This window comes from Chenopodium album, chromosome 11, assembly GCF_948465745.1.
Source record: "Chenopodium album chromosome 11, dcCheAlbu1.1, whole genome shotgun sequence".
Taxonomy (NCBI): domain Eukaryota; kingdom Viridiplantae; phylum Streptophyta; class Magnoliopsida; order Caryophyllales; family Amaranthaceae; genus Chenopodium; species Chenopodium album.
Window position 1 is genome coordinate 6,878,611 of NC_137844.1, and position 288,358 is coordinate 7,166,968.

The window sequence follows — 288,358 nt, forward strand, 5'->3', positions numbered from 1 at the left end:
GCTTTTATAGTAATGATGTTTTGAAATTTTGGTGATTATAACTAATGATTAGATTAACTTAATTCCAGATTATTTTGAACACGTAAATTCGTGTTTTAATTTTTAGATTTCCGTTCGTTAATATTAATCCCGTTTTAATCCCGATCAGGTTCTGAACTCATCCGATTTTGATAAAAAAAGTAGTGTTTTCCATGTGGAAACAACGTTTTAAGAAAGACTCACTACCTTTGGTATTGAGCACCACCCTCTCGTGGCCAAATTCAGCCTCTAAATATGATTTTCGGACAGTTTTTTTATTTTTAACGAAGTTTTTTTTTATGCTTCTAAACCTATAAAATAATTATGGTGGGTTTAACTTTATATTCTAACTTTAAAAATAATTTTCAGATTTCATACCTTTTATTTTGAAGCCTCTAATTGCATTGAATTGATATATTTTTGGGTTTTTTAACACACTAACTTGCTATTTAATGACTATTTCAAGTAATTATGCTTATGGGGTTATTTTATATACTTAAAACAAATTTCCAGATTTATTTACCCACTTTAAAGTTGCTGTAATTTGATATAAAACACTATATTTTCATAAATCTAACATATAAACTTGAAGTTGGGATGTTATATTACTAACCTTGATTTTGGGGACAATTTAAAGGCTTTATTTTGATGATTTAAGAGGTTTTAAAGTAGTTTAGTATTGCTGTAATTTTAATTGCTTTGGTGTTGATTTATTTCTAATTGTTTGGTTTAGGAGAGGACTTTGTAGAAGGCGACTTCTAGTTTTAAAGTGGCCAATCGAATTGTTTACTCAAGGTACGTACAAGTTACGAAACCTTGCTTGTAGGTGCATGTTTAAGGACGGATCGAGAACTTAGTATCATGTATAGGATTGACTGGGTTAAATTGTCTGGTTATACATTGTGAATTTCAAATGATGTGCACTAGTTTATAATGCAAGTATTATGTGTGCTTTAATTATGCAAGGTGCGCTTAAAGGCAAAGGTATGTGATTGGTGTAAAGATCAAATTATTACTCATTCATGATTATGTAAAAAGGATGAGTAAAGGAGAGATTCAAGTCTTGTAAGATGAGGTTAAGGTTTTGGGGTGCCTTATGCACTCAAGGTGTTTATACACCGAGGTAGTAATGGAATAATTAATAAATGTTGTTTATCACTAATAAATCAAGAATCTAAATTGAGAATTTGCCATGTTTGATTGAATTGTTTGGGATGTTTGTATTGAAATGTATATGAGTCATCACCAAGTCTAAACCTGTAAATCACGTAAAGTGTAAAATGGATGAGCAATAAAACTCTGGAATGGTGCACATCTGGAGTAATGACAATCAGGGGTTGGGGTACATGGGGTATTAGCCGTGTACTTTTATCGAGGCCGTCTGATCTACGAGTCTCCTCTTTCAAATATTATTTTCCTAAAACTAGGAGTTAGGTGAGATCTCATACTAACTACGGTCACGGAGTCGCGCCCGTGGTCGTTGGATGTTTATTAATGTTTCCGAAAGGAGGCATGGGGTTTTTCTTTATTGATGTTCCAAATGGGACATGGGTTGGAAAATCTTGTCTATTGCTAAATCCAATGAACTAATTAAATGAGTCAGTCAGTATCCATTAGTGAGGTCTTAATAAATTTAATAGCCGAGTCATGAATTGAGTCAATATTTAATGATGCTTGTGCTTGATTATTAGTAGCATGTTAGGTATTTTCTTAATTTGATTTCGCAGCTTGTATGTACTCAGCTTTGCTGACTGCGTGCTTTTGTGTGTGTCTTTTTTTGGTCATGGCCTTCGCCTTTCAATGACCCTGTGACGATCCAATTTTTACACTTGTAATATTGGGAAGCAGAATAACCACAGGTTCTTACACATGCAGCATTCATCAGGGTTGTGGGATCTTGAGTAGAGAGTTGGTTGTTTGCATTTTATTTCTTTGGCAAGTTTGAATTTATTTTAATTCGATTTTATTTGACACTAATTCCTTTGGGTTTGAATTTATTTGAACATTGAATTTAATCACTTACTACTTTTATTGGGTTTTAAATAAGGGCCTTAATGGTTCCAACTTGTAATACTTATTTTGATTTAATTCCTTTGTTTTGAGGTTTATTTAAAACTGTTTTGGTTTTCCGCTGCTAATTTCTGAGATAGCCTTAACGTTTGAACACGTGGCGGTAGCACGCCAGTAATTCTCTTGAAATTGTTCAGGTTATATACGGTTTCTCACAGGTTTTTAAGAGAGAATTATTGGGGTGTTACATGCGGCGACGTCGAACATAAGGTGCTTGCAACGAAGTTGATGAACCTTGTCGAAAGGTGCTTGAAATCGCTTAGCGATGCTTGGAAGTGTGCTTGATATTGCTTAGCAATGATTGGAAGTGTGTTTGAGCGTGTTTACAAGCTTGAAAATGTGGAAATGCTCTCGGTTTGCCTTCGGTTTTGTGCAAAATTGTAACACCCTAGAAATTCCTATTCTTTTAAAATACCTGTTTTGCCCTGTTTAAAACTTTAAATAGGAATATCTAAGACATTACCGCCGCCGTGAAAATGGCTAAGGCAACTATCAAAGACAGACAGAGGAAGACTAATTTCAAAACAATTCAAACAAGTCAATCTTGAAAAGTCAATCAACGAAAGTAAAGTCAAACCAAAGTCAAACGAAGTAAAAATTAAATCAACCTACAACTTGGACCCACCGTAGGCCCTTATTAAAACCAAAACCAAACTCAAAACCTTTCATTAGTCATGCATAATAATAAAGTCATAAATAAGTAAAGCAATAACACTCATCATATACTTATAGAAAATAGCATGATTCGCTCTTCACTAATGCCCATTCATGAACATGCTTCATCACCTGTAAATCTTATCTCTACTCGTTTCCACTACTCTCCATTAAAAATGGGTCATCATAGGGCCAAGATAAAGACAAGGCCAACAAACACACAAAACACACAAGCAGCAAAGCTGAGTACATCAGCGTAATTAACACACTAGCATATAATTCCCTATTAATACACAACTTATCTCGTTGCACCTGTTTTTCAAGCATACAACAATCAATAAAAGTTCTCACTAGACACTACATAATTTATTTAATGTTGACTACGTATCGAACAGGTTTCCCACTCAACCTCCCCCAAATAAATTGAGGTTACTGACACGGGAGCTAATCGTGCCAGCATCATTAACCACTCATAGGTGGCGGAATTCCTGCGCATAATGATAATAAAAGGAATATACAGCGTCCTGTACTCCAGTAGAAGTTATGATCAAATATAAAGTCACATAACTCCCCCCATATGTTCATACTCAAGGTATGTACGTTCCAAGAGTTTTTTTGCGTAATCTCTTTTACTTTACGTTATTTACAGATTATTAAACTTGGTGAAGACTCTCAAACCATAATCATTCAATCAACGATAATTATTCAGTCAATCAAATATACCAATTTAATTCTTGAATAATTAGTGACCACATAATATTTAATGTTGAATCCTTTTTAATTCTACCTCGGTGCCAATGACACCTTAAACGCATAAAGCGCCACAAATCCTATCCCTCGGTGTTAAAAACACCTTAAGTGCACTAAGGCACCAATATACAATTTATTCCTCGTGTACATAGACACTTATATAGCTATTTCCTCATTCTTAAAGCATCAATAAAAATTATATGAACCATAATGAAATTCCTTTTTAATATTCCAAACCAAATTAAACATTCAGTTTAATTAAACATGCTCTCTAACATGCCATAAATAAATATGTGGTTCATAAATAATACTCCAAACTATTATTTTCCATCCAATAATCCATCACAAATAAATCATGCTTCATAATCCAATCACCAACAACATCCAAACCAAAATTTCCAATCCAAACCTAGCATGATACTACTTGTAATCAACCAAACACATTTAACATGCTACTACGTCAATATAATTATGCTAAGTACGCGAACGTACCTTGTATGCGATCTTAAAATTGCCAAGACTAATAAAAATTGCTCACTTCAAAGTCTCCTACAATTTAAAATCATAGAAGAGTATTAAAATCCTCTCTACACAAATTTCCAGCAATATATACTATTATAAAACCCCTCATAATTTAATTAAAATAAGCTGAAAATATATTTAAAACATCATACTTTAATCCCAATTAATGGGTAATTGAAATTCCTTAAAGAAACTTGATTTTTAATACTCAACCAAAAATTCCAGCATTATATTTTAATGAAGACTTGCTGTAATTTAGCCTTAAAACACTTTAATCAAAAGTTTAAACCATTATATATTATAATCCTTCCATAATTCATAATTCTAGAACCTAGGGTTTCAAAAATTAGGGCTTTTTAATTAAAAACATAATCTGAAAATTTATTAACATAATACTCATAATCAAACATCAAGAATCAAATCCCAAAACTCATAATTAATAATTAGATCTAGGATTAAATTGATTTTTAAAAATAAATTTTCAATTTTTTTTTGTATGTTCGAAAAAGGGGGAGAGAGAGCAGCGGCAACCACCACGTCGGCTGCCAGCGCCGGTGGCTGCTTATTGCCGGCGGCGGCCACTTGCTGTCGGTGGTCAGCGGTGGTAGTGAAGGGGGCAGCTGAAAAAAAAAGAAAAGCGGAAGGGGAAAAAAAGAAAGAAAAGAAAGAAAAATAAAGAGAAAGGAGAGAGAAGTTTACCTTGGGTTTTCTCCACTCTGGGCAAAGTTTGATTTGCCTCATATGTGGGATATTTATACCCCTTCTTTAAGACCTTTCTCCCTAAAATTTCCTCTTTTAATTTTCCTAATCCCATCCCTAATAAAACTTTACTAAAATAAAACTTTCCTTAAATTAAACCCCAACTTAACTAAATTAATTAATTAATAAACTTTCCTTTTATAAATATTTCCAAACTTATTAAAATAATTAATTAAAATACTTTAAATAAACATTTCAATTTAATTTAATACTTCTCAAAATACTTATTTAATTAAAATACGTATAAACATACGAGATATTACAAAAATGCTCTCGTAAACGTGGCTAAGAGGTCCAATAATGGGTGAAAAGGGGGGTATTTATAGCCCCGAGGAGCTGCAAACCTTTGTGGGATGCATGTATCCTCAGGGCCACGTGTCACCCCTATGTTGCACGCAGCAAGCTTACGTGCCACGCGGGACTTGTCCGGCGGCGCAGGCTTACGTCATCCCACTTTCCGGCCAATGAGAGACTAGATGCATGATTTGATGTCGGAATTTGATGATTCTAAGATGATTTTTCACGGTTATGGACCCGAATTAGGATTTAGGCCCAAACCAGCTCAATTAGGGGCTTGGTTTCATGATTCCGGCCCTCGGGACTCCGATATGACATTGGACACATCGCTGGAGACCTTTAAAAAGGACAAAATGACCCTCGAATAACTTAGACTCAGGATTTAAGTCTCGAGAAGAATTGAAATTGAATTGAAAAGGTGTTTAATTGGGATTTCAGAGGACTCGAAACGAGACCGGGGTGCTATTTAGAGGACTCGGATCTAGCCCGGATGCTGTTTTTAGGATGGATGCTTGGTTTGCTTTAGAAAAGGGGTGCTTTTGATGGTTAAGAGAAGACAAGGTTCCACAACATCGTATCAGCGACCTTTTCAGGTCTGGCCAGCAGTTCTGCTCTGTTATCGTCATTGATCCCCCATGGGGAGGCACTAAATAAGGTGTCTACAAAAGCCCCCACTTCGATCGAGTCTATAAAGACAAAAGTCCCGTAAGACGAAGGTCAAAGTGAATAGCTACGGAGGACGATTATAATGCTTTTGCGCTTATAATCGCCCTTTTACCACCTGTACCTGCAAAACAAGCAAACGTTAGGGTTGCTAGGGATGCTGTTCATCCTGCTCAAAGGGTTTGACTGTCTGACGGTCTGATTCGCCGGAACAATTACATTGCTTAAGCTCTGCAAGGGAGGGTTTCGAAATGTTTGTCTACTGCAAATACTCCGCTGGGAATATGGGATGTACCACTGGGGATTTTATTCTCATGTTGCTTGGACACTCCGCTTGGGGATAGGAGGATTGCATGGCCAAAGCTGTGGCGTGCTGTTAAATGAGTCAAGAGTAGTCCATCAAGGTGACGAGACCCTAGCTTTGCATTTGGGATTCTTAGTGGTTTCATGCAGACACTAATTTGCAAATTAAGGGGGGGCACGCCTGTGGATAGGCTGCCTACGTATTTGTAAAGGAATCAGGCCTTACGTAGCTCTTGGTTGTGCTTGACCAAGACTAGTCGTGCAAATTGAAATCAGTTAAGACTGATGTAAATTGAAATACGCCTAGACATGCTGAGAACAACTGAGAAAGGTCGAGACATGCTAAGGCAAGACGAGACAAGTTAGGACCTGCTGAGACATGGTGAGACAAGTTGAGACATGCTGAGACATGCTAAGAATCATTGGGACAACGGATACGTGCTGAGACTGATTTGAGATAATCTTTGATAAGCTTTTGACTGGATGTGACATAGTACAATGATCAGAGACAATTTTTGGTTGATTTGGACCAAGAAATCATTTTTGAGAGATTGTGACTAAGACAAAATTTGACCATCTTGACAGCTCGGTGTGTCATGTGCATTAATTGGTCCATGAACAAGACTAGCCCCCAGTATGCAGAGAGACAAGATGCGATGATGGGGCCACATCTCTTGCATAACAAGGCTGAAAATTGACTCATGTGCAAACATGTGTCAAAATCAAGCTCGATACCATGGCAAGGGCGCAACTAATGTTGAGCTACATGTAGACTGTGCATAAAGGTTGCTACTCAAGTCAAGAACTCGAGCAACATGTAGAAGATAAAAAGGCCCAAATATACCTAGTGTGGCAATGCATGAGGTGACAGAGTGCTGAAGATAGCGACCATGTGCATGCTAAATTGTGAAGAAGAGCTGGAGAGTCTCATAAGGGGTATTTTGACAAAAAGGCTATGGTTCAAGAAAGAAAAAGGCTTCAAATTTATTAACTCAGGTGCAATAACGGAGGATAGATGTGGTTGGCTAGAAGATGCTGGTGCAAGGTCGAGTCTATGTCAAGTTCTAGACTATCACTGTGCTTCAAAACTTCTAAAATGTCAAACCATCCTGAAAGATGACCTTAGATTTTATTGAACACATTTTTTCTTTTTTCGAAATAGGGTGGTCGGACCTCGGGTGGGGGCTTCCTACGTATCCTTGCGGAATCAGACTATCGTAGTTCTCTTATACGACTGTGACAGGTGTGATTGTGCAACTGTGCTGATTGTGGCTGGTGCAAATGTTCCTTACCTTTTGCCTAGGCTGCCCCTTCGGGTTTTTGACTTAGTGGGCTGCCCTAACTTTTGTCCAGGCCGCCCTTTCGGGTTTTTGACCAAACGGGCTTTTTTTTTAACATTGCTGAAGGAGGCCTTTTCGGGTTAAAGGTGCTGGAGTGAGACTTGAATTTTCAGAGGAAGGCTTCGGATCCCTGTATTAGCCCTCATGGTGCGTAGGTGTGCTCTAACTTTTGACTTTTGATTTTTAGCTCTTTGGATTGATTTTTTTACTGCGCCATTTTAAACTTTTAATTTGCCACTCTAAATTGGTGACGCTTTGGATTGCTGACAGTTTAAGACATTTAGATGAGGGCTTTGATGTCTTGACACTTAGCTTTTTCTAAGTAGTAATGCTTTACAAACCAAAATTGAGTCTACATTACATCTGTATCGTAAAAACACTGTCTATTTTTCCTTCCAAATTCATAGGTGGTAAATAAATTGTTCATAGTTGGTGTTGCTTAAAACATAAACAAGCTATCTGGTGGATTTTAGGTACTTATATGCTGATTTATATGGAGATGCTATGTGGGAAGGCTTTGAATATCCCAAAAACAGTGGGAACTTCACCTCTAGATTGCTTTCGTATAGTTGTGCTGCAGACTCTCCTATAAAGTGTAGCTATGTCCCAAGAAGTTCAACACCGGCCCTGGGTTACATATTCTCATTCGGGGAAGATCTGAATAAAGATGTTTATGTCCTGACAAGCAGTGGTGTTTACCGAGTTGTTCGTCTAAGTCGTTGTAAGTATGCTTGCTCCAAAGAAAACACCACAAATGTTGCAGCCATTTCACCTGCTCAATCGCCGTCTCCTTCACACTCATTTGCCACCCAGTTGAGCAAACACCTATGCATGAGTTTAATGATTTATTTGTTCTCCTTGGTCCTTTTTATGATGAATTGCCTAGATATGTGACCAGTTTGTACATATTTTTATTTTCCAGATTGGAATCATTGTTATAATTAGTAAGAGAAATTAAGTTTCTCTCTATCTCTCTCTTTTTTTTTTTTCACCAATCAAGCATAGTACTCTCCCGGTCTCCCCCGTGTGTTTATTTGGATTGTAAGGGTTGAAGGAGGAAGATTTTTGTGGACGAGCACATGGAATAATCAAATTTGATTCATATAAAGACTCCACTTATGGGATTAACGCTGTGATTGATTGATTGATCTACTTAGAATTAAAAAAAATAAAGGGGTTTATTCATATAAGATTCGAACGTGTAACCTCCAATAAAAATACAACTGAACCAGGAATAGCTCAGGCCCAACTAGTTTCATCATCAAGACTCAAAAATCTTCTCTTATTCACATATTTTCCCCTTTGTATCGTGTTTTAATTGACGAAGGAGTAGTCATTAATTGACATGTATCTTCATCTTACTTCTTCTCTCATACTCTTACTTCCCTTAACATTTGTAATCTTAACAACAATCCTATAGGATTTTAAGATGTTTTATATGAAAATGTGAGATAATACCCAAATTGGTATCCCAAAATCCAAATATTTCAGATAATTTTTGGATATCGAATATCCTTACCTTTTAAAAAGTATGAGAAAACATTTTATGAATAATGTGAGGAGAAATATATTCTCAAAATTATTTACCTATATACCTTTATTATAAGATGTTAATTGCCTTAAAGTTTTTCCTTGGGTTAATGATTTCTTATGAATAGTGTTTAGACAATTATACCCTCTAAATGGTTAATTTAGACAATTATGCCCTCGTTATATTAATTGTTATTTTTTAACTCTTAAGAATAGTGTACGAACATTTATACCTTTATATCTATTTGTTTACATATTTTCCCTTATTAGTGTTGCCAACAACTGAAAGGGCTATCCAAACATGTCTAACTATGACGCGCGCATTGGCCACCCTAATATTTTCCAAAAAAAAAAAAATTATCGGATATCGATCCAATACTATCCTAAATTATCATATTGGATCTTAGGATAAATTTGCTCAGCCTAATCGACCCCTACCCACCACCCACTTAAATATCCATCCCCTCTAGATACTCAATGTACTCGTCTCACCACTTACTTTGCCTGTCCTTGAATCCACCTCACATATCAAATTAATTTTTAATTTAAACTCATATAATTGCATCAAAATATTTACATAATACACTAATATAGTCGAATTACATTGGCTTGTATTGCTCAATTTAATTTCGTTATAAATTTTTAAAATAATTTTGACAATATTTCATAAGTAGTATATTAGTGTATTTGAAGTGGACGGATATGGAGATGAGACATGTATGGGATATATATATATTGTAACATCCACACCCGCACCATCAGGTCCATCACACATGCCAGGTTCGATTATTATCTTTAATCTTCATTCCATCATTTATATGATGAGCTAAAAGATGATGTTTTGTATGCTATCCAAGCAAAGTCATTACCTTGGTATGTCAATATAGTGAACTACTTGTCTTGTGAGGCAATTCCACCGGAGTTCACCCCTCAACAAAGAAGAAAGTTGAAGCATGAATCGAAAAGGTACATATAGGATGATCCCATTTTGTACAAGATAGGGGTGGAGATGTGCTTCATATGCACTGTGGTGGTCATATGCACTCAAAGGTGGTGATGAAGATGTGGTGGTCATATGGGAGCAAACAAAACGGCGGCAAAAGTGTTGCAATGTTTGTTATTTTAGCGTACTCTCTTCAAGGATGCATGGGTCTTTGTGAAGACTTGTGACAAATGCAAAGAACCGGGAACATTTCAAAGAGGAATGAGATGCCTCAAAACCCAATCTTGGAATTGGAGGTGTTTGATGTTTGGGGGATCGACTTCATGGGTCCCTTTCCTTCATCCTACGGTAATCTCTACATCCTTGTAGCGGTGGACTATGTGTCCAAATGGGTGGAAGCTCTTGCATCACCAAAGAATGACTCAAAGGTGGTGATAAAGATGTTTAAAAAGGTCATATTCCCAAGGTTTGGCGTTCCACGGGCTGTGATAAGTGATGGAGGGTCTCATTTTGCTCATAGAACATTCAAGGCTTTATTGGCTAAGTATGGAGTTCACCATAAGGTTGGTTTGTCCTACCATCCTCAAACAAGCGGCCAAACGGAGGTTTCAAATAGAGAAATCAAGCTCATTCTTGAGAAGACCGTGGCTAGAAGCAAGAAGGATTGGGCGACAAAGCTAGATGATGCCTTGTGGGCATATCGTACGGCTTTTAAGACTCCCATTGGAACCACCCCTTACAAGTTTCTGGTTTATGGGAAGTCTTGCCATTTGCCTATAGAGTTGGAGCACAAGGCTCAATAGGCAATCAAAGCCTTGAATATTGATCTCAAAAGTGCTGGAGAAAAGAGAATGCTAGACTTGCATGAGTTAGAAGAATTGAAATGAATACATACAATAGTACAAGTTCCTACAAGGCAAGGTCAAAGGAATTTCATGACAAATACATCATCAAGAGGGAATTCAAAGAAGGTGATAAGATCCTTCTCTACAACTCAAGGTTAAAGCTTTTTCCCGGAAAGCTTAAATCAAGGTGGAGTGGCCCTTTTCAAGTGGTTTAGGTATTTCCGTATGGCTCAATTGAAGTTTGGAGTGAGAGCACCGGAACATTCAAGGTGAATGGTCAACGCCTCAAGGTCTATTATGAGGGTGACAAGAAAGGTGTGGTTCACTCCATCAAAGTGAAAGAATTCAACGGCTCCGATTAATGTGATCGGAGGGCCGTCAAGCTAGTGACGTTAAAAGAGCGCTAATGGGAGGCAACCCGAGTTTCTCACCCTTCTCCGTTATTTCTTTCCTATTTTTGCTTCTCTCAATCTATTTTTATTTTCACTAACTCCTTTCATCTTATACTTGTAGGTATGCTTGAAAGGAAGCTAAAAAAAAAAAATTGTGAGAGGAGTGTCAATAATAATAATGGTGATGATAATAATTTTATTATTATTATTATTATTATCCCCTATTGTTATTATTTAAAAAAAAAAAAAGTCAAGTCGTGCAGCATCAGGTCTGCACGGGCGTACAGAACATCGCATGCCCGTGCAAGGTAAGTCAGAAGCAGGCAGAATCTGAAGAAATAAAAATTGAGGTTCGGCACGAGCGTGCCAAAACCTGCACGCCCGTGCACAGAGCAGCACGCCCGTGCGTCATCAGGCAGAAAGATTTCAAACTTCTGACCCAGGCTGCACGCCCGTGCCAAATTCTGCACGCCCGTGCAGCCTGGGTTTTAGGCGATTTAAGCACGGGGAAAGCTTCAAAATTAAAAAAAAAAAATTCATTTCTCCACTATCTCTCTCCACGAAATCCCCTCTTTCTCTCTAAAACTCCTACTCCCTCCTTCACTCCTCACTCAAATCCTCTAAAACCTACAAAATCTCACTAAAATTCAACAATTTTTCACAAAATCTACACTCCTTTTCACTCTAAATCACAAAATACTACTCCATTCCCACATTCAAATCCAAAATCACCCAAATTACTCAAACCCTAACTTTGAAAAAATTGATTTGGGGGTTTTCATGTGGGTTGAAATTCAAGGCAATTGGTTGAAGGACTAAGCTCAAGCAAGCACAAGGAAGGTTAGAAAGGTTCATTTGCGGGTTTTACACCCACGATAAGCTCGGTATAATCGTTCCTTCCCTTTACTACTTTCTTGCTCTAGTTCTTGAATGTAAATGTATGCCATTGTTTGAAAAGTTGTTGGAATTGGTAGTTTTGTGAGTGATTGCTAGAAATTGTTGGATTTTTGTTGAATTTGAAAGTGTTTTATGAATTTTGTGAATGTTGAATTTTGTTAGTGAGTGTGAATTGGAGGTGTTGATTTTGTGAATGATGATTTTGTGAATGATATACATGCAAGCTTGTAAGTGTTGTTGTGATAAATTGCTATTGTTGAATGCTTGAACATGGATGATTTGGTATTGTGTTGTTGAGAATTAGAATTGTGAAGTCCATTTTGCCTAATTTTGTGGCTTGCTTGAAAATTGGCACTAGGCGGTGGACTTAGAGCCCTAACTTGTTTTGTGTGATAATTGGTGTCATTTGAGCCTTGAATCGTTGTGACTTAGTGTCTTGGTGTGTGCTTTGTTGTGGTGACTTCTTTGTTGTGTTGTGTTTGATTACTTTGCATTAAGACCGACCATGTCACGAAGGAATCGACCTACGAACACCGACGCTAGGTACCGCAACCCATCGCCTCCTCCTCCCGTTGATCCACCACAAGTGGACACAATGGGAATTGTGTTTAATGACCAAACCTTTTTGGCCAACTTTGTTAGGAATAGTAGGAGGCGATTTAGACCAACTAGGTTCTACAATGACGAGGTGGCCAATGAATTGAGGGTAGGAGATGATATGAGAATGTTGTTTCAGGGTGCCGGCCTAGCTTCTTGTTTAGGATTGTCCGCCCCAACTTACAAGAGATTGACTCTTGAGTTCCTCTCCACCCTTTACGTGCACCGTGACACAAACCGGACCCCCCGTCACATGACCTTCCAACTCATGAACTCAAACCATAAAATGAACATTAGGAGGGTTAATCAAGCATTCGGGTGGCCTACTAACGGAACCATAGGGCCCAAGGAAGAGTACCCCTGTAACTACAATGCGGGGGAGTTTTGGAGAAAGATCACGGGTCTTTTTTAGTACAACCCAAGATCCGATAAGGCCACGGCCGTTATTCACCCCGCCTTTAGGCTTTCCCAAAGGACCATAGCAAACACGACGTTTGCTAGGGGTGATAGTTCAGGGGTGGTGTCCACAAGGGAGCTTTACTTCCTTTGGCACCTCAGTGAGGGGAGCACCGCCCTAGATGTAGGTGCTTGGCTTGTTAATCACCAAGATGATGTTGCCACGGGAACCGGTAGCATCACCATAGGTGGAATGATTACCATTATTGTTGCTTTTCTTAACCTCGATTTTGCAAATGAGGAAGTTTGTCCAAGGCCAACGCAGCTAGATATGCAAGCATTGAGGACGATGCACTGGGTTGTGGACGCACAAGGGGCCCATCCATACTTGTGGTTGGTGAGTGGGCGGCCCTATGCCTACCTCCCCAACCGAGAGATCACGTCCATCTATGATGAGCGCAACTGGGGCTTTCCAAGAGACCTTCCTTGGCTTCCCGGTGAGGAAGAAGAGCAACAAGAGCAGCAACAACAAGGCCAAGAGCAACAATTCCATCAACAACAACAACATGAGCACCAACAAGGGTACCAAGAGGGGTACCAAGGCCAAGGTATGGGTGAGGGAAACCCTTACCTCTCATTCGAGCAACAAATGCAACTAATGAACGCCGGTTTCACCCGTATGAGCACCGAGTTTGAGACTATGAGAAAGTCTCACGAGGACATGAGGACCTCATAAGACAACATGAGGACAAGCTTCGAAGGTCTAAGATCGGAATTGGGTGAATTCCGCAACGTCTACCGGTATATGTACCCCGAGGGCTCAAGTTCCTAAGGAGGCCCAAGCAAATGAGTTAGCATTCTTTCTCCCCTTCTTTTCGTGCTTTTATTGTTTTAACATTGGAGACAATGTCTATGATAGCTTGGGGGGAGTCCCACTCTCATTGGTTCTTGTGTGTTCTTGTGTTGGTGATGAGCTTTACATGTTGTTTCTTTCCCTTTCCCTAACATCCAAATCCCTTGAATCCAAATTTGCTCCCTATGAAATCCAAATCTCTTATCATGTGAATAATTCTCTTCTATCATTATTTAGATGTATAGTTATGCTTTCTTTTTATGCTTAGTTTAGCTTAACTTTGTAATTATTCTTGCATTCTAGTAAGCTTTAAAAAAGAAAATGAGAAAAATGAAAAAAATGCCCAAAGATGAGACTCAAATGACAATATTTATGTGTTTTGCTTGCTCGAATCTTAAGTGATAAGTAAAAGTTCTCTTAGAAGGGTGTATGCAAGAGTTGGGGTCATTTAGAGGTTTATTAATCTTGATTGCATTAGTGTCTATGAAATGAAAACCGATGAATGCTCAATTGCACATCCAGCATAGGATATGTCTAATCTTCCCAAAGTAGGATATGTTTGAATTGATTTGCGGTCCCTTGTGCCCTTGATTTGCATCCTCCTCCTCCCCGAAATGAAACTTTATTAGGGAATTGGTTCTACTTGTATCATGTGTAATAAGTGGCATAATAAGCCACATGTTTTGAATAAAGAAAGAGCCACTCACAGTTAAAAGAGGCGAGGGCAATGAAAATTTGAAAAAAAAAATAGGGAGAACAAAAACTCCCCCAAAATTTCTCAAATTTTTTTATTTTCTCTTCTTTAGAGGTCAACTTGTGGATGCCTCCCACACTGTTTTTACATTATTATATCTTATGAAATTCCCGAGTTAGAATGTAGTTAAAGGGCCTTGGGTGTGCATTTTGGGAGGTGGACTAGCATTTTGAGATTTTATAACAAAAAAAGGGCTTGTTACAACTTTGGAACATCTAAATGTTCTCTAATGAACTAGTAAAAGGTCTAAGGAAGTAGCCTAGTGTAACCTTTCTTAGTTCTTCTCTTTACCCCCAACTCATGTGTACATTTGTATGATTGGTAATTCTCGAAAGTTGCTCACTTTTCTTGCTTGTGATTCATATCCCGATGAGTTGACTTGGGCAATAAAAAAAACATTGGATTGTGCATAATCATTGGTGGTTTGATTTGGTTTTTGTGTGAGTTATGGGTTAAACTCAAGGGAAACCCTCACGAGATCAAAACTCGTCCCGTAAGGCGACTTGTGGGTTTAAATGGCTTCTCACTTGTGCTAAAAGTGATTCGTGAATGTCTTAATTAGTTTTGCTTACCTTTCCTCCCTCTCTTGTTGCTTTCCCCTCACTATGGTGTGTTATGATTATTTTGCTCGGGACGAGCAAAAGCTTAGCTTGGGGGGATTTGATAGCATGCTATTTTGTATTATTATTATAGAGTGGTTTTTAACGTTGAATGTGTGAGGAATCGATGCCTTATTTCGTCATTCACTCTATTTTTATGCATTTTTGTATATTACGTGCTTCACGGGGTTGTTATTATTTTTGATGACATTTTAGGTCCAATGAACACACTACAAAGCATCCCGGAAAGTATGCAAGGAATTTTGAACAATGATGAAATGGAGTTAAGCAACTTCGAAGAAGAAAGAAGCAAGATCGAAGAAAGGAAGACAAATCAAGGCCAAGAAGACCCTGCACGGCCGTGCTAACTCTTGCACATCCGTGCAGGGGTGCCCCAGACTTAGGGGCGCCACTGTCCAGGTCTGCACGGCCGTGCAACTCCCTGCACGCCCGTGCAGGGTGCCCTGATCCAAAACAGTAGGGTTTGTTTTAGCATTTGAAGACATGCACAGCCGTGCAGAATTTGGCACGCCCGTGCCAAATAGGCTGCACGCCCGTGTCACTATTGGCACGCACTTGCAAGGTGCAGGGCACCAAAACAGTAGCTACTGCTTCTACTGTCTAACTGTGCACGCCCGTGCCAAGCTGCAGTCGAACTCGATTCTTGTTTTTTCCATCCTTCTTATTTGGGGGTCTTATAAATACCTCCCTTGAACTCATTTGTACGGACTTTTTTCTTCCCTCTTAACTCCTTTAGGCTTATTCTCTTAATTAGTTCATAGTTTTCCTCTCCCTTATTTTATTTTCTCAAAACTCAATCATTTGTAAGAATTATTGGAGGTTTGTTCCATCAATTTCAACAATTTCTCAACTTTGAAGCTTATTAAGTAATCTCTCTCCTCTATCTCTTGCTCTTAATTTTCAGTTTTTCAATTGCTTTGAGTTGATAATTTCTCCCTTAATCTTGTTTATTTTCTCTTGCATGTTTAATCCATTTTTGTTCTATCTCTCTCCTAGCTTATTTGAATTCATGAAAACCCTAGATTTAATTGTTAGAGTAAATTTCACCATGTTTAGTGAGTAGTCTCTTAGTTAGGGGTTGGGTGAAAACCCAACCAAGCTATGGTTGATTGACTTGTATTTATTCATTCTCTACCTTGGATTGGTAGTTGTTTGTTCTTGAATTGATTATAACATGTGCATTTTGATGGCCACTTTATGCTCATGTGTTCATCCCTCTTCTCACATCGAAAGATGGGGTTTTAGAGTGAGTCCTCTCTTGTGCAATTAGATTATGCTACCTTCATGACTATGGATGTTTGGTTTCATTGTGTAGGATGCTTTAGTGTGGTAATTAGGTGAGAAATCCCAATTATTTGTGCTTCATGCTAGTTCAGAACGATCGAGAGACAGACTCAAGCTAGAAACCCACTTCCTATCCTTGATGCTTAATCCTTGTTATATTGGTGCTTAATCTAGGAAATACTTATGTTGTAACTTTGAAAGAAGACAATGTTAAGTTCCTATTCTATCTTCCATGTATGCTCATGATTTATCCTTGTTATTGATTCTTTGGTTTGGTTGGTGTTGAATCCCGTCTCCCCTAGCATTCCCTTTTATAGTAGTTAACTAATCAAAACCCAATTTGTGACCGAATTAGCTTACAACCGTTTCATATTCTTGGTGTTCTTGACCCATTCCCTGTGGATACTATCCTTTACTTGCCCTAGACTTGTCTAAGGTTGGCTTAGGTAGAAATATTGTTTGGTTTTAGGGTGATTGTCCAACGACCGATTATTCCTCTACTAAAGGTACACCACCATCTTTCATCGGTCCTTTGCAAACTCCATATGTAATCAATAGAAGTTTCATTCTTCAAAATCTGATTTTGTTGCTGTTTTCTCATTAATTCTTCATCCAGTATTTCAGATTTTTGTTGTTTTCTTCAGATTTTATTGATCGAGCTCATCTAATGTTAGAGACAATTATTGAAAGGGATTGGGTCGCATTCAATTTCCTGTGGGTCTTAGTGCTCAGTTCTTGAAGAACGGTCTCTTGGCTGTTGAGGTACTCTCCTCTTTCAGTTTTTTTTGTTTGTTTTTTTATTGGATATTTGAATTTATATAGATTTATGGTTTTAAAGATATGCGTTTGAATTTTTGTAAGGGAAGATAGAAAGAAAGAGAACTTTTCGAACATTACTTGCTGTGAAGCGGCTTCTGGATTTTCACTCTTCCATTGAAATAGCTTTTGGGTTTTCACTCTTCCATTGGAACAACTTCTGAGGTAAGATTTTATTTCTTAATCATCAAATATCAATTACACAATCAAGGGTTTATCGAAATTTAATTGTAAGTGTACCTAATCTGGGATTATTCTAAGATAGACTAAATAGTCTACAGTAGTGATGTAGCTTTGGTTCAATAATTTTGCTTTATTTTGGTTGTTGTATCTCTGTCAACAGAATTTGCTTTTTAAGGTTGATTATTCTTTTATGGCATAGTAATTGTTTTTTTTTTAAATATTTTTATATATATCATAAACTTGGTTGTTCTGATAATTTCCATTATGATCTTCAATTGTTATTGCCTTTCAGTTTGTTTTGACATTTGTGTGCTTTGTGGTATATATAATTTCATTGTAGTGTTGGTTTCAATATCATTTGGTCAGGATTCTAATACTTTGTTGTGTTGGTCATAGATAATGTCATTGGGTTATAAGTTATTGAACCAAGTTCTTCAAATGATAATAGATAAAGAATTCACATAGAGAGGGGATTTGAAACAATTTTTTTTTTCAAAACTGACGAAAAGTATTAAGATAATTCATTTTGAAATCCAAAATTTCTGAAGTATGTTCTAAATGCAGCTTATTGAACATGCTTGGTTGATACAAAACATAACTGTTTTGTTGACGCATTTCTCTTCCTGTTATCATCTTGAGGTAATCACCTTGCAAAGTTTGCTCTAGAAAGCACTCTTTTTGTTGTTTGCATCCTAGCTTTGTAACTCTGTGTCATCTGTCATATTAGAGGCATTTTAGAATATAGACCAATCTGACACAGAATTAACATTTGCAATACATTTTATGGGTGAATGAATTGTTACAATGGGACAACGTCAAAGACAAGTATACAGTGGGCTCACTAGCTGTAGCTGGGGGTGTTGCTCTTTGGGGTTCTGCTGGCATGATCTCTGTGAGTCATCTGTCTCAGCTCATTTATTGAAAGAGTGATTTAATGCACGGATTGAACTAATATATGTTGAGATATGACCTATTATGTTACAATAGACTATCTAAAACTTAGGTCGGCATGACTATAAACTGTTGTTGAACATCTTATTCCAACTGGTTGATACTAGGTGCACCCATGAGTCCATGACTAACTAGGGTATTAAAATATGCATGATGGCAGAGTATTAGAACGATCCATTTGTTATTAGGCTTTTGTTTTTTCAAACTGAAAGCTGAAACTATGTACGTCATTTTTGTATTAAGGCATGAAAAAAGTGTAAAAATTAACTCCATGACTAACTAGGGTATTAAAATATGCATGATGGCAGAGTATTAGAATGATCCATTTGTTATTAGGCTTTTTTTTTTCAAATTGAAAGCTGAAATTATGTACATGTCATTTTTGTATTAAGGCATGAAAAAAGTGTAAAAATTAACTCCATTCTTGGGGAACTTAGAATATTTGTACTATAAAACATACTAACAGATGGGTAAATAAATTGTTATCTTGCAAGTAATTTATAGGCTACCTTTGTTGGCATTTTTGAGCTTGTTAGGAATTGGTTACACAGGGGTAATCTCAGCACCCATTAGCTAATTTCAGAGGATTGCAATGCTATTAATCTACTCAAATCATTTTTAATCACAATTGAGCTTTTTTTTTTTGGGTATTATTATGCGGTGGTTTGCATACTGTAATTTAGTCTTCAAGCCTAAACGGTAAATCTCTGATTAGATTGAATTAAATCTTATGCCAAATATCACATTGTATTTAATCATTTACATTATGTTTCAGGGAAACTTTTCTACAGAAAATCAAAGATACCGCAAGAAAATAATTGGAAGTAGGTAAAACAAATCAACAAGAAGAAAAGTTAGCAAGAAATTTGGGGACGTATGCGGAAAAGAGTGGAACAGAGATTCTGTATTTTTTTTTTTTTTTTTTTTTGCATTTGAAATGGAAAATCTTACTATTTTGTACACATATTCCTCTAACATTAAGTAAACTCTTGTAATTTACCCTCTGTCCATCGGATCAAAAGACACACTTTTGTACCTATATTATTTTATAACCCTTTGTTTTAATTTGAGCATCATAACATAATAGTATAACACCAATAATAGTTCATGCTATTTTCTTGAGTAATGAATCATGATCTTACAAAGTTAATTTTGCCAACTTTCATGACTTATTTTATTAATAATATGCATCATGGGAACACAATGTAATAGATTGATCGAGCACAACAGTGAGCCAGTGATGGAGCTAGATAAGCTATACACTTATACTAACTCATGAATCTATGATACAATTACCAAAACTTGAGCTATGGAATCACTAACAAACATTGATATCTTCATTATTTCATGAGTAAGTGCTTTTTTATGTGTATACAACCACTATGAGAGAAGGAGAGAAAGATGAAGATAGAGGAGGAGAGGAAGGGGAGAAGAAGAGAAATGGAAAGGGAGGTAGAGAAACAAGGGCCAAAATAGAGAGAATCATCGAGAGAGAGAGAGAAAGGGAACTAGGAAAGCGAAGGGTTTGAAGAGAGAGACAAAGAGGGGCTAAGAGATAGGGCAAGCCGAAAGATAGAAATACCAGTTCAAAAGAGATAAGGGGTAGGCTAGAAGAAGGGATAAAGGCCGGGAGAAAAAAAAAGTTAGAAAAAATAGGAGAGATAGAAATATGGGTTATGAAGAAAAGAGGATGAGATAGAGAGAGGCTAAAAAAAAGATATAGGGACAGGAGAAATGCAAGGGGGTTGGAAGAGAAATAAAGAAAGTGATAAATAGAGAATAGGACTAAGAGAAAAGGACAGAGAAAGAGTATATGATATAATAATAAAGAACGAAGGAGAAGGCTCGAGGAAGAGAGAGAGAGGGATTAAGTGCGACCTATAATTTTCGATTATTGTTTTATCTTTTCTCACTTATTTGAACTCAATTTTGTCACAACATATATTATCACACAACAACTTTTTGGTGCAGCAAGCCACACCGTGTGGCAGGGGTTACCCGAGTTATTTTGTTAGGGGTTATCCGAGTTATGCAGTCAGGGGTTACTCGAGTTACTCGGTCAGGGGTTACTTGTGGGGTTCAATTAGGGGTTACTCGAGATGTTCACTCGGTTAAGGGTTACTAGAGGGATTACTCGATCATGGGTTACTTGAATTACTCGGTCAAGGGTTACTCAATGAGTTATTCGATCATGGGTTACTCGAGTTACTCGGTCAGGGGTTACTCAAGTTACTAGGTAAGGGGTTATTTAAGGATTTCGGTCAGGGGTTACTTGAGTAATTCGATTAGGGTTACTTAAAGAGTTCGGTCAGGGGTTACTCGGTCAGCGGTTACTTGAGGGTTCATTCAGGGGTTACTTGAAGAATTACTTAGTCTGGGGTTAGTTGGTCAAGGGTTAAAAGATAGAGGAGGAGATGAAGGGGAGTAGGAGAGAAAGGGAAAGGGAAGTAGAGAAATAAGGGCCAAAATAGAGAGAACCATCGAGGGAGAGATAGGGAACTAGGAAAGCGAAAGGTTTGAAGAGAGAGACAAAGAGGGGCTAAGAAATAGGGCAGGCCGAAAGATAGAGATACCAGTTCAAAAGAGATAAGGGGTAGGCTAGAAGAAGGGATAAAGGCCGGGAGAAAAAAAAAAGTTAGAAAAAATGGGAGAGATAGAAATATGGGTTATGAAGCAAAGAGGATGAGATAGAAAGAGGCTAAAAAAAAGATATAAGGATAGGAGAAATGCAAGGGGTTTGGAAGAGAAATAAAGAAAGTGATAAATAGAGAATAGGACTAAGAGAAAAGGACAGAGAAAGAGTATATGATATAATAATAAAGAACGAAGGAGAAGGCTCGAGGAAGAGAGAGAGAGGGATTAAGTGCGACCTATAATTTTCGATTATTGTTTTATCTTTTCTCACTTATTTGAACTCAATTTTGTCACAACATATATTATCACACAACAACTTTTTGGTGCAGCAAGCCACACCGTGTGGCAGGGGTTACCCGAGTTATTTTGTTAGGGGTTATCCGAGTTATGCAGTCAGGGGTTACTCGAGTTACTCGGTCAGGGGTTACTTGTGGGGTTCAATTAGGGGTTACTCGAGAGGTTCACTCGGTTAAGGGTTACTTGAGGGATTACTCGATCATGGGTTACTCGAATTACTCGGTCAAGGGTTACTCGATGAGTTATTCGATCATGGGTTACTCGAGTTACTCGGTCAGGGGTTACTCGAGTTACCAGGTAAGGGGTTATTTAAGGATTTCGGTCAGGGGTTACTTGAGTAATTTGATCAGGGTTACTTAAAGAGTTCGGTCAAGGGTTACTCGGTCAGTGGTTACTTGAAGGTTCATTCAGGGGTTACTTGAAGAATTACTTAGTCCGGGGTTAGTCGGTTAGGGGTTAAAAGATAGAGGAGGAGAGGAAGGGGAGTAGGAGGAAAGGGAAAGGGAGGTAGAGAAACAAGGGCCAAAATAGAGAGAATCATCGAGAGAGAAAAAGGGAACTAGGAAAGCGAAGGGTTTGAAGAGAGAGACAAAGAGGGGCTAAGAGATAGGGCAGGCCGAAAGATAAAGATACCAGTTCAAAGGAGATAAGGGATGGGCTAGAAGAAAGGATAAAGGTCGGGAGTAAAAAAAAAAGTTAGAAAAAATGGGAGAGATAGAAATATGGGTTATGAAGGAAAGAGGATGAGATAGAGAGAGGAAGAGAAAGAGAAAAATTGGAGCATCGACAATACAAAAAACACAATTTAACCCAAATCTAAATGCACATTGATCAGATCTGGCTAAAACAATTCATAAATTGCAAATATAAATCTATCAATTTGAACATGTATAAAATTTACAAACAAATAGTAGATATCAAGTACAAATGTATCAATTTAAATATGTATATTATCAATTTGAACGTGTATAAAATTTTAAGATAAGCTAGGCTACGCCCAATTAAACTTACAAATCAATAGCATAATAGATGGGCCATAAAATCATCTTTTGTTTATTTGGTACAACAAAAAAAAAAAAAAAAAAAAAAAAAAAAAAAAAACAATCCATTCACATAAAATAGAACGGCCCATAATTAAAATTCACATTATAATTTCATACTATATAAACAACAACAACATTACTAATCCATATATAACAATAACATTATATTTGTAGATACAACAAATACTATGTCAAAATACAACAAATTAATTACACATTTACCTAAAGTGTTATGCAAAACTATTTCAATTCGCCAAATGGAGCGCGCGCATTGCGCACGGGGGTCAATAACTAGTAATTATTAAATATGATAAAAGTGATATATAATTACGATTAAGCTATCAATACCAATAATTATATGTATCAATAATGTGTAATATAATATATACGTAGTTTCATATAATTTGTTAATTTATAAATAATTATAATATAATTTATTTAATTTAGACTTAATTTGAATTCACTTATATAAAATGTTATATTCGCTACTAGTCAAAAAAAATTTCTCAACTACTATACAAAGGAAGAAAATACATACTAGCCCCACAAATATGAAACAAAAAAATGTTTTTTTACAAGTATTTTTTTTAATAAAAAAACTTGTCTTTTGTTGTGGGAAAGTAACTTGTTATTGTATCTTTGAACATAAATTATAAAATGCGTTTGAAAAAAATGTTAAAACATGTCATCGGTAGCATAAAAGTAGTTATATGTTTGATAATGTAAAAGAAAGAAGAAGAAAAAAAAAATATCATGGTAGGCTGTAAATGGGGTTGTTTCAAGAAGAGTCCTTTTTCAAAGTTTCCAGTCTCTACTCATATGTCTTTCCTCCATTACTGAAAAAAAACCCCTCCTAAAAAAACGAAAAAGAAAAGAAAAAAACTTTAACATGTTTTCATTTTTGTATATGGCAACAAAATCTCTCTCATCGTTTTCATTCCAAAGGGTAACAACAAAATCCATATTTCTAACATCAAAAAAAAAATTCTCAACTACTATACAAAGGAAAAAAAATACATTTTAATTTATCAAAAAAAAAAAAAAAAAAAGAAAGAGAGGGAGAAAAATACATTTTAAGTAAAGTTGGAAACTTACCGACTGGTAATGAATGAGATGAGGGAGTAAATAGTAGATTTGTGAGAAGTTTTGTTATTTACTTTGTTTAAGATGAATAGATGAGTGAAATGTCTTTCTCTCTCAGCCTTTCTCTATGTCAAAATGATGGAGTGCAGCTACCACTATAGTAGGCCTGGTGTAGGAGCAGGTAGACTTGGTGCTCAAACTATTACTTACAAAGATGAGGTGTACGGAGTAATGAAATAATCATGTGAAGCATATAAAGATTAATTTGAATTTTCTTTCAACCATTTTTGTTATGGTATGAGCGAGATATATATGTTTGATTATACTGTATAATGCAAAACTTATGCTTCATTAAATACTCTATACGATAACTGAGATTTTTTTTTCTTTTTAAGAAAATAATAAATATTACTTTTACATATTAGCATTTTGAATCATACAACAAAAATTTATGTTCATCAATTGCTTATCAAATACTAATTCAAATCAAATCATGTTCTAATAACAAGCACAATAATTAGGTTTCAGTTCTAATAGTTGTCCATTTCACTCTCAAGGACATAAAATGTACAATTATTAACCTCATAAGTTAAAGTTGAGATCAATTTCCTATTTGAAATAAGTTTGTGTCCAATGATTTTGGGTAAATTTCATTTACTTTGAGTATGGATTTTTGGTAAAAAGATTAAGGGTGCGTTTTAATCTAATCTGATAAGAGATGAAACTATTAGAGGGATAAGAGTTGATCTGATTTGATTAGAGGTGATCAAATGGGCGGGTCGGGCTTGTACATGAAAAGTATTGCCAAAACCCGCCCAAAAAGTGCGGGTTTTGCGAACCAAAGCGGGTTTTTGCGTGCTAGGTTAGGCTTTGAACTAAAAAATGGGTGTTTTTGGTTGTCCAAACCCACATTTTTCCAGGCCAAGCTACCAATGATCACCTATATATCTAATGAGATATGAGGAGATATGATCTGATCTGATTGGAAATAAGTTGAAAAGAATAGGCCCGGCCCTAAGTTACGGACTTAGGGTCACAATTGCTAAGTCTAAAGATGTTTGATATAAATTGTGCGTGGTCGTTGTTCATGCACAAAATAAGGTCATGCGATGGGCTGGTTAGCTTTAATTTGAGTTGGAATAATGGATATAAAAAGTCCTCAAGGTGGATTTGAAAGTTGTTACAATAAAGTTGAGTAATGCTGATATAGTTCCCTTCTAATTACATTTATCTGATCAAATAAAGTCAGTCATTAATTATCACTTGATAAACAAATGTACTTGCATATTATGGAGTTCAAATCAATTATCATCTGAATCAATAAGTAGTACCCTTGAGAGTTTGATCTTATACTTATTAGAGTGGATTGTAATCCTTTAAAAGTTTCCTCCCCTATTTACTAGTAAAACAATCATCACTTGAACCAATGACTACTTTTGTTTTAAAGACCAAAAGTTTCATATTTTCATCAACCTATGACTAATTTTACTTCAACGTGAATATACTTTGTGTTTATCAAATACTCATAAAAAAAAAAAATTACAACTAAAATCAAACAATGATATGCCTGATTTTTATTTATTAATACCACAACATAATTAAGATTTATTAACAGAAAAAAGAATAAAGTCTTAATGTTATTTATGCATACGTGTTGTTGCATTTATCTTAAACTAAAAAATATGCACTTTTTCTTGTTTCTCAATTAATCTAGAAAGATAATTGTTTCATTTTCTAAAATAGAAAAAGAAGATAAGATGTGACTTAATACTTGTATTATTATTAAAACTATATTTGTGTTTGTGCAATCTTTTTTTTTTTTTTTTTTTTTTGGTACAAGCAGGAGCTAAAAAAAAAGGGACTATTTTCAACTTATTTAAGAAAATCTGATTTGATCTGATCCGATAAGAGCTGAAATTATTAGACGGATAAGATCTGAGAAGATCTGATCTGATATGGTTTGATCTGCTCCGATCTGATCTGATTAGATCTGATTTGATAAGTTCTGAAATAATTTAAAAAGAACATGCCCCAAATATTAGAGGACAATTCCTCTGCATAAATTTACATCTATATATACAAATGTCAGGGGGTTCCACAAACACTTTAAAACATTACAAGCACCATTAGTTTTAGCATCCTTAGCAAGTCTGTCCGCCTAATTGTTTGTATGCCTTGATATAAATTTAACGTGTTTGTGTCCGCCAAATTGTTTGTATGCCTTGATCTGAATTCTATCTGTTTGTGTCCGCCAAATTGTTTGTGTAATCAATTACTCCATAATAATGAGTTTACATTAAGGATGATATACCTATGTTTTAATAACTTAACTTCAGAACATATATAAATATTATTACAGTTAGCTACTATGAGAGAGTGAGGAATAGCTTAAATAGTTAACTACGATTGCTAATTTTTAAGATGTTTGTAAAATTTGAAACAAGCATCATAGTCCGTACCTCTTCGAGTTGAGAGGCAAGAAGGTATCAAAAAAACTTTGTTCACCTACCACCATAGCATTAAATAAAAGCTGCATGCATTTTTTTTTTCTTTAATTTTTTTTCTTTTTGATAGCCAAAAGCTTGCATGCAAATGTTGGAGTGCTCATGTCTCTAAATTTCCAAAAATGGGTTAGACACCACATTTTATGTGATTTCCAAGTACTTGTATATAGTTGTATATGAAGACAAAGAAATATGTAGATAGACAAAGAATTACAAGTACTACTCTATCGATTTGTTATGCTAATATCTTCAAAATATTGTTACATCGAAAAGGAGACGTTTATTTGATTTAGTCCTAAAAGTTATTTTTCCTTCTAAAATTGTAAATTGACGCTTCATGCACTATTTTTGCAATAGTTGCATGAAAGAGGGAATTTATTTGTTGAATATCCTTTTTGCTACTTCATAAACCGTACTAGTTTCTTACATATATTCTATTTGGTGAAATATTTCCTTGCATATATACATGTTGAATAGATCAACTTTTTTGCTACTAATTGTCCACGGTGCGTATCGCGCGTAGTTATAACCTAATGTTTAATTATATTGATATAAGCGTGTATATTAATTAATGCTTTCACGTGCTAAAATTAAATTTGAACTATGATATGTAATTTACATGTTTAGATGAACAAATACTAAAAAATAAAGTAAAGAGTAATAGAGATATGAATTCGTCATGTAATTAAGTAAATAGATCGAACAAGTTGAAATTCTAAAATTATAATAGTGGATCAACCTGAATTCAACCCAATAATCTGATTAATGTTGCTGCAAATTAGCGCAGAGGAGTTGATATCCATCAGGTATGGTACCCACTATTAATATGATGAGGTGGTTCTAAATGAAGTGTTATCAAACATTCAAACTCGCATGATTTATTATGTATTATCTCTTTAGCAATGGGTAGTCCTTGCATTGGGTAGTAGATGTAGTAACCTTCTAATCACATTACTTAGTACTCCTTGTTAGATGGATCATCCCAACCAAAAGCTTAAGCTAATGGTTGAGGTCCAGGAATACGTTTTATACGGAGGGGCAGATGAGATTCGAACCCGTAACCTTTGTGTCACGCCGACTCCGATACCATGTTAGATGGACCATCTCGACCAAAAGATTAAGCTAATAGTTGAGGTCGAGGAATATGTTTTATACTCTATCACTCCTAATATTTTAGTGCTATTCTTGTATCATAAATTTATAACTGATTATTACATTTAATTTTTTACTTTTGATATTATAACCCTAAGTGCTTCATGAAATGTTATGTGCGGAGTATATTAAATTTATACATCTAATTCTTGTTAGTTATTATTAGATTTATTTACTTTATACATCCAAGTCGTCTTCTTCTATTTATTAATTGAATGAGTATTGACTTTTCGTTTTTCTGATTAAACTGAACTTCGAGCAAGCTCTATACTAATCTCGACTATCAACCAAAATCGTAATTCCTTCCACAATATCATTCAACTTAACCTCCATTCTAAGTCAATCTTATCATACATCCAACTTTGAGAAAGTTGTAGATTACTCAACTTGATTATTAGTATCATTCTAGCTGTAGACACCAAATTTTGAACCCTTCGGTAAAATTAAATATAATACTAACAATATTGTAGGAATTTAGATACTCTAAGCGGAATTTCATGAATCATATTAATAAGCATTTAATAACCAAGATCATTGCATAACACATAAAGAACAAATAATAATACCTTTGAAGCGTGAATCCACGTGCAATCGAGCAAGAACAACGAGAGATAAAAGAACCCCAAGTGTGATTCCTCTACTTAGTCCACAGGCACAGATCAAACCTCCACTAATGCTAGTTAGTTGTGATTAAACCCTTTTAATCAACCTTCAACGAAGAAGAGAGACACGAACTAACCACGATCCACCACCACGAACACCACGAGCCACCAAGGGGGTGGCCGGCCATACGGATAAGGAGAGAGAGGGGACAGCCGTGTGAGAGAGAGGGGGATTAGGGTTTGGGACTTGGTTGCTTGAATTAGAATTAACTGACTTGTGAATTCTAGTGTCAATCTGTAACGCCCCGACCTCTAACTCAGGTATTAAGGTAATCTAAGCAGCGGAATTAACCTAATTTGGTCGAGACGTCACTGCCGTAACTCCCACACGAGAGTTACAAGGCAACATTCATACCTTAATTCATAAAGTATAGAAATCTATTCAGTACAGGAATTAATCCTACTTCAATAATAGAAGATCTTATTTTAATAAAAACTTACTAATGTCTTACTTGCTAATTAAATTAATAAATCATTCTCTTAAAACTATAAATATCTAGTGAGCTTCTTAAGATAATTAAAATCCTCGCCACTACGTGTTCCCTTTGTTCCAGCAGTACCTAAAACAGAAAAACATCAAAACGGTGAGTCGAAGACTCAGTAACGTACTATTCTAGCAGCGTAACATCATTTTAATTAATTCATTTTAGTTAATAAAACAGGGAGAGTAGAACATATTAAAACAGGTAGTAAAACAACATTTCAGTAAGCCTTCGTTCATAACCTTTTTAATAAATCATTATAATCAATATACATATAACAGGGGTAGGACGTCTCCTACTAACAGGGGGAGCCAGTGCTCCATACATATCAGGGGGAGCCAGTGCTCCTAACAGGGGGAGCCAGTGCTCCATAACAGGTTTGGGCCAGTGCCCTCAGGGGAGCTATTGCTCAATCATATCAGATTATATTTATATTTTCTTATAATTAATAGAAATCAAGAAATTTCCAGTCATTCAGAATGCTTTTATAAAATAGTATAATATCTTTATAAAATATTTACAGTGTATCATAAAACTCATCATTACAGTATCCTTGTGATTCCTCAGAAAAAGCATATATTTCAAGGAAAGATTTCAGACAAATCATAGTTATAATCCCGCAAATCATAAAATATATTAAAGACATAAATCACTTTTAGTTCAATCGTAACATCATACTTTAATAAACGTATTTCGAAGGGAATTGCGGGTACTAGCAATAGCCGTTACCTCGATTTACAGTCCGAGAACCTTCCTGTTAGCTTTTATCTTATCGTTCTCACTGAACTCCGAGGTCCGATTCCTCTTTTATGAAACAAGAATTTAAATTATCATATTAGTAGGGAAAAATTGATTAAAACTATAAACTCTTTAATTATTTTAGTATGAAAACAACATAAATAGTCAAATACTCATTTTTATTAGAAATGGGCATATATATTAGTACGTAAGTACATATATGATACTATGATCATTTAGAAAAACAAATACTACTATATTTTATAATCAATAAGGAAAGTTAAGGATTATTTATCCTACAAAACAGTAGACTTACATGGGCTTAAACAAAAACAAGGAGCTTGGCAAGATGGCAATCAAGCACGAAGCTATAAAAGGAGGGAGGAGAAGGTTGGCGGCAGCCAATAACTTGGTCACCTGGGGCAGGGAACGGTGAAGTTGATAGTGGTAGTGGTGATGGCATTGCCTTGGGCAAAAGGGAGTTTATGGAGTATATATATAGCTTGTTTGTTGTTAAAAACTTAAAAGAGAAGAAGTGAAATAATAGGATAGGATTTACGTAGTATGTGATTATCACAAAGATTGAGCAACAAATCATTGAGAAGCAAAATTTTGACTTCACCTCTTCAATACTTAGGCGTAAAGGAAGAAGGGAGTTAAGAGGTGCCTTTTGTCTTTTGTTCCATGGGGATAAGCTCTTAATTGGACTAAAATTAATAAATCAACTTTGATTGATTTGGGCATATAAAATTAAGCAACAAGTATAAGGCCTTCAATACTTAATCGTAAAAAAAAAGGGGCGGAAAGAGTAATAATTATCTTTTTTACATATATGAATGTAAATTTTTGATCGCAAATATCTTTAATCTCTCCCTAACAAATATTATAAAAGTTTGATTTTAATAATGTACTCATCGAGACGAATAAAACTATATCTCATATGACTAATTCCCCATAATTTTTAATAGTTAAACGATTATAAATGAGACTAACATTTTAAACGAGTATATTAAATAAACGCATAGGCAAAAGACTTATTTTGATCAATAAAAAAACGAGATTTGTCATTTCTTTTTTGAATTAAAAATTTAAATTGTCACATAAGCAAAATTAGTGAATAAGGTTTGGGATTTTAAATTCAAGCATCACATAAAATAAATAAAACAACAAAAGATAACTTTAGGGTTAAAATTTTAAAAATTATCTTATGATATTAGGAATTTTAACCATATATTTAATGAATAATCTTCATAAATTTATAAAATTTTAAATTAAATAAAATGATTTACTAGAACCGTAAAATGATTTGTATGAATAATCTTATGATATTGGTTTTTGGTTTTCAAGAAAACAGAAAACTGAAAACTAAAAATGATGTCAAACAAGCCCTTAAACTATTACTAGGGGGAAAAAAACCCGATAGTACTCACTACCCCTTCCCTTCTCAGTTCTCACGTCTTTCTAACACCCACATAACAAGCCCTCCCGTAATTTATTTTTGGCAGGCTCCACTTATTTTTATAAAGATAAACTAAATTCCCATGTTTTTATTCTCCACATATTGTGACCAAAGAGGCTACGAAAGAGCCCCGTAGGTTTCTCCATTAATTTTGTTCCTTATTTCCTATATTTAATTCTTACACTTAAGTGATAGTAAAACAAAAGTATCATGCTATATTTATCATTCTAACGATAAAATTCAGAATAATAAGAATACAATAATAGGATAGTTTAGATGAACATAGAAGAATCTAATAAGTTGAGAATAGGTTGAAAGGTTGTAAGAATGGTAAAAATATGTTCTCGTTAAAATGAGTAACAAACAAATTAAATACAAATGAAGTATATAGATAAAGTGAACTTTACAAGTGTCTCCTCTAATTTGTGAAATCTTAGAATGAATCATAACTCTAACAATGAACTTGTTAAGGCATAAGGAATATGAGTCATAACAATGAAAAGATAAAAGTAATAAATATGGAAGATAAGTTTACGCACTACTTCTTTAGCTATGTTTACACTACATTCAATAGATCTCCCTTCAATAAAACTAGATTGGACCGGATTAATTAAGTCTCCAAGCAACGGTTTAACCCTATTAGCAATGACTTTAGTTATGATTTTGTAAATGGAATTACAAAGACCAATTGGTCTAAAGTCATTCATAGAAGTAGGATTATCCGTTTATGGAATAAGAGAAATATAAGAATGATTTATAGCACTAGGAATCCTACCCTCCTTAAAACAATTTGAAACCAGATCAACGATCGACTTTCCCACAACCTCCCAGTATTTTTGAAAGAAAATAGGCTGGATGACATCGGGGCCAGGGCATTTCATGGGGGCCATCGAGCTCAAAGCATTTTTAACCTCGAAGTAACAATATTTTCAGTACGTTGGTTTGTTGTGGTTTTTGTTGTTTGAATGTAGTATTATACGTTTAGGAGAGAGAGTGGACCTCTTACTCTCTCCGATTTGCCATCCAATTTGTCAAAACTTAAGGTTGTTGGAGAGAATTTAACTGAATAACAGAGATTCATTTATGAGGAGTAAGAATGATGAAGTTGATTTTGAGCTCTTTCTTAGGTTTAGTGACTGATTTATTTTCTGTATGAGGTAATTTTATTTTTTCGATTTATTTCGTTTATTTTTCTGACAATATAGATTTAGCAATGAAATAGGAGCTCAAGGCTTGAATTTAATGGTTGGGGTTTTATCATTTCACTGAATGTATGTTTTTGGATTAGAATGTTATCTGAATTCTCCTTTGACACGACTTCGTAGCCTACTCTCCTACAAAACGAACAGCAAATAAATCAACGAAATATTATCTTTAAATTATAACAAATTCTATCTATTTTGTTGATGTACATTGTAGAGAAAATTCTTTATTAATATGAGTATTGATGGAAAAGACTCTAAAGACTTAAAAAATTGGACTTTTAGTCAAATTCAAGCTAAACATGTATAGCAAGACACTTTTTACCCCTCATGCTATGTGAGCTGGCCTGGTATTAGTTGTATGTTAAGATAATTGAAAGAATTTATGAGTCATGGGATAGTTTGGACTTTGGAGGAATGAGGTTGGTTTGGCACAATGATATTGGTTCTGCTGATACATTTAAACTGTTGGGCTTGCCTATATATTTTGTGGTCACTTGACCTTAAGAACTATAAATTGCGACAGTTGAAACTCTTGAAAGTGATGTCATGAATCTTTATATGGAAGTGTTGAAGATAAGACTACCAAGTCAAGTTATTTGAGCATAATTATAGGAGATTATTCTTTATTATCTTTGTTATTCCTTATTTATCTAGGTTTAACGTATAACTCTGTAGGTTAGTTGTTATAACTTGTATATATACATACTTTGTATATTGTAAACTTTAAGCTAATCAATATACTCCTGATTATTCTTCTACATGGTATCTGAGCTTTGAAGATATTCATCTTCTCAATGAGGAGGGTGAGTTGGTAAACTTAAATATTCAGAATCCTTGTTTATCATGGTGAATTTGAGTGTCAGTTGTGTGGACAGAACGCGGTAAGGCTGTTAGAATTTGCGACAAGTTTATTGCATGGCTAGGAACTAGCTTTGATGGAAGCGAAAGCTCCTTTGTTTGGTCTTAGCAAGTGCATACTGAAATTAAGGTTTTCCTTGAAAGCGTCCACCTTAAAAAGATGCTCCATCACCACAATCATTCTGATGGATAGCAAAAGTAAATTTGAAGCTGTAAGAATTAATTTTCTGTGAATTTAAGAGAAATCCATAGCTAAAATTCAGTACAATAGTAACCACAAACCATACTGTTAAGCCTTAACGGTACGGTTACTAAAAAACACGAACCGTAACCGTATCGTTAAAGAACGGTAACCGCACAGTTAACCGTTTCTTAACGGTACGGTTACCGGTTAACCGCTAACTATTAATTAGATTTTAAATCAATACTTTTTTTTGCTCTTCCAATAGTTTCAAGCCTAATACATAATTAAATATAAACAATGTTCGAATTAGTTGGATACAAACCGAAAAAATTCTTTTAGAAGAAACTTACATAATTATATATTTTTTCCCTAAAAAGGTAAATAAAAATATTTTTTAATCTTAACGGTTAACCTATACTCAAAACTGTAACCAATCGTAACCGTAACCGTTAACCGCTACATTTAACGGCTCAGTTAACCGTAACCGTTTAATTTTAACGGTTCTATTAATTAACCTATTAAATTTGTCGGTTATATCGGTTAACGGTTACGGTTTTTTTTGTACACCCCTAATGGTGACGGTGCGAGAGAAATATGAGAGCAAGAAATATGGACACTGGAGGAGGTCAATTATAGTATGAGGAAGCAATAAACAATATTAGAAGACTTTTTTGCAAAACCATAAAAGACTTGAGTGATAGAAAGAGTAGGGGGGAAGGGAAGTAAAAGGCGATAAGGGGAGCAAGTGATATGGAGTTTATTTTTGATAAATGTGCTTAATGAAAAGTGGTAGTATAGTTTTAGACTTACATAAAAAAATGGATATTAATCTATTCTCACTTGAGCGAGTATGTTCTTAGATTCACAACAATTGGATAGGGCTCCTCTATGGTAGATTAATTATTCAACTATTGATTATAATTACTCAAGGTGTGAAAGAGATATGTTTAGGATAGCTTATGAGGAGTGCAGTGACAACGAGCAAGAGCTCATGTAATAGTTTTTGAGAAAAAGCTTGTAAGGGCTTGAGACAAGTATTACTTACACTTGTAAATAAAATAAATTTGCCACCATTAATATGGGAAAGTGAGAGGGAGAGAATATGGGGTAAGAAAAAGAGTAGGAGGAGCGGAGGGAGAATTGGGAAGTACCTTAAGAGAACATTTTGAATGTAAACGAGGAAGAGAGACATAACTCTATTAGGAGCCTTTCGATTTTCTCATAACCATGAAAGGCGAGTGAGTAAAGGAGAGGCAAGGAGGAAATATTATAATTCCAAGAGCACGTAATTTAATCAAATAACTAAGGCAGATATGAGTTTAGTGTGTTATGACTAATTTATAGTTGTAATAGGAGAGAGTTAGTGATGCTTGAGTTAGTTCTAGTCAATGTATTGACAATTAGTGACCTGTGTTTAAATTTGGGTGAAAATTAGCTTATTAGTTTTATTATCTCTTGTTTAGCTGAGGTTGGGGGTAATATTTTAGAAAACGGGAATTATATATGTCAATGAATAAGTGAAATGTTGAAGTTTGAATCAATTTGATTGTTGTATTTGTAGGATTTTGGATAGGTATATGCAAATAACATGTAAATCCTTTAAGCAAAGTTGCTTGAATAAACTGAGCTGTAGCAACTCTGATCTTCCCTTCCTCAACAGTAAGCTATGCTTTACGCACCTCCTCTGGCCGCTGTACTAGCCATTTGGAGAAGCTCTCGATATTGAACTTTCGAGGTCGAATATGCAAACTATTCTCTGCAGACTCAAATGCCTGATAACCAGCCAATTTTTTTAACGCGCAACCTAGTCCCAACAACATGATATAATTGTCACTTTTTGGCTCAATTTGTTTTGACAAATAACATTTTCCATGTCTTTCCTGTTTTCCTTTGTTTGCATTGTTAAGGGGTGAACGATAACTCTTCAAGAGTGGAAAATATCTTCCTTTTGCAAGGAAGTAAGGAACGAGAATGCTGTGTTTTCCTCCCTGTTCCTTACTTCTCTTTATCTCTCCTTCCATTTATCTTCTCCCTTCCACTTCCATATTTCCTTTTCTCCATAACTTTTCTTGTAAAGAAACAAACAAAGGAAATCTATTTTACACTTGTATTTCCTTTAAAAATGGCTTACCGTGTAAAATATTTTCCGTCAAACCAAATCAGCAACCAAAATAACAATTGCAATATATGTTTGTAATATTTGAATTAAATATTCTTCTGGTAACCAAAATGCACAAATAAGGGCATAAAAACAAATAAAGCTTGAACGTTCACTAAGCAATAAAAGAAGAAATACCTCACCTGATAAAGTGGGATGAGCAGCATAACAAAAGCCAGCAGTTCTGAGAGTATTAGAGCGAAAATTAGAAGTGGGTATTGAAGAATTGGTAGAGAAAATTAGAGGTTTGGGAAAACATAAAAGCTGCCTTCGAAAAGTAGAGCATGGAGAAGGAGAGATAGGCTTGGAGTAAGGCATAATTTTGGAGTTAAACATGGAAAATAGTAGGGCCTTTGAATAGTAGTGTGACGATTGTCATGCCGCCATGGCAGGAGGGGCTGTCGCACCGGGCTGAGAGAGAAAAGGTCCATTTTCATATTGGAAGCCGCGCGCTTCAGTGAAGAGCTCAGAGTACGCTTCAATGGAGAAAGAAGGGTATAAAGGAGAAAGTTTTCGGTAACATACAATGCGCCACATATGCATGCTACGTCATAAATTAAAAATTAAATAGAATTTTTGTTTGATTATATTACCTATTTAAATTTTAGGATAAGAAAAAAAGATAAAGAGTTTTACTACTATTAAACTGCTAAAATAATCTGAATCTGTAAAATAAGTATAACTTTAATTATAGAGTTCAAATTTTTATAATTTTTATATCACTTGAATCAGCTTGAAATATAGTTTAGAATGAGATCCATATGTTATATATTTATATAATTTAAAAGTATACAACCCGCCACATAAATATATCATGACACAAATTTGTAATAAAATCAAAAAATAATTAGAATTATTGTTTAATAAAAATTCTTATTAAGATTTTAGAATAAGAAAAAAGATAGAGTTTTATTACTAATAAATTACTAAAATAATCTTGATCTGTAAAATAAGTATAACTTTAATTATAGAGTTCAAATTTTTATAATTTCTATATCACTTGAATCAGCTTGAAATATAGTTTAGAATGAGATCCATATGTTATATATTTATATAATTTAAAAAGTATACAACCCGCCACATGAATATGTCATGACACGAATTTGTACTAAAATCGAAAATTATTTAGAGTTATTATTTGATAAAAATTCTTATTAAGATTTTAGGATAAGAAATTATTAGAGTTTTGCCAATGATATGTATGCTAATAGAGTTATAGTATTAGCTTAATTTTCGGATAAAAATAGAATTCAAAACATTGTACAATAAATTTTATACCAATTATTCACTTTCAAACTATACTTGAAAATAAGATTGACATGTCCTATAGCTATACAACTTAGAAAAAAAAAATAATTTTGAAATAACCAATAATGTCAAAAAATTATATGTTCTATTATTTTTTATTTTATAAAACAATCCTAATATTATTAGTATTAGATGAATCTTTTAATCATTAGTATTACATAACTCTTTGGATATTCAAATAATGTTCTTAAATATTTAAATTGCATTGATATTGGTATTATTATTTTTTAATATTCTTTTATCCGTGCGTCGCATGGGTTTAAAGTCTAGTTATATATTATAGGAAGAACAATAGCAATAAAAATAGGAACAAAGACCCATGAAGAACAATAATATATTTTAAGAAGAACAAAAATCCACGATGAACAATTATATATTATAAGAAGAACAATAATAATAAAATTAGGAACAAAGACCCACAATGAACAATTGTATATTATAAGAAGAACAAAGACCCATAATGAATAACCAGTATATAACAAAAGAATAATTTATTTTTATGGAGAAACAAAAACCCACGATTTTATTTTAGTTCCAAAAACTTACAAAATAAACAAAAAATTACATTTATAATACAAATAATCGTAAATATACTACATACAAGTAAAAATCAAACAAAATTACATACCTTTGTCTTGAATTCAAAGAAAATTTCTCATATTCATCCTTTAACCTCACTAATATTTCAAATTCAGAGTTATGTTTTATATTTTTTTTGAAATTTATAGAAAAAACTCATTAATAAACTCGATTTTTGGAGAATTGCTTGTATTTGAGAATAAAGAAAGCAAAAATTCTTGAAAAACTTACTTGAGTTGGAGAAATGAAGGAATGAAAGGACAAAAATATAATAAAATGTGAAAAGAAACTCCAAAGAGAATTAAAAAATTACAGGGAGAAGATGAAAATGAAATTTCAAAAAAAATTTTATCAATTTAAGCCATTTATAGAGTAGTGATGGGTTATTGTTCATTTACTAGAAAGTATAGTTCTTTTACTGCTGTACGAGGTCATTGTTATTTTACTAAGGGTAATTGTTCTTTTTACTAAGGATAATTGTTCTTTTTCTACTAGCTGAAGAACACTCACCTGCCAGACATGCAAGGATCAATTTTAGACCTATAAAAATAACCTCCAGTAATTGATGCTGATCCTTCTTTTGAACTCACAGTGGAATGGTTGTAACCCATCACAGGGAAAATAGGGTTAATAGAGTTCAAAGATGTAATTCCTCCAGGTGAGGTTAGAGGAGTATAACTGTAGGGGCCTTCATAAACTCGCCAACCATAGTTTCCACCCTTTGTGATTATGTTCACTTCTTCGAACTTGTCCTGAAGCAATTGAATTCTGATGGTGAATAACAGCATTAGGTGGTATATCGAAGAACTTTTTCATGAGAATTGAGGAACAAGCATTAGACTTCAGCCAAATTTTATACTTTTATGTAGGGGTCAAAAAAGACAATACAGACAGAAATGCGCTCCACAGGTGTTCAGAAAGCTAGTAAATAGTGATTATGTGTAGCAAAGAGAAAGATTAAAACCTGTCCAACATCAGCGCACATAAAGTATGAAGGCCTTTCAGAATCAAAGCTGCATCGCCAAGGATTCCTTAATCCAGAAGCCCATATTTCAGGTTGTGACTGACTATCATTGATATATGGGTTGTCTTTTGGAATAGTGTAGTTTCCCCATAAACCCTCTATACTTATTTCTGCAGCACCTGGAAGATAAGTTACATAAGCAGGCAAAAGGAATTGTATAAGTGAAACAACCTCATAGTCCTCATTGCAGAGTAGTAGCCATACAAGTTTGCTAACTTTAGTGTTTCTTATCGGGTTTTATTTTGATTTTTTTCATTATATTTTTGCATTTGAAGCATCATATTAACCACATCACAAATTTCACACGATACTTTAACAGTTGAAATAAGCATACTATCCGGGGTACACAAATGGAAGGAAATTCCAGCATCAAAGATGGATGGCTAATAATATGTGTTACTCCTAAGATACCAATGTGGACAGCAAGAGCAAGTGAACTATTAAAACTGCAAAAATACACCTCTGACACTAAGCAACTGGCTTTAGCATATGTTCTATTAATTTAAGGATCATGTAGTACCTTCAGTGATAATTCTGATATGACTTGTTGAACATAAGGAGAATAATTTTTAAATCAGCATTAGAAAAGAGAAGTTGATAAGAGAAAATCACTCCAAACCAGAGGAGCAAGAATGGCATAAAGCAGGAATTATGAAGAATCTTGTATACTTCACTGCTTAATATGGAGTAACATGATACAAAATGACTATAACAGTGGAAAAACTTGGTTAATTTATTTTTGCTTTCCACTACTTTAAGCAAAGAGTAAACATTACGCAAGAAACAGCCTGCTAAAATAAATTAAAGAATCAAACATGGTATCATCATAGCATTACACCAAAATCAAATGTTTTATAGAATTATCACATAGGAATACAGGCAAAGAATACTAACTTGGGGAGCTGTTGACGTCAAACCTCATGATTTTACCAAGCAAGGATTTCTTGTTCTGAGAAAAATTATAGGGATCACCACTTTGTCCTCCGTCTCCCATCATAAAGTACAAATACCCATCTGGGCCAAAAAGAATTTGTCCACCATGATGAGATGTAAATGGCAAGCCCATGGTGAATATTCTTCTGACTTCTGCCGGGATAGCAGAGCTTGCCTGGATAGTTAACAGAAGAGGTTAACTATAAGTCTGAAAATTAGTCAAAAAAGCTTAGTTTGTATCACATAATTTACCATTGATGGCTGGATATTGGCACCACCGACAGAAAACTCAGCAATGACACTTTGATATTGGCAAGGTTGCGCACCATTATCAGGTGGTAGCTTTGAGGGATCACAGTCTACATCAGAATTACAAGCACAACGCCCTTCACATCCAGGCCACACTGTCTTGTCACAATTGAATGAAGCGAAGAAACGACCATTCTCAGTGAACCTTGGATGGGTTAGCTATGCTCATCAATCCAAACTCAGCATCAAAATGTACTATATCACTTAAATCCAGAAAGGGGCTTGATTCATCAAACTCGATTACTCCAGCTGAACCTTCTCGTGGAAGGTTGCCAGCCAAAATTTTCCTTTTTGGTTGGAGAAGAAAGCTCGGTTGGAGCCATCAGGATGAGGCACCATACTAAGGTAAGATTCATTTCCATTTTTCTCAAGGCACAAACCAGATGGGCTACTTGGGGACTCTGCAGTAATATTAAAAGAAACAGGTTCGCCACCAAAGCATAATGATCCATCACTTGAACCTTCACCCAAGGCATTGCAGAAATCAGTTTTTGACCACCACATTTCTGTGATCTTGGTAATACTGGAATGTACTGATGATCCGCCCTGACGTTGTAATGAGGGTGCAAATGGTGAATTCAATACTGACACATTCATACATGTATCCCATACTTTTGAGCAAAAGTTGCTCACTGCTTGACTGGATTGTGGTGATGTTGGTGACAAAGTAGAGTTGCACAGAACACGAACTGAAAGAGGCACACTATTTACTCTGAACAACTCCGCCGAAAATTGATCACATCTCTGTAATTATCAAAACCCAAGAAATCCTCAGAAAAATATATGCATAAGTAACACCTACTGGATAAGAGCTACAACAATCATCTGACCACCTAAAACTAATCCCATCAAGTGCAGTTTCTGGGAGTGTGTGTTTGGCAGTAGCTTTTAGTGCTTCGACCAAGTCAAAACGCTACTAACTTGATGTAGTGTTCTGAAAAAGCTTCCAAAACTGCTTTTGGGTAGTGTTTTGCAAAAATCTATAAAAAGTAACCTTTAGGAGAGTATATTTTTCATTTTGTTTTGATACTTCAACAACTAGTTGTGCCGAACACCAACATGAAATAACTGCTTTGACGATTAGCCTCTGTCAGGTAACCTTTTTCAGCTACCCGCTAAATAGTAGACAACTAACAGTTATGCACTACAAGTCTACAACACTTAATTTTTACTAACCACCCCAGTGAAGGTGATGAAGATGTACGAAAAATAAAAAGTAGAAACAAGTAGAATTACTCTTCCCAAGACACCCGTTGAGAGGAAGAGCAGTTACACCAAATAATTAAGCAGCAAAACAGATTATGCAAGTACATGACTTCAGAAATCACTTGGACAAAATTTTAGATATTATATCGTTTCAACTTTGCATGAAGCGACAAAAAACTATTTCTAATAAAAGGGGAGACAGTCTTACAGCACAAAGGATAGCTTTCACAATAGAGGCACAGGCAGGATAAGATACATTCATGGACTGAAATTGCTTCTGCAGTTGCACATCCTGTGTGGAATTACAGCATGAACTCCCATTGTAAGGGCAAAATTTCAAAGGGTTCTTCAAAGTTATAGGATAGCCTAAAAACAGAGGAAAAAACACCCACACTACATGAGATTAAATTAAGATACCATAATGCTGAAACAATTGAAAAGCGAAGAAAGATGAACAAAAGGACTCACTCGAGTCAATGCAAAGAGGATGAGATGACAATCTATCAGCAAGAAACAGCACCCCAAAAAGATAGAAGCTGATAATAGTAAATGGAACACCCATTTTAGAAAGTACACACAAATAATGACAATTCTCTACGATCCAAGATACTAACAGACACCGCCTTCTTTCTATCAAATCTCTAAGATTCTACTAGAAAATGAGCCCCCCCCCCCCCCCCCCCCCCCCCCCAATGATTCATTACTGGAGAAGAAACTAAAAGATACAGTTATTTTATGAAGATTTGTACAGAAGAAAATTTTGTGGGTTTTCAATAATTTAAATTTGCTCAGATCATACAACCACTAATCTGAAGTCATCAATCATCATCTTATATTATTGGTGTATATGATTAATATAAATATAATAAATTTCACTCTCGTCTACACTTCAGCTCCTCGAAGAAATTCATATTTAATACCAGCTATTCCAACCAAACAACCCAGCCCATAAAAGATCTTACAAGTTGACTTAATCCAGTTTTCTGAGTCCAAAAAAAAAAAAAAAAAAAAAAAAATATTGAATGTAATTGTTTATCTTGGAAACCAAGTTGTATGGATCATGATTGGTTCACTGTGTTTTGTGCAGACATTTAAATGCTGTTTCATGGTATCATATTATTTCTACAGATTTATTTAAGGTAGATTGGTAATGCATGATCTGAATTCAAAAGACCCATGTGAAGAGAAGCCCACTTGCATATTACAGCAGAATAAGTTAAAAAGCAGACATTAATTTTCCATTAGGCATAAAGAAAATTTAGAAAATAAACAATTAGAGTGAGAAAATAGCTCACCTAGTCCCATATTATACACTACCACATTCACATATATAAGGGTGATGCACAAATCTCTGAGAGACAAGGGAAATTTTAGGCAGTTTTGGGGTATGTAAGGGTGTTTTGGCACGTCTTAAAAAGAATGTTGAGGAGAACAAATTCGGAATTCACTCTTGGATCCACTATCGTCTCTTGCATAAAAAAATTTAAGACATCAGTATCTTTTGCGACTTCTATTCATGGTTTTAAATCTTGGATGCAGTCAACAGTCACATAACCACTTTCGCAAGCAACGCGGGTGGAAGGCAGCTGTTTTGGCCTAATATTTTGGTCACAATAAGCTCAAAATCCTTTCAATGCAATGATACAAGCAATATAATAAGACCTTGCTTCTATTTGAGTTAGTCAAACTCCAAAGTACAAATATTGGTTAATCTGTTCAACATATTACGTATGCTTCAACAAAGAGTTGAAAAAGGACAAAAACAGCAGCAAAAAGAAGGTATTTAAAATGCAACATAGGTAAATTGCACGAGGCTAATGCATCACAAGATCACAATTGTATCAAAATACTCAAAAAATGCTAAACTATTGAATAGAGAATCACCTAACACAGAAAGAGCAAAATAGTCAAAAGAATTGGATACCGGCAGAAAGTCAAAGGAGAGAGAAAGAGAATCCGGGAAAGGTGGCTGCAAATGGGACGAAATCTTGGGTGTCTGCTTCTTGTCTATGAAAGGACATTATTTTGGTATTTTGTGATTTTTGGCGATTTTGTATTCTGCTGAAGTTACACAGTATGAACCTTTCAGAGACCAAGTAACAAGCAACAGTGTCCTATTTAACTCTAATTGATATGGTAGTAAGATTAACCCACTTACCTGACTTCTCCTTCTCGCACCCCTTTGAGCAAGTTTTTTGAGACATCATTTCAGCTTTGCTGCGATAATAATTATATCAACCTTCGTCGAGAAAGTGGTTAAACTTCATAGAGAGTGAGAAGAACCATTGTGGATGCCAAAATTTTACCAGTTTACATAAATTGAAAAATGATGATCCGATGCCATATCATGTTCAAAAATTGACAAATTTTTTTTCCAAACCGTGCCATTGAGAAGAATTGATTTCAAAAAGTTCCATCAATTTCTGAAGCATATGAAAAATCCATTATTCTGGTCACAACTTAATAAGAGAGTGAGTTACTGCTTCATAATACAAAATATAAAGTAGACTATGGTTACCTCATAGTATAAAGCAAATGGTACAAGAATGTGCCTAATATGTAATTCATATGTACAAGAACTGAGAACCCTGTAGTGTCGGGTGAAATACAGAATTTCCATCAGCCATAAGAAGAGACCAAGGATCAGAGGATCATACATTTCTATAGAGTGCAAAATGCGAGATAATTATAAGAGAAATAACAGGAACCAAACTTTTCCACACATTCAGAGAGACCAACTTCTTGGTCTTGGTCACGTCTAGCTTCCTTACAGCCTTCAGGGCTGTAGAAACCTCCTACATATAACGCGCTCATAATAGCTTCTAGTCCTCAAAGACAATAACACGGCAAAGAGAGATCCCAGGAAAGTAACAGCTGCCATGATGAAAAAAGACAGCATAAAGCAATGTACACCCACACAAGTATTGGTTTTGCTGGATGTTTCTTTGTCATAGATATGACCAACTACCCTAACTGACAGAATGTATGACCCAAGAGGGCCTGCTATAGTAATAGTATTGAATATGGTTCCCATATTTACAACCCCAAATAACTCGGAAGCAATGGTTGGCATCAAAGAGAGCTGTGACCCATAACAAATGCCCACCAAAATTGAACCAGCATAAAGACACCCGGGCATACCAGAAGCAATCACCAAATGCCCTATACTCATGATTCCCAAACTACCAGCCATGAATAGAGGCCTTGCCCAGCTTTTCATATGAAGGATGTAGTCTGATACATATCCTCCCCCAAACCGCCCAAGAGAATTCCAAATACTCCATAACGAGACAAGAGTTGTGGTTTCTAAAGGTGTGTAACTAAGAGCCTCTCCAATTTGGGTGAGATTGTTTAATGTTGCTAGCCCGGACCCAAGTGCACATGCTGTGGCTAAAAAGAGAAGCCAGAAGTTCATAGTCCTCATGGCTTGGAACAAATTGAAGTGTCCTTCCAGCTCTGACGGCCTATTACTAGCTTCTGCATCTTCCTCCGGATGTTCTGACAGTCTCTGATAAGAGGTACCATCTTCTCTCCCATGTATCTTTTCAGGGTCTACCTGGTCACTGACTCCTTCAGAGGATAAGCTCTGCTGAGCTCTGAGAGCAATCCACAGGGGTGAGGCGAGCAAGAATAGCAATATAATAACTATGAGGATATGAGCTAATAATTGAACAGTAACCACATTCTCCAAGACAATAACAACCACTAGATATGCAGAAACTACCACCACCACCCATGAAAAGTTGTTAAGATGTCGTCTCTCATCAACAGCATTAGCATCATAGATTTTCACAAACCACATGAGCAGTAATGGATTTACTGTAGACAACAAGGAAACCATTAGAAGAAATGAAGCAGGATTTCCAGGGAATATGGTTCGATAAAGCTGAATCAGCATCGCCGCACTCAGACCCAGAAAACCCTGAAATGGAAAATTTTACCCGTCTTAGAAATCAAACCATGTGTTACAAGACTACATGCAAATGCAGTAGTTCATTTGCTAACATGGTTACCAGAAAACATCAAGCAAAACCTGTGGAGATCACGAATTAGATTGATTAGATTCAGCAATGCAAAGCATTTAATTTTTTTTTTTTTTTTTTTTATTATTATTTAAAGATTGATAAACACTATAACAGTGATAAGTTGATGACAGATTGGATTTATGAAAATAATCAAAAGCACAGACCACCAAGAAAATAAAATAAAACCAAGATTAAAAACATGCATAGAATATTATACAATTCAAACAACAGTATCTAGTTTACTGAAGAACTTAATAAAAGCATTATACAATGGGATGATACAACTTTACTTAGATGGGATGACACAACTTTACTTAGATTGTGCTTTCCTTCAAAAAATCCACGGGATCAAGAAACAAACTTGAATGCTGGAGAAAGATTAATATTTTGTAGTCTGCATTAGGAAATCTTGGGAGGTTACTGCAGATCAAATTATAACGAAGTCTTCCCTTTAAATTACAACTTCGTGAGGAACCTGCAATTATTGTCTCATGTTTGTTTTCCAGAATTGCCGCAAAAAAATAAAGTTTTTCATTTGTCTCTTCAAACAACTTTTAATAAAGAGTTCACCATTAAGTCATGTGATAATTGCTTTGAGATAAAAGGCCCAGTAAAGCCAAAATGGAAAACTGCATAAACATCTAGAGCCTGCCCAAAGCCTCAACAAGTATCTTTACTTTAATGTTCAGTCCAAGAAGAGCCCAAAGCAACTGATGACAGTGAGTTAATATCTACATAAACAGACAGTTAGCAAACATTCTTCTTGTTCTTCAAGCATAGAAAGTTTAAAGCACACCATGGAATTTGGAAAAAAAAAAAAAAAAAACCAGTTGAGCTAATTATCATGCTTGTTTATTCACGATGATCATAACACAAGGGTTGTAATTAACGAATTGCTAAACACAATAATCAGACTTTTTACATATCTCCTTGGTCACAAATCTCACAATGCCTTATTCCCTCTCAATCTCTCATTTTCTTACTTTCCACTTACTCCCCTCCATTCCATCCCATCTCCTACATTTCTTGTTTTCCTTTTCACTCTAACAAACAAATGAAAATTAAACTTCAATTGCATCTTATGTTGTTAACATCTTCCAGTTGAAACTGTTTTTCATGCATCCAAATAGAGCCTTAAAGCCACAAGTCCACGAATACCTTGAAAATCCACACTCTACTACTCTAGAGAACATTTTCTAGTAGAATGTTTTCTCTACCCTTATGACTTGCCAAAGCAAAGGAATGATAAAACTACTTGAAATTCTCCATTAAGGGTAATATGGAAAACTGGAAAAGTTAAAGTTAGGGGTATTAATTGAGTTAAACAGCTATCAAACAACTTGAACTCGACTAGAAACTATAAGCTTGAGCAAGCAATAACTCGACTCAATAATCTCATGAACAATTCAATAGTTTATATAACTAACATCTTTTGGCAAAAAATAGAAAGTTTACACTTAATATTCCCATAAAACAATAAAATAATGATGGATTAAAACTTCACGAATCAAGCAAGGGATCATCGAGCTTAGCAAGTAGCGAGCACACTTCAATTACTTACTTTAAGTGGTCAATCATAGCCCGTAAATGGCCAAACCTCATAAAAATTATCAAAATACAACAATACATTCAATTACATAATCAACCACCAATCACTAAACAAAACATATGATACCAACATATAACAAAAAAGTAATCAAGAGAGTAAATGTAAACCTTCATGATACCAACAGCAGTGCCACTATAATCCCGGAAATTATGAACAGCCGTAACGACATCCGCCGTATTAAAGAAGGGCATAGCATGTCCAGCCAAGAACAAGAAAAAACAAACCACCGGAACCGGTGGCCGGTAAATAATTCCGGTCACCGTTAACCAAATCAAGAAATAGCCAGTAAAGCATTGGATCGACCCGGCTAAGATAGCCACCTTAGGACCACCGAAGAACGACCGGCGATAGGCGGTGGCGGCGTAAAGTACGCCGGCGAGGATGCCGACGTTGGCACCCAAGTCTTTGAAAAGGGCAACAGTGTCAAGGGTAGTTTGGGAATAACCTTGGGAAGATTTGAGGGCAGGAGAGTAAATTCCAAAGGTGGATGGTGTGCCACTAGTTGATTGAATCCATATACTTGCTACTGTTGATACCCATTTGTTGTTCATCATTTCCATGATTTTTTTCTGGGTTGATTAAAATCTATGTTTTCATTGGCAAGGTATCAAGTGTAAACATATCATACAAGATTACAAGATACAACGGATTTGATTTGATGTTGACTTGTTAATACTCCCGGTTTGGAGAGTATTTGTATATTTGACACTTTCGTCACCACAACAATTTAGTGTATCTAGGGATGTTAATGGGGCAGGTCATGGGTCTCGATTTGGCGGGTGGTGGGGTGGGATGGGGATAGAAACCATATCTGTCATGGGTGATGGGGGTGGATTTTAAGTTGTACCATTTCGTACCCACCCCATACCCACATCTATATGTCTTTAAAAGCAAAATTATATACTTTTATACTTCTTCCGTTTTTAAATACTTGCTCCATTTCTCCATGCGCGGAGCTTTAGGAGAAATTCGAGAAAGTAATAAAATACGGAGTTAGTGGGATAGGGAGAAGAATAAAAGTTGTTAAAACCAAACGTAGTTGAGAGAATTGGATGAAAGATAATATGAAATTAATAAAATATGATTTATATTGGGTCCAATATATGAGAGAAATGAATTAAATATTATAAAAGATTTTCAAATAAGGAAATGGAGCAAGTATTTAAAACGGCCGAAAAAAGAAAAGTAAAGCAAGTATTTAAAAACGGAGGGAGTACTATTTTATAAAATAATTATGTGAAATAAAATACTCTGTATTAATTATAATACTTTGTACTACACTTATATTATAAACAAAAATGTGTGTAATATTAAGAATGTGTTTTTTTATTATTATAATCCGTATTAATTATGTAGGATTGTGTATTTGAGAGACGGAGATTAGGTGAGTCTTGGGTGAGGATTAGGTGGGTCTTTGGTGGGGAATAGGTGGGGATGGATATCCAAGTGGGGGAGTGGGTGGGGATGGTTTTGGAGTTTTACCAGCCGGGGCGGGGATGGGGATGAATATTAAACCCACCGTGGAGATGGGGATGGGAAGGCCAACATCCCTACAAGCACTCCAGCACTACAATACATGTTATTGTTACCGGCCCTTCAGGCGTACCTTTCTGTAGGTGCATAAGTCTTTTCGTAAATTCACATGACTCTCCTTTCTTTTTTTCTCCTTTACTTTCACAATTAAAAACCTTTAACTTTTACTCCCTCGTCATCTCAAACTATGAATTCAACATCAAATTAGAGGTGATAAAAAATTCGGGTCAGACCGGACTGAGACTTAATATCAAATGTCATGCCCACACCCATAAAAAGTGGACTTTTTCGCAGGCTTTTCGAACTTTTTTGAATTGAATTCAGGGTTTTATTTTTCGGATTGAGTTCAGGGTTTTAACTATACGAGTGTTTATTGGCTTGCCCAACCTGTCCTTTTTTCCGAATGGATCGGGCCGGGTTGGCAGGTTGATCTAACTGATCACCTCTACTTCAAATTTATGATTATATGTAACATTAACTGTATTTAAGGCTCAATCTGTTTCAAACTTGACTCATATGTATACTAAACTAGCTAAGAGTAAACCTGGTTATTGGACGGGTCGGGTCAAGGTCAGTGTGGGTCAATTACGAGTCGGGTCAAAAAGGGTCACATTTTATAGGGTCAATAGTAAGTCGGGCAAATGCGGGTTACGGGTCAATAGCGGGTCAATAATAGGTGGGCCAACAAACTATCGATTAAAGTAAACATGGACAAAACCATTACAGTATCAAGTATAACATGAATACAAAAATATCTATGTAATTTTTTTACATTATCTATTTTTTTTATTTTTTTATTTATTAAATTGGACAAACATTTTGACCTTATATTAACCCTACCTAATAAGGGTCATGTCCATTATAGGCCCTGTCCATTAAGAGCCCTTTAAACTTGACCCTAACCTTATTAACATTAGGCTACCCTACCCAATAACCAGATTTAGGTAAGAGTCAATCCAAACCCTAAACTCAGCCACCCAAACTTAACCCAAACCTGAAGTAAACGGGTACAAACCTGCCCAAAATCTAAATTGATTAAACTGAAACCAAAACGACTCGAATTGAAATTAACTCAAACTCGAAACACTAAGGGCTATTCACTTCAGCTTAATTTCAGTTCAGTTCAACTCCAATCACTTCAGCTCAGTTCAGCTCCAATCAGTTCAGTTCAACTTCTAATTTCCTTCTCTCATAAACTATTCATTTTAGCTCTATTCAATTCAGTTCACTTCAATTCAGCTCCAATCAGTTCAGCTCCAATTAGTTCAGTTCAGAAAATGTGAACAGACCCTAAATAATCCAACTCCACCAATGACCCAAACAGATACAATTTGACCAAGTAGACATACAGACTTAACATTGCCTGAATCCAACTTGAACCATAAATCTAATTTGGCCTGAACCTAACCAGCCCACACTATTGAGCCCAACATCTCTATAAATTACGAAGTGCGAGTATTATGCATTTGCATGTCATTAATCTCCCTCTTAATTTTACACATTACTATGTCCCCCCCTTTTAGAACAATATACTAGCTTAAAGTTGACTCGAACATTATATCCACTTGATCCTAACATAACCCAAATCTAAAAGTACATTATTACAAGCCTACCCCAAATCTAAACCTTAAAACCAAAGCCAACATTACCCATACCAAAACCAATCCGAATCCATTGGACCAAAGCTATAATAAGCCTCTAAATGATCCAACTTCACCCAACTCAACGTAACTCAAACAAATCCGGTACGACCCAAGTAGACACACTCACTGGCTCACACACTAACCTAACGTTATCCAAATTCGGGCCGAAACATAGACCCAATTTGACAGCCTTTATTTTTTTGGTCCTTCTTTAATTGGACCTTTACACTTTAGCGCGCACGCTTAAAGCCCCATTGAAGCGGCTTCTGAGCATTCTCTTCTCCAATCTCCATTGAAGCAATTCCTGAGGTAATTTTTTTTTCCTTTTTTAAATTATCGAATATATCAATTTCACAATTTAGGGTTTATCGTTAATTGTAATAATGAACGGTATGTATTTCGATTCAAGTGTGTATTATTTTTTGGGTTTAAGTTTGAATTCGTAATTCTATTATTCAATTACATATCCGAAATCTCAACACCAATTTAAGGTTTAATGATCATATTATTGATTGTTTTTCATTAATCGTTTTATTTATCCCTTTCCCTTAATGTTTATTGAAGAAGTTGCTTAATATGATTACATATTTTGAGCGGTTTCAAAAAAAAAAAAAAATGATTACATATTTTGAGGTGTCCTTATTCATGTCACTTTGAAATCTCAGTGTTTTTTCATGCACTTACAATTGAATGCGCTCTGATTAAACTATCTTTTTATGAATTTGACCACGGATTATCAAAATACGGGCGAGTCTTTCATGGAAATAGTGCCTTTACTCGTAATGTCAGATTGTCAGCAACTGTTGTGTATGGAATTTGTAGCAAATATCTTCGTGCCAAGGTACATACGGAGTTTTGTAATGTTGTATGGGCGAGTCTTTAACTTTGATGATGTTGTGGAGCTTCTACCTCTTTCTTTCTACTATTGAACACCTTGAGATTTTGGTAAATATGGCTCACTTAGCTTAGAATTTGTTATATACACCGGGTGTACGGTAATTTGCTCATTAATTTTTGGTCATTTAATAAATGACCAAAAATATTTTGCTCATTTATTAAATGGGCAAAAATTAATGAGTAAATTACCCAAGTGTACAGAATAGGCTCCCACTTAGCTTCCCCAATGATATATAAGTAAAAACATGTGGACAAAATTAGTACTTCCTCCATTTTTTTTAGTTGCATCATAGTGATAGGAGAGAGATAGAGAGAGTTTATTAACTAAAAAGGAAAGTGATGCAATTAATTTGAAACTTTCGTGTTAGGAAAGTGATGCAACTAAAAAGAAACGAAGGAAGTATATTAATAGTGCAAAAGTAAAAACATGTGTCATTAAATAGGTGGAATCTTTATAGGTAATATTGTTGACATTTGTTGGTCTTTGTTGCAGTTGCCAAAAAAAAATTGTATATGGCTTGAAATTCCCTAGTATATTACCATATTGGAATGCTCCAATCATGTAAGATTCTTGTAAGGCAGGTTTATGAAATCGGATCGCCAACTTGAATTCTTCGCTAAAAGTTCTCTTCTTGTGTATTTCTTGTCTAGGAACACAAAATGTCTGATGTGCATCTGAAGCTTGACCGAAGTACCATATATTGGAGGATGTGGTGGAAACTTAGAAAATCTGTGGCAACTGGTGCTAAACTGCTAACTGCTTAGAGTTTAAGGTTAGCTTTATGTGTTTTTGCTAACTGGAATTGTTTCTGCCCCTTCCCTCTTGAAAGCCCTGCTTTTGTTTTGTCAGTTATATATTTCAAAATAGTGTCATTTTGTTAATTTGTAATCATGCTTTTTGACACAAACATCAATAGATTAGTGGATAATTTGTAGTTTGTTGTTATATGCTCATTTTGTGAAGATGACGTTATTCTTTTACTTGCTTTAGAATTTGTTCAATCAGTTTTGAAATTTTATTTTTTCTGCATTCTGATATGTGTCTCGTAGAATAATCCAAATGGAACAGCCGATCAAATTTCACAAAATCCTTTCTAGCATCAGGCAATACTATATATCACTTACACCAACTTTAGGTAGCCAGGAGGGAGAAAAATGATGCCATTGAGCACCATTGGAAGTGTATCCAATTCTTTAGATCTTAATAGTGACATCCATTTTTATCTCATCTGCCTCCACCTACGAAAGGCTTCACATTTACACATCCTAATTCCTAATGCCTGAGGAAAAAGAGATTGCGGTACGAAACTGTTATGAGCAGGGAGTACTTCCATTCTTTAGATTAAACCTGCTATGCATACTGTACTTTTCTTGCAACTTACAAGAGGCCGAGACTCTTATCTTTTCTTGCAACTTACAAGAGGCCGAGACTCTATCAATAATAATCAAAACCATTGTCTTATTACATTTCTTATGCTCCTATTGCTGACATCTCTATATCTCATAGAACAAAGTGGACCAAACAACATATGATAGATGAACAAGAACCCTTACATCAAAAGCTTTACTTTTTAAGGAACCGCAATCTTCTTAGCACAGCGAACTGGTAAAATGCCTTAGTTCGGAAGAACAATGTTAGAGCAATAAGAAATCCCAATAGGCTTATGAATGCCAAGAGAAAGAAGGATACCATGAAACACTGAACCCCGTAGCAAGTATTGTCCTCCCCTGCTTGTTTGTCATAAATATGTCCAATCACCCAAACTGAGAGGATGTAAGTGCCAACCGGACTTGCTATACCAATGGTATTGAAAATTGTACCCATATGCTGAACACCAAATATCTCTGCAGTAATAGTAGGCATTAGGCTCCACTGAGCACCATAACATATCCCAACCAGGGTAGTTCCTATGTACAAATTTCCTGAGAAGCCCGAAGAAATAACGAGATGCCCTGCAATCATGGTTGCTTGAGTGATTGCAACCATCAGCGGTCGTGTCCATCCTTTTTGCCGCAGTAATATATCAGATATGTACCCTGCTCCAAAACGACCTAGGAAATTCCATATTGACCAAAGTGAAACCAATGTATTGATCTTGACTGTATCATAACCCAGTGATTGCCCTATCTGGCTTAGATTGTTTATGGTAGCAAGCCCTGAACCCATTCCGCAAGACATGGAAACAAACAACAACCAAAAGTTTAAGCTCTGCATGGCCTTCATAATATCTATGTTTTCTTCGGCTGGTTGTGGTATTTCATTCAAAGTAATGGATAATTCATTGTAATCTTTTTCACCCACAAACTCGTCAGATGCATGTAAATAATTACTGTCAGCCAGTGGCTCTTTTACCAGAAGCAGTGTCTGAGATTTTTCCTTGCCAATAGCTTCTAGGGCAATTCTAAGAGGTGAACCAAGCAACAATAACAGAACTACCAGTGCAAAAAGGCGTGCCCATTGTGGAAAGACGAGTACATTTTCCAGTATGATGATGATCATAAGAAACACAGCCAGAATCAGGGCAATTAGTGAGAAGCGATTTAGGTGCCTTTTGTCGTCGGATCCACTGGCTGGGCAGATTTTTACCAAGCACATCAGTGAGAAAGTGACTGTAGTTGGCAACAAAGCCAGCATTAGAATGAAGTTGCTCTGGTTGCCCTTGAAAAATGCTTGATATATTTGGATTAAAATTGCTCCAGTCAGTCCAAGAAATCCCTGGCCATTAGGGGAAAAAGGAAACTATCAGTAACTTTAATTGAACATTGAAGTTAAGAAAAGCCATGTATGTGTACAACTTATAACAAATCAAAGTTTTGTGCAGAAAAGTTGTTAATAACTTAATTTGTTATCTACTTGAGAAATTCTAGACTCTAGAGTCTTAAAAAGAGTCTCAAGCATTGCTTATTACCATTGTTAATGCAATTAATATCTGATTTAGTGTCTTAATGGCACTAATAGTATTGGTGCCATATAGACGCCTAGACGAGTTACATTTTGATAGTCGTTTTTATTTATTTATTTATTTTAAATATACTGTATACACTCGTAGAATATTGGCTGTAGCTCATCACTTTCTCTTTTATTACCATTGCTGTCTTTTACTATGCTGTTATATTTGATCTAATATGCATCTGTATTGTAGTTTGTTTCTTAAAAAAAAAAACTAGTATTGTCAGATCTTACACTCAGTCACTCAGAAAGGGACGATTTTTTGACCATCAGCACTTAGAATGAATTTCTTTTGATTATTGCTATGTTTGTTACAGGTCTACCAGGCATGATTTCTGACCTTTGTCTAGTACAGTAATATTGTCCATGATCTTTGTGGCATGTTGTGCAGTGTGGACATAGGTTGTCGGGTGTTTGCCTGTAATTTTAGTTCAAAGTTTGTATTGACTGCTAAAGGGCTTATAATCCTTTATTTTCTGTTTATTGTGATACAGCTGACTAATAAGACTGCTGATCTCTGGTGAGGTTGATTCGAAGCTTGGAAGGCTTAGATTTGAATGACATAGAAGAGGTTTGAAACCATGCAAACAAGTAATACTTCCTCTGTTCACTTTTAATTGCAACTCTTCTTTCAATTTATTGCTGAACATAAAAAGGTGAATTATGAGTAGGTGTCACTTGATGATGTGTTGATGACTTGATGTCTGCTTGAGCTTCCTGCTTTTAGTATCAATAGAGTTGATTTTGGTTTAGATTGTGGGTTTGTGGTCCAGCCAATCTTGTGGAGTTGTAGAGAACAGGCTATTCCAGGAATATTTACATTACATGTCCATTGAGTAAGTTATAAGTAGCCTACAAAACTGTATTATTAAGTAATATCGCTTTTGAAATTGCTGGCCTATTTGGGTGGCTTACCTATGGTTTATTCGGACTTGTCGACGAGTGTCTAAGGTTGTTGATCTCTATGTGACATTGTGAGGTGGGACTTGGGAGTCCTTAATTGTTTAACGTAACAATCAACAATTAATAATACTAAGTATACTTTTGCATCTTTGAAATTTTAGAACCAATCAAATAAGTATTTATGATTTTTTTTTAGTCAGAAGAAAAAGAGATGCCCGATGAATCTATGGGTTTCTTATTTGAAGAGAGATTGTTTAGTTAGAGGTAGAGGTGTCAAAAATTGACTTGATTGATCCGAACAATATTCGATTTAGATTTCAATTTATATAGATACAATAATTTAGTATGACTCAAATTTGAAATAAACCTAACCTCACTCGACTTCGCCGGACTTGACCTAATTACTCGAATTGACGTCTTTAGTTAGGGGACATTCAATAGTTTTCCAACTCAGCAATTTGCAAGATTTAATGGTTTTACTTTTTGCTCCGTATATTTTATTTAAAAAAGTAAGATACAATGTAAAGATTAGGAGCATCTTCTTATAAAATCGTGCACTAATCTATAAAGGAGTAAAAAAAAAGAGAAAATTTATTATTTATAAAAGGATTGATGTTCTGATGGGTCGGAGTAGAATAGTCGAAAGAGGCAATATAACAAATTAAGTATGCCCCCAAGAAATGTGATTTTTGTAGAGTGAAGATTGAATGAATGTATTTTTAAGGAAGTCATATGGGATATAGCTATAGGATTTATTAGTAACTAAAAAATCTAAATGCATGAAGCAAGACAATTGAACCATCGATCTCCTAAATGTCTAGTGGTCCTAATTTTGAGAATTGTTGATTTTAATATTGGACAAAGTGGTCCCACTTGAGTAGTTAGTGCATAACTAAATTATATCCAAAATACAGTATATCCTTTAAAACTTAATAGAGAACGAATCAAAACAAAAATCTCTATCTTGATAATTTTCACAATATTGATGGGTTAAAGTACTTGTATCATTTTTAATTTAATTAAGAAAGATACACAAAGTTAGAAATACTTTTTCGTTGGTTTCAAAAAAAAAAAAAAGAAATACTTTTTCGTAAAGTACTTGTATCAATTGTACAATTTTTCTTTTTCTTTTTTTTTTTTTTAAAAAAAGTTTTTATAACCTTTTGTTTTCGTTGATTTAATTAATTTTATCATTTTCATTTCCATTTTGACAAATTGCTCTATTACTATACCTTACACCTTATGGAACCTATAGATTAATAGTCTTCTATTTTTGACTTAGTAGTAAAGTCTAACGATATAGGTCTTCTATTTTTGACATTGCATTGATTGTAATGTACTGCTGTAGGATATTTGCAGACACATGAAAAACAAACAATTTAAACATATAAATTTAAAAATTAAAACAATTGGGTTCAAATCACCTTCATGATGCCCACAATGGTCCCGCTATAATCTGGAAAATTCAGCACACCAGTGACAACAGTGGCAGTGCTGAAGAAAGTTGGACCATGGGCAGCTAGGAACATGAAGATGCACATGAGGGGTACAGGAGGCCGAGGGATGAACCCGACAACTGCAAGCCACATTAAGAAGTAGCCTAAGAAGCATTGTATATTTCCTACCGCGAGGACCACCCAGGGCCCTTGGAAGCAATGCCAGGGGCGAGGTCTGGAGGAGGCGGTGACAGCAGCGTATAGGAGGCCAGAAAGGACACCTACATTACTACCAATGTCTTTGAACACGGACACAGTATCCAGGGTTGATTGATCGTAGGATTGGGAGGATTTGATTGCAGGTGAATATACACCAAAGGCATAAGAACCTCCTACGATTGATTGTATCCATATGCTGGCCACTGTTGCCATCCATCTTTCACTACTGCTCATATTGATATAGGTGATACTCTTACAACTCGTTTGAATAGGATCGAGTTTAGGAAGCCAAGGGAAGAGTATTTTCTTGCTTAGATAACACTAGATGACTAAGATGAGGGAAGGCGGGGGGAGGGTGATAAATACATTTGTTGAAATTATTTTTGCATGCCTATATTGCCCTTACTTGGGAGTGCGACTGGCCAGCAAACGGGACTACTAATGGTGTGTTTTGATAGCAATGGTTGGAGTTGGAGGAAAGGGAGAAAGAAAGAAAGCTGGGCTGACTTAAACATTTTAAAGGATGTGTTCTACGGTCTACGGAGTAATTATGAAAATCGAGCCCTTAAAACCCGTAAAAGAACAATTTTTGTAGAGTGAAGGGAGGTGAAGTGAGAAAGGATAAATAGCAAAGGAGGAAAAAAGAGAGAAGTTAGATAACAGAGTTGTGGTGAGGGTGAGGATGGGGTGATTGTTGAAGGCTCATTTTGTCATAGATAAGTGTTAGTGGTTAAAAAAGGAAAAGCCAAGATAGGAACTTGACATCTTTGTCATATGAAAGCAATGGCTTTAAATTCAATTTATTCCTATTCTCTCCAACTTCCAATAGAATTAAGACAAATGTGATTTGTTTCCATTGTAGGTTTCTGCTTTTTTTTTTCTTCTTTCCGAGGTAAATATGGGCTATTCAAACAAACAATTTTCGCCATTCCTATACAATGGAAGTCCTTGTAAGTTGTAACTATAACTTCGTTAAAAGTGTTAGTTTGTTACTTCCTATATGCTACCAAATGATTAATTACTTTTTTCTTTTTAGGAAACCAAATGATTAATTACTAAGTGCTCCCTCTATCCCTTTTTATGCACTAAGGACTTATTTTTTTGTGAGAGTACTTTGGGTCAAATGGTGAAAAAGTAAGGGACAAAGAGAGTATTCGATAGTAACTATAGGACCAAACAATACAAACAAGAAGCCACATTGAAACCCCTTCCTTGAGGGGAAAAAGAATTGATACATACATTCAAGCTTTACAGTTTCAAAGAATATGTAATCTTCTTAAGACAACAAACTTATAAAATGCCTTTGTTCGGAAGAACAATGTCAAAGCAACAAGAAACCCCAAAAAGCTAACAAAAGCCAAGATAAAGAAGGATGACATGAAACAGTGTACTCCGTAGCAAGTATTGGTATTCCTTGCTTGTCTGTCATATATATTTCCAATCACCCAAACCGAGAGGAAGTAAGTTCCTATAGGGCTCGCGATACCAATGGTATTGAAGATAGTACCCATATGTTTCACCCCAAATATCTCTGCAGTGATTGTAGGCATTAGACTCCACTGTGCACCATAGCATATCCCAACCAAAATAGTTCCAATGTACAAATTCCCCGGAAATCCTAGTGAAATAACAAGATGTCCTACAGTCATGGTTGCTAGACTGATTGCTATCATTAACGGCCGTGCCAATCCTTTTTGGCGCAATAAGATATCAGATATGTAGCCTGCTCCATATCTTCTTGTACTTCATTCGTTGCTCCATATCTTCTTTCTCTTGCTCAACCTTATTGACATATTCTTGCCAATTAGGTGGTGGAACGTTTGTCATGGTTGTGTTTGGGTTTGTGTTTGGGGTAGGTGTTTGGGATATGTGTTTTGGGACGAGTATTTTTTTTTTTTTTTTTTTTTTTTTTTTGCTAGTCCCCCTCCTTCTAGCGCCAAATGTTGTATATTTGGAGTATCAACCCGAAATACACAAGGGATAAACCAAGGATAAGTAAGACTAAAACCAAAAAGGCTTCTTAGATACAGACACACCACTAAGAAACGAGTTTGGGTTCCTAAGATCACAAGCCAACTAGTAGTCTAAGCTAGTTAACTAAGCAAAGGAAACGAAATTCCAAATCCAAGAATTTCAAGTTTGTTTCTAATCCAAGAAACGAGTGTAAAAACACAATTTTTTGTTCAAAATATTCTCTATATTTTTCATTCACATTTGCTTGTTATTTATAGTAAACAAGCATCATAAGTACAAGCTAACTTAATTGACTTTTTAGCTCACTTGTTACATGCTTAAACTAAGCATCAAAATCTGATTTTTAATGTCTAGATACATCAATTAAAGAAGCTAAACTTAACTAGGTACATAAGCTTAGAAAGTGGCGGTTTGTAACCTCCAAAAGATGCTCCAAAAATCAGAAAATAAGAGAGCTTAACTCCCCCTTAATGCACGTCCAACAAAGCAGCAAATGAAGGCTTAAACTCCCCTTGATTTACGCCCAACAAAGCAGCAAGTGAAGGCTTTAAACTCCCCTTGATTTACGCCCAACAAAGCAGCAAATTAGAAGCAAAACAGCCCCATAATTCACGCCTAATTCAAACAGCAAAAGAAGAGTAATTTCCCCTTGATTCTAGCCTTGAAAGTAGCTTGAATGTATGTGGACTAAAGTGTATTTGGACGCCCTTTAGTTGCTCCAAAAGCTGACCGAATTGAACAGCCAAATGAAGGCCGAAATTAAGGCTTAAGATGCTCCAAGTTTGACTGAAATTAACGGCCACTTAAAGGCTGAAATTAAGGCTTGTAATGGCTTGTAATTCCTCTTTGAAAACTGATTGTAACTCCCATTTTGAAGCCTTGAGATTCCTCCAAAAGAATTTCGGATTCTATGTTGTTTTCCAAGCTTAAATGGCTGTCTTCTTTTGTGTATCTTGTACTTGTACTTTATGTGAATGTAACAATATTTTTCGAACTAAAATTAGCTAAAAAGAAGTAAGAAAAATATAACTAATTTGCAAACTTAAAAGAACTAAAGTTTACAATTTATTCAAAGCATAAAAAGAACTAGAATGAACTAGTTAATAAGAACAACAAGAAACTCAAAGGATTGAATATCTTGTTGCACATAGATAGAACGCATAGCATCAATGCATGATGCTACATCTTGGACCAAAGAAACGTCCATAACCAAGTTGTTAGGCTTGGCTACAACATTCCCCCCTTCTTGAAAATTGTTACTTTGGTGGAGCATGAAGAGGAGAACGAATTAGAAGATGAAGAGGACAACAACCTTGAGGAGAATGATGAGTATGCGTGTCTAGGTCCGGATGAAGGGGAATGTTTGGTGGTTCGACGTACACTAAGCAATATGTTGGACCAAGAAGGGAGCTTGCAACGTGAGGCAATCTTTCGCACTCGTTGCACCATTGGAGGAAAGGTATGCACTTTGATTATTGATGGAGGTAGTTGTACCAATGTAGCTTCGCAAGTTATGATAGACAAGTTGAAAATGAAAACTATCCCTCATCCTACACCATATAAAATTCAATGGTTAAGTCATAGTAAAGGGATTTATGTCACACAACAAGTCTTGTTATCATTTAGCATTGGTAAAACTTATGAGGAAGAATTATGGTGTGATGTTGTACCTATGGATGCATGTCATGTTTTACTTGGTAGGCCTTGGTTATTTGATAGACGTGTGATGCATGATGGTTACAAAAACACCTACTCCTTTTCTAAGGATGGAAAGAAAATTGTCCTTACCTCTTTAATCCCCAAAAATGATCACTCCACATCCACGCTTCCCACTTTCCTCACCACTCTTTGCCTCTCAGAAAAAAATCACCCACTCCTTGCCTCTCTTCTCAAAACCTATGCTCATGTTTTCCCCAACGATATCCTTCATGGATTACCCCCAAAGCATATCAAGTATCGGTTTCCTATTCCAATATTGGTTGATAATGCTTACAAAGTTGCATTGCACGGAGAGTATGGTGTTTCTAGCATCTTTAATGTGGCTGATTTATCACTTTACTATGATGAGCTTGAAGAATTGCCGAGTTTGAGGGCAAACTCTTTTCAAGAAGGGGGGAATGTTGTAGCCAAGCCTAACAACTTGGTTATGGACGTTTCTTTGGTCCAAGATGTAGCATCATGCATTGATGCTATGCGTTCTATCTATGTGCAACAAGATATTCAATCCTTTGAGTTTCTTGTTGTTCTTATTAACTAGTTCATTCTAGTTCTTTTTATGCTTTGAATAAATTGTAAACTTTAGTTCTTTTAAGTTTGCAAATTAGTTATATTTTTCTTACTTCTTTTTAGCTAATTTTAGTTCGAAAAATATTGTTACATTCACATAAAGTACAAGTACAAGATACACAAAAGAAGACAGCCATTTAAGCTTGGAAAACAACATAGAATCCGAAATTCTTTTGGAGGAATCTCAAGGCTTCAAAATGGGAGTTACAATCAGTTTTCAAAGAGGAATTACAAGCCATTACAAGCCTTAATTTCAGCCTTTAAGTGGCCGTTAATTTCAGTCAAACTTGGAGCATCTTAAGCCTTAATTTCGGCCTTCATTTGGCTGTTCAATTCGGTCAGCTTTTGGAGCAACTAAAGGGCGTCCAAATACACTTTAGTCCACATACATTCAAGCTACTTTCAAGGCTAGAATCAAGGGGAAATTACTCTTCTTTTGCTGTTTGAATTAGGCGTGAATTATGGGGCTGTTTTGCTTCTAATTTGCTGCTTTGTTGGGCGTAAATCAAGGGGAGTTTAAAGCCTTCACTTGCTGCTTTGTTGGGCGTAAATCAAGGGGAGTTTAAGCCTTCATTTGCTGCTTTGTTGGACGTGCATTAAGGGGGAGTTAAGCTCTCTTATTTTCTGATTTTTGGAGCATCTTTTGGAGGTTACAAACCGCCACTTTCTAAGCTTATGTACCTAGTTAAGTTTAGCTTCTTTAATTGATGTATCTAGACATTAAAAATCAGATTTTGATGCTTAGTTTAAGCATGTAACAAGTGAGCTAAAAAGTCAATTAAGTTAGCTTGTACTTATGATGCTTGTTTACTATAAATAACAAGCAAATGTGAATGAAAAATATAGAGAATATTTTGAACAAAAAATTGTGTTTTTACACTCGTTTCTTGGATTAGAAACAAACTTGAAATTCTTGGATTTGGAATTTCGTTTCCTTTGCTTAGTTAACTAGCTTAGACTACTAGTTGGCTTGTGATCTTAGGAACCCAAACTCGTTTCTTAGTGGTGTGTCTGTATCTAAGAAGCCTTTTTGGTTTTAGTCTTACTTATCCTTGGTTTATCCCTTGTGTATTTCGGGTTCCATAGGTACAACATCACACCATAATTCTTCCTCATAAGTTTTACCAATGCTAAATGATAACAAGACTTGTTGTGTGACATGAATCCCTTTACTATGACTTAACCATTGAATTTTATATGGTTTAGGATGAGGGATAGTTTTCATTTTCAACTTGTCTATCATAACTTGCGAAGCTACATTGGTACAACTACCTCCATCAATAATCAAAGTGCATACCTTTCCACCAATGGTGCAACGAGTGTGAAAGATTGCCTCACGTTGCAAGCTCCCTTCTTGGTCCAACAAATTGCTAAGCGTACGTCGAACCACCAAGCATTCTCCTTCATCTGGACCTAGGCACGCATACTCATCATTCTCTTCAAGATTGCTGTCCTCTTCAACCTCTAATTCGTTCTCCTCTTCATACTCTACCAAAGTAACAATTTTTTTATTTGGACAATCACTAGCCATATGTCCAAGGCCTTGACACCTAAAGCATCTTCTTGGGGCTGGTTTTGGGTTGGAATTTTGGGTGTTTTGTGAAGGTGGTTTAGAAGTAGGCTGATTGGATGTGGGTTTGAAAGGTGGAAAATTGGACGTTTGCTTTCTTTGGGGAAATGAGGTTTGAGATGCAAAACGTGATGATTCACTTTTGCCTCTTGCTTTTTGTTGCTGCTCAATCTTATGTGCTAAGATAATGAGCTCTTCAAGGGTGGTGTAAGGGAGACCCGAAATACATCAAGTAGGTGTGGCGGGCATTGTAGATAAATTAAGGGAAAATCGTCTGCGTTGGTTTGGACATGTAAGACGGAGACCCGAGGGTGCACCGGTGCGAAGAGTGGAAGAGTGGGACCATGGAGGGATTAAACGAGGAAGAGGGAGACCAAAGATGACTTGGTTGGAAGGAGTGAGGAAGGATATGAAGTGCATGGATTTACGTGAGGATGAAGTTTTGGATCGTAAGGGATGGAGGAGAAAGATTTATGTTGATGACTACACGGAATAATCAAATTTGGTTCATGTTAGCCGACCCCACTTTTGGGATTAAGGCTTTGATTGATTGATATGTAGCCTGCTCCAAAACGGCCTAGGAAATTCCATATTGACCATAGAGAAACCAATGTATTGGTCTTCACCATGTCGTAGCCAAGTGACTGTCCTATCTGACTCATATTGTTTATAGTAGCAAGTCCAGAACCCATTCCACATGACATTGCAATAAACAATAACCAAAAGTTTAAGCTACATGTGGCATCTAATATATCCATGCTTTCTTCAACGGGTTGTATCTCATCTGAAGCACTAGGTAGTACTTTATATTCCTCAGTTGCAACAACACTCTCAGCTGGTGATTCGCCTTCCAGAAGCACTCGGTACATATTTTCGTTTCTAGTAGCTTCAATGGCGGTTTTGAGAGGTAATGAGAGCAGTACTATAAGAACTGCAACTGTAATAAAACGTGCCCATCGTGAAAATTCGATAACATTCTCCAATATGATAATGATCATTATAAAGGCAGCTAGGACCAGGGCAACCACAGAGAAACGGTTGAGGTACTTTTTGTCATCCGGTCTGCTTCCTGGGCTGATTCTCACCAAACACATCACTGTGAAAGTGACTGTAGTTGGCAACAAAGCTAACATTAGTATGAATGTGCTTTGATTGCCCTTGAAAAAGGCTTGATAAACTTGGATTGTCATTGCTCCGGTAAGTCCAAGAAAGCCCTGACCATATGAATTACGAAATCACTCAATAACATTCAATTAACAATAGAAGCTTACTTATGTAAGCATGAGCTGTAACTTCTGATATTTGTTGAGATAATTTTGAATATTATGTACTCTAAGGTCTAGATGACTAGTATGAAGTTTGTGTTCAATTTTTTTTTAAAGTTGAAATAGGCAACCCAAGAATACTTTTATGTAGTTTCCTTGTACAGATCTTTTGTGTAGTCTTTGGAATGGTCTTGATTATCTGTGTAAGACTTGGGATCATGTGCTATCAATGGTGTTGTGGACCGATACGGCTCCACACTACGGGATTTGTCCAGTTTTTAGAGATTAGAGTTAGGAAGACTTGCTCAATATCTGTTTGTTAAGATTTTCTTTGCTTTTGGAGGGACTCTCTAGAGTAGACCTATGGCTCAATCTGTTGCAACTTGGTTTATGTGTTCAGAGAGATCCGTTCTATAAGGTATAATCTATGGCTCAATCTCTATCTTATAGTTCACCTCCATGGATCCTAGAAAAACTTATATTAGAAATTGCTTGGATTTTGCATGGAAGACTTGCTCTATATCTAATTTTGAGTGCTTTATGTGTGTAGAGAGATTCGTTCTATAAGGTGTAATCTATGGCTCTTTCAATCGCGACAATCTGTTGGAAGGATGGTCTAATCTAAGGTCTTGTGCCATGCTAGCAAAATTGGATTTGTTATACTTGGAAACATTTTTTCATTAGAAAAAGCACACAAATACACAATATTCTAAGGGTAAAAAAAATATATCTATAACTTCAAATTTGAATGAACTGACCTTCAATATCCCCACAATAGTCCCATTATATTCTGGGAAATTCAGAACACCTGTAACAACATTAGCTGTACTGAAGAAAGTTTGAGCATGGGCAGCTAGGAACATGAAGAAGCACATGAGGGGCACAGGTGGCCGAGGTATTAGGCCAACAACTGCGAGCCACATGAAGAAGTATCCCAAGAAGCACTGGACTGCCCCTGCAGCAAGGACTATCCATGGTCCATGGAAGCAGCGCCAACGACGAGGTCCAGATGAGGCAGCAGTGGCTGCATACAGGAGACCTGAGAGGACACCGGCATTAGCACCAATGTCTTTGAAGACAGAGACTGTGTCAAGTGTGGACTGATCATAGGATTGAGAGGATTTTAGTGCAGGGGAGTATACGCCAAAGGCGTAGGAACCGCCCATGGTTGCTTGTATCCATATGCTAGCCACAGTTGCCACCCATCGGTTGCCAACGATGTTGTCCATTGCATCTATTTTGTGTTCAATGAAATTCTAATGTTTTTCTTTTCTTTGTTTGAGATTAATTTGAGGGACTTGTGTTGTTCTTCTGTATGTCTTTCTTTCTTTGAGATTAAATTTATGGGACTTGTGTTAGTTGATGCACTCATGGAGTAGGTCTTTGGTTGCTGTTTCCACGTTGCTTGGCATTATTAGTACTATAAATAACTAAAAGATTTGATCGTATTAGCAGAGAGATTTGGAAAATAACCCTTTTCACATAATTAAAGCATAGATAATACTATTTAGTCATTCTTTTAGAGATGCAAGTTGTACACAATATATAAATTAGCTATCGTGAAGCTTACATAATTATATTTAATTGTACTCATAATTGAATAATTCTCAAGAAAACAATAAGCTATAATAATTTACGAAAATACGAAGTACTTATTAAGTAAACGTATACGTGTCCACACAAGTTTGAGGTGTACTTGAGAATTGTTCTTCATACTCATCTCTTCATAAAAATTTCCATACTATGCACAACTTATGAGGTGGATTCGTCGAATCTTGGCAATAACATTAGCAATGGCGGTTCCCTTTTGTTATCTATTTAGAGAACGGCGTAGTTTTCTTAGCACAACAGACCTGTAAAACACCCTTGTTCGGAAGAACAGCGTGAGAGCAACAAGAAAACCCAATAAGCTTACAAATGCCAACACAAAGAAGGATACCATGAAGCAATGAACACCAAGACAAGTATTTTGCTTTGCTGCTTCTTTGTCGTAAATATGCCCAATCACCCAAACAGATAGAACATAAGTTCCCAAAGGATTTGCTATACCAATGGCATTGTAAATGGTTCCCAGATGCAAAACACCGAAAATTTCTGAAGCTATAGTAGGCATCAAACTCCACAATGCACCATAACATATCCCCACCAAGATTGTTCCTATGTACAAATTACCAACAAATCCAGAACTGATAATCAAATGTCCTGCAGTCATAGCACCTAGCGCCATTGCCATGACTAACGGCCTAGCCCATCCCCTTTGACGTAGCAGAATATCAGATGTATAACCCGCTCCTAAACGACCAAAGAAGTTCCATATCGACCATAGGGAAACCAAAGTATTAGTCTTGGTTGTATCATATCCAAGCGATTCTCCCAACTGACTCATATTATTTATGGTGGCAAGTCCCGACCCCATTCCACATAACGTAACAAGAAACAAAAGCCAGAAGTTGAAGCTTCCCATAGCTTCCAAGAGGTTCATGTTTTCGTGACACAATTCAACAACTTCTTCACCCACAAGGCTCTTCTCAGGTTCATTTGAATCAGCATCATCACAGGGTGGTAGTGCATCGTTTTTTCCGAGCAGTGGGTGTGATTTCTCCTCATTGTTAGCTTCTGTGGCGACTTTTAGAGGCAAAGAGAGAAATGATAGAAGGACTAGAAATGAGAGAAGGCGCGCCCATTGTGGGAACACGAAAATGGCTTCCGTTACAATGATGATCATTAGATATGTAGCAAGAAGTATAGAGACTATGGACATAGCATTCAGGGGGTTCTTGTTCTGAACTGTTTTATCAGGGCATTGTTTCACAAAATATATGAGTGATAATGAGACTATACTTGGCAATAATGCAAGCATTAGTATGTATGTACTTGGATTGCCATTGAAAAATGCTTTATATATTTGGATTAAGATTGCTCCACTTAGTCCTAGAAAACCCTGATCATATAATATACGGAGCATAAATTAGTAAAACATACAATTATCTTCTTACGTAGAAAATCATATTCAAAGTTCATTAAAGCATATTTTATAAAGTTGAATATAGACTTCAATACTTCATTTATATTGAGTAGATATATATATGTACCTTCATAAGCCCTACAACCGTACCGCTACACTCAGGGAAATTCTGGACAGACGTAACAACATTCCAAGTATTGAAGAATGTTAGAAAATGAGCAGCAACAAACATAAATAAACACATAAGAGGCACGGGTGGCCGAGGGATGACACCAAGCACAGCTAACCACATGAAGAAGTAGCCCAAGAACCCCTCGACCGCCCCCTACACGTGTACCACCCATGGTACGCTATACCTTGAGGATGCCGCAGTGTAGAGGAGGCCGGAGAGAACTCCGGAAGTAGAGCCGATGTCTTTGAAGACGGAGACGGTGTTGAGGGTGGTCTGATCATAGGATCGGGAGGATTTTAGTACAGGAGAATATATGCTAAAAGTGTATATACCACCTAGTAATGCTTCTATCCATATGCTTGAAGCTAATGCTATCCATCTACTATTGTACCTACTAATTACAGAGCTTTCCATGGCAATTATTAATTAATTTCAACTTTAGATTATTTTATGTTAAGGATAAGATGGACGAAAATGGAAAATACTTATTTTGGTAAAGTACGCTGCATGGAATATAATCAATATATATGGAAGTTGTACAATATAATGTTGAGAAACTTTATGTTATTGTGGTTTGTGGATGTAAGTTAATTTGATGTAAAATCTTATGCATGGCCTACGTAAAGCATTAAATTATCTGGTTGGGAGGAATAAAATAATTTCCTTTTGCTTTAGTCATTTTCTATGAGTGTAGAAATTGAAGTGACCATAGATATAAATTCCCTTCTTTTTAGGTCACTTAATTAACAAAAATAGTAAAGTAATACTCGTATTACGTTCATGTGTTCATGTTTACGTAAATCGATAAAAGTTTTTGTAAATCTTTAACCGTAAATATCTTACACTAACAAAAATTATAAAAGCGAGATATTAATAAAGATGAATCAAATTTGATCCCATATAACTATATTTGTTCTTATAGATTGAGAGAAACTCAGAAGATTCTCTCTTATTTTTAAAAATCAAAAGATTTCAACTTGAAATATCAGTGTGAAACGAAGGGAGTATCAATCTAAATCATAAAACGAGTCCACATAACTATGGATAAATAAGATAGATGGGAATTATTTTGAATTTTTTATACAAGTAGGGTACGGTGAGTTTTATGTTCAAGTGACAGACATAAAATGACTAATCTAATGAGTTTTTACGGGTTATTTCAATTGTTAAATAATCTTGAGCTAGAGACGAGATCTCATTCGAAGTAGGTCAAATCATATCTATTTATGGAAGGGACGTCGTACAAGCGTGATTTGTTACACTAGACAAAGGCATCATCTGGTGAAAACAATAACTAGCCAGAATTGCAAGGATTGAAAATCCATTACAATGATGTGGATGGTGATGCCGTATTTGTTGGATTATGTGATTGTTATAGAACAGTTGTCTCTGAAATAGAAACTACTTACAAATAGAACAAGGACAATCAAACAAAGTCAAATAAAGATAAAGTTGAACAATACTAGCATACTAAGGATTGTAACAAGGAGAAAAACAATTTACATAGATGTACTCACAAAATATCAAAATCCAACCTTTTTATTCAAATAATTTACATATTAAAAAGCAAACAAGAATATATACTTTCATGAAATTGGACAAACAAGTTCATAGTGTACTTAGAATCGGTACAAATCTCTTTATAGAACTGTTTGCCAATGCGTTATCTTATGACTTATGAGTTGAACCATCAATCCATCATCTTTACCGTCTTAGAGAATAGTGTAGTCTTCTTAGCACAACCGACCTATAAAACACCCTTGTTCGGAAGAACAACGTAAGAGCAACAATAAACCCCAAGAAGCTAACAAATGCCAACACAAAGAAGGATACCATGAAGCAATGAACACCAAGGCAAGAATTATGCTCCCCTGCTTCTTCGTCGTAAATATGGCCAATCACCCAAACAGACAGAACATAAGTTCCCAAAGGATTTGCTATAGCAATGGCATTGTATATAGTTCCCATATGCAAAACACCGAAGATTTCCGAAGTTATAGTAGGCATTAAACTCCACAATGCACCATAACATATTCCCACCAAGATTGTACCTACGTACAAATTTCCAAAGAATCCTGAACCAATGATCACATGTCCTATAGTCATTGCTCCTAGCGCGACAACCATGACTAATGGCCTAGCCCATCCTCTTCGTCGTAGTAGGATATCAGATATATAGCCTGCTCCAAATCGACCAAAGAAGTTCCATATTGACCATAGTGAAACCAATGTATTAATCTTGCTTGTGTTATAACCAAGTGATTGGCCTAATTGGCTCATATTGTTTATAGTGGCAAGACCTGAACCCATTCCACATAATATAGCAAGAAACAATAGCCAAAAATTGATGCTTCCCATAGCTTCTAAGATATTCATGCTTTCTTGACACAACTCGACGTCTTCTTCACCCACTAGGCTCTTCTCTGGCTCATTTGAATCATTTGAGTCATAGAGTAATGGTTCTGTTTTTAGGAGAAGTGGTTGTGATTTCTCTTTCTTGTTTGCCTCATTCGCGATTTTTAGAGGCAATGAGAGGAATAATATAAGGACTAGAAAGTTTAGAAGGCGCGCCCAATGGGGGAACACTAGAATGTCTTCCAAGATGAGGATGATCATAAGATATGCAGCAAGAAGCATTGAGACTAAGAACATAGAATTTAGATGGTTTTTGTCTTCTGATGTTTTATTTGGACATAATTTCACCAAATATATGAGAGATAATGAGACTATACTTGGTAACAATGCAAGCATTAGTATGTATGTGCTTGGATTTCCCTTGAAAAATGCTTTGTATACTTGGATTAAGATTGCTCCACTTAGTCCTAGGAAACCCTGTTCAAAAACTAGAATTAGAGGAGCACTTAATCGACATAATTTTGTATTAAGATACTAATACAATTTAGTTAACACTCAAAAATTTCTTATCAAATGTTAACTCGTGCCCATGGTTAAATTAATCGATTAGATTAATTTCTTATAGGATTTTCTAATCAAGACGAATCCAACAAAAGTCAAGCAAAAAGTAATTATTGAAAAGTTAGAAACATAAAAGCAGAGTGTTTCTTTTTTATTGTAGAATTATTAGAAACATAAAACATTTTCATTTTTTGAATATTAGACATATGGTGTACTTCATCTTTTCAAAAATGTGCATAGCTAATTATTGCCTTTTCCATTAGATTGTGTCAAGAAAGTAATTATTTTATGAAGATTGGATATGATTAAACTTTTAAGTTATATTCAAAATATTACGAGTATTGAAGGGTTTTTTTTTCTAGAAAAGTAAGAGTATTGAAGTTGATCAAGTCATTAAAGATGTATTAATATCGATAGTAGCTTTTGGATTAATCAAAACACTATTTGTTTACTAGGCCTTATATGACTGTTCAACTAATCCTATACATAAGAGTAACATACGATTCACTACTTTAAAAAAAAAAAAAAAAAAAAAAAAGAAAAGAAAAGAAAAGAAATGAAAAAGTAACATAAAAATGTTTTTGTTTTTTTAGCTCAATCAAACATTAATCAAACATACGATTGGCGTTTGATAATTTCCTCCAACAGGACCTTTTACTGTTGGTCTGTTGTTCAACTTGTCTTCTCTTTATTGTGAAAATGTGAAGGGAATAAATTAAAGGAAAATTTGACATTTGGTACCAGGCAAAGCACCTTGGTTCACATTTGGTACCTCTTTAATTTTTTTTTTTATTTTACTACCACTCAAACTAACTAACTGTCAAAATAACTACCAGATAACAGAATCCGTTACTGTTTCTGTCAGGTGGGGTCCACTCCAACGGCTACCTCCTTATTTCTCCTACTTAAATACGATTCTTCATGGTTTGCTTGCTCTGCTAAACCATCTTTCATTAATTGCAGCAAATTGAAACAGAAATTCATCAAATTTAAACACAAAATTCATTAAACAAGCAAAGGCGAATTCATTTAGTGTGGGTAATTGGTGATTCTTGGGCTGAAAAGGGAAGGATTGCGAAGCGGGTAAAGGTTGTCTTAGGTTTAATCCATCAATTCATGCAAGTTATTTTCAATTACTTGCTTAATTAGTACTGTAATTTGTACACAAAACAGAGGTGTTGGTTGAAATTGAATTGAGGTGGGTGTAATTTGTACTAATTTTGTGGAATAGAAAATTAGGGTTCTTGAGTGTAATGTTAATTTGGGGGTTTTTTGTTGGTGACTATCATGAAATTGAAATTGTTGGTGTGTTATACATAGTGTTGTAATTTGTCCCCAATTGTTTGTTTTTGCAGTCAATTATGGCTTCGGTGAGGTGTTCTCCCTCAAAATACAAGAAGTGTGATTGTGGCATACCCATGGCTAGGCTAACATCATGGACCAGAGAGAACCCAGGCAGGAAGTTTCTCACTTGCAAGTTCTATGATCCCAAAACTGAAACTCGAGGTTGCAAAAGCTTTCAGTGGGTGGATGAAGAAGATGGCACTGATTGGCAAAGGGATGTCATCAACCAGTTGATCCTTGACAAAAAACTGATGAAGGGTGAGATAACCTCATTGCAAACAGAAGTGGAAGATCTGACAGGACAGAGAAGGTGCCTCCTCACTGAGATTGACAACCTGAAGCTGAAGTGCAAAGCTTTGGATGGTGACAGGAAGAGGTACTCCAAGCATGGGCAGCAGAACAGGAACTGGTTTAATTGGGTAGCTGTGGGTGTTGTGTTCTGTTGTGCTTTGATGATGTTAGGGATGATTTTAGTTGTGCTGAAGTAAGCATAGGATAGTTGTGCTTAAGTTGTGTTGATGTTAGTTAGTAGTTGAAGTAAGCATAGGTTATTTGGTGTTAGTAGTGCTTTTGTAATCTAAAGTCTGCTCAATAGGAGTTGACTCCCAATAATTGTAACAACTTATGCTGTGACAACTTAAGCAATGAATGATAAAAGAAATATTGATGAGACAACAAGGTTAATTTCATTTCATTGCAATGTTAATTTTTCCAGTTGTTCCAAAAGCTAGAGGAATTAATGTACTTAGTCATTACAGACAAAAGATGATTTTCCTAAAAATTGTTCTTTCACTAAAACAAAAGGTAGCAAGGCTACATAATTAAACTAACTAAACAACTTTGCTCTTGCCCTTTGCTCCCTTCTTCACTGGTTCAGCTGTTGTTGTTGTTGATGCTTGAGATTGCTGGGTGGATACAGTAGCATGTTGCTGTTGGTGCTGCTCTTGTGGGAATGACCTGTTTGCAATGCTCCATGGCCCTGCTCCAGCTGCAGTCTGTATGTCAGAAAAAATACAGAGCACAGTTAGCATCCTTACCAAAAAAAAAAAAAAAAAAAAAAAAAGCAAAACACAAGCAACAACACACATAACATAAGCTTACATTATTTGCAGCCCTTGCTGCCTTTTTCCTTCTCTGTTCCTGCAACCAAGGTGTGTTTAGGACAGGTTTGGTTGATGTCTTTGGCTCAGATGCTGCTGATGCTTCAGGCTTAGGTGCAGCTGCTTCAGGCTTAGGTGCATTCCCACAGGTCTTGGCATAATGACCAAGTTGACCACAATTTTTGCACCTTTTCTGAAATTTGGGTGCTTTAGGCTGTGAGTCTTTGCTCCCAGTTGCAGTCTCTCCCTTTTCAAGCTTCCTTTTCTTAGATTTTGGCCTGCCTGGCATTACCCTTACTGGAGGGGGAACTGGTTGTCTTAGGTTGACCCTACCCCAATGTTTGGGTCCAGGCATAGGCTTAATTGCAGGTTCATAGGCTAGAACATAGGTGGCCCTGCTGTAGAATGCATCCACATAGTCATCTGGGTCCACTCTTTTATCTAAGATACATGCAAATGCATGAACACATGGGATCCCAGTTAACTGCCAGTGGTAACAAGAGCACTGCCTAAGTCCTAGGTCAACTGTGACTTGGTCCCCATTCAGTTTCACCTCATAGCTGTCCCCTCTTGAAATCTGAACAATGCAATATCTAGCAGCTTTTTCTATCCTACCAAAAACCTTCCCCACATAAGGCATGTTCTTTCCATCTATTTTCTGAAGTGCCTGCCACTTCTCAGCATTCCTCTTCATCATGTAATTCCTTAACCACTCCATTTGAGTAAGTATGGGTTTATCCCTTGCATCTTTAATAACAGCATTAAATGTTTCACAAAGGTTGTTCAAAAGCATATTAGACTTGCAAAAGTCAGAAAATGCATGCCTTGACCAATGTTGTGCAGGAATATTTGCTAGATATTCATATGCATCTTCAGATAAGAATTTTATAGACTCCATTGCAATCTCAAAATCAAACTACAAGGCAAAAAAAAAAAAAAAGTGTTCACAACACACAACACACATCATGACAGAGTAGGACAAAATCTTTGGATTCCATTCACAATTGCACCTCTTTCTACAAAATGTAGTTATCCTCTTTCCACCATTATGGAGGTAGTAGTACTCATACCTGTTCTCAATAGCATGAGTTCTGAGGGCTTTCCTTAGCACTGCACTACTTGTGAACCTCTGCTTGTCTAAGAGAACAACTGGCTTTTTGAAGTCAGTGTCTTCTCTGAACCAGGGGCTTGGATCTTCTTCCTCATCTGATCCATGCAGACTCCTGAGTTCATCTGAGTCACTCTCCTCCACCTGCAGCTCAAGATTCTTGCACCCTATATCCTTCACAAGATGATTTAACTTCTGATTTGGCTGCTCACCACCAGTAACAACCTTTAAGCTACTCTCAACCACCCCAATTACACCTCTTCTAGTCTGTATATGCCACTGCTCCTGCTCTTCCTCACTCACATCCAATTCTTCTTCCCCAGCCTTCCAATCAATGTCTAAATCACTTAACTCAGATGAAGATGAACCAGATTCTGACCCAGATTGTTCATCCTTGAACAACCTTTTTTTACACTTCCTTACAGCTTTGTTTTTCTTTCTCACCCTATCCTGCTCAGTCACCTCACCAGAAACACCCTTCCCTTTCTCAATCACACCACTCAAAGCCCCCTCCTTCCCAGAAACTGCTACAAACCTAGGGCTTCTCCTACACACAGACTGAATAGGTTTTTTGGATTTTTTAGGTTTCAGTTTCAGTTTCTCTCTGGGTAAGGTAGGTTTAGGTGGCTGACTTTCAGTGCACTTGTTCAACCTTGGGCTCCTCCTAGAAAAAGGCACAATGCTCAAGTCTTGGGCCTTTTTTGAATCAGTTGGGCCTTTTAGTGTTGAGCACTGCTGTGTTTGAGATGGTTGGCTGTGTGAAGGGTTTGAAATAGATGGATTAGATCCATTACCAGTTGGAGTTGGGTTTTTTTGAGAAGGAGGGGGTGGGTGTGATCCAGATGCAGATGGGTTGGATGAGGATGGGTTATCTAGTATTACAGCAGGTGGGTGATACCTGTCCCACTCTTCCACCCCCACAGTTTGAAAAAGCTCCACATGCCCCTCACTATGTTTGGACTCTAAGAAGCCCCTAACATCATCATCATTATCAATCCTCCTCTTCCCAGTAACCCATGTCTTTCCTGCCTCCTTATACCACAAACTATAGATCTGAGGAACCTCCCACCCAATATCTATATACCCTTCACTACAAAGATACCTCAAATAACTCACACTCCTCACAAAAGAAACAGGGACAGCATACTTCCAAAACACAAACCCACCCTCATAAACAAAGTATGACTTCCCCTTACGATGCTTTTCCACAAACCCACCAAATAACCTAAGCTTTATGTCAATAGTCTCAACATCACCATCCATATCAGCTACAATTAAATCAAGTCAAACATGCAACACAATCAATTTTTAAATTGAGCAATTAAAGTATAGCAAAGCACAATTAAAAACAACAACATCATAGCACATTACTATATACCCACAAATGATTAGTTAATTGCACAATTAGGGAATATCTTACTGTAAGCACAGAAATCTAGGGTTTAGTTAAACAATTTTTTTGTCAAAATTACCCACATGCACAGCATTATATTGCAATTTCACCACCATTGATGCTTTGTTGGACCACTACAACTGTAAAAAAGGCTTCTTACCTGTCAGACGAATCTACAAGCTTCCAGTTCAGCAAAGAAGATGACGACTCTTCCAGTTGGACCTCCTCCTTCAATCACCTTCTTACACGCAAACACCCACTAGATCTCAGGATAAGTTAGAGAGAGAAGTACATTGACCAAGTGAAAGAGAGAGAAAGAAAGAATCGAAAAAAAGGGGAAAAAAAATTTGAGAACTTGGTCAATTATGGAGGTTGTGAGGAATTAATTGGAGAAGAGAGAGAAAGGGAGAAGAAAGTTACGGGGAGAGAGAGGGAGTAAGAGGGAGGTAGTTAGGTGTGTGGGCCCCAGTAATGTTTCTTTGACAGAAACTGTTATCTGGTAGTTATTTTGACAGTTAGTTAGTTTGAGTGGTAGTAAAATAAAAAAAAAAATTAAAGAGGTACCAAATGTGAACCAAGGTGCTTTGCCTGGTACCAAATGTCAAATTTTCCTAAATTAAACGTGCTTTTTTTTTACAAAAGTATTTTTTTGTTTAGTGTTTGACATTATTTATCCAAAAGCTCCTTTAACCTTTTATATATTCTCTCCAGCTTTTACTTAAATATTTCGTGAATTATTCTAACAGCAAAATCACCTAATGAAATTAGGTAGTGTTTGTCAATTAATCGATTTAGCGGGTAAAAGTATTAAAAGTATTATTCAAGATTTCAAGTGTAATTTTACCATAGTCTTTATTCTTCTCATTTTGCAAGTTCATCAATTATTAGTTGTATCTAACACTTGTACATTAATAAGATACCTTGGCCACTAATCACTAATACTTAACGTTGTATAGATTAATTACTAAAATAACGAATAATTATTATGACAACTACTTTTGTCAAACATGTCTTATACTTATGAAATAACCCTTTTAAACCCGTTAACGAAAAAGACATACCTTCATAAGACCTACAACGGTTCCGCTACAATCAGGGAAATTCTGGACAGACGTAACAACATTCCAAGTATTGAAGAATGTTTGAGAATGAGCAGCAAGGAACATGAACACACACATCAAAGCCACAGGTGGGCGTGGGATAACTCCGACAACAGCTAACCACATAAGAAAGTAACCCAAGAACCCCTCGACTGCCCCCACCACGTGAACCATCCAGGGCACGCCATAACCACGGTTGTGCCCCGAGGTAGCCGTGGTATATAAGAGACCGGCTAAGACCCCGGCGTTTGCACCTATATCTTTAAACACCGAGACGGTGTCGAGGGTGGACTGATCATAGGATTGTGAGGATTTAAGTATAGGAGAATATGTGCTAAAAGTGTACGTACCACCAAGTATTGCTTGTATCCATATACTTGCAGCCGTTGCAATCCATCTACTACTGCTTCTACTAATTATGGAGTCATCCATTGTACTTCATTAACTTTTGTTTGTTTAATTTCTGATTTTGGTTATGATTTGAGAGAAATGGTAGGAGCTTATATTATAGTGTCGTATGCTATGAGAATTGGAATAAGGACAACGTACGTATAACTGTATAAGCTATGATATGATCGATATGAATTTTGTGCATGGCCTACATGTGAATTGAACATTATTATTGTAGGGAGGAGTAGTAAAAGAGTTTCTGGCCTTCTCTATTTTATATAATTTCCTTTGAGATAATTTATATGGACCTTGTCTACCCTTCTGATCTCAAGTCTTATTATTCTTTCAACGTTACATCTAACATGATCTTAGTTCTTTAGGGGTGTATGTGACAGCAAAAATAAAGGGATCCCTTGGTGTAGAAGTTTTAAGTTCTTGTGAAATCTTTAAATTTACGTCCCTCATTCATCTATTTAATCAAAGTTACTATCAATCTTTGTAAGTTATATGAAATTGATTCGGAATTTCACACGGTTAAGTTTTTCGCTTTAAAAATTGATTTGACACACTTACTATGTATGAGAACAAACTAACTTTCAATGGTTCACTCGATTTTAAAAAAAAAGTGAATATAATTTTCGAAAAACATATACTGTATCGGTATTCCAGGGCTGTCTTAAGCAATTTAGAGGCCTTGTTCTAATTTTTAAAATTGGGCCCTAAAAATAAAATTTTGATTTAAAAAACATATTCCAATAATTTTCTAGTCCGTGTAAATGTAAAGTACCAAATATGTAAATTACTTTACACAATAGTCATAAGGTGGGAGTTAGGGATAGTTCAAGTGGTTAGAGCTTGCCGATTCTCATAATTTACCCTTATGACCCTCTACACAACAAAAAAAGAGTCACAAGGTGATTTTGACTCAACTCCAAACTAATATTTTAAGTGAAACTAATTATTGAAAAAAAAGACCAAATTAAAACACATTAACTTTGATCAGTCTGATATGGCTAGACATTTTTTTAGGGTAGTAAGTCTAGACATATTTTAATTCTCCTTAAAAAAAATCAACAATTACCTAGGTAATAGCCCACTAGCAAAAATTGAAGAAAAGAAATCAAACACAAACTCAATTGAGAAGTAACAGAACTGTATTCTTCCATGGATGCATGATGGTTCAAAGATCAAGAATATTATCAATATGCCATTGTTGATTTATACGAATGAGGTAAGAATGAGTGTTTGATGGATTTTTTTTTTAAACAACCCAATTAATATTAATGCCTTTTGGGAATTGCAATATTAATGCCTTTTGGGAAATGCAATATTAATAGGGAGAGTGATTAATTAGAGGATGGATCATGAATATAATTGCTGGTTTAATGGAGATGAGTGAGGAAGAGAGGATTAGAGGAATCAACGTTTTTTTTAAAAAAAAAAAAAAAACAATTGGGCTCATATTTGGGGGCACTAACACCTTGGAGGCCCTGTGCTGAGGGGCTGGTTGCACAGCCTCTTAGCCGACACTGCGGTATTCCTTCCATCTATCATTTAAAAATTATTCACACAATTTCAATTTTCGCTATATTAAAAAGGTACACGTGACAAACTCAAAGGAACATCCCAAAATAATATACTCTATACTCCCTACAAGACAATCATCTGGATGTGGAGAGATTAGTAATTTAGAGAGTAGAGGTGTAAAAAACTAATTTAAAATTGATCCGAAAAAACCAAATTCAGATTTTAACTTGTATGGACATATTAATTTAGCATGACCTATATTTAAAATTGACCCAAACTAACCTTTTCAAATCCAACTCAGACATCCAAATTGACACTTATCCTATAGTAAGAGGCAAATCGACCTGGAAAGGCCGTTAAAGTTGTTCAACTCACTACTCTATACCTTCACCTTATCTAAAAACAAGACAAAAGTGGTCACTTGTCAGTTCAAAGTATCGCCAAACAAACGCGTATTAGAGATTGAAACATGCAATTTTAGAGGTCGATCCATCAAGGAGGATAAGCACGTAAGGCTTGATTGTAGCAATAAAAACACACATAAACATAGGCGTCAACTGGTGAAAATTACAACTGGTGCATGTACAAGAACTCAAATTTTTGCTTTGCTTTTGAGCTACACAATTTCATACTCCAATAATGTTTGAATTTATTTTACAACTACTAATGCTTGTATTGGTTCAAATTTGGCCATGTGTACTTTCATATAGCCTTTCAACATTCACCATTTTTTCTATTATAGGACAAATGTAGTTCAAATTATCAGTACAGTTTATGTAGGAAAAATTGACTTTATAAATCCCAACTTTAGGCGGTTTACTATGAAAAATCCCAACTATGCATTATCCCTTAAAAATCTCAACTTTGATACCCATCTTCTTTTAAACATCCCAGATGATCAGTTACCTGAAAAGAAGGTTAACTCTTTTGTTTTTTTTTTTAAAAAAAAAAAATTGCCACTTGTCAGAATTTTAGTGGTCCAAAAAATAAAATTAATTGTTTTTTTTTAAATCTGATTTATTCAAAAATAAAAAAAAAATTATAAAATAAAAACCAACCCAGCCCCCACCCCACCCCGCCGGAAAATCGGCCCCCACCCCCGAAAACCCCTCCTCCACTGCCGAAAAACGACTCCCAACTCTCCCCCACCCTCGAAACCCACCCCTTTCCCTCCCCCTCACCCTCGTAAAACCCTCCCACCCTAAACCGGAAAACACCCCCTCCCAAAACCCCAACCCTCGAAATCGCCCCCCTCCCCCACCCCTGAAATCGACCCTCCTCCCTCCGGTGTGTCGATTTCAGGGGTGGGGGAAGGGGGCGATTTCGAGGGTTGGGGTTTTGGGAGGGGGTGTTTTCCGGTTTAGGGTGGGAAGGTTCCGCGAGGGTGGGGGAGGGGCGGGCGCCGTTTTCCGGCAGCGGGGGAGGGGTTTTCGGGGGTGGGGGCCAATTTTCCAGCGGGGTAGTGGTAGGGTGTTTTCCGGGAAGGGGGTGGCAGCTGCTTTTTTTTTTATTATTATTATTAATTTTTTTTGAATTTTTTAGTTTTTTTTTTTGAATTTTTTTTTACCAATCCCGTGTTGACACGTGGATGTAACTTGAAGTAAAAGGTTTGGTGACCTGTTGGGATCTTTAAAAGAAAATGGGTATCAAAGTTGAGATTTTTGAGGGATAACGAATAGTTGGGATTTTTCATAGTAAAGCGCCCAAAGTTGGGATTTATAAACTCAATTTTTCCGTCTATGTATTTTTTATTTTTTATTTTCCTTTTCTTTTGCTAAGTTACAATTGATTGGAACACCGTACTCTTTTCTATCAAGTACTGGATTTTGGCCTATACAAACAATACATGCTTTCTTAATCTCTCTAATAAAACTAGCAACATACGAGTAATATCATAGGCTTTAGGCGTGTATAAGAAAATTCAATTTCTATGTGATTAAGAATGTTGCACAAATATTTATAATGTCCTCTACTGTCTAAGCTACAATGGTTTGGTTATTCCCAATATCTCATATAACTTGGCCAAAAAAATCATTATTTAATCATCCTCGTCATAGACCGACCTTCGAATTTTTAGAAGTAATATAGCAAGCTCTCTTAGTATAGTGAAATATAGTTTAAATAGAGCAATTATATATGTTTACATGCTGAAACTACACGAAATCTCTATTATGCACCCGAGTGCACAAATGTTGGTTTTTAGTGTTATTATTATTTACTATTTTTTAATTTATATTGGCCGCTCAGAGATATATAAGCACAAATTACCAGATGAGCTAACTACCCTTGGACAAGGGTGGTTCTGAGCATGTATAGGGTGGTCGATCGCACAAGGTCCCTAAGTGAAACTATTATAAGAGAGTCCCATTTATTTAATTTTTTTTTTTATTTATTTATTTTTTTTTGACGGCAGAGAAAACTTGTTTATTAATAATATATTCTTCAATTTTATCATAAAATTTATAATGAAGTAAAATAATTTTTCCTTAAAGAAATTATTTTAGGACCCAATTTAACAAAATTGCAGTGGGTCATTTTCAATGTTAACATTTATAGCCCCGTCTCTCCCCTTGAGTGTAACCTATACTAAGCTAGCATATATACAACAATAAATTTTGTAAAACTAGCTAATTAAGCTGGTCAAGTAATAACAAATGAAATAATGAATGCTAACAATTAAGTAAGGTCTTGTTTGACATCGTTTTTTGTTTTCTGTTTTCTGTTTTCTTGAAAACAAAAAAACAAAACAGAAAACAAGAAAAAGATGTTTCCACTTTTCTGTTGTCAGTTTTCTATATTAGCAAGTGTTTAATAAATTTGACTAACTTTTTATTTATTATATGACCTATATCATATGATTTTGAAAAACAAAAAACCAAAAAATAGAAAACTACAGTGATGCCAAACAAACCCTAATTAATTAGCTTAGTTGTTAAAATCTTTGTACTTCATAACCAATTCAAGAATTTGAATAGAGTTGTGTTTACTTGATTTCATATATGGTTCTTCATACATAGAAAACCATCATTGACATTTGACAAACAGAATAGCTAGCTTAAGAAACATCTAATGCATGATTCTTAAATTAGCAATACAAAATCAACAAATAAAAAGGAAGAGATCGATGCGACGTACCTTCATAAGCCCGACAGCGGTCCCACTATAATCAGGAAAATTCTGAACAGACGTAACAACATTCCAAGTATTAAAGAAAGTTTGTGAATGTGCTGCAAAAAACATGAACACACACATAATAGGCACGGGTGGCCGAGGGATCACCCCAACAATAGCCAACCACATGAAGAAATAACCCAATAACCCCTCGGCCGCCCCCATCATATGTACCAACCAGGGCACACCCGCATTGCGGTTATGCCCTGATGATACGGCGGAGTACAGAAGGCCGGATAGAACCCCAGCATTTGAGCCAATGTCTTTGAAGACCGACACGGTGTTGAGAGTGAATTGATCATAGGATTGGGATGATTTAAGGATTGGTGAATATATGCTAAATGTGTACGTCCCACCAATTATTGCTTGTATCCATATGCTAGCTGCTGTTGCTGCCCATCTACTATTATTACTAATCATAGAACTTTCCATTGCATGTACAAGTTTTAATTTCTGTTTAAGGGCAGGAAATTTGGAATGGATTAAATAGAGATTTATTTATGTTACATTAAAATGTGTATAATTATGGATGTCGTATAAATTGTGGTATGTTTATTGTACTGTTTATGATATGGATTGGTTAAATAATTAATTAAGTGGAGTATTATAATTGTTAAGTGGAGTAAAAGATCGAATTTCTCTTATGTTTAGTCATTATCTATCAAGAAGACAAAGGAACCTGATATAATTGACTTTATGATGACTTATAAGTTTTATAATTAGTTGATCAAATCTTATTCTGCCTTAATTGCTGGGAGAATTTTTGTGTTAATCTCAATGTAAATTCTTGATTTTGGGTTAATATGGTGGTGCATGCAACCTAGCTATTTGTATTATAACTTGTACTCTTAAAATATATGAATGATTTCTAGCTAAGGCACTTTAATAGTAGGTTAAGAGTTGGTGACACTAAAGACTTAAGGAGTACAAGTATAATAATAATTACTAAGTGTATGTGACACTTTGTTTTGCATTGTTCACTAGAATTTGGCGGTCCTCTAGGTCATCGACAATTAATGTGTATATGTGGTAGGATAGCGGGAAGAAGATTTTTCTTTTAGCGAAAGTGATGGATATCGGACTCATGATAAGCATATTTGATGGTGATGAAAAAAATTGAAGACATAGAGATTACTATTAATTTTATCGTTAAACATGATGGTAAACTCTAATAATGCACTTAAGCAATCATAATTATCAACCAAAATAATCAATCGGGTACATCAAAATAACCATACTATATATCAATTACTCAAACAATTTAGCTATTAGGCTCATCAAGTAACGATCTTTTGCCTAGGGCATAAATATAATGCAACCAAACACCTAAAAGTTAATCCAAAAATAAGACATGATCTACTTTAATTTCTTCAATTCTGAAATTTCTCATTGAACGACCTTTCATTATTACTAATGTTATAAGATTATAACCTAATTTTACAAAAAATAATAAAAAAATAAATAAATAAAAAATTGTATAATAGTTGTGTCAATTGTCTAACAAGTCCCTTGAGCCTCATCAATCAACACTTGATTAATTCGATAAATACTTCCAAACATTTTAAAATAGTACTTGGTACGTGTAAAACAGACTATCAACTACTCCATACTGGATTCATGTGGTGTTCCAAAAGACAAAAATAATGCAAGGTAGTAGTAACGTCCGAGACCAGGAGAGTGGAAATAGAAGCAGGACAAAACTAAGTAGTCTTAGTCTTACATCAGTATCACTATATCAGGAAACATGGAATGGATCATCTAACTAACGTTTATTCGTAATTGAAATGATGATTTTATGCCATTTTTCCATCAATAAATGGCACGTAATGCACTACCAATGCATGATTTGTGTCAACAAGCAAAGACCTTTACTGGTGAAAAAGAAGAAAAAAAAAAAAAAAAAAAAAAAAACATACGTAATTGTCGCGTACAAGAATCCTGGGTAACACAATTCAACTACGTCAAAGTACAACAATTATATTAGTTTTTGTTTATTTGCTTGGCTTTTAAGCTACAATCTAATTAGATATACAGAACATATAATCAGCTAATTAAATATATTTCATCATGATGATCGAATGATCGATGATGCTACGCTCTACCTTCAACTCACGTAAGAAGTACTGACTTAAACTAATTGAGAAAAAAAAATTACTGTATTTTGTGATTTTTATTTATTTATACATAACTAAAATCATGTAAGTAAGATTTAGTTGTATTTGTTTTATTGTGCGGCATTCGAATATCAATTTTTCATTATTAAATTCAAATTTCGAACTATGTTATGTAATTATATAATTATAATCATACAATGTATATGTTTAGGACACTGCACAAAATTGATTAATGTTATGCTAATTTGGAATATATGGTACTCGTAGGATTTGTTCACATTTAATGAAGTGAGATGAATTGAACTGATTGGAATTGAAGTGAACTAAACTGAGGTGAAATGAATATTTTATGAGAGAATGAAATTAGGAGCTGAACTGAATTGAATTGAAATGAAATTAAGCTAAAGTGAACAAGCTCGTAGTCATGTGGGTTCAACCGAGCCAATATTTGTAACTTTGTAAGATTTTAATGAGTTATAAGTTTGGATTCCTTATTTTAAGATGGTGATTATGGTTACGCCAAGTGTATGAAGTATTGAAGTAGCTCGGGGTTGCTTTTAAAAAGTCAAATTAAAGGACTTTTTTATTCATTAGTGGGCTTCAAAATATTAAGGTCCATGTTTTGTTAAAACTCACGATATTAGACCGGGCTTGTGGGGCTGGCCCAACATTGTAACTAAAATTCTGAAAATTAGTCAGGCCGGGACAAGGTTCAGGTTCCTGGCATCAAGATTGCCAAGATCTTGCCTGTGTTGAGTGATACTGACTATACTTAAGGTCTATTCTCCTCACATTATTTTCAGTTCACTTTACTTCAATTATTAATTTCCTTCTCACATAAAATATTCAGTTCACTTCAGTTCAGTCAATCAGAACAGGCCCTTAGTGATATCGATCATTATAGTCCCTCCGTTTTTAAATAGTTGTTTCACTTTTTATTTCTTTCTCCAATTTCTCCTAAAACTCCATATATGGATAAATGGGGCAATTTAAAAATGAAGGGAGTATCACCCAAGATAAAATACGTAGTATATCTTATTAGATCCATATATGGATATATCACTCAAAATTTTAAAGAATAAAGAGTATAACTGTCTAAGTAAGGGCCTGTTCTTTACGGCCTCTGGCAGGATAGGAGCGCAGGATAGTGAATAGATAACACAGAGTAGCTTGAATAGGCAAAGCAGAAGAGAACAACTCTTTAAAAAAAAATAGGGCTTAAAATGGCAAGGAGAGTAGAAGACAACAAACCAACGTGTTAATTATCCAACTATCCTCACTCCAACTAACAATCATTATCCATCCACCTAATAATCAATTAACTATAATCATTCCTCTCTCAAAAATCAAAACCAAAAAAAAAAAAAAAAAAAAACATCATCATCATCATCAATTCATCATAAATTGATAATAATCAAAATCAATTTCCATGGAAACAACTATGATGAACAATAGATGGACATCAACAGCATCAAGCATATGGATACAAGCAACTACAGGTGGGTCCTACGCATTTAGCATATACTCACCCGCCCTCAAATCCTCCCAATCCTACGACCAATCAACACTCGACACAATCTCCGTTTTCAAAGACATCGGCGCTAACGCCGGCGTTCTCTCCGGTTTACTCTACGCCGCCGTCTTAACCCGCCGTCGACGGTGCTGTCTTGGTGGGCCATGGGTGGTCCACGCTGTCGGGGCGGCGCAGTGTTTTGTTGGGTATTTGTTTATGTGGCTCGCCGTTGTTGGGCTCATTGCGCCCCCTCCTGTGCCGGTTATGTGTGGGTTTATGTTTTTGGCTGCTCATGCTCAGACTTTCTTTAATACAGCTAATGTTGTTACTGGTGTTGAGAATTTTCATGATTATAAAGGCACTATTGTTGGCATTATGAAGGTGAATTACTTTTTTACTGCTTATTTCATTAAATTGTTTGCTAAATTAAGCTTAAGATGATGGTTGAGGTACATGAATATGTTTTATACTCTATTACACTTCCTCATTGAGTTTTTTACCTTTGTGTTACGCTGATTCGTGATACCTAGGGGTGTCAATTCGGTTAAACAGTTCGGGTTTGGGTTGGGTTTATCAGTTTCGGGTTATAACGGGTCGGTTTATAACGGATTGAAATAATAAGCGGGTCGGTTTTGGTCGGTTTTGAAAATTATCGGGTCAGTTCGGTTTGGTTTTTTTAATTGCAGTTTCTATTCGGATCGGGTCCTTATCGGGTCGGATTCTAGTCGGTTCGGGTCATAATCAATTTGGGTTGAACTGGGTCGGTTTGAAAACGGGTTTAGCCCATTTAATGTGGGTTTCGGTTAAAAACAGTTCGGGTCTTAATCAGGACGGGTCGTAATTGGTTCGGGTCATAATCAGTTTGGGTTTAACTGGGTCGGTTCGAAAATGGGTTTCGGTTCAAAATAGATCGGGTGAAATCGGGTCCAACCATTATTGTTTCGGTTATAATCGGTTTAGATTGAACTTGGTTGGTTTGAAAACGAGTTTACCCAATTTGAAACGGGTTTCTAATCAAAATCATATCGGGTTAAAATTGAGTCGGATGATTATCAAGTCGAATTAGTCAGATAATGGGTAGGAACGAGTCATGTTATAATCAAGTCAAGTCATAAATAAGTTGGGTTTATCGAGTAGTGGGTTGAAACAAATTAGATCATAAACATATTGGGTAACAGGTTGTAAATGACTCAGTCATAACGGGTTACGGGTTTTAAACGGTTTGGTCATAACGGGCTACGGGTCGTAAACGGTTCGGTCACAACGGGTTACAGATTATAACCGGTTCGGTCACAACGGGTTACGGATTATAACCGGTTCGGTCACAACGGGTTACGGGTTGGAACGATTTAGGTTTATCGGATTTTTATCGGGTTTTAACGGTTTTCGGTTTAAAACGGGTCGGGTTACTATCGGATTTAAACGTAATCGGTTTGGGTTGCTTTCAGTTTCGGGTTGTAACGGTTTGGCTTGATAACGGGTCGGGTTAGTAACGGTTTGCACAAATTCGGTTTAGTTCAGTTTCGGTTTGGAAAAAATTGGGTCGGGTCAGTTTTCAGTTTCCAAAAAATGGGTTTTAAACAGTTCAGTTCCTTTTCGGATCGGTTCGAAACAGTCGGGTTTAACGGTTCGGGTCAGAAACTGACAGCTCTAGTGATACCATGTCAGTGGACCAAGTCAACCAAAAGCTTAGGCTGATGGTTGAGTCCAGAAATATGTTTTATACTATGTCACTTGGATTTTAACTATCCGTTGTTTGTAGTTGATTTGATCCATTAGTTATTAATATATGGAGTACATTATAAAATGTTAGGCATTTGAAAAGTACATATCCAGACAATTTCTTTAGAGTGAAGTATATGAATAATACAAAAAGTCAAAATGTGAAACGGAGGTGGGTTGTGTTGAGTTTAGGTAGAGCTTTTAATTACTTAACTAACTAATGTATTTGGCATCTAGGAGTTTGGAGTTAAATTGGCTGTTTGGCAAATTGTTAAATAAATGGCAACTACAACTTAAAATATGTTTGAACCAATTGTCTTTAACTTGAGTGACTAATGCTTTGGAGTGTTATTTACTTATTTATCTAAGTAAAGTTCACATTTTTATTGGTAAACAAGTTGATTGATATTGCTCTATTTTTTGTGTGGCTTTTTTGAAGTAGTCATTTTTAATATGGAAGGTAGGAAGTAGTAGATGCTGTTTAATATTGGCTTGATTGGCCTTTGATATAGTTTTTCATGTATTAATTGATTGTTGAATATCATGTCAAATAATTTTGTTTTCTAGAAGGGCCGGGGTTTGTTGTTAAGTGTAAGGTCAATGTAGCTTCCCTAATTTGCTTTGAATAGGTTTTGTAAGTTTGTTGATTTTGGACATGTGTAGTTGAGCTAAGTTCTAAACTATGTTATGAAACTCTCTTGATTTCATTAGGATTTTCTTCAAGCATTATAAGCACAACTTTAAGGAGTCATTGGTTGTTGCATTGACATCTAACTTCGGCAAGAAATATTACATTGTCATTTCAAAATGACAAAGTAATAAGCATTGATACGTCACTGTGTGTTAAAGGGATTTAGATGGGACAAAAGGGGAGTGAGAGCGAGGGACCTAATTTCTCTTGTTTGGACATGGAATGGGAGGGTCCAAGGGGAAGGAAAGAGGATCAAAGAGATCCGTTACTTAAACGAACAAATGACACGTTGTGGAGGGTGACATGGGTATTGAGAGTAAAAATTTTAAGGCTTGAACATGTTATATTGGTTTAGTTGCACTTAAATTGAAAATTTCATTTACTCTTAATTAGTTAATTTAGAGGTAGGTCATGAATCTCATGACTGCATATGTATGTTGCAAATATATAAAAGCCTTGTGAACCTCAGCATTGTTTTGTACTTTTGTAGGGACTTTATGCTCTATACTTTCTTTCTTTTGGCTTATTTTAAGGGTTGTTTGAGGCATTTTGGGACTTATGAATTATAGTTTCCTGTGATGAATTAAAAAGAAAAATAGGTATGAAAATGTCAAATTGTCAATCATGCAATATGCATCTAAGAAATATGTCGCTCCACTTTGCTGAGAATTTATTAGGTGATTTAACCCTGAAGAACCGAAAAATGGATTAGGTGATTTAACCCCGAAGAACCGAAAGATAGCTGAGAATTTATTAGGTGATTTAACCCTGAAGAACCGAAAAATGGCCTACTGTTCTAACTTAAGTTGGAAAACAATGCAACCATTCTTCATTTTTTATAAACATTTCATTCATTGGGGTTTTTTTTCCAGCATAGTTATGATGATAGTTATGATGATCATAACATCATTTCTGGCGTCTGTGGAACTGAGCATGTCTCATGAAGCTATTGCTCTGTTCAAGACCCGGCCTTAGTCCAGCATAGTTATGTGGATCATAATATCATTTCTGGCATCTGGAACTGAGCATGTTTCATGAAGCTATAATGCTCAGTTCAAGACCCAGTCTTATTGGTACACTTTATTGTGTTTTGATACCGTTAGTTTCTCAATCTGTTTGTCATTGATCTTGGGCCTCTTGGCATATCTGTGGAAAACTTAGTACCTCTCCAAAGATTAAAATGGAATACTTGTATATGACCCAAAGCAGTGAAAACTGAAAAGTATACCTGATGTTTGAAAAGCTTTAAATGTAATGTGACTGTCATTCTTCCCTTTCTTGATTCTTATTGTCAGGGTTTTCTTGGACTGAGTGGAGCAATTCTAATACAAGTTTATCAAACATTTTTCAGAGGAAGTCCAAGCACATTCATCCTACTGCTTGCATTCTTGCCGAGTTTAGTCTCCCTCTCACTAATGTTTTTGGTCAGAATTTGCCCAGGAAGCAAAGTTGATGACAAGAAGTACTTGAATGGTTATTCTGTAGTTGCCCTCGCTCTTGCTGCTTACCTGATGTTCATCATCATCTTGGAGAACATTTTCGTGTTCCCAAAATGGGCACACATTGTTACACTTGTTGGTCTCTTGATTTTGCTTTCTTCACCTCTTAAAATTTCTGTTGAAGCTTTTGGCAAGGAAAACACTGATGCACTACCAGCAGCAGAAAGGGACCCACTAGTCTATGGAGTTGATCCAAATGAGCGCGAGAAATTTCTGGGCCAGAAATATGGAGGGTATGATGAACTACGTGGTACTTCCAATGAAGTTCCTCCAGCTGCAGAAAGCATGAATCTGTGGGCAGCAATGAAAAGCTTGAATTTCTGGTTATTATTCGTTGCTATGTCATGTGGAATGGGATCAGGGCTTGCTACTATAAATAACATGAGCCAAATAGGACAATCACTTGGTTATGATACAGTGAAGATCAATTCATTGGTTTCATTATGGTCTATATGGAATTTCCTTGGCCGTTTTGGAGGAGGATACATTTCTGATATCTTATTGCGCGGAAAAGGATGGCCTAGGCCATTACTGATGGCAATCACTCTAGCAACTATGACTGCCGGACACATCACAATTGGTTCTGGCTTTAGTGGTAATTTGTATATAGGAACTGTCTTGGTTGGGATTTGTTATGGAGCCCAATGGAGTTTGATGCCCACGATTACTTCAGAGATATTCGGCATTCTGCATATGGGTACCATTTTTAATACCATTGCAATAGCAAGTCCTGTAGGAACTTACATTCTCTCCGTCTGGGTTATTGGACACATATATGACAAAGAAGCAAAGGGAGGCCGTTCGTGCTATGGGGTTCACTGCTTCATGGAATCCTTCGTTATACTGGCATTTGTTAGCTTTTTTGGGTTTCTTGTTGCTCTGACATTGTTCTTCCAAACAAGGGCATTTTATCAGTCTGTTGTGATAAAAAATTTACGCCATTCTCTGTGAAGCTAAACAGATTTTACAGTAATATGCTTTGGATCTTGTTCTCTTTTCCATCATGTTACAAGTTTTTACACGGGCTTTTCCTTGTACCATCCGTCAATCAGGGCAAGGTACGATTGCCTTTTCCTTACCTGCTAATGATTAATCCTTGAAACCTCATGAAGCGGTGCTGATAAGTGCAGCCTGCCTTTTGCTGTGGAATTTCTTAGGCAACAGGGCAGGGCTAAAATGAAAATTTAGAACATTGATAAAATGCATAAGCTTCAAGCTTTACTACCGTTGATCCTCGAACTTACTAGACCTATCAAATTTGGGCCTTGTGCAATGGCACGGGTTGTGCTGGTTAGGGGTCGGCCTTGTGAGTATGCTTTCGTTTTTGTATAGTTGTTCATGCGAAGCTTATTACTTCATTCTGGCCTAGGGTGGAAACTCTTTTTGTGTTCAGACAGGGTTGAAAAGATCCGCTCTCAAAAGATTAGGTGCTTTCTAGCATCGTTGTGCTATGTACTGATATGATAACATTTCAGTGGAAGAATTTGCTAATAAAAACAAGAGACAAATGAAATTCGTGGTATTATGCTCTACTTTACACTTAACATACACACTAACTTTACTTTGTTTTTTGACTTTTGCTTGTTATTGGCTAATTTACCAGTAATGTTTAATGTTTTTAACCTTTGATGTAAGTATTGCGGAGTTGCCGTACATACTGTTATAGGCCTTCTGGCCTTATATCATCTAGACATTTTTGTTTCAAGTTTAGATTTTGGCATGAAAATGCATTGTTGAGCTGTGCAAACCCACACTTCTTACTACTTTACTAGTAGGCTACTAGGCTAGGGTTGTTAATACAGTACTTAATAATCAGCTAAGCTATATTATATCCAAAACTAAAGATGATCATGGGTCGGATAGAAGGCCAATAAAAAACCAGCCCGGTGAGTTAGGCCAAGATTTCAGGCCGAATTGTGCAAACCCATAAAATTGTAACCGGGGTAAAAAAAAATGCTTTTCCATGGCCTGCCCAAAAATAAATAATTTTGGGTCAAATTATTATGTCCATACTCCATCACTCGTCCAAAATCAGTTCGGACTCATCTTGATCACCTCTAATCCGAACGAAGAGGATATTAGCATTCCTCAACGCATGTAAACCACGAGTCCACGACCACTCCGACGAGTTGCAAATTGAATAACCTAACATGATAATATTGCTAACACTGGCATATAGAAATACAAAAAATCAACAAGTAGACATATATTAAGCCATAGATCCTAGGAAAGTTGGCAACCCTATTTTAATTCTAACAGTCCAAATAATTTCATACATACAAAATAATCTTAATTACTGAAATATTCCATGGTTCAATTCCTAAACTTCGAATATACTGTTTATGAGTCACTCAGATAAACATTTTCAGTGCAGCCACTCTAATTTCTTACCAAATACTCCGTACTTCTTCAAAATAAACTAAAGTATTACTATTAATTAATAAAATAAAATCTACTGATAGTGATATAATTAAACTTTAATTCTTATAATCAAACAACCCATGATGGATGATTGGAAGTAACTCTTTGTGATGTTGAAAGGTGGAAATTTAATTAATTATTAATAAACCATGCTTAGTGTGGAGATGAAGTTAGTTTAGCTTGGAACGTGTAGACATGAGTATAGCACGTGTCTAACACCCGCCTAACACACTTTTTCATGACTATTAATATAATGACTAAAAGGAAAAATATCCTCTTATAATATTATTACAATTAGTTTAATTACACCTACACAATTTTAATATAGTCAGTCACATAAATCATTGATTGATGTTATGATCACTTCACATATAAGATAATTAATTGAATATCAGGGGTTACAAAAATGATCAAATGAATTAACCCTTATAAATAAATGTAACATGTAAGGCCCTATTTTCATATTGAAAAAATGAGATGCCCCTTAGCTTCACCCGGATCACCCCTTAAAAGGGAAATTGAGATTGCTCTTATAATAAGTAGAATTATTTTTGTAATAGCTTCACCCTAAATAAGGGAAATTGGGATTGCTCTTATAAATTATATTAAGTAAAATTATTATTGTAATAGTCATAGCAAAATTAAGAGTGGCTACATGAATGAATAGGGACCTGTCCTATTCAGCTTAATTTCAATTCAGTTTAGTTCAATTCAATTTATTTCCTAATTTACTTCTCTTTTAAACATGAATGAATAGGGACCTGTCCTATTTAGCTTAATTTCAATTCAGTTTATTTCAATTCAATTTATTTCCTAATTACTTCTCTTTTAAACAATTCAGTTCAGCTCAACTTAGTTCAGTAAATTGGAACATACCCTAAATTATATATATATATATATATATATATATATATATATATATATATATATATATATATATATATATATATATATATATTACCACTAAACTAAGATCTCATCGATGTGTAAACTAAAAATAATTTATTAAACTATTCTGTATTATATAATTGTATATATGTAGTGAATTCCACATCATTTTAAACTATGTTTAGGTAAGATGTGCTCATGTGCAATACTAAAACTATAAATCATAAGTTGTTAGATGCCTGCCTTATAGATTTCATGATGAAAATTGCCAACTATTTTATCAAAATAATGAGTCCACTTCCGGTTGTGTACATAAAAATAAATAAGTTGCGTGAAATCAGGAATTTTCTTCTTACATACGTGTTTTAGAGGAGCAAATTGAAATAAATGAGCAATTTATAGATTTTAATCTTCTGTTTATTGCTTAAAGTCTAATTTTTGTACGTCAATTAATACAGTATGATATCAGTCCGTACCTGCCTCTATACTTCATTTAAATTTTATTTTGACCACATATATATCATAAAAAAATAAATTTATATATAACTTATAGGTCGTTTTCTTCAACATTTTTTTATTAGGAAAAAGCTAACGAATGCCCTGGGGGCGTACAAGCTAGCTAAAAGTACAAAAATTAAATTAAAATGAACATTAATTACACCGATCGACGCGTGATTTTGTCATACTTTCCCAAATTTATACCATTTTAGGCAATATTTTAAATGTTTATCCAACGCTCCGAAGACGTTCGTTAGCAAGATCCTTTATATTAAATCATTAAATGAATGTCTTTCACTTATTAGAAATTAAGTTTTACTATGGTCCAAAGTTTCACGGAACAATTAAATATAAGAATCTATCCTTAAAATTTTAAATTCTTTCTCACTAAAACATTAGCATTGAGAAAATAGAGTTTCTAAGGGGTTTTTTTTTTTTTTAGTGCAAAGTATTTGTATATGTGTGTATAGCTTTTTTTAATACTTCCTTAGCCACTAAGGGCCTGTTTTCTTCAGCTTAATTTCAGTACAGCTCCTAATTTCTTTCTTTCATAAACAATTCATTTCATTTCAATTTTAATCAGTTCAGTTTAGTAAATCAGAATAGGCCCTAAGGGTTTATTTTCCCACTATAAGGTTGAGCCATGAATTTAAACAAGCTACTTATGAGCTTCGAACAACTTGGAAAAATAGACAACCAAAAAATTTGAATAAACGAACAATTTAAAAGCTCGGTTGAACTTGCTTATGAGTTAATACTCGGGTTAGTTAACACATAATTAAATCACCTAATAAGAAAATTATTCCAACATGATTAAAAACACATAATATGTTCAATTCTGTGAAAATGCAACTTTTTTTTTTTTTTTTTTTTTTTTTTTTTTTTTTTTGAGAACTTTTTCTTGTTTGTAGCCCACGGTACATATACTTAAAGCTATCCCAAAGTTACAAATATTTTTCATAAAATTTGTGCTAGAAAATTTATGAAAATACTCCTTTTGTTACTTACAAGTGCCGTAATTTGTTTAGGCAAATGAAATAATTTTAGTTAACATAAATAATTTCAATTTAACAAAAATCAACGCATTTTAAGTGTGGCTGTCCACATTGTGTGACCGGCTGACACATCAAAACATTGACCAAATAACCCTTGACCGACCGAGTAATCCCTGACTGATTGAGTTACTCCTGACCGACTAAGTAATCCGATCCATGATTGACCGAGTAACCCTTAACCGATCGAGTCCCCCATGACCAAATAACTCTTGATCGAGTAACCTCAAACCAAATAACCCCGGCCACATGATATGATTAGCCACATACAAAACTCTATGAGCAAAAGTAAAGTGAAATGAACTAGGCCTAACAAGTAGTTAAGTACTCCTATTAAACATGTAACTAACTCCATACCCAAAAGAAAATTAGGTAGTTACTTAAATAAACATTCACCATTTCGCCAACGCATCAAAGTGTCAAAGCCACAATTAGTCAACGGTAGACTTCCGGGCAGCGGGCAGTCATATGAAGCCACGTCTTAATCATTCATCATCACCTACAATTATAACACCAAACGACATCTAATGTCTTCATTCTCTCTTTAATTACAACCCCAATTTAATTAATTAATTACGGATTAAACTTAATTAATTTGCAAAATCTGTAACAGAAACAAGACAAACAAAACAAATTTAAAATTCAAAAAATCAAAAATCAAAAATTAAAAAAACTTTTGTAGAAGTTATTATTTTCTCTCTCCTAAGTAGCTAGCTACTAGTATATGAACATCTTCCTTCCCTATTTCATGCCTTTCTCTTTCTTCTTTCACTGCGCATGGGAGGTGATAAATCCTCCTCTTCGCCGTCGCCGGAATTCTTTTCCGGCGACCGGAGCTCCGGTTCTCCGATACGAGTTCTGGTGTTTTTTCATAAGGCTTTTAGAGGCGAGCTTGGCGAGCTTGTGCGTATCGCTGAAGACGCCGTCTCCGCCGCCGGCGACGGCGACGAGAGTGATAAGCGTCGCCAGAAAACGGCGGCGGTTGAACTTCGGCGGAGGCTTGAGTTCTTCAGGACTGTGTTTAGGTACCACTGCGCTGCTGAAGATGAGGTATAATTCACTTTTTAATTTTCCCTCTTTTTCCTAATTTTAGCTCGATTTTGTTTGCAATGCAATTTGGGAAGAAATTAGGGTAGAATTGTTTAATTGGATTGAATTGTGGGGAGAGTAAGTTGTTTGATTGAAGTCAAATTTATTGGATAGAGAAGTATGTATAATTATCTGCTATTAGATTTCAATAATTTCATGATACTTCATCTGTTTCGTAATAATATTTGCGAGCAAAATTTGAGAGAGGGATTTGAGTAGGTAAGCGAACAAATTAATCTCAATAACTTAAATATAGGTAGGAGGTGTGTTAATGCACAGTAATTTAGGAAGTGATTATAATTGATATATCCATTTACCCACACAATTTTTTTTTTTTTTTGGGTGTGTTAATGCAATTTACAAGTATGATGATGCAGTTATTATATCCCAAAATTCTGTTCTGCCATGTTTTAAGTAGTTTAAGGTGTATGTAGTAAAATCAGACTTTCGTATGTTTCTTGTTAATAGTTGTATTTTCATTTGGCATGAAAATGAAGGTGGAAAATAATGGCTCGGTGTGGCGTAACCGTAAACTTAGTTGCCATGTATCCCAAAATTGTTATATATGCCCAAAAAAATTTATAATGCTAAGATTATTTGTTGCAATTATTTTTAAACAGTTTAATTTGAAAAGACTTCAATAAATTCCAAGTCATTAGGTGAATATGTTTGGTGGATTTGATAAATGATTTTTTAGGCCAAGTAATGTGCTTGTTAATATTGTTTGTTAATACTGATTTTGACCTATTGGCTTCATATTGATAAGAAGATTTATTTACAAGAACATCTTATTGGTGGAAACTTTGTCTATTTAAATGATGAAGGATAAATCCATCTATTAAATTGGATTAAATGAATACATATTACATAATTACTATAATAAGTTTAATGTATTGATTCAAAAATAGAATCAATTATATATTATATATTTACATGGTTTTGTTAGTGTAAAGATTTTGTTACCGAGAATATACTATTAAAATTTTGTAAATATTTTGTTTGTGTTTTGTACTTCAGGGTCTTTGAGCTCAAAACTTTTTTGATATTTACTATTTTCCAACAGGTTATATTTTTTGCTTTGGATGCACGTGTGAAAAACATTGCTTGTACATATTACTTAGAACACCATATAATTGATTCTATTTTTGAATCAATTTTTTCCCGTCTAAATGGCATTTTGGAGAACCATGAGAATTCATGTCAAGAATTTCAAGAACTTACCTTTCACATTAGCACTCTACAAGGGTCAATTTGTCAGCATATGTTGAAAGAAGAACAACAGGTATGAAATTTGACAATATCCGTTGTCTAAAAAAAAAATATTTTCATTTTTAACCTATTGCATCTAAAATTAGCATGTTTTCATTACTTTTAACCTCTTTCATCTTTCTATATTATTCTATATTGTTAAAAGTCTATTGGATTATGATTTAGATACTGTCACATTTTCAATTTTATACATTTCAACTAATTTAAAATTAACTATATATTAACATTTATTATATTTTCATACGTGCAGTAATCTTAACTACTACCTCCAACTTTTAGTAGCAACAAAGGGGTACTTTGTGAGATACAATATTCTTTGTTGCAACTAAAAATGGAGGTAGTACTGGTAATTTATTTATGTTGTTAAATTTACCTTAATTGCACAACTACATGGATAATAATATAATGTGATGCCAATAAATATCTAAACTCATAACACACAATTTTTAAAGTCTTTATTCATTGCATGTCGTCTTTTCAAAATTTTATGTAGTTCCAATTACCAAATTATTTGATAAGGTAATTACCTAATCAAAGTGAGCCTGCCGGCCCGATTTTGGGCAGATTTTTCCGGCCCGAATTTTAAATTTTTTTGGCGGGCTTGGGAATGGGATTTTATGCGTTTTAGTTGATTTTCTAGCTCGGCCTGGGCATATAATTTTTGACCCGATGCTTGGCCCGACCCGGGGACAGTGGCGGTTCCAGGAATTTGCTCTTATGGGTTCGAAATTTCCAATCGTATACAGTAAAATCAAGTATCATCATAATTCAAAATAAAATTTTAAACTGATAATTTGGGCGTGCACTATATATGTCTATTTGAAGTGTTTGAGGTTCATTTTGAGGGAGACATCAATTTGAATTTAATTGGGGAGGAATAAGGGCCTGTTATTGTACGATTATTTTCAGTTCAGTTCATCTCTAATAAGTTCAGTTCAGCTTAGCTGAGCTCTAATAAGTTCAGTTCAGTTCAGATATAATAAGTTCACTTCAGTTCAGCTCGGCTCCTAATTTCCTTCTCTTATAAAATATTCATTTTAATTCAGCTCAGCTCTAATAAGTTCAGTTTAGCTCAGCTCAGCTCTAATAAGTTTAGTTTAGTTCACCTCTAATAAGTTAAGTTCAGTTCAGCTCAGCAGGCCCTAAGCGAACAATTTTGTGATTTTGACTCACGATTTTAAAGCCCAAAATATATCAATGTTGACATTTACTATTTCACGTTATTTACACACTATCCATTAAATAATTTAATATTAACAATTTTACAATATCAATCAACAAATTTACTACTTTAATCAATAAATTAACACCTTCCATCAACCATTTCACAACTTCAATCAACAATATTGGTATATAAGTATTCAATCAACAATTTTACAAGCTTAAGTAACAATTTTAAAACTTCAAAATTTTCAAATTAAACCTTCTTTGGAAAAAAAATAAAAAAATAAAAAAAAGGAGCGCTTCAGCATTTGATGGGTTTCGAACCTTGAGCCTTTGTCTAAAAACTTAAGACCTCAACCACTAGACTATTGTGCATACACTAATACTTCATACTTTGTTTTGTATACAAAAAACCTTTGCAATTTTTTTCGGATTCAGGATGGGTTTAGTTGAACCCATACTGGAACCGCCACTACCTGAGGAATGGGCTGATTTTTTCATCCTCGACCCGACTGCTAATGATCACCTCTAATATAGATTAAAAAAAAAAAACCATAAACCACGATTATAGAAAAAAATAAATATAAAAACATCATGAATCATCTCATCATGCTTTTAAGTTGTGAATTTGTTTTCTTTAGTTCCCACCTGAAATGTGCATCATGTTCCTTTTTTTTCTCTTTCATTTTCCCCCAATTTCTCTAACTCTCTATTCTTTTCTTTAATATGATGTATTCGTCGATCCATCTTTTCTTTTCTAGTGACCACTTCACATAAAAGAATGAATTGAGTAATAATATTACAATGATGATCAAATGGATGGGTTACTCCAATAAAGAAATGAGTACTCTTATAAACGAGAGGCATTAGTTTTTAAAATAGTTAAACCAAAACTAAACTTTTTAATTTAATTAATTGATGTTACTTGTATAATGAATAGTTTATATCAGAGGTTATTCATATCAATGAATAAATGTGCTTTGATGAATTAAGGTGGCCAATGGGACTAAAGGATTAGAAGATAAGGTTGTATAAGGAGGATTTGTAGATTATGTTAGACTTGTATTATATAAGTGGATAATGAAAAAATGTTGTTATTTGGATGATATGATACAAGAAGGGTTAATTGTTGGATGTTCCTTAATGCCTAATTTGTTGCGAAAAAAAAAGACAGAAAGGGCTAAAAGGAACTTAAACAGTCAAAGCCGATTTCATGAGGAGCCTTTCAACCCTTCTAATCTCCTAGAGATTTTCCTAAATAAACATTTTTACTACAATAGGCCAAAACTTCTAACTTCTAGTTACAACCTATTACCATTGGACCTGTATACCATAACCCAGCAAACACTACTACTATTTTTCCCAATTTCAATCCCAAATTCAGATTATCTCACTCGCACTCTAAAACCATTTGCACTCTCTTAATATAATGAAGAGTATCCTCACGAACTTTCACACCCCAATATAAAAATACACTCAAAACCTTTCCCCCCGACAAAATACTGACTGATAGTGGTTGATTGAAATATGACTGACTTATTTTTCTTCTAGTAATAGAGTATATTTCTTTATTTTTGGTATAAAATAGTATCATCAACATTTTTTTATTTATCCAATTTTTTAGTTTCATTGATATTAAAAACTATCTTTGCAGTGTAGATATTAAAAGACTAATTGTGTCCATAATATAGTGTGAAAAAATGAACCAATCATATTGTTTTATCATTAAAATACTATTGTAGTCATATTTCAAACAACCACTATAAAAATATTGAACAAATACCCAATCCCTCTTTATCTGTGTGAGGATGGTGGTTAAAAGCAATGGCTAAAAGGTTGAGGAGCTATAATGCTCTAGAAATTTCATAAACCATGATTGCTTTTATTTTCCAATTTCAAGTTTGATCTTTAGAATATTCAAATAGTTTGCATGATACAAAATCCTAACTTTCTTGATATTTTTGGAAACTTCTAGAGCACAAAGGGCCAAGGTTTGGGCCATGGAGCCAACAGATACTAAAATATTACTACATTTACCTCTATAGGAATTTTTATAAATATTGCAACGTAATCTTTCAAAGAAAATAAGTTGCAAATTCCAATAATCCAATATACTCTTATTTTTCAATACTTGTTTCCTTAGTTAATGTTTGCAACCACATAGACAGGTTTGTAATATTGTCTTTCCCTTTTTTTTTTTTTTTTCGTTTTTTTGTTTTTTTGGTTTTTTTTTTTTTTTTTTTTTTTTTTTTTTTTTTTTTGTCACTCTACTTGAAATCTTGTGCACCCTGACAATGTTGTAGTATTAAAGGAATGGAGGAAATATTAAGTTATTAACTATGGCATTCCAATATATATTAGATTTTATGTGGACACTAAGTACTGGAATGGACTGTTCTCCCCCGCCTCCTCTCTCTTTAAGTTCCTGATGATTTTAAAATTGATGTCATAAATGGTTTGACGAGATGCCAAATAAAAAATTCATCCTGAAGAGAGACCAAACATGGGACTGGATAAAAATAACTTTTTTTCAAGTTGCATGCTTGCTTTCACTCATGTAAATTGCATAATGATGTTTCTCTGCTTATGTTTACCACTATACCTGTATACCGTAACTCACCACTCTTACGGCAGGTGTTCCCTCTACTAGTAAGCCAATTTTCTGATGAAGAGCAAGGTTTCCTCCTTTGGCAACTAATGTGTAGCGTCCCTGTGGTGCTCATGGAGGACCTTTTTCCGTGGTTAGCTTGTTTTCTTGCTCCAGAAGAACAATTCGATCTGAAACATACCATGAAAAAAATTGTGCCCCAAGATAAAATGCTACAAGAAGTATATTTCTCACTGAACTGTACCTCCTATTTAAAGTCTTCTTTCTGACTCTAATGATAGAAATCATTCTCTGAAGGTGGTGATTTCCTGGATTGATAAGACTACTCAACCATCTTCAGGAGGTTGCATAAATAATGACGCATCATCTCAGGACTGTCCTGATGAAGTGGATGATTTGAGGGACAGCCTGCTCAAAACCTCTTTTGATAAAAGTTGTCAGTCAGAGTTGCTGTCAGTTCTTAAGGATAGCCCATTTGATGGCCTTCTTCTTTGGCATGCTGCCATTAGATCTGACTTCAAAGAAATTCTGGACAAATTATACAAAATAGGATCGGAGGAATCCTCAAGATTGTCGTCATTGCTTGTTCGGATCAACTTCCTAACAGATGTGCTGATTTTTTATAGGTAACTACTTTCAAATATATTTGGAACCTGTTTACCGTCTTGAGTTCTTATTAGACCCCCCCTTTTTTTTTTTTGAAAACATAATTTATATTTGCAGTGATGCATTGGAAAGAATCTTCTATCCTTTGCTAGAAGACATCTCTGTACATCCGACATCGTCCTCATATAAAGCATTTCCTTGCAAAAATGAAATTGAAGGATTTCAGAAGATCATATTCAATGCTACTCAGATTAATTTTGCCAATCCAAGATTTTTTGAGATGATGTGTAATAAGATGGAGGATCTAGTGTTGGTGACTAGTAAGCACTTGTCTTTCCAAGAAACAAAGGTAAATATTTTTGTACTGCATGTATGCCTGAAATTGTTAAGTTATACTGACTAATATTTTTAGAATTTCAGCAGTTGAAAATAGAAACTAAACAATGATCGTTCCTGTCTCACTGCTTGTTCAGGTTTTTCCTGTCATCAGCAAGAACTATGACTATGAAACCCAACAGAAATTAATCTTCAGAAGTCTTTGTATGCTGCCCCTTGGCCTGTTAAAGTGTGTGACTACTTGGTTTTCTTCTCATTTGCCCAAGGATAAGTTGAAGTGTATTTTACATGGAATTAAGCAATCTGGTTTTTTTGCTAAACCTATTGCAGCCCTTTTACATAGGTGGATCCGCATAGGTTACTCAGCCAAATTTACTATAAAAGATTTACAGGAGATGTTCAATAGCAGAGTATCTTACATGTTTCAGCAGTTTAGACTGAGTGAAGATCCCGAAAACAAATTACATCATGCCACAACCAATCATATCTCTGTTAACAGCTCCAACTTCTTTCCCCATGCCTTAAGCAAGTCTTTCCAGCGAACTGAGAAGCATGGGACATTGTACTCTAGTGGCATTAATTTGCTTGTGTTTTCTTCACGAGCTTTAAATCAGGTGTATAACATTTCTGGATCTCCCCTTGAAGCAGTTTCTGTTAATCACCGAGAACCACGGCCAATGGACCACATCTATTATTTCCACAAAGCTATTAAAAAAGACCTTGAGTCCCTAGTTCTTGACTCGAATAAGCTATCTAAAAACCTAGAGTTTTTTGTGGAGTTTAATCGACACTTCCGTCTAGTACGATCTTTGTATGAGCTTCATAGTGAAACCGAGGATCAGGTTGCATTTCCAGCTCTGGAGGCTAAGCAAAAGGTCCAAAATCTTACTCAGTCTTATTCACTTGACCACAAACTGGAAGATGATTGCTTTAATAGAGTTTCAGGAATTTTGGATCAGATGTCTGAATTGTATAATACACTTTCTGGTTCTAGTATCAATGAAGTAGGTCCAGCGAGTGTAGAGTATCATCAGTTGTGTTTAAAACTCCAAGATAGCTGCAAATTGCTGGAGAGGATATTAAATGATCATATTCATCGGGAAGAGATTGAACTTTGGCCTTTATTTAGAGAGTATTTCTCCACTGAAGAACAGGAAAAAATTGTAGGGTACATGCTTGGAAGAACACGGGCAGAGATTTTGCAAAAAATGATAGTGTGGCTTATGGCCTGTTTAACATCAGAAGAGCAACAGGCTATGATGAACTACTGGCGCAAAGCTACAAAATATACAAAGTTTGATGAATGGTTAGGAGAATGGTGGGAAGGAATGGAGAGCTATGTTTGTGCTGAGGTAGAGAAACCAGAAATTCCTGGTTCATCAGCAATGGGCTCCCTAGATCTTGTCACGAAGCATTCATCTATGGGTGATTCTGACCGAGGGAAAAACTCCAAAATTGGAAATGTGAAGTTTCCTTACGACGAGGCCAGCACCATGAACATGGTTAAGAAAATGGAAGGTCTTGATAAAGAAAACAAGAAGCACAAGTCTTCTGAAAATATAATGCTCTTTGGTGAAACGGAGAAACACAAGAGAGAAGGAAATCTCAATAATTCAGTAAGTGAACTAGAGGCGGCAATAAGAAAGGTGTCACAGGACTCTTCTTTGGATCTGCAAGAAAAAACACGAATAATGCAGGACTTGAGGACAAGGTTGGCTTTATTTCATTCCTTCACTTTTCTCTTTTTATTCCCTCTTACGCTTTTTCAAGGGATGAGCTCACAAGAATTCATCTAAACCATGCAGTGACGTATTTAATACAACTTTATCTTGTTTCAATTAGTCGCCTTTATCCTCTTTTGGTGGTAAATTATGTATGATTCTCGTATCCTATTGGGCCCTGGTTCTGAATTCTTAATATCATGGCCCTTGTATGTGATACCTACATTGCTTCAATGAACATTGAACACTTATCTGAGATTGTACAAACTTCAATATCTGAAAAGAACCTTCTTATAGTCAGGTTTAATTTGTACCTTTACTTGGATTATGAGTATTCCAGTGATCCAGTACTCACACCCATAGGAAGGACATATTAGATTTTTGGTATCCTCAAAAATCTTACTTGGAGCCATTTTTAACGTACCCCGCACAAATTATATTTCTAGCATGGTTTGGTTTTGTTAAATAGATCTCATTCTTTCATAATAAAATGTCCCAAAAAACTTCACCCTTTCCTTTTGAACTTTCTCAGTCTCCCTCCCCACATATTTTCTTGCCATTTGTCTTTGTATCTACTGTTCATAATCTCTGTTTTAAACCCAAGTTTGGTTGTTTGAAGGATAAAGAGGGTTAAAATGAAGACCTGTATAGTGACAAAAAAGATATATAGTGTTGATATTTTGTGTAAATTAAAATCTACTCTTGTGATTTCTCTTTAAGCTAACATAGTATTTTTCTTGCATTCTCATAGTAGGCTTTCTCAAGTTATTGACCTCATTGCATCTCAAAATCTAAATTATTAGTGGCTTCTAATTCATGTTTGTTCTCTGTCATTCTTTAGCCATTGGGTTGCGCAATCACTGCCTGATTCAAATGGCTTGATTACAAGTGAGTCTGGAAGGCTTCCAGGTCAATTTCCCTCATATAGAGACACAGGAGGCTCTGTATTTGGTTGCAAACACTACAAGCAAAATTGCAAGCTTGTCGCAGCTTGTTGCAACCAGATTTTCACTTGCAGACGCTGCCATGATGAGGTTTCTGATCACCTGATGAATAGGTAATTTGTAATAAATTTTGTCCTTCACTTGTTAATGAAAAAATCGTCCTTTCCTCAATTAGTGAGCTCTTCTGCAGGAAATCCACTACCCAAATGATGTGCATGATGTGCTTAGAAATTCAACCGATTGGACCCACTTGCCAGACTCCTTCCTGCAACAAATTTTCTATGGCAAGACACTATTGCAAGATTTGTCGATTATTTGACGACAACAGGTTAATTTACCGGGGAGAACTCTATGACTTTATTATTAAAAACCTGTGGTCTCTGATGTCTCTAACAAAATTTATTAGACAGGGAGATCTATCACTGCCCCTATTGCAACTTATGCCGACTTGGAAAAGGATTGGGGATTGACTACTTCCATTGCATGAAATGTAATGCATGCATGAACCGGTCTCTTTCGTCCTCACATGTATGCAGGGAGAAGTGTATTGAGGATAAGTGCCCTATATGCCATGAGGACATGTTTACTTCAAGTGATCCAGTAAAAGCCCTTGCGTGTGGTCATTTGATGCACTCGTCATGCTTTGAGGTATTGAAAAGCCTCCTTTGTGCTCCTTTTGGTTCATGTAGACACTTTAGATGATTTTTTAAAAGGACACTCATAAAGAATACCTCAATTTGAATGCCAACAATAAATTTATCATAAATAAATTTATCAAATTTATGATATATTGATACCCTCTCTTTTCCTCAAATAAACTTCTTATTAGGCTTACACACAGTCGCACACATATCAAAAGTAAAAAACGGGATTGAAATTTTGATGTAGCTACTCTAGCCAGTGTATAAGAAAAGCGAAAAGTCAAAAAGGTTAGTGGAGAGTGACAATACACATTGTACATTTGTACATTCAAGCTGAACAAAAGAATAGTAGTTTTTAAAATTTTAATTATTAACATAAAATGCCTGCCCTGTAGTCTGTTAAGAGTAATAAATCATAGTAAAATAGCCAAAACCTGTGTTTTATGCAAAACATATTAAGTGTTTGTTCTTTTATTTGCATAATATATGTAGAATACTTTTGCAGTTTTGCATATAAGTTGGTAAATTAATGGTACAGTTTAATTTTAACAGAACTGTTTATGTTTAAGTGTTGAACATGCCCTGCTATAGAGTTTCTTTAAAATGCAAGAGTGACATATTTCTATACACTTTCATTCTTCTAAGACTCTAAGTTGTAAACTCTAAAAATATTTCATTTGAGGCACCAAAATCTGTAAACACGCCATGACCCTTTTATAGTTTTATTTGTCCAAAACGTTACAAATTCTGAATTATTTCACCTGGTGTGCAGGAGTACACTTGCACACGCTACACATGCCCAGTATGCAGCAAGTCGCTCGGTGACATGCAGGTTTGTAATTTCCTTTAACAATTAATAGCTTTAGTCGTTTAGCTTTTAAACTTAAGTAGATTACTTCCACCTTTTTTTTTAAACCTAAATCTTCTAATCACTTCTGCAACATCATAGCCTAGAAATTTTTGTTAGTTTGTTGATTGAGATATGCTTTAATGCTTAATAAATCTTTTGTTTTTTTTTTTGTTGCTATTTATGAATAATCTGCACATCTTAGTTTCTCATATTTGTTCTCTTTTGGAGTAAAAGGTAATTTTTAGGAAACTAATGTCCGCATCAACTTAAACTAGTAATTGGTATGAGATAACATAGCTTAGAAGCACTGAAATTAGGGAACAGGAAGATGATTCTGATTAAAAAATTGGAATAATTGCAAGATGGGGTTACTGAAGCTTTCAAGGGGCTTAATTTTAACAACAGTTACAACACCAACAAAGCCACAATCCCAGGAGGATTTGGCTAACATGAACCATCATTCAAAACTGTTTGTGAAAGTGATGCATAAAAATCAGTTAAGAAGGCAAAGTAAAGTGCGAAAGTGAAATCAGGCTAGTTAGACTAGAGAAAATATAAGGGGTAAAAAAAAAAAAATCTTCAATATTTTTACCCTCAATAAGCTTTGTGATCTGTCAAGGACTTGGAGCGATGTTGACAAACATAACACTGGTCACTGGTGTATGATGCGGGGTATAATCAATATTTAATTGTAACATATAGCTAACACGCCCTTGTGAAAATCAGGACACTAGAACGCCTTGACGCCTTGTTAGTTGATTTTATAAAAAGTTGATGGCTATGCACTGTTTAATGTTTAATAATTCTGAAAACTCAAATAGAGGCAAAAAAAACCCATGGATGACAAGCACTCGGAAATCCATTATATGATAGTATATGAGAGTACAAGAACCCTATGGATGACAGTATGTAATGGCTATGCACTGTTTAATGTTTAATAATTCTGAAAACTCAAATAGAGGCAAAAAAAACCCATGGATGACAAGCACTCGGAAATCCATTATATGATAGTATATGAGAGTACAAGAACCCTATGGATGACAGTATGTAATGGCTATGCACTGTTTAATGTTTAAAAATTCCTCCTCAAATAGAGGAAAAAAAACCCATGGATGACAAGCACCCGGAAATCCATTATATGATAGTATATGAGAGGACAAGAACCCTAAAATATTAGGGGTTAAATCATACAGTATTAACATTCACTATTTAAAAGATAAAACCTCATATAGGAGTTGTGCAAAGAGGATTAGTAAATTGAGTGGAATGATGGATGGTATACAAAGAGGAATAATATGTACAAAGGCTTGTAATTTGAGTATGGCTTCTTATGTCCATGCTTGTGAATGAATGCCCTAGTTAAAGATAGTGAATGAAAGAAATGGTTAGAAGATGATGGAAATTCCTTTATCATTATTATAGCTATAATGTTCTAAAAAGTTCATGAGTCATTTCTCTAGTTGCTTCCAACTTTAAAGTAATCTCTTGCATGATACAACCTTGTATTCCCTTCTTCTCATTTACTATAGCAATTTGAAAATATTAGTGGAAAATGGGTCCCTAATTTGGCTTTTTGGGTAGGAAGAGAAATTTTAGAGACATTAGTATTATTATTTACTTCCTCCGTTCTTTATTATTGCACCATTGAGGTTGGCACACTTTTTTTTTAGTAGTGGGAAAAGGGAAGAGAGATAGAGGGGGTAAAATTACAAAGTTTTCCATGTAATGTAAGCATAAACTAAGGAATCAAGTGGCAAAAGTAAGGATATATTGGGTATTTGTAGTGTGAACATAGATATTTTGTTTCGTAAAATAGAAATGGTGCAAATTTGTGAAACTTCCTTAAAAGGCAATAAATAAAAAATGGAGGAAGTAATAAAATGTGGATAATGTGGTGGGTTAAGGAGATATAAAAGTGAGTATTCTTTATAGTATAAAAAGAATAAAAGTGAGGAGTGGAGGGATGGTTAGTCCCTCCATCTCCCCCAGGTGTGACCACCCATTCACCCCTCGGTGCGGATCTTACCGTTTTTTTTTTTTTTTTTTAAAAAAAAAAGCAAAATGGATCTTAACAACACCAACTTTAGCTTGGTTGTACCCTACAACATAATTTAAGCAGGTGCAACCCACACCATGAACTATGAGCTTGGGTGTAGCCACAACACAAAATACAGATTTGTTGCAATGGATGACATAGATGAAATGACATAATCTACTATTCTATTTCTCATTTGATGACCTATGTGCTATGTCATTTCATGAACTATATGGGCTTAGGTCGGAAAAATAACTTAAATTAGAGGATATAGTTTTGTATTTTATTTCACCTACAGTGTCTATGTGTTTCATACACCCAAGTTTATAGTTCATAATGTGGGCTACACCCACTAAAAGTCGTGTTATTAGGTGCACCCAAGTTATAGTAGTTGGTGCTGCTGAGTTCAATTTTGGCCTAAAAAAATATCAAAACGGAAAGTAGAAGATAACAAAAGAACAAAGGGAGGAGATTAATTCGAATATATCATGAACAAGCATTAACCTTTCTTGCTTTGATTTATTTTGAAGCTTTTAGAATGTTTGTGCACATACTCTTTACCAACACATTGGGCCACACTCAACATTTCGCTTTGTATATGTCTCTCCTAAGCAATTATTTTTTTGCAATGGAATTTGAATTTGTCAAAAAAAAATTAGTTAAGTTTGCTGAAGATGTAAGTCGATTTTGAGATTGTAAAAAAATTAGTGATGTAAGGGTACAAATTCTTTTTATTTTTATTTTTAAAATGAGGGATGTTATGCAGGTGTTATTTGGAATGTTGGATGCACTTTTAGCTGAAGAGAACATACCAGAGGAGTATGTAGGCCGAACTCAGGTTTGTGCAATCTTTGACTAGTCCATCTGGATTAATACTCTCTGTAGTTATAATTGACTTAAAAAATCTCCAGGCTATATTATGCAATGATTGTGAGAAGAAAGGAACTGCTGCCTACCACTGGCTTCATCACAAGTGTCCATTTTGTGGATCTTACAACACTCGGCTTCTATGACATTTACCCTAAATACAAGACGGAAAATGGATAAATGCATAAACAACCTTGTAAATAGTATGTTATGTATGATTCAACCAATTTTGACACATTCAGTTGGTTAGACAATTAGAGTACATGTCTAGCCGTCTAGTTTTGAGGAAATAGAATAGGCGACATCTTTTTTAAATAATGATAGGTCATGCTTCCTTGAAGTATCTAGTTACACGTCGTAAGTACACTTCTTATGTTCATTAGTACATTGAGAGTTCATGGGACATCAGATATTAGGATGATCCCCAATGAATAATATCATGTTCAACGACTATAATAACAAAATTCTTTCTGTATGAATGACAGTAATGTAGAATGGTTTACTATATGCTGACTACCAAAATTTTTTTGACTATGGTGTCGTTGTATTATATCCTTGCAAATAGCGACCATATCTTAATTTTCTAGATGAGGAGGAAGTAGAAGATAAGACGTTCAGCATAAAGGCCATAAACTCTCTCATTTCATTTAATTATTGCTTATGTAATGAGTATAGTTTTATCATACACATTATAACAAGTGTGAACTGAATAAAGAATTGCAAAAATTTACCCGACTATAGAAGAAAAAGACGAAAAAAAATGTTCTCAGTTCAAAATTGTGCTTATCAATGTCATTAGATGATAGCAGCTCTCATAAATTTATTCTTAGCAAAACACTCGCTGCACTTTGTTGTTTTTTTTTGCCGATGATTTTGATCTGCATATACACATTCAACAAAAGATATTAGCTGGAAAAGTAAAAACGAAAAGAGTTCTTTCATCTGCTGGCATAGATTTTGCCATTCATCTGTTCTTTCCTATTCTACATGCAATGTTTCTAGCATTTTTTTTCATTAACATATGAATGTTATATGTATTATATTATACAGTATGTAATTTGTTATATACCTTGATTCATATGCTTCCTTAGTATCAACATATGATTGTCTGTCATCAATGGTGTCAAAATACGGATGCATGTTGTCATAATCCTGAAAGGATTCCTTCTGAACAGCCCGTAGTTCTGGAGTGACCACCAACTTTGATTGTCCAGGCATTATTTTCTCATCCTCACTGTTCTTACTATCATTAACTTCTCCTTGTTGGTTCCACGAGGAGTTCACCAGTGTTTCTTTGACGTCAAGAAAAGTAGGATTACAGGGACTACTACTGCTCGAGAACGAGTGACTCTGGGAAACTGGCACCATATTCGCCATCCCCAGTTGTATTTGTGACGCCCTATCAAAGTCTTCCTTCGGAAAACCATCTGATGGCATCTGTTGCTGCTCTTCATGTTGCTGGCGGAATACGTTAAGCATGGACTGAACATCAAAAAGCTCTGCCAGACACTGCCAATATTGATTTTGCAAAGCATAAATCACCCCAAGACATCCATGCACCGGGTCACGATCCCGCATATTTGCTTGGTAAATGATAGATGTCATTGCTTCACCATGTATGCTTGGGGGTAGCACATGTAGTAGTTTCTGAATTTTCTTAACTCCAAAGAGTTTCTGAACATTCAGAAACACCTTATGCTGATCAGCAGGGAAGTAGGGGGCAAGAACACACGTCGGTGCACACTTCCGCCGCTGGTGTTTGCACGCGGCGCATGCTTGGTTGGTGCCACTCTTAAGGGTCATTTCACCAAACTTCCTTAGAGGCCTTACAAAAGTTTAAAAATACAAGGAAAAGAGAGTTTCTGGAAACAAAATCAATGATATAATTTGTGTTTTTTTTTTTTTTTTTTTTTTTTTTTTTTTTTTTTTTGTGTGTGTGATATGAAACAGTCTTTATAACCGAAGAAGATGGAGATAAAATGACTTAGTTAAAGTTATCACTGTTTTTAATCTTTGTTGTTGAGATTTATGAAAATGATGACTTAGTCAATTAGCTTTGTCACATTTTATAATTACCATTAAATTGTTTTCTATGAATATCTTTCCTTCCCGTTTAATTAAAACAAAATGAATATCTTTTCTTATCTCTCTCGTAACCGTGTAATTTGGCTGGCTATCGATTTTCAAAGCATGCACTAAATTTTCTGTTAATGTTTTTTATAGTAGATTTTATTTATTAACAATGTTGTCACATTACTATTTCTTGCACAATTATTGTAACATCTAATTTTTAATGAACGGTCAATGTCATCAAGGATAAAAAAAAGTTTGGAGCTTTGGACTAAGCTATACACTCTTAATAATTATTTATTTATTTATGTAGCATATTGTTCAGTATGGAACATTTACTATTTTATTTGTTAATGTATCATCTTTACAAAATAAGTATTTTTTCATAATTAATTTAAAATAAACAAAAGGACCAAACGTAAATTAAAAGGTGTAGATTAACTTGTGGGAGATATATTCAAACACATTCCTCAAAAAAGGAACAAGATATATTTAAAACAAAAATACAAATAAAAAAGAAGTTGCGGAGATAAGTAAATAACATTACAACATTCCAAAAAAAAAAAAAAAAAAAAAAAATTACGTACTTATCAATATAATAACGATTATAAAAGTAATTAAATTTACCTCAATTTCACACTTTTACCGTATACAAAAATTTTAACCGTTCTCTCTAGTGGTCAACGGCCACCAACGCTCCTCGGTCAACCATTCCAACCACCGTGATTTTCAAAATCAAACAAAATTTTTAAATTTAAAACCCTACAGACTCAGTACGTTGCGATAATTTTTTTATAAAAATTCGAAACCCAGGAAAACGCCTAGGATTTTTGAAAATCCCAGTCTGAAACGCCTAGTTTTTTTGAATATCCTAGGATGTTTCGAAAAAACTAGGCGTTTCAGCCTAGGATTTTCGAAAATCCTAGGCGTTTTCCTGGGTTTTGATTTTCAACCCAAAAAAACAAATTAGTACAAATCTAAACTATAATAAACTAACGAAGTTGTGAATTTTATTTTTTTTTTTTAAAAAAAACAATAATAATAAACAACAATAGTGAAAAATAAAAAAAAACGAATTTAAAAAAAAAAATTAAAACCCAGGCAAACGCCTAGTTTTTTCGAACGTCCTAGGCTCAAACGCCTAGTTCGTGCAAACAACTGTGCGGTTGTTCAAAAAAAACTAGGCGTTTGAGCCTAGGACGTTCGAAAAAACCGGGCGTTTGCCTGCAATTTCAAAAAATAATAAAAAAAAAACTTAACCTTTTCTCCGGCGACCTACTTCCCTTTCTCGTTATTACCGTAGCTGTGTAGATCGTGAAATCGAAGGTAAAAGGAATTGGTGGTTAAAAGAGGAGGAGGAGGAGGAGGTGGTGGTGGTAGTGGTGGGTAGTATGAAGAGGTGGTGGTGGTTGTTGTTTAGGGAGAGAATTAGGTTTAAGAGAGTGAACAAGGAATGAGAGTATGGAGGGTAATTTTTTTTGATAAATTAAGGGTAAATTTGTAATTTTATTTTATTTTACGGGCGTTAATTAGATATTCAAGGGCGATGTTTAGCTTTCCACTTTTTTTTTTTTTTTTTTTTTTGGAAAAAGTAAGGATAATTTTTTTTACGTTGTAAAGATTTGAATGAAATAAAGTCTATCAAAGCTAGCAAATAGACTAACCGAGTATTTGGTTTAGATATCTTTATTGTTCTAGTCCTTTCTTCTCCCCTTCCCCCTCCCCCTCGAGCATCTTCTTTAGTTAACCTCCGTATCGCTCCCGTCAACCGCTCGGCCTTCTGCTGTCGCCGGAGTTTGGCCGCGGCTCCGGTAATCTGGCGAGCCTCCTCTCCTTGTTTTCTTCTTCTCGTCCTTTTTTCTCCCTTTCCCCCTCCTCTATTGGAAGTCTTTATTTCTCACACTACAAAAACCGAAGCCCTCACCTTCCCAAGTTTCTTCTAGTTTGAAGGTGTTTGGGTGAGCTTTCCCTCTTAAAGAAGTTGCGAGAGCAGTAAGTTCGAACGCCGACTCCGCCCCTTCCCCACCTTAGCATGCGTGGAAGGATATCGTTATTAAGGGTCTCCCCGTCGGTGAAACAAGGCCTAAGGACTAGGCCTAACGCCGCCGTCATTGGTCATCGGTAAATTTGACTGTGACGGAAACGGTAAAGTTAGGGTTAGGGTTTCGTGGGTCCTTGCGCTGGAGGGCTAGGCCTAACGCCGCCGTCAAGAGAAGTTCGTGACGGAAACGGTGAAGTTAGGGCTAGGGATCGAGGTTCCTTGTGTTCGTGGTCTCGGGTTCTTGGTTTGAACGGTGCTCGCTGAAGGGTTTGTTCTCTTTCCTAAGTATGTTTTTTATTGGTATTTATCAGAGTTTACTTGTTTTAGTTTGTTTTATGGTAATTTTTAGCCTCCTTTGGTTGTTTTCCGGGCTATTGAGTTGTTTTGGTTATAGTATTTTGGATGGTTGTGTGCAGAGGGAGTTAAGATCCTTTGTTAAGGATTGTGGTGTGGTTTTAGTGGTAAGAGAGTTTACAGGTTTGGTTGTTGGGGGTTTGAACAAGAAGTTGGCCTTGGCTAAGGTGAAGTGTGTGTTTTGTTGGAGTGGTATTGGTTTGGTCCCTTTCCCTTCGGTTGTAATGATTCTTTTGATCATTACTCTTGAAATTTGTTACTGAAGCAGGCGCCCAAACTTTGTTTTGGGGTTTCTCGAGCCTCGACGTTGTCAAAGCTTTCTTGCCAACAAGGAAAGTTATTGATTGGAAGGTCACTACTTCAAGTGACCCGTTTGAAGACCTTTACTTGGTGATGAGTTGATCCCGCCAGGTAAGGATAAGCTAGCCATGGTCAAACAGTTTCGATCCTCTCCGTTGCTCTCCTTATGGTGTGTAGTATGTTTTTGCTCCTTGGTTTGTAAGGAGTCCCTTATCTGCAACATGTTCGGCCAATTCAAGTTTATTTCTATTTTTAATTTCAACAGTTGTTGTAAAGGCTTAAGTGTTAAAAGCCATGCTTTAAGTTTTAGTTCTTATTCTGTATTTTGTAAACTCTGATTTTTATAAATACATTTGCTATTGTCAAAAAAAAAAAAAAAAAAAAAAAAAAAAAAAAGAACATCTATAGAAAAATTAATGTTATTGTCGCGTTAGTATTTTAATTACATTATTCATGTGACATGTAATATTATATAGATAGAACAACTAATTTTTCATTTATCAAATATGAAATGGTCTTTGCTTGTAAAGTATGTTTCATTTTAAATTTTACCAAATATCTTAACTTTTAACATTTTTAAAATTTTTTGTTTTTTAGTAATTGAATTTTGAACTACAAGTCTACAAGTACAATAGTTTATAAAATCAACCAAAAGTGAAAAGTAACACATGATATCTAAACTTGTTTGAAAATACTTTTTAATACTTCCACATAATATAGATTGAGGCATTTACTATAATTGAGGCATCATTATCATGTACTCTATCTGTTTTGCTTTTGTTGTTTTTATTTTGACTTTGTACCGTCTTCAAAACTTATATTTGATATTATTCACTTTAATTCTTTCAAAAAAAAAAAAAAAAAAAAATTTGTAAACTTAAATTATGTATTAGCTAAAATTATGAAAATTAAAAACATACACATTAGGCGAATCTAACAATAATTTATGACTATATTTCTATACTATCTTAACCTAAGTGAACTTATTAAAACTTGTTTTAATTGTAATTAAAACTTAGATAGCCCTTATCAGAACTTATTTTTCCTGAATTGAACTTATCTGTCCTGAAATAAGTGTAAATAAATGAACAGAACAAGCCCTTAATTAAAAAATTAAAGATATCGACTACTCATAATGATAATTATTTGATGGTTAAACATTTAGATAAGCATGAAACATTACCAAATGTAAATAATATTTACATAACAAAAAATATTTTTAAGATAATTAAATCTAATTTTCAAATTAATCACTCCTTCCGTATCATATGGACTTTTATTATATTAGCAACATTTGTGCGTGGCAGGGTGTGGTCATCCACATATGAAAGTTTGTGTTATTATATTAATATATTTAGTGTTTTCTTTGTTGGTTACGTTTCAATAATTTCATAAATTAAAATTAAAATGTTTGGAAAAAGTTTCAAGATTAATAATACTGCCTTTTCTATACTTAAATAAATGCATGTCAACTAAAAAAACGGAGGTAATAAGTAATACTTTAAGAGACATCCGCCTTAAATTTTTGTGTGACCTGTCAATAACTAGTTTAATGTATAGGTTAATTGTGATACACGTTCCGTTATGATATCGCGTTTTGTGTGTGACCGGTCATACTATGTGGCTGCTCGTAAATAAACAAAGTAAAACCCATGTAACTAACACTGATTGAGTAACCCCATAACACTAAAGAAGTAACCCATGTAAGGGTTGTAACACTAACTGAGTGGGTTGTAACACTAACTGAGTAATCCCTATAACACTAACAAAGTAATCGCAAAGGGGGGAAGACATTCATCTAATCTTCTGTTCACAAATGATCTGGTTCTTTCCGGGAAGCAAACACTAAAACTAAAATATGCCATGTATTATGCCCTTAAAGACTTTCTGATTTTTGATCTTTCTGGACAGAAGATGAATGAAGAGAAAAGCAAATCCTAAATGTAAAAAAGCTTGGGAGACATGTACATACCCACAAAAAACCTTTGAAGTCCAAGCTAAATTTCATCATTGACAGAATGCTATAATAACCTCTTGGAAGGCTAGAGTGTTATCCAAAAGCCATTCTGATCCAATCCATTCTTCAAGCTATTCCTAAATATTTCATGCATGATATCCATTCTTCAAGCTATTTTAACTTAATTGGATGTTCTTTTATTACCCAATGAAATAAGAAATAAGAAATTGGAAGTTTATTTAGGGACGGAAGGATAGTTATAGACCATTTCATCAAACGTGCATTAATTCATCACTCCCATCCGGCCCATCCCCTTCCCCAATTCCCCGCTTTCTTTTCTTATTTGTCATTGAATGAAGACGGGAATTTCAGTGCGTGCAAAATGAGCTTACAGACCAGATTACCAGAACTTCGCATGAGATGACCCTAATTACAGGGCTTTCAGCATTCTTCTTCACAAAGGGAGCGGGGCAGGGAGTGGGGATTTTGCTGCAAGAACTGGAATTACCACAATATCTAATCTGCCAATTTCTATTCATCGTCAAAATTCTCATATTGAATAGTATTCTAGCCTGCAACAAGTTCAATGGGATACCGCACTACCTATACAAAAAAATTTCCTCATATTTCCTTGTTTCGTTTTTCCAAAGGTATGGTCTTTTCTATCGGTGAGCGCTAGGAAAAGGAGTAGGGAACAGAGGAATCGAGCTTGAGTAAGATACATATTTGCTGTTTTAGTTCTCCCAATTGCAGGCGGTAAATAATCTTTGTTGTAAGTTGTAACCCATAATATTTGCAGCCAGCTGGTATTCTTCAACTTCCCTTGGAACCACCTTAAGGGGTGACCAAAAGGCAAATATACTTGTATACAATGAGCCTTTGCCAATAATTTCCTTTGAGGAAGACAAAGATGGCAGATGCTCCTCCAATTTCCGATAACACTGCAGTATGATAGGACATCTTATCTCAAGTACATTGACCTTTAATGAAGTATCTTCCAGTATCATTTCAGTGTTGTTTTGACTCCGTTCCAGGAAGATGCTGTGTCAGATACTCTTCATTGAGCAAAACTTTTCTCTCTCTAATCCTCTTTCTAGCAGAAATTAGGATTTCAATCATCGAACTTTTTCAACTTTCTGGAAGATATCAGTGACTTAATCAAAAGGCATTATTTATAACGACAGACAATTTTGCCGTTTACCCTCTCATTCTCTAGCTATAATGACCAGGCCCTGCATTCAGTCAATTTGCAGCTTCATAAAAGAGAACCTGGGGTTGTAAATGCCCTCTTTCGCACATGGAAAGGACCTCCTCCCAGGTGCCAATGACCTGACAAGAAAATGTTTTATCAATAATTGAAGAAATGAAAAGAAACAATTAACTGTGGATGCTGAAGAAAATAAAATTTACCTTCACTGTCTTGTCATCATACATTATCCATCTCTCACGTTCATGACTATAAGCAAAGCAATGATAATGTTGACCATAATAGCAAACCTGCAAACCAAGTGAAATACTTTTTAAGATAAGAACACGTTTTGCTCATGGAGTAAAACACAATATGAACCCAGGGACTAGAACTCTAGATCCCGAAATCAATAAAGATGGAAAGTAACAGCTCATTCATATGTCACATCTAAGACAAACATGACAGGAGACACTGCGGTATAACCGTATAACTGTATAAGCCCAAAGACAACCTAAGGCTACAATTGGTTTTCACAAAATAAGTAAATTGAAGATATCATACACTCCCAACCAAAGCACTCACATAACGGTGAAAGTTGCAGACCACCAAAGATATTATCTCCTCATACCTCCAAAAAGTCGTATAATGGCCGGACAAATCATCTAGAACGATAGCTGGACAAGCCTATCCAATCAAATAATACCTAAAGTCTGCCACAGATTACTCACCAATTTGTAATACAAGAACAAGTGATTCCCACCACAACACTGGCATTACATAAGATACACACATGAGACAGCAATGCTATGCTGGGTTTCAACCAGATAATTTTCTCACAAGTGTTAAACTTCTCCAAACTAGCACCCCACACAAACGATGTAGCCCACTTTGGATCCAAGGCCTAATGAAATAATAATTATTATTAAAAGAGGAAAGAGAGACTGCAAGTTAGGAGTCTCAGTGCAAGGCTACAAAAGTATAAATACTGATGAGTGAAAACCCATGAAGCATCACCCACCAGAAGGTCCTTCTATCTTGAGTCTGTTAAAAAAAAATAAGCTTAAAGATTTCTCCTAGTCCCCACTCATTTAGATTCCTTACAGAATGGAAAGGGTACAGTTTTTTCACATCGTGAGGATATAGATATATGTCAGATTTGATTTAGCCAGGCAGCGATAAAGGATACCCAACAAAATCTAGAGAAGTGGAAAATGCTTCCATTGACTATCATCAACGACTTCAAGGAAGTCAAGGGACTGGATGTCCCCTTCAAGACTTCAAGGATAATTATCTCACTATTCAGCTGTTGCCATGCTTTGCAGGGAGATCTGAGGCACATTAAAGACTAAAGAGTACACTTATATAAGTAACTACCATATGCAGATAGGTATCTTTCAAAAGCCACTTCAAACAATTGGCGCAAAGATCAGGGATAATGTTGTCATTGCAATTTGCATGTTTCAGGAAATAAGAAGTTTCCAATTACCTAATAAAAACTGACCTATAATTAAAGTTACTGAATAAGTCTTCAAGCAATGCACATCAAGCATAAAGATCACAACAACTAACAATAATACTTCCACTCTTTCTCTAAGAAATAGAGCTTAAAAGTGTGAAATAGTTACCCAACACATCCATTCATTCAAAATCCAAATCTGCTTCAGGATCTCAAGGTAATCAGCCAAAGCCACTGCCCACTTAATTGATGTGGGTCATTCATACACCGAAAAACCAAATCCTAGATATACTTAATTGATGTGGTCATTCATAAAGGTCAATTATGGATCCAAGCCGGTCATGGGAAATTCTTAATTTAGACTTTCAGAGACAGTACAGGATTCTAGGTAAGAGATTATGTTTCATTACACCGCAAAAAAAATTCAAGGAATAAAACTAAAGGATAAAATAAAGAGGTTTGAGGAGCATAACAGAAGAATAAATATATCACGTCGGAAGGAAGAAATTTCAGAAGCATAGAGAGGGAAAACCCGTGCCAATATGCATTCAAAGGAGAATATAACATGATTTAAAAAAAAAAAAAAAAAGGTCTTATAAGGTGCAAACTATATCACCCAAATAAGTCTAGGCAATAGCAGACAAAAAGAAAAAATGCCTTTGACAAATTTTCGTTTTTTCTATAAGCAACATTTTTCTCGCAATTGAACAGTCAAACACCGCAGCAATCCAACGATGCTTTCATTTATTTATTACTGGCAAACAGAACCATAGTACTTATGTTTCTACATTATCCAAGGTTTTCCATCAAGACAAGGTACATACCACAGAAACCAGGCGATGCACATTCTTGGGATCTAGACCACGGTAAAGCACACTGATGTCTATCTCAGTAGCCAAGGCTGACAAAGTTGCTGCAATGTCATCAACACTCTCACATGTATTTTGCCAACCAAGAACTGCAAGACATGATAGAAATCCAATTAGGGGTTTCAATGAGAGCAGTCAACAAAACACCTAGATGTTGAATTTAAAAGAAAAGGTATTATTCAAAGGACAAGAGAAACTATAAGTCACCTGCAGTGAAGATGTGAGGAGGGTTTGAGAGAATGTGATGAATATGATTAAGCTTCCCACACCCACCATCTTCTAGGTCACAAGCTAATTGATGATTCATCTCAACAAAATTCAACAGCTCGTCGAATGAACTTTCTGCACACATTACCTGAAAATAATAGGGAGTCAGAAAGCCAAAGAAATGATGGACAGATAAAATTGTTGAAGTCCTAATGAACTTATGAAGCATAAGACAAGAAAATGATTGATAGTGTCTAATATATCACTCTAAAAGTTATACCTTCATTGTTCGCAGGGCACTGGCATTAATGTGATGAAAAAAAGAAGTGTACTTCATATGTCTGGACTCCAAATGACAACTATAGCAGTTCATTTGTTCAAATATATCCATTCCAAAAAGAGTGTGTGCTATACACGAAGGGCTGGAGCAATCCCAAGACTGTAAGCGGTTATTTACAAGTGACTCACTGTCAGAACCTCCTGGACCTGAAATAAATGATTGATGCAGGCATTCAAATATTGCATCCAGCACTTCAGAAGCATCATTCATCTGGCCCTGTTCATTGCAGTAAATTGGATCAGTCTTAAAAAATATATAAATAAGAAGAAAAATTAGTTTACAAACACTTACCTCCTGAAAGAAACTACTATCTGGAAATTTATTACTCAGAGCAATTCTCAAAGCAGTAGGTGCCACTGGCTCGCCTTTGGCATCATCAGATGCTACACTTAATGCTGTTAAGATATCAAACAACGCACAAACAACACAAGGATCTCCCACATGAACATGCTCAGAAGGCGATCTCCTCAAAAACTCTTCCCGGAACCGTTTTAGATGCCACAGGGACTACGACAAGCCACTTGAAAAAATCAGGCCAAAATAGCTGCAGGCAGCATGAAGTGAACTATAATGAAAAAATGAGTTATGTTACAAACCTGAATGATCACATTTAAGAAGCAATTGTATTCACCAATTTCATTCTGCAGTCCTGCACCAAAGGAATCCATTTCATTCACATTTACGCTAATCGAATCACCAGTTTCTGTTCCCAAACCATCTGCATTCTGCAAGGTATGTTGTACTACCCTAGAATTAGGAACCAAAGGCAGCTTCTTACGGGCTTGAAATGTATCTGGCAAAAAAAAAAATCAGAAGAGTTAAACTGAGGTCCTCATCTTATCGAGCCAAGAGAGCATCAATAAACACAATGTTTAAAATCAAGAGAAATTCTGAACTAACACAAACCACTTACCCCACAGAGCTAACTCAATCAATAGTTAAAATAAGCAATGCCATTTGTTATATCATATAATGTTCCTTGTTGCCAGGCTATAAGCAATTTCAGTCTTCTATGCCATCTTAGACTGGTGGATACTCTGCCCAACCCCATTTTCAAAGGATAGAATTTATACATGATTCCCATATATATATATATATATATTAGATTCATGTAACTAACTAATATATTTTTTTTTTCAATGAACTTTACTTATGAGTCTCAATGTGTATATCATATGACATTTAGATTCACAACCAGATATCACAACACAAAGATACGTTTGATTTAATAAGATAACAAAAACACTGAGTCTAAAGAATACCTAACCAATATCTTACTCCTCAAACATAAATAAACAAAAAGGAAAGGCTGACCTAAGCTAGGATGGAACACAAGCATAAGCTTAAGGCTCTGCAACAAAGATGAAACATCGTTTCCCCCCCAAAAAAAAAAAAGAGCAACAACTTTTATAGTTCAACTGAATATCCCTTACCCATGTATACCACATCTATGGGTAATGTATAATAAAGTAACTCGAGGATAAAAAAATAAATAAATAAAATATAAATAAATAAATAAATAAAAAAGAAGAAAGCAGCTACTCATTATATTCAAAAAAGCAATAAAATATTGTGTATCCATGTGTAACGTGCCAATTAGAGGATGTAATACAAAACCAACCTGCACCTTACATATGAAAACATTCACAATCCATATGTATGCATATAACTAACAGAAATAGAAGTATATATACATATAATAATTAGGGATACACACTCACACACACACACACACACACACACACTCCATTCCCATAAGTTTGATTTACTTACTATAGGCCTATAGGCTCTTGTTTCTAGGTAAATTTGAAAAAATGGAGTGGGTTAAAGAGGATAAAATAAGAGAGAAATTTAAAATTGGATGGATGTAAGAAAAAGTTGGATAACGTAAGACAGGGAGAGGAAAGGTGTTAATAATGTGTGACATAAGGGGTAAGATTGTAAAAGAGGGTTGCCAAAAAGATGGATGTAATAAAAGTGAGTCAAACTTTTTGAAAAATCCCAAAACAAAAATTGAGTTGAAATTTGGGTATGGAGGGAGTAAAAAGGTCACAGATTATAAATGTTTATAACACACCAGTGGCACAAATAAAACCAGCACTACCTAAGCTTTGCCGTACAGCTTTCTTCAAATCTGCTTGAAACCTTTCCTCCTCATCTTCTTCAGCTTGTAATTGTCGAAGCGTTTTTGACCCACCATCTACAACTGATTTACAAGCAAGCACATAATCATTAACTTCATTCTCCAAGAAATAGATTATAAATTAATTTAATAAAGCTTCAGAAAGTAATGACCAATGGCAACGTAAGGAAATCATGAAAATGATAAAGTGGTCAGTGTTTTCCCAGTTTCTACCCACTAATAACAGCTTTTCATCAGATCAAAACTCAAAGAAAACCTGACAGTTATACAGCAATTGCAGTTCAAACACCTATGATTGAAGAGAGCAGTGAAGGGATGATGGATTAATACAAAATATAATATCACTTCTATAGTTTTACAATCTAACCCCAACTTCCAAGGCCCTAATTTTAATATTTCATGGGGCAATCCCTGACTAACAATAATAACCACTATCCTTTCATGTATAAGCAACAGAGTTCCACTTTATGTTTCATAAAAAAAAAAAAACTAAAAAAATTAAAAAAAAAAAAAACAGAGTTACACTTTATAAGAGAGGAAAGTAACACAAAGCCTTTGTGGGAATTCAAACACAAGAATTCATGTTCAAGGAATTGCCACCAAGAGAACCCCGCTGAAGCTATTGTCATGCAATGATATACATGCACCGTATAGTCTCCAAGCACCTTGCATAAACAGCTTAATCAACAAAGATTGCACCCTTAGACAATAAATCAAGAACATTAAAAAGGAAATTGCAAATTACAGTAACCAATCAGTTGCTTCTGTTAGGGAAAGCATTTTCAAAAAACTTGGTGAAGGCAGAATGGAAGGATTAAAAAAAATCCTTTGTTTTATATTATTATCTGGTCTTAAGATGCCTCACAACCAACTTCAGCAACATTAAATATATTATTATGACTTGAGTCTCTTATTGTGCAATTTATTTGTTCAATCGTTTTTTATTATGACCTATTTGTTCAGTTTATGTACAGCAACTATTTATAAAAATAAAAATCAAATTTAGTGATTTAGACGAAGATTATACACTTCAAAAACACCCTTGTTTCCTTTATTTAGTATTAAGTTTTTTTATCAACATTCACTTTCCTTTGTTCAATTTTGGTTACACCTAAACTCCTGTATTCCTTATACCCAATCTCTCCCCTCAAGGATGAAAATTTCTACAAGTTTCTCTATCACCTCACCCAAGGCCATGAAGGCATGATCTAATCCTCACCACTACCATAATCACCATCCTAAACCACCTGGCACCATCAAGGACTGAGAAAAAAACAAACATTTCAAAGGTCGATCTCACCACTAGTCCACTATATAGCCGGCATCCTATCCCATCCTCAATTCCTCACTGAAGTAATAAAAGGAAATACAGAAGATTCAATCTCCAAAGTTCTTTTTTGGTTACACCTAAACTCCTGAATTCCTTATACCCAATCTCTCCTCTCAAGGATAAAAATTTCTACAAGCTCCTCTATCACCTCACCCAAGGCCGTGAAGGCATGATCTAATCCTCACCACTACCATAATCACCATCCTAAGCTACCTGGCACCATCAAGGACTGAGAAAAAAACAAACATTTCAAAGCTCGATCTCACCACTACATAACCAGCATCCTATCCCATCCTCAATTCCTCACTGAAGTAATAAAAGGAAATACAACAAATTAATCTCCAAAGTACAGAGTGGGCAAAAACTATTTCTTTTCCTTTTCCTTTGGATGCCACATCCACCAACACTACCAACTTTAGGTGGCGAAAGGATTAGCTAAATCAGGTTTGATTCGGAACAATTTGCTCTAGGTTATGTTCAGGTGATGAGTCTATTTAGTTCAAGTGAAATCAGGTCAACAGTCAACACCACATCAGGCCATGTCTATTGTAAATAAATTTACCAAGGGAAAGCTGATAAATTTCAGTGACATTGGTTTAAGATCAAGGTCGGGTCAGATCAGTTTCGATTAGGTTCTCATCAGGTCATTCATTTCAAGTCCAATTCAGGAGTGGTTTTACTGTGTCTTTCCTCAGCCCTCAACAAACATCACCTACAACCCATAAAGTCAACATCACCCAACACCACACATCCCACCATAAGACAGTTACCAGTACCATGCAACGAACCACCTTCACAAGTGCCAGCTCACTTAGATATGACAGAGAGAGCAAGAAAGAACAAACACCCAGTCAACCACTTAAAGCAGCCAAATTTGCAAAGTTTGGTCCAAAGTAACAAACCACATCTAGGATGCCACCTAACTGAGGAGAGACAAAAAGAAAAATGACCTACCATTACCGAGCACAACAATAGACCCTCCCAGGGATTCAGGGTTCAAATTAGCCAATAAATTTTCAACTTCAGCCAACATCAACCATAGTATGATGGTTTTGTCACATTGTTGATCACTTTTCACAGTTATATAAATCACATTGTTGATCGTGGTGAGGGTACGAAACAGTATGATGGTAATGTCATCTTTTCATCAATAACTGTGAAAGGTGAGCAACAACCTGAAGAAATAAGTATGGTGAGTGAAAACAACAGGATGGTTATATATAGTCATTCTAGCTACCACAAGATAGAAACACATACCCAGCCTTAACTCATGAACATTTGTCTCATACTCAGGCCTAACAACATAATGCTGCAGTTGGTTAGTCTCTTTCCCATCACCAATAATTAAACCCCGTGAGCCAAGAGATAAAAAATAAAGACCCTTTCTTTTTACATGATTTGCCAGCAAGAACGATCTATTCTTTTATGTTCTGTCAGACACATTCATATTAGATTACAACCTCAACCAGTTTAAAACAAGAGGCAAATAAAAAAAAAAAAATAAATAAATAAAAAAAAATAAAAAAAAACTTGAGTATCAGTGTTCCCTTCAAAAAATCCCAAGTTCTACAAGTTGAAAAAGAGAATGGTAATTTAAGACATATTTCAATTTCCAATAAAAGATTACTATAAAGTTTCGAATTATGTAGTTTAAGATATGCTTGATTTATTTAAAAAATTCCTAGAAACTAAAGCTATAAAGTAAATACTACCTCCGTTTCTTATTAGTTGCAACTTTGGGGTATTATTTGTGAGATATAAAATATTCCAAAGTTGCAAATAATACGAAACGGAGGTAGTATTCAATTCCCAAACTCAAAAAATCTATTCATTTCTGGCAAATTTATTTATTTCCTTAACTCTAATTGGTGTAAAATGGCAATCCTATATGGTGCTCCTTATGGTCCTGGCAAAGCCTCATATATCTATACATATTATAGATAATGCCAAAATCAAATTTAAATTCTGCATGAAAGCTCCAGCACTATTAATAGTGGCCATCAACTCCATCATAATAACCTGAAAATATTAGGAGATATGAGGGCTCTTAACTGCTCCACCAAGATCATAGTAACACTAAAACATTATATGGACAAAATGAGCCAAGTTATTGAAGAAATTGTGGGGGAAAAAGGCACAAGAACTGTTTTATTGTCATCAGAGGTACTGTAATAAGTTTGAAGTCATCCACGGAATTAAATAAGTGTCTAAATAAAAAAAGTTAAAAATTAAAATAAAAAAATAAAAAAAAATTAAAAATAAAAAAATTTATTTGCAGCTGTCAGTAGTCATGCAGGACTGCATGAGGAAAACAAAACTGCAATAAACAAAACATCCTGATTAGCAGCAGACCTAGAAAACCCTACCATTGCAACTGATACCATCATCCTGATTCCAGACTTGGTCTTTTTGCATCATATCGGCAGCTGAATTCTCAACTTTAATATCTTCCTTTCCAGAAGAAACAGCGTGATACTTTCCTTCTGATATTTTTGTAGAGCTCCTACGCTTCCCTTTCCTTGCAGTTCGTCGTTCAGAAGGCAAAACTTCATTTGGAATTTCTCCATCAGATAATCCTGAAAATGAGAGTCTCACATTGTCATGAATTCAGATCCAAAAGGCAACTTCTATATGGATCCTATGGACCAATAAACATGCCTTCAAGGAATCTTATGCAGGGGAAGTTCTAAAAAACAAGAATTATGGTGCTTACCTTGCTTAAGATAACTTATATCACTTCTATTACATTCATCATTAGCAACACCAGCACAATCACTGCCATCCCTCAGGTTTCTATCCAGACCATCTTTGTTTTTCTCAAATTCACTCTTCAATGCCAGTTGGTCCTGCATTAAGTTAACAGGAGTGTGTCACTAGGAATTTTTTATGATAATAGGAGAGAGACATCATATCCGAATTTGAGTGCATTCCTTCTCCAAAGAAACAAGGGTGAAAAACTGAAAGCACCACTTAAATACATTACTCCAAATTTACTAGACCAGAACAGTAACATAAGTACAAAACCAGAAAGTATAAGGATCATACTTGCTTACAGGGTGCAGCTACAGAGAAGCCAGGCTCCAAAGGAACATCACCCACACACTGCTCAGCATCTTGAGGGGCTGAAACATTTTTCCGCTCAGCAAGAAGCTTCTGTTTTGCCTCATTTTCCAGCCGTCTCTGGTACTCCAAAGTTTCTTCAAGTTTCCGTTCTTCTGCCTCAAGCTCAATCTTTCTTCGAAGTTCTTCCTCCAGGTCTTTCAGGTTATCACTACTTTCCAAAGGCACTAGGTCACTATCCACAATATCAACGTCAGAGGAAACACTAAGAGAACTGCAGCAAACAAAAATAAACAAATTATAATAGCCTGCAACAATCACTAGTGTTACAAAAGGATATTAAATGGGAGAAGGAAAAAGAATACAAGGCATGAAAGGCTTCTAAAGTGTGACTATATAGACAGATTATGATGATAATAATTAGGCATAGACATACAATTGTTCAGAAGGTTCAAGGTGCTCATTATAGCTTCCAACCTGCATAAATATAAGAGTATCAAATTAGTATGAAGATTTGACTACAGTATCTAGATTAGAGCAGACTCAATCAAAATCTAAAGTACTTTTAGAGCATGGTATAGTTAAATAGAATACTTTTAAATCCTTGCTTCTCCTGGAATCTTTATTTTTTTTCCTGTCTTTCATCTTATCTTGAGTTTGTTTTGAGTTATCATTTCCACTTCCACTGCCTTTCTTAGAATCAAGAGCCAGTTCTGCCAAGAATGCTTCTCTTGCTGCATCAGATTTCTCTGTGGCATCTTTCTCTGCGAGATCTTCTAAGTGTGCCTATAACGGTTATACAAGACTTAGTAAGTTAAAATCAGGAATGAACCATATAAAACAAATTCAAACAAGGTCTGCACATACCCGCATGAATGACTTCACAAGTGGCAATAGCACAAATCGATAATCAAGAGAAGAAACAGGTTCAAGCTTTAGCTCCAGTTGCTGCATGCTGGCCACATCCCGCATTATACTTGCATCAATTTTGCACAGCTGCATAGCTAAAAAGGTAAGATAGCAATCCTAATAAAAAATTTAAAAAATAAATATATAAATTTTGGTTTATCAGGAATCTTAAAGCACCAAACACCAACCTCTATATTCATCTGTTCCTTTTGTTTCTGGATAGCCATCTCAATGCATGTGTCCAACTGATGAAGATAGTCCTTAGATCTCCAGTCATATTCACCAGCTTCCAAATCACATAGATGAGAAGTTACCCCATCATACGTTTCTTCATATCCAAACTGAGTAGTATTGATATTTTCCGCCTCCTTCAAGATATTTGCGATGGCATCCAGCTCCATCCTATCACTGCAGACAGACATAACTTCATTTTCACCTTCAACAAGCTCATCTCTGCGCTTCCTGAGGAGCGACTCATAGCTACGATAAGAAAATTCAGTGTTGTGTTCCCTCTTCTTGCTTTCTTCCAGACAAAGCTCCTCCAATCCCTGCAGAGCTTCTTCATAACCTACATGCTCAAATTTCCTATCACATAAGCTCTGGAGATGGCCAAATTCCTTCTCAAGCATCTGCAGCAATTCCATACCATGCTGTGATCTTTCTTCTCTGAGTCTGCACCATGTTGCTATCTGTTCCCCACTAGAAGATCCAGCGTAAATCCAGGACAAAAAAGAATCAGAACCGGGCTGAACACTCTTCTCAGAGACACCAATAGAATAGCCTAAACCCAAGTCATTTCTCGTGCAATCAAAATTCAGTAAGTTCTCATCCAGTAAGAGGGATGATCCATCATCACTAAGCATGATTCTTTCCTCGCAGTCAGAAACTTGGGAGCGATTACTGGCATTATCTGTGGTAACTTTCTCAGGATATCTACTCACACCACAAGCATGAGACACATCTTGCAGAAACTTAATTAACTTCTTAAGCTGGTTAGCTCCCAAAAAGCATATACATAAAGGGGTATCATCCACACCAGAGTTTAGAATCTTTGAGCCAGGAAAAAGGCCCTGTAACTCCTCCATGGTATAGTGTATCACCCTATGGAGATGCGTCACAGCAAGACATTTGTGCCTAATTAGCATTTGAAATAAAGAGCTGACCTTCTCAAGCAATTTCGCCCGCTCAATATCATCAGATAAAGGCCAACTATTTGTAAGACTGTACACCTTGGAGCTTTCTTTTCTATCACATGTTTTACATTCGATGTTCGAATCTCCATCATATTCTTGACTCTCACAGAAACCATCAGCCAAGCTCTTTTTCTCCGGTAACGAGTCCCACACTTCCTCGAAAGTGTCATTCCAGCAGTCATCAATTCGCTCCTTGTGGTTTTCCATTCCAGAAAACTCAGAGTCTTCGGATTTTGACTGATCTTCTAGCATCCTCACAGAGGCAGTCAAATCCAAGGGTTTCCAAGAACAACTACTAAGCATTTCGACCCACTCATTGGCAACACTCTGTGGCACAGCAGTCTGCACTCTTGACAATTGGTTCCCCATATGCTCCTGAACCACATGCTGTATGTGAGCATCAGCCTGTGAAAACTTTTCCCCACAACGACAGCAAGTCCAAAATTTCCAAGTCTTATTAGTTTTACCAAACTCAAGAGCCTCTGACAAAACCTCACACCCTTGACCTCTGTCCTTACTAGACGGACCACTAAAATGCGCCCTAAGATCACTAACCCTAATACTCAACAACCCCCTCTTCGTTTCAGAACTCAATGAGTTCCAGAATGACCTCACCTGCAATTAATACATTGTCCACAATTCAATCTCATAAACACTAACACCCAATATACAATACAAAATTAACTATACAGCCTTCTAATCAAACTCAATTGAATTCTCAACATGAATGAAAATGGCAAAAACAACATGATTATTTTCATAGAAAGTATATGCATCACAAAGTAAAATCAAGAACCAATTTAGCTGATCATTCTGCTCAGAAAAGCTATAACAAAACTTAATCAAATTCTTAATATGAATGAAAATGGCCAAAACAACATGATTAAAGAAAACCAAGAACCAAATTACCTGATCTTTCCGCTCAGAGAAGCTAGAATTCCTTTTAGAACTCCCATATTTTCTCCTATCACCAACCTTACTAACACCAGTCCCAGAAACCACACTACTCGACATCGAACCAGTGCCATTCTTCCCCTCCTCGACATCCTCCCCCTGCTCAGACTTCTGCTGCAACAACCTAGCAGCAGCAACCCTAACCTCAATCTCCTTCCTCCTCTCCTCAGTTGTCTTAGTAGCCTTCTTGATCTCATTGGGCCTCCTCGAATTCAAATTACTCGTCGAAAAATACCTCGAATCCAACGGCTCCTCCGCAAACTTCCTCAACGGAATCAACCTAAACTTCTCCTCCCCAGGCGGCCCTCCCAAATGCTTCATCCATGTCGAAATCGAGGCGATATTCGACTTCTGGATCAATCCTTTCAACTCCCCTTGCACCTGCGCAATCCTCGCCTCCGGCGTCAAATTCAACAACGATTTATCCTCCAAATGCTGATTATTCAAATTATCCTTAATAGGATCAATTGGATTCTCAATCGACAGACCTCTCTCACACTCCGCAACCACCTCCTCGTAATCCTTGCCATCATTCGCAGTATCAAACAACAAACTCGCGTAAAACGACGCAAACTCAATCGAATTCGGCGACAACGCCGCTGCCTTCCTCGCCGATTCCACCGCGTTTCGATAATGCCGCTGCTTCGTATTCGGATCATCGATTATCCCCGCAACTTTCACAGCAATAGTACCATGAACACGATGAAAAACCGCCGAACTCTCGAATTTCTGACTCGATTCCTTCATCAATCGCAGCGCTTTGTTGTGATTACCACGACGAAGCGCATTCAGGGCTTTCTCACACTCCTGCTTCATCTCGGCCAACTCCGTCGCCGGAGAATCTGAGTCCTTCGACGGCGGTGTTGCCGGCGGCAACGTCAAATTCCGGTGAGAGGCGGCGGAGGTGGTGGTGGTTGCGCGCTTCTTGTGGCCCATTGTTTAGGGCAGTAGAGAGAAGAGTGGGGATTGTGTGTGTGGGTGTGTCTGACTCAGTTGAGTCGTAACATATGAAGAAAAATTAGAGAGAGAAAATTAAAATAAAATAAAACAAAAAAAAAAAAAAAAATGGAAAAAAGTAGCAGAGATTTTCGGTGGTAAGATGTAAGAACAGAGAACAAGAAATGAAAATGTGAAGGGCCAAAAAGGTGGATGTTGAAGGGTTTTTATATGTAATAATTTTTTTAATTTTTTTTTTTTTTTTTAATGTTGTGTTGTTTTTATTTTTTTATTTGTTGTACTACCAAATACACAATCTCACCTACCAAACAAATTTTGAGTGAGGGAATGACTGAGTGGTCTTGTTATTGGTTGTGGTCAAGGACTCAAGGGAGGATATTTTGTACATTATTGGCATATTTTTTTTGTGTGCCTTTTGAATTGAATGAGGTATAATTGCATTAAAGATTAATGATTTTAATAATTGTTTATGAGTGGCGTGATTTGAGTGGTGAAGTGTATGTAATTGATTTGGAAAGTGGTATAATTTTATTAATTGATGATTAATCCCTACCTTATAAAAATTGGGAGATATCTCTTAGGAGTGTGAGGACAATTTTATCCCTAAAAATGTTAGTTTGCATCTATGCCGCCATTTAATATTATGTTAATTACTCTTTTTATTTCCTCTTTTCTTTCTCTTAAACGCTCCTCCTTCCTCAGTTCCTCCTCTGTATCTCTCCTTTATTAAACCGACTTATGAGTTCTCCATCGCTTACCAAGCTTTCTCTCCTCCATTGAATTAGTTTATGAGGTTAGGTAAATTTGTTTATGCGCTTTTAAATTTTAATTACTGAATATCAATTTCACAATCTAGATTTATTGTTAAATTTTGTTGTCTACGTTTTTTTCATAAATTTGAGTAGCGAAGAAAACTGTAATGCATGCATCGTATTTCGAAATTGGCGTTTAATTATGTAGGCAATCGCACTTTAATATCCATAATTTCTGCTTTCTTCACTTTCTCTTGCCTTTGGTTTGATTGGATACTTGATTGATTGAATTTTACAACCCTAATATAGTCGATCAAACGTTGAATTGAGACGAATTGATTGTAGAAAGGAGTTTGTTTAGGAGATACCATTGTTGTCTAATACGGATACATCAGATATAGCCAAGAGAAGCCAACCAGTAACAAAGGCCAATAAAGCAACAATCATACTAGCAATTCTACAAGTAGATGTTAATACAATTTCCTTTGGGGGCTAATAAAAGCGCATTACCAAAGTAGATGTCCATACAAATCACCAGACTTAGGTGCGTATAAAACACAATTATAATGTAATACTCCTTGTCAAATAGCACAATAATAGTTCCCAATATGATGTGTATCGACAGTTCATACAACTTAATCTTGCATAGCCTTTGCATTGGAAAGAGCCGTTTCTTTAAAGGGACGAAAATATATGGAAGAATTCAGTCGGACAGTACCGCGACAAAACCTCTTCTCTTATTATTCTGTAATGTTTCAATTCTATTTCCTTTTATGTTTTTGTTCTTTATTTTTTTGGCTCAATTGTGATGTTTTTTTTTTATAGAATTAGATTGTTTTAGTGATTTTATTTGGTAGACTCCTAAATAATGTATTGAACTAAGGGGTAATTGAAGGAAATACGGTTGTCGAAATTCTGAAACAATCAGCATGTTCAAACTTGTAAGCTTCTTGCTGTTTTGCTATATTTTTGCTTCCTGAATAATTTCCAATTTAGTCTTAATGTGAGGTTTTGATGAGTGATTTTATCATTTTATGTAGTGGTTGTTATATTTATTGATTCTTGATTTTCAGTTCATCTTCTCCCAAATTCTTAGGCATTATGTCTTTGAGATTGCAATATCATATTGGTGCAGCGTAAAATTGGTGTAATTATGTGTGATTTTTGGTTTATATGGACTGGTTTTGACTTCCCCTTTCTCTCTTTCTCCGGTTATGCATGTCTTGGCCATGATTATCTCTATGGTCAAGAAGCAAATTGTCAACGACTCTTGGGATGCCATTTTTGAAAAAGGTGGGATAAGAAGCTCATGGAACTTTGGCTCTAATCTCCCTTTAAATATCAGTAATTTGCTCTGATCTCTACTGTCTTGCATTTTTTTTTACTTGAACTTTGATTTTTTTTTTTTTTTTTTTAATATATAGGTTTTGATTATTAGCCATATGTGTTTTTTTTCTTGGTATTTAGATTTTAAAAAACTGAATTGTAGTTATGAAAAATATACAAAAAATTATGAGTTTTATTTGGAGTGTTTATTTTTCCCTTCATTCATAAATATGTTTACAAAATATGTATTTGTATTAGTTCATGAAAGCAGAGGAAACTATTTGTGTTGGAGGTGAGTATGAAATAAAATGTTATTTTTTCAAAAAAAAAAAAAAAAAAAAGAAAAGAAAAGTAGCATGCCCACTACAAGAAAATAACCTTTCCGTAGCGATTATTTTAACCTTTAGTATCGATTGTAATTGCAATAAAAAGCTTTCCCAACGAATGGTCATTCGATACAATATCCCCCGTTGCCTTAGCCTTTAGTAGTGGTTTTCAATATCGCTGGGGTTGGCCTCAATAATCGATACGAAAAACTACATCCAATCATAGTGATTATTGTAGCGATTACAATCGCTATAAATGTTCAACTCATTTTCTTCAAAAAAAAAAAAAAAAAAACATGCGTATGATCTTTATAAGATTCGAACATGCAACCTCAAACTCTTATATTAAATGTTTCACCAATAAGCTATAACATGTTTTATGTATTATTTGTCAAACAATATTTATATATCTAGTGTTGAAAAGGCTTTTCGTATCGATTTTTAGGATTTAGTGGCGATTGTAAATGATACGATTTCTCAAAATTATATAAATGTGTAAAAATAGTGTGGATATGTATTATTATGCTTTCCGTATCGATTTTATATGGGAAAACCATGGCGATTGTAAAAATGATACGACATCCTTAATTATTTCACAAGCATACTTGCATATTGTAGCGAATGAACAATCGCTACGAAATAATCGCTACGAAAAGTGATTTTTCTTGTAGTGGCCAAACGAGTTGGCAAATGTTTGTTATCCAATGTCTTCTCTCTCTTTTTTCCTTTGCATAAACTTGATTGAATTGGAGGCATTTGATGTCTTTATATTATCTGTTGGTATTGAAGCACATCACTTGATTGATGCTTAGTTATACATATGAACTAGGACTTTTAGTCTAATGATGGAAAATCTTTTGATTATACTATATAGTACCTCCGATTTTTATTATTTGCAACTTTGGAATATTTTATATCTTACAAATAATACCCTAAAGTTGCAAATAATAAAACTCGGAGGTATTACATATTATAAAGGCTTGTTTACTAACACTGCACACATTAATTATGATAAAATATGTTATGACAAAAAGGTTTAGAGTCCATATATAAAAAACACTTAATTTTTATGTGGTACTCACGGTATTAGTCTTGTTGGTTGACTGCCTTATACATGGATGTACTTGCAGACAAGGATAATAACTTCTTGATGAAATTGTAAACACAACTGACCACTACTTCTTACTTATTGGGGAAGAGTTTACCATGGAAGATGATAAGCTCATCGCGATAGAAGATGGTGCAATAGAGGTCTAGCTACAGAAGGGTGATCAGCAAGTATTTTGATGGTTGGAGGTGGCATAGCTAATTGACAAAAACGTGGTGCATATATTTATGTTGTACAGAAGACATTTCAGCCATTTTCTTTTTTAATTATTAATTATTTTGCATTTTTTTTTTCATATCTAAAGGTGTAGCATGAATATGATTGTAGATTTTAAAGCTCATATATATGTCAAGCACATTAATCTCATGTATGAGTTGAACACAATGTTAAGATAATTATGTATATTGTTAGTTTAGTCAAGTATATATCTTGTTTCCTTATACTTAGGATAGGATATTGGTTTCCTAGTATTTTGCATTCATTGTAGCCGTGAATTATGGCTAATTAGTTTGATGTTAATTGTATATATTAATCAATGAGCAAAGGAGGAAACTTCACGGAAAACATTCTTTTATGGTATCAGCAGTCTAGAGCGATCAATCTTCCGCTGCACCCTAGCTTTCCGCCATTACTCTTCTTCTCTTCTTCTCTTCTTCTTCTTCTCTGCCATGGGGGAATCAAAATCCTCTTTCCACCCTGCTCTTACTGTCAACAATATCAAGCACAACATCCCTGTTGTTCTCGAATTGAAGGACGCACAGTACTCTACTTGGGCTGAATTGTTTAAAATTCATGCTCGATCTCACAAGGTGTTAGACCATATTATCCCTCCGCCTAAGGAGAAGGCGAAGGTCCCTGTCACTGACGAGGACAAGGAGGCATGGTCTGTTCTGGACGCTGTTGTCCTCTCGTGGATATATTCCACCATCTCCAACGATCTTTTGCTCACCATCATGGAACCAGACGCCACGGCAATGGAGGCATGGGATAGGTTGCGTGATCTATTTCAGGATAATCAGAATTCTCGTGCTTTGACCCTTGAACAGGAATTTTCGACCACCAAAATGGAGGATTTTCCAAACATTTCTGCTTACTGTCAGCATCTCAAGAGTCTCTCCGATCAATTGCGCGGTGTTGCTGCTCCGGTGGACAATAATAGGTTGGTTCTTCAATTGGTTTCGGGTCTTACCGAGGCTTACAAGGGAGTTGCGACCCTTATTCGCCAGAGCAATCCTCTTCCTCTGTTTTCTCAAGCACGGTCGATGCTTACGCTGGAGGAGGCCGGTCTCGCAAAGCAAGCCGCAACGGGGGCTGCGGCAGCCATGGTGGTTCAGTCCCGGGATAATTTTGATGATGGTCATGATAATGCTGGGGGTTCTCGTGGCCGCAATAAGCAGAAAAATTCCAGCAACCGCAAGCATTCCGGTGGCAAAGGCGGCGGTTCCGGTGGCAAGGGTGGCAGCTCCGGTGGCAAAGGTGGCGGCCGAGGGAACTCCGGCCAACAGCAGCACCAGTGGCAGGCTCCTCCGGCTCCCTGGCAGCAGCCACAATGGGCACAGTACCCGGGTTGGGGATGGATGCCTCAATGGGCTACCCCTCCATGCCCATACCCCAATCTGGGCTGGGCTCGTCCTCAAGGCCCACAAGCAAAGCAGCCTGGTCTATTGGGTCCTCGTCCACAAGCCTATGCAGCTTCAACTCAGCCTATGCAGTACGCTCCAACCGATATTGAAGCGGCTATGCACACTATGACGTTGACTCAACCCGACCCCTCCTGGTACATGGACACCGGAGCCACTTCTCATATGACATCCTCCAACGGTAATCTCTCGTCTTATTTTAATTTGAGCAATCAACATGGTATTATTGTTGGTAATGGTCATACTATTCCAATTAACGGTTGTGGTCATACTACTCTCTCTTCCCCTAATCCTCCCTTGTCCCTAAACAATGTTCTCCATGCTCCCAAACTCATTAAAAATCTAATTTCAGTTCGAAAATTTACAACCGATAATAATGTGACTGTTGAGTTTGACCCTTATGGTTTCTTTGTGAAGGACTATCGGACGGGGAGGCCAATAATGAGATGTAATAGCACGGGTGATCTTTATCCTCTCAACAACACCACTTCCACAAATTATTCTTCACCTTCGAGTTTTGCAGCTTTAGCACCTTCTCTTTGGCATGATCGTTTAGGTCATCCCGGGTCGAGTATTTTACATACTCTTCGTAGTAATAAAAGCATTGAATGTAATCGAACTACTAGTTCTAGCATTTGTCATTCTTGTGTTCTAGGGAAACACATTAAGTTGCCTTTTTATTCCTCTATGTCTTCTACTACTTTGCCGTTTGATATTATACATAGTGATCTTTGGACATCTCCTGTTTTGAGTTCCTCGGGACATCGTTATTACATGCTTGTTTTGGATGATTTTACTAAATTTGTGTGGACTTTTCCCTTGGCTAAAAAATCAGATGTGTATGATAAATTTTTAGCTTTTCAATCCTACATCCGCACACAATTTGAGCGTCCTATAAAAAACATCCAATGTGACAATGGGCGGGAGTATGATAATAGTTCTTTTTGGGAATTTTGTGAGTCAAATGGGTTGTCTTTCCGTCTTTCTTGCCCACATACGTCTTCACAAAATGGTAAAGCCGAAAGAAAATTGAGATCTCTTAATAATATCACTCGCACTCTTCTCTCTCATGCCTCTTTACCTTCTTCTTTTTGGCACCATGCTTTACAAATGGCCACTTATTTGCATAACATTTTACCTAGCAAGTTGTTAGGCAACAAGTCTCCTCTTAGTGTTCTTTATCAAAGGGAACCTTCGTATTCTCACTTACGGGTTTTTGGGTGTTTATGTTTTCCTTTATTCCCCTCCACCACTATAAATAAACTCCAACCCCGATCCACTCCTTGTGTGTTTTTAGGTTTCCCTCCGAACCATAGGGGCTATAAATGTTATGATCTTTCATCAAACAAAATTATCATATGTCGTCATGTGCTATTTGATGAAACAGTGTTTCCATTTGCTAAGTTGCATACTCCCTCTACTAATTCTTATGATTTTTTGGATGATGGTTTTTCCCCGTATCAAATTAACCATATGCAGGCTGCTTCATCTACTGGGCCTAGTAACTCGGTCCAATCTCCCTTACATGAACCAGCCCCTTCCTCTCCTCTCTCTGCTGGGCCGACTGCTCCAACAAGTCCAGCCCACACCGCTCCACATTCTCCCTCTCATCTCACGGACTCCCCCCCCTCTACTGGGCCGCAACCACAAATCAGCCCAAACACTACTCCTTCCCCAATCTCACCCACACCAACTGTCCAACCCATTATCTCCATCCCTCCTCAGCCCACTCCTCGTCCCACTATGGTCACTCGTAGCCAACATGGTATTTTTAAGCCTAATAAAAAATATTGCAATGTTGCTACTGTTTCTAAGGTTACAAAATCTCCTATTCCTCGTAACCCAATAGATGCTTTACGTGACCCTAATTGGAAAATGGCTATGGATGATGAATTTAATGCTCTTATTAAAAATAAGACGTGGGAGTTGGTGCCCCGTCCGCCTAATGTTAATGTCATTCGTTCTATGTGGATTTTTACTCATAAGGTGAAATCTGACGGTTCTTTTGAGAGGCATAAGGCCCGTCTTGTAGGTGATGGCAAAACTCAACAGGTGGGCATTGATTGTGGAGAGACTTTTAGTCCGGTGGTCAAACCGGCAACTATTCGGACTGTTCTTAGTCTAGCTTTGTCAAAAGCTTGGCCTATTCATCAACTTGATGTAAAAAAATGCTTTTTTACATGGTAAGCTACAGGAGACAGTTTATATGCATCAGCCGGTTGGTTTTCGTGATAAGACTAATCCAGATTATGTGTGTTTGTTGGATAAGTCCTTATATGGCCTTAAGCAAGCACCCCGGGCGTGGTATAAAAGGTTTGCTGATTATGTGTCCTCTATTGGTTTCATTAATAGCAAATCTGATAATTCTTTGTTCATTTATCGATCGGGGTCACAAACGGCATATCTATTATTGTATGTGGATGACATCATTTTGACAGCTTCATCTCATGCTCTTCGATGCTCTATTATGTCTCTCCTTGCTTCTGAGTTTGCTATGAAGGATTTGGGTCCTTTAAATTATTTTCTTGGCATTTCTGTTACTAGGCACAAAGGGGGTCTTTTTCTCTCCCAACGTACGTATGCAGAGGAAATAATTGAAAGGGCAGGTATGACGTCTTGCAAGCCATCAGCCACACCAGTTGACACTAAGCCGAAGGTGGGCTCGACAGGTACTCCCTATGCTAACCCGACTCATTATCGCAGCTTGGCAGGGGCTTTGCAATACCTCACATTTACGAGGCCAGACATCTCGTACGCAGTCCAGCAGGTGTGCTTGCATATGCACGACCCTAAGGAGTGTCATATGGCCGCTCTCAAGCGAATCATTCGCTATATTCAAGGTACTAAGGAACATGGGCTACACTTATATCCTTCTTCTACCTTGTCCCTCATCTCTTACACTGATGCGGATTGGGGAGGGTGCCCCGATACTAGGCGTTCAACGTCAGGCTATTGTGTGTATCTAGGGGATAATTTGGTATCATGGTCATCCAAACGACAGCCCACACTCTCCAAGTCAAGTGCCGAGGCCGAGTATAGGGGAGTTGCAAATGTGGTGTCCGAAGCTTGCTGGCTTCGAAATTTGTTACTTGAGTTGCATTGTCCACTAAAGAAGGCTACCTTAGTTTATTGTGACAATGTAAGTGCAATATATCTCTCGGGTAATCCAGTGCATCATCAACGAACTAAACACATTGAAATGGATATCCTTTTTGTTAGGGAGAAAGTTGCACGAGGTGATGTTCGAGTTCTTCATGTTCCTACTCGACATCAAATTGCGGACATTTTTACTAAGGGGCTTCCACGTGTTTTATTTGAAGATTTTAGGGATAGTCTCAGCGTCCGTGGCCCTCCCGCTTTGACTACGGGGGTGTGTTAAGATAATTATGTATATTGTTAGTTTAGTCAAGTATATATCTTGTTTCCTTATACTTAGGATAGGATATTGGTTTCCTAGTATTTTGCATTCATTGTAGCCGTGAATTATGGCTAATTAGTTTGATGTTAATTGTATATATTAATCAATGAGCAAAGGAGGAAACTTCACGGAAAACATTCTTTTACACAAGTATGTTCTACTTTGATTCTAATTAATACTCTTTTGTGAGACTTTTACTAGCTACTACACACTATAATTCCTCAACATTTAGGGTGCATAATTATATTGTATTGACGTATGCTTAGAAATTTAGAATTAGTCCAATAGAGCTCCAATCGATAAGGTTTTTTTTAACATTATTAAATTATCACGAGCCTTAATAGTGTTATAACTACCCATAATGACCACACATTTGGGGCCAGACTCCCTAGTAATTTAAAAAGTGGTATAATTGTATTAATTGATGATCAATAATTTGAAAAGTAGTTTAATTTACGGCTTCGTTTGGTTTGATGTAAAATATTTTCATGGAAAAAGATTTTTCCATTTTTTTTTTCCGTTTTCCTTTGTTTGGTTTCTGAAGGGTGAAAAATAATTTTTCCAATGATGAAAAATTGCATCTTTAACCATGGAAAACATTTTCCTTTACAAAATAAAGGAAGCCATATTTTCCTTCCCCTCCTTACCTTTTTTCACTTTCCCCTCATCCATCCTCATATTCCGACTCTTATTCTTTATTTATTTTTCTTTGACTTTTCTTGTATACAACCAAACAAAGGAACACTAAGGGTCTGTTCTCTTCACCTTATTTTCAGTTCAGTTTAGTTCTTGATTTCCTTCTCTCATAAAATATTCAGTTCAGTTCAGCTCCAATAAGTTCAGTTCAGTTCAATTCAATTCAGTTCAGTTCAGTTCAGTTCAGTAAATCAGAACAAGTCCTAATTCGCATTTGTGCTTTTACTTGAAAATATGTTTTTCATGAAAACAAATTTTACATTAAAGAAGCTTTACATCAAGCCAAATGGGCCTAAGTGGTAACACATATGTCTTTCACACTCTTAGTTTCATTGTTCTACTTAAACTTTGATCAATTTCAATTTACATGTGGGATAATTAAATTAAAGATTAATGATTTGAGAAATGGCTTGGTTTGAGTGGTACAATATGTATCTTTTACACTATCGATTTAGTTTTCGGCATGAACATTGTGCTCGACTGGTCATAATCATGTTTTTATGGTTGTTTTTGTTTTTTAACACCTGACATAATTGCATCAAAGATAAATGATTTCAAAAGTGACTTTGGTTTGAGTGATAACATATATGCCTTTTACACTCTCGATTTTAGGTTTCTATTTCAACCTTTTCATCGTATCTCCTTTGTCTGTTTTGTTTCTTAGTGATTTCGAGTTGCATGTGGTAAACATGCATTAAAGATCAATGATGTGAGAGGTAGCCTGGTACGGAGTATGTCTTTTACATTCCCGGTTTTGATTTTTATTTTATTTTTTTTTGTTTAAACCTTTTTCGCTTTATAATTAGTTCATTGTTTTCTATCTCCATGTGGTATGATTGCGTTAAAAATTAATGATGTGATCTGTGACCTATTCCGAGTGGTAACACATTTGTCTTTTACATTGAGTTTTGGTTTGTATCTTCTAAATGTAATCCTTTGTAAATTTGTGGTTTTTTCTTTTGATTTCGATTTACATGAGATATATTGGATTCAAAATTAATGTGTTGAGAAGTGACTTGATTAGTGTGGTAATATACGTGGCTTTCACACCTTCGGATCCATTTCTTATTTTACCTGGCCTTCTCATTGTCTTTCTTTCTCTAGATGAGTAACTTATCATACTACGAATCTTAGTGAAAGACTTATTGACAATATTCATATTATAGGGTTTTACACTTTTATGACGTGATTTGATATATTTGAGGTAAAAAGAGATGTAAAAATGAGTGGGGTACGATCGTGAGTCATGAACAAGTCACGAGCCAATATTGTCAAATTTCAGGCAAATCTCTTGTGTTTGGTACAAAATTCAGATTGATCAAAAAGCTGGTGCTCTTGTAAAATAATCAGAATCAGCTTTAATCATTACTTCATTAGGCATTCAACTCGTTTGTCACCTTAATGAAGACAATCTGAAACTTGATAGAAAGTTAGAAACCTTTAGTTTGGCAAAAAATAATTGGTGACTCACTATTTGATGTGAACTCCAGAAATTCAAATCTAAACATAAGACCCATTACAAAAGAAATATAACCTGTACCAAACCGACTTTATAATTGGATCCAATTTCATCCAAATAGTGAACACCTCAAAATTTTAAAACTTACGGAGTATTCAGTATATCCTCACTTCAAAAGAGAAAAGTAATCATCGACTTTTCGCTAAAATAACAGATTCCTTCCTCGAAATATTCCACAGTACATATAAAATATGGATAGATTTACAAATACTAAGTTAAATGCATCCTGCAAACCTGCATCTCAGCCATAACAAGCTTCTAATACCCGCGATAAAATGAATACTTCAAAAATGCCCAGCTAAAATTGCAGCTAAGATGCATAAAAATTATAAACTAGGCACCTAATGCCAATGCTAATCAACTACATACAGGCCATAGCTAAATACACCAATTTATTATACTCGAAGATAGTGCTAGACTGCTAGTTGCTCTATCCGGCATCCACCACAAAAATGCAACTAACATACCATGCAGAAATGTTGCTAGAGCAAATGCATCCGCTCTACACATGACTGCTGCAACCATTTGTTCAGGGGCTCCCCACACCCCACAAAGCACCCAGAATTTCCATTTTCAGTGAAGAATGGAAAGCTAAACATGTCGAGCAACTCTTGAACAGCCTGCCTCACCAATGACGCTCCTGTCACCCTACTCCGTCGACCCCAACCAGTCACAATGTCAATCCTGGTGGGACCCACCCCTGACATTAGCAGCTGGCGGCGGAACCAGGCTAGTGTCCGAGAAAGAGCAGTCACTGCAGTTCCATCTGACATGACGTGCAAGTTGATTAGCCAATAGCAAGAGCTTTTTTCCCTCACAGCATCAGGGTACACATTCTTCATGGCTGCAACCTCCCACACAGAACCAGCCTCCTCCTTCAAGCCTGATTTGTGAAGAAAATCTACCACAGCATCAATGAGTCCTCGTTTACTTTCTCTGTCTTCACTGTGCATCACGTCCAGGAACCTTCCCACGTGATCCCGAACATTCTGTCCATCAGGCCCTGATGCTGGCATGTTCAGCAGAAAAACATGAGCTGGGTGGCCCGTGATGGCCATAAGTTGCCCACAAAATCCCATATTGAAGGATGATTTAGCTTCAGTACAGCAGCTGAGGAGCAAAGTATAAGTTTGAAGTGAAGGATTTAGTCCCATATTAACCATTCCTAAGAGCACATTATAAGCATCTGAAAGTCGGTGAGCTCGAAGAAAAGCACTAAGCAAAGAATTACAGGTTGGCACATTAGGATACAAGCCTGCTTGCAGCATTGATTGATACCAGTGCAGAGCTTTTTCAGCATTCCCAGCTTTACCCCACAAATCCACAAGAAGCCCATAAACAGGTTCATCAGGAACCCAATTCTTATTTTTCATCTCAAAAAATATTGCTTCTGCCTCCTCAAGATATCCACAATGTCCGAGGACTTCCATCACTATACTGTATGTGACTTTGTCAGGCTCGTATCCTGCATTTTTCATGTCACGATAGATCTGCAGGGCAACAGGGTAGTTTCTTGCCTTCGCTTGCAAGGCAATCATGATGTTGTATGTAACAAGATTTGGGATACAGCCCGAATCAACCATCTCACAGAACAGCTTGTGAGCAGCAGCCAAGTGGCCAGCCTTTCCCAAGCAGTTGATCATAACACTGTATGTAAATGTGTCAGGAGTAAGGCCTGCTTCCTGCATCCTTTGATACATGTGCAAGGCAACATCAAGATAACCTGATTTTGCATGGATATCAATAAGTGTGCAATAGGTGACTCTGTCAGGTTCGCAACCAGCTTCCTGCATTTGGTGGAAAACACCTACTGCGTCATTGAGATAGTTAGCACGCCCATAGCTATGAATCAGACGGTTGTAGGTCACTACATTAGGCTCACATCCATCCCTGGTCATCTGCTCAAGCAAGACATTAATTGCATCAAACTGCTTAGCCCGGCCCAAGATGCCCACCATAGTTGTATAAGTATGCCCATCGTGTTTAAAACCTACTCGGCGTTTCAACCAGTAGAAGAAGCCAAGTGCAGCAACATAGTCTGGAATCTGCTTCAGAACTTGATTTGCTTGATAAGCATCCATCGAGAAATTGAGATTCTCAAGTGCAACTTCTGCTGCAGGACCCCATTTCAGCCTTTTCAATATATCTAGAACAATATTAACTTGTCCAGTGCTCACAAACTGCCTAGAAAATGGAGCAGTTCCCGCCTGAGATTTATAATCCCTAGCATAATTACTGATATAGTGAGGAGCTCTGCCAGTAAACTTTGTTTTTGAGGCCTGTACATTAGGGCTATTAGTATATGCTTTGGATTTCTGAGAACTATAATTCTTCTTTTCCGATGAAACACCCTGAGTTCCTACATAGCATTTCTTTTCTGAAGCTGCACCCTGTGTTCCTATGTAGCTTTTCTTATCTGATGCTACAGCCTGAGTTCCTACCGAACCTCCTACCTTTCTAATAGTCTCGTGGCTGAAAGCTTCTGCAGGCCCATGATGATCAGTTTTACCTTTAGGACCCTGATAATTCACTGAGGGACTAGAAGCAGACTCCTTTCTCGACGAAGGTTTCTCATGTACTTCATAAAAATCTTCTTTCTTTACAGAATTTACAGATGAAGGTTTGACAGTTGATCGGGGTCTACTATGACCAACCATATAAGTTTGTGCAGAAGAAGCTGTTTCACTTCCATCTGTCAGAGGAATCTTATAATTCACAACATCTGATATAAAACCTACTGCAGCAATACCTACCTTGACCAACTGGTCTGTAATGTGAGCTGAAGACTGTGAAACGTCATTCTGCTCAGAATTAATGCTGGTGGAATAACTTACACAGTCTGGTTTCCCCAAAGCGCTCGAAAGAGAGACAACTTGTGGACGAGAAGTAGAGCAGTTGCCATCTTCTGGTTTTTGAGAAGCTTTCCCTGCATCCCTTGAGACTACAGAATCTACCCTTGCAGCAGGCAAAGGCACTACGCCCGATGGTTTTGGCCGAAGCAATGTAGTCTGTCTCCTTGAAGCACATTTATCATCATCAGCGCATGAGCATGAGCTCCCATCAGCTGTACTACATCGTGACCCGCTATATAATAAGGATCTAGCACAATTGGAAAAGCTACTGATCTGCTTGGCTCGAAGCATAGCATTAAAATGCAGTCAAACCTGCAGCAAGAAGGGCATCGTGGGTTAAGGCCAGCAAACAACATTAAAACAACAGTGCAAATGAATTAAACTTAGGCCCTATAAAATCCAAAATAGTATATAATAAACTATAAGTCCAACAGCTCCAACCAATATAACTTAACCAATGAGATAAGTTACCAGAACATCACATAATCACAATGTGAATCCAACTAGGCTGAATCTGTCTGGAAAATATTCATTAGCATTGTGTGCAATACATAACACAAGAAAACTTAATCCACAAAGCTGTTGAAAAAATTGACAATCTTGATTGCAATATATGTAATATTAAATGGACAACACTTTGAGTTTTAAGCCAATCACTCACTAGTCAAAGCACATTATATGGAAGTATAATCTCATAAGAAGTCGAAGCAACAATTTATGTGCAATTCAAGGATTCAGAATCGATCACAAGAGGCAGGACATGCATAGCATGATAGCAATCAATTGCCAGAAGCATAAGTCATGAATTATAGGTAACGAGCCAAATGAAGATATTCTACAAGTCAGGCTGCATAAAGCTAATGTTTCCAGACTCAATTATCTTCCTTCACAAGCGCAGCCATATAACAATAAAAAGCTAAAATAACAGTATCCAGTGTAATTGTCTGTGCTGCAGCTAATTTCCCCCCAGTAATGACTCCAGGAAGATAGGAGAAGGAAAAAAAAAACGTTTTGGCGAATTGAAGTAGATGTATCAGAAACCTGTGACAGCTTAATCTTCTATAGTTTCTCTAACATCTTGTTCAGAGGCATCACCGCATCTCTGCTTGAACTGTCACACACACATAATGACATAACCCCAAACTCAACAAAAGACCAAATTCATACTTTTTACTAAAGAAATTAGCTCAAAGATTTTTTTTAGAAGTCACAGTCACAAGATCCTGATTATTGAAGACCCATAGTCATCTATCCCAAGGAAAAGTTCGATCCACAGACATATCCACGGTATGATATATCTGTGTTCTTCCATGTGAGGATGAAGATCAGGTCTATGTGTGAATATGAGTGTCCGAATGTAGCGTGAATAAATCCGAGTTTGTATATATCATTCATGACCAGAAGTCCAATGCTATCACATCTTTTATGATACAAGCATACAACCATATATTGTCAGTCAGTCTCAAAATTTCACAAAAAAAATAAACCCAAATTTTGAACATAAATAAAGGGGGAACATTGGAGAAAATGGAAGAGATCCAAACACTATGTTGATAGCAGCTCTCAAAAATCGACTTCCACCAACGATCATCTTCCATTGTCACCAAATGAATTGTACCCCAAGAAAAATAATATATAAAATTGGACCCTGAGTTGCAAAAACACAGGGCATCATCAGTAATATTGGACTTTTCTTTCATAATCCCTCAATTTTACACCAAAAAGATTATAATTTTGGACGTTTCAATCAAATTCACAACAATTCACGCAAGAAACCACAATTCAATCAAAATCCCAATCAAATCTTTCGCATTCCCCCCATTAAATTACAAAAGGAAAATGCAATAATCAAGAACACCCATTTCATCAAATTATTAAATCATAACAAAAAGATTGAAGCTTTAAAATAAAATGTAGGCCAAAATTAGAATAAACCCAAAACAGAACAATGAAAGTCTAGAAAGTTGTTGCAAAATTAAAAAGAAATATTACCAGAATTCGCATGTGGGTAATGAAAAATTCACCAGAAGAAAGAGAAAGAAGAGGTGATAATGTAGGCGGCTCTTCTTCTTCGCCCGCTTGCAGTCAACTCTTTGAGTTTTCTCCAAGCAAGCTGGGGAGGCTGTTAAGGTAAAGTGCTCAAAGACCTGATTTTGCTTCAGATTCTTATTGATTTTGTTTGCCCTACTTTTTTTAATTTGTTTAAAAAAAAGGGGATTTTTTTTATTTTATTTTGTTTAACCTTTTGACCTTATTTGTTTGGCAAAAATTTACTTACACCTTTTTGTATTTGGTAAATGCAAATTGCAATATTTTCGTTCAAACAGTGAAATATAGGAAAGGGCGTAATTTTGATCAATTTGGGATAATATTTAAATTGATAAGGATAATTTTTTACTACACTTATCGCGTTCTATTTTTTAGTTAAAATTTAAAAAAAGATAGCAATTTTATAAAAAAAATATTTATAAATTTAATTTTAGATGAGGTAACTTTTGATTATGGATAGGAGTTTTATCTTTGATGTACAATATATCATGACATAGTCGTGTATATAATAATATTCTCCTTGTAATATAATAATATTCTCCTTAAAATTGTCATGATTATAAGGATCAAAAGTCACTACAAAAAAAAATTACATTTAGGGCTTGTTCTGATTTACTGAACTGAACTATTGAAGAGAACATACCCTTAATCATTAACATTCTTAATTCACAAATTTACTGCATAAAGCTAACTTCCTAATATACAAAAATACAAGTTTAATATTATCCAAATAACCTTAAAATTAAGCGTTGATTAGAATTCCTATTGCATAACCATCAAAGAGAAATCCTATTGCAAAAGTTTTCTCGTTTATTGCAGTGAGCCCACCACCCTAATTGATTGTTTATGTGGCTAATTAGCAATGGTTAATTAAATTTCTGGTGTAGTTTTGTTGTAATTTGTGGTCAGTGTCGCATATCACGTGTTCAATCTTGTTGTTCACACAATTATTTCTCCGTACAAGTTACTCCGTAACAACTAACCACTTGTCCAGTTAAAGATATCTGACCGTGGCTGCGTTATTACGCGTTATTGATAAATGGGCCTTGGGCCTGAGGCCCATAACTCGTTAATCCATAAGTCTTAAAATTTAATTTTCGATCTTCATATATTTTTGGCCTCTTTTAACGCTGCACCTTACTTTCTATCGCCTCTGAATCGTTTTCTATTGAAGTGGCTTCTCAGCTTTATCTCCTTCATTCAACCAATTTCTGAGGTAATTTTTTATTTTTATTTTTATTTTTTTTAACAAAAAAACATCGAGTATTAATTTTACTATCTAGGGTTTATAGTTAAATTTCGCAATTTAGGGCTTTTTCTAAAGTGATTATTGAATTATTGGTTATTATATCTGAATTTATGAAGATTATAACGAACTATTTTGTTCATGTTCTCAAACGAAAAGAATTTCCTGTGAATTATGAACCCTACTTTGGTAATTGGGTCAAATTTGGTTGCTAAAGTGTTGTATTTGCTTTCTTTTGTTTATAATCTTTCAATTTTAGTTAGAAAGTATGAAATTGGAATATTTCACTCATTGGAGCGGGTTTGATCAATCCTATTAATTATTGAAAGCAATTCTCAAAGAATAAATCGACGAAACGATCAAATGTCGAAAAGAAATTTTGAACAAAAAGAGAATAGAGGGGAAGAGTGATATTTCGTTGCATAATACAGAGTATCTAATAATGCATACATATGTTTATTTAAAGCCTCACTTAATTGATTCATGTTATGATTTTGGAACTCGGTATTTGGTTGATTGGCAATGTACTGATTTCTGTGTGCTAAGGTTTTTCTGTTAGAATGGCTGAAAACAGAAATATTAAGAATTAAATATCTCATCTTCTGATGGAAAATGTGTTATACATTCATCAGCTTTCAATTGTTCGTCTTTTGAGTGAATGTTTATAGTTCAATTCTGTTTAAAAGAAATCCCTCTTTCTAGTTTTTCCCTGCAAGATTGTGATTCTGAAATCAGATGATAATATGAGTTGAAATCGTCTAACATTTTTTTCAATCATTGTGTTTTGTCTTTTGAGAATATGAGTTGGAGATTTGGTTGATAGTGTTCTAGGATTTTATTTAAGTTAAGAATACAATTCAGAGTAAGTGGTTGATTGTGTTTAGCTGTTTTGATGTGGAAAAAAATCTCCCCCTCCTTCTCCTACCTCGCTCTCCCTCACTCACTTAGGTCGGATCTTTGAGTTGTTTACCAGGGAGATTTAATTGTTGCATGAAGTAATGAACCCTTCTTTCATTTTAGTTCTCTGACATTGGGTTTTGCCTTGCTCTTTTGGTTGGGGTTTATTGGTTAGGAAGTTTATTATGGAAAATCAAATCTTTGATTTTTCTGGGATTCATATGTGCTTGTATAACAAGATTATGTATAGTGTAGCTTTTTTGGAGTCGAATAAGAGACGGGGCTACATCGGGGCCTAAGGAGGCCAAGGCCCCTGTCAACATTCTTAAATTGTATTAAAATTTTACCAATCTGACAACAATCATAATGAAAGTGTTTATTAGAGTGGTAGCGGAGCATGCTTAAAATGATGTGGCTTCGCCCTTGGTATTTATCTAGAAGTATGTGTATTTATCTAGAAGAGCATGGATGAAATATGTGTATTTATCTAGAAGAGCATTGATTTTATTTATCTATATTTTTTTCAAATAAAACTACAAGTATATCATTTTCCTAAAATAAGGAATATTATTTTCGGTTTGCTGCTTTTTTTTTAATCTTATTTTCATGGATCACTACTATATTCATATATTTGTTTCTAGAAAAAAGAAAAATAAGTGAAACTTGAAAACATATAACATTAGGCCCCACCAGAATAGAGCTGTGGCTTCGCCCTTGAGCCCCACAATTTGACTTGGAAATTCTTGGATGCAATTTTGTACCCTTTGTAATATCAGACTAGGTTGCTTTGGTTTTGCTCGAACAATAGTATTGATAAGGTAAAAAGGGTAAAAATTAGTTCAAATTTAACCTCGTTCATTGATTTTTTGGTACTTTGGCCGGGCACAGGGGTAAAGAGAGAATAAAAACCTTACCTTTGTCCATAGAGGGGAAATACAGAAACAGAACGATATGATAAGAGAAAATGAGCAGAAAGAGAGTTTCTAAATGAGCAGTGACTTTTCTGTCCTCAAACTGCACAATTTTCAGTTTGTCCTATGATTTTGGTGGAATACTGAACAATTATGGCGTATGTCTTTTACTTTTTGATTTTGCAGGTGTCCATCTTGTATTCTTGTCTTCTAAATTCTTCTTCAAGAATGGAATTTTGTCCCACTTGTGCGAATTTGCTGCAATATGAAATGACAAATCCTGCTAGATTCTTTTGTCGGTCTTGCCATTACATTTCTCCTATAGAGAGAAAGGTATGTATTTATGTATCAGCTGTTCTGATAGTTCTTTGCTATTTCTTTAAATATGTGTTAATAGTTAGAAAATTACTCCTTAATGGTTTCAGGTGAAAATTAAGAGAGGGGTGCAACTGACTAATAAAGAGGCAACACCTATCGTCGTGGGAAAAAAACCTGTTGGGGCTACTACTGATGGTATGTGAATCCTTTTCTATTCTTCTGAGTGGCAATATAGTGTGTTCCCTCTACATAGTAACTTATCGTACTAATAACATGCTGGTAATTAACAAGTTTTTAATAAACAAGAACTTTTTGTATAGATTCTAGTAGAATTTCTAGGCCTATGTGATTTTTTATTACTTTATTTTTCAGCTGTCAAAAAACTTGAATAGCAGTAATGGTGTATGAATTTCGTTGTTAAGAAATTTGATTTTTAATGTCTTACCTTCGTAATGTCTTACCTGTACATGAGAGGTGGTGTTATAAAACGTTAAGCAGCAATGCTACTTGCTTTTCAAATTTAGGATATTGCTTCATCAAGGGTGATGAATTAGTCTAGTACATCGGACTGAACCCTCTTTAGAAAACTTGCCTCACCCATGTTGAACTTTGGAGTGTATTTGATGATACTGCTGATAGTATCCCAATAACTCTGCTGGTAAATAATAATGTTACTATGTGCTTATAATTGCATCGATAGGTTGAATCTACCCATAATTTATTTTTGGTTTTTCAGTCCTTTGGTTTAGCAACATTTTGTTTGATCTAGTTGTGTTAGGTTCATATGGCCACATCTCCTGTTAAAATGAAGATGGTTTGTTTGATCAAATTTTGTTTGCTTCAGTTGGCTTACATTTAGCCACACTTATAGAAACAAAGATGATTGGTAAACTATGGCGAGTTGAGAATTTATGCAGGACCTATGGGTTAATATGAAACTGTGAAGTATGCTTGTATCTAATGATTGGCTCCACTGTTGTTCATTTATGCTTGCTTTGCCCTAGTTTCTTGCAGTAGTATGTAACGTGCATGCAAAATATTAAATCGACTAGCTAAATCAGAACTAACAATATGTTTTATCTTCAGCCACTTGTCCAAAATGTGGTCATGGCCAAGCAGAATTTAACCAGGTTCAAACCAGATCAGCTGATGAACCCATGACAATATATTACAGATGCATGAATGAGGGGTGTGGACATAATTGGAAAGAGGATTAGTCACATTATTTCATCACTTGTCACCTGTTCTTTGTGAAGGTTTGGTGAGCAATCATGTCTTTTTCCTTCATGGTTGTTTTGTTTCCTTATTATAGAATTTACCTTTTTCTTCACACAGGCAAATTTTGCTTCTGGAGCTAGCTTATGGTTTTCTTACTCAAATTTCATCTTGTAGTTCGTTATGGAAGACACATGTAAAGGGCTATGAGCTTACTTTTGGAATTTGCATATGACTGTCAGCGTTTGAGACTGCAATACCGATTCTTGACATCCTGGTTTGCAGTATATACTGAAATTCAAGGTTATGTTTGGTTTGGAAAAAAAAAAAAAAATCTTTTCAAACTCAAATTTCATTATCTGGTTTGGTTTCTTGCTAGAAAATTAAAGACATGAAAGGAAGAAGAAAGATGGAGGGGATGGATGGAAGATCTGAGTATGAGTAGGAAAACGTGGCATCCCTTTCTCAAATACGGACTGTTTTCTACCCTTTGACAAACTATTTGTTACCCAAGAGAATATTATCACCCCTTTATGAATCAAACTGAGGTAAAAAAGAAAACTTTGTGTTCCTGGAAAAATTACTGTTCATTTCAACTAAATAGAACCCAAATGAATGAATGATGCTTGATTGCATGATCTTGTTGCTATCATAGCAAACATGTCTGGGTTAATAGCTGATGGCTGTGACTTTTCGAGAAGTTTTTCGGTTATTGATGAAGGTGAAGAATTAAGGTGCCCATTTGCTTTAATTAAATAAGTAATATTTGCTGCTCTGAAGTTTTAATATTATGTCATTCCTCACTTCAGTAGTGATAGTCATTTACTCGTTTTAGAATACAATAATGTTGGGATTACTTGCAGTATATCACTTGTATGATCAAAGTATATATTGTGATGTTTTGAGGGATTATTTGTTTTATCAAATTCTCATTTTTTTTTTCCTAAGACATGCTAAAACAGTAAAAGAGAGTTATAAAACAAGGGCCATTAACGACCTTCACACTTGAGCTGTAATTCAAAATTCTATCTATGAAAACGACAATGATTTGTACACCTAAATGTTGATCGAATTAGGCGTGGACTGTTTAATCCAACTTGCTACTTTTTCAACCTTTTTCGTTTATGACATACAATACATCCAATAATACAGAATTACTTGCTTATAGACTTTAGATATAAGTAGTTAAGAAACTAAAATGTTTAGCCTACTGAAAAGTAAGTTGTCATCTTAAGGTCTTCATCAGTTTACTGCTTTACATTGCAACATTATTTATGGTACTAGTAGAAAAATGGTTAGGAAAGGAGGAGCAGCATGTTTAGTGGTTTTTAAATACCGGGCACTCAAGTTTGTCAAGCTATTAAATACTCTTTCCGTCCCATAACACAGTGCTAGTTTCTCATTTCTTCGGATTTTAAGAAAAGTGGAGTATGAAAATATATTTTTAATAGATGAAATATTAAGGAAATTATGGCAATCTTGATTCTCATGTCAAATTTGTAGCTTTGTTGTGCTCTATGTACCATCATAATGACTACTCCAAAACAATGCAAGTTTAAGTACAGGAATTCTATGAAATATTGGTCCAATTATATACTCCCCTGTTTCCTAGAGTTGTTCTAGTTAACTAGTTTGATTTGCACGTTATACAATTTTAAGTTGTTTACAATGAAGCAAAATTTCTCTTATATACTTCTTCTAAACAAAGTTATTTTCAAAATAAATACTGTACATCTTTTTATATCCAATTATTTTACAAATTCCATCATATTTATAATATGGATCTTTCTAACGAACGCTCTCGAGACTAAAATAAGCATTTACAATATTTTCAAAAATAATATTAATTTAGAAATACATGTCAAAATCACTTATTAATCGGTGTGATTATAGAGATATGAGATATCGGAAAATATATGAGATATTGAAAAATAATATCTTAACATAAAATAAACCTAAATATATTATTCTTATAATGATATTTACGAAAAATATATGCGATCTCGAACATTAATATCATTTTAATTCAATATTTCTATTTTTTGTTATCTTATCTAAGTCTCTGTCCGTTAGCTTTTGCCATACATGTGATGTGCTCTGGAATTGTGGATCAAGATGTACTGATATAGGGAGAATTGAGGATAGTATATAAAATTCCAAAAGTATTCAAATTTTTTGTTTGAAAAAAAAAAAATTATAAAAGGCCTAAATAAACTTTTTAAAAAAATGGATGTAAAAGAAGATAATTTTGTACCAAAGTAGGGCCAATTAGACCTTTTTTTATTAGAAAAATCACAGGAAAAAAATGAATAGGCTGTAAAGTAAGAAGAAAGCAACAGGAACTTTATAGTTGCAAAAAAATCCCATAATTATGATGATCAAGCTAGCATAATTATGCACTCACGTTTGTTACAACCTTTTTTGGTTGATTGAATTCCCCTAAATTTTTGCATGAAATGATTAAAGCCTTTCTCCTAGCGGTTTTGGCAATCAGCCTTACGTTGCCAGGGTATAAAGTTGTAAATTTTGTGTATAATAATGTCCTACACATTGCTCTTACATTGTCCTCCTTTTCTTGCATGGGCCAATGCATTGTTTTTCTTCCTTTTGCACGCATGTTTTGGCCGAAGTACTAGTACTTGCATGGTCGCGTTTGCCAACCATTTTTCGGATTCTGAAAATTTAATTGGTTTACTCTTCGTATATAAAATTCTTCTAGTAATTTATAGAGACCGTAGCGTATGTATTTGATCTCGTAGGTATATATTTTCGACATATTTGCATCAAAAAAATATATTTTCGTCACATAATTTATGAAGGTACTTAATTTTAAGAATAATATATGAGAAGTTTTAAGCTAAGATATTACATTTTTTAAAAGAAATGTAGTTTGTTTTATTTGGAAATGAAAGAATTAATTACGTTTTGATGTAAGACTCCATGTAATATCTAGATCCAGTATGTATTGAGCTAATTATCATATAACTATTATATAAAGCTAACATTTTAGCCAGGTCATGAGCCAGCGACACTTGTCATTTTAACTTTTCACCAAGTGTTGCGTCACGTAGGCAGCTATTAATTATTAGTATATAACATGTAGGATATTTTAAACATGTTGGATGGATTTAGATAAATTTTGTAAGATAAAATAGTTTACAAGTTTATTTAAAATTTTGTAAGATAATATAGTTTACAATTTTATTTTCAACAAAATTTGGATAGGTTTCTGGACGGAATTGTCGGTTTAGACTTTTGTTTTTGATAAAATTTCAATATTTTATACGTATAAACTAAATTATAAGTTTTAATAATTATTTTATAAATTTAAGACTATATATCACTTTAAGATGTGAAATCAAAGATCATGCAGCAGTATAAATTGTGCTTTTCTAGATATATGTTTCCTCTGCTTTGTATGATTAAGGACCCCTTGGACTCAATTAGCAACTTATAATTCAAAGATCATCGCAACTGTACTATAAACCTGCATGGCCGCACACTCGCACGTAGGTTCACCTATTAACTATATATGTGCTTTCGCTTTTTCCCTTTTGGGAGTTATGCCTAGACTCAAAGACATACGTGTAATGCTTTTGTTCACTTAAAAGGATAACCTTACATATTAAAATTCTGCTAAACCACCACATTAAATATAAATTGCAAGTGTTGTTTGTGACTTAAAATGTAATTTGATTGAAACAATAGGTCTAATACAAAGCACTAGATTAATTATAATATAATTGATTGTACATTTTCATGTAACAACTATAGTTATAGTTTTTGCATAGCAAAATTTTCAAAAGTTTAGAAACCTATTTACGGTCTTTAATATAATTTAATATACTTTTTAATTTTATACTTTAAAAAAGAAAATCCAACATTTCTTATGTATATTAAAATGACAACTTATCATAAAAATATCATCCAATAATATGATAATAGGTGCAACTCCAATCGATTTCTTCTAATTGCTCTGACCATGCTATTATTGTTTAACAAATTTCAAGAATAGATTCTTTTAATCCCTCCCGACACAGTTTTATGAGTAGTATAGTACTATTTTTTTTTATTTAACAAGTATGTTTGTCAAGTGATTATTATTTTATGAGTAAAAAATTTGAATTACATAAATAGTTTTCTCATATTGAGTGTATATTTATATAATATATATTGTGCTATTATATAGATCAATACAAGTTTTTATATGTGGTTGGCCACAACGTGTGGCCGCGGAAGTAACCCCTATAAGTAACCCATGACCAAATGAGTAACCCCTATAAGTAACTCTTAAACGACTGAATAATCCCTGAATAAGTAACCCCTATAATAAAGTAAACCCTGATCGACTGAATAGCCCCTGAATAAGTAACCCCTATAATTAAGTAAACCCTAATCGACTGAGTAATCCTTGAATAAATAATTCCTACAAGTAACCCCGACCACACGTTGTATGACCAACCACACAAAAAAAAGCACCGATCAATCAATGATATCTTATGTCAAAATATCATTAATCAAAAAGGATATACACCTTTTATATAACATGTTTGTATAAATGATATGTTTTAAAATTTGGCATATAGATTTTAAAAAAAAATTATTTTAAAATTTAATAAACAACCCGGGCATTGTCCGGGGTACAAAACTAGTGTTTAATAAAAGATAAACTTACCTACCTTTCTACAATAAAACACGACTTTGGCTAGGCTTAGGGGTGTCAAAAACTTACTCGACCCGAAAATTTTACCTGAATCCGAACTGTTTTTGAACTGGTTGGACCCAAAAAAATTTAATCCAAATCCGATCCGGAATCAATCCTAAGTTAACTCGAAATCGATTTTACCTGGTAATTTACAATCCAAACCCAACTTGGTATCGACTCATTATTTATCTGAAATCAATAAAACCCGATAATTCAAGACCTAGATTCAATTTAACCCGAAACCATTTATACCCGAGAATACCTCATTTTGTCCAATTCTTATTCAACCCGATCCAAAACTACCCACGACCCCATTAAACTCGACCCAAAACTTATTAGTTAATTAGCTATCGACTTATTGATTATAGTGGAGACCAAAGGGGGATTTTAAATAAAAAGTGTAGTCAATGAGGGTAATATTTAATTGTTAGTAGAAGAGAGAAATTCTAAAACACTTGTTAAATAGGGTTGATATATAGGAGTGAAAGACAATTTATATACTTGTATAGAAAATAGCTCAATAATGAGTTTAAAATTACATGATTGATTCAAACTAAGATCTAATCAAAACTAAATTGATTTGAACTGAAACCTAACTAAATATGAAATTACCTGATCCAAAGTCTATTAAATCCATTTTGACCCAAATAAACCCAATTAAATCCGACTCTGAGCTCACCTGAACTCGATATGACTCGACCCGAATTTAACTTGACCCGAATTCGATTTGTACCTGGCCATATCTGGACCCACCTTTGGCTCGAATATAATTAAACTTGACCCGACTAGATTTGGTTTGTTAGGATAAAATGACCCGTCATTACCCGATCCAAAAACCCCGACCCATTGTGGGTCAACCCAAACTCCATCTGGGTACCCGACTTGACACCTGTAGCTGGACTTAGCTTAATGTAAATGTGACAACAACTTGTGCATGCTCTCATATTCATTACTTAAGATTCAAATGAGTACATATTTAATTATATGATTAAAATATGCAAAACTTGATTTTCCAATATTCGAATTTCTGTTTTAGTGGCTACGTAACATGGTTGAAATTATTCTTTTTAATTCACCAATTTTCAATAATTGAACTTAGATATATATAGCATGGTTAGTTGAAATTATTCTTTGTTTATACATTAATACTACGTATTTGTTTCAAATGGGTACACTCTTAAGTCTAGTCAATAATGGGACTAATCTTAGATATGATCCTTAGGTAGTTCATGTGGTTAATGTCAAATTTAGACAATAAAATTTGACTAATATATTGAATTTAATAAGACATATAATTACATTGAAATCTAGCTACTAATTGATCATCATGTCCCTCTTTCAATGTCATTGTGATGGCACGAAACTCCTAAGCTTATAAATTTATTTTGTAGAAGGATACATTCTTTCCTATATAGACACTCTCACACACGACCTTAATACATGTATATGAAAATAATTGTACTTTATTATTTAGGCCATACATGTTCCATTCTTTTGTCATAATATAAAAGATAAAATTTCGTAAAAATAATCTTGGGTTAGTATATTAAGTTAGTTTTACTAACAAGGAGTAAAAATAATTTATAATAAGTATAAAGTAGTTAAATAAGTAAAATAAATAATTGAATAATAAAACATCAATAAACTCATACAATAAAAAATTACTCACTCCGTTACATATTGATAGCCCGACTTTTCAATTTTGGGTGTTTAAAAAAGATAGTCCTATTCTGCTGTTTTGGTACAAAAATTTTGACCATTATATTCTCATTACTAGATAAGAATTTCTTGGTTTTTAAACGCAAACTATTTCACTCTAAAAAAAATTATTTAAGTTAAAATCAAATGAGATGAACTAGTCCTTCCAAAAAAATTGATATGAACAAGACTTATGATTAGCTCATTTTATTGTGTATTACTATATTCTTGTATGTAGAAGATTTTTGTGATGAAATCGTCATACTCACTCCGTTACACAAGTAGTAAAATCATATGCACATATACCTATTAGGATATTACTTTAATCTTAAGTAGTACAAGTAGCTAATAAATGAGAAAAATACACACAAAGTAACAAACAACTTTAATTTCTAAATAAAAAAAAATAAAAAAAATCTAGATATTTCTCATTAGTGAATTGTTACACCTTATACTTGCAACATGAAGGTTTATTTTGTCTTCTTTGTAATTAAGCTAGCTAAATAACCTGTGTAGAAAATGATAAAAAGATACCTTATCTGTTTAAACTATTTGCTTGCTTTTCATCTCTAAGCTAATTGAAATTCAAAGAAAAATGGGTTAGTTGGTTAATCAAGGAGCTTGCACATCATTATCATGTAGATGTCCAAAGCCACATAAAACAATTTAACAATGAAAGATGATTCAATCAGATCATCAATGTAATCAACTTTAATTATTTAGGCCAGGTGAAACCTTATCCCTAGGTACTAAATAATTACTTCTACTTTTTTCTTTTTGTTATTTTTAAGAGAATAATTAATCACTTTTACTTTTTACAAAAGCATTGTAAAACCATAGTAATCAATCTTTGTCTATCTAAAGAACAATTTATCGTGGAAAATTGAATATCTTTCTTATATATTTCGTACTTTGATCGTATTTATGCTCTTTAACTAATACTCCCTCCGTCCCCAAATGATAGTCCCTTATAGCTTATTTTTAATCCCAAATTGATAGTCCCATTTGTGTTTTTTTAAGTACTATTAATATCAATTTTTTATCAAAATTCCCTCCAATTGCAATAATATTTGTGCAAATTTAACTTTCCCATGTAAATTGTGTTTTTCAATGTACTTTTTTTATTTTCTCTCTCTACTATTTTACATACCCAATGTAAATTTATCTTTTTAATGTAATTTTACTACTTTGATTTAAGTTTCTTAATTCCCGTAATTTTTGCCATAAGGGACTATCATTTGGGGACGGAGGGAGTATATATAGAGAAACATTAACATTATCAATTCCAATGTATTGTGATATACCAGTACTTAGATTTGTTTAATGCGTATTTCAGAATATAATATTAATTTTTTTTATTAGTAATATGTAATGAAGTATATAATGTCAAAATTATGCGTAAAAACTGTTAAAGGTCAAATGTTACAGTTATTTTAGAGCAAAGTAAGTACACTAATTAATTACAGGTAAGACAAAAGAATTAATTGGTTCATAAACAATTCTACTTGGGTGCCTTACATAAATATACTTCTATAGTCCTATTTGACGTATTTATGAAACAAACAACCAATCTACTCTCCTATCTTAGAACTAGAAGTAAAACGCAAACTCCAAAATCCAACCACTGCATTAAAAGATTAGTTGTTGATAATTGACACAAAAAATAAATATTTAGGTCTTATCCCTCAATATATAGTGAGTTGGTGAGAAAGAATTAATTAAATTAATTAAACCAAGGCACTATCTTAGTGAGTAGTAACCTTAATTAGTTGCTAAATCATATGTCATGCTTGTAGAAATATCTGAACGATAATTAAATCCTGTGATATCTTTCTAAATGTGAAAAATATTTATTATTACATGAAAAAATTGTCTAGGTCAACGGTCAAATTGTGGTGTAATACATTATTGGTAAACAACTTCAACAAAAATGGTTTAGTTAAGTCTTTGGTGTTTCTGGAAGATGTTTGACATTTGGCAACACGAAACTTCCATGCAAAGAATTTCAAGTTATGCTGATGAAATCTAAGGGATTTCAGCATTTCACAAGTACGATTTGACTCCTACGGAACCTTCTTTTATTTGGCCGTGTAACATATAATTGTATTATTAGATTATAAGACTACACTCTATTGAATTGATCCCGTTATTCATACTTTGTCAACAACTTATCGCGTTTTTCTGATGGATAAAATTATGTCATGAATACTTTTACGAAGGTATTTGGAGTACGAGAACAAACAAGTCATACGTGTATAATAATTGAATTGAAGATATAGAAATTTATTTTTAGAAAACTAAATCACCTAGAAGCTTTAGAATAGCAACACCACAGTTGCACAACGCGTTTATAAGATGACAAATATATTAGAATATAGCATGAAATGTGATTGAAAACGTGATGGTACCTACCTTAGCTAAGTTTAACATTGTGAACCCAAAAACACATTTCACACCTATACTAGTTAGCTTAAATTGAAGTTTTTCCTTAAAATTTCATCACTTACAAAGTTTCCTTGTTAGTGTGACATGTTTTCCAAGTTGGAATATATAGCTTTATAAGTTTGGTAGCTATAATATATCTTAATTATAGCGTGATCCATCTGCCCAAATCAAAAATTATTCCACCAATTCAACAGAGAAAAGCAACCAAACTAGTAATTATTTATCAGTTTATGACTTTGATTCTATATTAGGGATAATTAAGAAGGGCCCCAATTTTTTTGACCAATTCTAGCTAATCCACCCATACTATAAACACCATTACCAAAACTTTCAACCAAATTAATATTCCTTCCGCCCGCCTAATTATAAAAATTTGTATCACTCGCATTTGAAAAGATTAGGGAAGCTTATAAATTTTGACTCACGTCAATATAAATCAAATTATATGATGGATAACTATACGAAATAACATGAACATTTCTAAGCTAGAATCTAACAATATTTTTCACATTTTTTTAAAAGATTTTTCTTTCTTCATCCTCTTTGGTATTTAAATAACCTACAAAATAACACAAAGGCCAATTCTTGTAAACTAGTTCAAACAATGTGTGTAGTATTAGTCAAATTGATCAAGTGGTGAATATAAAATAGAAAGGTCAAAATTTTGTTGAATAATTTGTAAGCTACAATTCAATGATTTTTGTTTAAGGAGTATGAACTAATTTTCTTTAATTTATTGGTATGTGGTCGAACTTAATATTTAAAGTTTATTACTTTGGCACCTTTGTTTATTAAAAAAAAAAAATTACTAGTAGATTTTTGAGGAAATTAAATTATATAGTACTAATTTTTAGCAAATTAACCAATAAATTAGTTACTCCATGGTAATATGGAACAAATTAGTACTCCATACTTTTAAACAATTAACTGGTGAGTAGCCTAGGCGTTGCTATAGATTGCTACTTTTATAGTTGTACAACTGTTAGTTTTCAAAAGGTATTTAATACAGAGTAGTTTGTATGTGTATTCAATACTTTTATAGTATAGCATTAATTTGGATGCAAGTTTAAAATATTATTGACAATTAGCGTAATGAGAGGGTTTGCGTGGAACATAGTCGTTCTTATAGATATATGCAGAAATCTGTTGGTTTTTTATTATTAGTCTACCCGCACAATAGCATGTTGTGGTTTTTCCAATATGGTGTATGTGCACAAAATAAAAACCATAATTCAAACCCTTTTATTTTTGAGAAAATTGATTCCATCTATCAATTTTAACGAGCCTATTTATATCTTTCAAAATGTTATAATTTTCCTCTCGTTTGGTGTCATTTCAGTCACCAATAGACTTTTATTATATGATTATCGAAGTGGAACCCCATTCTAGAACAAGAAATTGTATTCAAATTAGATTTAATTTAAATGTTTATAATGATATTAATAAATATTAATAACAACACAACCAACATATTAATTAATTTATCAATAACGATAACAACATAACCAACATATAATTTCATTACTTAGTATTTCACTTCGATCAGGGTTTACAAGTATCTTCTTTTTGTACCAGGTAATCCGTTCTTGTTTAAATACTTCTCTTACTTGATAATTTATGTATGATTTATATATAGTACTCATTTAACATAGTCATATGAGATTTTGTATTAGACTCCTTTATTAGTTCACCTCAAGTTGATTGACACTACCCAACAATTCCCAAATGCTATCTATTCTCGATCTGTAAGAGAATTTGTAGCATAATATATCCACTAAGTCAACACAACACGTGAACCTACACAACCCGACTCTTACCCAGCTCCACACACACTCTTAAGCATTGTCATGCCAACTATTACCATCTAGATCAATAAGTATTAGTACACCCTTCCTTACTCTATATTCTTAAACAAGCAAGTTTTATTATAATAAGAAAAGTATAATACTAATTCTTAATTAATTAGTACACATCATCCATCCTTAGAACCTTAGATAAGTAGCGCCTACTAATCTAACTTCCAATTATTTTAACAAAAAAACCAAATAAAATGTCACCAACTTTTGTTGGTTTTTGAATAACACCAATTTTCTCAACTGACCCCGCCTTCTCAACCTCTTCAATTTCTCCTTTCTCACCTCATTTTTTCTCCTCTCCATCTTTTCTCCACCAAAAAAAAAATTAAGTGATCATCATCAAATTTTAATGGGAAATTGTAACGTTTGTATTAGACCGGAAGAACTCCCTAAAAAAACCCCACAAACCAATAAGAAGAAAAAAGCCCGGCCCAACCCATATTCATTAAACCAACCTCAACCGGCTCCAGTACGAGTTTTGAAAGACATTATTCCCGCGGTTGGACCGCGTATTAGTGATAAATATGTCATTGGCCGAGAGCTCGGCCGAGGCGAGTTCGGGGTTACTTATTTATGTACAGACCGGGAGACTAAAGACCGGCTCGCGGTTAAGTCAATATCAAAAAGAAAACTACGAACCGCGATTGACGTAGAAGATGTAAGGAGGGAAGTAGCGATCATGTCTACTCTTCCGGTTCACCCGAACATAGTACGTCTAAAGGCGGTGTATGAGGATAATGAGGCGGTTCATTTGGTGATGGAGTTGTGTGAAGGTGGTGAGTTGTTTGATCGGATTGTTGCGCGCGGACATTACTCGGAACGAGCCGCGGCTACCGTTGCCAAGACGGTTGCTGAGGTTGTTAAGATGTGTCATGATAATGGTGTTATGCATAGAGATTTGAAGCCGGAGAATTTCTTGTTTGCTAATAAGAAGGAGAATTCTCCCCTTAAGGCTATCGATTTCGGCCTCTCCGTTTTCTTCCGACCTGGTTAGTATGTTGTTTTTGTTAATATTCGAGATTCATCAGTCTCATATACATGAATATAATATAAAAGCTCAAATTTAAAGTGAGAAAGGTCTATGTTAGTGTTTGAATATTTAACATAGAATTTCCTTGCTTGTTTGCGCGTGAATGTGTTTTAGGTGTTAGATGATTGATTTTACGTGTTTATTTGGATTTGAAATGACTACGATTTATTGTACGTACTAAATATAACTATATAAGTGGAGTAAATAGTGAAAATTAAGCACTTATAAATGTTTTCATTAGTTGAAGTGTTAAAAAGAGGAAGCTAAGGGAGAGTGTAAATAATATGTTCAACATTCCATAAGATCTTTTGTTAATGGTGTAATTAGATGAATTAGAGAAGTCCTAAAAGAGTAAAAGGAAGCTTAGTTTTTTTCCATTTAATACCAACCTAATTTAAAAAATATTATTAGCAAATTATTTGGAAAATGTCAATGAGGATACATCTTAATTATATGTTTTAATTTCTTAGTTTAATTACATGATATTTTTCCACATTAACCTATTATTGAAGCCTTAATTTGCATTCTTTGTTATATATTTTGTTATGGTCAAATAACCAACACATATAATTTGATATAATACAATATGATATGATTGCGACCGTAAATGTATCACAATATCTACCTTTTTATTTTCATAAACTTGTATTCTAAATCAATTTTCCCAATTATTCAAATCTTACTTCATGATCTAATTTGAATATATTTCTTTGACTAGAATAGTGGAAATGTTCAAATGAATAGGATTTAAATTAAACTTTGATAATTTTGATCTATAATGTTGATTAATTTTTTAATTTGGTGTGATATTAAAAAAACAGGAGAAAGGTTTACAGAAATAGTGGGGAGCCCATATTATATGGCCCCAGAAGTGTTAAGGAGAAATTATGGGCCAGAGGTGGATGTGTGGAGTGCTGGAGTTATTCTGTACATTCTTCTTTGCGGTGTTCCTCCTTTTTGGGCAGGTACTTTTTTTTTATTGCTTCCCACCTATTTCATCATATTACTGTTTTTTTTTTTCAATTTACTACTTTTTAGCTGGAAATTATTATATATAATTGTTATTAATTCTTGTTTTTCTATTTTGAATTATGGATTAGAATTAAGAATTTGGGTTAATAGGTGTCATACTTCTTGTATAAGTTATAATAAAGAATTTGGAGTATTCAAGAATTTCATTTGACGTTGAATACTTGAGTGCGTGGCCGTGTAGGTGTACTTATTTTAAGGATTGCTAGGATATTCCGTATTCGGGTGTAAAATAGATATGTTAATATTATTCAAAACATTACTAATGGTTCATAAGATGTGCCAGTGTCACTTGACAGATGATGACATACAAGTAACAACTAAATTTTTGTCCAAAACTAGTTGTGTTTGGACCCCCTGTGGGCCCACGGTCATTTAATACATAAATTACCAAATTACCCTTAGTCGAACCCTAAACAGGAAAATTCAATCATTATGCACAGCACGCATCCCGAGAAACCCTAATACAACCCAACAGGGCCTGACACGGCCCAGAACGGCCAGAAACCCTAATCCTAACCCTAATCAAATTAGCCAATCCTCTCTTATAAATACTAATCTTGACAGATTAACCGGGTAATTAATTTCTTCCACATATACTCTCTCTCCGAGAATTCTCTCTCTCTAAACACAGTTTTACTGACTTGACCGTCGGAGGGGCTTTCTCGGGAACACCCCCCGAGGCAGTTGACTTCCATTGTTTTGCAGGACTCGGTTGGACCAGACGAACGAGCTCCCCTACAACTCAGATCCGAAATTCTTTTGCAGAAACAATTGGCGCCGTCTGTGGGGACTCGTCAAACAAAAAGTCATGGTTACCACTCGTCGAACCGATCCTTCCCAAAACGCTGGTGGGCAGAATCAAACCCAAGTTCAGGCACGCCCACCTCGTCAGCCGCGGAACAACCCACAATCTAACCGTGAAGATGAAGGTGACAACATGGAGGTTGAACAACCCGTTGATCAAGGAAATCAGCAACCTGTGACTAGGCAAGATCTAGAAAAGCTGACCGAGCAGTTCAACACAACTCTCCAGGATACCCTTAGACAACTAACCGAAGCTGTGAAAAACAACCAAGCTGGACCCTCTCACCGGCCACCACAAGATCCAGGACGTCAAGCGTCGCGGAACAATCAAAGGGCACAGCCCCACAATGTTTCCCGACGGAGTGGAGGACACAGCCGTAGGGCACAGCCCCTCGGTACTACTAGGTCCGCCCTCAGTAGATCTGGAAACCGTTGTCGACCTCCTCATGATCGGCCTGTTATATCACCTGTCCGCGTAGAATCCAGCCGGCACTCTACCGCAAGCCGACGCCGGAGGGAGGGTGAAGCGGCAAACCGGGTTAGAGACCCAGATGCAAGACAACTCATTAATGAGATGCGCTTACAACGGCGCGAGATGGATGCCCGAGAACTCATTAATAGGCGTAGAATAATTGAGCAACGCCAAGCACGCGAAAACGAGGAGAATAGGGCACGGAGTCGTAGACGAAGCCGGAGTCCGAGATCGCCTGATCAACGGTCACCTTCTCGTCGAGAAGATGTAGGAGAATCAGAAGATCCTCCAAGGCAGGACAGATCTGAGCGGGATCCCATATCTCGTCATACAAGCCATAGACCTCTGGAAGAAGGAAGAACTCGAGACCAAGATGAGCAGCCACCACGGTTGCCGTCACATTTGTCCATGCCGCTAACCCCATTGAGCCAGGAACTAATGAATGCACCAAAAGTGGACAAGGTCAAGATGCCTACCATAGAGCCTTTCGCTGGAAATACTGATCCTGATGAGCACTTAGCCGCATATGCCGCGCAAATGAGTGTACAAACAAGTTGCGAGGCCACATGGTGTAAGTACTTCCCCACCACTCTAAAGGGACAAGCCTTGTTGTGGTTCCAAAAGTGTGTGCCTAAAGGTAGCATCCATAGCTACCAAGACTTGGAACGTGTGTTTGTTAGTCGTTTCAAGCACGCAGCAAGACAGAAGAAAACAAGTGTCAATCTGATGGCTGTAACACAAGGGAAGACGGAGACCTTGCAGAACTATATACGAAGGTTCAATCAAGAATCTTTGAAAATTCAAAACTTACCAGATGAGACAGCCCTAACAGCCTTTTTGGCCGGGCTGAGTTCCACGGATTTCAAATTTAAGCTGATCGAGTCGGGGGTTTCAACCCTCACTGAAGCCATGGAACGGGCACACAAGAACATACAAGCCTCGGAAGTTTGTGGCACAAGCCGTGAAATTAATCCACCAGAGAAAAAAAGGAAACATGAGGATGAACCTTCACGGAACCAACCATCCAAACGATCCAACCTGATCACAGATCATGGTAACGACCCTCGGTACAACCGTAATCGTCGAGAGATCTACCTGGATATCAAAGAGAAAAACATGTTGCCAAGGCCCCCTGTAGTTCGAACCCCTGAAGAGAAGAGGGACAAGAGACTCTGGTGCGAGTATCATCGCGAATGCGGGCATACCACAAGGAATTGTAGGGAGTTAAAGAAAGCTCTTGATCAACTTGCTGACGAAGGAAAACTTAACAGATACCTTAAAGAATCTGACCGCTCCAACAAGGAGAGAGAAAGGGCAAAAGAGACTCGTAGCGATGACACCGGTGGACATGTCGCGGTCATTGCCGGTGGCCTGGCACTCGGAGGTTCAATGAACAAAGCAAAAGACAACCTACGAACCTTGCAACATCAAGTGCTCAAGGTCGCACCCACTTCAACGCCCTCTTCGCCTATCATGACGTTCGGGGGAAAGCCAGAACGCCCTTTGCAAGTCCCCCACGACGACCCCTTGGTCATTGAGATGAAAATTGCCAACTTCAGAGTTAGTCGAGTGCTCGTCGACAGCGGGTCATCAGCAGACCTCATCACCCTTGATTTCTTGAGGCGTTTGAAATACAACGAAGAAGATTTAGCGCCCGTAGACAGACCCTTAATCGGCTTCGGGGGACAGTCCGTCTTTCCCAAAGGAACAATTCGTTTACCAGTTCGACTTGGTCCCAAAGGGAAAGGTAGATCGGTGATCACCCACTTTTTGGTGGTGGACACACCCTTGCCCTACAATGTCATACTCGGACGACCATTATTGAACAAGGTAAAGGCGGCTATATCAGTCTATCAGCTGCTCATGCAATTCGAACTTGAAGATGGAACAGTTGGGAAAGTATATGGAGACCAAGGATCCGCTAGAGAATGCTACGTCAATAGCTTGAAGCGAGCATCAGAAGCACCCGCGGAACCATCAAAGAAGAACAAAATGACCGACCCTTCCGTCCTTTTCACTGAAGAATCGAGAGGAGTAGACAAACCCCAACCCATAGAAGAAGATAAGGAAGAAGTCATCGGCACCGCAGAAGAAACGGTGCGGGTCGGAACAAATATTGACGCTGCATTGCGCACTCAAATAATCAATGTGCTTAAGGCACATCGCGATGTCTTTGCCTACTCAGTAGACGAGATGCCCGGCATAGACCCTGCCATTATGACTCATCGCTTGAACATCAAGCTAGGCTACAAGCCTGTTAAACAAAAGTTGAGACATCAAGGCCCCGAGCGCACTGCAGCAGCTGCAGCGGAGGTAAAGAAGCTACTCGAAGCAGGGTTCATTAAAGAATGTCAGTATACGGATTGGCTTGCGAATGTTGTATTGGTGAAGAAACCCTCTGGGGCATGGAGGATGTGCGTCGATTTCACTGACTTAAACAAGGCGTGCCCCAAAGATGACCATCCTCTCCCTAAAATAGACAAGCTTGTGGATTCAACGGCTGGACATGCTCTATTCAGCTTCATGGATGCAAATGCGGGATATCATCAAATCCCCATGGCAGATGATGACCAGCCACATACCGCATTCATCACTAACCAAGGAGTATATTGTTACAAGGCCATGCCTTTCGGCCTCAAAAATGCTGGAGCCACATACCAGAGGTTCATCAACAAAATCTTCGAAGGGCAATTAGGGAGAAACGTCGAAGCCTACGTTGATGACATGATAGTAAAGAGTCGCTACGAGAAAGACCATGTCACAGACTTGGTCGAAACGCTTGCGACATTGAGAAAATATGGGATGAAGTTAAACCCCAGAAAGTGTGTGTTTGGAGTCAAGGGCGGCAAATGCCTTGGCTTCCTTGTTGATGAAAGGGGCATTGAAGCTAACCCCGACAAAATCAGAGCCATCTTGGATATGCAAACCCCTAGAAGTGTAAAGGAGGTACAGAGGCTGACCGGATGCATAGCCGCCTTGGGCAGGTTTCTTTCCAAATCGGCAGACAAGAGCTTATCTTTTTTCAACACCCTCAAGAGAAAAGTGGATGCAGCAGCTGAGATCGCCTTCCAACAGCTAAAAGAACACTTGGCCTCTCTTCCCAAGTTGGTTTCCCCTTTGCCTGGGGAGACATTGTTCTTATATTTGGCTATATCTGAATACTCTTCTAGCGCAGTATTAGTTGCTGAGAGGGATAGATCACAACACCCGGTATATTTTGTCAGCCATGCTTACAGAGGAGCAGAATCAAAGTATTCCCAAATTGAGAAGTTGGTGTTCGCCCTAGTCATGGCAAGTCGAAAGCTGAAGCCATACTTTCAGTCTCATCCCATTAAAGTTTTGACTAGCCATCCTATAAAGAAGGCAATCGAAGGGAGAAACCACTCAAATAGAATGACAGATTGGGCAGACCAGCTCGCAGATTTCGGTCTTGAGTATGAGCCTAGAAGGGCAATTAAAGCACAAGCCCTAGCAGATTTCATCGCCGAATGCACTCATCGCCCTGCTGATGATGGATCCAAACCATGGCAAATATATGTAGATGGCTCCTCTTCCAAGACAGGAAGCGGAGCCGGCATTCTGATCTTGTCGCCGAGCAACGAAAAGTTTGAGTATGCAGTCAAGTTCGACTTCAACGCCTCAAACAATGAGGCTGAATATGAGGCCCTCATCTTGGGCCTAGAGCTGTGCCAGGTGGCAGGAGCCATGGCAGTTCATGCCTTCTCTGACTCCCAATTGATCGTGAGCCAAGTCCTAGGGGAATTCGAGGCCAAGGAAGATAGCATGCGCATGTATCTCAACAAGGTCAAAGAAACTGCTTCACCGTTATCGGAATTTCAGATCAAGCATCTTCCAAGGGCAGATAATCAACAGGCTGATGCCCTTGCACGAATGGCTAGTTCCGCCCAGGGGCTCGGCCCTCGCTCTATAATCTGGGAAGTTCTCAAACAACCAAGCATCAATGCACCTGCAGTTCACTACTTGGACCGGTCCAATACTTGGATGGATCAAATAGTGCACTACATGCGAGACAACAAACTCCCAGAAGATCCTAAAGAGGCCGACACAATTAAGAAACGAGCTGAATGGTTCGTTTGGCACGAAGGAAATCTATACAAGAAGTCGTATACTCATCCCCTACTGAAGTGCATCACCCCAGAAGATGGAGACTATGTGCTACGAGAAATACACCAAGGAGCTTGTGGAAGTCATCAAGGGGCTCGGTGCATAGCAGGCAAAGCACTAAGAACGGGATTTTATTGGCCTACCCTAAGGGAGGATGCGACCAAATTAGTGCAAAAGTGTGACAAGTGTCAGAAGTTCGCCAATGTGCAAAGGCTCCCCTCGAGCCCATTACAAACTATCATCGCCACCCTACCGTTTGATAAGTGGGGCATGGATTTGCTCGGACCATTCCCAGCAGCTTCGGGGCAGAGAAGATTCCTCATGGTCGCCATAGACTATTTCACTAAGTGGATCGAGGCCGAATCCCTAGCCTCAATCACTGATAAGCAAATTCAAAAGTTCATATGGCGCAACATCATCACAAGGTTTGGCGTTCCCAGAAGTCTCGTATCAGACAATGGAAGACAATTCTATAGTCGACCGACTGTTGAGTATTGCGAGAGGTTTGGAATACACACAAACTTTAGTGCTGTATCTCACCCTCAAGCGAATGGCCTAGCTGAGGCCGCAAACAAAATCGTACTCCATGGCCTACAAACGATGTTAGAAGGGGCCAAAGGGTCATGGGTCGATGACCTACCAGGTGTTCTATGGTCAGCTAGAACAACTCCGAAAGATGCAACGGGCCAAACCCCGTTCACTCTTGTTTATGGCAGCGAGGCTGTGCTACCAGTCGAAATAGGGATTCCATCGCCCAGGATCACATTCTACGATTATAAGATGAATGAAGCAAACAAAAGCATGGATTTAGACCTATTGCCTGAAATAAGGGGCAACGCCCTACTCAGATCAATTGCACAAAAACAGAAAATGACCCGTCACTTCAATAGGAGGGTCAAGGAGAAGCAGATTGGAGTAGGAGATTGGGTGCTACGCAATATAGAAGCTACAGGCCGCAAACCCGAGCTAGGAAAGTTATCCCCCAACTGGGAAGGGCCATATAAAGTCACAGAACAAGTTGCAAAAGGGACCTTCCGCCTGGAGTCTCCCGAAGGCAAAGCCTTAGAAAGGCCATGGAACGCGGAGAACCTTAGAAGGTTTTATGTTTGAATTCATATTTTTCGGTATTCAATTTGGTTTATTTTCAACACTTACACGATGTAATGGGGGCATGGGTACTACATATAGAGGCTATGTGAACATTTCATCATCGTAAGACGTTTGGTCATAGAATAAGTGCATTTGTTGCCACGATAGTAATCAATTTCCATTAATAGCAAACTTCGTATTTTCCATTCAGAATTTTCACTTCCATTTTACCACTAAACTACAAGTTTACCATCATCGGCCATCCAAGGGGCTCATTAGCCCCAAGGGGCACCGAACATATATCTCCCATCCAAGGGGGCACCAAACACATCATCGCCCACTCAAGGGGCTCGGCCGCCCCAAAGGGCATCAAGCATAATAAATACAAGTAAACATAAGTGAGCCAGAACAATCTGTTTCTTCATTGATGTTTCTTTAAATACAAAACTACTTAGAAATAAATAAATGGATACAGGAGAAAGAAAAAGCAATAAAAAGGAAACTAGTCATGATGAGAATGAGAGCTAGAAGCATCATCCTCGGAATCATCCTTAGAACCACCCTGTTTCAGCACATGATATCGATCGCCGCCCACGGGAGGTTGATCAGCAGTTGGTTGAAGCTCTTGGGCTTGACTACCTTGGCCCTCATCACAAAACGAGAAGTTCTTCATCATCTCATCAAGCTCGCTTTGGAGGATTTCTTGGTATTTGCCGTAGAGAGGCTCAAATTGAAGGTTGGGGTGAACGAGTTCAAAGGCAGCTTGAAGACGACGGACTCCTGTCTCTTGCCCTAACTCGTTAGCTTCGACGCACTCTTCTTCAAGGTGGGCCCGACCGTCAGTTGTTTGGAGCCAAGCCTTTGCTATCTCTTCTTGGGTGGCACCAGTCGCCCTCAACTGCTCTTCAACATTGGCCAACTTTTCCTTGGCAGATTCCAACTCCCCTAGAGCCGTCTTCAGCTGTTCCTTGAGCTGATTCTTTTCTTTTCTGAGCTGGAGCTTCTTCGTGATAGCCTTGGCCTTAAGGCTCGTCACCTCTTCAAGCTGCAACCGTAGGCTGGCAACTTGCTCCTTAAGCGAATCAACCTCCTGCATGAGTGCATGGTTTTCCTTAGCTAGGCCTGTGACCATAAGCCCTCGCTGTGCAAACGCGGCGGCCCGTACCGAATACTGAAAATGATGAAATAAAGGCATGTTAATCACGGCAAAACAGTAAAACTAACAGTAAGGAAAAGGACGGGCACAAACCTCAGCCCATGATTGCTGCATAATCTTGAACTCTTCCTCGTGATCCAAGCCTTTGAAGTGGTCGGCATCAACAGTCGAGTAAAGGTGACCTAGTGCCGATTCAGCGCGAGCCTCTCTTCCGGAGCTGTCGAGGTCCCAAAACAGGGCCCTACTAGATGAGCCACTCCCGTCATTGCGCCTTTTCCTTTTAGGGCTTGGCGGACGCTGAGGGGAGGGCGCCATCTGCTGAGGGGATGGCACCATCTGGTCATTGCCTTCAAGCATTACTGAAGGCTGTGCTTGGTAATCTTCAGGGGCCGTACTAGAGCTGTGCCCTGGTATCACCACCGGAGCTGAAGCAACTTTCCCCCTTTCTCTCTACAAAAATGACAGGTCAATGAGATTCAAACCATCAAATGCATCAAAGTCGACAAAGATAGCTTACCAAGGGTGGGGGAGGTATATTCCTGGTTCCTTTCTTTAGTAGCTTCCTCACCGCGGCAGCTTGCAGGGCAAGGGCTTTCTGGGTCTTCAATGCTTCTGAATCCATGAGTCCTGCACAAGAGTAGGAAAAAGTTAAAACAACAACACAGAGGTGTATATAATTAAAACATGTGCGGAAGACCCCCCTCTAGCATACCCTCTGAGCGGAAGCCAAGGCCAATTGTACAAAGTTTCCTTTCATCTTCTAGAAAGGCTCGGTTGGGTATCCAATTCATGGGTAATTGAACAGCATCGCCATTGACCACGAGACCCTTAGTTTCCAACAAAAGGGCAACTACAGCTTCCTTCCGGTTCATGGGTGGAACGTCAAAATTTAAACTCAAGTTGGGTTCCCCTAAATTCGGGACCAATGGGATGTCCCAAGTACGACAATAAACAAACATAAACTGGCCCCGCCAATTTTTAACATTTGACTGTTGGTCGAGCACCACTTTGTAGCCTGTGCGGATGCGAAAGGCCCACCAGCCGGGACCAAAATTTGAATCTTTGGAGGGAGTCAATCTGAACAAGTTTCTCCAAAGCGTTAAAGTTGGAGTATGCTTTATCATGGCACAAACCACCAAAAAAGAGTACACTTTTAGCCAAGAGTTAGGCGTCAAATTGCAAATGGCTAAGTTGTACTCCCGTAACAAAAGCCTGACAAAAGGGTGAAGGGGAAAGCGCATTCCTTGCCTCAGTAAACACCAATATACGGCGGTACACATCGGAGGTGGAGTCGCGGGAGTGTCCCCATCTTCAGGAGCATATCCCACGTATTGGCCGGTCACACCATACTGCTCAATCATTGACCGTGAGATTTGGCCTAGGCGGATTCTTTCTTGAAACACCGCCCTCAACCCATAGGCCTCTAAACCTTTCCCAAGTGGTTGCACGTTGCCCTGGTAATTGTGCTCTTCGTTGCCCTGGTCTTCAGCAGCCTCCGTCACTCTAACTACACCATTCTCAAGGTGCCTCCTAAATAAACCATCCCCCTCTGAGAAGGCCACAGTCACCTCACCCGGACCATAGTCCTCCTCATAAGACGAGTACGGAGACCCGCCAGGGAAATCTGGCAAAACATCGGCATAGGGGATACTAGAGGTAGCAGAACAATCTTGTGCTACTTCCACGGCGGGTTCACCTTGTTCAACCCACCATGGTTGTCTAATGCTAGAAGAACTTGACGATGATGCCATTAAAGAAAGAAAGCGTAAAAGAACAAGGGCGTACCTTAAAGTGTAGTGTCTTGCAATTAAATGAAGCTCCGGTTGATGCTAAATCACGATCACCGCCTCGACTACCTCCGAACGAGAGCACACAAGCTTTCCTTCCACCAAACAGCGTTGCAAACGCTTTCTCTCACTAACTTTCTCTCACTACTTTGCTTACTACTTTCTCTCACTACTTTCTCTCACTAGAATTCCTTTTGAGAATGAAATTGTGAATGAAATTGTGAGTGAGAAATATGGTGTTTATATGGCTATACAACTTGAAATTCTTGCCTCGAAAAATGAGTCAAAGGACACTTGCTATTCATGCAAGAGAATGGTGTCACAGACACTTGTTACGCATGCAAGGGAATTGTGCCACACACACTTGTTGCCCATGTAGAAGAGTATGTATACTTATCAGCGCCCACTCAAGGGGCTCTCGATAAGCATCAGTTATATCATCGCCCACCATAGGGGCTCGTAAGATGGTCCAAGTCCATACCGTTCCAAAGTAGGCATAAAAATGAGACCGTAATCAGAAAAATGGCATTTTCACCATGCTAGAGGCCTTTTTTCGCAATTCCGGTGGGCCGAAGCTCCTACGGACTTCGGCACCACGTAGAGCTCGAAAAAATACGCAAGTTGAAAAAAAAAAAATTTCGATTCGGACACCCGGGGACCAAGTTATGGCCTCCCGAAGTATTCATCAAAATTTACTAAGTAACGGACATCATTGCTTTCCGCGGGTGATGAGATGGGCCATTTTTAAGCATTCTTAAAAGTAATATATGGCTCCCAAGTCACTCCATCACTCACATGGCACCCGAGCGCGAAAATGACCTCTATTTATAAGTCGGAAAGATGTGTAAACGCAATCAAAAAATTCCGAAGCCATAAACCGAGGGTTGGATCATCGCCTACAAAGATACCGGGCTACAATGCACGGGAAAATTATCGCCCACCATGGTTTATCCTAGGTTAAATCATCGACCCTCGTGTGTTGGAGCGTGCTGGTACCCAGCAAGCATGCTAGGCAACAGCGCCCAGCAAGCATGCTAGGCATCATAGCCCAGCAAGCGTAGGCCTGCCAGGCAGCATCACCGCCCAGCAGCAGCAAGCTGCGTGCCAGGCAGCATCAGCGCCCAGCAGCAGCTAGCTGCGTGCCAGGCAGCATCAGCGCCCAGCAGCAGCTAGCTGCCTGCCAGGCAGCATCAGCGCCCAGCAGGTGTGCTCGATGCCTGCCAGGCAGCATCAGCGCCCAACAGGTGGCTCGATTGTCGAAAAAAAAAAAAAAAAATTATTATTATTATACTTTTACGAAGACGTGCCTCGAACACAGTTAATTTCGTCGATTTTTTCCGACAAATTCCCAAACCGCAGGGTGCTCTTTACGACTTTGTCGCGGGGCTAATGTTTGGACCCCCTGTGGGCCCACGGTCATTTAATACATAAATTACCAAATTACCCTTAGTCGAACCCTAAACAGGAAAATTCAATCATTATGCACAGCACGCATCCCGAGAAACCCTAATACAGCCCAACAGGGCCTGACACGGCCCAGAACGGCCAGAAACCCTAATCCTAACCCTAATCAAATTAGCCAATCCTCTCTTATAAATACTAATCTTGACAGATTAACCGGGTAATTAATTTCTTCCACATATACTCTCTCTCCGAGAATTCTCTCTCTCTAAACACAGTTTTACTGACTTGACCGTCGGAGGGGCTTTCTCGGGAACACCCCCCGAGGCAGTTGACTTCCATTGTTTTGCAGGACTCGGTTGGACCAGACGAACGAGCTCCCCTACAACTCAGATCCGAAATTCTTTTGCAGAAACAAGTTGTTATATTTCCTTGAACGTCTAAACTACAATTAGATTATAGAAAACCAACCTTTTTTAATAGTTGAGTAAGGGCGTGTTAAGAAATTCGATCACAAACATAACAATACAAATATACAATGTAGGAAAAGTAAATCAATTTTGGATAGACGGGTTAGTATAAATTGAAAATTACTTTGACCTTAGAAGTTACATTGTGCAATTTTAACCTTGTTTTGCTCTGAATTGCAGAAACCGAGCAAGGTGTTGCATTGGCAATTTTACGAGGGGTGCTCGATTTCAAGAGAGAACCTTGGCCTCAAATATCAGAAAGTGCAAAGAGTCTTGTGAAACAGATGTTGGATCCAGACCCTAAAAAGAGATTAACTGCTCAACAAGTTCTAGGTGAGCCTTATTTTTGCTCATCTTAGGTAGTCTGTTATAAGATACACTTTCTTCGCTTTCCTGTGTGTTCTTGTGCATTTCTTCTGAAACGAAACGTATGTGCATCTCTTATCTATATGTAGAACACCCTTGGATACAGAATGCAAAGAAAGCTTCAAATGTCCCATTGGGAGATATTGTTAGGACAAGACTCAAGCAGTTTGCCGGGATGAATAGATTCAAGAAGAAGGCGCTAAGGGTATGACATGTTTATATATTTATAAGCATTCGAGGTTGTTGTTAACATCATCTAAGATAACTAAGGAATATTGTTTACTAAACTTGGGATATTGAATGTTAAATAGGTCATAGCAGAACACTTGACAGTTGAAGAGGTAGAAATTATCAGAGATATGTTCATGCTGATGGATACTGACCGTGATGGAAAAGTAACATATGAAGAATTGAGGGCTGGCCTTCGAAAGGTCGGTTCTCAACTTGGCGAGGCAGAGATAAAGCTCCTCATGGAAGTGGTAAGCTTTCATGAATTGAACCTGTGTCATCATTACCATTTCTTGAAAAACATATGCTAGGATCTACTTTATGCTTGTGTACCTTTTGAAATGGTATTGTTTTGTAATGAAAGTTTCCATGTGTTTTCTAGCCTTTACAATCTAATTCTCTAGTGCTATGAACTCTGCTTTTGTTTGGGAAAATTTTCCCTTTTGCTCTTTTAAGGACATTGTAATGATTCATCCAACCCAAAATGAATAGTGAAAATGAAGGGAAATTTAAAAATTGTTGTAGTTCCATATAGTACTTTTACAGTTTACAGTCTTGCTTAAGCACGAATAGTCTAGCGAGTAGTGACTCTGGTCTATAGATGGGATCGAGTAGGTCTAGTTAGGGTGCTGGATGAGAAAAAAACTACGCGCTAGTTTGTTCTTGAAGAAATGAGCAACAAACGAAGAAAATCTAGTGTTCTTGAAGAAATTAGCATTTCAACTCTGTTAGACTCGCCTTTAATTTCAAGTTTTTGTTTGGTACATAATGAAGTGTCAAGTGTCCACACCTATGTCCGAGTGTTGAGATTTCAGCTATGAAGAGTGTGTAAGGCAGCTTAAATACACAAATGATCTAAGCAAGAAATTTCTTTCTTCCATTTGTTAATTGCTGATGTGTTGCCAATACAAATTTTCTGTGCAGGCTGATGCTGATGGAAATGGTTACTTGGACTATGGAGAGTTTGTAGCAGTGACTATCCACTTGCAGAAAATGGAGAACGACGAACACTTCCAGCGAGCATTCATGTACTTTGACAAAGATGGAAGTGGTTACATTGAGCTGGATGAGCTTCGAGATGCATTGACTGATGAATCAGCTGAAACTGATGCAGATGTTCTAACTGAGATCATGCGCGAAGTTGATACAGACAAGGTAACTCTCCCTTTCTCTGTTCGATTTTTTCCCATATGATGCTGTCTAAACTCAGTCCATCAGTTCAGTTTCTGACATATTCAATGTTTTTCTTAGGATGGACGAATTAGTTACGAAGAGTTCGTGGCAATGATGAAAACCGGGACTGATTGGAGGAAGGCTTCTAGGCAGTACTCAAGAGAAAGATTCAAGAGCTTGAGCCTTAACTTGATGAAAGACGGTTCACTACAACTTCATGATGGGATGACTGGTCATGCAGTTGTAGTGTAATATATAAGCAAGAAGGTTTTCGGGTTGCTTCTGTTTTTTTTGCATTTTTCCTTAACCTCAATTGATCTCTTAATGCACCAACCAAAGCATAACAAAGCAGTAACACTACTTCATTCATGGAGCATCGAACCATAAGATTGTTGTCTCGGATTGTATGTATGTCGATCAAGTGTGTTTACTAGCATCCATCTTAATCAACTAAGGGGGCTTCTGAGGTTGGGAGAAAGTGTTGGTCTTGAAGTATTCGTATCTAATTTTTATAGATGAAGGTTTTTGTATATGTCTTTTTTTGTTTTTATATGGTGATCAATTGGTATTCCATATTTAATTCTGTATAGAGATTCAAGTTCTTTTTTATAGCATGTAACGTTATCAATTGTCTATTGGTTATTTGTATTTCCCTTATGCCTAAATTATTGAGGCTGAATTTCAAGATGATAAGTATGATTTATTGGTTTTCCATTTTATACAGTATTAGAGATTTCTTGATTTGTATTTTGCTCCAATTTTATGTATATATCTTGGTTTTTGGCCCAAATGTCACTAAAAAGAGTGATGCATGTGACTATGTTAGTGATGTAAATACGTTATACGTATGTAAACTTTGTTACGAGTATCGTAGTTCATTACTCATTATAGACTTGTAGTGACTTTTGAAGTGTATTTTGTGTATGATTATCAATATAAAGGAATCAAGATGTGTATCAAAACTTTTAACGTTTGTTTGATGATATAGGTATGATGATAAAAATTATTATCACTTGTAATGATAATGTGTTCCACCAAATAATATACTGTACTCACTATATGTGAAGGAAAATTCCAAAAGAATTACAAATTTGAAAGAAGTGTAACTTTTTATGTGCAACCAAGCGACCACTAAATTGACACAGTCGCACATACAGAGTAAATGATTAAACAAACCTGTTCAGTTATGAAACTGGGCTTCAAGCAATCAAGCATTAGAAACTGCCGCCCACACGATTGTTGTCGTGGATATACAGCTAGATATCAATTGCAACACCCAGTCGCCCCACTTTAATAACATGCCTAATTATGTACTTACACTTTACTTAAATTAGAAACCTTGTACTAATTTAGCTCGTCTTGAAATTTCTGCACTAATTAATTTCTTCATATTCTTCGTATATTATATATATTTTCTTACATACCTACCAAAAAGGATCGCCTTTTCCTTAGTTAGCTAAAAATGATATTGTATATTAGTACTAATTAAGATGGTGTCACTCACGAACACAACGGTTATTAGTCAGTTATACACTTATACGTAAAGTGAGGAGCCATGATTCAAGGGATGTTGGGTCAACTTATAAGGTCTAATTGACTAATTGACATGGAAATCACTATCTAAGAATAATTAAGTTATAATAATGAGTTCTTGAGATTTGGCTATTGCTAAACACCAAAAGGTACAAGTGCTGACGTCTTAAGTACTTGCTACTTTTTGGGCCTGCTTTCAAAAAAAAAAAAAAAAAAAAAAAAAAGTACTTGCTACTTTTTGGGCCCGATTCTAAAGTTCGGCTTGTTTGGCAATAGCTTTTTTAAGTAGTCGTTAACGTTTTGATTAAGTTAAAATTTTATTAGAAAAAAAAATTACGAAGTAGAATATTAGACATGGTAGCGGTTAGCTGGTTAATGCCTTAATGGTAGGCTAGTAACTGCAGTGTTAGCATTTCAAAGGTAGCGATATTGGTTTAACAATAAGCTTAGATAAGTTGAATAAAATATACACTTAAAGCTACACATTTCACTTTTGAAAGGAGGGATAAATGAAATTTGAATCCATGATCCTCTTAACACACTAACTCTTGATGGCTGAAGCCCCAAAAAAGTATTAATGCTCTATCTAAAATTTTAATTGATGGCTTAACCCCCTAAAAAGAGTAATACTCTATCTTGGAATCTAGGATAACATATTCTAAGTAAAGAGATGGAAAATTAACTATACGAACTACGAAGTATTAAAGAATATAATAATTTAACCAGCATCTTTAAGCTGTTCTTGATTACTAATTACAAAAAATTGGCATGCTGACGGGCTGGGTTTCCATTAGCAACGACAATCATTGCCAACTAATTTATAACGGACTTAGTTAGCTTGCATCTTCATCCATGCAAAGAGCCAAGCAAGCACACCTTCATATCACTATCTATTTGTTAATTATTGTCCATAAAAAATTAAAGCCTAAATAATATTTATTAGTTCTCCCTTAATATATCATTAAAATGCCAATATTCTCATTACACGAAGTATATATAGCTATATAACCTCTTGAGACCATAAGCTATGGCAATAATGATACAACCTAAACATACACTTAATTGTAGAAAAACACATAAACAAAACATACCTCAAATAATATCCTCTTTCACCATATTAGCTCTAATACTTTGTTCCTCTCAATCCTTTGCAAAAGTTTATACCACTCCTAGTACCTTAATCGTTGGCCTAACTCATTCAAGGAATGTCATCCCTCAAAAGAGCTCTAATGCTCTTCTTATGGCCAAGGAAATTCAACCAGAACCACCTATGTTCGATATGGTGGAGCCACTAAGAGCAATTAGGGACGGATATTTAATGTCCTTATACCTAGGGACGCCGCCTCAAGTCATACAAGTCTATATGGACACAGGAAGTGACCTTACTTGGGTTCCTTGTGGAAATGAATCCTTTGATTGTATAGAATGTGATCAATATTATAGGCCAGGATAAATAAATTAACAAGTGCATTTTCTCCCTTAATTCATCTTCCTCTCTTAGGGTTTCTTGTTCTAGTCCTTTTTGTACTCAAATCCATAATTCTGATAACTCTTATGATCCATGTGTTATGGCTGGATGCTCATTGAATACCCTTCTTAAGGGCACATGTTCTAGGCCATGCCCTTCATTTGCCTACACGTATGGGGGTGGCGGTGTTGTGTCCGGGACATTAGCCAAGGACTTACTAAGAGTTCATGGTACCGGCCCTAGTAGTACCACAAAAGACTCTCAACGATTTCGTTTTGGATGTATAAGGCAAGCTTATAAGGAACCTTTAGGAATAGCCGGGTTTGGAAGAGGCTCACTCTCATTACTATATATCACAACTAGGGTACCTTAATAAAGGTTTCTCCCATTGTTTTGTGTCCTTCAAATTTGCTAGTAACCCTAATATTTCGAGCCCTTTAATCATTGGCGACGAGGCTATTTCTTCCAAGGAGTCATCCAAATTTACTCCATTGTTGACTAACCCTAGATACCCTAACTACTACTACATTGGCCTAGAAGCCATTACAATAAGCAATATGAGCATGAAAGAAGTCCCAATGAAGTTGAGAGAGTTCGATGCTAAGAGCAACGGAGGGATGATGATTGACTCCGGTACCACATATACACATTTGCCCGAACCCTTGTACTCACAACTCCTCCTAGACCTCCAATTAACCATCCAACATCCTCGAGCCATCGAGCAAGAGAAACAAACCGGATTTGACCTTTGTTATTACATCCCATGCCCTAACAACAATGGAAGTAGTAATTGCATTGAGAATGATGACGATCTTCCTTCAATTACATTTCATTTCTTAGATAATGTGAGCTTGTTTTTGCCAAGGGCCAATAACTTCTACGCCATTCGCCCTCCAAGCAACTCTAGTGTGGTGAAATGCTTGTTATACCAAGGTATGAACGACGAAAAAAATGGTAATGGTAGTGGTGGTCCGGCTGCTATTTTTGGAAACTTTCAACAACAAAATGTTGAGGTTGTTTATGACTTGATGAATGAGAGAATTGGGTTTAATCCAATGGATTGTGCTGCTGCCTCTTCATCATCTCAAGTACTTCGGTCATAGGGTCTTTCAAACAAAAAAACAAAAAAAAGTATTTCCGTATATTTACAACACCAAAAATAATACAATAATTCACCTTCCATCTCAATTTCATTTTTCCCATTTAACCAAAAAGTTTTCACAGAAAACAATAAAATTAGACGGAGGGAGTAACCACTAGATACTGTATGGAAGTTTCATGTGCAATGAAAGATTTTTGGAATAATTTATGATAGGAAGTATTACTCTCTTAACTCCGTTCTTGTATATTTACAACACTTTATTTCTATTTGGTGTGAGATCGCTATTGTTTAAGAATTTTCCTTTCCCAATAAATAATCCCACTTGCAATTTTATTTTTCCCTTTCTAATCACTTTTTATCAATAAGACAATAGCTCAAAACCATAACATAGTTTTATTTTTCCCTTTCTAATCACTTTTTATCTCGTCCAAATGTTTCTAAGGTTTTTTCTTAGTGGATTGACAATTAATTTATCCATACCAAAAAAAAAAAAAAAAAAAAAAAAAACAAAAACCCCTTTATCTCACCCCACATACACAATTTATAACGAATATTGTTCTACACAAATTCTTGATTAAGGATATTTTCATTAAGTTATTGTTAGAAGAGTTATAGTTACCCTAATAGTATTTAAAGTTATCCTTAGCTTATATATACTATAAAAGTTACCATTTTTCTAACATAAAAATTTTGTTTTAAAAAACACTTATAATGTATTAGATTAATCATATTAGCTTTCAAAAAGCATATGTATGATGTATCTTTTAGAAATTACACATTATAATACATCTATACTTTATATATTAAAAAGCGTTCCTAAAACGGAGTATGTGCCACGTGGCACCTTTCACATGTATTAGATATATACCACATCACCTTTCACATGTATTATATGCCACATCAATAAAAATTCTTATTACAAGGTTTGAACACAAGACCAATAAGAATTAAACTAATGTTCTAACCATCTTTGCTATCGTTTAATCATGTTTCATATTCAATTAAAATATACTAAATACTTTGTATCAAACATCAATTTGAGAGCACTTATTTAGATTCATAGTTATTATTGTTCACTCTTATTTTAATTATATACTTTATATTTTATAGGTCAAATAATATTTGTTAATATTCAAAGTAAAACTCGGGCATCGCCCGGGGTACACACTAGTTATAAATTAAAAAGTTTCCTTAAAGGGATTAAATTAAAGTTACTATAAAAATTGTTAAAGTACCTTTAACTACACCGTCTTACAATAAAATAAAATTAATGTAAATCTACCTCATACAAAACTTATTAAATGTTCAATGAATATTGTTCTATTTTCTTTTCACACAGTTGATTTAATACATACTAAAATATAGTTATACACAATTACTCAATAACTAATATATACTAGAGTGTACCCGAACTCATGCACGGAATATATGTAGTATGTATGTTTTCAAAAAAAAAAATAGAAGTGAAAATTATTAAAGTGGATTGCTAAATAACTCAATTCCTCTAAAAAAAAGTGGATTGCTAAACACCGTCAATAAAAATGATCACCACCGCCAACATTTGGTGTGAATGGACAATCATACCCTTACTATTTCACCACCCCTTTATCCTTCCGACGACCCACGACCCCTTCCGGCCGGCGATGACCACCGCCACCTTGATCGGCGACCCACCACACCCCCCTCTATGACGACCCACCACCTTCCCTCGTCGGCGGGAAGGTGGTGATTTTTTTTTAATTTCAGGCAACCGCGATAACCGGAGCCCAAAATCGGTTACCATGCGCGGTAAACGGAGCCTAAAACAAGTTACCGTGCGTGGTAACCGAAATTCCCTCCTTCCTCCCCCCCCCCCACCCATGATGTTTAATAGTTTATTTCTATTTTGTATGTGGTCTTTATAACGTATCTTTGACCATTAATATTTTTAATTATATTTTAAACAAAAAATAAATTGACTTTACTAAACTATACATTGACAAGAATCCATTAATAACTTTGCATAAGTTAAAATGCAATCTTTTTTCTCTCCCCCAAAAGAACCATAACCTCTCTCCTCTCTTCTAAACCCTAGTCTCCATTGTTAAGTTTTAAGGGGCTTCCATCGGATCTTGCCCGTGGAAGACCTCAATCTATGTTTTTCGGCTTTTTGGTTTGTCCCTAGCTTCCATTGTTAGTCTTTAAGGTTCAATTGAAACTTGCCGTTAGAAAGCCTCAATCTATGTTTTTTTGCATTTTTGTTTGGTTTTACTTATAATTATGATTTTTCCGCTTGAGAGGAACTTGTATCTCTTGAAAGAAGCGGTTTTCATCTTTGAAATACAAGGTTTTTTTTTTAATCTCCTTCAAACACTACAAGAAAACAGCAATTTTCCAACGGAAAAAGTTCTTCAGAATAGTATGAAAATCTGTTAGAAAAGGCATTTCCGACATAATTCCGTCGTAAAATTCTATCGTAAACCTCTTTGTTGGAGATTCATCATTTTTTGATGGGAATTCCATCAGAAAAGGTAATTCTGACGATTTTATTTCGGTGGAGCCTAATTGGGCAAAGTTTAAAGTTCGTCGCAAATTTTTTTTCAAGTGAAATTCCATTGGAAATGGGTAAGCTTCCGACGGATTTTAATTCCGTCAAAAAATTGCGATGCTTTTTTTTTAAACTCGGAAATAACCCTGTGTTTTAGTAGTGGAATGACAAATTTTTTTAAACTCTTTCGAACACAAGTTGTTCTCTGCGCTTGGAATAGCTCGGATTAGGTTACGAAATCATCACAAGAATTTTCTTCCTCCTAATATTATGAAGCGATGACAAATCCACTAAAAAAATTGCGCTCTATATTCCTTCCATTTTTTATAGATATCATGCCTATTCATACCCCGCGCGAGACAACAAATCGAGAATGTGCCGAATTGTTATATATATCTATGTATTTGGATTCTGAGTCCTTTCTCAGTTAATTCTTGTTTGATTTGTTATCTATTTCCTTAGTCGTTACTTGTCAATTGTAGATGTCATATGACTTTAATCAATAAAAATTAGTGTCTTTAAGAACTTTTTTTCAAAAAAATAATAATGATTTTGCATAATTATTGGAGCGTAATCTATTTTTTTTTTAAATAAATGATAATGATATGTAGTTTTAAACATTAAATAGACCTTTTAAAATAAAATCAAATTGAGAAGGGAAATCCTGACCGAGTAACCCCTCAAGTAACCTCTAACCAAATAACCCCTGACCAAACCCCTCAAGTAACCCCTGACCGAATAACTCGAGTAACCCTTGACCGAGTAAACCCTCAAGTAACCCCTAACTGAGTAATCGAGTAACCCTTGACCGAATAACTCGAGTAATCCCTAACCGAGTAAACCCTCAAGTAGCCTCTGACCGAAAAACCCCTAACTAAACCCCTCAAGTAACCCCGATCGAAAAAACTCGAGTAACTTTTAACCGAATAATTTGAATTTTCCTTACCATACGGTGACCAGCCACATATAACCAATTGAAAATTGGCGACAAAATCAGAAGCAAATCAATGTAATTAATCGTCGAAAACTAAACATAGAGGAGTATGGAAAACTGAAAATGAGCCGAGCCAATCCGAGTACTACCTTGTTCATGTTCAAGTTCATTTAACTTAGGTGAGTCTGAGCACGATCCCGAGCTTTCAAGCGAGCTCAAAAATTTGTTCAAGCTCGGCTCATTTAGTACACTATATGTTCGCGAACGGTTCGTGAACGACTCATTTATTAAACGAGTTTATAAACGAGTGTTTCATAAATGAGTTAGTAATAAACGAGCTTCTCTAATTATAAATGAGCTTTGTAGTTTGACATTTGAAAATCTCAAAAAAATAGCATAATAATTACGAAGTAAATCCTATTGTAAACCTAAGAACTAAATCTTAATCATTTAAAAGTTTAAGAATTAAATTAACAGTTGTGAATAAATCATTAATTCATGAATATAAATAAATAAGTGGTTCGCAAACATAAATAAATGAGTTGTTCATGAACTTATCTAAACGAGCATATATATGTTCGTGTTCAAGCTCCTTTATCAAACGAGTTTCAAAATTTGTTCAAACTCGGCTCATTTATAAAATAAACGAACATGAACGAGCTTAAAATGAGCTTGAATCTGAGTAGTTGATTGATCGACTTGATTCATTTACATCCCTATTGATGGCCAGCCACGTATAAAAAAATTTCAATTGAAAATTCACGACAAAATCACAAACAAATCAATGTAATTAATTGTCGAAAACTAAACACGGAAGAGTGTGGGAAACTGAAAATAATTCCACGAAAATTCCATTTCAACGACCGCATCTATTGTAGGCCCACCAACACACGTTGTGTCATCTTCATTCATATTTTCTTCCACCATTAACATACTCTTTTTTTCTCTCTCCTCTTCTTCTTCCTCCTCTTACACACCTCCACGTCTTCCCTTTCCCAACGGTAACACAACATTCAAAATCCCCCCAAAAATCAAAATCCCTAATTTTTCTTCATGCATTTCCCAGAAATTCAACCCTTATAATCATCAATCAATCAACCCCACAAAAAATTTCAAACAAAATTTGATTATCTAAAATGGGGGTTGATTACTACAACATTCTCAAAGTTAATCGAAATGCAAGCGAAGATGATCTTCGAAAATCGTATCGTCGATTAGCAATGACTTGGCACCCAGATAAGAACCCTAATAACAAGCGTGAAGCTGAAGCGAAATTCAAGCAGATTTCCGAAGCTTATGATGTTTTGAGTGATCCCCAGAAACGTCAGATCTACGATCTTTACGGTGAAGAAGTTCTCAAATCCGGTCAATTTCCGCCGCCTCCTTCCGCCTCTCACGGCGGCGCGTCGGCATCTCACCACCGGAATCGACACCACCATCATAATGGAAACCCTAACCCTAATTTCTCATCTTTTAGGTTTAATCCGAGAGATGCTGATGATATTTATGCGGAATTGTTTGGGGATGGAGGGGGTTCGAACCCGGGTGGTAGAGCTCCGAGTAGAGGGAGGAGTTATAGAGATGGGTATTTTCGGACATCGAATGGTGTAGGTGGAGAAGGGGTGGCTCCGCAAGTACAGAAGAAAGGGCCTCCTGTTGAGAATAATTTGCCTTGTAGTTTGGAGGATTTGTATAAGGGTACTAAGAAGAAGATGAAGATTTCTAGGACTGTTGCTGATGATTCTGGGTATGTAATGTTGTTTATTAAATTTTGAATTTTGTTTGGAATTTGTCTGATATTTTTTTATCGTTTTTGTTGATTATACTTGTTATTTTTTGTGGTTTTGTGAAATTGTGAGAGTATTATGTGGGGTATTGAGGTGTAGTGAATTGATCAATTGTGGGTTTTCTGGGGTTGTTATGGATTGAATTATGGGTCTTGTTAGCTGCTGGCATTTGCAATATTTGTTATACACCCGGGTGGATCGTACAACTGGGACTATCTGATTTTTGCGTATTTGGAGGAGCTTTAATTGTGCGAACAATGAGTGTCGGTGTATTGTGCGCTTCGTACACGGGTGTGTAAGGACATTTAGGCACATATTGGTGTTTTGGCATTTCTGTGCAACAGCAGAATAAGAAAATGAAAACTGATACCCGAGAAAAGGATAGTCTTGTGAGGGTAGGCACAGCGGTGGCTCATTGAATTAGGGTAACTAAATGTATTGTTGTTTGTTTAGAAGGTTAGCTCTATCTTTGTTGAAACATGAGATAGGTTGGTGAGTGTTTCCTATGATTCAATGAGAATGAGATGTAAACGAAACAGCTATAGGCTAAAGCCAAATTATGACCTAAGAATCATGTTTGTTAGGAAGTTTGTAGTTTCTCAATGAGTGAAAGCGGAGCTTGGAAATTAAGTTGGTTAATGATGATGTCTAAGTTTGTCTTATGGTAGTTATTGATTAACAGTGCTTGTGGTTGATGAATCTTTGTTGTGGTTAAACCTGAAGTTATGTGGTTGGCTTTGGAATTATGGTGGATGGGGGAGTTTGCACCTTCGCTTTCTGAGGTCAATTGTGGTTGATAGTATCTTATCGTGGAATTTATAGGTTGGATGTGGAACTTATTGTGTAAAGTAAACAATTGATGAATTTGGTGATTGTCTAGGAGATTACTAATTATCAATATACTTTAGAAAGAGCATGAGCTGTATCATTACAACCTCAAGAGATATATTGTTGAATCCTTCTGGGGTTATTAATTTAAGGTTTTGCACACTTGGAGAGTTTCTCAATGGACTTGCAGTTTTTGATGGTGGTTTGACATTAAATGAATTTTCTGGTCCTGGTTTTTGTGATTGTTAGCTCTAGCAGTTTCTTCAACATCTTAGAGTTACGAAGTACATGTTAGGACTTGGTAGCATCGGCAGCACAACATTAACAGTTTTGGAGAATATTAAAGGTTTTTTGGCCCTAGGAGTAATTCTTTGATCTCTATCTATTATGGTAAGTTTGGAATTTGGAGTTTGTAGTTTCACTACCTGTGGCGTAATGTGGCTGCATGGTAGCTTATCAGGAGTTTCTAAGATGGATTTATAATTTACCATGGGAAGTTTGAGCAATGGTTGGTATTAGTGATAGTTTGGTATGTTGTCAATCATCTACAGCCATAGGTATATACTAAGAAGAGTATGAACTGCTTCAGTACAACCTCTAAGAGATATAGAGTTGGTACTGTACATGATTGTTATAGGTTTATGCATAGTTTTATGATAGCTCGTGATGGATTTACTTTTATCTTTGATAATCTCTCGAAATCTCAACGGACTTGTTGTTTTCTTATGGTGGCAATGTGGTTAATTTTAGGTTGGTAATTAAGTGTAGAATTTGGAGTTCTCTCTGTAGGAAAGATTAAGCAATCTTTTTTGAATGTCAGATGTTAGCATGTTACATTATATGTGCTAGTAAAGGTATTGTTTCTCGTATGCCGTGAAAAGTTATCATATGAGATGCACTTGGTTAGAATTGGCAGACATATGTAATGTATCAAATTAGTAACTGATTCTTTCAATCCTGATGTGTGGTAGTTTAGCCAAGAAGTTATTTCAAATTGCTTAGCATTACGTTTTTTTGGAAAATATTGAAGTGTTGTTTTGTCCCTTAAAATAATTCTGCCAATCATGTTCTTAGGTGCTGCTTTTTTCTTCTTAAAGGTTTAGGTTTAAAAAAGTTTCAAGTTCATATATGATCACTCTCAGAATAAGTCAGCACTTAGAATAGATCAATGATACTAATCTTTCAAATCCTAATAAGTTCAGATAGGGAGCTATCCAGTTCAATTCAGCCCAAATAAGTTGTGATTCAATTGCGCTTTTTTAAAATAAAAAAAATTGACAAAGAGTTCCCAAACAGGGATTTCGAATAAGTCTAGTAAGAATGGAGGGATAGTAGATGATAGATACATAGCCTTAGTTATGAAGAGATAAATTTGTTATTCAGACACCTTCAATGTTCAAATTCAAAACTTGAGATACCTAAACTGGCAGCGTAAAATTAGAGGTGCCTAAGTGAAGTGTTTTTAAACCTTTTACATCTATATTTGAAATATTCAAATTGAGCTCTGAAAAATGTGGGACATATTAGAGTTGTGGTTGATTTGATCTGTTTTTTTTTACTGGTTTGTCGATCTTTGGGTGAGAAATGGATGGAGAGAGTGGCTGTGTTCTATATCAGGTTAACTTGTGAAGATGATTGAAGAGTTTGATAATGTATCTGGGAGCTTGCTTGAGTATGATATTTGCTGGAGGGCTTACGAGGATGGGGGAAAATGGGAATTTTTTAGTATGATCTTTTTTAGGGTAATTTTTTAGAATGATCTAGCTGGTGGTATGTGTGGACCTTTTTTAGGGTAATTTTTTGTTGCAACTCGCCCTTTGGTTCTTTTGTGCGGTTGTGCCCCTTGTATATTGGTGCCCTAAGTGCTGCATTATGAACTTTAAATCCCTTCTCGATTAATTGGACAAGATGATGCATGATTCATTCCTTGAGGGTATTAAGTCCATGAAATTGTGGATAATTCTAGCAGTTTAAGTTGTTAGGGTTTCTTCTGCTGCATTTGCTTTTCATCAGAGACATTATGGGTTATAAAGTATAATGCTACAATATGAGTCCCTTGAGGTGATGAGGTTTTGTATATTGGTGCCACAAGTATTGCATTATGATTTATGAGCTTTACTTTTCCTTTCTTGGCTAATTGGACGAGATGATTCATGGTTCATTCTCTTGAGGGGTTTTAAGTCCATTAACTTGTGAATAATTGGCAGTTTGAGGTGTGATGGTTTTTTTGGCTGTATTTGCTTTTCATCAGAGACAATTGGTTCATATACAAATTAAAATGCAACAATATGAGTCCTTTGAGGTGATGAGGTTTTGTATGGAGTGTCTTTTAGTTGTGCTAGACTGTTAATGTCAGAGAATCGACGAATTCTTCTTAGGGTTCTTTTTTTTCTCTTTTTTTTTTTTTGGTGGTGTTTTAATCTTGCCATTAACTTTTTGCAAAAGTAGAATAGTAGATTGTCCTATATAACATTTGGAAAATATATTGGTGCTATTTAATTACATAATTTATAGATTGGTACTGTTTAATGCCCTAATAACATTTGTATCACAGTTTTAAGCTTCTTAGAACCCTTTACAACCTTAACATTGCATCATCCCCTTTACAACCTTCAATGTGTTGACTTTTTCTGTGAGCTCACTTAGCACTCTTGGGCCATTATCTTCTGCCACCATTTTGCTGATTACCAGCCTCTTTCACAACTTATAAGCATTGTTTTAGCTGCAAGGTCGCACCCTCACGCACTGCATCACATTCCTTTCAGTAAAGACAACTAATACTTAGTATATCGCACTGGAGTTAATAACTTAATATATCCATCCTCATGTACTCCTCACTTGTTGTCTCTGTCAGTAGGTTGATAACTTGTCGTTTCTATGCAGACCCCTTTCTGAATAAGATATTTGTTCCTTCTTTCTACATGCCCTTCTTTGTTTTTAAACTATGCTGCTGTGCAACTTTTTGGTATCAGTGATGATGAACATGAATTATGTGGCATTGTAGATTGTTTTTCTGTTAATTTTTTTGATGGAATCACTTTGTGAATTTTGATGGTTGATTTTCGTTTGGCAACAATTGGATTGTAATATGTGCTAATGTAGATGATTCTGGTTTGTGGACAATTACCAATCTGTTGCAGCTTTTACATTCTAATGTTCGAGAGAGACAATCTTGCCTTTGAGAATAGAAAGACGAGTCCTGCCTAACCTCTTTGTATAGAGGTTTAAAATAAGACTCAAATTTACTTAACTATGACGGCCAAGATAGCCAGATAGGAATGTGGTAGTTGTTTGATAATTTCTGTCTGCAATTTTTGCTAAGCTGACAGTGTGTTTTAGATTGAGGGTCTTACAGAAATAGGTTCTTTGTTATCTCATAAGCAAGGTTACTTATCCATGACAGATTCTTAGTGGTAAATGCATGTAGATTTTTTGTTTTATTGGGTGATTCTGGTTGACTTAGCGAGACCAATAGCAATTTTTGGAGCTGATGCTTTGTTAAGAGTTTGTTACCATCAATGCACATTCCTCTAAGAGACTTAGATTACCCCCAGAACAAGAGGGAAGATGTGGCTGTATAAAGCAGCATCCTCAATTTTGCTTTCTCAGTTGCATCTTGCAGTTAATTTGTTTACTGTGGAATTTGAGTTTTTAATCATTTTTGAATTGCATCTTCACATTCTTTTGCTTGTTCCCTACACTTTGTCCATCCTACGAGTTTATTCTTTTGTGTTTGTATGTATGCATTCAAAGTATATTACTTCATGCATATTGTATAATGTATCGTTTGTTTGTCATGTAATTTTAACGTATTTCGGAGAAGTATGTATATACATGTATCATGATGTTTTTATTCATTGAATTGTTTCTTTTGTTACCTATTCCTCCAAAAAAGAGAAAAAGGCTATTCTTTGCATTATCTTTTTCATGCACAATAATGTAATATGCCTTTTTCTTGAGATAATATATGGTTCAAATTTGCTGGTTTTCTTGTTGCAGTAGGGTCCGTACTGTAGAGGAGATACTAACCATTGACATAAAGCCGGGTTGGAAGAAGGGCACTAAGATTACTTTCCCTGAGAAAGGCAACCAGGGCCCCGGTGTCATTCCATCAGACCTTATTTTTGTGGTAGATGAGAAACCTCATCCCCTCTATAAGAGAGATGGTAATGATTTGGTGGTTGACCAGGAGATAACCCTTCTGGAGGCCCTCACTGGAAAAAATATTGAACTGACATCCCTAGATGGAAGGAGTATCACTATCCCTCTAAACGATATTGTTAAACCTGGCGATGAGGTGATTGTACCTAATCAAGGGATGCCAATCTCAAAAGAACCTAATAAGAAAGGCAATTTGAGAGTTAAAATTAATGTGAAGTACCCACCAAGGCTGACCGAGGAACAGAAGGCTGATCTTCGAAGAGTTTTGGGTGGAAGCTAGTGAGGATCCCTAAGGATTTCCATTGCTGTCATGTAAATACAGACCTGATGCAAATTGTGAATACTAGCGTGAAAGTAATTGAAGGTTCTGAATTCCACACCCAGGAGAATAGGATAGGTAGTAATATTATTATCATCAGAAGCTCAGTATTATTTATGTTGATAGCGTTTCTCCTGGAAAAATATGGGAAGAGATGATAGTCTAACTCGAACATTTAGATTTATTTACCGCAGATTTTGTGAGTTGCTGCTTGCAATATTCGTTTCTTTTGTATTCTCTTCAAGCCCAAAAATAAAACTCTATTCCCAGGTTTTTATTTTTGTACAAGGAAACTGGAAATTCAAGGGTGCTTGTGAGTTAAAATTTTCATTGGTTTTTCATATTTTTGAACATTTTTGTGCTTGCTTGCAGAACCATGTTTTTACTATTGATTTTCAATCTAGATAAAAGCTTAATTACGATTTTGCTTTTGCAGTCATACAAGAATGCACTTTTAACATTGTAAATTACTTGCAGCTAAATTACTCAATGCCTGGTTTTCTGCATGAATTTAATTTGTTTTTTGTTCTTGTTTTGCGGTATTTATTATAGCTTATTGTAACTTCTATATTCGTGAACATTATAATAAGTTGAGGACAACAAAACCTAATTTTTCGAATGTTAGTAATTCATAGGATGTTTTTGTTAGGTGTTAGTCTCGTATAAGCATTTATGGGCCCAAATAGGCAATTTGGTAAAAGGGGTTATGACCCAGTGTAGTGCACTTCCTCTGGTTTTTTTTTAGTTGATACGTTTCTTTAGTTACGTTTGTCAATGTACTAATTCAACCATTAGTATCTTTGATTGCCGATAAGCAAAAATTATGAAAAGTTGATATTTTGAAAATACATATCGTGATGAATCTAACAAGATCACACATGACTATAATTTTCATTACGCATAAAGCACAAAATATGGTTGAAAGGTAGTATGTGAATAGTGTTAAAGTCAAAACGTGTCACCTAAAAAAAAATAAAGGTAGTATAAAATGATTAGTCCTAAAATACAACCTTTTTATTTAAATGTTGGCCAAAATTTTACGCAACTTCCGGCTTCCTTAGCTTCGTTATACTATATTGTACAAATACATTTCTTCAGGTAATCCTTTTTTTGGTTGAGAACGACACCCAGATGTCATCTTGCATGCTTTGTTTGGACTTTTGAGGTGTAAACTGTAATATAGTCCACTCCTCCACCATCTCAACCTCGAAATTTTCTATACCAATGTAGTTTATTTTTATATTGTATGGAGTATTAGATAGTGATTTTTTTTCATATATTCAATTTTTGGTCAGATTTAAACTTGTAATTTTATGCCAAATTGGTGATGAGACGACCTCTATTTTTCATACCAATGGTTTATTTATTTGTCCAAAGAATTTAGGTAGATAAGAATTGCTTTTTTTTTTTAGTAACATTAGAAGAACAATTATATAAAAGTATTACTTTGTATTCTATATTACTTGCAACTTTGCAAGTGATTCGTTGTAAAGCAAGATAGGTACTTACATAAACAATGTGACTTTTTAACAAGATACGAAAAAACTTTATTAAGTGATCTTTATGTGTTAAAGTAACATTTTAAATAGTAACATTTTAAATTTTAACTTTAGCGTATGTAACTTTAAAAGTTTATATTTACTACGAAGTATATGATTTCTTTACTAATGTAAGTGATCTTTACGTGTAAAGGCTATGTTTAAGTGGACATGCATGGGGTAAATTATTATAGACAAATAAATGGGATGGAGTTTAAGACTCTGTTCTTTGATAGCTCAATTTAAAGTCTAATAATCTCTCGAAAAAAAAAAAAAATAGAATAAATATCTAAATATACTAATATGAAATCGCATTAGTTAGTCTCAGTATTTAGCTTTATTATATTGGCTTTAGTTTTCTATATTGAAAATCTATAAGGCATTCGTAAACAAGTTTAGGTGTTATGTGGCGCTCTTCTCATTTAAGTGTTCAGTAAGCTATTGTCATATTACATGTCATGATATCAAAATTAAATATAAACAAATAAGGATTTCAATTATGAAATATTGAAATTAATGTAGTAACTTGGGACATCGTCCGAACCTATAAACTAGTATATGATCAAACAATGAATTTGAAAAACTATATTACAAAAGTGAAAAAAGAAATAAAATACTCCATACAATGTATAGAAAAGGATGAATTACTTTTAAAATCCAATTTTTGAATTTGATTCCAACACAAACTCCGTTTTCCAACCAATTTCTTTTTGGTAACGTAAAATTGTAACTACACCACGATTCTTGTACATCTATATATGCCGAGAGTTTTATTCCAAAGTATGTCAATGTCCACCTCATTAATATACTTTTTGCTTGATTTATTTATGGGTAATGCTATACATAGCCCTTAGGGCTATATATAAGCATTGAATTTACTCTTGGAAAATGTATAAAGTTAGGAATTCATGACAAAAACACGCGCAAATCGGTGTAATTAGTGTGTTTTTGTCATGATTTTCTAAATTTAAACAATTTTCAAGAGTAAATTAAATGCTTATATGTAGCCCTTAGGGCTATGTATAGCATTTTCCTTTATTTATATATATAATTCATAATTGTTTGTATCACCTTAATTTCCTGCCCTAACGTCATTATCTTGTACACTCCTAATATAAAACATCTAATTTATCTTACCAACCACAAATTAGCGTTACTTACCGAGAGCATACGTTACTTTCTCATGACTAGTAAACTAAAGTGATGTGAGAGAAATGTGCAACATTCAATTTGTTTTACAACATTTCTAAAGTATTAAAGTGATTGGGTTTCAAATCTTTTGACCAAATCCAAATCCAAATCACATGGTTTTGGTGGGTAGAAATGTAGAATTGTTGAGAAAATTAGGAATTTTTATAGAAAAATTGTTGAGCGAAACAACTTCTTTTGTTTTTCTACACCTTATTAATCATGATCATCACATCTTAACTTAGTGAACTGTCTATGTCTTCAATTTTAATCTTCGTTTTAAATTGAAATGTTAATTGGAAGTGTCAATTGGTGAGGTTGGGATGACGTGATGTTTAAGGCAAATTGTCGAAATATGATGATATGATTGGAATGTATGTTTTGAATAATGTATGTCTAACATGAGTGGTTACGTAGTGCAAATGATAACTAGATTTGTTGGTATAATCTTGTAGTATTTGGACCGAGGTAATTACTAGTCAAGGTTAGTATAAAAATAAATGATCAAGTTGGTTGATTTTGGTAGAAGATGTATAGATCGACTAGAAATTACATAGAATTTATTGTACTTGAGTACTTGTTAATTTAGTTGAAGAATAAATCCTAGTCAATTATTTGGTGTTACATACGTTAAGCTATTGATAAATTGTGTAAGGACCTTTTCACTTCAGCTTAATTTCAGTTCAGTTCAGTTAAGCTCCAATCAATTCAGTTCATTTCAGCTCCTAATTTCCTTCTCTTATAATATATTCATTTCAGCTCTATTCAGTTTAGTTCAGCTCCAATCAGTTCAGTTTAGTTCAATTCAGTTCAGCTCAATTCAATAAATGTGAACAGGCCCTAAGACTAAGAAAATTTTAATATATAGAAGAAAAAAAATTAGAGTGAGCAATTGAATTTAACGTGTATCATTAACCTTAAATCTTAAATCGATATTCGATACATCCTTTTCAAGTTTTAGAAATCTCTTTTAAAATATTAATGAGTTACCATAGATTATTTTTGGTATAGAAGAAATCACAAATGATATAATGTGAAATAAATTTGATCTCATATTACAATTATCACCGTTAAAATTTAACCAAAATTAGTTGTCACCCAAACTTATTATAAATAATACATGCCATTACGTACCTCCAATAGGCGGATTTTGGTTATCAAGCTAACTACGAGTACCTTATTGTTGTTGTAATGTTGTGTGTAAATATTTAAACTATTTTTTTTTTTTTTTTTTTTTTTTTTGCTAATTTAAATTGAATCTAAATCTGACCTAATTTAATTTGTGTTATATTTTAGATTAATTAAGAAAATAAAATATTAGGAGTATATAAACATCTATCTAACTAGAGGAAATCCAAGTTAATATCGGTGATAAACTTGGATTGTTTATCACATGACAAAAGTGTAAGAGCACTCTCATTCATGGGCAAAAAAATGCCCATGAGGAGAATTTAATGGTAAAAATGCTAAAAATGTTATCTCACTCATGAGCAAAAAAAAATGCCCATGAGGAGATTACCAAATGCCCATAGGAATGGCAAAAATAAATTGCTACAGTACCTATGGGCCCATGAGTGTTTGTGAGAGAAAATATAGGAGAGATGGTGGTGTGGTTTTTTTTTTTTTTTTGTTTAGCCCATGAGTGTGGAAAGAGTTCTTAAATAAAATGCTCATAAGAAAAAATGGAAAGAGGAGTGAGAAAGTTAGTAGAGAGAGAGTGGCATTTTTATTTTTTGCCCATGAGTGAGAGTGGTCTAATAAACTTGTCTTGGGTTCCACGAAAAGACAATAAACAATTATTTTTTACCCCCTTTTCAACTAATGTGGTCCCTCTTACGTGGAAAGGTATAAGACAAAAATTTAAGCATTAATGGCTACTCCATGCAAGTTAACTCAAGGCGTGAGTTAACTAATCAGTACAAAAATAAAAAAATAAAATAAATAAATTCAAGTGGATTAAATTGAATAGTAAAAAAAAAAAAAGGAAAAAAATGTAGAGAGGATTGAGACGTCTTCCCCAATTTAATTAACATTTCATCCCAAACTAACAACATTTACGACTAATTGCTCAAATTGACTCCAATTTCAAGGAATTTAGTCAATTGCTAACACATTTTATACACGCAGCCTTTGGCAACGGTCTTCGTCTTCCCAATTGCTATCAGATTTTACAAAAAATCACATTAAAATTTAAAATTCCATCACAGATTACTCAAATAACAGTGAAAATCAATGATGATAAAGTATTCCCTAACCCCAAATAACAACCACAGCTCGAACAATCAAGAATTAAAACGCTTACCTTACCTTTTCAGGCGCGCCGAAGAGAAAACACAAAATTAAAAACCTTTAATCGAGAAATCGAAAAGCACAACAACTTCAATGGAGAAGGAAGACAAACCTTTCCCTTAAGGGTTAACCATATCCTAATTTCTCTAATTTTTCTAGGGTTTTTCGTTTGAATCGGCAAAGTCGCGAAAATTCACCGCCGGAAAGGTGAAAGAGGTTGAAGAAGATAGGGGACAGCGAGTTACCAAGTAATGTCAAGCATGGAGCCATGGAGTATTCCAGTCGACCCAGGAATTCGCGAATGTTGGTTGCAAGTTGCAACAGTGAAACTACTTAACTATGGTTAGCATATGAGGCTAACGACGTTTGAAAGGACAATATTCCCTGTGAGAAGCAAATGACCTTAGCACCCCTGATTAAAAACGCAAAAAGACCATTACGCCCTGTGATAAACGACCCATGTTTATCATCGATATTAACCTGGGCCTGCTCATCTAACTATCTAATTAAGGTCCTAGATTCACTCTTGACTTCCACGCAAATTTTAAGATGCACCATGATGCACCTAGAAATAGGTGCATCACGCCTATACTTTTGAACATTTAGTAAAAAAAAATTGTACAACTGGAAATTTTGAACATGTAGTAACAACATCTGAGCATCGTCACAAATTTTGAACATTTAGTTAAAAAATCTGAACAATCGCAATGCATCACGCCTATACTTTTGAACATTTAGTTAAAAAATCTGAACAATCGCGAATTTTGAACATTTAGTAAAAAAATCTGAACATCGCAAATTTTAAACATTTAATAAAAAAATATAAACAATCGCAATGCACCACACCTATACTTTTGAACATTTAGTAATAAAAAATGAATGATAACGCATTTTGAACATTTAGTAAAAAATCTGAACAATCGCAAATTTTGAATTATTACGAGTCAGACAAATTTTGAAAGAAGTTTGTCTGACTCGTTATAATTCAATAGTTTTGTAATATAAACTGAACATTTACTGTATAAAAAATAAACATTTCTTTATAAAATATGAACATAAAATTGCGTGTTTATGTTCAGTTTTTGTGATGTGTTCATATTTTTTTACTAAATGTTTATTTTTTATAAAATATTCAATTTTTATTACTAAATGTTTAAAAATATAAACATTGTGCACATATTTCTAGATACTAATTGTGACTTCCACCTATCCATTTTGTATGATGATGGTTATCAGTCTACGTACAAGGCCCTAGGGTTCACTTTGTGAGTTTGTGGCTTTAAGAATCTTCAGATTGAAAGGAACATGCATGACTTTTTTTATTTGGAATTTAGATACCTTAAAAGCTTTTTCTTTACCTTTTTTTTTTTTTTACTTTTTAATAATTTGATTTGATTCTACAGTATAATTATTTCCTGATGGTTGCGTCAATGTAAATTGTAAAGAGTTTTTTTTTTTTTTTTTTTTTTTTTTTTTTTAAAAAAAAAAAAAAAAAAAAGAAAGTAAAGAGATTTTTATAAATTATACATTTTTGGTCCGTTTGATGTACAGGTTACTTATAGAGTTTTTTCCTTTTATTTATTTTTTTTTTTTTAAGGTTTGTTGCTTGTTAGTTTTATGTATAGCTATTCAGGTGATAATAAAATGTTACTGTTGAAGATGAATTTGTACCTTGGTTGTAAAATGTTTACATAACATGCACTAATGATTAGCTTTTTTTTTCCAATGATGAAAATGAAACAATTCATTTTTTGTTACTAAAATATGCAGATTACGTAATGTTTAAACATTAATATTACATAATCTATATAAGTTAATGGAAATGTGAATGAAATAACGTTAATTACACGTGATAAATTAACTTTAAAATTAATGATTTTAATATAAATTATTTTTAAAAGATAATAATAAAAAAAAATTAAATGATGAGTGTGACATGCAATGTGGCGCTATTGGTTTGTTATGCAATCTTAGAAGATGCATGTATGTTCTCTCATGGTGTTCCAAATTTGATTTTGTTAATTGGTTACATATTAAAAGAAGTAGGAATTATGTAGCTCACCATTTAGCTAGAATTGTGTCGTTTGGTGTTCAACAAATTTGGGAGAATCACTATTCATCGGAAGTCTCTTCGTATGTATTAATGAACAATTTATCCCCTAATTAATAGTAAAATTGCACATCTTTCCTTAAAAAAAAGTATATAGATGTTATTGTCTCCAATGATATTTTAGGACGATAAAAATCCTTGTCTTTTTTATTGTCTCGAATTGAATGAGAAGTAACATGTACCACAAATTCTCTAAAAAGACGGGTGTACGTTAACTTATTGTAAAATGGGTTAAAGTTATGTTTAAAAGTCCTTAAAGTTACCCTTTATACTAAAAGTTTTTTTTTTTTTTTTTAAAAAAAAAAAACAAACAAAAGTTATTAATTTACTATTAATAAATTTTATCTTACAAAAAACTTATTATGTATTAGATTAATCATATTAGTCTTAATAGTATGTAATCACTTATCTATAAGAAATTACACAGTAAAATAAAATTCAAACCAACGACAAATTAAAAGTTATTCTTTAATTAAGTGGTTAAAGTTATCATAAAAATAGTTGAAGTTACGCTTAAATTGACCCTTTACAATAAAATTAATGTACACCCGTTATACAAAAGACTTATTCAACATGTACTACTATAGTAGTACAAGTACATTTTTAGGAATTATATTATATATAGATCGATTATTCTTCTATAATGGTTGTGTCTTTGACCCCAATTTACGAACATGCCAAATTTTGCATCAAAAAATGAACATACCAATTTTCGATTAGTTTGGCTAGTTTGAGGAATATTCTATAGATTCTTTTTGAATAATTGCATCTTTATGAAATAGATTTAATATTATTTAATAAATTTACATTAATTTTATTGTAAGACGGTTAATTTGAGGGTAACATTAACAAATGTTATGCTAAGTTTAATCCCTTTAAGTAATACTTTTAATTTCCTAAAAAAAAAAAAAAAGGTAATACTTTTAATTTGTAATGAGTTTGATTGTATTTAATATGTAATTTCTAATGATACTTGCTATATGAAGGCTAATTCGATTAATCTAATAATTTATAAGTGTTTTTTGAGGGTAAAATATATAAGGGTAACTTTAACTCATCTTGCAATAGCTTAACGAAAGTTAGTTTTAATTAAGAATTTGTGATTCTACAAGCTTCACGAAGCCTGAACAATAAATTTCTATATAGCGTACAGTGTTATACTAATCAAATAAGATTAGTAAAACCTTTGTACATATATGTTAGAAAATTAAAAACAAGTTGATACAACATCAAGAACTTTATGTGTTAATTAAGAATATGTCAATTCTTTAAAAAATAAATAAATAAATAAAATTTATGGGTTAGGTGTTTAAATGTTGCCTATAATTTATTTAGTTTTTCTATCATTGGCATAGGTTTTATTATGCCTAAGGATAACACTTTCAAAATTGCAATTTTTGGTTAGACTAAAAAAAAAAAAAAAAATTCTCTCTAAGCTAGCAGCTCAAATTTAGGCGATTGTTACCCTCACGAAAAGTGAGTCCTAGGGTTTGAACCCCTTTCCTCTTCAATTCCTCAAAGTTCTTCATTTTCCCAACCAATCATCTTTTTCCCTTCAAATTCATGCTACCAATCCTGGTAATCCGCATGCCACTGCGATAGTGTTGAAGTGTCTGCATTAAATACTTCAGGGAACACCTGTTGCGCTCTCGAGCTTCGCATGTAAGTTCTTGATTACTCATCAATTTCTTCCTTCTACTATAAGAAATTTGATCCCAATTTTTTTTTTTTTTTTTTATTCTCAACGTGTTTCACACCTTTCTTGTGTGATTACAAACTATTTCTTTAACCTTTTCTTGCCTACCATCCTATTATTTTTATCACAACGTTTCCCACACCCACAACTACTATCCTTTGTTTAATATGGAGAATCAAGACAATCATCATGGTCCTATCAAGCGAGGGGTTTTGGGTAGACATCCTTCCAGCCACAGGTTGAGGTCCCCTACAAACTGGGATAGCTCAGCTATAGGAAGATTTCATGGTCCAGAGCCTCCTTCTCGTTCTATTGTCCAGAATATAGTGGATATAAGGTGGATAAAGAGGGGTTCTATTCGAGTCAAACGAATAGGAAACTATTATGCTTTTTTTTGCTCCAACCCGCGAGATATAGATGCTATGCTCGAGTTGGATACTACAGTGATTGATGGAAGGCTGATTACGTTCCGCAGGGGTCAGCGTGGCTTGGTTCTAGCCACTCTCAATTTCCACTTCGCGAAACTATGGATAAAGGTTACAGGTTTTCCGCTTGACCATATTGACCCTGAATGGGCTGTTGAAGCTCTCCGCCATGTTGGTCACATAATCAAGGTCGAAGATTATGGTGAAGAGGAGCCATTCAACCCGAATTACAGAGCGCTGGTGATAGTAGATCTTTCCAGGTCACTCATACCGGGATGCTTTCTTCCAACTGATGTTCCAGGTCAGGCTGTTTGGGTCTATTTTCAATACGAAGGTGTGTTTAAATTTTGTCAAGTTTGTGGTGCGTTAGGTCATTATACTAGTAATTGTGTTCTGACTATGAAGCAAGTCGTAGATTAAATCTACGTTATGATGCTTTTATGCAACAAGGATGGAATGTTATCTTTGGTCCTCTAGGTCATCCCCTATACACAAATCTTATTGAAGGTTTGCCTGACTGGTTTATCCACCGTAACACTAAGGTTAATTTGCTTGAACTTGGAGATGATCCGGGGGTAGGATTCCGAGGTTATGGAGGCAATGGGAACCCGGACAATAATGAAGGAGGTGATGACGATTTTTACCATGGCAATGGCCCAAACATCAATGATTTCGGTACCTATCACAATGCAGATAGAGTTTTCTTTGAGGATCCAGATGCTGAAGACGATACACAGCAGCGACAGGGAACAGAGCAGGGGACTCAGGGGATTGTTGAAATTTCTAGTGACGAAAATACAGAGGATGATTTCGTGCAAGCAGCTGATACATTCGAAGGCGAAGGTGACTCGGAAGAGCATAGACATACATCAACTGTCAATCATGATCCTAAAGGGAAGAAGCCGCTCGTGGAAGATGATGTTAGGTCACCATTATTAGCTGCACTACGGCTACAGGGCAGGGTTTCAAGATCCTCTAGGTATGAGCTTTTTTATGACCCATATACTCAGTTTACCACTCAATCAAGTGACAGCGGGTCTTTTTCAACTGGTGGGCTTTATCGTATGTCTTTGGAGGAGGCCTTTTTGTCACCAACTGAGTGTGACGAAACGACTGACTTGCCTGCTGCACATAATTCCAATTTTGAAATTGGTGAGCCCTCTTCTAGGGCTGAGCACAGAGTTACATCACCACCGCATTCGTCTTTCTTTAGACAGGCTGAAAATATTCGCCAAGATGCAGCGTGTGGCTTGAACACGACCTTCGTTTACATCAATGGGATTCGGACTCCATTTCGAGAGGGCATACCTCAAGTTAGCAGGGGTGGGGTTTTCTATCCAATTGATAATTCCTTGCAGCAGAATACAGAGCAACAATTTGGGTGTTCACGCTCCTGTGGAAAGCTACGCTCTTTTCTCAACTCTTTAAAAAACAAAAGCAGAGTATTCCCTGTTCCCGACCCAATTCATGTCTCTCCACCAAACATCACTTTCTCGCCACCACACTTGCAAGGGACGACTGATTTTACCACAGCCAGAGACTACCAGGTGCCTCACAACACACCCTTAGCTCGGACAGAACATCATCAGGTCCCAGCATCATTAAGTACTCCGATGCAGATTGATGCAGCGCACAATTGGCCACGGAAACGAGCAAGACCCTTTGCTAGCAGCTTGGAACGTTCTCAATCCCTTGATAGGCTGGCTTCTCTTCGCTTTTGCACCTCTAATTGGCTGCAGAAAAGACGTAGGATTCGATTGGAAAGGCTCGAGCTGAAGGGGGTTTCAATCTTTGGTCAAATGGGGATGGCAGAAAGTTTTTATCTTCCAAATGCATCACAGATGTGACGATGGCAGATGATATGGGAGTGGAGCCGGGGTTTGCTACTTCTTCTATCGCTCCAAAAGGCAAGACCAGGAGCACTCTAAGGCTGGGAAAAGACATGCTCCAAAGGTTTCACTTGATAAGTGTAAGAAGTACAAGGTCACTACCTTTGAGGATTCAGACTCGTCAGATTCCGTAGACATGGTTGTTGACAATAGTTCGGATCATGCTACTAGTCGCGACTAATAGGGGATGAATTCCTCTTACTCTTTATGAAGATGATAGCTTGGAGCTCAAGGGGGCTAAACTCTCAGGCTTCTCCTAAGCTCCCTTATCTTTTGTGGCTACTTAGTGTACATAAGCCTTTGTTTTTGCTTCTTTCCGAGACTAAACGCTCGGTTAGTATAGTAGCTAGTTTGTTTAGTTCTAAGAATCCTACTTTTGTTACGGGTGTAGACTCGGTTGGTTCAAGTGGGGGTTTAGTGGTTTTAGGTTGGTCTAGTCTTCCAATCACTTGTGTTTCAATAGCACAGTATTTTGTCCACTGTAATGTAAAAGATCGGAATGGAATGATATGGAATGTATTTTTTGTGTATGGACCACCGGTATTTGAGGATAGGTTTGTTTTTTGGAGTACTATGTTACAAAATTTACAACAATTCCTAAATAGTTTGGTTTTAGGAGATTTCAATCAATTAGAACTACTTGAGGATAAGTTAGGGGGTACCATACACATAAGAGGTAGTGAGGTTTTCTCAAACTGGAAGTTGAACAATCAGCTATTAGATGTTCCTTTCTCTGGACCTAGATTTACTTGGACGAATAAACGACTTACCCTTGGCCTGGTTTTGGAACGCCTTGACAGAGGTTACATGTCAAATGATTGGTTTTTTCATTTCCCAGATAGTAGGGTTATAAACCAACCATTAGTTGCTTCGGATCATGCAGCCATTTTTTTACAGATGATTCCACTCAGTGCACAAGAAATAGGCCGTATCAGATGGAAAATTGGTGTTTGGACTTTGCAGAGATAGGTTCGATTGTCTCTCATACATGGAGTGCGCCTACTGTGGGGTCTCCTATGTTCTCTGTTTCCAGAAAGCAGGTCATGACTAGGAATCAACTTCGTCGGTGGTGCTTGCGGAACACTAAGCTTTGGGGTGTTAACTGGAAAATGTTAACTAAAGACTTGGACTCGCAGGGTAGGTCGGTTTCGACTCTCCCATTGGCTCACACATACGTCGCCACTGTGGAGGATACAATGAGTGCTGCTTCGTTGGGTGTCGCTTTTTGGAAACAACGAATGAAAGAAAACTATATAGCATCGGGGGACCTCCCCACCTCGCTTTTATACTCTAGGGTTAAAATGCGCCAGAAAAAGAATCAGATTCACGCTCTTCAAGATGATCTGGGGGTTTGGATAGAGGATAAAACACAAGTACGGAAGTTGGTTGTGGATTCGATGAAGAGGGTATTATGCTCTACCCCAGCAATGGATACGGATGCTAAGACAAACATGCTTTTGAGGGAGCTAAATATCCCAACTTTGGATACTCGACAGGTTACAATGTTAACGAAGGAAGTGACTGTGGAGGAAGTACGGAGGTCTATGTTTAGCCTGGGTGGCGAGAAAAGCCCCGGTCCTGATGGTTTTACAGCGTCTTTCTTCAAAAAACATTGGGATAAGGTAGGAGGTGAGGTAGTCTTGGCAGTTCAGAACTTCTTCGCCACCGGTTACCTTCTAAAGGAATGGAATCACTCCATCCTAGTTATGATCCCGAAGATTGATGTCCCTGAGACAACATCTCATCTACGACCTATTAGTCTCTGTAACACAGTTTACAAGTGCATCTCAAAATGCATGGTAAACAGAATGAAGAGTGCATTGCCGGACCTGATTTCTAAGTCACAACATGCTTTCATTACAGGTAGACTAATGACAGATAATATCCTCCTGAGCCATGAGGTGTTGGATAAGATCAACAAAAGGACTACGGGACATGACTACTTGGCGGCAGTTAAGATAGATATGAGCAAAGCTTACGACAGGGTTAATTGGGTGTTTTTGAATAGGGTACTCCAATGTTACGGTTTCCCTCCGGCTTGGTTGCAAATGATAGGACAGTGCATCTCCACGGTTTCGTATAAGGTATTACTAGACGGGGAAACAAGCGACCAGTTTAGACCTGATTGTGGCCTACGTCAGGGGGATCCGTTATCACCCTACCTTTTTCTGTTTTGTATGGATGTTCTTTCGAGAATGCTACAGCAAGGCTGCGACATGAGAACTTTCAACGGCATCAAGTTGGGACTACGGGGTCCCTCTATTTCTCACCTTTTCTTTGCAGACGATGCTCCCTTGTTCTACAAAGCAAATGTGTCCAGTACCCGCGCCATTACAAGTGTTATTAACAGGTTTTGCAACATCTCGGGACAACAGCTTAACCTTGCCAAGTCGCACTTCAAAGTCAGCCCCAATACTCCGCTTTCCTTACGAGAGTCCTTCAAGAGTATTTTGGGCATGTCACAGGTGGATCAGTTCGGGGTTCACCTCGGAACGTCGATTAACTTAGGGAGAGGTAAAGGGGCATCCTTTTAGTTCATTGTCGATAACATCAGAAAACGAATTTCAAATTGGAATGCAGTAGCTCTTTCCCAGTCTCAGAAAATAATTTTGGTCAACTCTATTCTCATTGTCATTGCCTCCCATGTCCTCAGCTGCTTTGAGATGCCGATCTCAGTCTCTAATAAGGTGAATTCTCTTGTTGTGGGTTTCATTTGGTCTAACAGAGATAATAGAGGAATGCACTGGGTGAGTAGAGACAAAGTGTGCTTGCCTAAGGGTATGGGGGGCCTGGGCATCCAGAGCTTAGGATCCTTTAATACGGCTTTGCTTATGAAAGAGGCGTGGCGTTTATTTCACAACCCTCAGCTCTTACTCTCGCAAGTTTGCACTGCCCGTTTTCAGAGTCCACTAGTTAAAGGTCAACAGGCTCAGTATCGGAATAAGAATTTCTCTTGGGGTCTGAGGGGTTTGATAAGAGCAGGGAACACAATGATACAGGGTTGTGGCTGGAAGGTGGGAAATGGTAGGTCTATAGTGGCAGGGAAGGATAGATGGTTGGACGGAAGAGTGCCAGAATTCAAATCGTCCGTCACTTTACGCCAGGCAAAAGATTGGAAAGCGATTTACTTCATTTGTCCGTCCGGAAGTGAGTGGAACCTCGCTCGCATTAGTTCGGCTTTTGTCCACATGGATGCTTCATTAATGGCAAGCATGGAGTTACCGGGTAATGGTAGTAACTCAGAGGATTACTTGTACTGGCAATTCCATAAATCAGGTCGTTACAGGGTCAAAACGGGGTATGCTTTCCTTAAACATTCAGATTCTACTTTTCCCACTGACCCTGTCTTAGGTTTCTATAAAACTCTCTGGTCACTGAATATTATGCCCAAGTGGAAATTGTTTATGTGGAAACTACTACGGAATGGAATTGCTACTAAGTCAAATTTGGGAGGACGGGGCCTACCGGTAAACACCGGTTGTGACCTCTGTGGGACACAGGTTGAAGATTTACAGTACTTGTTCCGGTTTTGCATGACTGCGCAGGACGCATGGAGGGGAGGAATATTACATATCTTCTCACAAGCTAACGCAGACCAATCGTTTGGCGATTGGATTCTGTACTATATCCGGATGTTTCTAAGCCAGGATGGTTATGAGGGTCACAGGACGACCTTTTTTATCGCAACTCTTTGGGGGTTGTGGATAGCGCGTAATAGGAGGATCTTCAGCCCGCACGATACTGTTCCTGTATCGACACCGACAATTATCTCATAAGGTCTCCGCCAACAGGGTCTCTTCACGGCAAAGAAAGATGGGAACCTTCGCGCCTTGCATCCGCCTGAGTCTGGAAACGACTACCCACCGGGCTATTATCGCGCGGTGCTGCAGGGTTCGGCAGCTGGTAACTTGCAGGGGACAACTGTTATCTTGGTTGATGGTTCGTGGAACGGCAGCACTAGTAGATCAGGTGCGGGATGGTGTCCAGAGGTGCGGCAGTACGGGGAACAGGGGCCCCTACAGGGGGCTTCTTCTGGCCTAGCACAGTCAGCTCTGCAGGCAGAAATTAATGCATGTTTGGGAGGGTTACAGTGGGCATTCGCAAGGTCGATACAGGCGGTTACTATTTATACGGATTCTACAGAAGTTGTTAGGTGTCTTAGGGAGGCACATGATAATGTTGTTTCAGTTCGTTGGACAGTTGCTCGCATTCGGGAGATTAGCAGCAATTTTGATAGGTGTAGCATCTTGAAGGTAGATCGACAGTGGTGGAGAGAGCGCACACTCTTGCCAGGACGGCGAACTGTAGTCTATCCTCCTTTAATTTTGTCATTTAGTTTGTTTGTTTGTTGTTGGTTAAGCTCTTGTCAAAAAAAAAAAAAAAAAAAAGGATAACACTTTCATCATTTTGAACAGCATCCATTTTCTTTGTACAAATTATGTGATGCTAGTTGTAATTAAAACTATGGCATTAGCCTGTTAATTTAAAAATTTTCAGATTGTGTTAAAAAAAAAAGGATAACACTTTCACTATCTTGGTTACAACATTGGAATAAGTGCGACCATCTTTGTAATAGCTTTAAAGATGGGGTATCAAAGATCAATGAGACTGTGATTGACTTTTATCAACATTATATATTTAGGATCTGTTTTTCTTCGGCTTAATTTCAGTTCATTTCATTTCAGTTCAAGTCAGTTCCTGATTTCCTTCTTTCATAAACAATTCAGTTCAGTTCAGCTTAATTCAGTAAATCTGAACAGGCCCTTAATTATCCTTTGTGATTCTTTCTACCTACACGCTTCTATAATTTTATTTTTCTCCATTAGCGAGGACATATTGGTTATATTTAATTATTTAATGTTAAATTATTAATAATTTTAATGCCTTAGTTAGTTATAAATCCTCAAGTAAGTGGATGGTTCATAATTATATTAGAGCATTATTTTCTGGGAGTGGGGAATCAAGTAGTTAGAGTTTTTCGACCGATTTCAGAAGATCCTGAGATCGATTCTCATCACACGCCTTTGTGTCTCAATCTAAACACCAAAAACATTAGAGAATATTCACACAAAAATCTCAAATTGGTATACACGACTATAACGGACAATTGGACAGTGAATTGCTACAAAACCGGCCGGCCAATCAATTGATGGCTTCACTATCAACATGACAAACAATAATTTCACAAAAGAAGAGGAGATAGGAGGTTACGGCAATACCATCCAATAAAGCCAAAGACAATCCGATCCGAGTACGACGTGATAAACACATTTATATCTTTTTACGTAAAAACAATCAATCTTGAGCTAATATCTTCACAATCCATCTTACCATAGTATTATAATTGAGTAATAAACTTTAACATGCATAAAATAAATATAGATAAAAAGGATAAAAGCCTTAACTTTTTTGTGATTTACGTACGATACAACCTTATATTAGTGGACCCATTATGTGCTACTTATGTCCTATTCAAAAATGTGGACCTCATAATTTAGACGTGAAATGCAAATGTTAAATTCTAACCTCTTTTATCATTTTAATTTAATTTCTTTTAGTGAAGTTACTATATGTAGAATTAATAGGAATGCATGTAGACAATTCACATTAGTGGGGATGATTTGATGACTACTAGTATAATGTTCATTCTGATTTGTTAACTCTTAATTATGACGAAAATTTTACTGATTGACAATATCATCCTCATCATATATAGATGCAATAAAGAGAGGGAGTCTATATAGAGATGATCACAAAGTACATTGCATCAAATTATATAACAATAATAGTACCAAGTTCAAAGTATACATTGATTTGAATTAATTAATGTAATTTCTAATCCGATCCCTCCCCAGCTAGGTCACTTAGGGATTATTAGTAAAAATTGTTGAACAAGACTCGATCAATTTTAAAAGAACAAAGGTCTGGCTTAGAGATAGTACTTTATTCATAGGCCAGGTTTATATAAATATATAGTTCAGTTAATTTGTTCTACATTCAATTAAAACCTACTTTCTTTTCTTACAATTCAAATAAAAAACAACACGAAACACATATATATGTAATTCAATTTGATAATTTTTTTTTTTTTTTGAAACCATTCAATTAATTCTACATAAATTTGATAAATTGAATACGAGTTTATCTTTTCTTTTAATTATTAATCTATTTTTATAAATGAACATGGTTATTTGAGCATTTGGCTTAGTTCAGCTTTTTAAACACAACCCTAAAAAGCTCGTCAAAACCAAAAAAAAAAAAAAAAAAAAAAAAAAAAAAAACAAAAAAAAAAAAAAACCCTAAAAAGGATATTATATTTGATATGTTGATTGATTAAATGTTGGGAGGCAATCAGGCAATGAAGACAATGCAAAGCAAGCATTATCGCACATTTTAGTGCTTCTTCTTGTTATAGCGCCTAGAAGGCTAGAAGTAGGGTTTTTGGTAATTACAACTTCGTAAAAGCCCAAAATCCACGTGGCATGTCAAGTCTTATAAGCCCTTTTAACTTGCATGTGATGTATTTGGCTCTCATTGGAGAAACACTTAATTATGTGGCAAATTGACAACATTATTAAACAATTATTGCATAATGAGACCCTCGCTCGTAGTAGATGTTGAGTTAAGTATCGAACCACTGAGAAAATGTAATACATGCACTATTCATATTCATGCATCCTACTTTATCTAAATATGAAAGAACGATTTAGGTTATATAATGGTCTTTTTTTTTCTCCTACTAACACCACTTGAAATTAAATCTACTACCTCCGTTTCATATTAGTTGCAATTTTGAAATATTTTATATCTTACAAATAATATCCCAAAGTTATAACTAATATGAAACGGAAGTAGTAGTAAAAGAATAATATACCCCATAATTCACTAACCGTCTAGCACAACACAAGGAGATATTCCTTTGAAGTAGGAGTAAACCCTAACTTATCATTTTGATAAATAAAATTTATCTATCAAGTGTCAAAATCATAAATAAAAATGTTCAGTCAGAACGATATTTTCGTAATTTTCCTTCAAAAAAAAAATGATGTTTTCGTAATTTACTGAACAATTGTGAGTCCATCTTTAATAAAAAGTTGTTGATTTATTTACACTTTTGTCATTTGACAAAACAATTAACTGAGTAATTATGGGTCCATCTTTAACAACAATTGTGGGTCCATCTTTAATAAAAATTTGTTTATCAAGGCTATTAGCTAGTATTTCTCTTAGAAGTAGTGTTCTCATCTAACTTTTATACTTCCTCCGTTTTTCTTTTATTGCACCATAAGGACTTTTACACTATTCACTTAATCTTCTTTGACCATCTTTTGTGATTTATCCATTAGGAAAAATATAATCATGTGGTATCTAGTTAGATTCGTCTCGAAATCTACTTTTCAAATATCAATTTTTTTATAATTTTTACAAAAGTATAATTAAAGATATTAATAGCTAAAGTAGTGCATTGGCAAGCGTGAAACCCCCTTATGGTGCAATAAAAAAAGAACGGAGGAAGTATATAGAGCTAGTTTTTTATTTTCTAAAATTTTCAACAAGGTTAATCATTGTCATTTTTTTTTTTTTTTTTAAGAATCTTCTTTCTGATTTGTATTAATTTTCTTTCCTCTCTATGCTTCTAGTGGATAAATTATCCCTTACAATAAATAGTATACCCACTCAACAAACACTATACTTTAAATGGATCAACCCACCTTACAACTAGGCAGGTTGTCTCTCTATTTGTTTTGATAATTGATATTGATTTATAGTATTATGCAAAGTATCTAATTATGCTGCCTATGACTTTAGAGTTTGCTACTATTATTGATACCAGTTATCACTTTATGTGATCAACTTTTCAAAGTTACAATTAAACAATTACACATTTGTGTCAAGTAACATATGAGTACGTGTTACAAGTATGTTACTCCATTTTATATTTTATGCTTTTATCCAAATTGAATTGTGAGAGAATATGATCCGATTCTCTGATAGGACCTTCACCTTAACTACAAAAAATAAATAACATTTTATTTGTTTTATATATACAGTATATTGGATTTCGGAAAAAACTCCTCAAATTGAAGTTTACAAGAGGAGTCCGAAATATGTCCGGATACAAATTCTAAAATAGATCTGATTCACATTAATTTATTGTGAACCACTAATATTGGAGACACCATGATCATTTTATCAATACAAAAAAAGTCACTATGTTAAAATAAAAGGTTATTGTGTTAAATAAAAGTCATTGTATTATTATAAAGGTTATAATATGATTTTTTATAACAAAATTTAAATATACTAGTCAATATGAATAATAAAGGTCACTATGTTAAAATGAGTTACTATTTTCAACATAACGTAGTAATTTAGGTTCGTATAATATTAAATGTCACACAAGTTTTAATAAAGGTTACTATGTTAAAATTAAGGTTACTATGGTAAAAATTAGGGTCACTATGTTAAATATAAAGTCAGTTACGCTCGTATGGACTTCGGGTCCACAATAATTTATTGTGAACCAGGTCCACACAATTTTTTTTCATGTTCGGAAACCTAATACAATAAAGATACAAAGTATACACAAAATCCATTCTAATCTGCGATAAATATTATCATAAATATAATATCTATCATTTTTATTTGTCAATGCTCAATCTCATACTTCCGCTATTTAGAAAACCAAATCAGATAGATTGGTAACATTCTTGCCATTTGGATTTGGAGTATGTACTACTCCATTTGTATCGCTCCTTGTAAATTTATAAAACATTAACATAAGTGTCCTATGTGTGTTTTATCAACTTGATTTGACTTTATTTTAATTGCAAATTGAACTTAAAGCAATTCTTAAGCTTCTACCTAAAATACTTCGGTATTATAGTAGTATGGACGTATGGTAGCAATCACTATATGTGAGTTTAACACAGCACATGCAAAACTTGTACAAATTTTCTCAATCTAACTTCAATATAGCTTGTGGGTTCTAAGCGTAGTTGAGGGCTTAGAACGACTTTAAGTATTTCAACTTGGCTCGAACGAAAGGGATTTTTTCGTAGTGTAACTTGTTAGTACTCTTTGTTGTTTTCTTTAAATGTATGTACTTTGTGTCTAAAAAAAAAACTTCAATATAGCCGCTTAGGAGGCACCACCTTATCTACAAAGTTGCAATTGGATGAGACATCAAAAATTTAATTACAAAATTACAATTGGATGAGACATCAAAAATTAAATCAATTGAATGCGACAACCTACGTGTTATCAAATCGTTTGAAATTTGGCACATTCCATATAAAATTGATCAAACTATTGCAAATTACACTGTAAAAATTCTCAATTATTTTTCTTTCTTTATATCTTATTACGCATTAGAAATTTCTGTTGAGAAAATTTACCAAATGTTTTTTCCCTTACTTGCTAAAAATACAATTAATTTTGTTACGCCAATCAATACTAGTGGCACTATACTCAAAAAAACAAAAAATTAAAAAAGTTGCCGTAGATGAAGGACTAATAGTACGGACGGGTACGTTTAAGTGTTGTTTGGACAAGACAAAGTTCATGTGGGTGTAGATAAATGTGATAGCCTGGCATTTGCATATATAATTTGGATGGGTTTATGAGTGAGTGGAGGCAAATCTTTCCCTCTTTCTGTTTATATTGCAACCAAGCAGATTAAAGATGGGCACGGGCCGTGCCCGTGCCGCCGCGGGCCGTGCCTGGCCGTGCCGGGGTGGTGCCCGTGCCGTGCCGTGCCGTGCCGGCTCCGCGGCGTGCCGTGCCGTGCCGTGCCTGGGATTGGCACACCCCAGCCCACGGCACGGCACGGCCCACGTGCCTAGCGGGCCGTGCCGTGCCGGGCCGCGGGCCAAACCGTGCCGTTTTTATTTTTTTTTTTTTTTTTTTTTCTTAAAAAAAAAAATAAATGTTAAAAAAAAACGAATTAAAAACAAAAATGCATATAATAAAAAAAAAATACTAGTGCGATAATCCGAAAACACAAAAAATTGAAGAATAACTTATTTTATTATATGACGGTAGCCGACTAGCCGGTACGAATATACGATAATTCAATAATACAAAATTACAAAATAAGTAATGATAATTAAAAATCGTACAATAGTGTATGAATATTGAATAACTTCATTTATTATACGGAATACGAAGTTCGATAATACAAAAAGAATACAATAGTGTATAATGTAAATATGTAATCATGTAATTATTATTGGTCGTCTTCGTCTTCGCCTTCGTCTTCATCTTCGTCTTCGTCTTCGTCTCCTAGAGGTTCAAGTTCATCCGCCAATTGAGTGGATTGAGAACTAAAAGAAGTCGACGTTCCTTCATCGTCGTCGTTTTGTGCATAAGTACGATCTTGAGAACGAGTTTCGGCATCCAACCAATCCTTGAAGCAAACACACATTTCAAGTGTTTCGGGTTTTAGTCTTGTTCTTCTATCGTCTAGAACTCTTCCCGACGCACTAAAAGCTCTTTCGGAAGCAACGGAGGAGACTTGGATAGCAAAAATATCACGAGCCATTGCCGATAAAATTGGATGTTTCACGACTTGTGATTTCCACCAATCGAGGATGTCGAGGCCAAACTTCTCTTCATCGTCCATGCCTTTCATGAAGTCGTAACTTAAGTACATTTGCAACTCCGAAACATCGCTTTGAGTTCTCCTAGATGATGATGATTCTGTACCTGAATACTTAGACATCAAGTTAGCAGCTTGTGCAAATAAACCTTTGGCCCGTTTACTTACATTTTTGGATGTTTGAGAAGGGGCAAATCGAGACACGGTTCCATATTTACTTTCATAAACATTATATAAATTAAAAAACTCATCCGTCACCTTAGTCTTAAAAGTTTCAACATCACCTTCAAAATTCATGTTACTATAATAAATATCAATTAATAAAAAGGTGCCATCATATTTTTGTCTAGGATCTAAAATGGAAGCAAAAATATAAATCATAGGAATATCGGTGTAATATTTACGCCATTTATCCTCCATGGATGGAAGATATCCACGATAAGCATGTTCTGATCGGTGTTCCGCAAAAAGTTGTGCAAGTAAACATGCATTGCTAAGAAAAGAATGAGCACAAGGATTATATACAGAAGAAAAACAATGTGTCATACCATATAGTAATTGTAAAAACTGCATATATTTTTCACAATTAACCCAATCATCTTCAAGTAAAGCATTTTGTGGATATTTCATATTATAAAAAAGTGTTAAATGAACCTTGTACTCGATTGCCCGACTCAACATTTCATAGGTGGAGTTCCACCTAGTTGGACAATCCGGTGCTATTTTTATGGTTTTAATCCGTTGTTGCCTGCAAAAACCTTTCCATTCTTGCCATCTCATGTTAGAGCTATTAATAGTGCAAATAGCACTCCGTATTTTGTGATAAAATGGACCAATTGCTTGTGTTCCATCCTTCACACACAAGTTAAGAACATGACAAATGCATCTAACATGAAGTGCTTCTCCATCTAATACTAAATCGGTTAATTGGGGTTTAACCAAATTCGCACTATATGTCATAGAAGTTGCGTTATCGAAAGTCATAGACATGATTTTATCCCTAAGACTATATGCATCAATAGCTTCCATTAAATGATGTGAAATGTTAAGACCGGTATGAGGGTATTCAAGCATTTTGAAATGAATGATGCGTTTTTGTAACATCCACTCATTATCTAACCAATGACAAGTAACACATAAATAATGAAGTTGGTACCCACTATCCCATGCATCGGCGGTTAAAGAAACTCTACTAGGAAGATTAGCTAATTCATTTACTAATCTTAATTTGTACTCTAGATAAGTCTTCATGGCAGCAGATCGAACGGTTTTTCGGGAGATTTTTTTGTGTTTTGGTTGTAGTGCTCGGTTAATATAGTTGTTGAAGGCATCATTTTCGGCGAAAAGAAAAGGTTGTTCTGCATGTACAATCATTCTCCCAAGTTCATCCCTATCTCTCTCGTAATTGTAAATGAAACCTTGTGGGTGGAATTGAGAAATTTTAGGTTGGGTTGGATCACTAGATGGTCCACCACATTTTTTTGTATGCCTAGTAAGGTGTCCCGTCCCTCCCTTGGTATCGGCCGAGAAAATTTTACCACAAGTCCGACACTTGCATTTTTTTCCATCTTTACTTAATTGATAATGTACCCAACATCCACTCTTTCTTTTGGTTTGAGCAAAATCCTCTTCGGTACACCACTCTAATATGTTAGGATTATGGGTGGATGGTTCACTCGACCCGCAAGCTTGTGTTTGGCTACCTTGGGAAGGAGGAGGAGGAGGAAATTCATATTGTTGAAATTGGGTTTGTTGAAATTGGGTCCAAGGAGCCATATCATCCATTTGTTCTTGCCCTCCCGTGTTTTGGGGATGAAAGAAAGGGGTGGAAGTGTTTGGAAAGGGCATGTTAGGAGAGGGAAAGGGCATGTTAGGGGGGGGCATAGACATTGAAGTGTTTGGGTTTGGTGATTCCCTACGTGTTGACTTGGCTTTTCTAGAGGAGGAGGAAACGTTCGGGTTTGATGCCATGATTAATTAATAATAATAACACAACTAACAATAACAAAGTAACAATTAACAACAATGAGATCAATGAGAATAAATTAGTAAGTAGTTTTTATATAAATTAAATTTTCAAAAATAATTATAATAATAGTAGATTACTTGGATCAATGAGATCCCAGGTAGGAGAGGTTAGGAGCGACGTTGTCCAGAGCCCAAATCCCGCCTTAGACAGATTTCAACAATCCAAATAACCCACAATTAAAATAGAAAGTAGTTTTTATATAATTAAGTAGTTCCAATAATAATAATAATAATAATAATAATAATAATAATAATAATAATAATAATAATAATAATAATAATAATAATAATAATAATGATAATAAATTAATAATAATAACAATAATAGTAACAATAACAATAACAAATTAAAATAAAGTTGAGTTAGATCTTACAATGACGCTTCAATGCTTTCCCAAATTTATAATTTCCCGAATTTTTAATTTCCCGAATGTAAATATAACAATTTTTTTTTTTTTTTTTTTTTTTTTTTGTAGTAGACTAGTACAAGTAATAATAGTAAAAATGTAAAATTTATAAGAGAGTAGGAATTTTTTTTTCTTTTCACAAAAGAGAGGAAGATTGTATGTTTTTTAGGAATTTGAGAATTGAGAATTTGGGAGTAAGAAAATTAGAGAATAAGAGAGAAGAGATGAGTTGATGAATTGTGAAAATTTTGGAGGAAAATATGAGGTATTTATAGGGGATTTGGGTGGGAAATGGGGTGGAAAATATGGCCGTTTATAGCTGTTGGAAAACGGCCATAAACGGCCATATTCCAACGGCTAGTGGCACGGGCCGTGCCGTGCCGTGCCGTGCCTGGCCGTGCCGGGCCGTGCCTGGCCGTGCCGGGCCGTGCCACGTGCCGTGCCGGCGGGTCGTGCCGGCGTGCCGGCCCACGTGCCGGCCACCGTGCCGCCCGCCGTGCCACGGGCCGTGCCCGTGCCGGTCCCAAAAAAGTTGTTCACGGCACGGCCCACGGCACGCCGGCGTGCCGCCGTGCCGTGCCGTGCCGGCCACCGTACCCGTGCCGGGCCGTGCCGGAGTCGTGCCGGGCCCGTGCCGCCCGCGTGCCGGCACGGCCCGTGCCCATCTTTAAAGCAGATATTATGTCTAACTAAAGACACGAGCCACATGACCATCAATGTTCCCTTCAATTATTGGATCTTTTGGTATTTCATATTTGTGCAGTTGGAATGATGTTTTTTTTTTAGATTCTATTCTCTATATAATCGTGTTGTCTAGGTAATTCCTTGTGAGTTTTATCTTCTAAAGTTATATTATAAATTTATAATTACAAAATGGAAGACTTTTATGTCACATATAGAGTTGTTTAATAATACATATTACAATTTTATTTACCTTTTTCAGCTCATTTGAAATAAAATAAAATAAATACCATTAAGAATAATTTAGTAAAATATATGAATTTACTATTCATCAATAGTAAATAGTATCAGGCGTCTCGAGCAACCCGAATTATATTGATCAACCTTGAATTAAAATAGGAGACTTTTTATTATTTTTTTTTTTAAAAAATAAGCTTCCAATTTTATTTTATTTTATTTCACTTAAAATGATAATTAATCCCTTTTCATTTATCTTGTAAAATTTTAGATTACACAAAGTAATAATAAATTGTATTACAACTATAATGATAATAATTTCATTATCAACATCATCAAGCAATAAATCACTTAAGTGATATCAAGCTAAAACTAAAAACATTGTAAGAGAGTTAAGATAGTATATTTCATTGAGCTACGTATGTAATTCATGCTCTCCATTTTAATGATTTTAATTTTCTATTTCCCCATCCCACCACCATTGTGCAATTAGTTACTTTATCAGTCATGGTTAATTCATTTGACTATATTCAAGATTAGTGTCCATGTAAAACTGTCGAATAGAGAGGCCGATAATATAGTAAAATTATTTGTTATATAAATTTTAAAAAATCCAATAACAAATTACACTACATAATTCAAATGAAACAGAATAATGCGATATATTGAGAGTCAATTGACTATACAATTATAGTCAGAATTTTAACGGAAAATAAATAACCTAAATTAATTGCGTATATTCAAAATAATAGTATAGTCTTTGGCATTTTAAGTGTTATATTACAAATCCTATTGCATTAAAAAAAATAGTTATTGATACACACCAATGTACATAATACAGAGTATGGTAGTAGATATGAGACAATTTGTATGCAATTATTTTCATTATTTTTTGAAATAATTTGAACATATTAATTCTGGATCTGGAACCTGAAGAAGAATTCTAACCACTTGAGCTATCTCTCACTGTCAGCACTTCTATTTAAAAAGGGTGAAAGTCTACTGTGATAACGACATTTGTTTCAAACATATTCCAACATTTGTCCCTTTATAAAAGTTTTACAAATATTACATGGATTTATGGTAAAAAAAATTAATATCTCACTTCACATTGTAAATATCCAATACTCTATCATTAATAATTTAATATTGTTAAAATTTCTTTTTTTCATTTGAAATTCTTTTTCATATGGTAACAAAGTGTGTGACCTAGGCTTCGCCCCCGGGTGATACTTATAATAATTTCATTTTTATAATAGACGCTTTAAAAGTCTAGCTTGTTAACTTTTATATTCTGGGTAAATTAGAATACCATGACAAAAATAACTTATTTTGGATTTATTTCTCTTTTTATTCTACATTTTAATACTTGTATTTATATATAAATGTGAATTAATAGAACATGATTTATTTTTAGCTAAGAGGGTAATACATGTTGTTTTCGTTTAATGAGGTTTTGCGCTTGTGGCATGATGTTAAAGATCGTTGAATGATGATGTGACGTAGTACTTGTATGAGAAAGGATACACGTGAGTACGTGACACATACACAAATTTAGAAACGCCTTTTATCTGAAAACCACAGTGATGCCAAACGAACCCTAAATTACGGACTTTGATAATAATTATGATAGGGCCTGTTCTGATTTACTGAACTGAGTTGAAATGAATTGAACTGATTGGGGCTGAACTGAACTGAATTAAATTGTTTATGAGAGAAGGAAATTAGGAATTGAGCTGAACTAAACTGATTGGAACTTAACTGATCTGTAATTAAGCTGAAAAGAATAGGCACTAAATACAAAGTATTACAAAAGCAACCACCGCCACGACAATCGAACGATGGTGCACATGACTACGGATTACATGAGAACAAGAAATCACAAAAAAAAATTATAGTATAAGAGATTTCATCTGGTACGACATGAAATAGAGTATGAAGCACCTGTAGAAAGATCAAATAAATATAATCACATAAATCCACGGCTTAAACATTAATTAATAATTACATGTAATTAATTAATTGATTATGGTTGGACTAATGACTGTTACAAGTGCCGTTTTGTACGGAATCTAAACACCTCATATGTCATTTTTGACAGTAGTCACAGTACTATATATTGACCCTTTATATCATTAAAATATTTGATTAAAATTAAAAGGTTAGGTTAACTAACAACAATTTTCCTCCTGCCACTCTAAAAAAAAGGCACAATATTTAGCAAACCTTTCCTATTTAATTTAACAAATTCCTTGTTTTCCTCATATTTGAAATTGGAGTATCAATTTTTATAAAAAAGAATCTGAGAGTATTTTCAAAAACTCGATTTATATTTAAAGCGAGTTTTTGAGTTTTAACGGGTTCTAACAAAAGAAAATATCGATACAATAAGGAAAGAAAAATAATACAAGTGAAGTGTAATCAATCAATTAGGCCATTTATTGAATAAGGCTGGAAGCACATGGCTTTTGGTAGGTTTATAACTTTTATTTAGCAATTTCTAAATTAATTTTTGGCTTTTCCCTCTATATTTTTAATTAATTTGGTTTATTTATTAATAAATAAACCAAAAAAAAAAAAAAAATTAGCAGACTTTTTTTTTAAAAAAAAAACATGAATGAAATTAGTATATTTATAAGTTAGGAGAGAGAAAGACCCATATTATGATTTGATGTTATCAACTGTTACTGCTTCGTTTCCACTTCTTCGGAATTTGGGTTATCTCACTTGTTATCTGGGTATACTGCCTTCTTCCTTCCAAACCCTACCTGATCCTTAAAAATCTCATTTTTTTTATAATTATAATTTGTTTATATATAATTTTATCATACCTACCATTTTTCTGCTTTCTTATAGTTTTCATGGTCTTTTTGTTTGCAGCTTTCTTTATGGTTATGATCTGTAAATTAAGTTTTTAGTCCAAAAATAAAGGTGAAGTTAAGTTTTGAGTTCAGAAAAAATGGCTGAAAAGTCTGAAGTTTTGGAAGCAGTGCTGAAAGAAGCTGTTGATTTGGTAATGGATCTGTTTTTTTTTTTTTTTTTTTGATGGGTATTTATGGTTAATTATTTTTGCTTAAAATTTGTAATTTTATTTGCTCATTTTGTTGGTAATTTTTAATTTTATTTGGAAAATTTGTGGGTGCAGGAGAATATACCTCTGGAAGAGGTCTTTGAGAATCTAAGATGTAGCAAAGAGGGGCTTACAACTGATGCTGCACAAGAAAGATTAACAATTTTTGGTCCCAATAAACTTGAGGAGAAAAGGGTAAGATTCTTGTTGTTTTTTTGCCATTTTTAGTAAATTATTATTTTTACATATTAATTATATATATAATTTGTGTATTATAGTACAATTTTGCTGAATTATGATGATTATTTTTAATAATATTATGGATTATGTTGCTATTAATTAATGTGTAATGTTGTTGATATTTACTCATGATTATAAATTATGGGTGTGGTTTAGGAGAGCAAATTCTTGAAGTTCTTGGGGTTTATGTGGAACCCTTTATCATGGGTTATGGAAGCTGCAGCTATTATGGCAATTGCTCTTGCTAATGGAGGGGTGAGAATTTCATAATTTGCTTAGTGTACTGCTTAGGAAAATTTAGTGTTTTCGGAATCGTGATTTGTACCTTCAAATTGATCAGGGCAAGCCTCCTGATTGGCAAGATTTTGTGGGAATTATTACACTGTTGGTGATTAACTCGACAATTAGCTTTATCGAAGAGAACAATGCTGGTAATGCAGCCGCCGCCCTCATGGCTCGTTTAGCTCCTAAAGCTAAGGTACTCACTAGGCTACTTGTTTTGTTGAAGTCGTAATTCGTCCTTATAAATGGGATATATTGATGTTAATATAATTGATTATGTTCTTATTTTGGGTTGCAACAATTGCTATGTAAAGGTCTTACGTAATGGAAGGTGGAGTGAGGAAGATGCAGCAGTATTGGTTCCTGGTGACATTATTAGTATCAAACTAGGGGACATAGTTCCAGCAGATGCTCGTCTTTTGGACGGAGATCCTTTGAAGATTGATCAGGTAGGACTTTTTAGTGATGTTATTGAAAGGATAGAATATTCTTAGACGATAAATTAGTTGCAATTAGTAACCGGAACCTGTATGGTTGCAGTCCTCATTGACGGGAGAGTCCCTTCCAGTTACAAAAGGCCCAGGGGATGGTGTATACTCTGGTTCTACTTGCAAACAAGGAGAAATTGAAGCTATTGTCATTGCAACTGGTGTGCACACATTTTTTGGAAAGGCGGCTCACCTTGTTGATTCCACTAATCAAGTTGGTCATTTCCAACAGGCAAGTACAACAAATATGATGTGTTTATTTTGTTATTGATACTTTGTCATTTGTGATTAGCAGTCTAGCACCATTGCCCTTTCTACAGTTGTGGTGATGCTGAAATGTTGTGCAATTCTGTAGGTTTTAACAGCAATAGGGAACTTTTGTATCTGTTCTATTGCTGTTGGAATGCTAGTTGAAATCATCGTCATGTATCCGATTCAACATCGTGCATATCGCCCTGGAATTGACAATTTGCTTGTTCTTCTCATTGGAGGAATTCCTATTGCCATGCCCACTGTTCTATCAGTCACGATGGCAATCGGATCACATCGCCTAGCCCAGCAGGTTGGTTTTCCCTAGCAAGTGTTATTTCATATTGACTAGTTTACTGCTTTATTGCTGTCCAATGCTAAAAATTATGTAATGAATGCAGGGTGCCATTACAAAGAGAATGACTGCAATAGAGGAGATGGCTGGTATGGATGTTCTTTGCAGTGATAAAACTGGAACTTTGACATTGAACAAGCTCACAGTAGACAAAAATCTGATCGAGGCAAGTTCTGTAGCCTCTGTTACTTTATTTGAAAACCCATCATGGTTCATGCTATTCATATTCAAGTGAAATCTGTTGCAGGTATTTGCCAAAGGAGTGGATGCAGAAACTGTTGTGCTTATGGCTGCTCAAGCCTCCAGGATAGAAAACCAGGATGCAATAGATGCTGCAATAGTTGGCATGCTGGCTGATCCGAAAGAGGTTGATTTATTGATCTCATGTTGTGTTTGTTTTATTCCTTTGCTTCTTCCTGCACTTTTTTTAGCTGATATAATCACTTTTTATAGGCTCGGGCTGGCATTCAAGAGGTTCACTTTCTGCCTTTCAACCCCACTGACAAAAGAACAGCATTGACTTACATTGACAGGGATGGTAAAATGCATAGGGTCAGCAAGGGCGCTCCAGAGCAGGTATGTTAGTAAAATCCCTTTTATCCTAATAACAGGTACTATATGTAGTTTGTTGACACACATAAATATTATTTTTTTTATTGCATTTCAGATTTTGAATCTGGCTCACAATAAGTCAGACATCGAACGAAGAGTTCATGCTGTTATAGACAAGTTTGCTGAACGAGGCTTGCGTTCACTTGCTGTTGCATACCAGGTGATTTTCTATCCTTTACGAAAGAATTTTTTCCAAAAGGGATAACTAATTATTGTTGAAAAATTATTGACAGTTTTTAATACTCTTTACATGCTCTTTCAGGAAGTTCCAGAGGGGAGGAAAGAAAGTCCTGGAAGTCCATGGCAATTCATTGGTCTCATGCCTCTCTTTGATCCACCAAGACATGACAGTGCAGATACTATAAGGAGAGCTTTGAATCTTGGAGTAAGTGTGAAAATGATCACTGGTAAGTTTGTCTAAACTCTGTAAGAACATTCTTTTTGGGCCTTTGGGGTGTATGCACTAGAAGCTAATGCAAATGTCATTGCCACAATGGCCGAAATTTTATCAGGTGATCAGCTGGCAATTGGAAAGGAAACTGGTCGTCGTTTGGGTATGGGTACTAACATGTACCCTTCATCGTCTTTACTTGGGCAGAGTAAGGATGATTCAATTACTTCTTTACCAATTGATGATCTGATTGAAAAAGCGGATGGGTTTGCTGGTGTTTTCCCTGGTAATTTACTACTATTGCAACCGCATTAAAGCCTCTTCCATTTACTTTCATTTCTGGGCAGATTATCTGCATGTTGGATTTATCGACATATGTTTGTGGCTTTTTGACATTTTAAATTAATCCAGAGCATAAATATGAAATTGTCAAGCGATTGCAAGCTCGGAAACATATTTGTGGAATGACTGGTGATGGTGTGAATGATGCCCCGGCTCTTAAGAAGGCTGATATTGGGATAGCTGTTGCTGATGCAACCGATGCTGCTCGCAGTGCTTCAGATATTGTTCTTACTGAGCCTGGTCTTAGTGTTATTATTAGTGCTGTTTTGACTAGTCGAGCAATCTTCCAGAGAATGAAAAATTATACCGTAAGTTTTTTATTGGAATATTTTCTTCACATTTTGTGGTCTATTCAATAAGGAGGCAGTATTTACTTAAATGCCACTTTAACTTTCCGTGGCTTTACCTTTCTTCTTTCCTGCCTTGCAGATTTATGCTGTTTCTATTACCATTCGTATTGTGGTAAGTAAATGTCTGTGTTTTGAGATAATTTTGTTGTACAGTCCCTGTGGCTGGTATATATGTGATTATTTCACAGATATTTTCTTACAGTTTTCCTTTCTGAATGACAGCTCGGCTTCATGCTATTGGCTCTTATATGGAAGTTCGATTTTCCACCCTTCATGGTTCTTATCATTGCCATTCTCAATGATGGTATGCTTTTGCTTTTGTTTTATGTGTTCTCATGTGTCATTTTCTTTCTATCTGATTCCTCCCCTCTTTCAAAATAATGTTTATAACTATTGACAAGATCTCATTCATAGTTCATTATAGATGTTAATTTCAATTTTACATCTCATATTATTTTTATCAATCTTTCACTTGAAGATGCAAACCCTGTGTTGTTGATATACAGAGGCTTATAGTTGGTAATAAAATTTTAGAAGACCTTTAATCATGAAACTGCTGGGGAGTCTAATCTTTGCTTGGGTTCTATCTAGATACTCTGCTTTACCACTGTAGAATAGTAAGTTTCAGCAGACTAGCAGAGCATGTAATACTGGCTTCTCATCTATTAGCCAATTGTATTGAGTTACAGGATTCTGTTGCTCATTTGTGTTCTCAGTTCACTTTCTAATCTACATTACTCTGGGTGGTTTGAGGAAAAAGGGAAGCAATACCCTACCCCTGTGTATCTGTTAAAAGAAAAACCGACATAAGTCCCACCTCTCCAGTACTACTGATAATACTCCTTTTTCCCTATCAGAGGAAGGAATGATTACTATGGAAAATTGTTCCAAAACCAACTTCGATGACTTTGAAACTGTGATCCTTTTCTGTGGAAGTTTATACATTATTCCTAAAATCAATTGTTCCATTGAAGAGCTTCTCAAATATATGTGGTTTACTTTTTCTTGCTGATTGACTATGATTTCGGCCTTCAGGTACCATTATGACCATATCGAAGGATAGGGTGAAGCCATCTCCTATGCCAGACAGCTGGAAGCTCTCTGAGATTTTTGCCACTGGAATTGTCATTGGCAGTTACTTGGCAATGATGACGGTGATATTTTTCTGGGCAGCATATGAGACTGATTTCTTTCCGGTATGTGGTTGTGCTTTGACTAAACATAGTGTTGAATTTCAACTTTTTCTCTTATAATTTTTTATTTGTGTAGTTGCATCCACATTTCTGCATTGAGTTTTCATGTCTCATTAAGTTGACTAAGTTTCCTGGCCATTCTGCAGAGAATGTTTGGGGTTTCACACTTAAACAGACAATCAGCTACTACTGAAAGTGCACGTTTGGTTATCACGCACAAGCTTGCATCTGCTATATATCTTCAAGTCAGCACAATTAGTCAGGCTCTTATTTTTGTTACTCGATCTCGAAGTTGGTCATTTGTGGAGCGTCCTGGTCTATTTCTAGTTGGTGCTTTCATAATTGCCCAGCTGGTAAGTAGTTTTTATGGCATAATGTTCATTTCTTAGCTGACTTTTTAAGTTCATTTGCTTTGATTCCTAGGTTAGATCTGAATTCAGCTTTTCGACCTTGCAGGTTGCTACTTTGATTGCAGTATATGCAAATTGGGCCTTTGCTGCAATTGAAGGGATTGGTTGGGGTTGGGCTGGTGTCATTTGGCTATACAATCTCATCTTCTACATTCCACTTGATTTTGTCAAATTCCTCATCCGCTATGTATTGAGTGGAAGAGCTTGGGATCTTGTTATTGAACAAAGGGTATGGTTGGCAGCAAGTTATTGCTGGTGTAAACTTTGAGAAAAACGTTATTTTTTGTGCAATTACTTACTGTTTTCTCTATATTTGCAGATTGCCTTCACCAAAAAGAAAGATTTTGGAAAGGAAGAACGTGAACTTAAGTGGGCACATGCACAAAGAACTCTCCATGGACTACAAGCACCAGAAGCGAAGATGTTCAATGATCGAACAAGCTATCATGAACTCAATCAAATGGCTGAAGAGGCCAAGAGAAGAGCAGAAATGGCTAGGTAACCTTCTTGTGAAGAAGGATGTTATTGAATGTTCCCTATGTTCCTTGGTTTTCTTTTTTTCTTTTTTTTTTTTTTTTTTTATACTGTATATGCCCTAGATAGTAGTAAGATGCATGAAAAAGTTGGTACTAAACCACACTTTATAGCTTATACATGAAGGGGAAAAAAAAAACAGATTTTAAACCGAACAAGTACTTTGCTGTGCGACCTTGTGCATATAATGGAGATATACAAATTCTCATCTGCTCACTTGAACTTACCTTGTTGCAGGTTGAGGGAACTTCTTACTCTTAAAGGACATGTGGATTCAGTGGTGAAACTAAAGGGGCTCGACATCGAGACTATCCAGGGATCATACACTGTTTGAGGTTAAACCCATGGTTATACAATAGCATCAAGTATAAAATGCTGAGCGTAAAGATTAGTACAGCATGTAGTTGTGAGTTAGTTTTTTTTTTTTTTTTTTTTTTTTTTTTTTTTTTTTTTTTTTTTTTTTTTTTTCTCAAACAACTTCCTTATTTGTGTAAACATGCTTTTGCTATTTTGAAATGAAAAGTTATCATGGGTGGTTCTTGCCATCCATTTCCCATTCATGGTCTTCTCTACATTGCTGTTGCAACTTGCAAGTATGGCTTATAACATAATTGTACAAGCTGTTACAGTCGGGCGCCTTAGATTTGTTGTCGTCCTTGAAGTTCCATTGCTATTGGTAAAAAGTACTCGTACTTGGTATATAATTGTCACTAACATCTGTTAAATTAGCTAACAGAGAGGTTTTATACTCAAAAGGAACTTATTTGTGATTCGGAAGATCACTTGTGCTTTGAGGGTTTTGACGAGGAGCAAAGAATGATGCTGATTGCTTCTGATGGAGCAAAGAACTTATGGGTTACATCTCGTACAAGTTACAAGTAGACTCGACAACACCGATCTTCATTAACCCCAATTAAACTGTAACATAACTAAAGTTACATGACATAACTAGCACCTGAATTGAATTCAGGTATATAATGAGTGTATGTTCATCATTAAAATGGTTTAGCAAAACAGAAAGAACGGTTAAAGCATCATTGCATCAGCATTTGATTTAGATGAGTATTTTTTGGTCTTTTGACATTGTAAGGGCATTTGCTGGTGGATAACACTAGGTTATTTTCTAACAATGTTAAGAGGCTTGTTTCTGCACGATTATTCCTGAAGCAGATTGTTCTTTGATGCTTATGTTACAATGCTATAACTTTCAAAGCCTTCCATGCCGTTCTTTCGAGAGATGGAAATACGTCTACTTTCAGACGAATTGTCCGACTAATCACCTAACACCTAACACTATGGCAACTAACAAGGTGCGAAATGTCATTAGTGCCTACTCAAGTATATCAAATTAACAATAATTTGTCACGAATTGGAATTTAGAACTTTTCGTCCACTGTTACTAGTCATATACGAGTATAAATAGACCTTTTTTTTTGTTTTTAAACGTTTTTGTTGTTTCTAGTTTATTATTGTCAAAGATTGTATAGATTTCAAGTTTATAAAAGTCATACTTTATTTTTGGATTGTATTCTCGTGATTGATAATGCAGTTGTCTTTTGACTCTTTTCTATCAATTCCATCCATTTCTTTCACATTTTGTAGTTTAAAGCATGTGGAACAAGACATTTAGAAAGTTGGCTGTTAAAGCCAAAACTGCAGTAATTGTGCCTTGCCATTTTCTCTACTAGAGGAGTAGGAGGTTAGGGACCATCTTTACCTCTATTTTGTCGTCGCTCGCTCTCATAGCTTTGAATCTTATTTTTCTAAGACGTACTTGGATCACAATAATGCAACTTCATCCCCAAACGTATGTTTGATGCTTACCAAACATGTTGTTATGGTAAGACCGTAGAATTCGATTTAAATTATTCAAGTATATACGAAGTACTTAAGTAAAAGTTGGAAATTTCTTGTTTCTGCATTTTATTATTGTGAAAATCATACAGCTCCCTTACGAGACTCACTAAGCTCTACACATCCAATAGGCTCTGCATCTATTTTCTTGGCATTTTCGCTACTGCCTTTATACTTAAACCATTTAGCACAGACAAGGAAATAAGCAAAATTGAAGGTACATAGTGCAGCTATCATGTAGTAGAAGTAATCTAGTTTCCCTTTGTTTAGATCCTCGTCTAACCAATCACCTGATGCGCCTTTCTTTGTTGTTCTATGAACTATGGAGATCAAAAAACTGCTTAAGTAGCTTGACATTCCGATGCCTAAAAAGAAAATGGATCCAGCAATGCTCCTCATGTTCTCCGGAAACTGTTTGTAGTAGAACTCTACTTGACCGATTGCCATGAATGCTTCAGCAAACCCTGCTATGCCTAAAGGAAAAACCAGCCAAAAACTTGACATTGAAGAAATCTCTCCCTTTCTTGGGAGATTTCCGAGTGTTGGTTGTGTAAGAGCAAGATTCCTGCGATGACTTTCTACTAACCCTGCCACAAGCATGGTTAGAATAGATAATATTATTCCGATTCCCATCCTTTGGAGGATTGTGATTCCACCCTCTTTTCCCCTGATTTTTTCGAGGAATGGGACTAATACTCGATCATAGATTGGGATCCAAACAGTGAGGCTTATCATCATGAAAACAATGTAGGATGAAGCTGGAATTTGAAAATTTGTTTTCCCAAGGCGTCTATTTGACTGAAGTGCTTGGAATATCACGTACGTGTGCATTTGCACAACAGGAACATGGTATATTATGGCTGATGCCCATATGGGTAACACTCTTAGTACACATTTCAACTCTTCTACCTGCTGCATCGTGCAGAGTTTCCAGGCGTCTACTGCTGAGCCATCCGGTTTAATTTGGTCTTCAGGGGTTATAATCGCGGCTTTCTCAAGGAATCTGAAAAGATTTCATTACATTTTCAGTAGGTGTAACACAATATCTACTGAAAATCTAAACAATGCTGTCAACTTTCCAATCTAGTGCATTTTTCGTACCTGAACTGATTTGTGTGAGGTAATTTGGAGTTGATAGAATCAGAAGGCAAATATTTGAGTACAGATTCAAACTGATGAGAATTCGGGTGTTTCAGTTTTCTTTTTCTGACAGCAGCAACTATAACCTGCACTAAATTCACCATAGGACTACCTTCGGGCTTAACCTTTACATAGATCTTCGAACCCATGAAAAACAGTATGCAAGCTAACAGCATAAGAGCCGCGGGAATGGCTAACCCAATACTCCAACTCACATTAGACTGCACATAAACTATCAGTGTCAGGGACACCATCTGTGCAAAAGTGTAAGTGAAGAAGTACCAATTGAAAAAACTGTTGATCCCTCGCTTTCCTGATTCTGTATTGGGGTTGAACTGATCAGCCCCGAAGGCTAAGTTACATGGCCTTATGCCTGCTGCTCCTACTATCAGCAGTCCGAACCCCATCAGCAAAAATGCTAACTGCCCTTGTGACGGTCCATTGCAGACTTTTGCTTCGTCGCCACAAGGGGATGGATGAAGTTTCTTGATTACTGCTGTTAGGTCTATCACAAATAATCCCTGAAAACAGTTTGCAGAGAGTAAGATTTTGCTTATATGCAGGCATTTAATTTTAAAGTTTGAAATTTTTTTTTTTAGTTCAAGTTTTCTGTTGTCCAAATCATCTGCTTAATCATTGCTAGTTATAGTATTATTTCAAGAATAAAACTCTGCAACTTGAAAAAGAAGCAGAAAAAAACAGGAACTAAAACATCCTAAATTTGATGTTAAGAGTTTGTTCAGAATCTCTGTCAGTTCTGAGATTTCGGAAATTGTATATCGTATGATGTAAGCTGCGTAACAAACCTTAAGTTAGTCATACGTATAGTTTTTACTACTTATGTTAATTTTGTCAAAGAACTGCAGAAATTAGAACTAACAGTCTAACTGCAAAGGTAAGCTGCAAGCATCTGACACTAAATCCTGCTATATTGCTGTACTATTGCACCTTAGTTCAATTGTGCTCTTTGAACATGGAAATACTGACTGATAAGAGTATGCAAGAGGCAGATCAAAGTACCAAAAACGAGGCAATCGTTGCGAATCCCAAGGTGGTGTAGCGGCCAAAGTAAGTATCAGAGAGGAAAGCACCTAGCAAAGTTGCAAAGTTGGTGGTACCATTGAAGACTGTGATCAAAGTTGTTGCTGTTATAGTCTTCATGTTAAAAACTGTTGTTAAGTAGACCAACAAATTGGACAAGGTACCAATTGCTCCGAGCTTCTCAAATGTCTCGTTTCCTGAAATTTTGTACACAATGATTAGTTTGATTACTTGTGATTACAGTAGTACAAAAATCGCGTTAATGGTATATTCTTACCTATGATGAAAGGCATGGCCTTTAATCCTTTGTAGTTGAACTTTGGCTTATCATTATCTACAACTGTTTTAGGTTCTTCCATGGCTATTCCTGAGGATTATGTTGCTTCTTTTGTTTTTATTAGTGTTTATAGTGCTTTGCTTGAGTGAGCTCTTTATAAGTCAGAAATATTGGTGCCAAGTTTAATTATTGAAGGCTCTTAGATATAAGGTTTACCTACCTTGACCTCTTTCCAAAAAGAGAAGTGGACCATCTTTAAGAAAATTTCTATACCTCATCATGCTCTTTAATTTTTCAAAATTTACGATACCATATAGATGGTTAAAAATATGTCATATGAACAACGACTAAAACCTTTAGCAAATAACCTAGAGTTTATTATCTTCACCTAATTTTTCACATCACACAATTGAACTAACTACGACATGTTATATTTGTGTATTAAACTTATATAACTTTTAACCTGAATTCAACTTATTTGAAATTATTAACCCTAAACTTTGGCTTATATGAACTTATAATTTTCCGAATATGACTAGAATTAAAGTATGATAGGACGGAGTATGACACTTCTATTCCATGGACTAGAAAACAACTTTCCCTACCTTGTTTCTTGGGGTTCATACAATAAATTCCCCTGCATCTAGGAGTGCCACATTATCATGGTCACAACCACACATCATATATCATTCTCAATGGATTTTGCACAATAATTAAGGGGGTTAAATTAAACTGAATCAATTCTCTTTTTACTCCGACCCGTAATAGAAAACAAAGTTTCTAATTCGGAGTTTAAATATATGATGGGTTTGAGAGTACGATCCTGTTCTTTAGAGCTGCTCCGCTTTGCTCTGTCCTGCTCTGCTGAAATCTGCTCTGTTCTGCCTTGTCCTGTTCTGCCTTGTCCTGCTCTGCTCTGCTCCACAATGTGTGGAAGCCTAGCCCTGCTCTGCTGAAATCTGCTCTGCTCTGCCCAGAAACTCAAAATAACATGCCGCGTCGAGTAAGACATTTTTAGTGTTACGAGACAGACTAGACGTCAGCTTGCCATTCCTACTTCTCTGCGCTCACACTATGATAATGTTGCTTGAAAACGATATGAGTACTAAAGTCATCGCTATGACCGCCGATTTGCAAATGTCATGTTAGATTGTTAATGGTATTTTATGCTGTCAAACCAAATCTAAAGAATATTAGATAGTATATTATATTGGTTTAAATAACAATTAAGATATCATATAGTATCAAATATTTGTGTATAATGTTCACCTTTCTCACTTTCTGTTGTGTTCTAGAAAGGTAATCACTTACTGATTAGTGAGCACGCACTATCAAACGAGATAGACGTACATTTCATGATTAAAACATGAAATAGTGGCTGTCAAAAAAGGGAAAAAAAAAAGTTCTAAATTAAAAAAAGCGCTTTTATATATTTTTTAAAAGGCGTTTTAAGAGTGTCAGCAAGATAAGGTGGTATGACGTAGATGATATTCAGTCTTAAATTAAGTTGGTGGATTTTGAATAAAGGTTTTGCTAACGTGTCACTTATCAATATTAAAGACTTTACCAACTAAATTAGTTGAATGCGCGCAATTAGAAGCTCTTTCTCGAGTTCTAGGCTCTAGCTGGAGATGACGATCACATAAATCAATTCATGTAGACTGTTTATATGACCGTATAGGATGATAGTGACTTCTCAATACTATTATGCCGCTTTTCATTTATCTTCTTACGCGGCCTAGCTAACCTTGTAGTTGAATGCTTTGTTACGCTTCTTTGGTACATTCCATTTTCTCTGTCTCTTAGCCAGTAATGGTGTTTGAGCAGCTTGGATGGTTCTCTTTGACTTTGGCTTCCTCCTCCCCCTCGAAAGTATGAATTACTATAAGGTTTGGAAGTTCAAATGTACGCGACTACTATGGAGTTTGAATAACGGTTTTTCAATCTATCAATGATCCTAGATCGAGTGCAACATGTCTTAGTACATCCTAATAAATAAAACGAGTTTTGAGTTTCATGGTTATCAAGTTGTCATCAATCAACAATAATGTTCTTAATGTATAACTGGTTGTACCTTGTGGATGTTATAACCATTAATATTTATTTAATTACGTGGTTCTTGTATGTACATGAACAAAAATTCTATCTTGATTGTGTTGGTGAATATTCTCCGTGTGAGTCACTCCTTACATTGGTTCCACCTCCTCCTTTGGTTACAATCTCTTTCTTCTCAAACAAAAGCTAAAGTAACTCCTCTTACATCCCCTCAACAAACAAAAAGTTGTAGGAATTTAATGGGATATTCCATCAAATTTTTGTTCCTATTTAATTAAATTGACAACTACTGTAGTAATTATTTGTTTTTATGGTCCCCTAAGTTTTTATAGCCATTAATTGTGGGAAATGCATTAAATTTATATAAATCACCTATTGCCATTAACAAGATAGTATCTAATATCTATCTATCTATCATCTTAAGACGATAAGATTCCAACTTTGTGAAAAACAATTCTAGTACAATTATGTTACGCTTAGTGACACCACTTTTAATATTTTTTTGGTCCCCATTTCATGTGTTGCTATAGTAGAAAAAGATACATTTTCGTGGTGCAAAAGCACAATATTAGCTAGATATTATTCGGTGAATTTCATTGGCATCAAAATTTATTTTATCCGCTAAAATTTCCTTCTTATCACTTGATAAACCTTTATATTGTATGGATTTATATACTTCTTTGATCAAACTTACTTTTGTTTGAATTTAGCTAAATATGTACTCGTTACTTTTTCTGTTTGATTGAGCTTATTTTAGTTGAGGGTTGAATTTTGATAAAGCCTTTTCCTAAACATGATTTTCTTATAGGCCGCCTAAGAAAATACAGTATATATCAAAGCTTTGGTCTTGGAATTGTAGGAATTGTAAAATTGTAATCATTCATTTTTTCAATTCCAATCATGTGGTTACAACGCAAAAAATGTAACATCATAAGATTGAACTTAGAAACCTCTTGCTTAACGTGTTTTTCTTTTAAGTTTTGATGAGTAAGTAAAAAATCAAAAACTTTAATCTTGGAACTGTAGGGATTGTAAATTTCTAATCATTCATTTTTTGCCTAACACGTTGTTTACAATACAAAAAACGTAGCATCACAAGATTGAACTTAGAAAATTTCTTCCTAAACGTGTTTTTCTTATGGGTTTCGAGCAAGTGGAAAAAAAAAATGTTGTAACATCATAAGATTGAACTTAGAGAACCTCTTACAGTCTTACTCTCTTTACTTGTATGAGTACAAATTAGAAGATCAAGAACTAAAATTTATGTATCAAGACCACATAACTAAACTAAGCTAGTACTTGTAATATAATCTTCCATGTTCAAACAAGAGGTATTTCGGATTTGATTTCATCTATACTTTCATCAGTAGAGTTACTAATACTTTCTCTATACCTATACCACTTTGAACACGCCAAAAAATAGAAAAGATTAGCAAACTGTAAACAAGCAATGACATAATAAAAATAATCTAGCCTTGCTTTGTTCAAATCCTCATTCAACCAACTTCCACTCTTTGAGTTCCTACTCATCTTATCAACAACAGACTGTAGGAAACTGCTTAGGTAACTCGAAACAGCCATCCCACAGAACAAGAACGCGCCACCAATGCTTCTCATATTCTCAGGGAACTGCTTATAGTAAAATTCAACAAGCGAGATCATAGCAAATGCTTCTGACAGTCCTGAAAGTACTAAAGGAAGTACCAACCACATTGCTGAGAGTGATGAAATCACACCTCTTTGAGGATCAACCCCTAGAGTCGACTTAGTCAGAGCCACTACTCTTCTCCTCTGCTCAACTAGCCCGAAAACAACAAGGGCTATAATATTGAGACCCATGCCAATCCCCAACTTCTGCAGGACTGTGATCCCATTTTCTTTTCCTGTCATTTTTCTGAGTTTTGGAACTACGATTCTGTCATAGACAGGTATCCAGATTGTCATTGCTAGCATTGAGAATATGGAGTAGGACGCTGCTGGAATCTTGAAGTTAGTCCCTCCTAGGCTTCTGTTGGACTGTAAGGCTTGGAATACGACGTAGTTTCCTGTCGTTACCATGGTTATGGTGTAGAAGACTCCAGAAATCCATATGGGAAATACTCTGATTACACATTTTACTTGTTCTACATGTTGTATGGGACTAAGTTTCCAGGGGTTTGCTGCTGATCCTTCTGGATTGATTTTGTCTTCGTTTGTTATGATAGCTGCTTTGTCAAGGCATCTACATAGCACAGAAAAACATCATCAGATTAGTTAATAGTAACGGTGGCTATAGCAACTAACAATGCTGGTTACTAAAAGTCATTTTTTGCCAGTTACTAATAGTATTGTTTCCGCTAGTGAGTTATCATAAGTTCATAACCCACTGTTACTTTAGGATTTTTTCCAGACATCTAAAAATAGTATCAAGTATAATTGTTATACCTGAATTGATCAGAATGAGGGAACTTGGAGTTGATAGACTGATCAGGAACATGATCAAACAAGGAGAGGGAAGGCTTTTCCGGCAACTCCAAGCCGCGTTTCTTAAAAGCAGCAACCATGACCTGCACCACACTCACAAGGGGACTTCCTTGGGGCTTAACCATAACATACAACTTAGTCCCCAAGAAGAACAACGCACACGAAAGAAACATGAAAAAAGCCGGTATTGCAAGGCCTATACCCCAGCTAACATCGGTCTGAATGTACACAACCAAGGTTACAGAGATCATGATTGCGAATGTAAGCGTGAAGTAGTACCAGTTGAAGAAGCTACTGATCCCTCGTTTACCCGATTCTGTTTCCGGGTCAAATTGATCTGCTCCGAATGCTAAGTTACATGGCCTAATCCCCCCTGCTCCTATGATCAAAAATGCTAATCCTCCTAGCAAAAATGCTAGCTGCCCTGTTGTTGCTCCAGCGCAATTTTCGCCTGTAGCGCAGTGTGGAGGGTGTAACGATGGTATTACTGCTGTCAATGTTAGAAATAGCATTCCCTACAATCAAAATTGATGTATGTTAACTTCCTATAATTTTCTCGGAATGAAATAATATTTCCTATTTTCAACCAAACGACCACTTAAAATGTGTTACGCGTATGTTACCAAGAACGAGGCGATGCTTGCGAACCCCAAGGTCTTGTACCGGCCAAAGTAGGTGTCACAAAGGTAAGCACCAAGGAGGGTTGCCAAATTGGCATGTTAACAACATTTGTAGCATTCATCCTATTCATGTTAAACACTGTGGTTAGATACACCAACAAATTGTGTGATGTTCCTATTGTTCCTAGCTTTTCAAACGTCTCATTTCCTGCACATAATAAGCATAACAAATTAGAAACTCTATTAGCATAATTTTTTTTTGCATAATTAACTAAAAATAACACCACTTTTATTGTTCATGTTCACTTTCTCCACCCTTTGATGTCACGTGCACAAAGTTCAGCTCGTACCACTAGACCACGACAAGATCGAGAAAGCATAACTAGTATACATTTCCTTCGTTTTTTTAGTACTCTCTCCGTCCCTTAATACAGAGTCTCTTTCTAATATTTATTACTCACATAATAAAAAGAAAGAGGCTTTTAATTTATGGAAAAAGGGAGTACTAACTAAATGGCCCTTAAGAAAAAACGAAGAAAGATATTTTTTTCATTGTAAATCATAGATAATCTTCCTACATTTATTGTAAAACATAAATGTGTGTAAAAATTTATAAAAACTTTACATAAATTTATAAACTGGCGTTTACTAAACATATTCCAAGCTAAGCTTTCACCAAAAACTAATACTCCCGTTATATCTAAAAGTTTTATTTAAATTGAGACAATTACCGTCTAAACAAGAAGAACTTTTATAAATGGAAAAAGTATTATAAATGAGAAAAAAGGTAAGGGTATGACATAGGTACCGTACCTATAACAAATGGCATGGCTTTGACACCGCTATACACGATCTTCTTCTTGTTATTCTCCTCCATGCTTTCTTTCTTGTCAATCTCCATATTATTGCAACCTAGCAATGCAAAGAACTCTTCCCTTTTTTATATATTATTTTTGGGAGATGAGAGTGTTAAGAAATATTACTTCTAAATACTTTTATTTGGAAATGTAGATCGGTTTATATAGATGGGAAAAATGAACAAGTATCCTGAAATTTATTCTGACATTAATGTTTGTTGTCACTTTGTAGCAAGTAGTAATGTGGTGTATATTATTTATCTAAGTTTTGATAATAGTCTCCAATTGGGATTTGTCATTTCCAATATAATGGTCCACAATAATAATGCATGCATGATTGAAGTATGATGTACACAAGTTTAGTAGTACTCCGTTTTTAAAAATAAATAATAAATAAATTATCTTATTTCAGTTTTAACTTTTTAAAAAAGTTGTGTTAAGAAGATGAGTAGATCTGTTATTTAGCATGTACGATTGTATATATAAAGTAGAAAGAAATCGTGATTACCATGCTAACAATCGTTTAGAGACAACTTGAAAAGTAACGTGGGACAATCCTTAAAAAAAATAAAACAGGGAAAGTAATAAATTAGTTAAAACATCACAATTGATGCAGGAATTCAAAATTTTGTTTTGTTCTTGCTTACAACAATATTAATATTTCAATAATGCATATGAATGATTTTATGTGAATGAGAATTCCTGCCTATGGGATGAACACGACATATACACGCTTTTAGATGTCTTATCAATCTAAATATTATAATTTGGACAAAATTAAACCATCATATATTTTGTGAAGAGGAATTTATAAAATTAATAAATTGTTATATGCACTCGGAGGTACAGTACATTTAAAGATATTTATTTGCTCATTTGATGATAAAATGAGCAATAATATTACAATAATGCATAGAATGATATTATGTGAATGAAAATTCCTGCCTATGGGATGAACACATATACACGCTTTTTGATGTCTTATCAATCTAAATATTATAATTTGGACAAAATTATACCATCACATATATTTTGTAAATGAGAAAAACCTGCCTATGTAAAAATCAATTAATCATATATAGTATTAGGCTCTTGTTGTCGACATATATATATGGAAAACTCCAACCATCTACCTAATTAAGAATACTTTTATTATTATTAATTAGTCTGGTCAAGAATGTGGTTAAATATATAGTACAATTGGGCAAGACGATTGTCACTCACTTTATGTTTGACAGCTGCATATAATAATATAAGAGCAAGTTTAGCCCCAAGTCTTAAGAATTGGGGTGACATCATCATCTTGATTCTTAAAACTTAGGTTTAAAACTTTCCTTATTTTTCTTCTTAAATCTTAAGTAAGTCTCAAGTTGAGTCTTGAAATTCCAAGACTTAACTTAAGGCTTGAGATTGGGACCCACATCACTTTTATTTTTATTATCCTTTTTTTCTTTTTTCTTTTTTTTTTTACACTTTTCTACATATAATATGCCATATATTTAAGTCTTAGGGCTAAAGTGATAAATTTGTGGAAGTCTTAGTGAGTCTTAACAAGAATTTGATGACATTATTTTCAATGGGGACCACTAAAAATGATGTCACATCCAAGTCTTAAGACTTAGGGCTAAACTTGCTCTAAGTACTTTTAATTGTAACGTGAAGTAGCATGATATTAGGAAATGAAGGGAGATGATAAAAATATGAATGAGGAACTCATGTGATTAGGAAAAGGATATAGAGAATCATTATCCATATAAAACAATGTTTCAAACGAAACGGAAAAAATACCGACTTATTTAGAGTACTACCTGTAAATTCATTACAGTATGAGAATCAAAATGTATTGGGAGAGTCCGTATGTTTTTTCATGAGTCTGATATATCCAATTCAATAACTTAAATTCTATATCTATATTTATAAACTGAAATGTTCAAAAAGTTGTATAAAATATTCAATAACTTATACCGTCTCACTTAAGGGGTGCTTATCGAGCGAGTCAACCGTAGTCTCACCACGTGCGCATACTTGTATAATACTTTCTCGTCATTGAGAATACATGCAAAACTAATAAGCAAGACTAGTCAACTAGATGGAAGAATAAAATTGAGAGGCTCGTGTCTCTATAATAATTGCGTAAGAGAGAAACGTTGGTGAATCGAAAAATTAGATCCAATGGTCACTTTTTAGCCACACCATGCATATTAGCACTAGTTCTTTTTAGGTGGGAACATTGATCGATTAATTAATTAAAAACTTAAACTCTACGATACTTACTAATTACCCCTTTGAATTAACTTTAGGATATATTCTCAACATTTTTAACCTGAAAATAAAATTTAGGACAGAGATCTTTGTGTGTGCATACAACCACATGAACCACTACTATTTATAATTTTATTTCGATCTAATAACTTTTTTTTAATAATATAAGTGATTAAATCTCACTAAAAAAATGGACCTTCCAAATTTTAACTTGAGAGGAATTTTCTATCAGTGTGCCTATTGGTACATTTGTTTATGGCTTTGAATCTCAAGACAAATCCAAAATAATACAGAGTTAAATGGTGTATTGGTTTTCATACATCAACTCTACTTGTGTTGCTGTCCTTATATAACATGAATGATGATTGATGAAGACCAGTCGACTAAAGATTCAACCAATAAAATGTAAAGCTTTTTTTTCTTTTTCTTTTTTTTTTTTTTTTTTAATAAAGAAAAAAATCTTGTAGGGTACAATCTTGTATGTGTTATTATAATGTCGGTCATGTTGATTCAACTTACTTTGTCTTAATCATCTGAATAAGAAAATATACTTTTTCTGAACCTAATTATTTTAAATTATTTTTACAAAAATAAGTAATCTAAATAAAGATCATAAATATTTAACTGTTTTTTTTATTTTTGTTATTTTTTTTATTTACAAAATAAGTTAAAATAAGATACATAAAACTCTTTCAAAAAAAAATGCATGAAACAAATACCACTACATTTTTTTTATTTTATATTAATAATATAATGTGAGACAATTTATCTCAAACTTTCTATTTCAAAAAACAGTACTCTTAATTCGAGGGATGGAAAATTGATCCCATACTTCCTTATGTAGCTAACACAATTAACATTATTTGATCTTAATCTTATCCAAGTCACCAATGCGTACGTGTAAAATCATGCATGGATGATGCATAATCATTAATAATTTGTTGACATCATGGATGATGCATAATTATCTGTAATTCACTAATTTGTTGACATATTGAAGATTTAATTTGCACTAATTAACTAAGAAGTATAATTTACGGCTATCAATTTGGACGAAATCCATGGCTAATTATTGTTTGCTTGTCCACAAACCAATTTGATGGATCCAACTAATTTCTCTCTTATAAGCTCCACTAATTAGTATTATAGTGTGGAGCCAAATCTCAATAGTACTTCCCAGATAAACATAATAGGTAAATTATACTTCTAATTTTTTGATGCTTGTGAGTTGTGAACCATTTAAGTCTTTAAGACCAATTAGTTAGATGTGTATAGAAGATACCCTACGTAACAATATTGGTATATATAAGAAAGATGATAGTTTCTCCCACTTTTATAAAAAATAAATAAATATTTTTTTAAAAAAATAGAAAAAAATAGTTGCTAGCCTAAGATTAAAGATGGCTCTGGGCTAGGCCGGCCTATGGTCATGGGTCAAGGCCTAGTTTTTTGTGATTTGGGCTCATCCCTCCGCCTATTATAGGTCCATTTGAGCCTATGGGTCCAAATCCCAGTAATGCACTACCCTACCTTTGCCTACCTGGCCCTACCCTGCCCTACCCAGCCCAAAGACATCTTTACCGAAAATATTTCATATCATATAGGGTGAATTCTATTTAACTCATTTCTATTTATCTAAACTTATTAATCTGATCTTATAAAAATTCATCTGAGTTTATCCAGAAGGTCACATAAATTTATCAAACCTTATTAGAATTTACTTAATTGAAATTGAAATTGGGTAGCCCTTATCAACCTTTAGCTTGCTTATCAAGGTTGATAAGGTTTATCAAGTTCGAATATGTTCAAATATGTTTAATAAGATAAAATCAAGTGAATAGTACATAGCTTAAGTGTAGGGCTGCAAATGAGCCGATAAGTTTGTGAACAACTCGCGAACAAGCTCGATCAAAGCTTGCTTATTAAGTATTGAACGAGTCCGAACAAAAATTTGAGGCTCGTTAAGTAAACTAGCCCAACTCGAACACCTTTGTACTCTGCTCGTTAATGTTCACAAACACTCGTTTCATAACTCGTACATATGAACGTTCGTACATATGATCGTTCATATGGTCATTTAATTTATAACTCGTTCAAGCTTGAAACAATTAATTTCACTGTTTTAATTATTCTTAAAATAGTACAATTTTAATATGAAACCAAATCAATTATAATCAATTACGTATATAATCAAATTAGCCATGTTAATAATATCATATACAATTAAAATATATGGAGTATTATTTTTAAGAAAGTGAATAGTATATTTGCTCAAATTTCTCATTTATAATATCAAATACTCAATTACTGCCTATCTTGTTATTATGATGAATATCATCAAACGACTTTTCTGATTAGAGTATACTTATAGTTTTTCAAAGTTGATTATATTAGCTTGATTGAGCTCGTTCACGTTTGAGCTTGTTCACATTAGAGCTTGTTCAAGCTCGAGCTTGAATCACAAACGAACGAGCTCAAGCCGAGCTCAAACAAGGCAAAACCTTAATGAACAAAGCTCGAACACAAAATTATGAAGCTCATTCAAGCTCGAGCATGTTCGAACACTTAAAATCTTTACCAAGCTTAGCTCGAACAAGTAAAAACTCGACTCGGATCGAATCGTTTGTAGCCCTACTTAAGTGAAGATAATTGAATAGTTGCTATAGGGCCATAAGAAGCTTAAAAAATCACACTAAGTTTCCTGAAATGATAAACAGCACACCCGTCGTGATTGTCCACTTTACAAGTTCAAAGGAGGTTCCACCTCAAAACCATATGGCAATGAGGGGGAGTAGTCCCTTAGCCTTATAAAGTGGACACAATTATCTTCTTTCTTTAATGTGGGATACACATCCCAATATAAACTTTCACTTATACACTAATATGGGACAACACACCACTAACATGTGGGTTTTCTCATGAGCTCAACATGAAATTATTTATTAATGGATTTCCTCCAGACCTCAAATCACATTTGTAAAAAAAAAAGGAAAAAAAACCTCAAATCACTGCAAAGATATTGATTGTGCTAAGACTGATATTGGACCAAAGACGGCTCCTTGCATTGTTCTTATCGTCCATTGACTCCATTCCATACTCGAAACAAATTGATTAGAAATTTTCTTATTATATTAAATAAGTGTATTTGAGATAGAGAGAACATGGACATAGCATCAAATAAAAAAGGTTAAGGGCCTGTTCTGATTGACTGAATTGAGTTGAACTGAACTGAATTGAATTAAACTGAAAATAATCTGAAGAGAACAGACCCTAAGAACATCAACTTAATTCGATGCAAGGTACATTCAAGCAAAACATAATATTGGATTCAGGCAAAGATTAGATTCAAATGTGAACGTAAAATAAATTTAATGTGGTTTGGGTTAAATGTGAATGCAATATTTTTTCTAAACATTGACTGGATATTGATTGACAGATGAGTCGTGAAAGATGTTAGCTAATTAATTACTATTCTGAGAGTGCGTCCAATATTTGCAATAAGTAGTGCTGTTAAATAGTCTAATGATTGATAGTATCATATTTGTAATTAATTGAAATTTGTAATTGATTGATTGATTGATTTTGAGTTCCAAATCGTGCAATAACTCCAATGAGCCAGAAAAGTATACTTTAGATCTTGCTTATGCAGGACAAAAATAGAGACTATTGTTGTGGATATGATATAATGTCCTTAAGAAGCGGGTCAAACACACTTGCATAGCCTCTTTCTTTGGTGAAGGAAACACTTAGGGCATGTTTTGATTTGCAAAACTGAATTAAGTTAAATTGAATTGTTTATGAGAGAAGAAAAATAGAAACTGAACTGAGCTCAACTGAACTGAACTGAAATTAAGCTGAAGAGAACAGGTGCGTAGGCTCCGTTCACTTCACCATAAAATAAAAATATTCAGTATAATTAATTTCACTTCAGTTCAAGTTTAGTTTTGTAAAAAGTTCAGTAAAAATCAATAACTTTAAAGAAAAAAAAAAGAGAGAGAATCAGTAAATATAATTTCAGTTAAGCAAGTGTTCAGTAAAAAATAATTTCAATTCAACAAAAGTAAGATAAAATAAACGGGGCCTTAGACTTGATCGTAGCTTTAGGATTGTCCACGATCAATGATACAAACTACTCATACAAAGTGCATAAAGAGTTTCCGTCGTAAAAAAAGTCTCCAAATGTTTTATTTATTTTAACAATATGTAATACAACGTAAAAAAAATAATAATAATAATAATCCCTTGTTGATGTTTGCTATCGTTCTGGGATTTCAGCGAGAAAAGAGGTTGACATTGGGTAGGCTGGAGGGAACGACGAGGCCCTCAGACCTGCGGATGTGTTACTTTATTCATGGGATCGTGGTCGCGATGTCTGTGTTGATTTGACAGGGTCTTCTCCTTTGACACAGTCAGGGCTATCTGACTTTATTCCTGGGCGGGTTGTGGCTGATGCTGCTCATCGGAAGCGGGTTAAGTATGAAGCTCGATGTCAGGCGATTGGATATGGTTTCATTCCCTTCTCCTTTTCTTCGCTTGGGGAATTAAAGAAGGAGACTATTGCATTACTGAAGCGGATTCAGAGGTTCTCGACGACGCAAGACATTGGGGCTCGTGCTGCAGCTCATATCTTCACTAGGGTAGGATTTGCTATAGCTAGAGGAGTGGGGGCCCAGATTGTATCTCGGCTTCCCACTAATTTATTGTAGGTTGTATGACTTTTGTTTTTGAGATATAATAATAATAATAATAATACTCCGTAATAATAATAATAATAATAATAATAATAATAATAATAATAATAATAATAATAATAATAATAATAATAATAATAATAATAATAATAAAAAGTTGCCCTATTTCTAGCTTAGCCCTGTTCACTTGAAATTTTCTTTGTGGGTATGGTACATCCGGATTTTTGATAAAAGGCCAGGTGGAATGAATATATAGTTGTTTTGTGAAAAACATATAACTATTTTGTAAAGAACATATAGTTGTTTTACAAAGAACATCAAGCTTTATGTTCTTTTTGTATATCTAAAGAACATCCATAATATTAATAAACAATATAATAATATTATGTAATGAACATTATTTATATTCACCCACCATAATCTAAAGACAAAATTTAAAGAATATTTTACACTAAAACAATGACTATTATGTCACAAATAAAAATACATTACACTGACAATCAAATAACACGGAGATAAAGAAAATTATTTAATAGTATGTTCTTTATAAAATAGTGTCATGTTCATTGTTATTAATAGCTTTCTGTTGTTTTTTTATATCTCTTATGTTCTTTTATCACGTTTATTATATTTTAACAATATGTTCTTTTCACTTAAGATATATGTTCTTTACAATTTTGTACCATGTTTTTTTCCTTTTAACTAAATGTTCTTTACATTTCTATACAATGTTCTTGTCGTTTTTTTTTTTTTGAACGGATATACCATGCGCATGGATGGTACATCCGCCTCCATGAACTGAACCACTAATTACTGTTCACTTCACCTTAAATAATATTCAATAAAAAATTATTCTAGTTCAGTAAAAATAAGTTCAGTTTGGAAAAATTAATTTCAGTTCAATAAGAACTAGTAACTTTAAAGAAGAAATATAATACGAAATCAGTAAAAATAATGTCAATTCAGTAAAAATAACGGCATGTACTTCAACAAAAATAAGGTAAAGTAAACATGATCTTATTCTAGTTGTAACGTAAAATTAAGTACAAGTAACCCTTATTACCCCCTAAATAAAATAATTTTTTATTTAAATAAAAAAAGTGAAATAAGGTAAATGGAGCATAAACATGTTGACCAAAATATATAGGACATCCATTAAAAAATCTTGAAGTGGTTAACTGTAGACAAATTTTCATAGAATCTCCTCCAATAGTTTTCTCTTAAATTATAATGCAAAGAAAATTCGACATTATCCGGTAAAAGTAATAGACTGGCACCCTAATTAGCTCAAGAGTCAAGACTCAAGACAACACTATAGAAAAACAAGTTCCTCCCTTATCTATGATTGGAAATTTGGAATAAGTTACTCTGTATATATTTATCAATCACATTAACAACAACATCCGCCGTCATCACAATCAATAAAATGGAGCCTGACAATTTTTTTTATCATTACAATCTTCTACTGATTGGCAACTATTGATACCTTCTTTGTCAAGTAGAGTAGCTCCAATCCTAATGCTATTGGCGGTTTTTTATGAATTCTACGAATAATAAAGGGTTATTAAATCAATCACATTAATAACAATATTTTTTTTTTTTTTAAAAAAAGTAAGATACAGGGAAAAAGATTAGGAACGTCTTCTCACAATACAGTGTCCTAATCTATCTTACAGTAAAAATACGAAAACTTGCTTTTCAAGAGGGATCAACATTCAGATAGGTCAGAGTAGAGTAACCCAGAGACGCAACATTTTCACGAAAGATGTATTGAGATTTAAAGGCTAAGAAGGAATCCAAGATGATCTTGATGTTTTCCATAAAGAGTTGAAGCTTCCACGGGCAGTTGTAGACGTGTAGTGTCCCTGCAAAATACTAATAACAGTCAAATTATCACCAATTCAATGAAAATATGGGAAATTTGTGTTCCTTAGCCAAAAGAAGTCTATTTCGAAGGGCAATTACTTTCGCAAGAATAGTCGAGCAAGAACCTAAATTATAAGTACGAATAGTAATATGATTGCCAGTAGCATCTCGAATGACAACACCAGCAGTAGAATTATGAAGACTTGCTGAACCATCTAAATTTAACTTGCAATATCCTTTTGGGAGAGGAGACCATGAGACTATCGTATATGAGTAGTAATGTGCTGAGGATTAACAACAACATGCACCACCAAGGCAATAACAATTCTTAGGGCAACTTTTATTAATTTAATATTTTAATCTAGTACTAGTTGGCAATTACTTTTTGTTTTTTTTTTGTTGACACCGAAGTTGACAATTTTTTTTTTTAAAGAAAGTTGGCAACTACTACTGTTACCTTCTTTGTCAAACTTTTGAGAAAACTGGCTATCTTTGTCAATTTATACTTACCTAATTAAATGAAAAATTTGACTTTTGCTACCAACAAAACACTCCTATTTCACTTTTGCTACCCATTTAAACTTTTATTTTATTTTACTACCATAGAAAACCGAAAATTATAGGTTTTGCTACCACTTAACCTTTTCCGTTACTATTTCCGTTTGTGGGGCCCATTTATCACCTCCTTCCATATTCTTCTTCTCTCCCCACGAGTCTCCTCACAGCAGCTCCATCCCAAACCCGACCCCACCCATTCTCAGGCAACTCCACCCACTCTCCGACAACCCCACCCTGCTATCATCGATTCATCGCACAGCAGCCCCTGCCCACACAAATCCATAGAGCAGCAACCAATAACTCCCCTGCTCCCCAACAGCAACATCACGTTGCAGCTCCCCCTACCAACTACTCCACCTTGCACTAGTCCACACGCCACCTCTGTCATCGCACATCAGCACCACTCTCACCATTTGCGATTCGCCCCACCATCGCCAGCCGTATCTTCCACTACCACCAACTAAACCTCAAATCGCCATCCCACAATACTGACCACAGCAGCCCCATCTCACCCCTGTTCGGCCATAGCTGCCGGCAACAACCACCACCGGACTACCGCACACCAACAGAAACAACCGGCCAGCAGCCCAACACCAATAATCGCACCAAATCAACCAACCACCGTCGCACCACACTACCGCGCTACTGAGCAACGCCGCTAGCCCATAATCTAAAGCCGCAAGCTCCAATTTCAGCCCAAATCGATAACCCTTTGCTCAATTATTTCAATTCGAGGCCGCAATTTCTTCTTACCTCAAATTTCGCCACATTTTCTATTGAATCATTGCCCCATTTTACAAATACTTGGAAGATTTTTAAGTATAAAAATTGGGCACTTGGGCAATTGAAAATTTGCAAAATCAGGGGTAGGTAATTGGAAAATATGGAGGAGAAAGAAAATACTTTGTGAAATTCATAGTGGAAGAAGCTAATGAGATATGATGGAGTTGCCGCTGGGAATGCGGATGATTATGGCCATATGGGTGGGGTTGCCGGAGAAGAGGTGGGGGTTTGATGGAGTTGGCCGGACTATGTGAAGGAGTAGGGGTTCATGACTAAGTGCGGGGAGAGAGAAGAAGAAAATGTGAGGATGTTAATTAAGTGGGCCCCATAAAACGGAAATAGTAACAGAATCTGTTAACCGGTAGCAAAACTTATATTTTTTGGCTTTGGGTGGTAGTAAAATAAAAGAAAAATTTAGATGGGTAGCAAAAGTGAAATAGGGGTGTTTTGGTGGTAGCAAAAGTCAAATTACCCTAATTAAAATCAACTTCTCAATATTACCTTCTTTCGTTTCGACAAAAATATACACTCCGCAATAAAATGTAGCACAAGAATATATATATATATATATATATATATATATATATATATATATATATATATATATATATATATATATATATATGAGAGTAATTTTAGTCTAATGTCTAAAACATTTTTTTTAGGACCTGTTCTCTTCATCTTAATTTCAGTTCAGTTCCTAATTTCCTTCTCTCATAAACAATACATTTTAGCTCTATTCAGTTACGTTCAATGCAGCTCCAATTAGTTCAGTTCAGTTCAATTCAGCAAATCAGAACATACCCTTAGTATTTTGGTAGTCCTACTTCTATTTTTCATGAATTTTATATTCCTAAGAACTAAATGATTAAATTATAGTTATGTAAAGATTAGAATGCACCTATACGGCTATATTGTGTCAAAACAAATTAAAAAGAAAGAGATTGAATGCACTTATCAAAGCAAAATAAATGAACATTCAAACATGAGTAGTTGTAATCCTTACCCGGAGACGTACAAAACAGCAAAGAAAAGAGAAAATTGTTGTTTTCTGACTTTCTCCATATTAAAAAATTATATGTTTGAGTGAAAATTAAGTGCGATTTAAGAGTTTAAAGTGTAGAAGAACGACATTAGTTATGTTGGCTATTAATAAAAAATAATATTAAATATCTTCTTTAATACTTCATTTGCTTTTTTTAAAGACAAAAGTTAACGAACGTCTTTGGGGCGTTGAATAAGCTAGCTAAAAGTAGAAAGATTAAATTAAAAATTAACATTAATTACATCGATCGACGGATGATTTTGTCATACTTTCCCAAATTAATACCACTTTAGATGATATTTTAAATGTTTATCCAACGCCCTGAGGGCGTTCGTTAGCAAAATCCTTTTTTAAATGCATCACTTTGATCGGCACGTTTGTCAAGATGTAACTTTGACCATTAATATATTTAATAATTATCTATTAGTAAAAATTATAACAAAATTATATTTCTACTTATCTATAATACTATTAAATCTCATGAGAATAACATGTTGACGACATGTGTCACTCCATGTCATAATAAGATTTATTACATGGCGCCACATGGATGATGACATGACGCCACATATACATATTTAGAACATATTGAATCCCCTCACAACCCTTGCAATGTCCAACTTTTATGACCATCATTGTATTTAGACCACATTGATTTCTCGTAAATAAATTTCTTTTTACTCTATTGCATTTGTTTTTTTTCCACAATTAATGTCATTCAATCACTTAATTAATATTTACGAGATTTAAATTTTCATTAACTTAGGATTCTAAAAGTTTTTTTAACTTATTATTGCTTTAAAAAAAATACTCGTAATTATTATGTAATTCCCTACTTAATTGTAAAATATATACTACTACATCTCTCTTTTTATCCCATATTTTTTTTCCTTAAGATAATGTTTTCAAGATATTATTAAAGTACTTTTTATTTTATTATTTAAACTTAAGATAATGTTTTGAGGATATTATTAAAACTTTAAGGTATTTCATTTTTTTCCAAACAAAATCTAGGGCATCGTTCGGGCCTTAAACTAGTTATATTATGAAAGTAGACATTGTGATAAATCTAATGATATATATGTAATAAAATTTATGTATTTTATAATAGCAAAAAAAAATTTAAGTTAAACATGACATGTGAACAGTGCTAAAGTCAAATTGATGCATTAAAAAAACGGAGGAAGTATTTCATTGATGATGGGGATTGATGGCTACATGTGAATCTGAGATAATTCACTTGATTGGAAACATGTGATATCTTTTACCAGCATTAAATATGATTGTCTTCTTTTAGGTAAGTATCTGAATACTTTCTTCATTTCATAATAATCGCAACACTTTGACTGACAGATATGTCAATGTACAACTTTGAACATTAATATTTGTAATTATATATTATTAAGAAGATATACCATGTTAATATAATGAAAATATACCTAAAGACTAATTCATAAATATTTTACATGACAACCTATGTTCATTATGTATTGATGAAAAAATATAGTCAAAGTAAACATATAAATAATATAATAGTCAAAGTGTTATGATTATTACAAATTAAAAGAGAGGGAGGGTTCTTTTTTGTAAACACCGGAGGGAGTGTATTTTTACACCTCTATATGACTGTATATAATATCCTTTGCTAGGATATGATTCTATTTCCTTAGTTAGTTGATTTGATTTTCATAATTAACTCTTGTAATAATGAAGAATCTTATCTATGTCTATATATTTATCTTATCTCTATTACATAATCCATGAGGGATATTGTGGTGTCCATCTTAAAGGACCTTAATACGAATTTATACAAACTCTTAGATAGATATGGTTCACATTAATTTATTGTGAATCACTAATATTAGAAACACGATGGTTGTTTATTAATATAAAAATAAAAAATTCACTATATTAAAATAAACGTTAGTATGTTAAAAAAAAGTCACTATTTCATCCTTTTGTTGGCTGATATGCTTCATTTGTTGGCACATATATTCAATCTGTTAGCTGATATCTATCTTTTATTTGCTGATATGCTTCATTTGTTAGTTGATATGATTTATTTGTTAGCTGATATGTTTTTTTCGTTAGCAAATATCATATAACTAATATATAAATCTAAACTTTTAGCCAGGCCATGAGACATCGACACTTGGCATTCCAGTTTTTCGCCAAGTGTCGAACCACTTAGACAACAATTAAATATTAATAAATACGTAGGATTTATTTAGATATATATTTTATGAATAAAAAGTTGTATTTTTATAATAGGATAAAAAAAAAGATATATTTTATAGGATAAAAAAAAAGTTAGTTTAGATTTTTATTTTCAATAAAATTTGGATAAATTTATAGGAGAAAATTGTTGATTTAGAGTTTTATTTCCGATAACAATAACATACCTCTATTTCACAAGTATAAAATAAATTATAAGTTTAGCCAGATCACAAGACAACACTTGGCTTAACTTTTCACCAAATGTCGCATAACGTAGACAACAATTTAATGATTTATCATATAAATTATATTTATATCATAATTTTTTTGGAGCAAATAAAGTAGTTCAAAAAGTACAACATTCATTTATGATATATCCTAATCGATTTAAATAAAATACTTCACAATCTAATATGATTTTATTACTTTATGTAAAACTATCAATCGTGTTGGGTCACGGGTCATGTCGGGTCGATTCACTTCAGGTCACGAGTCAAAAAATGTTCCCACTAGCACAAAGTTTCAAGTTCGAGTCAACTGAACAGGCTTAGAACAATATTTGATTTGCTTTATTTTTGGCTAATTTTTAAAAATTTCTAATATTTCAAACTTACTTTACTATTTTTTTATTTAATTTTTAAATAAAACATTTTCACCAATATTATTATTAGCCATTATATGCCTACTGCATAACTTAAATCGTCACAAATCTCATCAATTTCTAACTAATTCTGTATCAATGATAAATTTTAAAACTTGGTATATAGATAAAAGGTTTATGTTATAAATTTATTAAATAACACGGGCATCGCATGGGGCACCAAACTAGTATATATAATATCACATCCTGTTATAGAGGATATCATTCAACTTATAGATATATCATCCAACTTATTAGAGATGATATAATCTAGACAGTAGAATTTATTTAAAAAATAATTAAAATGTCAATAATGGCAAAACCACCTATACTAAACTTATGAGTATTACATAACATACTTATTTCTCAACCAAAATACATGCATTTGTTATTAAAACGCTCACAATTCAACATACAATCACATAGGACAATCAATTTCAACAATTATACATCAAACAAGAAAGTACTTAATCTATTCTTTGGGCATTTTTCGAAATATCCGAGAATCTCAAGCAATTATTAAGCCAATTCAAGCATAAATCATGAACAAATATAATCAACAATCAACGAGTTTCTCGCCGTCGACGATAGCACCGCCAATAACGCCGTCACCGATGGAAGCGATTATTGATATAAAGCAAAAACCCGCTAAATTGAAGAAATATTTAGTCAGACTGAACTAGCGCAATAGTTTGTGTAAAGAAAAACGCACGATTGACAATGTTTTTTCCCAAGAACAAATCGTTTTTTTGGCAACACGAGTACGATGTATTCTAAACAGTGGGAAACAAAACCGGGTGGGACTTCACGACTATCTCCAAATCAAAGAAATAAACCAATTACCCAAATTGGTTAGAATTTTTGCAACATCCATTTTTCATGTTTCTTCTACTTCAATTTTCACCAAATCAATCCTTCAATCTTCCTTCTTTTTCAGTCGCACTGTAATTTCTCATTCCACTCAATTCACCATGAATCCAGTAGAAGATCATACTAAGCCGTTGACTTCGAAAAGGGGTCGAAAGCCGTCGATTAAGGCTTCAGAAGTCGACGGAAATCTGCCGGAAAACACTGAGATTCCGGTGAGGAAACGCGGCCGACCGCCGAAGTCGGAGCCGTCTGTGAGGAAGCGAGGTCGACCGCCAAAGCCAAAGGAAGAAAGTAGTAATGGAGGAGAGAGAGGGAAAAATGGGGGTGGAAGTCGGAAGAGAAAGGGGGGAAATGATGAAGGTGATGTGGGTTTTGATGGGGGAGTGAAGATTGAAGGAGGGTTATTGAGTGTTGAGGTAGAAGGTGTCGATTCTGGGGAGAAAGTGGAATGCACTGAAGGTGTTTGTGAAAATGCCTCCGAGAAAATGGGTAACAGGAATGTTAGAAAAACTAGGGGAATGGGAATGGAGAAGGTTAGGAAGAAGGTATTGGATGGAGATGGGAATGAGGTTGGAGCGAATACTTGTCATCAGTGTAAGAGGAATGATAAGGGAAGAACTGTGAATTGTAGTAAATGTACAAGGAAAAGATTTTGTTTGATTTGTATCAAAAATTGGTATCCTACTAAGAATGAGGAGTATTTTGTTGAATCTTGTCCGTTTTGTCGAGGGAATTGTAATTGCAAAGCTTGTTTGAGGTTAGAAGGGGGGATTAAAGGTATGTTGAAGAAACAAGAGGTGAAGGTTAGTGATGATGATAAGAAGAAACACTCTTTGTATTTGCTGCAAACTGTTTTGCCGTATTTGAAGCAGTTTGAGGAGGAGCAGTTGATGGAGAAAGAGGCCGAGGCTCGAATTCGAGGTGTGCTGCCATCTGAGGTAATAGTTGAACGCATTGATTGTCCTCTTAATGAACGTATGTTTTGTAATAATTGTAAAACTTCAATTGCTGATATGCATAGGAGTTGTGTGGATTGTTGTTATGATTTATGTCTTGTTTGTTGTCGGGAAATTCGGGATGGTAATCTTCGAGGGGGTGGTGAGGATGTGGTTGTAGATTTTGTGGATAGAGGATATAGTTACATGCTTGGAGGAGAACCAGAGCCTTTGAAAACTAAGAAAATTTCTAACAATGATCGCGTGAATGCTGGTTTAGAACCTTTGATAAATGAGGAAATTCCTGGTGGTGCTAGCATAGATGCTGGGTTAGAACCTTTGAAAGATGAGAATGTCCCTGATGGTGTTAGTTTGGATGATGCTGGTGCTGAACCTCAGAAAAATGAGAACCTTTGTGATGATGTTAGTGTGGATGCTGGTTCTGATCCTTTGAAAAACAAGAACCTTCCTAATTATGTTATCATGGATGCTGGCTCAGAACCTTTGAAGAATGAAAAAATTCCTGATTTTAGCTTGGATACTGGTTCGGAACCATTGAAAAACGAGAAGACTCCTGATGATGTTAGTATTGATGCTGGTGCAGAACCCTTGAAAAATAATAACATTCCAGCTCAGCCAGTGTCGGTAGAATGGAAATCAAATGTAGACGGTAGCATACTTTGCCCTCCACAGGGGCTTGGTGGGTGTGGAAATGGGGTGCTGAAACTAAGGCGTTTATTTCCAATAGAAGTTTCAGAGTTGGTTAAAAATGTAGAAGAAGTATTAGGAACCTGCAATGTTGCTAGTATGAATGCAATTACTTCACAAGGCTGCTCCTGCACCAGTTCTATGGGTTACGGAGGTTTTGGAAATAATAATTCGAGGAAAGCAGCCTCCCGAGAAGATTCTGATGACAACCATCTGTACTACCCTGCTGCCATTGACATAAAAATTGAAGATCTGGAACATTTTCAATGGCATTGGGCCAGAGCTGAGCCTATCATTGTCAGAGATGTTCTTGAGACCACAAGTGGTTTGAGTTGGGAGCCAATGGTCATGTGGCGTGCTTTTCGTCAGTTGAAACATCCAAAGCATGACAGGCAGTTGAATGTAAGGGCCATCAATTGCCTTAATTGGTGTGAGTTAGATATCAATATTCATAAATTCTTTGATGGGTATACAAAGTGTCAATTTGATCCGTACTACTGGCCTTTGCTGTTGAAATTGAAAGACTGGCCACCATCTACTGAATTTGATCAAAATTTACCAAGGCATGGTGCTGAATTCGTCCAGGCTTTGCCATTCAAGGAGTACACTCATCACCTAAGTGGCATTCTTAATCTTGCTTCCAAGTTGCCAAACGACTATCTGAAGCCAGATTTGGGGCCAAAGACTTACATTGCTTACGGGGTTGCGCAAGAGCTGGGGCGAGGAGATTCAGTGACTAAACTACACTGTGATATGTCTGATGCAGTGAACATTTTGACACATACTGCAGAAACGAAGCTCAATGCTGGTCAGCTCCAGAGGATCAGACGATTGAAGCAGAAGCACATTGCCCAAGATCTTAAAGAAATAAATGGCAGTTGTTCGATTGCCAATGACGATAGCTATGTGACTGATTTGGGAAGTAGTCAGTCGCTTGATGCTGCTCCTGAATTTCCTAATAATTGCCAGTCTGCTTGCACATCGGGGCAGGGAAATGTAACTGAAATTGACAGAGAAAAGCGTATAATAATTGATGGGGAATGTGGTGTTGATGGTACCCCTAGAGTGGAGCTTCAATTTGGTAATTCTTTGATTAACCAAGATCCTTCAAATGTACCAGTGCTGGAAGATGATAAATCATTGCTTTCGAGGGACATAGAATTAGCAGCAGAATCTGCAGAGCCTGTGGACACTGATAAGCTATGTGATGGCCTTACAGGCGTGAAGGAAGTAATTGCTGTGGCTGTTTGCTCCACTGATGGGCCTAAAAGGGATACGTCTTGCACCGGAAATCATGAAGGAAGAGGTTCTGAAACACATGTTGAGATTGAAGTGAAGCAAAAAGCTGATGATGAAGATAACTATAGCAACAATAATGATGATGTGATTGAAGAGGTTAAGCCCACTGCTGGGAGAAAAAGAGGCAGGAAGAAGAAAAGGGGAGCTATAAATTTCCGGAAATCAGTGAAAGCGACTAATACATCCAGTTGTGGTGGCGATGGGGAGAGTGACATAGATATGCCGACTGCACAGCCAAGGAGTGATGATAAGTTAAACGAAGAGATAGAATCCAGGGGTGCTGCTTTATGGGATATCTTCCGGAGACAAGACACACCTAAGCTGCAAGAGTATCTACAGAAGCATTTTAAGGAATTCAGGCACATATATGGGTCTCTTGTGCAGCAAGTTGTGCATCCAATTCACGATCAAACATTCTACTTGACGGAAGAACACAAAAGGAAGCTGAAGGAGGAATATGGAGTTGAGCCATGGACATTTGTGCAAAAGCTCGGCGAAGCTGTCTTCATACCTGCTGGTTGTCCCCATCAGGTTCGGAACTTGAAGTCCTGTATTAAGGTTGCTATGGATTTTGTCTCACCTGAAAATGTTCCAGAATGTGTGCGTCTGACAGAAGAGTTTCGAGTCCTTCCCCCAAATCACAAGGCGAAGGAGGATAAGTTAGAGATAAAGAAGATGGTTCTTTATGCTGTGGAAAAGGCTCTTGAAGACTTGAAATCCTGACCTTGATTTCAGAATTCAGCTAGTTTATATTCTTTCTCTGTAGCATTCGTATTTTCTAGGTCCATACTTGAATTTTTTCAGGATTGACCTTACCTTTATGTGTGTTTGTAATCTATGTGAGGAGTTCGGTGAATCCCTCAAGTCCATGTTATATTTTCACAGATTTCAGAATTCATTTACGTTTTATCCTTTCCCTTTGTAACTTACCTGAGGTCATGAATTTAGATTATGCTTGAATTTTTCCGGATCTCTGTTTTATGTCTTTGATGGTAATTTTTGGTCCATGTTTTATTTTAATGTTTACAGCATCTCTCATGTAGAGGTTGTATTGTATAATTTTCATTTTCTGGATAAGCATTTTGATTGAAGGAGCTTAATAGCTGTTACATCTTACGTGTGAAAGTTTATGACTTATACATTTATTTCATTCAAGAATGATCAAATTTTATGGCTGCTCCGAGTTTGATATCTTCTGGTTTGTGTTTCTTTGCTTCTGAAGCCATAAAATGGGTAGTCAGTAGTTGCATGCAACAATTCCAACGTCTACCCTCGTTTATCTAGTGTCATGACATGCCTATTGAAGCAGCCTCTTCAATATGCGGATTCTATAATTTATATCTGGTATTCATGTATTTATCTATTATGGAATATGAGCCTTGTCCTTCTTAGGATGCCTACGTCTACCTGGATTATATACTTAGTGTACAAACAAACATACAAAAGACTGTGTCTTTTGTGCAGTTACTTGTACGGTTATACCTGTCCCTGTCTTGGTATTTTTTTGGGACAGGGATGCTGGTATGGTATGGAGTTGCCTAATGCCTTCCTATCCTTCAGCAATGAGTTGAACGAATCCGTTTGCTAGTATTACAGTGTAAGCTGAGAAATTTGTGCAAAACCTTAACGTTCTCTCAGTCCTTTAAGCTTGCCTATGCATAAAACCGGTACACAGGTAACGGTATCTAATTTTCTTATGTAGTAAAGCAGAAAACCTATTTTGTGCCCTTAGTTTTGATATTACTTTGGCTCTGACATTGCTCATAATTATGCTGCAACCTTTGCCCTTTTTCTGTAAATCTGTTTGGGGGAGCGTGTTTGATAGAACAGAACGTAACAGGCAATGCACTTATGTAGCTTCATGCCTTCTATACTCTCTCTGCTCCTTGTTATATCGTTCGGCTTCTATGTTCTGTTTTCTAAACCTTTCTGTTGTCTGCGCGTAGAATTTTCTCTGTTACTGAGCTGCTGTCCTTGCTTTTCTAGGTTCCATGTTCTGGATTATGTTTCCTTTTTCCAGAAATGAGCTAGATGAATCGATCTTAGGGGCACTGATGATCTGTAACGTTCTCTATCTTAAAATAGGAGTCTTGAAGCTAATTCTTGTCAGGTAATTTCTACCTGATTAGTTTGGTCTGTTCAATTTCCATGGAATGAATTTCTGAGTAATTGAATATACTCTTGTGCATGAATAAACCAAAATAGATTGATTATGACAGAATACTACTTTCTTTTTCTGTTTTGATATATTCTGCTTCATCTGACTGATTCAAGAGAAGACCATTTTTCGTTGTACAGCCATACAGGCGTTATTGCTTGCATATTATGAATCCATCTCACTTTCATTTTAGGAAGTGTTTTGACTATCGAATGTTAACTATCAAATGTGGCTACATCAGATGCATCTTGAACAACCATATAGATTATGTTAACCAAACTTGAGTACTATGTTAGACACTGTGAAGTGGCCAAGCGTTTGTCTCAGCTATAAGCTATTTTGTGCCATCCATGATTGTCCTTAAATGACGTGTTCCAAGTAACGGAGAATATACAGTATGTTTAGAGCCAACCATTTAATTGTTTTTTCCAAATTATCAGAGCATGATGCTAGATGCCTATAAGCACCTCATTATGATTTATAGAAACCAGGTTTGCTAATTGCTATGACTAGAGAGTAGCATGAGTTTGAAAGAATACAAGCATGATAGTTGTTTCTGGTTAAGCTTTAAATGCCGGCAGAATGTAATAGGCCAGCCACCTGAAGAATTCTTCGAGATCAAAGGTGATGCTGGCTGTTTGGGCTTGGTTTGGTTGTGTGGACATAATGGGGTATGACTAGAGATGTCAAAAACACACCCGATCCGAAAAATATCCGATTTGGATTTGGATTTGGTGGGCATAACAATTTAGTTTGACTTAACTTTAAAAATTTACCCGACCCGACCATATCAGACCCGATCCGATCATCCGAATTGACACCCCTAGGTAAGACTGTTAGAATGTGTGCAAACAAGTGCATACTGAGATTAAATTTTTCCTTGAAAGTGACCGCCTTCAACTGATTAAACTACTCCCTCCGTCCCATAATGTTATTTTTGTTTTTTCACGGTATTTAAGAAATAAGAGAAAAAAGTGGATGAAGTACATTAATAAAAAGTGAAAAGTATAATTGTAGACAAAAGTCAGAGAGAAGAAATGGAAAAAAGTACAAGACATGTGCAAAAGTTAGAGGTAATTGAAGAAATACAATGAATAAAGTTAACAAAGTGAGGGTATAATGATCTTTATATAATATTACCCAAAAATAGAAACAGAAACAACATTTAAAAATGATTTTTGATTAATCTTCTCTGTAAACACTATATACCCATTACTTTGAGTTAAGCTAATAAAAAGGACCTAAACTTTTGCATTTTTCACCTTTAAGGACCATATATTTTTTTTTTCACCTTTAAGGACCCGAGTTAAGGTTTTTGGTCACTTAACTCACCTTTAATCAAATGTTAATGTATAGTAATATTTGTATTTTTTTTTTATTAAGAAAAGGAAAAAAAAACACATTAAATTCAAAAGTAAATACTGCATCGAAGTATAATTTTAAGCTATTATAATATTTATAATTTAGCTATTTTACTTAAAAGAAAAAAAAATATAAATTACCTACAAATGTACTTTATCTCTTGCATTTTTTTTTTTTGACAAACTATTATGTTATTCTAATAAGGAGCCCCTCTTGATTTATTGGTAATTAAATATATTTCTAGTTAAATAATTTGACTTATTTATAGAAGTATATATAATAAAATTTTAAAACTTCTTTAATTATATAATTACATCGATTAATAATTAATTTAAACTCACTATTTCAATAAAGGAAGTTAGAGAAAGGGGGACTTTTTGAGATTGATAAAAATATATTTTAGCATAGAATTTTAAAACCAACCTAACACTTGTATCAATGTTAAAATGGACTCTTATAAATTTAAAATCAACATTTGTACGAATACTCAACACTTAATAGCAAGTTATATATCTCCATGAATTTTTTTTGCTTTTATCCAAAGTGTATGAAGTAATAACAAAAGAACTCTTGACCATTACTCCGTATCTTTTTTAATTCAAAAAATACTGACCCCTTTAGTTTATTCATCCAAGAATTCGATATACTATGAAACTTAAATGGTTAAGTCCTTATAACTAAAAATTATAGAAGTTTACCTTTTGTTCTTTCTTATAATTATTTTTTAAACTAAAGAATTCACTAATCTAACCAGTGTAGTTAACTTTTGACCAATGAGGTCCTTAAAGGTGAAAAAAAAATTATGAGGTCCTTAACGGTGAAAAAACAAAAACTTTAGGTCTTTCATGTATGCTTAACTCCCATTACTTTGCAATTAAAATACGGATTATTACGAAAGAAGTTTGTAAGAGCAACTCCAATGGTTATAGGTAGGGACTTGCTTGCAATTTCAATAATTCCCTAGCTACTAGCTTGACCATTGGAGCTAGAAAACTCAATTAGATTGGCTAAGCAAATTAGCTTTGCCAAGCTAATTTGCTTGAGAATTAAACTTGCCAAAATTAGAATGCTCATTGCACCAATTAAGCTATTTTCATGTATTTTCTATCCAACAACTACTACTAAGCTAATAGCTAGCCATTGGAGTAAAAAGTAGCTAGAATGATAATTAGCTTAAAACCTTATGTGACATGCCAAGCTAATTACCAAATTAATTTGCCATTGAAGTTGCTTTTACTATTCATTTTTCAAGTAATCCTTTTTTTCCACTAAACACTAAAAAGGGAAATAATCTTTATTTTTGGAATCCTTTATCCACCAACAACAAAGAGACAAAATCCAATATTCAACCACTAAACTCCAACTCTCTTTTCTGGTTCTCCCGGTTTCAAAATTTCAACACATACACTAATACTTTGTACCAATATTTGAAACTAATAATAATGATTATTCAAATAGTAACACCACTACTTGAAGTATATTTATTTGAATTAATGAACGTTGGTTGAATTTGCATTTCATTAAAAAAATCCCGCCATTTGAAAAACCCAATCAAAATAGAGACAGTCACCCTCTATTTCCTCCCTGCAAAGCACAACTTCCCAAGTGTCTTTTACCCCATTTTTACTGTCCCCATTGCTATAGCCTATAGACTACTCAACTTAAGGACCCCATTTAATTATTCAATTTTTTATTTTATTTTTGTGCATTTTCCTTTATTTTAACTTTTTTTTTTGAAAAATCTACTGTCATGATAACACTTACTCACTCCACTCTTTTCTTTCTTCACAGTTATCAATTATCATGGTTGTCCAAAGTTCAAAACTTTACTAGTCCCCCCAAAAAAAGAAACTTTTTTTCTTCACATTATTGAATTTCTTTTTCTTTTTTATATTTAATGAGTGAAGAAGTATCAAATTGAAGGTTAAAAATTCAATCTTGAAGAAGAAATTTCAAATGGGTTTGTTTTTGTTGATTTTGATCTTTAAACTTATTTTAGTGACTACCCTTTTCAGCATTTGTACTCTTGCTCTCACACCAGATGGTAAAATTTACAGTAATTTTTTTTTTTTTTTTTGGTTATTTCTTGATGCATTAATTGTTTTTATAAGTTTTAATTTATTGTAATTAATTGGTTGTTTTTGTTTGTATATTTAGGCATGGTTTTGCTTGAATTGAAGAATGTTTTGAATGATACCAATAATGCCCTTGGTAATTGGAGAGATACTGATGATACACCTTGTCAATGGATTGGGATTTCTTGTAATTCTGAAGACCAAACTGTCATTTCTATGTATGTCTATTTACTTTATTTCATTTTGTTATTAATTTTCTTCATTTTTGAAACATTTTTTATTTTGGTAATGTTTGTGATTTTGGGGGTCTTCAGAAATTTACCTTATATGCAACTTGGGGGGATAATTTCTCCAAGCATTGGGAAGCTTACTAAACTTCAAAGACTGTGAGTATTACTTTAAATTTTGATTTTTGTTTTTATTTTCTGTCATATTTATGTAAAACCTAAATTTTAATTTTTTTTTTTTTTTTTTGGAAATGGTGACTCAGAGCACTTCATCAGAACAGCCTGCATGGTTTTATTCCTCATGAAATTACAAATTGTACTGAACTCAAAGCACTGTAAGTGAAACCCTTTCTTTTTGCTTAATGTGGTCAATGTTATATCCAGTGTCGAGGATTTGACACGGGTACTTAAGGTGAAATGAAAGCCCCGGAAGAGCATAGTTTGTGGTAAAAACTGGACAATGTCTAATTGTTCAACTGTCTTTCAATTCCAGGTACTTGAGAGCCAATTATCTGCAGGGTGGCATACCATCTGAGATTGGAAATCTTTCTTTTCTAAACATACTGTAAGATTACAATCTGAGCTTTTAGCTAATAGCCTAGCAATTTTGTCAATTTTCAATATTTTTAGCTTTCAAACCTTGCATTCTTTTTACATTCTTATACATTACTACAATACTTATTTCTGTTGATGTAGGGATTTGTCTAGTAATTCATTAAAGGGTGCTATACCTTCCTCCCTAGGGCGGCTAACAAGGCTACGCTATCTGTAAGTTCCGAAATGATGTCTGAAAATTAATTTCATATTCAGAATACTTTGTTAAACACTTACTATGGATATCTTATTTCACTACTTTGCCACAGGAACTTGTCAACTAATTTCTTCTCAGGGGAGATCCCGGATTTTGGTTCTCTCAGCTCTTTTGGGAATAAATCGTATGTTATGCTCGTCCATATCATAATTTACTTATCATGTGCGAAAGATCATTGCTTAGGATGGCTAATGTTTTTTCTTGAGCTCTTCTGTTGATTATATTGTTTGTATTTGTCTGTCTTTGACTCTTTGGTGCCTGCTATTTTTAAGCAGGACTATTCTGAACTTGTTGATGTATAGACTTTAAATAAATTATTCCACTAGGACTTTCTGATTGACCATAGCATCAGTGCTGTTATTAATGCAAAATAGGGTAGAGAGGTAGGATATTCACAACAATACTTTATGTCGCAATTTTCTCATGAGCAGCCACAAGTAGTCCACCACTTAAGCTGCAAAGAAACGAAAGTGTTGTTAGTAGCTTTTTGCCTTTTTATATGTACTCGTACCACATGTTTGGGATGATTTTAGTTAGCATCAGCGAGTACTAGTAAACCTAGATTGTAATTATCTGAGATATTGGAAATTGAATGATGAACTATTAATCTAGTTGCGAAATTACATACAAAACATTCGAATGACAAGAACGTGTACGAAAATTTAGAGTTAATTATCCTTACCAATTTGTCCCAATGCAATCAATAAGCCTTACCCCAAATTTCAAGATATGACTAAAACCATATGCATCTTAATTGATGCTTTTTCTTCTATACTAACATGTGGTTCATGCCTATTTTGACTGCATCAAATACAATAGAGTTTAACATTTCATCGATACAAAGTTCTATAAGAACCCTTTTTTGACATAATAGAATCAACTTGCTCTATTTAGGCATTCGTGATAAAAAGAATTCAACTTTTCTTTAGGTTAAGATTCAATAACTACTTATTTAGCTAAGCATTGATGATCAAGCGTAGTATAAACAAAGAGGTTGTTGGGCTCATGTCACCCACCTTATTGGGCCGCACGCATACTCCACTCCACATTAGTATAAGTGTCCGCTTTGGGCGTGGCCCATAAGGATTTGTTTTTGAGAACTTTCCTAAAAGGCCTCATACTAATAGAGTGTACACTCACTTATCTAGAGCTTTTCACTTTTACCTTTGGTTTTTCAGTACTAAACACGGGTAAATGCGAACTCTTGACATACAACAAGTCTCTTATCTACCTCTTCCAAAGATGATAGTTCAATTCAAACTAATCATTCTACTAGTATTAATATTACCGGATTCCAGATTGTTTAGGTAAACACAACTCTTGCGGAATAATCAACTAACCAAACAAACCACAAGCACGTTCTAGTTACTAGTTTATTCAAAGTCACACTAACCTAAGCAATATAATATGTTCTTGATGATCAACACAACTCCAACAATATCAACACATAAACGCAACAACATAAAGTTTATACACAAATATAATCAAAGGAACACACATTATTTACGTAGAAAACCCCCCGAGAGAAAACATTAAAAACCGTGGGACGGTTAGGGAGTCCACCCAAATTGCTCTTATGATAGTAATGGAATGATACACAATCACAATTTCAAGTCTTAAAAGTAGGTACTTAATTTACCCAACTACAACAAACATAAGAGCTAAACAATAGAGGATGAAATGGAGAAATATCATCAGAAAAAGTGTGTTATGCCCAGTAGCTGTTAATAGACAATCACACTGTTGAAATTGAAGACTTGGATCGAACCACGGATGAGCTGTCAAAATTTAAGCCAAATCAGACCACGGTGCACTTGAAAATGTGAAGTGGTTGCTCTTGTAAGCTCTCCGTATTTCTCTCCTTTCTTTAAAATAATATCCCTCATCTATTTAATCACCTTACGGGAAGCAAGTACATGATACCACATGGACTTTGTTGCCCACTTTCTTTCACGGTAAGGCACACCAAAGCCAATAAAATACTTTAAACTAGACAAGTTGCCCCAAAAATAATCATGACATAATACGGGTTTCTCCACATAGGAATGGACTCGTAGCTCAACAAATCTTGGCACGCAGGGTGGGCATGTGCACAAATGGGTTTCTTCAAAGGTTCAACATGAAGAAAACATAAGCAGTGAGTACTCCTCTTGCTTTGCATTTTAAGTTGAGTTCTCAACAGAGTTCTTCTACATTGGAAGAGAAGGAAAGCATGTTGGGTAGCTTGATATATGCAATATTTTGCACTAGGCCTATTATAGTGGTTTTGTCGGTCTTTTTCTCTTTGATCCGGGAAAGGAGTATTGGTATGCTGTGAAATGGATTATGAGATATCTACGAGGTACTACTGATGTGAAGCTATGTTTTGGTAGTGATAAGCCTATTCTTGTTGGCTACTCAGATTCTAACATGGTGGGTGATATTGACTTGAGGAAGTCTACTTTCAGTTACTTGATCACTTTTGTTGGGGGAGCAGTTTTTGGCAATCTAGATTATTGAAATGTGTGGGCATTATCCACAACTAGGTCAAAGTTCATTCCAGTGACAGGGCATGTAAAGAGTTGTTATGGATGAAGCAATTTGTTCGTCAACTTATATTACACAAAAAGGTATGGGTGTTGTTCTATGACAATCAAGGTGCTATTCATCTTGCTAAGAGTTCTACCTTTCATGCAAAGTGAAAACATATTGATGTGAGATATCATTTGATATGGGATATTCTTGATGCTAGTTCCTCGAGCTTGAGAAAATCCATACCGATGATAATGGCTTCGACATGATGACCTAGAATTTGCCAAGAGGCAAGTTTGAGACTTGTTGTTTGATCGCCAGAATGATAACCACCTCTACATAGGAGGGGGGGATTTGTTGGGCTATGGGTCCCTTCCTATGTGGAGAAACCCATATTATATCATGATTATTTTTGGGGCAACTTGTCTAGTTTTGGCCCTAGTGTTTTATTGACTTTGGTGTGTCTTATCGTGGAAGTGAGTGGGCAACAAAGTCTTGGTGGTATCATTTACTTACTGCCAGTTAGGTGAGTAACAAAGTCTTGGTGGTATCATTTACTTACTGCCAGTTACGTGAGTAAATATATTAGGGTAATTAGTTGAGAGAAAGGAGAGAAGCACATAGAGTTTACAAGAGCAACCACTTCACATTGTCAAGTATGCAGTCTCTGATAGACGCTCATCCATGTCCGATTTAGCTCAAATTTTGACATCTTGTCCGGGACATCAGAGCTTTATTTTCAACACTTTGATTGTCATTTGCTGCTACAGTTTGTGATTTATGGTTGCTGGACAAACCTCTTTTTCTGGTGATATTTCTCGATTTCGTCCTCCATTGTTTAGCTCTTATGTTTGTTGTAGTTGGGCAAATTAAGTACTCACTTTTAAGACTTGGAATTATGATTGTATATCATTCCATTACTACAATAAGAGCAATTTGGGTGGACTCCCTAACTATCCCATGGTTTTTATTCTTCTCTTTGAAGGGGTTTTCCACGTAGATGTTGTGTGTTCCTTGCTTGGTATGTTAGTTCATATGCTTTGTGTTGTTGCGTTTATGTGTTGATATAGCTGGAGTTGTGTAGATCTTTGATAACATATTATGGGTTAGTGTGACTTTGAGCAAACTAGTATCTAGAACGTGCTTGTGGTTTGTTTGGTGAATTGATTATTCCGCAAGAGGTGTGTTTACCTCAACGGAGGTCAAGTAAATTCTTAGGATTGGGGACAAATCACAGCATTACAATCATATTTGAGCTTAGCTTGTTTTTAAATAATTATTTCCTTCCCACATGTTGAAAAGGAAAGATCACAAATAAGAGAATCAAACTAAACATCTTAATTGAATCACAAAAGATTGTAGATGTTAAAAGCCTAACTCACAGAATTGCAAAGCTAAGTTTGAATCTTAAATGAAAGAAGCTAATAAGATTTTTTTCCAACTACATCTTGCATTTGAACATAAATGCAAGAAGCTATACTGACATGCCTTGATTGACACATGCTTGCTGACCTGCTTATACAAACTCCCTTAGTCTTTTAGAACTTGAATAAATTTTCCTCCTATATGAGGCTCTACGTGAAGTGAACTCCCAAATTGACTATTTATGACCTTGCTTATGTCTTAAATTAATAGTTGACTCATGTTGAACGTGCTCTTGTTAGTAGAATTTTTTTTTATTATAGTCTATCATGGCGCTTGATTAAACTGCATTTGCGTATTCTTCTCACATGGGATCTTGTTAGCATTGTCTCGATGTATTTTTTCATAATATCACCTTTTATAATTTTTACTTGTAGATTTAGTGAATAGAGATATTAAACTTGGCAAACGTAATAAAAGAATTGTGTCAACTAAAAAAGATTGGAGGAAGTATTATTTATGCCACCATTGTCTTGACAGACCTTGATTTAGCATCATGAGTCATGTAGGCTTTTGCTAGATTAACTGGTGCTATAGGATTCAGTACCTTCGCCTGCTCTAAATCACTTTTCTCGGTAACAGATTTATTGGCAACTTGGACCTTTGTGGGCGACAAGTGCATAAACCATGCCGGACCTCACTTGGATTCCCTGCAGTCTTGCCTCATGCTGAGAGTGATCAAGCTGCAGGTAAGCAGCAATCTTTGCTGTCAATAATTGCTGTCAATAACATGTATTTGCTTCTGTTATCTAACCATAGAGTATTCATTTAAACTTTTTTGAGCTCAGTACATCTTCTATTATCTTACAGTTCCAACTAAGCGATCATCTCATTATATCAAGGGGTTGTTGATTGGGGCAATGTCCATGCTAGGAGTGGCTCTTTTAGTCGTTGTTGCTCTCCTTTGGGTTTGGTCAGTATCAAAGAAAGAAAGAGCTGCCAAGAAATACACAGAAGTCAAGAAGCAAGTCGAACCTGAAGCAGGTAGAATAGATTATACATTCATCAGATTTTTGTAGGAATTTTTGGTTTAGTTCTATCAAACATTTTATTTATCTTGAAACCATTTCTCTTCTGGGACAGGAACCAAGCTTATAACGTTCCATGGTGATCTTCCATATCCCTCGTACGAGATCATCGAAAAGCTGGAGGCTCTTGATGAAGAAGATGTTGTGGGTTCGGGAGGATATGGTACTGTTTACAGAATGGTCATGAATGATTGTGGCACATTTGCTGTTAAAAGGATAGATCGCACTCGTGAAGGATCTGATCAAGTGTTTGAGCGGGAATTGGAGGTTTTGGGCAGCATCAAGCACATCAATTTAGTAAACTTGAGAGGCTACTGTAGACTGCCTACTTCAAAACTTCTCATATATGATTATTTGGCCATGGGCAGCCTAGATGATCTGTTGCATGGTAATTTTCTTCTTTAAAAAATATGCATTGTTTAGTAGATTAAATATCCAAGTAACTGAATAGCTGTATTGGACATGGAATCTTACCTGACTTGCATGAACATATATTGTATACATGCTTGAAAAAAAACGACAGTTCATAAGAAGCTTGGCATTGCTGGCAAACGAAACCTAGTAGACCATTTGATTAGTAAGCTCTTCATGAAGTCCCTTGTATAAAAGAAATTGCATTTATGATGGATATTATTAGGGGAAGATGACTGTGGATGATAATATGTTGATTAATATCAGCAGGCGCTACTATTTTTTTTTTAATTTATATGGAGTAATCTATTTTATGATGTTAAATGTATAATTGCAATTGACAGAACAAGGCTATAGTGATGAAGTATTAAGCTGGAGTACTCGTTTGAAGATAGCTCTTGGTTCTGCTCGTGGATTAGCCTACCTGCATCATGACTGCTGCCCAAGAGTAGTTCATCGTGACATAAAATCAAGCAATATACTTCTTGATGAAAATATGGAGCCGCATGTGTCAGATTTTGGCCTTGCCAAGCTTTTGAAAGACGAAGAGGCTCATGTCACAACAGTTGTCGCTGGTACTTTTGGTTACTTGGCACCTGGTAGGTCTCTAAACTTTTCATATGTTTGCAACAGAGAGTCAGAAAGGAATTTGCATGCATATTGCTTCTTTTTTTTTTTTTCTTTTTTTTTTTTTTTTTTGCAAATAGTCTTGAACTCTTGATATTCAGAATAGTTCATAGTAGTTCATTCTTCCTTAATTCCTTTATTCTTGCATAGATGATGACTTGGTTTTGATGTGCATATTGCTGCATGTCACGTAAAATCCCATTTACTGTAAGAGACTTTGCTTAAAGAATGTTCTCAAAAGAAAGTAATGCGCAAAATTTTGAGGTTTAAGGCTTCATTCCATTCACCTAAAACAATTCTTGAAACTTATATAAACTGTACTTGTGTAGCCTTTAACTGAACCACTTGGAGCTTATGTTTCCTGAAACAAAAATTTAACGTGAAAAGAACAAAACCTAAGGAAAGTAGGCCGGTGTTCAAACAATTTAATCCAAATATATGCACTTCATGAGCAGAGTATCTACAAAGTGGAAGAGCCACAGAAAAGTCAGATGTTTACAGCTTTGGTGTTCTTCTGTTGGAGCTTGTGACTGGAAAAAGACCGACTGATCCGTGCTTTGTTCAAAAAGGCTTGAATGTTGTTGGTTGGGTGAGTTCCTAAGTCCTTATTTCTCTATCTTTCCCATTAGTAGAATGAATTCTATTTTACTCCCAACTTGGTTAAAGCCTTAAAGGCTATAAGCAAAACCATTTCTCAAATGTTGTTGCAGATGAACACACTATTGAAAGACAATAGATTAGAGGATATAGTGGATAAAAGGTGCCGTGATGTGGATCAGGAAACAGCAGAGGCAATACTCGATATAGTTTCCCGATGCACTGATGCAGATCCAGAGCGTAGGCCATCGATGAACGAGGTTTTGCAGGTTCTAGAACAAGAGGTCATGTCTCCTTGCCCTAGCGATTTCTATGAGTCTCAGTCTGATCATTGCTAAATGATGGACCTTAAAGTAAAAGTCCTTGTAATCCTGCCTTGGGGTTTTGTATATTAAATTAATTGATTAATCTGTGCATTTTGTCATGAAACCTTGAAAAATACTCTCATTAGAATAGTATTCCGTGTTCAAATGTTCATTCGCTTTCCATCTATCATCTTGTTCTGTCTTGATCATTTTCGCAGTTTGTGTACTTCTGGTAATGGATCGATCACATTTCAAAAAGAGAATTACTCAGTAACTTTCATTATGTTACTACCAAACAGAGGGGATAAGTACATTACTGTAACAAGTTGCCCCAAGAATCGAATTTTTAGCGAGCCTTTTCAGGACATTATGTGATCAAGCACTTAGCAAAATTACCGAGGTCTTGAGTCCAAGCCTTCAGACTGTAGTAGCTTTTGTACTTGCGGAAGTTTTCAGGTGATTTGTTGCTAATCGAAAGGTTATTATTTACTGTAGCATTTACCCTAGCACATTTGAGCATGACCTAAACCCCTAAAGGATCTTACTATAGTCGATATGCCACAAACATGTACATACTACATATGCTCAGTCGCGCGCACACACAAATGAATAATATATATATTTTTTTGAATAAAACACAAGTAAATAAATTAATTGATAACTAATCAATTCAATTCAACATTCATTCAAAAGCCAACAAGAAGTTCACTAAGATAACTTATTGAATTTTGTAGAAAAGTTTGTCCCATCTCACCAAAATTTTCTCTTTATATAGTTTAGGATTAGAGATGAAGTAAGCTTGGCAATCACTAGGCCAAGTTGTCGAGCCCATATCTCAGCCCAGTTGTCCAAGGCATGAAATTTTAGAAATTTTCATTCAATCAATCTTGTATACTCTCCTTTCTATGTTCTCTTTTATTTTCTCATTTAAAATCTTTTTATTTATAGAGTGTAAAATTTTAACTATGATTAGCTATCAATCACATAACTAAAAACTTGCTCATGAATTATTAGTACTATAATATATTTTTTTCTGCCAATATATAGTCCAAAAATTATATATCCCAAAATTTTACTTAATATTCCATAACTTATAAAAGATGACCCGACCAAGCACAAGTAGACAAGCTCACTGTAAGCATTGAACAAGAAGCATGCCAATGGATCATGAGCCTTATAAATTATAACTTACAAGGACATCATATTTAAAATTTGGCACGAGCATGACAGACTTGTTTATTTACCAATTGATCAATAAAATAAAAGTTAATATCCATTGGCATGACACACGATTGGGCCACACATAAGCTCCATTTATGACTAATTGACAAGAGCTCGAGACATGGTGCTTTTGAGCACAAGGCCCGCTAGCACATAATACTGGCTTGCACAATCCAAATGACTTTTCTAGTCTTTTATAAATACGTCCATTTAAACACATCAAAATTTGCTGACACATAACATGAGCTTACACAATCCAGCCAATACCTAGCTCTAATGTTCCGTCCTTAGAAAAGTCTACTTTCATGACCATACTACGTAGAATTAAATTAGTGACATAGGCACCCCCCAATTAATCAAATCATCAACTATAGTTATAGTGTAATAGAGTATAATAATATTGAGACCACAATTAAAAAAAAAATTGATATGATGTCAGAGTCAACTGAACTTCTGATAAACCACTGGAGGCATAATATCACATATATGGTCTCTTGCATGGTTCGTATGGTTGAAAAACTTGAAATCAGGAACCTTTGATTAAATCTTTATTCCCCTGCTACCACCTTAATTCTAGCATATACTATTAATTTTATACTCATGGATTTATATTATATACTTTGGTCTGCCCAACATGCATTACCACAACTTTATTTTGGATAATAAATTGTGCAAGTGTCAATTGATCATTTAGCATCTTTTCCAAGCTACTAGTATTAATTGTGTTACTAATAATATTGTTTAATTAACTTGACGGCTACTCAGGGTTTAATTACTTTGTCTTTTATGTTTTGGGTGATTAGTGATTATATAATAGTATAGTATTAGTGCACTTTTATAGACCTTGTGTTAATTTGACGTAGCCTACAACTAACAAGCATATTTTTATTTTTATTTTATTTGAGAGTGAAAATCATGAGATTGATGACTATTGGTCCATTGGAGGATGAAGGTTAAAGAATTTAAGATACGGAGTAGGAACTTTATCTATTATATATGACCAAAACTTGTTGTAGCGTAAGAACTAATTAAAAGTGATACTCAGAGCCCTGAGCTCTAGAGAGGGTAATTGGTGATTTAGTTGGATATGGATTGGAATCATAAAGATTGGGTCGTATTTGACTAAGTAATTTAGGTTGAGTCGGTTTGAAATTATTGTCGAAGAGCTTATTATTAAAACTAATATAATTCTCTATGTTATATTATTATTAGTTTGGCGAAAAATTTGAATCAGATTAAGCTAAAAGTCGAATCATTAAGCTTTGGGGTTCAGGTTAGGCTGAAAATTAAGTCATTAAGTTTTGGGCATGATTTTAGTAATAGGAATGGGTCAATAATTAAAGTTAGAACTATGGCATAGTGACCACTCTTTGTTGTGGGAGGACTTCATCCACCCGATACATATAGATAATTAGATAATCAAGTTGCATAATAAAAAGTCATGGGTTTTAATTTTTAATTTTTCAATTTTTTATTTTTTTTGCATTACATAATATTCATCCTAAAATAACAATATAAAATTTAGGAAAATGTTATACATAGCCCTTAAGGCTACATATAAGCATTAATTTACACTTAAAATCGTAAAAAAGTTAAGAAATCATCAAAATGTAAACACTAATAACACTGATTTACGCGTGTTTTTGTCATGAATTCCTAATTTTATACAATTTCCAAGAGTATATTTAATGCTTATATATAGCCTTAGGGCTACATATAACATTAGCCTAAAATTTATGCATTTACATAATATTAATACGGAGTAAAAAATAACAATATGAAGTATAACTAGTTTAAGCAACATCCACATATGAAGTATAATTTTAATAAAAAGTTGGTTAAGAGTTTAATACAAGTACAAATTTCATCGATTATTTAATGTGATCAAACTAGACTTAATTAGAATGACCCATAGAGTAATTGCTACTTCTAATAAGTTAGGTTTATTTATTTATCTATCTATTTATTATTGATCAAGTTCCAAGCCAAAAGTGTGACTATTAAATCTATAAATCAAAGTTAGGTGCGATTGAGCTTCACGCCTTAAGGCTATAAGATTTTCCAAGCCAAAAGCGATCAAGGGTGTTTGGGGGGGGGGGGGGGGACCATCCAACGTGGAAGCACACGTAGACTAGGAAACCATGTAACTCACACCCCCCTACCCCCAGTCCCCAACATACAAAATGATACAAGTAAGATAAGCATAGAGTAGAGAGATAGACATAGTAGAAAATAAAAATGCATGCAATAGCTAAACATAACACCATATGGCCACATGATAATGGATATTGACCCTTCAATTTCACCAAAAGCTCCCCACAATTCAATTTATTCCACCCCCTTTCTTCTATTTTAATTCTCAACTGTCGGTCCATTTCACATTTTTTTTCCCTCTATTTCTTCCTTTTTTCGCACGACAAACTAGAACAGAAATCGTTCCTTAAACATTTAATTAAAAATTTTATACAATGATAACCCAATTTTCTCTCTCCTCTAAAAACCTTCTCTTTTCTCCCTTGCTATTACCTGCTTCTCCTTCTATACCACCATTGAATTTAATCAAGAATTGTTCATATAATAAGAATAATGGATCATATATTTTGGACCGACCATTATTCACGACATTATTTTCTAAGAGAAAACAGAGTTTAAAGGTGGTTGCTTCTTCTTCATCTAACGTGGCTGCACCTCTTTGGGACACTTGGTCGCCTGATAAAGCCACCCCTTCTCCTTCTCTTAGTGATGTTCTTTGGCCTTCTCTTGGTATGTTCCCTTCCATTCATTTCCTTTTGTGATTTTTTTGGTAATCCGATAACCTGCCTCACGAGGGGAACTCCTAAAACAGTATTGTTTCAAGAATAGAACCAAATCCGATTCAACCAATACCCTTCATATTGACCTGTGAATTCCTATTTGATAGGACGTCTTCATCTTACATACAAAAATATGCATTCATATTTATTCGTTACAATTTACTTGTATATTTTATGCTGGATCTAGTTTGAATATAATGGGTGCAATATTAGAGATTTGGAAAACACTTTTATTTTTTAATCTTTTGTTTCTTGATTTTAGGATCCATAATAATGTTATTAATCTTGTCAAAAAAAAAAAAAAATAATGTTATTAATGTAGTTTTTAATTTAATTTTATTTTTTGGTTATGAGTTTTGTACTTTTATTGTACAGTTACTACTTACTAGTGATTATCTTTTCATACTTAAGTAGTACAGCTCTATCTTTGTTATCTGATTTTATCATTAGTGTCCTTATCAATAATTTTAGAGATAAAAATTATCATGAAATATAGAGAAAACTATTTATAATTAATATAAAACGATAATTTTATAGATTTGAAAATTCTACAATTTGCCTTTGGAAAAAATGTGTTAAGTGGACAACATTGTGGCCCAGCCTAGAGAATTCTAGGTAAATTTTCATGTCACGCACTTCTTTTAAATTGCATAAATAAAACATCTTAATTAATACGTAGTAGAATATATTAACCAATTAGTAGCCCTTTTGGTACATTAAGTAGTATTTCGGTTAATTATACATGCTTGAAAGCAAATCAAAAGATTTTCATTTGATTTGTTATAAAATTGATATATATAGCCTAAAATGGAATAATGTAAAACAATTGCATTTTATGTGTTTGAGTTGGCTAAAAGACTCCTCAATTTCCCGCTTCAAACAAGAAATTTTACTTCTTGTCAATTTTCGATATGATTTTCACTAACTTGAGCATTCTTAACTAAACTTATTTTAACTTGTAAATTGAATTGTACAATTCTTACATACCTTTAGCAAAACTTAGGGTGTCGTTAGGTCCTTTGATTTTCACTCAAAACTTTCTTTATCTGTAGTAAAGTGGAAATAAAGTGAATGAAGTAAGGTGTTTAGGGCTTTATCTAAAACATATTGTTTTTAAAGTTTTTTGAATTGTATCGGATCTTATTTGAACTTAAATCTCATGAAATAACTGAAAATAAAGTCACATATCCTCGCTTATTCGTCCGTTTATATAATTACATGGCTATAATTATGTGAACTGAGCTAACAAATTAGTGAAAAAATAGGGGCATTTGCGGGAATGGCAATGTTGGGAAAAATGGACCAGATACTAGCACCAAAAGGGTTGTCAATGACAATAGCGCCATTAGGAGCTGTTTGTGCTGTTTTATTCATCACACCTAAATCTCCAGCTGCTCGGGTATGTACGTTCTATTCTATCTTTGTATTTCATATCTCATTGGTTGATATTATATTTTTGGGTCCCTTTATATATCTACTTGTGTGTATAATAATACTATACTATAGTATAGCACATTATTGATTGGCTTAGCCTGGTCACACTCACACGCTATTTTATCCTCTTACAAATTGTGTGTGGCTAAAGATCTTTCTTGCAATTTCTTACGGAGTAGAATTTTTATTAAGCTAGCTTTACTAGCTTGGTAGGTAGTAGTTTACTAGTTTATCATATCATCAAATTTGTCCATTTGTGTGATGTGTAGCAACGAACACTTAATTTGTTTGGTAGCACAATAATTGAGATTGTCATGTACTTGGTAGATATCGAAACTACATAGAGTAACCTTGATATAGAAGAGATACTAGAAAATAACTAGAAAGTTTATAAAATTACTAGAAAATAAAGGTACATAGGAATTAAATTTTAAAACCATACAAATAGATAATTAGATACTTCGTAGATACTAGACATAATATGAGGTATTTGTAAGGAAGTTTCATTAATCACAATGACTGTATGTAGGTTGTTTAGCCTCATTGTCTATAAGTTACTTCGTATTTCATTTAGTTTTGGACTTTTTGTGGGAAACTACCTAATAAAGCATATATTTTGTGAGAAAATATCTAATAAAAATTTTTTTGTAAGAAACTACGTACATAATAAAAGGTAAAATGTTGCAAGATACTACCTTTGACCGAATTTCTACCGTTAACTTAATTTTTACGACGTTGATCCACCTCAAAACACCCTCAAAATCACCATGAGGGTTGGTTTTCAAGGTGGTAAGGTTATATTCGGGGTGGTTGGAGGATATTCTGAGTTGGTGATCGATGATAGATTAAAGCTTCGGGATGGTGGTTTTTGGGATTAGAGGTGGTTGTTTTGAGGTTGAAAGGTGGTTTTAGGTGTGGTGAGGTGATTTAAAGCAAGCTGTGTTAGTTTTGGGAATGAAAACGGTGGTTTCGAGACGGTTTTGAGGTCAATCAACGGTGGAAACCGGTATAGGTAGTATTTTACAATATTTTATCTTTTCTTATGTAGTTTTTTACAACATTTTACCTTTATTAGGTAGTTTTTTACAATATTTTTTTTTATTAAACGGGATCTCACAAAATCTGGGTTTTATCAGGTAATTTTTGATAAAAAAAATCCTTTAGTTTTTGACCTTTTGTTGACATTGTGTTTCTCATTCACATGCATACCTTAGCTATTCTTTTCTTAAATTTTGTTTACTTTGGTAGTATGGTAAAAAAAAACTATTGCAGGCAGCACAACATTTTATTAGTAGTATTTAAGTAAAGACTTTTTGTCGTAAACTAAAAACTACCTAATAAAAAAAATGTTTAAGAAACTACCTAATAAAACAAAAATGTTGTAAGAAACTATCTGTTAAAGCAAATAATGTTGTAAAAAAGCTATTATTTGTCGAATGTTCGTCTTTGACTAATTTCTCTGGTGTTGGTTATGCTTGACCGGTCACATGATAGGTGGCGTTGTTGATGGGGCATGGAAAAATAAAGGTTTTAAAAGTTCACGTGATTGGCAAGTAGGTGGTCAACGCCTGAAAAATTAGTCAACGGTGAAAATCCGGGGAAAGGATATTCTTTTACAATATTTTCATTTTAATAGGTAGTTTCTTACAATATTTTTTTATTAGGTAGTTTCTCACAAAAAATGGCTTTTATAGGTAGTTTCTGACAAAAAGCCCTTTAAGTAACAATAAATTGATGGAACCACATATATCTCTTGTAGGTCTTTTACACAACAGAGTTATCACCTCATCATCAAACCTAATATGCTAATTATCACCTCATCATCAAACCTAATCTGCTAATTATTAACGCCAAAAATATTAGAAGTCATCCATAATAGATTGACTTATACTTCGTATTTGATGTGGAATGACTAAGCATATTGCGTGCGTGGTTTCTTCTATATATAGTACTTGTTCCATTTTCTTTGGTTTAAGTGCTTGTATTTCGAACTGGCAACTTTTTGGATATTTTAATTACTACCTATATCTCCTAACATTATGCATGCTAAGAAATATTCTAGCTTAACTTATTTTGGAACAACTACATATGTGCAGAAATACAACATGTTCATGGCTCAAATAGGGTGTGCAGCAATAGGAGTGTTAGCATTCACACTGTTGGGACCAGGTTGGCTATCCAGGGGTGCTTCCCTTGCTGCTTCCCTGGCTTTCATGATTTACACCAAATCTACGCACCCTCCCGGTAATCTATACTTCTCTATATGCTTTTGTAATATATATACTTTGTATAAAATTATTGTATAGTCCAAATTTAATCTAACTAGAGTGGATGTATGTATGTGTGTAGCTGCAAGTTTGCCATTACTATTTATTGATGGAGCTAAACTTCATGGACTCAACTATTGGTACGCGTTTTTTCCTGGTGCTGCTGGATGCATCCTCCTCTGTTTCCTTGTAAGTTTCTCCACCAATCCAAACTTCATCACATACAAGTAGAAAATAGTGCATGTCCACAGGCTAGGTTAATTAAACAATCAAATTTGGAAATCAATTTTGTCTAGAGTGTGTTCGATTCAATTGACTTACAATCATGTTGCCTGATCAATCTACACATATTTTTTTTCTAGACTTGTACAACCTTATTATCTAATCTAAGGATTGCCATTTTGAATTTAATTTAAAAGTAGTTAAAATAAGATGAACAAAACACACCTTTTACAAAAATGATTTATAAGTAGGTATTCATAATACATATTTACATGTGGTGTACATATTAAGTTATTAACTAGGGCAATATTCTTTCTTTTTGGTGATATTGCAGCAAGAACTTGTTTACTACTTGAAGGAGAATTTCAAGTTTTGAATTGAAAAGGGCGAATTTTTGATAATTTAAGTAAATACCCTCCAAAAAGCAAAATAAGGAGTGCTTTTCATGATTTTTGAGGCACTTCTGAAAGTTTTGGACGACGGACACCAGTTAAGTACTGGTAGGGTTGCAAATATGGAGATTCCGTACAAAATGTACAGGAAATTGAATTGGATTTGAGCACTCAATGTAAATCAATTGATAAATATAATTCTTTGTATAAATAAAGATTCATCATTAATTTTGTACTAGTAAGTTCTTAATCATTAATAGGCTCTGTAATATTATACTTGTATATTTCATTGGAATAAAGGAAAATGTATCAATTGATGCGGTTGAAAATGGGCTTGATCTTGCAGTTTTTGATCGCAGCATATGCCTTAGGAGCATTTGGGTGTTTTATATGTGATTTTCCTAGTGAATGCCAAGGAAATCATATGCCAGTAATATCATTACATAATCAAATGTACAATGTATAGCATTATAAAAATGTCGGGGGATCTTATGATTGTTATTTACTCGTATAATCTAGAAACCTATATTGTGCATCCTAGAACATGTGCTTCTATTATACTCCCTTCGTTTTTAAATACTTGCTCCATTTCTTCATGCGCGGAGTTTAAAGAGAAATTGGATAAAGTAATTAAATATGGAGGTAGTAGGGTAGGTGGAAGAATAAAAAAGTGGAAAGCTAAACGTCGCCCTCGAATATCTAACTAACGCCCGCAAAATAAACTAAAATTACAAATTTACCCTTTTTTAATCAAAAAAAATTACCCCCTCAATTTACCCCCCTTTTCATACTACCCACCACTACCACCTCTTCATACTAACCACCACTACCACCACCACCACCTCTTCCTCCTCTTTTAACCACCAACTCCTTACCTCCGGTTTCACGATCTACACAGCCACGGTAATGACGAGTAAAGACAAAGGAAAGTCGGTCGCCGGCGGAGAAAATATTTGTTTTTTTTTATTTCCTGAATTCACGGCAAACGCCTAGATTTTTCGCACGTCCTAGGCTCAAACGCCTAGTTCGTGCGAACAACTGTGTGGTTGTATGAAAAATCTGGGCGTTTGAGGTGAAACACCTAGTTTTTTAGAATACCCTAGGCTGAAACGCCTAGTTTTTTCGAATAGCCTAGGATGTTTCGAAAAAACTAGGCGTTTCAGCCTAGGGTTTTCGAAAATTCTAGGCGTTTCTTGGGTTTCGAATTTTTTTAAAAAAATTATCGCGACGTACCGATTTCGTACGGTTCGACGAGCTTTTAGCGAGCGTCTAAGATTGTGTTTCTGGTATTTCGTCGTTGTCCATAAGATCTAACAAATTTGATTTTGCAAAATTTTAAAAATTTGTTTGATTTTGAAACTCACGGTGCTTGGGGTGGTTGTTCGATGAGCGTTAGTGGTCGTTGACCAATAGAGAGAACGGTAAAAAGTTTTGTGTACAGTAAAAGTGTGAAATTGAGGTAAAATTAATTATTTTAAAAACATTATTATAAGGATAAATACGTAATTTTATTTTATTTTGCGGACGTTAGTTAGATATTCAAGGACGATATTTAACAACCCCATAAAAAATTGTTAAAAACAAAAGTAGTGGAGAGAATTGGAGGAGAGAGTATAAAATTTATAAAATGTGATTCATGGTAGGTCTACTAGGTAGGATAAATTAATTAAATATTGTAAAAGCTTTCCAAATAGGGAAATGGAGCAAGTATTTAAAAACAGCCGGAAAAGGAAAGTAGAACAAGTATTTAAAAAAGGAGGGAGTATATTTATATGCACCACACACATGCTATTGTAATCGTATTATAAACGTCGAATACTGTGATTGTTATTATAATCAGGAAACCTATATTGCAGGTCTCCACGGCCACAACTTGGAATTCTTACCACTAAACTACAACCACTTTGTTAATTAAAATTAGATTAATTTTAAACTGTTACTTAGTGTGACTTAATTAATATGGGCCTCTAGTCCAAGAAACCTTCTAAATAGGGCTAATGGACCAATCAATTCTAAACTTTATCTAAGCCCAAAACTATCTTATTCGAGATCCACGTCTATTTTCATTCAACTAAGACATCTTCACATTAATTCATAAACTTAAAGCTTTTAGAATAACCTCCTTGAGAAGTATTATTATTCTCTGTATGTATGTAAAATAGAATTTCATAAAAAGTAAGGAGATATTTATGTATTTTCTATCAATTTGTGATAAAAACATGTGAGATTTTTCAAATGAGGAAATCTAACACTTGATCAATCTCATAAAGATGGATGTTTAAAGAAGGTTGAACTGAGCTAAATTCAGAATTGCACTACTTATTAGCCCCTATTCAGAAAAATATAGTTGTAGAAGTGTTGTTAACTGTCAACAAATTGTTTGTTGTGAAGATAGATAAGTTAATATGAATATTTGGTAAAAGTAATGCTTAGGTTTTTTTTTTTTTTTTTTTTTTTTTTGCAGGTAAAGTAATGCTTAGTAGTTGTTAAATTGCTAATTATGGTGCACAGTATGTAAAATTATTAATTGTTGTTTAAGGTAAGGTGCGATTACTTCTAAAAATGGGACTTAAGAAACAGTCTTTTTACTTAGTCTTTAAGAGCTAAACTGTTATAGTTATTAATTATGTGTTTGATTCTTAAAACTTTGACTTAGGGCCTGTTCACTTCAGCTTAATTTCAGTACAGTTCTATACAGTTCAGTTCACAGCACCTAATTTCTTTCTCTCATAAAATATATAGTTCAACTCAGTTCAGATCCAATCAATTCAGTTCAGTAAATATGAACAAGTTCTTAGTATCAATTCAAAGAGTATGAAGAATCCTTGCCATTTGCCAAAGTGAGCATAGAAATTATTATTGGTATCTTAAAAATAAAAATAAAAATAAAAAAAGTATTTGAAAGAAGGAATAAGGGTGAGACCAAAATATAAAAGTTGCTAACTAAAACTACTTCACGAATCGGATATTCAAATTCCTCTATTTCTCCTCCTCTAAATTGAAGCAACTTGTATCTAAAATTCCACATTGATTAAAATTCTTATAATTACAATATTACATTAGAACTCTATGTTTTAAATGATTATAATTTGTTTCTTTTTACTCCATTTGTAGATGTTTTGCCTTTCAAAACTCCATATAGTCGCATTGAAATTATTTCAATCACTACCCAAAATATACCAACATATTTGAAAATTGAATCCTAAGACTAGGCTATCAAATTCGTTACTCCAATTTATCCACCTTACCAAATCAAATTAAAGATATTGAAGCAAATTTATGAGTCGTCTTATATATTATTATTTTTAATGGAGGGACCACTCACCCAATCAATTCTTGACGATTTTATTCGACCACAAAATATAAAGTTCATATAAAAAGTCATCCTTGAGTATATTATACAAATTGATGCAATTCAAATAGGTTATTACACATGTGTAATGGGTCCAACGAAAGCAACACTTCTTGACTTCTTGTTCCTATATTAGTGAAATCGAAAGTGATTTTATTTTATTTATTTATTTTCTAAAAAGAATACTAACATTTTTACACATCTAAATCACACAACTTTACATTACATACTTTTAATAAAAATGAAACTTAAATAGTTGCTTGTTTATGCATTTTTAATAATAAATATATATATATATATATATATATATATATATATATATATATATATATATATATATATATATATATATATATATATATATATATATATATATATATATACATGTCTTGTTCATAGAATCGTAGGTAGCAGGAAAAATCTCTTTTGAAAATTTAGCTATTGACTCTTAAAATTAATATTTTTAGTTATCATCTTCAGGACTCACCTGTTAAGATATTATATTTTATTTGTTGTGATCTTATATTAGTACCAGAATTTGCGTTTCTAAGATGGACAATGATTTTTGTATAAAGTACACAAAAGGCAACCATGTTATGAAATTGATCTTAGTTCCTATGGTACATTAAATTTTATTTATTTTTTGATGATGATGTGATTATATGAAAAATCAACTCTCTATATATATAATATGGAGTACTTCATAATAACAACTAGTATATGTCTATATATGTGTCTTTATGATAAGTAAAAGGGTAATAACTTCAAAAAAAGTAAGTTAGATCAAATATGTAGAATTAATGGGATGATTAAGCATGTATGATTTATTAAATTATGTACTTGAATCAGTTAATTAAAGTTGGCCCTAATGAAATCTGATGGAAGATGATTGTTGATAAGCTTGTAAGTGTTTTGTATAACTTTTCTTGTTAATCATAAGCTTCTTAAGTTGAAAGAAATAATTAAATTAATTTTTATACCTTTTCTTTCTAATACATCCTCTAACTTTTCTCTCTATCATTTTATTTCTCTCTCTAGAAACTCATCTATTTGGGGTTTTATTTAATGTAATTTGAGAAACAGAACAAGTACAACATCATCTGGCACAATGATTGTTTCTCTGGAAAGTTTCTTAGGATGGATATTGGATATGGAGTATGGACCATTGAGTTTAAGTCTCATTTAAATAAAGCTTATGTTGACTTATTTATTTAGAAACTAATATAAGTAAAACATCTTCAAGCACCATGATGATTTGTCTAGAAATTTTGTTAGGACATAACTTAATTACACTCTATAAACTTGTCAATACTGATCGACTCTGTGATATTAATGCCATAACGTCATGGAACATACAAAATAATACTCATAATCTTTACTATTGAACCAAGAATGTTAAATGTATGATCGATGATTTGAAGCATTGGATATATACAAGATAAGTAATACAAAATACTATTGTTTTTTGGTAGGTGAGGAGATTGAAAGTAACCTATCAAATTGGAACCATGCACAAGTCAATTCAGCTTGACTTAGGGTCTGTTTTGATTGACTGAATAGAGCTGAGCTGAATTAAACTTAACTTATTGCATTGGAGGTGAACTGAACTGAACTGAATATTTTATGAGATAAGGAAATTAAGATAAGAACTGAACTGAAAATAAGTCGAAGAGAACAGGGCTTGTTCTCTTCAGCTTATTTTCATTTCAATTCAGCTCCAATAAGTTCAGTTTTGTTCAGTTCTTAATTTCCTTCTCTCATAAAATATTAATTTTAGTTCAGTTCAGTTAATCAGAACAGGTCCTTAGCCAATAAGCCCCCTTTATTAAGGAAAAATTAAGGGAATTCCTAACTCCAAAGTGCCTCAAGTATAGTATTAATCTTACAATTTTGTAAAAGTTAAATGGAACAAGCAAATACCAAATAGAGATGGAAGGAATAATAATTAAAGATATTAATGGTCAAACTTTTATACTAGCACATGTGACATGTGTTAATGAGATGTCAATTCGGATAGTTGAGTCGGTTCATTAAAATGACTAAAATCGATCAGGTCGGAACTATTTTAAAGTTGATTTATGTCTAATTTTTATGATTACACGAGTTGAAATTTGAATTGTTTTTTTTTTTTTCAGATCCATCGGCTCAGTTTTTGACAAATGTCTTACACCTAATTCTTAAAGATAAATAGTGGTCGGCTGTTTGTAGTCCATTGAGAAACGCCAGATACTCGTAGCAATATAAGAGGTTCCACAAAAAAGTGGGACCCAAGAGAGAATCAAATAGGAAGAGTACAACCAATGAGAGAATAGCTTGGTCGACGGCGTTATGGTCACGTGGCGAACATCAGACGGCTGGTGTTGAAGAGACGAGAGTGGACCAAATCATATAAAGTGTAATTAGCTAAGATTGATTAGGACACTTGGCATGTGATTGATGGGCTGTCACAACCATTCTTTGTAGCCCTGGATGTTAACAATTTTACTTAAACTATCCATGATTTCAAACTCACTTGTGCTCATGTTCCGAGCAATTATCAATTTATCAGGGCGTATTCTGTTCGAATTATTTTCACTTCACTTCATTTCAACTCTAATAAGTTTAGTTCAGTGTATTTTAATTCTTAATTTCCTTCTCTTATAAAATATTCAGTTCACTTCATCTCTAATAAGTCCAATCAATCAGAACAGACCCTCTATTTTTAAATAATTACAACACTTTCACGCTAATAGTAATAGTCGTGTACAAAGTAATTGTAATTTTTTGAAATTGATATAAATACTTGTTTATGTTGTATAGTTACGATCATATTTACATTGGTCATGACATAATTAATGGAGTATCAAGTCTTGCTTGGTCCTATCCAAAACTAAAGTATTGCTTGATCTCACATTTATCTTTCAATTTTCTACTTTGTCATCTTAAATTTTTAGAAATTGATTCTATTGCTTGTATAGCAAGTAAAATGAGACAGAATAAGAGATAATTATTGATTGATTTGATGGTAAAATTTGTACTCACGTTGATAATTACAAGGTTGTAGCCTTGCAATACAAATGCTTTGCAGGGTACTTTTTGGAATACGGAGTAACAATTTCATTTTTCAAAAAAAACTAGTTCTTTCTAGTACCTAACTTAAATGTACATTTGTTAGCATATCGAACAAATAAGTACTTTGACTTGTATACTTTTGAATTGAAACTTTGATCGATGATGAGCTTGTTTGTCTCTTCATGAATAATTTGACTTTCACACGATTAATATATTGACGAGTTCGTTGCAATTGAGTTACATTTTCCTCTAACCCTAGGATATGTAATTGACCAAATTATAATTTCAATTTAGAACAATTACAAATTTATGAGCTAGCCTTAGGCTTGGGTTTGAGTTTTTACAATTTTGTTGAACAACCCCAATTTCAATCTCCCAAAAATCATTTTTAAATTAGGAGAATCCAAAAAAAAAAAAAGAAACAAAAAAACTGGGCAAAGCTTAATGGTTTATAATTTATGAACTTGAGATTATTGTGAGTTTAGTCTTGTACAACCATATTTCTCCATGTTTTAAATTATGTGTAAATAAATACATCATTGAATTAGAGTTTAGCATCAATCAGATCAGTCGGCTCATGATCGAGCTTGCTTAATAATTTTCATTCAATATTCATTCATAAAGTAACAGTTATAAAACAACTAATGTTGAGGCAAATTGCCGTTTATCTTACTAAAAATAAATAATGATGTAAGATATAAAGACAAGGCATAAATGTATTCACAAGCTGCGGTGTATTCGTTTTAAACTAAAGTATGTAACTACTTCATAAAATCATAGCAGAGAAAAATTTTAAAAATATGTAAAAACTAATTTGCTATGAAAAAAAATGAGTGTACATCATTTTACTATACTTGTATTAGGCACCTATAGCCATAGACAACTTGGCAGGACTGAAATTTGAGTAGGCCGGTTTGGTGGTAGGCGAAGGTGTTGTATGTAAGGGGCAAAGCAAGAAAAAGAAACGGAATCTTTTATTTAATTCTTCATACACAATTAAATAATTTATAGATAAGACCATTAGTCCATTAACACAAAGTTTAGTTTTATTTATTTATTTTTAATTTTTTATTACTCTTTTTTTTTTTTTATTTGCATCAGTTTGACCGGTATATTTGCCGAGACGCAACTTTGACCATTAATATATTTAATTATTAATTAGTAAAAAATTATAACAAAATTATATTTATGAAACTAGACATTATAGCGAATCTAATGATATATCATATAATAACATTTATTTATTTTATAGAGGTGAAAAAATTAAGTCAACCATGGTATGTGAATAGTGCAAAAATCAAAGCGATGCATTTATTAAAAACAAAAAAGAGAGAGTACCATTTTGCAGTTTTTATATGAGTAATTTGATTCTACGTACAACCAAGCAAATCTTGGTTTAGTGTTGAAAAATATTGCACATTTTAACTTAAAGGTTGAAAGTTTAATCTCCATCAGGAAAACTTTAAGGGTGGGTTGTAGACTTGTGGGTATCGCTTACCTTTCTCCTTACTCTCAAATTGTCTATCTCACAAATAATAGACCAAAAAAGTTTAAGAGTTAAAGTCTGTTTGGTGAGGTCATGGTCATTTTCCTTACCCTTTAAAAAAATAATAATAAAAGTCATTATGATTCAATCTATTGTTATTTTGTTATTCAAATGAAAACTATAGCAAAGCAGATATTCAACTAAGTTATATACTATTAGAAAAAAAATAGCTAGTAAACATTCGACCTTGTAAAATCAATGTTCTTATATAGTATATAAGCTTATATTCGTAGGGATTAACTCCTCCATATATAAGATCCCACTTATATATCTTATCCTTTCATCATGTTTCTAAACATTTGATAAGCTAAGATTAGACTATAAAAATCACGATAACGAAGTAGGTTTAAGTATGTCATTCATATTACGTACTAAAAAAAAACCTCATATATGTAAATGAGACTTACAAGTTATTTATACAATAAAGCAATCGCCTTTGAAAATACAAAACCATCACAACCTCACAATTATAAATATTCTTAGTAAAAAATCACCTCAAATATCTTATTAAAATTGTCAATATATATATATGATTTAACGTGATTTCCTTTTCATAAAAAGAAAAATATAAGAAGAAAAAGAAATAAAAATTAATGGTGGACGTCGATATCAGCAGTAGCATCCATACATAAATTGATAGGGCAAACACTTTGAATGTGACTTAAAAATGCGCAATAGTTCGTCGCATCTATAGCTTAAGTTGTTATTGCGTAACCCAACTACCTTCTGATTTCTCCAAACTCCAAAGGATAGCTCACCTTTTAATTAAACTATTTAAGCATGTCTCTTCTTCGTCATCTTCCACCTTACTTTTCTTATAATCTTATTTGTTATGTACACGTACCAACTTATTATTATTTTTAATTTTATTTTGGATTGAAATACTATTTGAACATAAATTTAAATACGAATTTGAAATGTAGACAAATTGAATCACCACCTTTCACTATAAAGTTTATTTGACTATAGTTTACATTCTAATATTTCTAATTATACGTGTAGTAGGTGTTTTTAATTTTTTTTTTTTTTTGAAAAATATATGAAGTAGATTTTTTATGTCAAATGAGGGACATAGACTGAATAATAGTCGAAGTATCATGATTGGTTCCTTAATTTTTTTTCAATTCTTACCAATGATAGGTAAACTATTAAATCCCAAAAGTTGACACTTTATACCGTATTAAAGGATCAACTTAACTGAAAAGTGAAGTTTTTGGTTAAAATTCCACAATTGAATTCATAATAATATTCTATCATATATATTAGTTATCGTCTCTTGATCAACAAAATATTAAGCATTTACTTCACTAGTATGTACTCTTTAGTTGACAATTAGTTTGTTAATTGACAGAAGTTAAGATACAAGTTATTGTTTTAATTGAAGTATAAAATTCTCTAGTCGACCAAGTAAACAAGAAATAATAATTTGATACGTTGTTTATTTATTTGAAAATCAAGGTAGTTGCTTATCCTAGCTAAATTACTAATTATAACATAATTTATACATCTTTATAAATTTTTAAACACACGTGTAAGCTGTAAGGGTGACTAGGTAAGCTGTAGCATATTTGTGGCTACAAATGGATGTACATGTCATCTTATTTTAAACCAAGGTTGACTTGGAGTATTTAATTAACCTTTATACTCCGTAATACAATAGAATTTACAATATGTCATTAAAAGGACTTATCTTTTCTCAAGAAATTAAATCTAGAATAAGCTTGGTTAATACAGAAAAGGGCCAATACTAATCGAGCAATCCTAAATGCCATTTAATGAAATAATTAGCATTCTTTTTATTAAGGTACTATATGTGACAATATGAGATAAGTATGGTAATCTATCAAGTTCAATTCCTTTCAAAAAATTTACCAAAATAAGTCCTCTAGAAATAAGATTTGTAGCTATTAGACTATTATAAACTCGAAACCATCCGGATTATGTGTCAACCATCTCTCTTTTCTCTAAGTAGTATATAACGCAGAAGTTAAGATTGGTGTCAATCCCTAACCTAGTACTCCTATCCTTATACTTAGGGCTTGTTTGGTTGACAAAGGAATTTATTTCCTATTGGCATTTGTATTTCATGGGAATTAAAATTCCACATCTAATTTCCTAGGAGTTTACAAAACTTGTTTGGTTGTTATATGGGTATTTAGGAATTTTGTATTACCAAGGGGTCTTGGTAATTAAATTCCCATATTTTGTGGGAATTGGAAATTCCCATGATTTTACACTTCCCACATTTTTACCTTTTGTGGTATACCAAACAAGCCTCCTATTTCCAAATTCATGGGAATTTTCAATTCCTCTATTTTTTTATGTGCAACCAAACACCACCTTAGTATAATAATTTTTAAAAAATAAAAAATAAATAAATAAATAAATAAATAAACGTACTCCATATAATGAAAAACTTTCACACGATTTATGTACTTGTCAGTCGCACGTTACAATACAATTATACAAATAATCACCGAATAATTTCATGTCAATCGGTTTTGGAGCACACGACTAAAGATGGTACAAATTGACTCCGTAAATTCATTAATATTCCAAATTCTTCTTAATGGGGAACAGGATACTAAAGAGGCCGTTTAGCAAAGATATTATCAAAAGTTAATCATAATACACAACCATAAAGTATATTAAATCCAGCTAATCTTAGCATCAACCTCGAGATCATTAATACTAATTTAACATCAAAAGCTATGGATCGGATATTATATTTGATTATCTAAACTTTTCTGCATGTAAGCAAGCAATCTTGATTAATTAAAATATATAAATAAGCAAATCTTATTTAATCACATACTTAACTTTAAGGTAAAGTTCAGTGAGCTCAAAAAAAAGAAAATCAAAAGATAAGAGAGAGTCAATCCCCTCCAACAAAAGCAAGATTACATAAAAGGGGATCGCCAAAAGATGGTAATAATTCCAAAAAAGAAGAAGAAAAAAAAAACAACAATTTTTCAAACCACAATTGAAGAGGGGTGCAAATGATTGGATTCTTAAGTGAGTTGCACACTCTCTCTATTTATCATGATATATATGTGGTATGAATATATATATATATATATATATATATATATATATATATATATATATATATATATATATATATATATATATATATGTATAGTATTTATAAATAGATTTATTACATTTTCAGGTTGATATCCCAGTATGGCCAGAAGAGAGGAGAAGGATGATCATCTCCTGGAAGCCCATAGTTGTTGCAAGAGCTGGTGGCAGGCGGGCCGGGATAATCGACATCCCCGATCTTCAAGAAGACATGGGAAGAAGGCAGAAGGCTCTTGCTCAAGTAGTCTTCATCATCTTGAGAAATATCAGAGTGGTCTGCTTCAAAAGCATAGGAATCACCAGGCTCGCCTAAGGGAGAGTGGCTAACATCCACATAGTGTGGGCTATCAGAGTCGATAATATCGCTCTTACCAGAGCTCAGGTCTTCCTGTTTGCAGCCAAAGACTGGTGCTAGGTGATCCTCACTCTCAGAAGCAGATTCAATAACGGGTTCTTCTTGGACTGTTTTGGATGCTGCGTATGTTTTGGGTGATTCGGGTTGATCTCCCTCCGTTTTCTCCTTCAGAAGCAGCTTGTCTGTCAGGTTAACAACCTGAAATCAATGACAGCAAAGAAAAAAGTTAGTATCATTCATAGTGTTAACTGCTAATCATCATATAGCTATTGTCCGGGTCAAATTGAATTCCGAAAGGAAAGCTTAATTTATGGATTGAACTTGAGTAGCGACTTATTTTAACTAAACTTATTTACATCAAACTAGTAAAGTTGACAATACGAATCTTGCAAGAAAATATCTAACTAAGAATATGTCAAGGTTAACAAGATTAGATACCTCAGCTTGAAGTTTCTCCTTTTCCTGAAGAAGATTCTCATAATCAGCCTTCAGGTTGTTAAAGTTGGACTGCAAACTGTCGAAATCTTTCTCTAGTTGCTTAGTCTTCCACCTTGCTCTTCGATTCTGGAACCAAATAGCAACTTGCCGCGGCTGCAAGCCAAGGTCCTTGGCTAGCTGAACTTTTCTCTCAGGCTCAAGCTTGTTCTCAACCTCAAAGCTCTTTTCCAAGAACTGGACTTGCTCAACTGTCAGCCGCCGTTTCTTCTCTGGCTGATGAAAGTAATCGTCGTAATCCTCATCACCATTCTCTTCTTGATCATATGTGCAAAAGAATGGCCTCTCTGACCTTTTTCCTCCACAAACATCTTCGAAACTAACCATGGAGCTCGAACCTAATAATAAACATCATCACAAATAATATGAATTCAGTCATTCAGATCACATCTCAATAAATCCATATATGGTCCATCAAAACTAATTGGCCCATTTTTGGTGTAGTATGACAAAGTGGGAGCACAACTACCTTTCCAAAAATAGCCTATTGCTAATAATTATCAAACAACAAACCACAAATATAAAACACTCAAACAAAGGTAATGATCAAATTCCAAGCATGTTGGGGTGGCACACTGACACTAAAGAGATGAGATCCAATTCCGTCTATTCATAACTATGTACACACAGCCCAAAGTGGACCAAGTTCCTTACTAAATTTAACTTTTTTTAAGGACTAAAATTGATCAGATAAACAAGACGTTGACTTTCGAAGAACAAGTACAGTATGAGAAATAATGTGACATAAATCAAACCTCCAAGACAAGAACATTTCAAAGAAAGTATATAAAATTAAATAAAACTAATAATAACTCAGTAAACAGCTCAGAAGCAGGAACAAAAAGCAGAGCATCATTGTTATCTTTCTGCCAAAAAGCATCATAGATCAGGTTTTTGTTCCCCTAATCCAAAATAATCATACAACAATCAATTAGATCATAATTAACAATATCATAATCTTGATTTAATAAAAATAAACAGACCCATCTCATTAAAAATCTCAAAAAATCAGATCCAGAAAATAAAAAAAAATCAAAACTCTCATACAGACATTTCAACAAACATTTGGAGGGCAAAAGAGAAAGAAGATATACCCAGAAAATTAGAGGTAGACCCAGAAATGAAAAGTGATTCAGGAGACTGAGAAGAACGAGGTAGCCTCGGATTAAACAGCAAAGAAGCTCCAACACCAACACCGCCGGAAGAACCACCACCAAAGACCCTTCCAACACCGGCGCCCGCCATAACTTCTGCCTTCTAAGTAAGAATTTAGCTAAAAAACTTGGGAATTCTAAGAAACCATGATCGATTAATTAAAGGGTTATAAGAAGAATCTGGAAATTTCGATTTGATGGGGGGAAGAAGAAGAAGAAGAAGATGAAGGGATTTTCAGAGCTTATGACGGAAAAAGCTGGTGATGATGAGTTCAGTGATGTGGGAAGTGTGAGAACCCGGAATTCGCACCCCCATCACTCAGTACAAGAAGCTTCAAAATGGAGGAGAGAGAAAATCAGTTGAATTTCTGTAAAAGTTTTGATTTTTCTGGGAAAAAAATGAAGAGCAGAGCAAAAGGAAGAAGAAGAAAGAAAAAAAGGTGTTTTGATTATGTTGAAATTTTTGGGTATTTGATTGGAAGATGGGAAGGGGGGATTATAAATTAAAATAGTACGTCAAAAAAATTAAAAAAAGATGTGGGGCCAGTTATTTCTGGCTAGGGGGAGTGGATGTGGTTTGGTTGAAATGACAATTTTGCCCTTTGATTGCATCATTGGGAGGAGAGAGAAAGAGTGGAATAATAAGGGGTGAAAAATTCTGTCCATATGACTCATTAGATTCCTTTTATTCTCCCTTTTTTTTGAAGGGTATTCCTTAATTGGTAAGGTTAGGGTTTACTTGGGTGAGTTGGGACCTAACTATATCATGTTCAGGTCAATTCATGTCCAATCGAGTTGGGTTGGATTGGATTGGATTGAATGTTAATTACGATTGTGAGTCCTGACCTTAGATTTTGTTAAATTAACAAACTTAACATGTTGTTACTTGTTGGTGTGAAAATTAGAGAGTGGAGATATAGGAGGTATTCGCTGGTTTGAATATTGTCACATTAAAATTTTATTTTAAGATTATTGTGGTTCATCAATTTTTTTTTTTTTAGGAAAAATGGAAACTAATAATTCCACCTTTGCTATCTCGCTCAAACAATCTCTCCTTTTCGAAATCTGGAAACAATCCCACCTTTGACCCCCATCTGCTCAAAACAAACCTTTTACCGATTTGTGAAATTAGTAATCGATTTCAGAAGGTGACTTCCCACGTGTTACCTTATGATTGGTTTTTTTAAAAATAAAAACAAAAAAATAACTAAAAAAAAAAAGTCTTTTTCCCTCTTCTCCAATTACCTCCTTGTCTAATCTTTCCAAAAAAAAAAAAAAATTACCTCCCTGCCGGAGCTTTCCCCTCCCCTTGTCGAGCCCAGCCACCCTGCTGGAACTCCCTCTTCCCCTTGACGATCCCAGCAGCCCTTCCCCAGCCTTGCCAACCTCACTTCCTTCCCCGCTGGCGAAGTCCTACCCTTTTTCCCATCAACGAACAACACCCCACCTCTAACTTCTTTTCGTCGATGAACAGAAGCCCCAACCCCTAACCCCGTTTCCCAACGACGATCAACCCCAACCCTTACCCTATGAGTCTATGACAAACAACAACCCCTGCCCCAAACCCCTTTCTAGTTAACTTTCATCAATACATATTACTTTTACTTTTGTTTTTTTTTTTAAAAAAAAAATGGAAAATGTTGGTTTAATTTGTCATTTGTGCAAATTGATTAATGGGTATGAATCTTATTGTTGTTGTTCATGATAAAATTAGCAAATTAAAATTTAGCTTTTTTTTTTTTTTTGTGAAGATCGATGAAGTTTTGGGGTTCAGGTTAGGGAGTATGGTAGGGGGGTTTTCCGGACTAAATGAAGTGGGTTGGGTTTTGCAGTCGAGGTTAAGGTTTTGTACTTTTGTGGTTGGATCAGGTGGTGGTGTAGTGTTCTTGATGACTAATGAGGTGGTAGTTATGCAGGGGTGGTGGCCTAGGTGTTCTTCCAGGGAAGAGGTGGTCTAGGTGGGGGTGTAGGAGGAGAGAGATATAATATTTTTTTTACCTGGTTAACAAGTTATAGGTAAACGAGACTGTTTTGAGCATATGAGGGTCAAACACTTTGAGAGTGAGGGGGAAGGGTAAAAGATCCTCATCCTCAAAGTGTCATCTCTAGTGGGGATTGAACCCCGAACCTCAAGGTTGGAAGGTGACAAATGACAATCCTTACAACTAGACAAGGCTTAGCTTGGTATAAACTATTTCGTTTTTATAAAAGAAAATTTGTGAGTAAATTACAAATTGCAATCTAAAGAGTATTACACTATGCTAACTTGTTAATTGACATACATCCCCATTTTCTATCCAAAAAAAAGCCTTAGAATGATTTCGCTCGTTTTCTTTTTCATTCCTCTCCTTAAACCTTTCTTCCCAATTTCTCTGATCTACTCTCACACAAAAACTTATTCGACGTAGTCTCACAAACTTTCAATATAATTGTTTGACCAACCTTCTCACGGTTTTGTTTGGAGGATAATGCATTTTCTGATGAGATTTTTTTTCCCTAGATTATGGGCTTGTTTTCTTCAGCTTACACTACTAGAAAACATGCCATTTCCGACGGAAAAAATCCATCGAAAAACACGTTTCCGACGGAAATTTAATCAGAACCGGTCGTCGAAAAAGGGTTTGTAGGAAAAACGACCTTTTTTCGTCGGAATTTCCGTCGAAAAAACTTTTTCGACGGAATTTTCTGTCGTAAGAGATTTTCCGGTACCGGAAAAGTCTGTCGGAAATTACCGACGGAATTGAAATTTTCGACGAGAATTCCGTCGGAATATTATTTCATGAAATTAAAAAAAAAACACGCAGCGCCACCACCGGCACGGCGTATCACCACCCACTATCTAAAACGCCGCAGTCAACCCCACCTCCACCCAAAATACCGCTGTCAATCCCAACCCTGCCCCCACCCAAAATGCTGCTGTCAACCCCAATCCCACCTCCAACCACCCAAAACGCCGTTGTCAACCCCACCCCCACCCAACTAACCGAACCACACCACCCACTAACCACCTTAACCGAAACACCACACCACATACCCTAACCGAACCAAACCCACCTCCTAGCCCTAACCTAACCAGAGCCACCACCTTAACCCTTCCCACCTAACCCTAACCCTCCCAAACTAAACCCAGATCTAAAACCACCCACCACGGCCCACCTAAACCCAGATCAAAAACCACCCACCATGGCCCCCTTAAACTCGACCCACCCACCACGAAAAAAAATACAAAATAACCGAAAATGTTATTAAAAAAAAAAAGCCACCACGCACACCCAC

General features: G+C 35.3%; 18 protein-coding genes, 3 long non-coding RNA genes and 5 pseudogenes across 28 annotated transcripts; 12 read left to right on the forward strand and 14 right to left on the reverse strand.

Annotated features, from left to right (window-relative positions):
* The first annotated feature begins 16,781 nt into the window (after window positions 1-16,781).
* LOC145568415 (uncharacterized) lies at window positions 16,782-19,502 on the forward strand. 2 transcript variants are annotated; one of them, XR_014095830.1, is made up of 5 exons: window positions 16,782-16,993; window positions 17,132-17,249; window positions 17,354-17,468; window positions 18,051-18,378; window positions 19,213-19,502. It is a non-coding gene; the product is annotated as an uncharacterized LOC145568415 (long non-coding RNA). The 2 variants fall into 2 exon arrangements; XR_014095829.1 differs by lacking the exon at window positions 18,051-18,378 and having other exon boundaries at window positions 16,784-16,993.
* A 17,787-nt stretch (window positions 19,503-37,289) lies between these two features.
* LOC145568416 (HIPL1 protein-like) lies at window positions 37,290-40,817 on the reverse strand (annotated as a pseudogene).
* A 1,904-nt stretch (window positions 40,818-42,721) lies between these two features.
* LOC145568417 (protein NUCLEAR FUSION DEFECTIVE 4-like) lies at window positions 42,722-46,555 on the reverse strand. Its single transcript, XM_081627841.1, has 2 exons — window positions 45,997-46,555; window positions 42,722-44,177 (listed from the first exon to the last, which is right to left on the reverse strand). Exons 1-2 carry the CDS (start codon window positions 46,447-46,449, stop codon window positions 43,032-43,034), a joined length of 1,599 nt encoding a protein of 532 aa, XP_081483967.1. The 5' UTR covers window positions 46,450-46,555; the 3' UTR covers window positions 42,722-43,031.
* Window positions 46,556-49,228: 2,673 nt separating this feature from the next.
* LOC145567271 (uncharacterized) lies at window positions 49,229-63,881 on the forward strand. Its single transcript, XR_014095536.1, has 4 exons — window positions 49,229-49,374; window positions 50,614-50,735; window positions 53,407-53,503; window positions 63,116-63,881. It is a non-coding gene; the product is annotated as an uncharacterized LOC145567271 (long non-coding RNA).
* Window positions 51,402-55,975, reverse strand: LOC145567269 (protein NUCLEAR FUSION DEFECTIVE 4-like). The gene is made up of 2 exons (XM_081626529.1): window positions 55,240-55,975; window positions 51,402-52,678 (listed from the first exon to the last, which is right to left on the reverse strand). Exons 1-2 carry the CDS (start codon window positions 55,702-55,704, stop codon window positions 51,527-51,529), a joined length of 1,617 nt encoding a protein of 538 aa, XP_081482655.1. The 5' UTR covers window positions 55,705-55,975; the 3' UTR covers window positions 51,402-51,526.
* Window positions 56,652-63,918, reverse strand: LOC145567270 (protein NUCLEAR FUSION DEFECTIVE 4-like). The gene is made up of 3 exons (XM_081626531.1): window positions 63,324-63,918; window positions 61,863-62,514; window positions 56,652-57,193 (listed from the first exon to the last, which is right to left on the reverse strand). Exons 1-3 carry the CDS (start codon window positions 63,792-63,794, stop codon window positions 56,727-56,729), a joined length of 1,590 nt encoding a protein of 529 aa, XP_081482657.1. The 5' UTR covers window positions 63,795-63,918; the 3' UTR covers window positions 56,652-56,726.
* Window positions 63,919-64,375: 457 nt separating this feature from the next.
* LOC145568418 (protein NUCLEAR FUSION DEFECTIVE 4-like) lies at window positions 64,376-66,118 on the reverse strand (annotated as a pseudogene).
* A 1,120-nt stretch (window positions 66,119-67,238) lies between these two features.
* Window positions 67,239-75,107, reverse strand: LOC145568419 (protein NUCLEAR FUSION DEFECTIVE 4-like). The gene is made up of 2 exons (XM_081627842.1): window positions 74,625-75,107; window positions 67,239-68,534 (listed from the first exon to the last, which is right to left on the reverse strand). The coding sequence occupies exons 1-2, from the start codon at window positions 75,093-75,095 to the stop codon at window positions 67,407-67,409; spliced, it is 1,599 nt and encodes a 532-aa protein (XP_081483968.1). The 5' UTR covers window positions 75,096-75,107; the 3' UTR covers window positions 67,239-67,406.
* A 4,528-nt stretch (window positions 75,108-79,635) lies between these two features.
* Window positions 79,636-80,214, reverse strand: LOC145566175 (uncharacterized). The gene is made up of 2 exons (XM_081625686.1): window positions 79,716-80,214; window positions 79,636-79,659 (listed from the first exon to the last, which is right to left on the reverse strand). The coding sequence occupies exons 1-2, from the start codon at window positions 80,181-80,183 to the stop codon at window positions 79,636-79,638; spliced, it is 492 nt and encodes a 163-aa protein (XP_081481812.1). The 5' UTR covers window positions 80,184-80,214.
* A 2,818-nt stretch (window positions 80,215-83,032) lies between these two features.
* Window positions 83,033-88,995, forward strand: LOC145567272 (protein NUCLEAR FUSION DEFECTIVE 4-like). The gene is made up of 2 exons (XM_081626532.1): window positions 83,033-83,759; window positions 87,087-88,995. The coding sequence occupies exons 1-2, from the start codon at window positions 83,295-83,297 to the stop codon at window positions 88,239-88,241; spliced, it is 1,620 nt and encodes a 539-aa protein (XP_081482658.1). The 5' UTR covers window positions 83,033-83,294; the 3' UTR covers window positions 88,242-88,995.
* A 3,833-nt stretch (window positions 88,996-92,828) lies between these two features.
* LOC145567273 (zinc finger protein BRUTUS-like At1g18910) lies at window positions 92,829-106,758 on the forward strand. Of its 3 annotated transcripts, XM_081626535.1 has the most exons (12): window positions 92,831-93,199; window positions 94,302-94,520; window positions 98,306-98,500; window positions 98,577-98,905; window positions 99,003-99,234; window positions 99,359-100,932; window positions 101,784-101,999; window positions 102,077-102,214; window positions 102,297-102,534; window positions 103,300-103,359; window positions 106,179-106,250; window positions 106,324-106,758. In XM_081626535.1, the coding sequence occupies exons 1-12, from the start codon at window positions 92,927-92,929 to the stop codon at window positions 106,423-106,425; spliced, it is 3,648 nt and encodes a 1,215-aa protein (XP_081482661.1). In that variant the 5' UTR covers window positions 92,831-92,926; the 3' UTR covers window positions 106,426-106,758. The 3 variants fall into 3 exon arrangements, with proteins under 3 accessions (XP_081482660.1, XP_081482661.1, XP_081482659.1); XM_081626533.1 differs by lacking the exon at window positions 94,302-94,520; XM_081626534.1 differs by lacking the exons at window positions 103,300-103,359; window positions 106,179-106,250; window positions 106,324-106,758 and having other exon boundaries at window positions 92,829-93,199; window positions 102,293-102,499.
* A 347-nt stretch (window positions 106,759-107,105) lies between these two features.
* LOC145566176 (LOB domain-containing protein 27-like) lies at window positions 107,106-108,082 on the reverse strand. Its single transcript, XM_081625687.1, has 2 exons — window positions 107,349-108,082; window positions 107,106-107,157 (listed from the first exon to the last, which is right to left on the reverse strand). The coding sequence occupies exons 1-2, from the start codon at window positions 108,080-108,082 to the stop codon at window positions 107,106-107,108; spliced, it is 786 nt and encodes a 261-aa protein (XP_081481813.1).
* Window positions 108,083-113,505: 5,423 nt separating this feature from the next.
* On the reverse strand, window positions 113,506-127,763 carry LOC145567274 (uncharacterized). The gene is made up of 16 exons (XM_081626536.1): window positions 126,607-127,763; window positions 124,693-126,312; window positions 124,463-124,591; window positions 124,190-124,381; window positions 124,032-124,072; window positions 123,581-123,869; window positions 123,249-123,381; window positions 122,902-123,111; window positions 119,167-119,268; window positions 117,659-117,855; window positions 117,354-117,569; window positions 117,003-117,278; window positions 116,723-116,870; window positions 116,471-116,604; window positions 114,412-114,498; window positions 113,506-114,330 (listed from the first exon to the last, which is right to left on the reverse strand). The coding sequence occupies exons 1-16, from the start codon at window positions 127,585-127,587 to the stop codon at window positions 114,244-114,246; spliced, it is 4,842 nt and encodes a 1,613-aa protein (XP_081482662.1). The 5' UTR covers window positions 127,588-127,763; the 3' UTR covers window positions 113,506-114,243.
* Window positions 127,764-138,529: 10,766 nt separating this feature from the next.
* On the reverse strand, window positions 138,530-143,396 carry LOC145567275 (pentatricopeptide repeat-containing protein At1g18900 pseudogene; annotated as a pseudogene). 2 transcript variants are annotated; one of them, XR_014095537.1, is made up of 2 exons: window positions 143,238-143,396; window positions 138,530-141,557 (listed from the first exon to the last, which is right to left on the reverse strand). The product of XR_014095537.1 is annotated as a pentatricopeptide repeat-containing protein At1g18900 pseudogene, transcript variant X1 (transcript). The 2 variants fall into 2 exon arrangements; XR_014095538.1 differs by lacking the exon at window positions 143,238-143,396 and having other exon boundaries at window positions 138,530-141,070; window positions 141,147-141,282.
* Window positions 143,397-144,428: 1,032 nt separating this feature from the next.
* On the forward strand, window positions 144,429-148,225 carry LOC145568421 (uncharacterized). The gene is made up of 5 exons (XM_081627843.1): window positions 144,429-144,510; window positions 146,535-146,681; window positions 146,774-146,861; window positions 147,753-147,927; window positions 148,059-148,225. Exons 2-4 carry the CDS (start codon window positions 146,577-146,579, stop codon window positions 147,881-147,883), a joined length of 324 nt encoding a protein of 107 aa, XP_081483969.1. The 5' UTR covers window positions 144,429-144,510; window positions 146,535-146,576; the 3' UTR covers window positions 147,884-147,927; window positions 148,059-148,225.
* Window positions 148,226-158,830: 10,605 nt separating this feature from the next.
* On the forward strand, window positions 158,831-174,523 carry LOC145567276 (calcium-dependent protein kinase 10-like). Its single transcript, XM_081626537.1, has 7 exons — window positions 158,831-159,574; window positions 160,437-160,580; window positions 172,132-172,284; window positions 172,407-172,522; window positions 172,629-172,796; window positions 173,470-173,700; window positions 173,797-174,523. Exons 1-7 carry the CDS (start codon window positions 158,935-158,937, stop codon window positions 173,968-173,970), a joined length of 1,626 nt encoding a protein of 541 aa, XP_081482663.1. The 5' UTR covers window positions 158,831-158,934; the 3' UTR covers window positions 173,971-174,523.
* Window positions 174,524-176,530: 2,007 nt separating this feature from the next.
* Window positions 176,531-177,822, forward strand: LOC145566177 (putative aspartyl protease At4g16563; annotated as a pseudogene).
* A 4,396-nt stretch (window positions 177,823-182,218) lies between these two features.
* Window positions 182,219-188,724, forward strand: LOC145567277 (uncharacterized). Of its 2 annotated transcripts, none has more exons than XM_081626538.1 (2): window positions 182,219-183,029; window positions 187,897-188,724. In XM_081626538.1, exons 1-2 carry the CDS (start codon window positions 182,419-182,421, stop codon window positions 188,336-188,338), a joined length of 1,053 nt encoding a protein of 350 aa, XP_081482664.1. In that variant the 5' UTR covers window positions 182,219-182,418; the 3' UTR covers window positions 188,339-188,724. The 2 variants fall into 2 exon arrangements, with proteins under 2 accessions (XP_081482664.1, XP_081482665.1); XM_081626539.1 differs by having other exon boundaries at window positions 187,900-188,724.
* A 27,331-nt stretch (window positions 188,725-216,055) lies between these two features.
* On the forward strand, window positions 216,056-222,447 carry LOC145567278 (ATPase 11, plasma membrane-type-like). The gene is made up of 22 exons (XM_081626540.1): window positions 216,056-216,203; window positions 216,346-216,478; window positions 216,611-216,730; window positions 216,932-217,030; window positions 217,116-217,253; window positions 217,372-217,506; window positions 217,598-217,777; window positions 217,901-218,107; window positions 218,196-218,315; window positions 218,397-218,516; window positions 218,603-218,725; window positions 218,817-218,921; window positions 219,024-219,168; window positions 219,274-219,438; window positions 219,564-219,802; window positions 219,924-219,956; window positions 220,067-220,148; window positions 220,880-221,040; window positions 221,184-221,390; window positions 221,494-221,676; window positions 221,767-221,945; window positions 222,219-222,447. Exons 2-22 carry the CDS (start codon window positions 216,425-216,427, stop codon window positions 222,313-222,315), a joined length of 2,892 nt encoding a protein of 963 aa, XP_081482666.1. The 5' UTR covers window positions 216,056-216,203; window positions 216,346-216,424; the 3' UTR covers window positions 222,316-222,447.
* Window positions 222,448-223,874: 1,427 nt separating this feature from the next.
* LOC145567279 (protein NRT1/ PTR FAMILY 2.11-like) lies at window positions 223,875-226,461 on the reverse strand. The gene is made up of 4 exons (XM_081626541.1): window positions 226,294-226,461; window positions 225,996-226,213; window positions 224,937-225,496; window positions 223,875-224,838 (listed from the first exon to the last, which is right to left on the reverse strand). Exons 1-4 carry the CDS (start codon window positions 226,373-226,375, stop codon window positions 223,920-223,922), a joined length of 1,779 nt encoding a protein of 592 aa, XP_081482667.1. The 5' UTR covers window positions 226,376-226,461; the 3' UTR covers window positions 223,875-223,919.
* Window positions 226,462-229,667: 3,206 nt separating this feature from the next.
* Window positions 229,668-232,401, reverse strand: LOC145568422 (protein NRT1/ PTR FAMILY 2.11-like; annotated as a pseudogene). Its single transcript, XR_014095831.1, has 4 exons — window positions 232,245-232,401; window positions 231,435-231,639; window positions 230,773-231,326; window positions 229,668-230,569 (listed from the first exon to the last, which is right to left on the reverse strand). The product of XR_014095831.1 is annotated as a protein NRT1/ PTR FAMILY 2.11-like (transcript).
* An 8,401-nt stretch (window positions 232,402-240,802) lies between these two features.
* On the reverse strand, window positions 240,803-242,740 carry LOC145567281 (uncharacterized). The gene is made up of 2 exons (XR_014095539.1): window positions 241,749-242,740; window positions 240,803-241,106 (listed from the first exon to the last, which is right to left on the reverse strand). It is a non-coding gene; the product is annotated as an uncharacterized LOC145567281 (long non-coding RNA).
* Window positions 242,741-246,746: 4,006 nt separating this feature from the next.
* On the forward strand, window positions 246,747-251,223 carry LOC145567280 (lysine-specific demethylase JMJ26-like). Its single transcript, XM_081626542.1, has one exon. It carries the CDS (start codon window positions 247,322-247,324, stop codon window positions 250,883-250,885), a length of 3,564 nt encoding a protein of 1,187 aa, XP_081482668.1. The 5' UTR covers window positions 246,747-247,321; the 3' UTR covers window positions 250,886-251,223.
* Window positions 251,224-255,357: 4,134 nt separating this feature from the next.
* LOC145568423 (LRR receptor-like serine/threonine-protein kinase FEI 2) lies at window positions 255,358-263,886 on the forward strand. The gene is made up of 13 exons (XM_081627844.1): window positions 255,358-255,726; window positions 255,840-255,975; window positions 256,072-256,143; window positions 256,248-256,319; window positions 256,478-256,549; window positions 256,681-256,752; window positions 256,848-256,919; window positions 261,311-261,417; window positions 261,539-261,712; window positions 261,812-262,144; window positions 262,512-262,766; window positions 263,250-263,383; window positions 263,505-263,886. Exons 1-13 carry the CDS (start codon window positions 255,639-255,641, stop codon window positions 263,727-263,729), a joined length of 1,812 nt encoding a protein of 603 aa, XP_081483970.1. The 5' UTR covers window positions 255,358-255,638; the 3' UTR covers window positions 263,730-263,886.
* A 3,330-nt stretch (window positions 263,887-267,216) lies between these two features.
* Window positions 267,217-272,588, forward strand: LOC145567282 (uncharacterized). The gene is made up of 5 exons (XM_081626543.1): window positions 267,217-267,680; window positions 268,996-269,129; window positions 271,261-271,408; window positions 271,514-271,620; window positions 271,988-272,588. The coding sequence occupies exons 1-5, from the start codon at window positions 267,386-267,388 to the stop codon at window positions 272,027-272,029; spliced, it is 726 nt and encodes a 241-aa protein (XP_081482669.1). The 5' UTR covers window positions 267,217-267,385; the 3' UTR covers window positions 272,030-272,588.
* A 10,509-nt stretch (window positions 272,589-283,097) lies between these two features.
* LOC145567283 (homeobox-leucine zipper protein HAT5-like) lies at window positions 283,098-285,562 on the reverse strand. The gene is made up of 3 exons (XM_081626544.1): window positions 285,023-285,562; window positions 283,872-284,266; window positions 283,098-283,631 (listed from the first exon to the last, which is right to left on the reverse strand). Exons 1-3 carry the CDS (start codon window positions 285,171-285,173, stop codon window positions 283,155-283,157), a joined length of 1,023 nt encoding a protein of 340 aa, XP_081482670.1. The 5' UTR covers window positions 285,174-285,562; the 3' UTR covers window positions 283,098-283,154.
* Window positions 285,563-288,358: the final 2,796 nt, after the last annotated feature.

What these genes read in the sequence shown, in the direction of transcription:
- LOC145568417 (XM_081627841.1), bottom strand. Translation starts at nt 46,449, where the DNA reads ATGGAAATGATGAACAACAAATGGGTATCAACAGTAGCAAGTATATGG. An exon ending in CTGCTGTTGGTATCATGAAG is followed by an intron (nt 44,178 to 45,996) that starts GTTTACATTTAC and finishes TTTCCATTTCAG; the next exon opens with GGTTTTCTGGGTCTGAGTGC.
- LOC145567269 (XM_081626529.1), bottom strand. Translation starts at nt 55,704, where the DNA reads ATGAGCAGTAGTGAAAGATGGATGGCAACAGTGGCCAGCATATGGATA. An exon ending in CCATTGTGGGCATCATGAAG is followed by an intron (nt 52,679 to 55,239) that starts GTGATTTGAACC and finishes CCTAATGGCCAG; the next exon opens with GGATTTCTTGGACTGACTGG.
- LOC145567270 (XM_081626531.1), bottom strand. Translation starts at nt 63,794, where the DNA reads ATGGACAACATCGTTGGCAACCGATGGGTGGCAACTGTGGCTAGCATA. An exon ending in CTATTGTGGGGATATTGAAG is followed by an intron (nt 62,515 to 63,323) that starts GTCAGTTCATTC and finishes TCATATGGTCAG; the next exon opens with GGCTTTCTTGGACTTACCGG. An exon ending in CCTAGGCCGTTTTGGAGCAG is followed by an intron (nt 57,194 to 61,862) that starts GCTACATATCAA and finishes GATATGGAGCAG; the next exon opens with GCTACATATCTGATATCTTA.
- LOC145568419 (XM_081627842.1), bottom strand. Translation starts at nt 75,095, where the DNA reads ATGGATGACTCCATAATTAGTAGAAGCAGTAGTAGATGGATTGCAACG. An exon ending in CCGTTGTAGGTCTTATGAAG is followed by an intron (nt 68,535 to 74,624) that starts GTATGTCTTTTT and finishes GTTTTTGAACAG; the next exon opens with GGTTTCCTAGGACTAAGTGG.
- LOC145566175 (XM_081625686.1), bottom strand. Translation starts at nt 80,183, where the DNA reads ATGGAAAGTTCTATGATTAGTAATAATAGTAGATGGGCAGCAACAGCA. An exon ending in CCGCTGTCGGGCTTATGAAG is followed by an intron (nt 79,660 to 79,715) that starts GTACGTCGCATC and finishes TGCTAATTTAAG; the next exon opens with AATCATGCATTAGATGTTTC.
- LOC145567272 (XM_081626532.1), top strand. Translation starts at nt 83,295, where the DNA reads ATGGAAACAACTATGATGAACAATAGATGGACATCAACAGCATCAAGC. An exon ending in CTATTGTTGGCATTATGAAG is followed by an intron (nt 83,760 to 87,086) that starts GTGAATTACTTT and finishes TCTTATTGTCAG; the next exon opens with GGTTTTCTTGGACTGAGTGG.
- LOC145567273 (XM_081626535.1), top strand. Translation starts at nt 92,927, where the DNA reads ATGGGAGGTGATAAATCCTCCTCTTCGCCGTCGCCGGAATTCTTTTCC. An exon ending in TGTTGAAAGAAGAACAACAG is followed by an intron (nt 94,521 to 98,305) that starts GTATGAAATTTG and finishes CTCTTACGGCAG; the next exon opens with GTGTTCCCTCTACTAGTAAG. An exon ending in GATGTGCTGATTTTTTATAG is followed by an intron (nt 98,906 to 99,002) that starts GTAACTACTTTC and finishes TTATATTTGCAG; the next exon opens with TGATGCATTGGAAAGAATCT.
- LOC145566176 (XM_081625687.1), bottom strand. Translation starts at nt 108,082, where the DNA reads ATGACCCTTAAGAGTGGCACCAACCAAGCATGCGCCGCGTGCAAACAC. An exon ending in AAGGAAGCATATGAATCAAG is followed by an intron (nt 107,158 to 107,348) that starts GTATATAACAAA and finishes GTGTATATGCAG; the next exon opens with ATCAAAATCATCGGCAAAAA.
- LOC145567274 (XM_081626536.1), bottom strand. Translation starts at nt 127,587, where the DNA reads ATGGGCCACAAGAAGCGCGCAACCACCACCACCTCCGCCGCCTCTCAC. An exon ending in ATAGTAGTTTCTTTCAGGAG is followed by an intron (nt 117,279 to 117,353) that starts GTAAGTGTTTGT and finishes TGCAATGAACAG; the next exon opens with GGCCAGATGAATGATGCTTC. An exon ending in TGCATCGCCTGGTTTCTGTG is followed by an intron (nt 114,499 to 116,470) that starts GTATGTACCTTG and finishes CTTGGTTTGCAG; the next exon opens with GTTTGCTATTATGGTCAACA.
- LOC145568421 (XM_081627843.1), top strand. Translation starts at nt 146,577, where the DNA reads ATGGAATTTTGTCCCACTTGTGCGAATTTGCTGCAATATGAAATGACA. An exon ending in TTTCTCCTATAGAGAGAAAG is followed by an intron (nt 146,682 to 146,773) that starts GTATGTATTTAT and finishes TAATGGTTTCAG; the next exon opens with GTGAAAATTAAGAGAGGGGT. An exon ending in TGTTGGGGCTACTACTGATG is followed by an intron (nt 146,862 to 147,752) that starts GTATGTGAATCC and finishes TTTTATCTTCAG; the next exon opens with CCACTTGTCCAAAATGTGGT.
- LOC145567276 (XM_081626537.1), top strand. Translation starts at nt 158,935, where the DNA reads ATGGGAAATTGTAACGTTTGTATTAGACCGGAAGAACTCCCTAAAAAA. An exon ending in TGTTCCTCCTTTTTGGGCAG is followed by an intron (nt 160,581 to 172,131) that starts GTACTTTTTTTT and finishes TCTGAATTGCAG; the next exon opens with AAACCGAGCAAGGTGTTGCA. An exon ending in AACTGCTCAACAAGTTCTAG is followed by an intron (nt 172,285 to 172,406) that starts GTGAGCCTTATT and finishes ATCTATATGTAG; the next exon opens with AACACCCTTGGATACAGAAT.
- LOC145567277 (XM_081626538.1), top strand. Translation starts at nt 182,419, where the DNA reads ATGGGGGTTGATTACTACAACATTCTCAAAGTTAATCGAAATGCAAGC. An exon ending in ACTGTTGCTGATGATTCTGG is followed by an intron (nt 183,030 to 187,896) that starts GTATGTAATGTT and finishes TTCTTGTTGCAG; the next exon opens with TAGGGTCCGTACTGTAGAGG.
- LOC145567278 (XM_081626540.1), top strand. Translation starts at nt 216,425, where the DNA reads ATGGCTGAAAAGTCTGAAGTTTTGGAAGCAGTGCTGAAAGAAGCTGTT. An exon ending in TGCTGGCTGATCCGAAAGAG is followed by an intron (nt 218,517 to 218,602) that starts GTTGATTTATTG and finishes CACTTTTTATAG; the next exon opens with GCTCGGGCTGGCATTCAAGA. An exon ending in CTTTCATAATTGCCCAGCTG is followed by an intron (nt 221,391 to 221,493) that starts GTAAGTAGTTTT and finishes TCGACCTTGCAG; the next exon opens with GTTGCTACTTTGATTGCAGT.
- LOC145567279 (XM_081626541.1), bottom strand. Translation starts at nt 226,375, where the DNA reads ATGGAAGAACCTAAAACAGTTGTAGATAATGATAAGCCAAAGTTCAAC. An exon ending in GGCCATGCCTTTCATCATAG is followed by an intron (nt 226,214 to 226,293) that starts GTAAGAATATAC and finishes ACAAAATTTCAG; the next exon opens with GAAACGAGACATTTGAGAAG. An exon ending in CCTCACACAAATCAGTTCAG is followed by an intron (nt 224,839 to 224,936) that starts GTACGAAAAATG and finishes AAATCTTTTCAG; the next exon opens with ATTCCTTGAGAAAGCCGCGA.
- LOC145567280 (XM_081626542.1), top strand. Translation starts at nt 247,322, where the DNA reads ATGAATCCAGTAGAAGATCATACTAAGCCGTTGACTTCGAAAAGGGGT.
- LOC145568423 (XM_081627844.1), top strand. Translation starts at nt 255,639, where the DNA reads ATGGGTTTGTTTTTGTTGATTTTGATCTTTAAACTTATTTTAGTGACT. An exon ending in AGCTCTTTTGGGAATAAATC is followed by an intron (nt 256,920 to 261,310) that starts GTATGTTATGCT and finishes TCTCGGTAACAG; the next exon opens with ATTTATTGGCAACTTGGACC. An exon ending in TTTTGGTTACTTGGCACCTG is followed by an intron (nt 262,767 to 263,249) that starts GTAGGTCTCTAA and finishes CTTCATGAGCAG; the next exon opens with AGTATCTACAAAGTGGAAGA.
- LOC145567282 (XM_081626543.1), top strand. Translation starts at nt 267,386, where the DNA reads ATGATAACCCAATTTTCTCTCTCCTCTAAAAACCTTCTCTTTTCTCCC. An exon ending in TGTTCTTTGGCCTTCTCTTG is followed by an intron (nt 267,681 to 268,995) that starts GTATGTTCCCTT and finishes GTGAAAAAATAG; the next exon opens with GGGCATTTGCGGGAATGGCA. An exon ending in CTAAATCTCCAGCTGCTCGG is followed by an intron (nt 269,130 to 271,260) that starts GTATGTACGTTC and finishes ACATATGTGCAG; the next exon opens with AAATACAACATGTTCATGGC.
- LOC145567283 (XM_081626544.1), bottom strand. Translation starts at nt 285,173, where the DNA reads ATGGCGGGCGCCGGTGTTGGAAGGGTCTTTGGTGGTGGTTCTTCCGGC. An exon ending in GTCTACCTCTAATTTTCTGG is followed by an intron (nt 284,267 to 285,022) that starts GTATATCTTCTT and finishes GTTTATTATTAG; the next exon opens with GTTCGAGCTCCATGGTTAGT. An exon ending in AGGAGAAACTTCAAGCTGAG is followed by an intron (nt 283,632 to 283,871) that starts GTATCTAATCTT and finishes CATTGATTTCAG; the next exon opens with GTTGTTAACCTGACAGACAA.